Source organism: Numida meleagris, chromosome 2 (genome assembly GCF_002078875.1).
Source record: "Numida meleagris isolate 19003 breed g44 Domestic line chromosome 2, NumMel1.0, whole genome shotgun sequence".
Classification (NCBI taxonomy): Eukaryota; Metazoa; Chordata; class Aves; order Galliformes; family Numididae; genus Numida; species Numida meleagris.
Genome location: NC_034410.1, coordinates 30,576,295 through 30,864,652, shown reverse-complemented (window position 1 = coordinate 30,864,652; position 288,358 = coordinate 30,576,295). Strand labels below are relative to the sequence as shown.

General features: G+C 41.9%; 3 protein-coding genes and 3 long non-coding RNA genes across 17 annotated transcripts in view; 4 read left to right on the top strand and 2 right to left on the bottom strand.

Annotated features, from left to right (window-relative positions):
* Positions 1–7,435, bottom strand: part of LOC110393996 — an 11,008-nt gene extending 3,573 nt beyond the window's left edge. The window contains exons 1-3 of one of the 5 annotated variants that reach the window (XR_002435308.1): positions 7,297–7,435; positions 1,986–5,473; positions 1–1,323 (exon numbers count right to left, since the gene is read on the bottom strand). The exon at positions 1–1,323 is cut by the window's left edge and continues 684 nt beyond it. This is a non-coding gene — a long non-coding RNA (uncharacterized LOC110393996). Of the gene's footprint in view, positions 5,474–7,296 lie in introns of all 5 variants that reach the window. The other 4 variants (XR_002435309.1, XR_002435306.1, XR_002435307.1 and 1 more) reach the window with 4 other exon arrangements.
* Positions 7,318–11,241, top strand: TOMM7 (translocase of outer mitochondrial membrane 7). Its single transcript, XM_021387568.1, has 3 exons — positions 7,318–7,632; positions 9,800–9,848; positions 11,023–11,241. The coding sequence occupies exons 1-3, from the start codon at positions 7,530–7,532 to the stop codon at positions 11,036–11,038; spliced, it is 168 nt and encodes a 55-aa protein (XP_021243243.1). The 5' UTR covers positions 7,318–7,529; the 3' UTR covers positions 11,039–11,241.
* On the bottom strand, positions 19,224–21,991 carry IL6 (interleukin 6). The gene is made up of 4 exons (XM_021387985.1): positions 21,709–21,991; positions 21,513–21,626; positions 21,249–21,395; positions 19,224–19,993 (listed from the first exon to the last, which is right to left on the bottom strand). The coding sequence occupies exons 1-4, from the start codon at positions 21,970–21,972 to the stop codon at positions 19,802–19,804; spliced, it is 717 nt and encodes a 238-aa protein (XP_021243660.1). The 5' UTR covers positions 21,973–21,991; the 3' UTR covers positions 19,224–19,801.
* LOC110394225 lies at positions 21,205–27,204 on the top strand. Its single transcript, XR_002435462.1, has 3 exons — positions 21,205–21,344; positions 21,607–26,465; positions 26,909–27,204. It is a non-coding gene; the product is annotated as an uncharacterized LOC110394225 (long non-coding RNA).
* On the top strand, positions 39,285–52,076 carry LOC110395018. 3 transcript variants are annotated; one of them, XR_002436104.1, is made up of 4 exons: positions 39,285–39,328; positions 42,125–42,278; positions 50,430–50,540; positions 51,870–52,076. It is a non-coding gene; the product is annotated as an uncharacterized LOC110395018 (long non-coding RNA). The 3 variants fall into 3 exon arrangements; XR_002436103.1 differs by lacking the exon at positions 51,870–52,076 and adding an exon at positions 51,678–51,827; XR_002436102.1 differs by lacking the exons at positions 50,430–50,540; positions 51,870–52,076 and adding an exon at positions 46,522–49,833.
* Positions 109,761–263,557, top strand: RAPGEF5 (Rap guanine nucleotide exchange factor 5). Of its 6 annotated transcripts, none has more exons than XM_021385925.1 (26): positions 109,761–110,018; positions 142,042–142,092; positions 142,916–143,022; positions 144,017–144,138; positions 145,639–145,807; positions 151,618–151,684; positions 158,093–158,141; positions 173,048–173,124; positions 178,398–178,523; positions 201,574–201,680; positions 201,997–202,085; positions 227,340–227,418; positions 228,426–228,570; positions 230,453–230,550; positions 231,226–231,256; positions 232,197–232,275; positions 235,211–235,360; positions 237,993–238,090; positions 239,797–239,919; positions 241,083–241,261; positions 244,530–244,620; positions 246,904–246,954; positions 248,077–248,164; positions 251,341–251,405; positions 256,686–256,740; positions 259,981–263,557. In XM_021385925.1, exons 1-26 carry the CDS (start codon positions 109,830–109,832, stop codon positions 260,097–260,099), a joined length of 2,604 nt encoding a protein of 867 aa, XP_021241600.1. In that variant the 5' UTR covers positions 109,761–109,829; the 3' UTR covers positions 260,100–263,557. The 6 variants fall into 6 exon arrangements, with proteins under 6 accessions (XP_021241600.1, XP_021241599.1, XP_021241605.1 ...); XM_021385924.1 differs by having other exon boundaries at positions 201,571–201,680; XM_021385928.1 differs by lacking the exon at positions 109,761–110,018 and adding an exon at positions 118,390–118,506 and having other exon boundaries at positions 201,571–201,680.

Below are 288,358 nucleotides of genomic sequence, written 5' to 3'. Positions count from 1 at the left end.
ATGAGTAAGAGCTTCAGCTGCTGGAAGCACAGCCTGCTGTCAGGTAGCAGACCCCACAAACTTCTAAACAAGGAACAAATCCTTGCTGAGCCTTTCCTACTTGTGACAGTAAGTATAAATATATGAAATCACTGAAAGGGGGAATGACACTTGAGCGCTCATTTAAGGGTTCTGGCAACCTGACAGCAGTTAAGCTTTACTTCCATGTGATGCGGAAGCAATTTTCATTCTTGTTAAAACTCCCATTTCTGGAAGTATATTGCCAAAATAACTAATTTTGATCACATGGGACTACGTGTTACATACACTTATTTGCTCTTTCTTGATTTTGGTTTTGTTTTTCCAAAAATAATAATATTTTATCGGCAAAGGATTCTTACTATTTTTGTCATAAGCACACAACAATGTAGTGTTTTTTTCACACAGTATATACCCATCCATGTGTTTTTGTGTCAAGAAATGCAGCAATAACTTCTGCTCTGTCTGCTTACAGCAATAGCTACTGCTCTGTCAGTTTCCATCATCTGCAGCTCCCTCTGTTACTGAGATGGGCCTGCTCAGCAGAACGAATGCACATGATAGTGACATTTTATGCTTCTAGGGTAATAATATCTTAGTTACTCTAAAATCATGAGCTTTTTGAATATTTTATAAATTACAAATAAAAGGGAGAGTTGATTACAAACAAAAGAGAAGACCTATCACCTAAGAGTGGTATAAGAAAAGATCAGTGCAGAGGTAGAAACTCCTGTGAAGCTTACAGCAGGAAAGACCTGCCATGCCCAAATGCACAAGTTTGTTTCCCCTTAACAACTGTCAATGCTTTTAAGATGCAATTAGTTACAGAGGTAACAACATCCAGGTAAAAGTCTTACTTAACTCGGTATATTGAACAGATACAGCTGGTGCTGCGGAACTATCCTTTCATTCATCCCCGTATTCAGGGCATCTTCATCATAAATTTTCACGTACACTTTCTGTCACGTAATTGCTTTCTCAACGCTTATTTATTTGTATGTGATTTTTACGTTTCCAGCTTAGAAGCTATCTGCCACGAAAACTGTAAGAATGCAGAATGGATTTATTTATCTACGGTTATAATCCAAAGGAAATTTTATCAAGGAGTTCGTGGTTTTGTTATGGAGCGAAAGGTGAACAAAGGCACCTACAAGCTGGGAAGATGGGCTTAGCATCCATCTGCCCCAGATAAATCTGTCCTTACCGTGAACCCACAGCTCTTCTCTCCACCTCGAGAATGCATTGGTTCTTCTGTTGTATTGTACTTCTGCACTGAGAATGAAGAGACTTCTTTCTGCTGAAAGACTAAGAAATGAGATTAGCCATGCAAGTTAAAGATTCTGCATATTGAAATACAGTAAATCTGAAAAATACTGGAAGACATTGGTGGTTTGCTGGAGTTAAGGTTTAATTTTACACTGAAAAAAATGATATTATTATACATATTCTGCCCCAAATCACAGCATTTGCCCTGGGAGCATTAAACAATTTTTTGGAATCTTAGAGATAGCAATTTATAATTAGGGATGAATTAAAGAGGTCCAACACTGGAAAACACATTTCCTAAAGCAATGGTTTTAGTTAGTCGAACCATTATCTTTCTTGCTTCCTGTGAGCTAACAGGTACAGAGGTTTGCTGCAAAATCAGTTTGTAAGTAAAATGCCTTCAACTAGTGGTCACATAGAGGAGAGCTACACAGGAGAGTCTCTGTGAGCTATAGACAGTGATATTTGGAGATGTCAGCTCTTTCTGAGGCACAAAATAATAAAGTACACTGAGAAATCTTCAACCTGCTTGAATGTAAAGTAATAGGTTTTGGGATAATTGTCACATTGTACTTTAAATCCCTGCCAGCTATTTCTGACTCCTTTTTTTTAAACATGATTTATTTGGAAATAAACCAAAAATGAGTAACACAGTAACAGGTTATGCAGTATTTCAGTCTGAACTGTAAGTGTCCACTTACATTCTAACTTACAATTTCCATGTGGTCCTTTTCTTCAGTCATAAACTAATGACTAATTCACACCATCAGCATGTTGCCCGCTGCAAATTGGCAAAAAGAAAAAAAAACGGGGGGGGGGAATACAATGTGTAAAGTGCTTGTTCACTCTACAGAGTTTTTAATATGCAGCACCAAATGTTCTGTGGTATATCTGATACAAGTCTTAGAAATGGAGAATTTGGAACAGTGTGCCTCCAGCCCTTTCTAGAAAGGGAAAGAACAATCTATATGCTAAGGCTAATTTAAAAAAAAAAAAAGCAGAGCCATTTTATGCTTTAAAAAGCTGTTGTAACGGGTAATGACCTCATAAGAGCATATAGAGAAAGTGGAATACATACATTTAATCAAATAAAATTAGTGACTAATTAGCTATTCAATGTAGCGCCTTAATGAAGGATAGCACCCAGTGATGAGTCACACAAATCCCATGAATGCTATTGACCATGGGTACAGCAGATAAAGTGCGCTTGATGAGTTCATAGGAAGCCTCATGTTCTGCTTGTAGTTTAAGATGATGGGAGAGAAGGCACAATTTTTTAGCATCTTAATCCTTCACTTGTATGCAAATTGACATTTTAGCTACACATTTCCTAGGCTTTGAAGGCCTACATAGAAAGGCTCCTTCCTTGGAGAGAGTACAGTCTAACCTAAAGAATGACAAATATATATAAAAATGCAGAGTACTTGTTTTAGTAATCACATACTATTTATAACGCAGATCTTTGGCCACCTGATCTGACCTCCACCTAACCTCCTAAGGACAATATTCTTCTCAGGAGCTATGCTCTGCCTCTCAAGTTACCTGTCTATTTCACCAATGTAAGCTCCCCAGCAATGTGGGCTGCATCATTTCCACAATGTTTGCAACAGCTTGACGTGCCATCTTTATGTAAGAAGCTGCGCTTTCAGCACCGGACTAGATCATGGAAATCTGGATTTTGTTCTTGCTTCTGCGGGTCATCTAGACAGATATCTCACAAGGCTACCTCCCTATTCCTTAGTTTCTTCATCTGTAAAGTGGGGATAATGATATTCACTCGCTGTTTAAAACCATTTTAAGATATACATGATTAATTGCTTACCAGTGTGCACTCTCCCCAGGGAATATCATGCAGCTGCTAATAAATTGACTCATCCACTTTCATATTACCATTTTATTTAAACATTCACCATTTTTTTTCTGTGACATAGCAAAACACTCATTTTGTCAAACAGCAATTGTAAAGAAGCTTTTATCCAGCGCAAGAGTAATTAGCATTGTGGAGAAGTGATGAGATTGCCACCAGCTCTGAGCTTGAGGGACTATCTTGTATTTTAAGAAATCAAAGTTGCAAAAATAGTTTCCAATTCAAGTCTGCCCTCCACTGGTACTAATGAAACACTGCTAATAAATTTCAAATCAATATTGTCTGTATGTAATGAAGAAGGGGAACTAAATTCATAGAGGCTTTTTTAAGTTTATTAATCAAGACCCTTAGACAGCTTTTTTTTTTTTTATTTTTTATAATAGATAAATACTTTGTAAATATCTTTTCTGAAGACTCTTGTAGGCTCACTACCTGATTCCTGTTCTTCAGGCTTTCAGAAGCCCACCAGCACATCATTCATATCAGACAGTTGCCAAAACTCACATATACTTACACTTATACACATACACATATACATATACTTCTCATATACATGAGAAGTAACCTTCTGCATGTGGTTTTTAAGGGACTTAAAAGAAAAACTACAGAAAAATATTTTGTTATGATACAACTAACAATTCTAATATACTGTGCTACATATATCAGCCCAGTAATAACGTTGTAAGAGACCAGTGTCAGTGTAGTCTAGCATTCTCTCGCTAGAAGCAGGTTTTCTTCCTAATATGCGAAAGACCAACTTCTGTTACTGTTTATTTTAGAGAGAACTTTCCATCACAAATCCCACATGCAATTAACACATCTCTTAATTCAGGAGGACTCATTTTCTTTTCTATATTTAAAGCAGGAAGGTAATTGGAAAAAAAATACTCACACAGATTCACGTAGTATGATTTCAATCCCAAGGTGACATTTATGTCTGGAATATAAAATTTGTACTGCCAGGAATTGTGAGACAAGGCACCTCTGGTTCATTTTTCTTGTCATCTTCACGCTTCATTACACTTAACAGCATTTAATCTCTTGTGACTGCTACTTAAGCCTAAAATGAAGGAGTAAAACGCAATTTCTTTGGATGTATAGATAATGCACACTTGAATAAGTGTTCTTTTTTTCTTCTTTAGGCAGGAAGCTACACCAAAGTCTACTCAAATCTCAATAATTAGTGCCATATGTACTGTTGCTACAAATCACCCTCCTCAAATGGATTGAAAAAATAACCCCACTATCCAGACTGTCTCCATTTTGCTCTTGTAGATGAGCTGTAGGAGCTTTTTAATAATCCCAACAGAAAAGAAACAGCATCGCCACACTGAAACAGCGGTGAGTATTTTCACAAAAGGTGACAGTGCTCTATGCATTACTGGAAAGGGTCTAAAATAACATTAAAGTATCTTAGATTGTCAATATGTCAATACTGAGAGAAGATACTTTGAAAAAAGGAAGCTGTATATGAATTTTAATTACAATTTTTATTTTTCAGATGCTCCAGTTCCATGTTCTGTACCAAAAATATTTTACTTTTGTATACACTTTCATGTAAACTAATGGCAAAGACCTTATGTTCTCTGTTTTAAAGTTTCCTTACCTTAATTCAATGTACAAAGACTGGAATGGGTATAAACAACAGGTGTAGTAAGAGTGAAGACCAAAAGTTTTAGAAATTGGAATATCATCACTCCTTCCTTCATTTGTTTCAATCATAGTAAGAATTTGCCTAAAACAGGCAGATCTTTCAAATCCTATGAAATCTTTACATTTTTTCTCTAGATGAGATTTGTTGACAATTAAAAAGTAGGCATTCAAACGTCTTTAGAGGAAAATCTTTCTAAAGCTATTGAGAGTTTCACTGCTCAGATGCTTTAAAAAAAAAACAAAAACAAAACTTAATTTAAAAACAAAGGATGAGTGAATACAGATATTAGTTTTGGCCTCAGAAAATCCTTTAATCCATCAGACTTCTGCATATCACTGTAAGTATGCAAGTAATCAGATGATTGTTTTCATCCCTGGCCAAATGCCGCAGTCATAACAGTGTGCATGTAAGAACTGTTATATTTTTAGAGTAACTACTTACAGAAAAAGGTAGCAGTATCTTTAATGTAACATGCATTTTCATTCTTAAATGAAAATGGGGAGAATGGGACAGTCAGGTTTCAAATGAAAACAAAGTCGTGTAGCAGATAATACTCAATTTTAAGCACAACAATACTTTTTTTCAGAGATCTCTGAAAGCATTTGATGAGGTTTTGTTGAATGTTGTTTCACCTCAGCCTGCTGTTTCTCCTTCACTGGCTTCAGGAGCTGGAATGAAAAACAACGCCATTATTGTGTTTGCACTCAACTCCATATTAAATCTCAATCCCCTCGTCCCCCATTCTGTATGTACAGCCAGGATTGCCCCAGCCCACGTACAGAATACAGCACTTGCTCTTATTAAACTTTATGTCGTTGATTATTGCCAGCCCTTCAATTTGTTAAGGTCTCTCTGCAAAGCAGATATTCAATACCCTACGGAGGCCAGAGTACAGCCAATTGAGTATCACACAGGAAATCACATGAAGACAGTAATCCAGAGAGAAACATTTTATACGCATCCCTGCTTTGTATTTCAAGTATGCTTTGAAAATATGCTAAATTCAGAAACCCAAACATATTTAAGCCTAAGTAATATTGCTTTTGCAACCATCAAGAGAAAATGAGACATTTTAGAATTCTGACATTCCCCAAGTGGCATGATCACGGAACCTTAGTGTTCTTTTGGATGTAGTGCTTCTCATTTCTATTTGTCTCTGTGAAATGTGGTCTCCGCAAACTGACAAGGTGCATTTCCCAGACCAGCGGCACTGCACAGTAGCTGGGACATATTAAACTAAATGAACGAGAATATTAAAATGGAATGGAAGGACCATCATTACAATGGCACAGCAGACGGTTCAATGATCATAATAAAGTAAAATGTAAAGCCCAGTCATAAGACACTATAGATATGAGAAATGAGAGCTGTCAAGGGAAGTTTCTGTTCTCTGAAAATAATTCAAAACATCCACACTGTGAAGGACTGGTAGTACCCAGAAGACCCCATAAAATGCCACCAAATGTGACTCTGGCATCCTCAGGGAGAAGAAGAGGAAAGATCTAGAATTGTGTTATGCAATGGGTATGGCAATCAGAAAGGAATTGACACATGGTATGGTACTACACGACTCGTGATCTTTAGAGAGTATTTTATAAAAGCTGTTCTTGGGAGGGAAGATGCCACTTTTAAGTTGAATATGAGAAGCCATTACTGACGAATGTGGCTTTTGCACTGTGATAGTTCAGAACAACGGGAGATCTGTCATTTTGAATGTTTGCACAATTCTATGCACAAATACGACTTTGAAAGGTTTGGCTACAGTGACAGGCAAAAAAAGAAGGAAAGTTAATGTAAACCTATCAAATGAAAGACTCGTTACTTCAAATTCCCAGCTTTAATAAAAGATAATTAAAACAAAAACCCAATAATAGGCATACAGTACTCAACTTCAGGAGCAGCAATACAGCAATACGCACAAGTACCAAGCTAGATGTGACAATGCAGGAACGGGCGATCACACTGGTAAGTACAAAATCACCTTTAATACTAACTAGAAAAAAAGCAACTGGCAGAGCACTTCAGAGGCAGCTCTGTCTTCTGTGGGCTCACTGTCCCTGGAGGTGTAGAGGAAGCGTGTGGATGTGGCACTAAGGTGAGGGCCATGGTCAGCGGGCACAGGGGGGATGGGTTGGTGGTTGGACTGGATGATCTGGGTGGTCTTCTCCAACCCTAATGAGCCTGTGATTCTATAAAACGCTATGTAGATTTCAGCACTGTCACAAGCTGTGACTTTTGGTAAGACATCCCCCCCCCACACCTTTCCTATACATAACTAGATTCCCTCCAAACTACGCGAGCAGCCTGAGCCGCGCTGGCAGACGCGGCACATCCCACCGCTCCTCACCCTGCCGCTCCCGTGGCGCCCTGGCAGCCAAGGGCAGCAGGCCACGCGAGACACAGCGCACGCAGAGCCCGCACAACGCGAGAGCCATTTTCGGCGTCACCCGGAAGCACTGCTCTCGGCGCTCCGTCCCTACCCTTCACTTACCCACAGCCGCTTGCAGCCTCGGCAGAGAGCGGCGCGCAGGGGGACGTCGGGGCACAAAAACGGCCCACGGGCAAACCAGGGCGGCCTACGGCCTCTGCCCCGCTCTGCCTTCGGACAAACTCCGGCTCCCCCCGACCCGCGCACCCGGAAGTGCCCCCTCCGCCGCCCCGGGGGCCGCCCACCGCCGCTAAGTGACGTCCGCGGGCGGGCTGCTCCTCCTCTCCGCCGCCGGCATGCCGAAGCTCAGCAAGGAGGCCAAGCAGCGGCTGCAGCAGCTCTTCAAGGGCGGCCAGTTCGCCATCCGCTGGGGCTTCATCCCGGTCGTGCTCTACTTAGGTCAGTGACGGCAGGCGCCGGCATGCTGCGGCCTGCGCTGCCCGGCCCCGGGGTGGGGAATGAGGCGGGGGCGGCCGGGGGCGAGCGGCCACGGGGATGGGGGGGATGGGGGAGTAGGGGACACGTGTGGGCGCGGGGGGCGCGCTGCCCTGCGCTGTAATCCTCGCGCATGCGCCGCTGGGATGGAGGCGGGGGTTGGTGCGAGGGCCTGGAGGGCGAGCTGACGGATGGGGCAAAGGAACAAGTAAAAGGGGTCACTTTGAACTCTACCGCATTAGGCGACGTTAGGTTTAAAGGCTTATTACGTTCCCATCCTTAGTTTATTGATTATTCTAAAATGGATGGTTTTGGGGCGGCTGTTCCGGCAGCGCTTCGCGACCGGCCTTGGCTGCCGCAGGGATTTGTGAGGGCTCCGCCTTTAGGGCGGGAGCAGGGAGCTGCGCCGTGGGGCGCCGGAGGCAGTTACGTAACGCGAGAGTTTATTCCGTGCCGATGCCGATGCGCTGTGTCTGCAGCGGTGCCGCTGTCAGGATGGCCGGTGCATTTCTGTTATGCAACTGTAAGGAACTAGGTTGTAGCAGCTTCGTTTTACGCCTCCGAAAAATAAATGTGCTGCTCCCCCCACCAGCCTGCGTTGCCTTCTTAAAAACGTGCCTGCTGTAGTCAGTGAAAGGACGTCAAGTGCAAGGTGGCCGGTGCCACCTTTTCCTGCCCTAGGCCTCTGGAGGTGGCATGCACTCGGAAGTCTGCAGAGAGCCAAGCCCTCTTCTCCAGGGCTTACCGGGGCTCTGCAGTGCTGGGTGCTGCCGGGTCCGGCTACACATCTGTGTTGACCCGTATATACAAGACGTACGCTAAGCAATGAAGTGTTTCAGTGAAATTTTCAGAAGCTCGCTTTAACTTTCTCTGAAAGACCGAGATCAGGATGGGATGTTCAGGATCCCTGTGAGGGAGTCTGCTATGCGCAGTTGCAGGTCGTTGGTCAGGTGTTTTTATGCTTGCTTTGAAATGACTGCTCCTGTGTTAGGGAGGTAAATTAGACCAATACAGTTCTGTGAAACTGGATTGCTTATGTAATACTACTGGGGAAAGAGGGCCAGAAACATTCCCCGAATCTGTGTCACACACGCGCGTAGTATGACTAATGCAACTTCATGAATTTTAAAGCAGTTTTGCTGGAAAGTATGGCAATGGGTCAGAGTGTTCAATAGTCTCAAGTCAGACAAGGTTATCTTCAAAGCGGTAACCTAGTGCCCGCCAAGTTAATGGAAGTTTTTCCATTAACCTTTATGGCCTGTGTTTTAGGTGGGCTGTCATTATTTATAATCTGTAAGGGAGAGGAATAATATCTTTTCCGTATAACATCAATTTCTATGAAGCAGGTGTAGGAGAGTGTGTTGAACAGCGTGCATCATGTATAATTGTGCTTCAAGACTTAATTTACAGTCCAGCAAGCAAAGCTGTTTGATAAACTGAACCTTGAATTGCTTACCTAGCATACACTTGCCTTAGTGAATCAGTATTTAAGTCATTAGCTGGAGATGAACTCTTTGTAATTAACTTGCCCCACAAGGCGGTTAGAACAAAAGGTTTTAAGTTTAATCAATTTAACACTTAGAATTCTTTCACTCTGAATTAAATAAACTGTTATTGAAATAGTACTATAAGTTCAGGTAGCGTTACAGAACATTGCCTTTTAAGACTCACAGAGGTTTCTTATACCATTTACAGTTGTCACTGCTGGTGCTGTCTCATTGAGTTGCTTTCTCAACATTTAAAACCTGCATTGGTGGTTATTTATGTATGTATGCATGCATGCATGCCATGATCTTCAGGGTAAATGATTTCCACCATCTCTCACACCTAGTTGTTCCTGAATTTTAATTCAGATAGAGCTATAGATAAGAGATAAAGAAATTAAAAATGGTATACTTTGTATTTATTTTGTCTGCTTTCTAACCCTGATAACTACGTTTCTGTTGAGGTGAGTCTACAACTTCATGAATCACAGTTCCCTGCTTCTTTATTATTTCAGTTTAATGAACTGGAATAATCTGATACTGCGTAAACTGTGTAGGAGACTACACATATATGTGTATGTTTATCTAAGCTGTGTAGAAGTCTATGCATACATGTGTGTGTTTACCTAATGTATATTTCTTTTCAGGTTTTAGGAGGGGTGCAGATCCTGGAATGCCCGAGCCAACAATCTGGAGGTATGTATCATGTCCAAATGTACATGCAAAAGCAGAGCTCCGGGAGTCATGATTTTAGGTATTACCTCTGGTTGTTCACACTGAACAGCAAGAGCTGTTTCATCCATTGTTTTTAGTTGGTTTTGGGCGATAGTATAGCTGGTCAAGGTTCTTTTTTTCTTCAAAATCGAAACTGGAAAAGACAGCAACTAGTTCTTGCAAGAGCCTTAGTATTTTCTTCTAAATCTTGTGCGGATTTTAATATGTGGGACTTCCTGTATCCTTTGAGTGGGAGATGCCCTTGTAATCTGTTTTAAAGCTGTTTTATGCAAGTTTTTTCTGCACCTGAGAATAGTTACCTGGATTTCTAACAGGAATTTAAACCAAAATCCATTATCTTTCCCTTTTTGCAAATATAGTAGTAAAACTGCGTAAAAACTGCATTAAATACAGAGATATATCCTTCAGTATTTGTCATTACAATGAATTACAATGCATTTGCTCATATTGCCTCTTTGTTATGGGACAATTTGTCACTGCTGCCATGTCCTGGCATTGGCAATACTTCAATTCTTGTGGTATTTGAATTCTATCATCGGAGTGTTTCAGTGGGTCAGACCTGGTTTTGAAGGATCTTGAAATTTGATAACAGCACAGAGCCAGGGACTGCTAAGAGAAATAACTGATGGACTGCATTGTTTGCAAAGTTATATATTAATTATTTTTGCCTCATACCATGTAAAGGGAGCTACTTCTAACAGTACAAAGTATGAGAAAAATATGTCAAGGTCATGTTACGGTGTCAGTAAAATCTGTTGTCTTAAGATGTCATTTGCCCAAGTTGTTTGTTTGCTGGCAGTGTTTGTGTTCAGTTTCGCTAGCAACTTGAGGCTTTTTTATTGTACTGAATGCATCTGCACAGCATCAAGTGTGCATTTGATACCACGGTATATGTACAGGTAACCGAAATGCATTTGGGTCTAGTCTGAAGCTTACAAGTACTCCTTTTTCTGGGCAGGTAGCTTCACTTCAGTGTTTTTTTGTTGGTTGTTTTTTTTTTGTTTTTTTTTTTTGGTAGCATTTATTCTATACTTTTATAGGACTGTTTGTTCTGACTTGCTTTTTAGAGAAATCTATTTAAAAACAAGAACATACTGCAAATCTGACTTTCATTTCCTCCCTCCTCCCCTTTCAGTCTGCTTTGGGGATGAAAGATGTGACTGTCCTGCTATAGAACCAGCCGATGGACAGAGAAAATGTTTGAAGATTCGTATGTTCCAGAAGATGAAGTGAACACTTACACCAGCTGACTCTGTCAGCTTGCTAGTGACGTAGGTTGTACATATAACAAATGGAGTTTATATGGACCTAACTTATTTGCATTGTGGTGTAATTAAATACAGTTTGAAATGGATATGCGTTGTTTTCAAGTCTTTGTTTCATATAATAACAATTCCTTTGTTACAGACAGGATTACTATTTATTTGGGTAAATTTGGTGACATTCGACCCTCTTGGATCAACATAACAAGTATGAATTTTGAGTAAAGATTTTTCTTCACAATAACCAGAATCAGAATCATAGAATTATTTGGGTTGGAAGGGACCTTTAAGATCATTTAGTTCCAACCCCCCTGCTATAGGCAGGGACACCTCCCTCTAGACCAGGTTGCTCAAGGCCCCATCCAGCCTGGCCTTGAATGCTTCCAGGGAGGGGGCATTCACAGCCTCGCTGCGCAACCTGTTCCGGTGTCTCACCACCATCAGAGTACAGAATTTCTTCCTGATATCTAGTCTAAATCTGCCCTCTTCCAGTTTAAAACCATTTCCCCTTGTCCTGTTGCAACCTACCCATATAAAAGTCCCTCCCCAGCTTTTCTGTAGTCCCCCTTCAGGTTCTGGAAGGCCGCTATAAGGTGGGATTTTGTGAGGTTGGCATGGGCCCACCTCTCAAGCCTGTCCAGATCGCTCTGGGTGGCATCCATCCCCTCTGGCGTGTCAACTACAACACTCAGCTTGGTGTTGATGTTTTAAACATTTTTACATTCAGGCAGAAGTCTTTCAAGAATATAAGTAAGCCTGCGCTGCTGGTTGTTCAGAGTGGACTTGGCATTTGTTTTCTTCTAAATTTGTTCATCTCTGGATTTCTTAAGAATTGAGGTATATACTTTTTTTTCCTAGCATATTCAGATAATAAAAAAGCAGTAAGACGTACACTTTCCTACTGAATTTGCCTTCAAACACCATTGAAGTTTTCCATAATTTGGGGAGTGAGAGTGGGAGTACATAACAAAATCACCGTGTCTTTATGTATGTGTGCGTACAGTGGAAGTTATTAATGTACAACTGAAGGAATAAAACAAATCAGGTATACGCTTTATTCCGGTCTTACTCTTTAGAATACAGTTTTGGCTTCACTTGACGTTCTTCCTGTCAGCAATGAAATTCAAGCACTGCAGTGACAACTGTTTCTGTCAGAATAGAAGCTGAATTAGTTAGGTTAACTTCTTTCCCCTTTACAACTGTACAGGCTAGTTTGTGCAGGAATATTTAAGAAAATAAAATCTTGTTTGCTCCCAGTTAACACTGAAGAAAGATATTCTAGATCAGCTTAACCCAGATTTTCTGACAGTTTTTACATTGAGTCATGAGTAGGAGATGCCTCAGTTTCTCATCTGCTATCAGACTCCATGGTAAAATGCTTGGGGGCACATGGAAATGGAGAAAAAATGAGAAATGATCCAAGAGAAGAAATAAACTAAAAGACAAAAATTAAAAAAAGAAGAGGGAGATGGGGAAACATAAGAGGTAACACAAAGCAGCATGTTCCTTAAAGTCCAATTGATCATGATAATTAAATGTCATGGAATGGTGGAATAGCAGATGATAACGGATTGCTGATGGACAGAGAGCAAGGACTGAGTGCAGAACACCTTTGTGACCCTGTTTCCTATTGATCCAGCTTTTCTAATGGCAACTCAAGAATAATTTAACTGCTAGTATGTCTTTAATTATGAAAGGAGTTAAAATTCTGAACCCTTTTTCTTGACTGCTCCTGTTACAATAAGAATGTAATAATCTGTTGGTACTTGAGAGTGGCTTTAATCCTTTCACTGAATCTATTGGCATAACCTTAGATATTCAGTATTAAGAGAGAAGCTGTTCAGTGCAAAATAACGTGGGTTTCTCAAAATTGACCTTGGCATTCCACAAGGCTGTGCAATATTCAAAATGCAGCTGTGTATGTACCAAAACACCTGCAAAAGTGTATTTCATATCTTCTGTTCAGTGTCGGACATTTGCGGATGTGGTTTGCGGGTCTTAACCACCACATGGTTGTTCTGGCTGCTTCCCAAGAATTATAGTATTTGGAAACAGGCAGAGAATTGGGAAGTGCTCTTGTCTCTTTTCTTAAAAGTATGTACGTAAGCATGGATATATCAAGCACAGGCTGGATGCTGTGACCTCACTGCTGAAAACTTCCCCTAAGAGTAGTTGTAGTTCGGCTTTATTTAAGAGCTGGAATTATTGGATAAATATTGCTTATGCAGTCCTCGCTTTTTAGAATTTCTGTAATGAGGCTTGTAGTGCACTCCTTTGAGACGACTGTGAGCTCTGATTTGGAATAAAGTCAGTGATGGTAGGTTCCTGAGAATCATACTCCGAATTCCACAGCTGAACTCAAGTTTACACTTGGGAACATTTCTGCCTGGGCCAGTCGTAGGAAGATCAAAAGTTGCTGTAGCTCACTATGCTGCTTACCAAATATGAAGGCAACACGAGGATTTTAATGTGAGAAGAATGTGCTGTACCTTATCTCCTCACATATGAGAAAGATAACATTTCTCCGTTCCAGAAGGTGCTGCCCCCCTCCCCCCCCCCCGTGGCCCCTTCCTGCAAGAGTGAGATGGGGTAATGGCTTGATTGATGTCTGAGGAGAGCAGCTATGAAGAAGGAATTGTCCTTAAGCCAGAGATGAAGAACTGGGCTGTTTCTCCTCTGCCAGCCGGGCTGCGTGTGAAGAACTAGCGGAGTATTGGGAGGGCGTGATGGGCAGCGAGCGCTGTAGCGTCCTGTCTTCTGCATATCTTGTTCTCTGTCACACTGACAGAGTAAATGAGGATCAAGACATTAGGCTAAAGAAAAAAGAGAAAGAGTCTGGGAGAAAAAAAGAATAAAGACTGGGAGGGTTGATCAGAAGAGGATAAAAAAGGAAATGCAGACTGTTTTTGGAAGTGGAAAATGTATAAGATGACAGAAAATAAAATGCACATCAGACAAGGAGCAGTGGAGTCCTGCAATGCTTGGTGTGCAGTGCTGGGGGAGTTCTGTGAGTCTGGGGACAGTTTTGGTCTTGGTGTGTGGTGCTCTTGTTCTCCTAATTAAGTCATCAGTAAAACTCAAAGTTTTTATCATATGGTTTTCAAACATGTAAACACTGCAAACCAAAGCAACTTTCATAATTTTGTAACAACAGGCCCACGTGTTGGCTACGTCTAAAACCATTGCTTCTTGTCTGTGCAGCAAAATGGCTGTAGATGACAGTGCTTAACATGCTTTTATTGCATTATGTTAATGAAACAGGGATCTAACACATTTTTAACAGGAAAATTTGCTAAAACAATCTGGATATTTTTGGAAATACCTCATTATAGATTTGGAATTTAAGCTATGATGATACTGATGATGAATTTTGGAAATAAAAGCTCATTACATCTGTTCTCACCACGGGAGTAAAAACCACATCCTGGTTTAATGTCATATGACTAATTTACTTTTTAAAACAGACTGTTTAACTGCAATTTCTAAATAGTTTTCCATGATGATATGTGATGCAGTAACTGTTTGTGGGTTATTGTGCATTGTTTCTTGGTTATGTTTATATTAATTCAGGATTAGGGAATGGGTAAGGCAGAGGAAATGCAGATCTCCTAAGTGGATAAGAGGATTTAATCATTTCTTCTTGCAATTAAGAAATCAAATTTCTATCAAAAATTGGTTAAAGCAACTGCAAAGCGGTGAGCAGTTATTGACCTGGGAAATTAGGTAAACATGGATTTGCAATTACATCATCATGTGATTTCTCAGGATCCACTTTATTCTCACAGAAACTTCCCAAATGGTGCAATTCATGGCACAGCAACTGGACAACAGGTCTTTTTCAGCAAGGCTGGATGGTCATCTGTACATCTGCCTTCATCCTAAACGGTCTGGTGTCCCTTCTCACAAATTCTGTCTCCTCTTATAGCCCAGTCCCAGGCCACTGAGCCATGTGATCAGGAGGGATATGGGTCTTGGAATTTGAGGAGCGTCTTCAAACTTCATCGTGTTAATGTGCTAATGTGGGATCCACAGGTGTAATCAAGGTGTGGTCCCTTTTGCCTGTACATCACTACCCAAGATATTAATAGAAGTGTAAGAAGAGGCAAAGACAATTGCTGCGTGCCAATGATGGCGTAGCAGACAGTTCATCTGAGGAATGGGCTTGGAGCTTTCCGGAGGTGATTGTACTTTCGTGTGTGTGTGCAGCAACAGGGATTCTCTCAGGTAATAAAACTGTTAATATAATTTGTGTGTGCATCATATTGGCCCTATTTATATGATGTAGAGTTTAGAGTTATATCTATTAATATTTCTCTACTGTGTTATTTTATAGCCTACAAAGTCTGCCTTGAAAGTACACTGAGATTTGGGTAAATGTGTCGAAATTGCAGAAATTAGTTTGTTTGGTGAAGTCTTTGGGGAAGAAATGATATTTTGGTGTTGGAACCTACAGAGATTGTATTTTCTGGCTGTGAGAGTGTTGGTTTTATTTTTCCTCTTATTGGGAAGAAGAAAACAATTTCAGATCTCGCAGTGAAGTTCTGTCTAATCATTCAACTTGACGAGTAATGGTTTAAAGAAGGAGTCCTACCAAATATCCAAGATTTGTAATAGTATATATATTTGGCAGCACTTCTGGAATTTTAGGATCTGACTTTGTTGTGTACTGTTGTATATTCACCTTTCTGCCATTTTATCATGTAAACTGAACACTGAAGAATTATTAGTTACAAGTGTCAGTGGCAAAAGTCAAGGGAAATTTCACAAGTTGTCTGAGCTCATTGGGTGGCTCATTGCTCATTAGATCCGTTGGTATTGTAGCTTCTCCACCTCTGTAGCACCAGCGCTGTTTTGCCAACCTCACAGCCATCAGCCTTTGTTAACAGTAGTGAAGGTATGAGAAATGGAGACAGACTTTTTCAAGAATCTGTTGTACTTTCTGCTTAAGAGGAGGCTTAAATTGGAATTTCTTCATGAAGAGGTTGGTCAGGCGCTGGAACAGGCTGCCCAGGGAAGTGGTGGAGTCCCCATCCCTGGAGGTATTTGAGGGAGAGACGTGTGGATGTGGCACTGAGGGACATGGTTAGCTGGGACTCGGTAAGTCAGGTTGAGGGCTCTATTCCAACCTAGGTGATTCCGTGATTCTATGAAGGCATTTCATTGTTGCTAAAAGTACTACAGTTATTTGGGGGAATTGATTTGTGAATTTAGACTGCTAATTTTTATTCTCATTTTTTTTTTATGCATTTGCACTTACTTATCTTCCAACTAATAAATGTTTGTGTGTGTATATTGCTTATTATAAAACACTTTCTGCACTGCAAACTGATGGAGAAAAGAAAGCTAACCCAGTCAGTTTGACAGGCTCCATAACACGCTCAACAGTATATAGTTCTCCTCTGACTTCCATGTGGATTCTGCCCTGTGAGTGGTTGTGTGTCACAGGCATGGGCACATGCAGATTTTGGCAAATAGTGCTTATCCTGGGGACAGAGTGCCTGACGTTGACACGGCAGCATCATAATGATGGTCAGCAAGGCAGCTGCTGTGCTTAAGTCCCTTGAGAACTGGAGGTGGCTGTGGAGGAGCTGCAAGATAAAAATGATGGCAACTCAGCAACTGCATCAGAAGCATCAGTGATCCCTCCAGGAAGAACTTGAGGTTGACCTTCCCTCCCAATAAGCAGTGATCTTTGCTGTCTCTTACATCCCAAAATGTAGTAATGTTTACACCTTTACTAGAATGCTGGCCAGCCTAGGCAGCCACCAGCTGAAGGGTGCCTCCAGGGAATGTGGGTGTTCCTCAGCCTGAGGGTGTGTGCATGAGATTTCACTGTCCTGCAGTTTAGATGCCTCCTGGAATTCAAGGAGGGAGTTCAATCCTAAGAGTTTGTTCAGCTGAAGTGTACATAGTAACTAAGAACGATCTTAGGCAATCAATCACCTGCTGCTGGTAGAGGTGAGACAAAATGTTTCTGTTTTTAGATTGTTTTGTTCCCTGCTACTGTCACAGTAATACAGTGCTTAAAGGGGCCAGCTCTGGATCCCCACTGAGGTCTCCTTTGTGAATCAGAGGCAGTGTGATTCACGGTGTACTTGTGAATAGACTGTGCTTTTCATAGCTGCTATCTAAGCTCTTATCTGTAGCTAAGAGGAAGCAAGATTGAGATTCTTGGAGGTAAACCCCTCATACACAACCTCACTCAGAGAACTTTATATTTTTAAAGGCACTTACTGAATTCTTACTGAAGATACTTTAGAATTTCATCAAGACCAACAGATTCAAATACCTTATTTCCTTCTCAAAGTCACGTGTATACAAGACCGCGGCCCAGTAGCTTTAAGATAGATTGTTACATATTACTCACAAAGAGCAAAATGATTTAGTCATTCTCATGGCTTTCCTGTAGCTTTCACAGACACAGGAGGTGCCAGAATGCTCTCTAACCAAGTAGTCACTAAGAAAATCTCTGCCAAGGTAAGCTGTGAAAGGGCCAACCAAATTTTTGTATGTTGGTTCTATGATTCTATGTCTCTTAGACCACGTGCAGGACAACTAAAGCGCTATCTTCTGTCTTGCAAGAAAATCCCACTGACCACAGACTTCTTGAAAATGACCACTTTGAGGTCTCTTCATTCTTTCCTGAGGTGTTGCACAATTTGAGCCTATGGTTTTACCATATTGGGCAAAGCGATTGCACTTTGCTCTGTTTTGAACCTCTGAGATGCAGGCTGTGAGCTGACTGCTCACTGTTTTGGCATCCCCTGCAGTGGAATGTCTGTGTGGACGATCAGAAGATCGCTCAGAGGAAGAGAAGAGTTTACTGACATCCTTATCCACATTCCAGAGCATACCTTTCATCTCCTCATTGTGCTGCTCCAGAGAGAGTAATTAATGTTCCACCATTCACGCTGGAAGAACAAGGCTCAAGGGAGCCCAGCCTTGGTGTGTGCTTTCAGGTGAAATTCCTCAAAGTTTGGTTATATGAGGATGTCCACAGCCACAACAAAAGAGGTGATACAGCTAAGGAATATTTAAGTGGTTTGGTACTCAGTCTAAGGACTTTTTTTTACCTCTGCATTGCTCAGCAAATTGCCTTCATGGTATGCGACAAACGGGTTAGAATCCCAAGAGTCATTGACATCACTGCAACAATACCTCGATTCCTCCCACCTGGGGAAAGAACCTAAGATTTTTTCTACTTCCTGGGAGAAGGGGTGAAGATGTTTAATCCAATTTGGTAAATTCCCCTGGATGACAGCAGTGTCTAATCAGATTATAACATCAAACTTGTTAATTTGGTATCTGACCATATTACTTGTTTTAAACAGATGGCTTGACTTTTAAGCTGATACTTAAATACAGTTACAGGTTTATGGAGTGTTCTATATTAAATAAAAGGGACTCATTGCTCATTTGTTTCTCAGGAGCAATGATGTTTTATCGTGCTCATACTGCTGTGCATACAGTGAAGCACATACTGATGTACAGTACAACTGTGTACATTACATGTCCTCTTTTAAGAATTGCATGGTGATCGCGCTGTGTATGTATGTATAAATGCACTATGTAGGTCACTGTGAAAGTAATGTCTTCCATTTATTTCCATGAAACAACAAGGAGCACAAGAACACTATTTCCCAGAGCAAATTCTTAGCTACTAAACATAATTTTTCGACATAGTCACCACCATTAGCCAATGTGTGTGGATGTGCTGATCAAGACGCTCTTCATTTCATAGTGTGACAGCTGTGCATGGCCGTCCAAAACATGGCTTCTCTTTCACATCGCTGTTGCCATTGCTGAAACGCACTACTCACCGCCTCACTGTGCTCACATCCCCTGTTTGGTCTCCATAAACATTCAGCAAGTGTTGGTGAGTGTCAGTGGGTGCCATTTTTCCACACAGAGGAATTCAGTGGACCTGTTTGCTTCATCCACACTTCCATGTCAGCCACCATTCTGTCAGACTGCCCCTCTGCTGCCATCTGTCACACAGCAACAGCATGTGATGGGATGTTGGTGGGAAGGTTCCACCTCTGCTGCCATACCACCAACATCCACCTCTGACATAGTGGACTGACATAACAAAATAGGAGGCATTACTTTTGGAGCAGCCCTCGTAGCTAGCTGATTTAATTATACTGATTAAATTCTTTGAAAGGGTAATTTTGATAACTACAGGCATTAAAAGCTGGATACAGTAGAGTTCTTCACTCTTATTTAAAGTTCAAACACGTTAGGCGGTTTTTTTTTCTTTTTCAGATGAGCTTTTATTTGTTTAGAAAATATAAATAGATAAAAAATACAATCTCTCAAATATTTTAAAAGCATAAGTTATACAACCGTCTGACTTCCGGACATTTTCTTTGGTGCTGAGTACATAATAAATAAGTTGATATTCTGAATAGTACCGTAAGAAATAAAACAGGTGTTTTGCTTGAGTTATTTCTAAATATTGAAAATACTTAATATAAATAGAAAACATTAGAAAAGAATAAATATTTTAAATACAATAAATAGGTTCCTTGAAGGAAATGAGAATGTCTATAAATGCAAACCATTGTTACTCTCTGGTTCCTGAAACGGAACAACATTGCCATCTGCCACGTGACAGATCGGTAACAGAGGACTGTGCCCGAACTAAAACATTCAGGCACTGAAACTCCTGGTGTTTTTCAAATAGCGAATGGCCCTCACGGTTTTCTCCATAAACGAAGTAAAGTCTCGGAGGATGAGGTGCGTGGTGATTTTCTCTATCCAGGCCTTATCTGACTTCAGCTTGGCGAGGAGGGATTTCTGGGCGGCCAAGTCTGGGATGACCACTTCATTGGGATTGATCACCTGTGGGAAACAGAAGGTTGAGTCAGATTGTAGGTAAGACTGCGTCCCGCCCAGCTTCGTACCCCTCCTCTCTGTACAGCTGCCGGCAGCCCCACCTCTGTGGTGGCTTTGAGGTACGCCTATCCCTGCCGCTGCTCCTCCAGAAGGCCAACTAACGCTTGCGGGGGTCGGGGTGGCCCGGCCCAAGGTGCCTCACCGCGTCCGCTCCCGTGTGCTGGCTGGGGACATGGGGCGCAGCTCGGCCTAAACCGTGCTGACCGCTCCATCCTTGCTCACAAATGAATTAGGTCTCCAGGTGTCGTGCAAGCCAGAGCTCCTGACTGACTCGAAATCTCCACTGTCCCTACAAGCCCCGGGCTCCACGTGCCCGCTCTGTTCCATGCTACCCGCCCTGACTGTCTCAGCCCTTACAATTCCACAGAAGGCCGGTCTCACCCAGCCCTAGAACAAACTTCCTACAAATAATGTATCAAGTTTGAAGCCGGTAGCTGCCTTAAGCCAGGACTATTATTCTTAGCAAATACAGTGTGAAAAAAGCAGTTCAGCTCCCTTTCACTTAAAGAATGAGGAACATAAATAAGTGCGGTAGAAAAGGCATTAGGAGCACACAATGCCCTTCTCAGGTGCTGAAAACACCTGGCAGAGAATCGTGGCCCCACAGCTCTGCAGTTCTTGGTTCCCCCTTCACCTGGGCACCTCTCACTCACCCATAGTTTCACTGCTGACAAAGTAGGAAGGGTTGTAGGAAGGGAAGGGTTATGGGCGTAAGTGCTGCAGGAATGAAGCCAGTTTTGAAGTGTGATCTTTTAAAGTACTCCAAAACACAGAAAACAGCTGTCAGAAATAGATATCATTCCGTTTTACCAAATCGGAAGAAAATCAGCTGTTTGTATTTGCAGTTATTTCTGTGAGGTTTCAAAATTCCTGTACTTCACAGGGGTTAGCAGCGCTGAGGGGCTGGGAGTGAGTGGTGGCTCTGAGCAGAATGCCTGAGCGTGTTGTTCTTAAAGGAGTCTGATGCGTTTGATTGTTGTTTGGAAGTGAGGAATGGCAACAGAAAGGTGGAAGAAGAGCACAAAAGACAAGCCTGTAAAACTTGAAAGTCATAACGGAAAGTGGCTCAGGGAGCCAACACCTGCTGCTGATGGGAAAAGTAACAGCGGGAAACGCTCAGCCTCGGGCAGCACCTATTGCCCTGACTGCGCACTGGTGCCAAGTCCCAGCCGTCGCGGCAGTGCCCTGCGCACCGACTCACCATCTGCCGGATCTTGGCCGCCAGGTGCTTCGTGCTATAGCACAGCGACTTGACTGTCTGCTTTTCACTAGCAAAAGCTTCTTGAACGAATTCCAGGTAGGTCTGAAAGGCGAACAGGCCGCTGGAGAGCTTCCTCAGGCATTTCTCCTGCGGAGAGAGAAGTGAGAACATCAGCCGCGGCTCAGGGTGCCTGGCACGTCGCGCTTCGGCGGCGCTCGGGTTGGGCTGAAGGCTGCCCAAGGAAGGAGCAGAGCGGTTCCTTGCCTCGTCGAAGCCGGCGAGCAGGCAGCCGTCCTCCTCCGTCACCTTGGGCAGGTTGAGGTTGTTCTGGACGAGCATTTCCATACTGTTCTCGCAGACCGTGAACTTCTCGCACATCTGCGGAGAGACACCGAGAGCTGCCGTCGCGTCCGAGCCCCGGGGACGGCCCGCGGGGCCCCCGCCGCGGCCCCGTACCCACCTCATCCTGCAGCTGGACGGCGCGGTCGTGCAGCATCCAGGCCAGCGACTCGCACTCGGGCAGCGCCCGCCGCGCCCCCGCCTCCTCCTCCAGCCCGGCCTCCCCGGACGAGTCGGGGAGCGGAGCGGCGGCGGCGGGCAGCGGCAGCAGCGACAGCAACAGCAGCAGCAGCGCGGCGGGGCCGGGACGGGGCGCTCTCCGGCGGCGGCTCCCGCCGCTCCCCGGCCGCTGTCGCGCCGCCTCGAAGCTCTCGGTGAAGTTCATGGTGAGGCTCCTGTGCTCGTCGGGTAGGCTGGCGGGGCGAATGAGCTCCGGACATCCCTGAACGTGTATTTATCGAGGGGGCTTCGAGATTATTCATGGCCTGGGAAAATCCGGCATGAGAACACGGGGGTGTGTGCCCTGTGCTTGCGCCGAGCTTGACACGGCACTCGCCCCGTCTGAGAGCACTGGGATTGTGAAACGGGGCTGGGGGAGGTGGCGAGCCGAGCCGGGCCGGGCAGAGCACAGGCATGAAGTCATTTTTCCGCCCCGTAACTCCTTGAGGGCCGCGCTGCCGCTCACCTGGCCTCGGCCGGGGGTCGGACCCGGCAGCCGCCCGCAGGGTCCGGTACCTACACGCAGGCATGGCGTGTGTCTTATGTTTTCTTCTGTTTTATACATCTTAGAAATTGATATCTGATTTCACTATTTTTATTCGTTGTACATCTTTATTTATTCTTGTTTTTAAGATTTTTTTTTTTAATTCTATTTGTGTTCTATTTTCATTCATTCTGTTTTTATTGCTTTTAAACATGAAACCGAATGCCCTTGGTTTAGCTGCTGGACGTGTCCACGTTGTATGCTGTCACATACACATGTCTCTGTGAACCCCACCTGGGCATGTCCCATCGCTCCTGCGCTGCCAGCACACAGCAGTGGAGGAAGGTCAGCGCCCAGGGCTCCCTGGGGCAGCAGGCGCAGGAAATGCCACGCAGTCAGTCACCTGCTATCTGCAGCCTTATCTCCTTCGCCACACAGGGAGGGGTGTTGGGAATTTTGGCATTTTGCTGAGGGATTCTTTGCCCAGAAAGAGCGTGCCCGTTAGGCTCAGGCACAGGCTAGCATGGGCTGGGGTGAGCTGCTGGGCCGTGCTGCTGGTCAGCTTTGGAAATGTCTCCGTGTGATTTTGCCAAACAGAGAAGAACAGAGGAAGAGCTGATCTGGGTTCTGGAATGGGGAGGGAATAACACGGACACAGGGAGATGATAACACAGGAATTGAGGCTGGGTGTCCTCTCTCGGACTCCGATTTGTAAAGATTGTTGGCAGTAGGCTTTTTCAGAAAAGCCTGTACAGAGAGCCTTGGGTAAGAGGCAGAATATCAGTTTGTGTCATGTCCACTTCTGCCTGCAGTGCAAAGGCAGCTGCAGTAACTTTACCTGCTTGGGAGATATTAGGACTGAAATGCAAGCAACTCTGTGACTTCCAGTAGCTGCCATCAGCAAGTGCCTGGCTCCCTGAGCCATAACAATAATAGTCTGTTGTGCTCTCTCCAGCCAGAGCTGTGGTATGAGCCACAAGAACAAAGCACAAAGGCAGTGGTGTGTTTGGCCAACACCACACTAATGGGTCCAGCTGCAAGGTGCCAAAGGGTAGGAGCAGCCCAACAAGGTGAGCCTGGGTTTTGCCTTCTGATACCACTGCAAATGCTGCAGGAGGGGAGCTCCTGCCTCCCACTTTCTATTTGTGATAGCACACAGAAGTATGCCTCCAAGAGAGCTCTTTCTTTCCAGTTCTAGATAGACAGCTTGTGTTCTGCTTCCTGCACGCAGCCCAGCTTCTCCAGTCTTGCCGGAGTGTTTGATTAAACATTTAGAGTGAAATAAAACAAAATTTCAATTGTTGTATCTCATCTTAAAGATCCCAAGCTTTCTGCCATTGCTGCCCCTTACATTATTTTTGGTTTGTTTGCTGTTTCCATTTGGGTGTGTGCGTGACTTTTCAGAAGTGCTGAGTATCCTTGCGTGCTCCCATAGCAGATGCTCATGAATGCCTTACGTAGCATTCAAGAGAAGAAGGAACCTGAATTTACACTTCTGCTACTACTGCATTTATTTTCTTTGGGAAAATCTCTCTCCCTTCTCTCTCTTTTTTTTTTTTCCATTTTTTTTTCTCTTGTACTGCATTTAAAATAAATTATTTGCACTGATCTATCTACAGGAATCTTTAATGTTTGTGATGGACTTAAAGGGGTTAATTAGCCCACTCTGTATTGCTCTGAGCTAAGCTGCTTCATCACCCTGTTCAGAAAGCAGTAAGCCCTGAACAAGCAGTGCTGGTTCATCAGCTAACAATGCATCAGGACATGGGGCGGCTGGGACTCTAATACTTATGAGCACTAATACTGAGACTTTAAGATATAATTTCTAGATATAGGTGTATCTTACAGTTTACTGTTTTTCTATCCTGTTGTTGTTGCTGTTCTTCATTTCACTCTGTGGGTTAGTCCTCTATTACTGTCATTTACATTACAAAACTGATGGCTGCCTCCCAGTGTCTAAAACTTTTCTGGGGTGGGATCTCACATATCGTCAGCATTCATCCAACTCTTTCTTTTGTCTGGGCAATGGGCATTACTACTGTAAGCTCTGTGGGAGCAGAGAGGCCAATTGTGAATGCTGTAAAAAACCTCTGCTGTCAGACTCTGTGCACATGAAAACGACTGCTAATTACAGTCAGGGATGAATTCATAGCCAGAGAGCCAATCCAGGATAATGCCATCTGTTGAACGCTCTTTTTCTAGCATCAGTATGGTAACTCCCAGACTTGATCCAGAGAATTGCTCCAGGTGCAAGCAAGCCCACGCCACTTTTTCTCCTGATAATCTGGGAGATTTGCAAGCAAGAGGCTGTTTTCAGGTGAGGTGGCTGAGACCATCGGCGTAAATGCTCCTACCACTGAAGAGTTTAGCAGACTGCAGAGCTGTTTTGGTCAAAGCCTGTCACCCCTCCCACTGGCCATCACAGCAGGGGCTGTGAGGAGCCCCACCACGGACTGAGGTAAGGCCCAATGACGCTGGCAGCTGCAGGAGGCCCAGGCTTCTCAGTGCTGTGAGCCAGCTGTGTGCATCTACGTGGCCTTCCTGCGTAGAAAAAATTAAGTTTTTGAATAAAGGAAGAGGATTATTAGGTTTGTGGTATGTTTCACTCCGATTTATTGGTGTTTTTCCTTTCTAATAATCTCCAATGTTCTGCAGTAAAAATGCAAACCACTAATGCTTGGTCAGGGATTAATTCTTTAGGCTGTAGTGTTTGCAACAAGAGAAGGAATGTGAGTAAAAGTGTAATGGTCTGCTGTAAAAGTTTGGTTCATGTGTAGAAGAAAATGCCAGCTGCTGGTGGACCATTTAAGTGGAACCATAGCAATGACTAAATTAATTAACTTTAAATGTCACGAGTGAGGTATAAAGCTGATGTCCAGCTCCTCTGACATGCTTTCAGTGGATACCCTTAAAACTGTTAATGAGAGATCTTGAGTTCCTATAGCACTGTATAAGATGAGATTTCTGTTGCCCACCAAGATGCAAACATGTCACCCATTTTACAGCTCCTTTCCTTTAAAGGATCTTCGTATCCAACATTCACTGTAATTACAGGGTCTGTGAGTGCTTGTGTATCTCTCATTCACATCAGTAATATTGTCTTCAACAGCCTGCATAAAAAAATCCCAGGCTTCAGAAAACAAACTTTTTTTGCCCCAGATGTTTTCAAGTAGAAGGACACTGCCAGCTCCAGCGATAGGTGAGAGTGAAACCAAATGTCCCTGCACTGTACTTGAAATGAACATACCGGGCAAGATGCTGAGATACCATGTTCATGTTCCTCATAACCAAACACTGCTTTAAGAACATGTACATGACACCCAGGAGCGCTGGCATCCTGAACAATCAGCCCTTTACTGTTGCTACATTGCAAGTTCTTTGGTTCTCTGTTGGTTGTTAGCCAGCAAGGAACCACGCAGATGTCTGGGGATTTTTTTTTGGTGAAAAACTCAGGGGATTGCTCATTTTTCTTCCCTACAGGCAGGCTTGCATCATTTTTAAACAAGACTAGGATATGTAGTAATAGACTTAAATTTTCTTCTCCAGCATATCATATGCAAATACTGTGAATTTCCATGCCTCAGGCTAAAGTGGAAGTTTAGAGGAAAAATGCATAGTTAGTTTTAATTTATGTTCTAATTTTCAGCCTTGTCTGGGTAGTCTTGAAGAGAAATCACGCTATGGTCTTCTCTAGTCAACCACCTTGATGGCTGGTATGCCAGACCCTGGAGAGAACTGTTCTTGGGGCTATCTGAATGCCACATATCACTCCAAGTAGACACATCCCTGTCAAATCAAAAATATTGCAGGCAAGTGTCCATTTGTACACCTTAATGGGATTAACACAGCACTCATTAGGGAAAGTAGACTTGCACCAGGAGTACTTCATTGCTGTGGGTGTACCGATAAATGCCACCAGCCTTTCCTCATGGGTGGAAAGCAGCTGTTACTTTGCCTTTATCATAGTGCAGCATGAAAATAGAAAGTCTCTGTCTCCTTTTAAAAATAAAATAGCTGAAAGTTCCACTTGCGTTTAAGGAACTTCCTTGTTCCCTTTGAGCTCTTTGTTTATGCATGAAAGATGAAGTTCGAAGAAGTTGTATGACAAAGGAGAAGAGGGAGGTTTTTCAGTCATTGGGGAAGATGACGAAGCTGGAAAGAGAACACAGTGAGAGGTAAGTATATGGGAGGTATGAATGGTGTGTTTGTTATTTTTACTGTTTGTCGTGTTTTAACATGGTACCTTAGATTTAGATTGTATTTTACAAAATCTTTAAAAGGTAAGGTCTCCCTGCACGGAGCTTGCTCAATAGCAAAGGAAAACAAAGCAGTGTCAATGTTTGTCTAGAAAGTAATCACAATTATGAACACATACCAAATCTTGTCCAGTTCAGTAAGAGTGGGATCTGTTTCATTCTTACATAAAAGTTTCATATGTTGCTCAATGAGGCACCTGTAGATATACTTGATTTTTGTAAGCATTATCTGTTCTCTCACTCAGTCTCATCACTAGACGTGCACCCTCACTCTGCTTTTCCTTATGAAGACTCTTCTGCAATGTTGTAAATCACCTAACCCGGGTCTTTTAATGATACTCTCATGTTTTTGTTTTTCCTAGACAGCAGCAGGATCTTTTTGCACTGACAAAAGAAGCTGAATAGTGTCAGTGGTAGTTTTTATCACTGTATGCAAAATGGAGAGCTTTACTTCTACATCAGAGATTAGAACATGGAAAGATGGCTGAAGTGGACGCTGATGTAATTTTTACCCCATTTGAGTGTAATGAGACTGTCATGGTTTTATGATTTTCGGTTATTGGTATTCCGCATCATAACATCATGTAGTGTATGTACCTGGTTCTCAGAAGAGAAGGACTACTACATTCCCCAAGGGACTTGGCTCCCTGTTACCATTTTCCAGTTGGAGAGAAAGATAAAAACTTGCATATCACAAGACCTTCTTTTTTTTCTGCCTGTCTCTCGTCCTGGCAGCATCTCGCTCCCCAGCCATCTTATCATCGGTATTAGAGTAAGGCCTACTTTAATTTTGGACACTCTCTCTCACTGTATTGGATTTATTAGCTTAAATTGTAATTATATTGTATTATAGTGTGTTATTTTGCATTCCGATACCTTATTTAGTAAATTAGTTTGTTTCTCCTCAGATTGTTGCCACTGTTTTGCTCTCAGGCCCATCTCCCTACCCTTTTTTCCCCTTTCCCTTTCCCGGGGCTTGGGTCCGTGGGTTCCTCACCCCATTTGTCACGGAACTGGGCCGAACGCCCATAAACCATTGACATGAGACACATCGACTGTACCGGAAGAAATGTGGCCTTTGGGCAAAAATAGAAAGTGAATCCCAAGAACTGCTGTGACTTCAGAGTTCCTGGGTAAGCCTAGGCAGAGATGAGTGTGCATAGTATTGTCCTTGCTTCCTCCATAGCTGTATTTTGGGAGAAGCTGGTCTGTACTCCCAAAGCCAGGAGAGCCTTCCCAGCGCAGGCTCTTGGCTACCTGGGAGAGGTGCCTGCTTCCTGAGGGGGAAACACTCCTTTCCTTGGTGTTTCTTTTTGGCTGGCGCAAGAGCTCTTCATGGTTTGTTGAACAGTTTCTCACTTAGCCTCTCACATGGGAACACCACGGCTCTGCCTGCCCCAGTTAGGTGCTGCTTGGTGTAAAGTCCCAGAGTATCGCTCGTCTTCGACACAGCGATTTCCCTGCTGGTTTCAAAAACACATGTGAAACCAAAAGAAAAAAACACACACAAAAAAAACCAGAAGCACTCTAGGTGAATGACTGGAATCCGAAAAACCCTATCTCTCCCCTGTGCCTGAAGTGGCATGTGACAGTGACAGATTTGGTGTGGAGAGGGAACATGTTGGGTATCTCCCTAGTCATCTTTGTACCTTAGCTCTGCAGCATCAAACGTCACTCCCTGCTGCTCGTTCTCTGATCTTTGTTTCTATTCGTAGATGCCCAGGATCTTCTGATGCTGCATGTCTGGGCATATCGGGATGAAGTACCTACACTTTTGAAATGTCTGACAGCAAAATGTATTCTCTTTATTCCAGTAAATTCAATAAACATTGGCAAACATAAACAGAGAGGAATGGCTTTGTTCAGAAAAGAAAAAAAAAAAACAGATGTTTTTAAGAAAGAGTATATTAATTGTTTCATTTCATAGTATTTTTCTTATGTTTGTAATAATCTATGCAAAATTTCTGGTGCAAAGTTTCATATTATATACATATTGTAAAATTGCTACATTTTAAAACTTAATTTTCAAATAAATTTTTTAAAAGGAATTTTTAAAAGTCAAGTAGGGAATTCCTTGGATATTCCATGTTTCTTGGAGAATTCTGTGTTTTCAGCTAGATGCTATCCATGTTTCCCATTCAGCCCAGGTGCCATGTAGTGAAATCTGCTTCTTTCTGCCTGGTGCCTCACACCACAACTGTTGTGAGTTGATAGTGGTGTGCGAAAGCCACTACCAAAAAGAGTGGCACTGCCATGCAGTAGCCTGACCTGTGCCATGAGTCACTTTTTCTCACTGTTTCCCACGTGTGTTGGTGTTGGCTTTTGAGTGGCTGGGGAGAGGATCTGGTTGGAAAACAACCCAACAAAGGAACCAATTAAAAACAGGTTTCAGTGTGATCAGTTCTATGATCTAACTCTGCCCAAACGCTAGTGTCAGTGTGGTGGAGACAGGTATGGTGGGTGACTCCTAGGAGTGTATAAACTACAAATAACAAGAGACATATCTTCAGGTCAAACTAAAGAATGTTTTACCTCATCCCAAAATAACTTTCAGTCCTTACTTCTCCAAAGTAGCACACACTCTTAAAAACAGATTTTAAAAATAGAAAGTATTAAGAAACAGAAGTGTTCATCACCTTTTCACAATAGGCAAATTTAGTAGCTAAATTCAATCAGAATACCTAAGGTATTGTGACTGCTCATCTGCTTTCAGCTTTGGATTATATTTTGGACATTTTTGCTGTTCCTTAAAGTTTTTTTATCCAGCCTTACCCACTTGCTCTCAGAAAGCAATTGCAAGTCTTATTCTATTGTAACTCCATTGATTTTGGCAGGACTCCTGATGCCCATGAAAGAGAAAAGGAAGTCAAGTTGAAGACTTCCACTGTCTTAGGCATTTTTCAGTGCATGTTTTGCTATCTGTATAGGTAAGCCCACAGCTGATGACTTTTTTATGCCAACCTCATGAAGTTCCACGAGAACAACTGCAAGGTCCTGCACCTGGGTCAGGGCAATCCCAAGTACAGATACAGGTTGGGTGAAGAATGGCTTGAGATCATCCTGGAGGAGAAGGATTTGGGGGTGTCAGTTTATGAAAGACTCAACAGAAGATGGCAACGTGTGCTTGCAGCCCAGAAGGTCAACCGTATACGGGGTTGGATCAAGAGAAGTGTGACCAGCAGGTAAAGGGAGGTGATTCTGCCCCTCTACTCTGCTCTTGTGAGACACCACCTGGAGTACTGCATCCAGTTCTGGGGCCCCCATCACAAGAAGGACATAGAGCTGTTGGAGTGGGTCCAGAGGAGGGCCACAAAGATGGTCAGAGGGCTGGTGCACCTCCCCTATGAGGACATGCTGAGAGAGTTGGGACTCTTCAGCCTGGAGAAGAGAAAGCTCTGGGGGGACCTTATAGCGGCTTTCCAGAACCTGAAGAGGGACTACAGAAAAGCTGGGGAGGGACTTTTTATATGGGTAGGTAGCAACAGGACAAGGGAAGAGGGTAGATTTAGACTAGATATCAGGAAGAAATTCTTTACTGTGAGGGTGGTGAGACACTGGAACAGGTTGCCCAGTGAAGTTGTGAATGCCCCATCCATGGAGGCATTCAAGGCCAGGCTGGATGGGGCCTTGAGCAATCTGGTCTAGAGGGAGGTGTCCCTGCCTATAGCAGGGGGTTTGAAACTGGATGATCTTAAAGGTCCCTTCCAACCCAAACCATTCTATGATTCTATGATTTGAAGAGGTCGCAAATAGGTTGCAAATAGGCTGTAAATTTAGTCAAATGGGTCTTTGGACTACACATTTCATGAGATCCTAACTTCTAGGAATTGGAGTTTTCAAATTGGGCTTTGGTGGATGGGCAGGTGATATAGCTACAACCTCCACTGCTTTTTGGTCTGCCAAGATCCTCTGCAGAGTGAAAGGCCTGCCAAAAATCAGCAAAACAAAGATGACATTTTCTGGTGTGTGGGAAGGTATTTAGCTTCCTTGGAATATCTTCACTTTTTTTTTTCATATTTCTTAGTTTCCTTACAATGTGTATATTGAGCAAATGTTGTGTATTGCTTCAGAGAAACAGCCACAGGGGTAAAGAAAATAACTGCTTATCAAAAGTGAAAGATCAATGTCACACTGGGAGAAAGTTTTTTTTTTTAATTTTCTCTATGATAATATTACTGTAAAAGGGTGGAATTTGTTTACACAGAACTCAATGGTAACATTTCCATTGATTTAATTATGAACCTGACACTGACTTACAGATGCCTTGTGCTTGAAATACTTTGCTTGCCATTGACATGGGACAATTCACTGCCAGGGGACGAAGTCACTGTGCCTGTTCTGCCAGTTCTTCCTCTGAACTAGCCCTGTAAACACAAATAATCTTGACACAGCCTGGAGCAACAAGAGGAGTGTAATCACAAAAGGTCACAAACTACACAATAGGAGCTTGAGGTTTTATAGTTCTGAAATGAAGACCCAGCTTTCTTTGAGAGACAAGATTTGAAATAAATGTCTCTGGAGATTTAACAGAAAGGATACATTTTTTTTTCAATATTAAAAAAAAAAGTAAGTTTTTAAGCACTTCTAATTTGTTCAGTGAGGACTTCATTGTGGATAGCTCCTCACTTCTGTAGAGATCTGTAATTCCATGCTACAATGTCTCTTGATAATCCCAAAGTTTGCTGTTAATTCCCTACTGATAGTTACACTTGTATCCTCAAAACTGCTCTGTGGTTCAGTTCTTTTTATGCAACCTGTGTTTCTTTCCCCCAAATGATCCTGGGCTGTTCCTCTGTGCCCCCGTGGTAGGCTTCCTTTCAGCCTTCAGATAGCAGTGCACTATGGACTATTTCAGGTAGCATTAACCTTGAACTGGACTGAAAAGGTCATGGTATAACATTCAGTTAGCATCAGAGAATATATATATATATACATATATATATTTTTCCCTGGTAATACATTGACAAAGTCCTTTGGAGCAGCCTGTGTGGGTAATTATTCTTTCTCTGCTCTTTCATATTTCCTTTTTCTCTTTTGCTTCTTGCTTTACTTCTTGACTGCCATTCTCAAGAGAGGAAGAAAAAGGTCACATGAAGAGCATCCTTACGTTACGCTACAGTAAATAAAGGCTAACGAGCAGCCTTGCAGGAGAAATTCAATTTTGCATCACCCTTATTTTCTTCCCTTCTAGAGAATCAGAATCAGGAGTGATTTATATAAAATAGAAAATGTGACATTTTATCTGTAAATGCTCTAAGCTCTTGTTGTTTCCAAATTGTAGGCAGCTGTGATGGCTGCCCAGCTTTCTTAGCTTGCTAAGGAACTGAGTTAGAAATGAGAGTCTAGAATGGTTTTCTGCTAAATTGGGCACTTTTGAAGGGATGCTTATTTAGAACCTTCTAGTGTATCAGGTGAAAGGTAACAAACAAATAATGACAGGGAAACATCAGACCTGATATCCCTTTCTCTGAAGCTTGGTAGCAACACTGTGTTACACCTCAAGAAGAAGCGCCCTGGGGCCAGAGACTGCCGGCATCAAGGCCCAGTCATCACCAAGCACATCCACAAAGTAGGTAATTAACAAGCCACAATGACCGTCTTTCTGAACCACAGCTTTGTCATCTTGAATACTGTCCTCAGTGACATCACTCTCCTCTCCGCAGAAGAAAATTTTCTCCAGTTGTGCTATCTATCTGTATCTATACCATAGACACTATATATATTGTACTACAGTGTACTACCACCTATACTGTATGTCAGCTTCACTGACAGTGTTAGGATCTTTTCCTGGGAAGAGAGTGGGGAGCCAGAGCTGGTTGGCCATCCTGGGGCATTCCCACTGCTCGGGAGTTCAAGCTCCATCAAGATGACCCACAGTAAAGCTGCCAGAAACTCATCACTCTTTTTTACAGACTCAGAACAAGGGGGAATCTATTTGCTCCTGTCCCTGCTGTTACTATGATCACACTCCACTTCATAGTGGAGAAACTCTGTACAGGGAGGCATCTCTAATGGAAATTTTAGTCCTGGCTCTAAAAGGAGCCATGCAGTGGCCTCAGGCACTTCATGTGGCCTGGAATTGTTCTTAAATATTCACCAGAAGGTCACATTTTGAATGCTAACTTGAGATGCGCATTTCTGTTTCTCCACCTTCTTTCACAGTATTGTCTTAGATGTAGAAGGCCTGCAGATAGGTGTTTGACCCATGTTTCTGGGGAGTGCTGTTACACAGGCGATGACACTATGCCCACATAGCAGTGAAGCATATGAGGATGTCCACTGGACCAGGTTCTGCTACAATAAAGGTTATTGTTTTTAGGCTATATTGTCTGAAACCTTTAGCTTCAATGTACATTTCTCAGCATACACTGAATTGGCAGATGTAGATACCTCTTTCTCAGGCAGAATTTTATGCAATGTGGCAGGAATACGTTACAAGTTTCCTGGAAACAAATGAAATCTTTCCAAGAGACTGTGCAAGAAAGCACCAGGCGAAAAGCTCTGACATAAGACAACATGCTCAGGCATAGAAAACAGTTGGTTTTACGTAAATAAACTAACCTTATCCTATTACAAATAACCATTCACATTCTCATGGCTTCTCATTTCTCTCTGCTAATTTCTAACTTTCCAGTCTATTGCATTGTATCAACTACTGTTGATTTACAGTGCTGAGAAATCTCTTTTTTCTCTAACAGTTCATACCAAGTAGGTACCGTTTCTCTTAAGTAAATAGCAGTGTCCACACCATTTGAATTTTAAGCTTGGTGGTCTTATCTTTGGTTTGCAACAGAAGGCTATGATTATTGTCATTGGCAGTGTTTTTCTTGTGTCTTTTTTTTTTTTTTTTTTGGTGGTTTTGTAAAGGATTGAGCGGATGAAAGAGTTTATGTCTGGTTTAAATTGCTACAATGAAATTTCAGAATTTCAACTCAGTGTGCTAGAGAACATTTACAGTATGTTTTGAATGGAGTTTCGGGGATTTTATTCACAATCGTGTTTGAACTTACGAAGTAAAACTGGCTCAATATGGAGTATCAAATTAGGATGCTTTTGAATCTATTCCTATGCATAGATTTCTCAAAAATTATAGGAGATTATCCCACACCAGCAGCTTTTGTACCAAGGGATTTTGCCACGGTGTTCAAGAAGATTGGGAAAAGGCCAACAAAATCCATCCTGTTGATTTTCCCCACATTGCGAAACCGTTTTAGCTACGGGTACTCTAATAGCAGTGCTGGTAACCGTTTTGCTGGGAATGTTGATTGAAAAGGATAAAAAAGCTGGTATAAACAGAAATCTCTCAACCACGAGATTTGGAAGGGAATTGAAATCTTGCCTAGTTGTAGCTAACTCCTCATCCATGATTTCATCTTTCCTACTCACTGTTTTCCCAGCCAGCAATTCCAGAGCTATTCCCAACAGTGAGAGACAAATTTGGGTGTTGGAGGTGGGTTGGTGACTCTGGGACAGGCTGAGAGCAGGAAGAGTTTGTGGGCTCATGCCGGCTTCTGGCAGTGCTGCTGTGTGATAGAGCAGAAGCTGCGGCCTCTGGCACACAGAGAAACACGTTCATTTACTGACAACCGCACAGCCACCCACTTCCATGCCAGAGTGACAGCCCTTGTTTCTTTGCACTGATAACATCCAAACAGCTTTCTTCTCAGTTTCTCATCCACCTTGCAAACTGCTATTTGCAGAGGGAATGTTGAAGGAAGTTAGCTGTGAATATACTGCTCGCTGTTGCACACATAGGCTCTTTTAGCACCTTTTTAGGACAATCATACATGCAGGATCACAGGTGTGCCACCATTTTTCTGTCCCTTATTTTTAGAGTTCAAAATGCAGTGAATCTGACTTTTTTTTTTCTAGAGAACTCCTGGTTATTATGGGGCAAAGTATGCTTCTGCGTTCTGTAGGGAAGAACTTCTGTGTGGAAGCACAGCCCTGGGACCAAGTATTCTTCATTTCCTTCCTGAGTGTGAACAAAGCTGGCTAAAAGCTGCCAAGGAAGAAATTCATGAGCTGGGTGCTGCGATGGCAGCAAAGGTGCTGGGTGGTAATAACTGTGGAAGGGAAGGATCCTTGTGTATACAGTGAATGTGCTGCTGAGTGCTCTGATGAGGTATATCCAGCAGAACAGAAGGAAGCATAGCGCCCTTATTCCAAGATGAATTCCATTTAAATATTTTAAAATTTAAATTCCATTTAAATATTGCTCATACTCAAGCAAAGATGGACTGAGACTACAGGCACTCAGTGATGGCTGGAGTGGTCAGCGGGATGAGGAGCTTTGTGCTGGAGAGGAGCTGGGGAGCAGATGCTGCATTTAGGCTGGCAACAAAAAACTGCGGAGGGGATAGCAGTGAACACATGGGAATAAGACAGTTGTGAATAGAAATGTGATTTTCAAGTGAGAAAGTGCTTCCTAACCATGAGAATAAATTCCTAACCTGAAAAAAAGTTTTGCAGTGAGGTTGTCAGGCACTAGATCCAGCTTGGAGCTGGCTGGGTAAGCAGGGGATGGCCTGGGTGATCTCCAGAGGACCAGGCTGTTTTGTCCAGGTTTTGTGCTGTACAGGGAAGACAGATGGGAACAAAGCAGAACATGTCTTGCCATCTTTTTCAGTATTTGGCTCTCAGCTTGGCAGCAAAACTGATGCCTTCCCTGTGTTTTTGAAACAGAGAAACCTAGCAAATTTCTTATTGATTGTCTTTCTCCTTATCACTCATTTCCTCAATTTAGTTTTCACAAGATTCAGGGTTTTTTGCAGGAGAGCTGAGAATGACCAAATTAATGAACAAAAAGAAGTGTAGATGATTGGGAAAAATATTATTTTTCAGAGAAGGGAACAGATGAGGTAAAATGGAGAAAAAAATAGCAGAGGAGGAAGGAAAAAATTGAAAGAGGATTTGAAAGAAGATTGAGAAAAAAAGAGGTCAGGGGAAGTACAGTTTGCTAGAAACTTTCACAAATTCCAACTTCTTTGGCAGTTCCTGTGGCACACTCTCTAAATCATTTAAAAAGCAAAATGAAATGTGGAAACAAAGTTGACATTGCTTTCACTTTTGAATCATGGAATTACAGAACTGACAAAAGTCAGGGCACTTGCATGGGCAGAGACAGCAAGAACAATATGACTCAGCCCTCTTGCCCCAACTCCTGTAACCTAGTGAGCCTGCACTTCATCTGGAACATTCCCCTGAGGAAGAGGCAGTGGATCAGGTCCATCCATCCCTGAGACGAGCAGGAAAGATCCCCTGTTGTAACTTGGGATATCCTCTTCATTGCTTTTGTTTGTATTTGAAACTAATTTTCATATACTGGCAGTTTCTGTAGGTTAATCTGTCTTTTTTTTTTTTTTAAATGCTAAAGAGGTAATGAATCAATTGCATGGCTTCCAGTGACTAAGGCTCAGCTTGCTCTAAGCTATGTGTCCCAAAATATAAGTATAAACCTTCACCTAGCCATGATGCAATTCTCCTAGTGTGGCTGGTTGGATATACTGTAAGAGGCTGGAAGGCCACGGATGTCCTACTGCCCGGCAATTTGCCACCCCCTAGGTGACCTCCATGGCACAGGTGGCCCCAAGCAGCCTAGGCCTCTCGCAGTACCCACCAGTACTGCTGCTGTCAGCCTGTGCTATGAGCTCTGCACCCACCAGGCAAAGGGGACGTGCACTGAGGTGGCAGGTTCCAGGCCCCAAGACAGGGCGCTGAAGGAAGGTGTATCCCTCTGGGGAAGGCATAGAGTGCTTCGGGTCAGACTGCCTGACATAGCAGCAGGGAAGTACTCTGGCTGGGCAGCTGGGCATGGCAAGATAGGCCAAGTGAAACCGAAAGGTGTCTGTACTGGTACAGAAGAGCAACTCCTTGATGCTTTCTTCCCCCTGCTGTCGCACACTTGTTTCCCACTTTCACTCTGGTCAGCATGAAGTAGTTGTCTCATAAGGAACAGCCTCAAGCAACTGCAGATGTTTGCCTCTGACAGTGTCTTTACATCACCCACATTTCCTGTCAGGACATGTTGTCTGTCTTTCTGCACTTAAAGGGCCTTGATTCTCCTCCAAATAACTTCAAATTTGCTTTGCAGCCTCTTCTGAACATATTCTCTTGAATATGTTCCTGCTGCTTCCCCTTCCAATACCTTCTTCCAGTTTGCAAAGTTCTCAGTTGTCTCTGGATTTCTTTCTTGGGTCTAGCTTCTGCTTTGGGTCCCAAAGCAGTCCCCACCTATCTGATTCCCTTTCCCAGGTGTTCTGGCTGTCACATCCAACCCTCTGGCTGGGCCATGTCTGTCTTACAACAGATTTCAAAGAGGCTACTGGTATAGGGCACCCAAAAAGCAGTGAAAGCAAACCTTTATTAACTCCAGGATACCAAGGACTGTTCAGCGAGGGCTTGAAGCCAGTGCTGAACTTGTCTCTACCACTGCCTCACAAAGCACTGTGCTACCTCAGGAGGATCATGGCTGGTGCACTGACATCTTTGGACAGTAATAGAGCAGAAGTTCAGCCTGACTTTGGTGTCTGGTGGCAGAAAATGGGTGGATGGCCTGGGGATTGGGCTGGAAATGAGCCCGCAGGGGAAGGGAGTGGCTATGTTAGGAGTTGGCCATTGGCAGCATCACCACTCATGTGGGCTGCATGGCGGACAGCTCTCGCGGTCCTCAGGCACATCTACCAAGCTGAGCTAATTCCTACAAATGGCAATTGTATTCCTGATGTTGGAAGCATTGCCTCAGGGGAAGGAGGGATTTGTCAGGTATTCAGCATGGTGCTGCCTATACACATGTACTTAGGTAAGACTAGTGGTTGTTGCACGTGTCCCTGTTTTCCTCAGGAAACTAATTTCTGGATGTACTTGCAGAGAGTGTTTACCACTGCTTAGGGTTGGTATCAGATTATAGTTTGGCCCCAGATTGAAAGCAGCCGGTGGCTATGATTTTTTTTATGTTGTCTGGTTGCACATCAAAGGAAGCAGTGAAACAGATGATCACTCATGAGATAGTGCCGATGTGTGAGATCATAGTTCAATACCGATTGTAAAGATTTGAGACTGGTTCAGGAACAAGCCAAGTTCCAGCCAGCCCAAGTAGATACATAAGAAGAATGCATCTTAAACTGATGGGTTTAGCAACGAGAGCGGGATGTTTAGAAATTATATGCTTATGTCTGTATATGAAATGATGCATGAGGACATGTATGCTTAGAAATTACATCAGGAAGGACTTGGGTGTAGAGAAATTGTCAGAATTGTTGGGGTAGATGTTCTAAGAGACCTTAAAATGTCTGGAGGTAGTTGTCTACTAATGTGGCTGATATGAACAGTGAGAAAATGAAAAGAGTACTTGAAATGAATCAATGGCAGGCTATGCCTCCACTTGAGATGATAACAGAGCTTCCAGAAGGTGTTGTCAAGCAAGGAGACTGAGACCCCTGTGTTATTCATTTATCAGCATGGCCTCACTTCAGCCTACAGCAAATATCACTCTCCAAACAGTTTTCAGGCATGACCTGGGGGTAAGGACCAATTGGTATTTACTCCCAATAGGTATTTTGTGAGCACCAATCCTGTTTTGGAATGTGAGATGGCTTAATAATATGAATTTGGGATTCACTGCCTGCAAATGATTTTAGCCATGTGTAATTTTATAGCAGAGATGTAGCATTAGATGTTTGGTTCTTGGCACCTAAATAAGAGAAAACAAATAATGGCCAAATTCTCTATGAAATGTGAAAGCCTGGACATGAAGTAATGGAGCCCGTCTTCAGCGGTGAGAAATAACTAGACTTGCTTGGCTCCTGAGCAGAAAGTCTCACAGCCTAGGCACACCAGTGGAAGGCACAGCCCACGTCTGCAACCCTGTGCTGGGACCTACCTTTCTTGTGAGACCCAGCAGAGGCCAAGTCATGTTGTAATGTGCCAGATCCATCCTTTGTTGTGTGTCCCATGTTTGCATTGGAGAAGTCAAAGTCACCCTCAGTGCTGGCGGGGAAACACCACCAGTCTGTGGTAGGATGGTCCTTTCTTCATACTTTGTCTGGTTCTCAGGAGGAGATCTGTCAGTAATGATAGGCACAGAATGAGGTAGATCTTAAAATACTGGGAGCACTTGGCTGCATGTGGTCCTTTCAATGAGGGTCTGGCCTGAGGCAACGCACAGTGAGCAAGGTCCTCACCAAAACCTTGCTGGTAAGAGGGAATGTGGTAGCCAGTTTGGGGTGCACTGCCAGGTGTGGAAGTTCGAATGAGTGCTGCAGCCTCTGATCTGATTTTGCTGTGCTGGTTTCTGGATGATAGGTATTATAACAGAAGCTTCAGTTAATTAATAGGAGCTTCAGTGTAATTACCTAGGTTGTAAGCATAGGCTTTGGTGAGCATAGACCCCATAGGCTCAAGGTCAGAGAAGCCTGTGCTTCAGTTAGTCTCCATTTAAGACAACAATTACATGCACATAGAAATTAAACTGTACACCTAAGATCCATTAGAATTGAGTTACTTAAATGTTTTATTGATCCTGTTTAGTCCAGTCATCATTTCATTTATTACTTCATGAGATCATTGTAGTGAATGGTCATGCTAAGTCGTGGATTGAAACATGACTGAGCACCTGGTAGGAAGGCAGGGCCGGCCCAGGGGAGCTCAGGTGCAAGCAATGCACGTGAGTGACCAGAAGGGTTGGAGTAAGGATTCAGCCCTTCCCAGACCTCATTTAAGGGTTGGCAGTGGAGGTGAGGGCAGCTTTCTGGAGATCTCTGTGTTCTTAAGTCCTTCCAAAGGTGAGTGGCATCTTTCCTTTATCTCTGTGTCTACTGCTGTTGCGTTTGGGCAGATCCTTACTTGCTGTAGTCTGGGATCTTGCTGCTCTGGTGTCATTACTGTGCTTTCCGTTGTGTTACAGTTGTTGTCTTCAGGCTGAGCTAGAATTACAGCCCTGTAATGTAGGGACCAGATTTTACACCTACGTGCCTAAAAATATCAAAATAGTGACCATAAAACCCAAGGTATATGGTTTGATGTTATACTTCCACTACAGACTGTGAAGGAACAACAGGGAAAAATACATGAGATAAAAATTGTTAAGAGAGATGTTTGCCCTCCAGCTGGTCTACGTTCTTGTAAAAGAAATAACTTACGTCAAAGTGATCTAAACAGAGATCAGCAAAACAAACTAAAATGTCGCTCTTTAATGTAAAATCACATTTGATATGGATGTAGAACAGCTGCATGCTAAAGGAATGACTTAATATTTCATTTTTCTTTCTGTTCTTTTTACAGCCTTCACAGTAGTGTTATTAATCTACAGCTTTTGTCTGGCAATTAAATGGTTAGCTCTGGTAAACTGTGTCTCACATATAAAAAAGTATCTTTTGTCATATCCTCTTGGAAAAACAATCAGGATAAACTGCAACTGGCAACTCCTTTTGAAATGTGAATTACTTTCTAAGTCTTCTGAGAAAAGAAAACACGATTTCAAGCCCTATTTCCAGAAAAACAACAAACAAACATGAAAACAAACTTACATTTTACACGTATGCTTTTAGAGAATAAGTTTTATTTCTTATTACCATTTTATTTAGAAATATAATTTGATGCATACTTTAAAAATGAAATAAAAAATAAAAAGAAAATGCTCCAAACAATTCACTCAACCCCTGTACTTGTTTTGGCCTGGCTGCTTGCATAGTTCTAGTAAAAAAAAAAAAAAAAACCACCTAGGGAAACTTTCTCTTCTTCACATACTGTATCAGAAATCTTCGTCCTTCCATTTTCGATTTGATTTCAGATGAGTTTACAAGAACTATTTCCTGGACCTTGTGCTAAAGCCCTTTCCTCCACCTCTCATTCTGCAGATGTGATTCACTTCATGCTTTCTGAACTGAAAGGGTCTTACTTTGACTATAAGTTTCATTGTGTTCTCTGGACTTGATGCAGGATTCAGAGTGTAACTCAGCCAGAGAAACACTCTCTTTACTACTGCTAAAAAACAGGAAGAAATATACTCTTCAAATCCCTTATGATACAATGGCCATGTAAGTCCAAGCTGTTGGAATGGCTTGAGTGCTGCCAACTGAGGATGCTGCCCAGAGATGGAAGAGTAGTCCTCATCTCTGATTACCCCACTACATTTAGACCCCTTCAGACAAACCTCATCACCTTTCTCCTACGTCTGCTGGTGCATGAAAGAAGCGAACTCAGGCAGCAATTCCATTTCATTTTCTACACTGGATGGTTTTGCAGTGTGAATCCTCTTGAGGGGTTTCAATACCAGTATTGTCAGGTGTGCGGACCATTTGTTAAAAAAGCATCCCAGAGAGCAAGAAGCTAAATACATATTTAGTATTTGCTTATTTCTATGTTTGATTTAATGAGGGCACTCTGAGTACTATTGAGCTGTTCTTCAAACTCCTACCTGTCAACAAAAGGGCTGATGATTTATTATTGTTGTTACTATTATTATCATCACCATCAAAAGTTCATCCTAAGCTCTCTGAGGATATTATGGTTCTAATAATGGCATCAGTAATACTGGAACTCTTAATAAAATACTGGGAGGTTATGGGGCTCTATAGTGGGTGAGACTGTAAAGAAATGCTTGTCCTCAGTGCCTGTGTAGTCATTCTTCCTGAAGATAAACTCCCCCAAGCAGGAAAACAGAGACTTAATAAATTATTTTGGTATAAGATATGTGAGGAAAATCACTGGCAAAAGGAAGTTAGATGCTGCATCAGGTAAGCATGAAGACTTCAGGCTATCCTTCAGTGGAAAGAAACATTTTTTTGACAGTGTTAGCTAGTATAGCTGAATTTTTTGCTTCAAAAAGTCTCAAATGTTCATTTTATTTCTGTCTCTCATGGTACTAACACACAGCATGGATTAATGAGAATTATAGAATTTTCAAGAACTGAAAATACATCAAGGAAAATATAATTCTGTTTCCTGGATGCATTCAGTATTCTGTTGTGTGAGGGAGTCTGGGATTCCCCACCTGGTGAGGCTACTGGTGTGTTCAGGAATTAGTAAACTAGAAGGGAGAGGTTTTTTTTTTTTTAAGGCATCAATGACAGTGGTAGGCCCATCTCCCATAGGCATTACAATTGCTCTTAGCCACCTTTAAAAATATAGTGGTTCTCCAGAAGCTTGCTGAAGGAGACTCCAAGCAGAATGCATTTTCCAGAACAGAAGTGTGTGCTCTCCTCAGCTAGGTCTGGATGTCCTCCAGAAACTCACAGTGACGCACGTAAAGGTTCTGAGGCTCACTTAAGAGCAGAGGAAGTGTTTCCCCACTGATGCGATGTTTTCATTTCCTTCTCGTGGCAGTTGACATGTGCTCCTTACAGCAATGTGTTCCTTGTAATGGATCTGCATTATTCCTTGGGAAAAGGGGAATGTAGAGGGTGTTCATGAACAGCCACTTGCATCAGTGAGCCCATGGTGATATGTTGCCTTCGGTGACAGTTAGGAACTACTCAAAGCTATGAATTTTGAAGTTTAACTACCTAGCTAACAAAACTATCTGTAAAGGTGTTCAAGTTCTTAATGTCTCCTTGACACTTTCTTGCGGTTTTTCTCAGGCTTTGGGGAACAGTGTTGTACTGCTGGACCGAAGCGAAGAAATGGTGATGTGACTGAGTGAGCAAACAGGTGTATAGTCGTGTAAACCCAGACTGAACTTTGAGCACCTAACAGAAAGCAGACCAATCAGACGTGGGGAGATCTGGATTTCAGGTGACAAAGCTCCCAGCCCTGGTTCATGTTTGTACCACTGATAGAGAGGGGAACAAGATGAACAGGGACAGGGTTAAGAATTGCAGGGCTGGAGAGATTAGAGTTGTCTTTTTGTTTTGGTGTAGACTTTCCTTAACACTTGGTAAGCTACAGCCTCTGTTTTGGTTAGTACTGGAGAGATGACTGCTTCTCAGAGAGGACTCGTGAGAGGGGAAGATACGGGCAGCTCTGAGCCAGTAGCCCCCTGGAGAGATATCAGCAAACTCACAGTGGTCCTTGGATGACCTCCAGCAGTTAGACTGGAGTCACTGTAAACATGAATCTCATTCACTACTGTAATTCAGTGGTGAGAAGTCCCTGCTCCTGACGCTTTCTTCCCACAGCCTGTTTCTTGGCTGATTTTCTGGCAGTGGCCCATAACCAACAGCATATTCTAACACGTCGCCAGGGTTTGTCAGCAGAGACCCAAGCTTAAAAAAAAAAACAACCCAGTATTTCTCATGTTGATCTTTCAGAAGATGTCAGAGTGCTGACCAATGAGACTTGAAAGAGTTAGGAAAAAGCAATAAGGAAGGATGATGTGAATAATGTTGCAGATCCCCTCCTGAGTTTCATGGATTTGTAGTAAGTCCTTGGCTTCATGGTTTTGCATATTGCACTATTTCAAAACTCATGAAAACACTGTCCTCACCAAGCTCCTCTTTTCCTGCTGCCTATCACACAAAACATCCAGAAACAGTTCATAGTTACCCAGGTCTCTGTAGATCACAGAACCACGCTTGTCTTCACTGCTGCAGTATGTCACCTTCCCCCTGCCTCTGTATTTGCCTTCTGCTTTTCTGCTGTATCTTGGATTATAAAATCTGTGGGGTAAAGTTGACTTCCATGTGAGTTATAAACTATTTACCACGAGATTTGCTTCTGGCTGGGGTCTCCAGGCCAGAAGTGCTTTAACATGAACAATGAAAAGTGCTATACAGTGACTATTCCCATTTCCTTAAATGGGAGCAGGACAGCTTAGCAGTCAAAAAAAATCTCCTTTATCTGCTCAGTCAGTACCGTGGACTAGTTCAGAGCAGCCAGACCATGGAGAGCAAGGGCCTAGAGAGCAAACAAGGCTCCTGTGTGTAGAGACAGTGCCTTTATGCAACGAAGCAGAGATTCTGCAAAAACTTGCACAGAGCAGTGTTCTATAAAGGGATGTAACTGATGTTCTGAGTTAAACCTGAGTAACCCTAAGTAAGCTGATTAAGTATCATCAACGAAGCATTATAAGAGGTACCTTACGTGAGTTTGCAGTAAACAAGAGAGAGCAATTAGACTGGATCCTGTCTTTGCAATGTCTTTCTTGGGAATGAGACGTACTCCTATGTGCTTTTGACTCCACGAAGTGAAAGGTGAAGCTGTGCGATCATCTTGGAAACACCTTTCATTGCACCCTTTGGTGCCCTCATGGTGGCTCTCAGAAAAGCTAACGTGATTTGCTGCAAAGTATAACCTCTTTTCAGGGTATTCTTCTCCTGAAAACACCACGGGGTGAAGAGCTGTGTTGCATGCTTCTATCCTATAAGAAAGGGCTGAGGGAATTGGGGATGTTCAGCCTGGAGAAGAGAGGGCTCTGAGGAGACCTCATTGCAGCCTTCCAGTACTTGAAGGGAGCTTACAAGCAGGGGGAGGACTGGCTTTTTACATGATCTGCTAGTGATAGGACAAGGGGGAATAGCTTTAAACTAAAAGAAGGAAGATTTAGGTTAGACGTTAGGAAGAATTTTTTTTTATTTGGAGGGTGGTGAGGCAATGGCACAGGCTGCTCAGGGAAACTATGGATGCCCCATCTCTGGAGGTGTTCAAGGCCAGGCTGGACGCGGCCTTGGCCAGCCTGATCTAGAGGCAGGCAATCCTGCCAATGGCAGGAGGGTTGGAACTAGATGATGTTTGAGGTCTCTTCCAACCTAGGCCATTTTGTGAGATGAGGTTTTCTTCCTCATGTGTCTTTCTCCTGTGGAAGAACAAGGGATCCAGGTCTGTGCTACCATGGATTATACTAGTGCGTGTGTTGGGGGCTCCTCTGTGGTTAATAGCCCTGTTTTGCTAGGAACACACTACAGGAGATGCTGTAGAGATTGGTGCCAAAAAGGACTTTGTAAAAAGAGGAATAATGTCTCCCATTTCTGTCATGCACCTGAACCCATACTGACTACACAAGACAATATGAGTTATCTCTGCACCTCTGTAAGCAGCTGCCCTGTTCTCAGGGCACACGCTGTTAAAGGAAAAGCAAAGAGTCGGGTGAGTGCACCAGCCACATTCCAGGTTTTCCTGACTCATGGCTGTGTCCCAGACATGTTCTCTAGGGGCTTCCAAGCGAGTAATGTTTTCTGCTGAGTCACAGCATTACAAAGTTTTCACCACATGATTAATTCTCATCTCCCTCATTTTTAAAACTTGAAGAAGAAATGTAAACCTCCTTCTGATTTCTGCTCTCTCCTACCCTGGGGAAAGTGCCTGGGTCGTGGAAAACGTAGATTCTGCCCAATTTTATATCACCTTCTCTCTTTCTTAACATCTGCTTGTAGCCAGCGTTATCTCTGGGATATGGGAACCTTTGGGAACCTCCAGCTATAGCACTCACTCCCTGTCTTCTTAGCCAGAAGACAGCTGTCAGTGCCTTGTGGGGATTTTCTTCAGCACAAAGTGCTGCGGTAGCAAGATGCTTGTAACACTCATGCTACCTTTGCTGCTCTTACTGTATGTTGCAACAGCTTGCAGTCTGTTTCCACAAACAAAGTCACATGGTAAATACCTCTTGACATCAGCAGGTAAGCTTTCCAGAGCCTGCAGCCAGGAATCCAGGTCCTGAGCTGGGTTTTCTTGCTCTGGTGTTATGGAGCACTTGGGGTGTGTGGCATCCATGCACTGGCCATACTTCAACTGCAGACCATGGCCTCCTGAGGGCTGCACCTTGCTGCATGTCATGTCTTTTCAGCACCATCAAGCAGTATAAGCTGAGGTAGTTTGGGGTCAAAAACAAACCCTGAGGCTCAAACTTCACATTTAGCAATCCAGATGATGACAGCTGCAAGTAATTGTTTTCCTATTTATCATACATTTCAAGGAGAAAAGTTGTTTTTTATCTAAAATTCTATCAAAATCCTATATGGCTCAGCCTGTGAGGTCCTGCACAATGAGAAAGTGTAATAATGCCACAGCACACAGCATCTGTCAGCCCCTGAAAGTGCCACAGCTTAGTTGAGTGTTTCAGTCCAGAACCTTGTGTTTGTGGAAGGTGTCACTTTTTATGCTGGAAGGGGAAGGAAAAGTTCTAGATGTGGAAATGGTTTGATTAAAAATGGAAAAAAAAAATGCAGTACAGGTACAAATCATGCTGCTACTGAAAAAATAGGAGTTCATATGCCAGCTGGAGGGCCATTACAGTTTAGCTGTAATTGAAACACAATCCCTAATTTACTCTGTATGAGGTTGATGTCACAGCTGCCTTATGCCACCCCTCCTTCACCCCCTGCTCCCTGCCTGGCCAGTCCTGACACAGCTGCAGCTGTCACAACACTTGTGCAAATAGAGCATTAGGATGAAGGGATGTCTGGATGCAGGCCAGACCTACCGTATTCAATGCCAGGAGGAAAGCTCGCTGCTCAGGAAGGTGGGGGGAATGTGAATGAAATTTGGAAACTGTTGTTGTGTAATTTCCAAATACCCTAAACGTGGACAGAACAAGAAATGGACTTGATTAGTAGAACGTTTTTTCAAACCAGACCTCCCTTGCCAAACGTTGGACGTCAGAAGCAACAATTTCAAAGCTGTGAGAGAATGGCCAGTGTCACTGGGAGAGGCGTGCCGAGGAGCAGAAATTCCCAGGAAGTGTGGCATTGCAGCCACAGTGAAACAGGAGCCCAGCACGCAGCGCCGCTGCTTTCACATCCTGTTATGTTTCAAAAACCCTCTCACAGTCTCCCTGAAAGTGAATGGAGTGGTATTGTTCCTGTTATTCAGCAGATGCCCGTGGTTTGTTTCATTTTGGAGGAGAAAGGGAAGAGTGAGTGCCATCTCTTCAGTAGAGAGCAGAGGTACCTGCTGAGGGGGAAGTGAAGACCCACAGCCTTGCAGCTGGCTGAAACACATTTACTGTATTTCCAGGGAAGCCCCTGAGGAGAGGAAAAAGGGGGATGTTATCCCCTTATCTCTCTTCCTAATTCGCTGAGCCCTATTATCTGATATTTCACAGGCTCAGGGTGACTCACCTGTCTGAAGTTTGGCCTGAAGGTGTTCTGTGTCTCTCAGAGCCATGGCCGGTCAGCGGAGCGCTGAGGTGAAGGAGAAATGCAAGAGGAAGTGGTGGTGATTTCTCGAGAGCGAGAGCTGGGGCTGTTGATGAAGCTTTCCAAGATTGTGCAGGGTCATCTCCTGCTTCCCTTTTCTGTGAAAGAAACTGCTGCGCTGTACTGTACCCTGGGGCATGAAGCAGCAGCAATCTCTGGCTCTGGCAATGTCGCAGGCAGCCCCCAGCAGGTCAGCTGCAGCCATCCTCCTCGTTGTGGGAGCAGAGAATTCCAGGTGCAAGGAAGAAGTCTTGTCCGAAGACACATGAGGAATGAGTGTCAAAGCCCACATGAAAATCCCTGAGGCCAAATGTTGTCTTCAAAAGCCCACGTTACCAATTATTTGCATCTTAGTGATTATTTAACTGATGTTATTCTATAAACATCAGTTATTAAACATTAGAGAGAAGGGATGGAGAGTGGTTTCTCTGTGCCAGAGTCTGATGTCAAGTATTATTCAGGCTTCTGTAGGAGCAAGAAACCGTGCATCTCAGATTACTTGGCCAATCTGTTGTCAAAGACTTTTGGGGAAAAAAAACAAGCCAAATTTTTTTTATAAGACTCTAAAAGGCTGAAGTCTGTTGTGGAACTGCCTGTAGCCTGCAAAGTTACCTCAACACATCACATTCCAAGGTGAGAGCTCCAGCATCTCTGGCTGATTTCCCAGTAGGTGTGACCCCGCCTCAAACACTGTGTGCAGGTTTGGGAGCCATAATATAGGAATGATAAAAAGGTATTAGAGAGCATCCAAAGGAGGGCTATGAAGGTAGCAAAGAGTCTGGAGGGCAAGTTGTATGAGGAGCTGCTGAAGTCCTTTGATTTGTTTAGCCCAGAGCAAAGGAGCTGAGGGGAGGCCTCATGGTGGCTGCAGCTCCTCACAGGGAGTGGAGGGGCAGCGCTGAGCTCTGCTCTCTGTGACAGCGACAGGGCCCGAGGGAACAGCATGGAGCTGTGTCAGGGGAGGGGCAGGTTGGGGATTAGGAGAAGGTTCTTCATCAAAGCATGGTTGGGCACTGAAACAGGCTCCCCAGGGCAGTGGTCATGGTCCCAAGCTGCCTGAGTTCAAGGGGGCATTTGGACAAAACAGGGTTTGGATGATGATTCTGTGTGGAGCTAGGAGTTGGGCTTGATAATCTTTGTGGGTTCCTTCCAACTCGGGATGTTCTGTGATTCTATGTTTCACACTCATCTTTACTGATTTCTTGAGCCAAACAACAATTTAATTTTTCTTTGCCTGAAGTTACAGTTAAAGGTAATGAAATCTGAGACCTGGAGGTTAGTCACAAAGTGTGAGGGTAACTTGCTGCCTGTTCCCTACAGATGGTGTTCCAATGGCTGGAGCTTCTTAAAGAAATAACTATACTCTGAGGCTTCACCTGTTAGATTTGGTTAAGTAAGTTTTGCCCTGGCAGCACAAGCTACAAAGGACCTCAGCCAGCTTTAATCAGAAGAGATACAGAACATGTTGCATTTAGCAGATTTTTTTTTCTCAGCATCATAGAATATCCCAAGTTGGAGGGGACTCACAAGGATCATTGAGTCCAAGTTCTGGCTCCACATGGGACCGCCCAAAAATCAGACCGTATATCTGAAAGCGTTGTCCAGATGCTTCTTGAACTGCAGCAGCTTGGTGCTATAACCTGCCCTGGGGAGTCTGCTCCAGTGCCTGATTGCCCTCTGTTGAAGAACCTTTTCTTGTTATCCAACCTGACCCCGTCCCCTGAGCATCACCCGAAGCTGGATTCATTACACCTGGACTTGTTACAAAAATGATCTTGTTACTATTCACTCTATTATAATTGACTCCCAGGCGTTTGGAATTTAAACACAAATACATTAGGACTGCAATAAGCTGCTTGTCATAGAACTAAATGTTATACTCCATTTTCCCAGCTCTAGGATTTGCTGCAAGCCACGCTTACAGCTTTTAAAAGATACCGAACTTTTTCTCAGCTAGCATAGACTCCATCTCAACCAAATGGACTTCTGGTATTTATTATTTCCAGGTCTTGTGGGCTAGAGCAGAAGTAGAGATGGCAGCCTCTGACAGATGTTCTAAGACTTACAACTGGAAGATATTTAAACCATACGGCAGCCTGCAAGCACCACTGACACCCCCTCCACAGCTGTGTTTTCAGAAGCCTGTCAGTGCAGCAATGATTTTTCCTTTAAAATAAATATATGTATATTATTTTGCAGCAATTTAACAGGGTCACAGACACTGGATAAAACTTGATAGGACCCTTAAACATTTTGGGGTTTGTTAGGAATAATGTGGGAATCAGCCATGCTATTTCCTATGATCATGGCTGATTGTTTTCTCCCAGCATCACTTCTTCCTGCCTCCGTACCACACTATGTGACCACAGTTATTCAGATTGGTTTTTGGTCCTTTCAAAGAGGAAAATTGTCCTGTTTCTTGATATTTTTCCATGCAGCCAGGAGTGCTTCATGTTAACACTGGTTGACTTCATGTCACACTGATGAGTTCTTAATGTTTCTGTCCTAATGGGAAACTCTCACTGAGAAAAATCAGGCTTCACTTTCATGACTAACAGCAAGGATTAACTGAAAAATAAATTTGGAAAAGCATATTCTGGAGTGAGAGAGATGGAAATATGCTGGTTCCCTGGAACTCTGTGGTGGTATAAACCTTCCCTAGTTCTCATGTCGGCTTGGTCACATTCAAACAGGGTTGTGATAGCTCTGCATGTACCAGCAGCAGAAATTTCTGGGTTAGACTGACCTGGCTTGCTGCCACCTCTTTGGCCATGGAAGCTGTTGCTGAATTTCCTTGAAGTCAGTGAGATTACGTTGGCTAAGCACTGCAGCTTCCCAGCAGTATGCTGGAGGAAAGGACCTGGCCACTCAGTCTTTTATGTTTGGCTTAAAATCAGTTGAAATTAAAAGCAAATTCCATCCATGATGAACCTCTCTGAAACAGGATGACATTTTTCTTCAGTGCTGCAGAAGCTGGATATGCTTGTGATAGCTTCCTGTTTGACCTCTGTACTAGTTTTTGGGTAGTAATGGGGATTGAGTCTTGGTGTGCCTAGTGTATCCTGTATGCATATCTCAGCTGTTGGTCTTGCTTCTTATCTCTTCTTATTTACTTCTGACTCTGTAATAATTGTGCAGAATTAAGTGCACAAGGAACGTTGACTGCCCCTTGGGATCTAGGTTTTTTGTTAGATTGATTATGTCAGAGAACATAACTCTGGCAATCTGGGCTTCAGTTTTGAAAACCTTGCAGTGCCTCTTCCAGTAAATCTCACCCCATAGAAATCACGTTTTCAATAGCTCCTTCAGTTAAGGAGTCACCATCTTAGGAATGACTTATCTATTCCAATCCTCTGAAACTGGCACCTTCCAAAACTCTTCTGGAAACAGTGACCTAGCAGAAGTAGGCTTCACTGGCTCTCTAGACTCCCTCTAGTAAGTTGTCTCTTCACTCCTCAGTGCGTTGTGGAGTTTCTCTAGATTAAATTGTATTTGTCTATTTCTGTTTGGTGTCACAGACATTAAGGCAGCTGGCTGGTTTTGGCACAGAGAAAGCAGGTAGTATGTCTGTATGCTGATAGGGAGCACGTTGTTCCATTAGACATGGTGGAACACACTGCACACCAAGTCAGCATGAGGACTGGCAGGACTGCAAACACTCATAGTGTCCTTCTCCCACATGGGGAGTAAAGCAAGTCTCAGCTACAGAAACAAGACAATGCTCTCTAATAATATTTAATAGATATCTTTGTGCCTTCCTATGTGCACTGTCCTTATTCCAATTTTTTTTTAAACAGTCTTTTTCCTTCCTTAGTACCAGAATCAAATTGGAGCAAGAAGTCTCTATTTGACTGCCAAAAGTTCACAGGAACAGTGGATGCCATGATTTTTCTCTGATTTGCTGGGCAGTATGGGCAACATGTGTGTGAGTATGCTGGTGCATTTTTGCTGCCTCATCACAGTTTTGGCTTCTAATCAGGGTGAATGATACAGTGGTATTCTGACTCCGGTTTCTTTTTCTTCTCTCTTCTATCACTCTGTGAGCTGATGTAACTGTGACATAACAGTGTGCTCACCTACCTGATGTTCCTCCATGATTCATGTACTAACTAACGGGTGTTCTGGTTGTCCTGGGCTGTGTCAGGCCATGAAGTCAGATGTGAGCCATTTGCAGGGAATGGCTTAACGTGCTCATGAAAGATCTGCATGTACTAGCTTCTAGCAGTCTGACTCATCCTTTTCTTTGGCAAAAAATAACCTCCATGGCTTTCAGAAAACAGACACTCAAAAAGCATGTCTTCAGAAGAAAAAAAAGCAAAACCGCTAATTGCCAATGAGTGGTATTTTTGCCATGTTATTCCACTAGTGGGATATAATAGCAGAAGGATCACTCCTAGGCTGACTGTGGAAAAAAAATGACAGTAGAACAAAGTACATTTGCATCAATGAACGCAAGATTAGTCTTCTAAAAGGATGTTGCATTCGCACCTCTTTTGAAAGGGGGTAGTTCAGTAGTTTTGTGGGGAACATGAGGGCTGGGAAGGCTTCAAGTGTGCACCCTTAATTCATGGGCATCCCAGGTCAGCACCAGACTGACTCTGTTTGACTTCTACATAGGAGGGGCTAAGAGCTCCAGGGTGTTAAGAGCTCCAGTTTGGGGTAATGATGAAAGGTCTGTGATGTGACTGGTTTCTTAGCTGTACCAGAGTTGTACATACAGGCACTACGTATCTTCTTAGGACCATCTGGAGTACAAGGAGCATGAAATGACCTTAGATATGCTGCAAAAACAACTATCCCCAAATGAGTTACTTGGATTGAAAAACTGCTTTTTTTTTTTTTTTTGGCAGTGGAATACTGCTTTTTGTAATTTTTTTCCAAAAAATAGGCTTTCAGAATATTTTTCATTTCTTAGAAATTACGTGGGTTTTTTGGACCTATGGAGTAGGATTTTAAAAATAGCAACATGAACTTCTACTACCTTTCTAACAGATAATCAGTAGGTTTTATTTCAGGGTAAATTCCTGTCTAACTTACACAAGACCCTCTCTAATTTCTGCAGTGATAAATGCCAAGGGAATCCTAAGAACGAGGAAATGTCCTGAGTATCATCGGAACTATTGTTTTGGCCAAAATAGTCAAAATATTTTTCTTAAGATATTTATGAACCATTTTTACTGTTTTACCTTGTGTAATATTGCAGCAAAACGGATTTAGCCTTTTTCTTTTTTTTTTTTTTTTTTTTTTTTTTCAGAAAGAATCTCCTGTAAAAGTGCTTTAAAAATCTTGTGGATTTTCTGTTGTCTCCAAGATTCAAACATCTCATTCAGTCTTCATGCAAAGTTCTGTACATACGTTCATGTTTTGTGGTTTGGTAGTAGGTTCCATGTTTAACAAATGTCTTATTACTCCTGCTGCTGTAACACCCACAATAAATACTATGATATCTCTCAAAAAAGAAGCCCTGGCTGATGTACCATAATTAAGTTGTGGGACATTATACATAGGAAATGCATCCTCCACTGTACATTTTTGAAAAGAGTTTGTGTCCTTCTTAAGGTTTGTATAATAGTCTCTTAAAAGCAAGTTTCAATAGAATGATCTTGGGTCTAATTTCTAAAATCTTACTACCTGTGTCCTGGCTGAATTAAGAATATGATTTAAGAAGCATCTGACAGCTGCTTCCCAATTTTAATTTAAGCAAATATTACTGCAAGCCAACTGGCTGTGCAAAGTGCCTTGAGGATAACTGAAGCCTTTTATTCTCTTATTTAGAGGTCAAAAAGGGGTTGGAGGTGAGAAGGAGAAAATTCCACCATGATTTGAGCCAGTGTGATAGCTGGTTAGCCTGGGAACTTACAAAGAGGTCAGTTTAAGACAGACATGATGATGGTGAATTGGGTGCTTCTTACCTACATTCTTACTCTAGGGCATGTGTTATTCAGCTTGTTCATCAGCTTGGAAAACTAATAGCTTGCACAATCTGTGCAATTTGTTCTTCAAATTCCTTCCCTTTAAGTCTTGGTGATAGTGTGTTCCGATAAATTAACAGCAAAGATTTTTTTTTCCTTTCTGGTATTTGTCTGAAGCTTCAAATAATGTTGTTTTAGCCCTTACAAACTGCGATCAACCAATAATGTTTGGACACATCTCTCATTTCAAAGTTGGCAGGCAATCCTGTGCAATCCCACATGCAGACCTCAGCCAAGTGGAAAGGGAATGCAAAATGAGGGAAGCAGATCCACTACCGCACTGTACAGTGGGCTGCTGGGAGGTGTGTCAGAGGAATGACTATGGCTTGACGCAGTCAAATAGGAGGCTGTGGTGGGCGCATACTAATAATTAGGGTTATTTCTCCTCGGGGCTTTATTCAGTGATGGAAATGAAATGTAAAACGGATGAAGAAGAATAGGAATGAGGTTTGAGGGGACATTGTTTGAAAGTGTAGCTTGTACTGTAACTACCTTCGCTGTAAGAGAGTTCCGTAGTTACTGATTTGCTTTTGTGGTCTTGGTCCTTTTAAAAACAATGATACAATGTTGGAAACTTTTTTTTTTGGACTTCTTGTTTTGGGTTTAAAACTTCACCTTCCCTGAAGTATTTTATAATCATTTATGCAAAATATGACTGTATGTCAAGTGGAGGCTAGTCATGAGTGGTGTCCCCCAGCGGTCTGGCTTGGGACTGGTGCTCTTCAACATCTTTATTAATGACATAGACAGTGGGATTCAGCAAGTTTGTTGATGACACTAAACTGAGTGGTGCAATTGATATAATAGAAGGAAGGGATGCCATCCAGAGGGACTTGGACAGGCTTGAAAAGTAACCCCACAAGGCCATAATGAGGTTCAACAAGGCCAAGTGCAAGGTTTTGAACTTGAGTCAGGGCAATCTGTGTACAGACTGGCAGAAGAACTCAATGAGAGCAGCCCTGCAGAGAAGGACTTGGGGGCTCTGGTGGATGAGAAACTTGAACAGAGCCAGCGGTGTGCACTGGCAGTCCAGAAGGACAACTGTATCCTGTGCTGTATCAAAAGAGGGATGGCCAGCAGGGCTAGGGAGGTGATTGTTCCCCTCTGTTCTGCCCTCACAAAGCCCCACCTGCAGTATTGCATCCAGGGCTGGGGCACCCAGCACAAGAAAGACGTGGAGCTGTTGGAGAGGGTCTGGAGGAGGGCCACGAAGATGATCAGAGGGCTGGAGCACCTCTCCTATGAAGGAAGATTGAGTGAGTTAGACTTGTTCACCCTGGAGGACAGAAGGCACTGGGGAGACCTTTGTGGTCTTTCAGTACTTAAAAGGAACTTACAAACAGGAGGGAGACTGAATTCTTACATAGTCTGATAGTAAGAGGTCAAGGGTGAATGGCTTTAAACTAAAAGAGGGGAGGTTTACGTTAGATGTTAGGAAGAAATTCTTTGCTTGGTGGGTGGCGAGGCACTGGCACAGGCTGCCCAGGGAAGTTGTGGATGCCCCATCCCTGGAGGCGTTCAAGGCCAGACTGAATGGGGCCGTGGCGAGTCTGACCTAGTGGGTGGCAACCCTACCTGTGGCAGGGGGTTGGAACTAGATGGTCCCTTCCATCCCATGCCATTCTATGATTCTGTGATTGATTCTATGCACTAATTATTTATTGCATATTAAGGATGCAGCAGGTATAGGATATAAAATGATGGTATTTAAAATGACCTCCTTCCAATCAAACCTTAATTTGAGAGGTTTAGTTCAAAGCGAAAAATAAATAAAATAACTTAGTTTGAAGAACTTGTAGAGACATTAATTCATGAAATTACTCAAAGACTTTTTTTCCTTGGCAATGGAAGTCACCACCAGTAAGGAAAGATTCAGGACTGATCCTTCTGTTGCTTGACATTCTACAGAGGGTGAGCCACTGACAATTCCTTGATTGCCATAAGAAGCCCCTGTAGGCCAATGATAAGCATTTAGATGCTAAAACAAAAGTGATGTTCATTTTCCAGATACCAAAGCCAATCCAGCATTCATTATCTTAGCAAAGAATCTCTGATATTTAAATGAATGGAGACAGTGCTAGAATTGTGGAAGACCTGAGCCCTCTGACATCAATTTGCATGTGCAGCTGAAGCCATCTTGAAATTGTTTTGAAAAAAATATATATCACAAATGAGGCAACATCTGTGAATGAAACATTTTACGGAAAATACTGCTACATTTTGATCTGGTCTCTGGATACCCTCAGGAAAAGCTCTTTGTCTTCCAACAGAAATAATAACGATGTCATCCTTTCCCTCAGACAAGTTCATATTTTTGAGAAATTAGCTGTCTGTGGTAGAATTCTGTTGAGGTTAACACCTCTCCATCATTGCTAGGGTAGAAAAAGACCTACATGGGGATAGGTGGAAGAGTGATCATCTGTTGAACAAAGATTGAAAGTTCTGAGTAGCTGTCTCCTTCCCTCAGCAACACTCAGTCTGGACACCCCAAGAGGCAAGAATCCCTCAGACAAAACAGGTCATGTTCCTGAAGTGCAGACAATCTTACAGTGTCTGTACCCTGGAGCAATCAGCATGATCTTGGCCTGCTAATTTGCCTTAAGTAAGCAATTTCCTCCTTACCCACATATCTTTAAGTGGTATGTAACATTCATCAGGGAGAGCAGCCATGGACTTAAAGTGGATGGACTTTTATAGCATCTCTGTAAAGCACTTTCTAAAGTGCGTATGTGCATGTAATTTCACTTGAAGAATCAAAGTCTCTTTTCAAGCAAAGAAAGTGATTTAAAAACAGCTGGAAGCTCCCCCCTTTCCTTCTCCCTTTCCTTCCCCCTCTCCTTCCCCCCATCCATCTATAATGGTTTCCATCTCATTTTTTTCTGAATATGTAAAAAATGATACACCTGTACCAATACTTCCACTTTTATCTAATTTCTTACCTTAACTACATGGAGTAGGTTAACTAGGGTTTCCCCATTTGGTGTGGAATCTTTTGGACATCTCTGAAATCTGGGTTTTCAAACTCTCATGCCTCAGCTGAAGGGACAGAGATGCTGACTCAGTGGCCAAGATCTTTCTGTTTTATTCCAGCCTCAAAATTGACTATCTGGTGAAGTTGAAAAGTTGGTAAGATGAAAATTGTAAAAAGAGAAACAAACTAGCTTAAAAAGTCTTAGTTGCTCAACTTTCACTTTTCCGCGTCAGAATTTAGTTCCCTATTTTAGTACTTATCATAGCGAATTTTTCTAGAGCAAACAGAGTCTAAAATTATACTATGAGCACCCCCTTCTTTCCAAAATAAAACTAAAGTTTTGGATAGAAAATTGTTAAGAAATTATTATGTTACCAATTTTGTCATTGTAAGTCTGAAAAATCTCTGAACAAACAACAGCTTATTTTTCAGATTCCCTCCATGTTTTTTTTTTACCCATTTTTGTTACCAATGGCAACCCATCACAAACATTTAACTGTGAGCATTTTCTTTAGAAAAGAATCACGAATGGGGTAAAGGCAGATTTCATACCATTTGCATGGATGATACTGGGGTAATGTGCTTTGTGGCATGAGAGTAGGGGCACCTACAGCACATTTACAAGCTTGCTCAATCAGCTGTCATTAAAGCTGAGTGTGGTGGAAAAGTGAGATACAATGAAGAGTGAAACAGTTATTATTTCTGCTGTCTTTCCTTTAAACTTCAACATACAACATCAAAGTATGGGGAAGTAGGAAATGTCCCACATTAGTCAATCATGTAGCTCAACAAAACCTTTTTTCTCTTCTAATATGAAAGCTACAAACTTCCTTTGACCACGGTGTAATTTGCTGAACACTTGCGATCTTACAACATACAAATGAATGGTATTGCAAAAGGTAGGACAGAAATTCTGAAAGATGGATATCCTGTTTTACTTGAGGCAAGAAAAAGCTTGCTCATATAAGAAAATGAAAGCAACCTATGTGGCAATTAATCCAGCAATTAGTTCAAGAAAGCAATAGTGAGTTAAAACCATGTCCGCCTAAAGAATTTCTCTGCATGATGTTTTGTTTTTAAGATGCCTTTTTCTGAAAGTTTATTTGTTTCTTTTTTATGTACGGTCTCTTGTCATATACCTGATCGCTGCTCAGTACCGATACTCACCTGACAGAACACACAGGCTGCTTCCAAGACACTTCTAGAAAAACTGGACTTTTTTTCCAGAGCTTTGATTATCCTACTCCTTATGCTGTTCAAAAACTTTCACTGTGAAACTTTGTTTTAAAGTTTTTTTTCCTCTATTTTGGACAATGGCATAATTCTTTGAAATAAATTTTCTAATCCTGAGAAAAGACAATTTTTTCAGTTGTCCTTCTGAGACATAATTCTGATGGATCAGCCTTTGTTACTGATGCAGATTCTTTCTGCTTCAGTACAAAAATAGTACCAAAAGTGTGTATGTGGAAGTATGTGCAGGTACTGGAGGCAGACTTCTTTCTATGGCAGCCACCATGCTGTGCCCCATGGCCCTCTGCTAGACTGTTTCTGATGCCAGAGCTGCATCATAGGCCTACATTTCTGCACAGAGTTTAGCGGAATCTGTCTCTGGTGCCCTCACCCTGGCTGAGCTTTGTTGTTACAGGCCCACAGCACCAGCAGAGTTGCAGTGGTTACCAAGTGTAAACCAAAGGGGAGTACAGCCCTGCAAAGAGGTACAGACCATGCTTATGGTCACTGCAGGTCTTCCCTTGGTGTGCTCTGTGCAGTGATGGCGATGTGCATGACGTTCTGCAGAAGATCTTCAGCATGCAATGAGTCTCACATGTCTTAGTGGGTTTGCACTAAATCCTTCTGGCATGAACCAGAAGGAAGTATGCTTAAATGGCATGTAAGCACAGATCAAACATCCACAATTCTCTGATATAGCCTCTTGGATTCCAATGATCGTTGGCTCAGGGTCTTAAGGAACCTTCATTTTTATCACTGTAACAGATAACCCTTGATGATCAAATTAATGAAAAAAGAAATTCAATTACTTTTTGAGTCCATCTAAGCTTTTATCTGCCACAACATCCTGTGGAAATAAGAATCGCAGCCTAAGTATTTATTGTTTATTTTGAACTTTCTTCTTGCTATTTTCCTTTTTAAACCTCCTTCCTTCTGAATTTGTACTCAGTGTTTCACCTTTTCTGCACTATTGTATGGATTTATAGACCTTTGAAATATCCCTTTTCAACTATCCCTTTCCCAGGATGAAGTGTCCTAGCCTTTTTGAACATTTCTTATTTAAAAGCTATTTCATATTTTGATTGCCCCCATTAATCTTTGCAGTACTTTTTTTTGGTTATTTCATGTCCTTTTAAAGATGGAGGGTTATAAAAGTACTGAGAATGCAGATACTCTAGATTTAAATGAAAATTCCTTTACTTATATCCCATCAAAACTTTATTCCTTTAAAAGACCATGTCAGATGTCCTTTGGAAATCTAAGTAGACAATATCACCTGGATCTGCCTCATTAGTCTACATACTCTTAGACATCTTCAAACAACTCCAGTAGATTTGTGAAGCATAACATTCCATTTGGAAAACCTTTGCTGTGTTTTCCTTGGCATAGTATATGTGTCTGCATTTGTTTTCACCCTTTTATTTGACTGCTTTTTTTTTTCTACCAGTTTCCCCAGAATGTAAATGCTATGCCTTAATCTGATATTGCTCCAAGAACTGTGGCTCCAAAGGAGCAGTGATAAACTGTACTGTATATAAATATACACATGACAGTACACATATGTGGATGCTAAATTGTTTACATTTTCATATAATTATATATACAAGATGTATAACAAAATAATGCTGTATTGTTTTATTACTATTGTAAAATAGATGATACAATAATTACATATTTGTATATACATATATATATATTTACAGGGCATTTCCCCCTTCCTACTGTAACCACATATCCTGCAATTGCATGAATGATTTTAGAGAATGGCATGAATGGCTATTTTATGAATCTTTTCGTGGAATTAATACTGGAATAATTTCCATTTGGGGATTTCCCTGGGAAACATCAACTCTTAGTGAAACACTCTGAGGAATTTGCATACAGTTGTCGAGGAAGGAATGGTACCATGCAACAAGTATGACTCCAGTGGCATTTCCATCATCACAATTTCCTTCTTTCCACGACTCATTAAAAAAAACAACAAAGGGCCTCATTTAAATCAAACTGCTTTAAAACATTCGTGAAGTTGAAGCAGATGATCTCTCACGGGCAATGGCAAGAAATGGGCTTGCATGCAATGCATGTTTTGGCACAGGTAATGGGCACAGGTGGACTATGCAGCAGGTGTACCCCTTCCTGCCTAGAACATGTTGCAAGGAGAAGTGGTATCTGACCAGAGACAGTCAGGCCATAGAAACCTCTGATTTTTTGCTGGAGATGATGCCAGCCCAGGACATGTTCTTATATCACAGCAGGAACCAATGGCAGCCACCATATGTAGCAGTTCTGTAATACTAAGTATATGCACAACGCTCGGGAGGATCAAAGGTCACAAACTTTATGAGATAGAACATTTGGATGCTAACACGGCTTATCACTCAATCTCATCTGAGTCGTGCTGCCACTTCGCAGGGAATGATAAGCATGCCTTCAGTTTTGGATACTGTCTGATTACTTTTGTTCTGTAAAGCACTGTATGCAGGAAGCAGTCTTCTTTGATAAATTCCTCATTTACAAAATTAACTATGACTGTTCCCAATCCATTGCAATTTCCCTCTTTTGTCATTTAAATTATTTGCTATTTTGATATATTTTGTCTCTCACGTTTATGACCTGAATGCAAGAGAAATGTCATGCTTTGAAATATTAATCACTAGAACTAATCTTTTCTCTGTTTTAGAGGATGTTGAAGCCATTACAGAAGAAATTGTAGTCTTTATATTTTGAAAAGCATTGTGGTTTGTGAAAGAAAAGACTTTGTCACACCTAAGGAGTTGAGAAAAGTCAGTATGTGAATAAGAAAAACAGTGCCTAGGCATTACTTATTTTTTCTTAGTGTAGTTGTTCCATTAACATAGTTACGTTACCTGCGTAGTTATGGTCTTGTATGTACACAGTTGACTTCAGTATGCCTTAGCTGTACCCGTTTCTACTGTGGGTAACTAGTCACTCTGCCAGGGTCCTGAGGGCACCAATAGGCAGAAATTGCCCTGACCACTCTCAGCTGGAACCTCCACCCATGCACCCACTGCCCATGGGCCTAGGAGCTCTATTTAAGCTCAGGCCCAGGTTATCAATTCCACTCTTCAGTTATGTTGTAATTTTAGGCTATGTTTTTAGTTCTGTTTCATTCTGATTATGAAGCAATATTTAAATTTATTGGTTTGACTTTAGACATGACTTGTTTCTTTTGCCTGATGATCACTGATGGGTGTTGTTACTGTTGTGACTTCTGCTCAGGTACTGTGGGACTTGGTGGTAAGTTCCCTGCCTATTCTGTCCTTACCCTTGGCTCACAGTCTCTGGTGGAGCAGCCCTCTTTTTGTTGCTCTCTGACATGCTCCCACAGATTACCCTACAGACTAAGGGAAATGGGAAATCAGATGGCAGACCTTACTGGTGAAAGCAAAATACAGAATAAAAAAAACCACTGATTACTTACTTCAGCCCATTTCATGTCTTCTGTGGCTATCTTCCCTACCTCACTACACAGCAGGGCTGTGTCTTCCTTAGATTTCATTTTGTTACCAGTGGGCGATAGAAGTTCTTACTGATGTGTATACCACCTGCAAGTTTCAGCCAAAAGAACTTTGGCCTTCCTACCTTTGCTCCTGTGAATTCAAGCAATGTTTCCATATTCCTCCTGGGTAGCATTTGGTCTTCTGTGTGCTTTCATTTCATGTTTGAGCTCAGATAGGGAATGAACGACCCTTCCATACGGCCCTTCTCACACACTTACTTCCTGCCTGTGAGAATGGGCTGTGCTTGTGCTTCAAGGAGGTTATTATCAAAGTTCACCCATTTGCACCAGGACCCTTTTTCCTTCAGAGATGTCTCCCATGGGATCCTTACAAGATCCTTGAATAAACTGAAAGTCCTCATCTGCTTCTTCCTCTCAATCATGTGGCCTGTAGCTGATGCCTTTCAGAATACGACTTGTTGGTCTGTTCTTGAACCTGGCTCCTTGCATTCTCTAGGCACTCAAACCATTCTCACATAGATTAGCTTCTCTGCCTCACTTTCCTGTCCTGTCCTTTGTAAACTCCAGTTGTGTAAGCTATCCTATTTTCTGTAATCCCAGGGAAGGTGTAGCTCTGGAAAAATGCATGGACTTCTGTTTATTTTTCTAGGCTGTGTGGTTTTGTGTGCAAGCACTTACAAAACATTGACTACAACATGCTTTCTTACTGTCTGCCGCCCTTCTAGTTTTCTTTAGGTTAGACAGACTTCTCCTAACATACATAATTTAAAGACCTCAAGGTTTGCAACTCTGTTGGTAATAACACTCCTGATCAGCTTTGTCAAATAGATCGCATCTTCTCTTAACAGTCCTTGTTCCTCAGGTATAGCCTTGCAGTCAAAAGAAAAATTCCAGCTCATGACACCTGCTGTTTCCTTGCTGAATGCATCTTTGCTGGCTGGGTTGGAAACCAGCTCCTGGATCCTCTCACTCTTGCTTTCCAAGCTCTTCAGTCACTCTTGATAAGGTCAGGGCTGTTCCACAGTATCACTGGCACACATACAGGTGAGCTGCAAGGCGGCTGGATGAGTGCTGGTGCTATCTACAGCATTCTGGCCTGGAGCAAATGGCACAAAGTAACACGGAGCAGATGCTTCACTGTCTGCTACAGGAGAGAGTCTTTGGTAGCTATCATACTTGTGGGCAAATGGCTAAGACCCAGCTGGCCCTGGCTGCTCTTAGAGAGCGTTGTCTCAGCCTGCTCCCAGTCCACAGTGCCCGCTTTGTAACTGCAGAGTTGCAGGTGAAGAGGGGCCTTTCCAAAGCTACTGAAGAAGGTTTCCTCCCTCCCATCTGCAGACTTTCCACTCCTCCTCTGAGTGCAGTTTACAGCTGTTCCTCTCTCCCTTTGAGGCAGGGCTTGGGTTCATGTCTCTGCAGGCTTTCTTAACTCTCTTAAGATGTTATTATCTCCTGCTGACCCATCCTGATGCTGCACGTACTACTTACCACTTTCACCTGGCACTCCATTGCCTCAAACAGGGGTGACCAGTCTAAGGAAGGGTCTCTGTTCCCTCCCAAGCCCTCCCTGCCACCGAGGATGGGGAGAACGGATTCTTCCTGCAACATTTCTTCCTGGGCAGAGCTCTCTGCTCTAGGTGTCAGGAGCTGATCTGCAGATGGTGGTTGTTGCCCCTAGTGGTGCATCACCACCACTGCTGCGCAGTCCTGAGTGGGGATCACTCAGGACTCACCCTTTCACACCCCTGCTGTGACAGCTCTCACTGACAAGGTGACCAAAAGTCAACAGATAGTTGTGGGTTGCTTCCTGGCTGGGAAGCACCCGGGAAGCCTGGCTGCTGGAGCTGATCTGCAAGCAAAGCTGTGGTTTGTTTTGGTACTCAGAAAACAGTACAGATTTTCTTCGTTTTAGTCCACTCATCCTCTCTAATGCAAAATCAAATGGCCTTTAGCTGCTGTTCCCTCTTGGATGTAGCAGTATCTTTGCCGTAGAGCTCAGTGTCACTTTCTGCTGTGCCTCTGTGGGCTGTGGTTTGCTGGGTCGCATCTTGGATGTCACTTATGTTGGGCTGGGAACACAAAGAGGCTGTACTGAGTAAAATTTGTGCACAGAAGATAGATGATCAAGCAGCGGGGAGTAAGGACAAAATAGCCCTAATTCCACAGAAGTTGTAGCAAAAAGGTGCTGTAGTTCGCTTGTGGTGAATTCCATTAAAATTGTGTTTTTTCACTAGGTATTATTCTGATCTGTGTGCATAACAGCTAATTAAAGAAAAAAAATGGATTAAAGAAGCCCCTTTAAACTCTATTTTAAAATAAACTCTATTTTAAAATCCATATAATTCTCAGGGGATTTGAAGAGCTAACATGTATTCAAAGGAGGGGCCAAAAATATAGCTGCATGTAATTACGGCAGGGAAAAAAAAAAATCCCAAAGCGGAGCTGCAGAGCTTCCCTGAAGCGCGGCAGTCAGCACGGTGTGCTTCGGGGGAAAGAGGGGAGCAGGCTTTAGCGCTGCGTAGCCCCAGCCGTGCAGGTTCAGCGGATCCTGGAGGCAGCCCCCGAGCCGAGCAGCTGGCAGCTGCAGCTCCCGTTCCCCTCGCTGGCTCTGTGGCAGCAGCTTTCCAGATGCACTTTACGCGGAGCTCCGCGCTGCTGCGCGAGCATCCCCCGCGCCCTGCCCGGCTCCGCTCCGCGGGGCGGGGGCTGCTCGGGCTGCGGCGGGCGCTAGGTGGCGCCAGCGGCCCGCGCTGCTGCGGGGCACTACGGGCTCTGCGCGTGGGAACTGCGCGGGGATCGTCACCCGCCGTCCGGGCTCTGCTTGGCGCTGCGTGAGCTGTGAGGGTCCGCGGGGTCTGCTTTGCACAGGGTCAGTGTTCCATGGGATATAACCTGGCTTCTTTAAGGAAGCAGAATGACCCATCTCATCAGAGCGGGTTACCCACGGTGATTAGTATGGCACGTGCACGGCTTCCTGGGGTCAGCACGGCAGCTCTGGTCCCATCCCAAAACATGAACAGGCTTTGGAAATATTTCCCTTAAAACATCATCAGAACATTACTCTAATAGGTAAAAGGAAGACGAGTTAAAAGGGGCTGAAGGAAACCTTCTGGACTAATAAGCTTTTTTTTTTTCTTCTTTTCTTTGGTCCTTATCTGTTCCAATGAATGGGAGATAAGCAATAGGGAAAATAGGAAAATTTGCTTGCCAGAAATGCAAAGGAGATTGTACTAGCAGAGACCAGTAGGAAACCATTGAAAGCAAATTAAATTAAGCAGAGAGAAATGCAAAGTTATGCTTTCAGTCACACCCTTTGGTCAAATGCTGAATCATTTCTGATTAGAACTTGTGCTTTACCGTGTGGAGCACTCTGGAGTGCTGGGCTCCTCGCTTCACCTTCAGGAGAAGTCACTGGAACTGCTAAAGGAGAAGAGAAGGCTTTCAGATAGAAGGCTATTAAAAATCTGGATGAAATGCTATTTCTGTGTTAAAATGGAAAGCTTCAAATACTTTGAAATGCATCTGGCTTGTTCTTTGTGTGGCTGTGGATGGCACCACCCGTCTTGTCTGGCTCAGGCACTGAGCCTGATGGCAAGAGCAGTCTTGTGGGAACTTCTAATTCAGAGGGCTTTCAGGCATCCAAGCCACAAGTCCTACTTGATATTGCAGGAAAATCTGATCAATTTCTGTCTAGCTCTGGGATTTGCTTACTTACATAAATAATTCTATGCAAAAACTTGGTGTAAACATGAAATTACGGTATTTTTTAAGTTAGCTAATAGTGGAACTAAGTCCATTGGTGCCAGTAATACAGACAGCATGTTTGGATTTAAATTAGCAGAGCACAAAATACACAATTATTTGACATTATTGCTAAACTTTTAAATATATATATATGTACTTATAAAAGATTGGCCAGGAGTGTGCCATGCAGACAGTAAGGCTGAAATGGAGGCTGTGGATCCACGGACAACCCAGGACAAGACTCCATCCCCATCGCAGCTAATAGAGTGATCAGGTGACTGTTACAGACTGTAGCTGATCCATTGGTTCCAGATACACTCAACAATTAGTAACTAGACGTGCTGATTTGCAATAAATCACTCAAATTAAAGGATGTTTCTACACTCCACTCGTAGTTCCAGGAGTGTTATTTTCTAGTTAGCTTCTCCACTACTGAGTATTTGGCTTTTTTTTTTTCCTTTATTTTTTCTGTAGTTCTGTGATTGTTCTGTAACAATCCTGCATTAACTTGAAGTGGTTTAAAATCCGTCAGGCCAAGATCTGGATAACCACATGTGCCAAGGCAAAAAGGTTGTGGTGGAGCCCATGCTAGTGAGAAAGAAAGCCAAATTAGGCACAAACTGTGATGAAGACTGTGCAAGATGTGAAGAATTGAAATTAAGGTAGGTTGGCAAGCTGAAATGAGCTGTGGATAGGGATTTAAGCAAATACTTTAGCTGACTGTTTGCAGCTGGAGCGTGGGAAATGCCAGAATACATTATAATGTAGTGTTACATATAATACACAAATTAATTTGTATACTATTCATATGATAATTATGCAACATTGATTCCAATTTTATGTAATATAATACATAACATGGCTGTAATTCTATAATTGCAGCAAATTATAATATTCCATATATTAATATACAAGTCTTTCAGATTCTGAAGCACGTGGAGCAGCAAATCTGGTTTTCCTTTCCACTGGTCTTCTTGGAATATTTGGATGATCCTCATATACTGGGAACAAAATCTGAAAAATAATTGCTCATCTCTTCACCATCTCAGAATTCTCATTTGTTTTTCATCAGCTTCTATCTGTGGCACCATTCCGCAGTAGATAACACATCACAAAATGACCTGCTGCTGTGGCTACCAGCTATTGCTGCTCATTACTTGCACTGATAAGCCTCACACATCTCATCGTTACAGTCCTGAGCTCCATCCGCAAGGCTGGCTCAAGACTGGCCGAAATGGCAGAGGAATGAGAGGAATTTTGTTTCTATGTCTCCGTTATTTTCAGAGCTGGTAAACTCTTGGCTGTGGGCTCCCAGTAAGGGAGGCACACTTTGCTGTGGGCACTTCAAACGCATGACTCACTTCTACTGTATGCCTTACATGGAAAAATATCTTTAAATTTAAGATGGCTTATTGGTAAAATTGTTCAATAAAGTGCTGCGTAATTCACTGCATACACAGGGAGCTTTTAAGTCTAATGTGCTACATAATGTACTGTGTGCCTTCAGTGGAATACAAATACGGGCAGATGCTCGTCTTCAGTAGTGTTGGCCAAGTCTTTAAAACATCAGTTACTGCTGTCCCAAGTTCTCTGCTTTCTGTCAGTGCGCAGTTACCCATCTGCAGTCCCCCGCAGGGATCTCAAATATGTGGAGAAAATATAGGTGGAAGGCTGCAGCCATCACAAATACTTCCTCCGTGGTTGATGATGAGCATGAAGTCCTCAGCTGGATCCTGCTAATGCACTTATAATAACAGCGTTTGTCATTGACATTTGCCATCTGTAAGTGTTCCTAAGGTTATATGTTGAGCTGTTTCAGTAAAGTGTTCAATTTTTATTCCTTATATAAGCTGGGAGCTCCCCAACCCCAGTAAATAAATAAACCAGAAATTGTTTCTGTTGGGAAAGCAGATGTTTCTGTTTTATCTACAATTTGTGTTGTTTTTCGGATACGTCTTAAAAGTCAGAAGTTCCAATGGGGAATGATTGTGCTAGAGCTTATTTTGATGTTGAGATAACAATACTGAGTAGATAAGGATTAACATCATCAGTGTTACTGATAGTCACCGAAACATAACAGAAAGTTGACATGTATGATCTTTTAAAATACATTGTAGAGGTGGAGAGAATACATATAATGCATATATATATAAATATTTCAGATGTCCAAACTGGCACATCTTGACCTTTCCAGATTGGATTACTCACGATTTGCTTTTTGTTGTTGCCCATCTTTATGCAAGGTCCAGGAAGAAGAGTAACTAAATACTCACTAGTCTGTAGAAATGATGTTCAATTACTACTCACGCTGATTAATAACACTCCTACAAAGTTCCTTGATTCTTTCCCTTGCTAAGCATCTGCATAGCCTTTACCTCAGAGCTTCACAGTTTAATCATACATTGCTTCATTCCCATTATCTGTTCTTTCTCCTTGGGAGGTCCCTTGTTCTTGAGTTGGAAGAGTCTGTGAATGATCATTCACTTTCTTTATGCCACTTACAATTTTGTAGGGTTTATCTCATTCCTTTTGAGTCTTTTCCTTTCCAGGCTGGGGAGTTTTAATGTCCTTAGATCTCAGACATGTTTTTCTAGTGTATGTGCCTGTAACTTTCGGCTGTGTGAGGCAAGCAATGAAGAGAACTATTTCAAGATTGCTCAAAAAACCCAAACTATAAACAGCATTGGAAAAACAAGATTTTTTAGATTATTAAGTTTTTGCAGTAAAGTCTGATCTTGGGTAATCAAGACTTAACATTGTTCAGAATTAAACAAGCAATTTCATGCTGATGGGATATGCCATGGTTATTAATTATCCATTTGATCCATTTCAGAGTGCTTTGATTCTTGCAGTAGTAAAGCCATTTAGATGCTGGATATTTATGATATTCCATGCTGTTGGATAGTTATGTTGAACTGCTTAATACTGATTTCTTAGGTACATTGCCACTTCAGCTGTGTATTAGGAGAGCCAGATTGCAGTCTTTTGTATTTGTTTTAATTTCCTTGATTTTCTCTCTTAATCTTTGGAAGAGTAATGCTTTGGCTGAAAGATTTGTATTTGAAATCTGTCTTTATTATTTTGTTGCTAATTATCCTGAGCTGCTGCTGTGCAGAAGCCTGTCAGTCTTACATTAGGCAGCAGCAAAAGCCACAGTGCAATCCAGCGGTTTCTATAGCCTCATCCAAAACATGTGGTTTAACACATATGAAAGCAGACTGGTGTAGGACTGCGCATTCATCACAGCCATGGTGGAGAGGGGTGAAAACAAACAAACAAAACACCTCCTGATAAATGAAGAAGGTTTCTTGGAATCCAGGTAACTCAGAGGACACTGAAATAGGATCGAGGCAATACTACAGTGAAGGCTGGAGGCATTGCTGAGATTTTTTTCATTTTTTTTCATTTTTAAAATTAGATCCCTCAATTTCAGGGAAGAAATCAAGATGATTGACAGGAACATTAGTAATATATACAAAGGAACTATTGTCTGAATAGGAATCATTGGCATCTGTCAGAGGAAGGAGAGATGAGGGTGGCAACAGACAATGAAATTGAAGCCTGCAGTGGAAAGAGCCACTGCCCTCTTCAATGTCTGGAAAGGGATGAGATGCTCCAAAAGCAAAAAGCCAGATTCAGGTGATGTTCAACTGCTGTCATGTTTTACTGCACTAGGGCACTAGGAGCAGCTTACAGATGCCTATTGCTCTGCTTCTGGCTGGTCTCTGCCTGGCCTGGGCTCTTTCGTCATTGGCAACTCTGACTCTTTTGGTTCTGTTGGGTAACCTGGATGCACAGCTGGTTCCCAGCTGGAGCCAGGGCAGCAAGTCTGGCCATGCCCTTGCAGAGCTGCTCCAGTGAAACATCCAGCTGTGTCTAGCTGCATTCTCTCACTGTCATAACTTGAAAACCTGATACCAATTCTTCCCCCCACCCACTCCTCTGCCCCTTTTTATTTTTTTGGCTTGTATTACAGATGGTTGCTCAGTCAGGCACAGATTTACCCAGGATGTTATTTGCTTCCATTAGTATCAGCCATCACCACATTCCTGTGCAGATTAGGTTATGTGGACAAGCCATAAGGCCATGCAGCCTCTTGTTCACCTCAGGTGGTGTTAATCTACCCAAGCACTATAAGTAAGCCATAGAAACTCTGGTACTCAGGCTTTCACTCTTTTTTTTTTTCCCATTATTTACTATACTCAGTTCATTATCTATTAAATATCACCAGTTGAAAATATTTCAGTGCTTGCATTTTAGATGTCCTGTTGTTAATTTGGTACAATACCCAGAAAAGCACGCTGAGCAAACTGCTCTGCATGCACGGTTGTTTTTAGTGAAAGTAATGTGGCACTGCTAGCATAGGTGGTGATTTCTCCCTCATTCACTCCCTGCACTCCAGCAACCTCTGCCTGACATGAGCATAAGTAGCTTGTGTGGTCATGCTGGAAGGGGGAACTAGTTTCTGGGCTGAATGCTTTAGTTGGCTTTCAGATGGATCAGTTTTCCAGCCTGATCCTCCATAAACTGCAGAGAAGTGATGGTGTGGGCAAAGAATTGTGCCCAGGCGCAGAAGAATCCGACTTTCTTTTTATGGAGAAGAAACTTATGTTGGCATAAAGAGTTGTGGGCCTGTAAGGGTGTACACCTCTGATGGTCATAAACAAGTTAACCATGCATTGCAGACATTGCATATACCATGCTGAGTTATTGTAGTGTTTAACAGTATATCCATCTTCTGACCATCTTCTGACATGGAAAATGCAAAATGGCAGTTCAGGATTTTTATTTATTTTTTGAATTTTATTTCTGTTCAACTTTGAAAGAGAGTCAAATAGAAACCTAGTAAAGCTCTGTTACTCTGTTCTGGAGGGGCAGGAAGAAGTTCTGTGGTCAGACAAAAATGATTTAGGTGCCTTAAAGAATTCCTACCTTGTCTGAACTCTTGGTGCATTTTGTCTGTATGTGAATTATTTTTTATGTTCCTGTTTTTATTATGATATTTCCTACCAAATTTATCCTAGACTATAGAGATTGTTTAGGCCATAACCATAGGTTTAGTGAGTGTAGGCCAATGATATCTAAAAACACGAAGGACTGCTTTCAAGGCAGATATAAAATTCTTGTAACTGGCTGTATAACCTTTGGGCAGTGCAATATAGAGAAGATTTCTGTTTAAATGTTGGCATTCTGTATTTTAGTAATCACGTCAGGCTGATCAACAGAAGTATGTTTTATTCCCTTTTTTTTGTTTTTTTTTTTTTTAAACCACAATTTTGATATAATTCATTATTCACTTGAGATAACATTAGAATAAATTAATATTAAAATATTTAAATGTAGAATAAAGATTTTGAAAAGTTACAAAGATTGATCACCCGAGATGCAATGTTGATGCTTCATTAGTCATGGATCTCCATGTTGCTAGGCTGAGGTACCTCTGTTTCACCTCATTAGCAATTTTTTTCTTTAATGCTGACTGGACTGTATTCAGGCTGCATCGTATGCAATTTAATAATGGCTCCTGTCAACAGCCTAAGTTGCATGTACAAACTGGAATACTCTTCACTGCAAACCATAGCAATCTAAGCTTCCTAGCAAGGTGATTGATGCCCTGAAACTGTCAACATTTAGAAACTTCTTAGATAATGCTATTAATAATATACTTTACCTTTTGGTTAGCCCTGAAGTGGTCAGTTGGTTGGACTTCATTTTTCTTGGTTCTTTCCAACTGGATCTATTCTATTTGGGAACTTTATAAAAATAGCCATAATATCTTTGTACGGCTTGATTTTTCTCCTTGCCAAAGGTTTACCTTTCCAGCAGATTATAAAGTGTGCTGGTGACATTGTTCATTCCAACAGGAATTCCAAATGAGGCTTTGCAAAAGTTAAGATTCTGTAATCAGATTAAAATTTGGGAACAGAGACACTAATGGAGTGGGAGAGGAACTGTTTTTTTGTGCAAGGTGTGACCCGAAGAGTGATGGCATTTGTGCTAAAAAGGCCGGATTTTTTAGCATTCTCTGGTGTTGACTTTGGCCCACGTGCAGAGAGAGGAGGTTTCTAAGCCCCCTTAAGATCTTGGCCGATCATGAACAAATAAAAGGCTGCACAGCTAGTTCACCTTGCTCACAGCCCTGAGGTGTGGGGTGGAAAAGTCCCTTTGCAACCAGGGATGTGTCCTGCTCCAGCCTGCAGTGACTGGGCTGGGGTAGGGACAGGCAGGAAACAGGTGCAGATAGCCCAGCAGATGGCTGAAAGTCCTTAATCTGAGCAATAATGCTAACGTAACCATATGGTAAAGAGCTGTAGGAGAAGCCATTTTTCTAATAGCAGGCAATATCCAGAGTTCAGCTGAGGAGAGAAAAAGGCAAGCTTTCCAGTGATTAAGGCCTTTGACATCTGCAGTAGAAGAAGAGCAGTGGAGCTACTCTGGACCATTTACACATTGAAAATTCATCAGCTCCATTACAGACAATAACACTCTGTGTGCAGGAGCCTTGCCCTCCATCTAAAGGAGGCAGTGTTTGTCCTGTAGGTGGTTGTCAAAATTGGATCCTGTTTGGCGCAGACCAGGCAGGGAAGTGCCAAGCCCCTGGGCTGTGTAAGCTGGACAGGTGTCCCAGTATCATTGTGAGAGAGTTCTTGAGGGATCATGGTCCTGATGCTTCAGGAGTGGTGTCACCATAGCCAGACTTCAGCAGAAAGTGACAAAGGAGAACCAAAGCCCTTTGATGGTGGGCTGAGAACTGCAGAGGGCAGGGGCCCTCGGAGGGGATGAAGTGTGAGGTGATGTGTGTTGGCTCAGCCAATGTCACTCTTAAACTGCTTGGAGTTTCCCTTTGTTCTTAAGACAATAGATACAAATCTGAGCCTGTTTTCCTTCCTCAAAAGCTGTTTCCAAGGGCTGTCCTCTGGAAAAATCTTCTGTTTCCCCTGGCTAATCGTCCCTGGCCCGGGGCCTGGAGATGTGATGCAGCTCGTCCCTCCGGAGCAGCTCAGCCCAGCCCGCCAGGCCTGCAGGTGTGCTTTGAGTGCAAACCCAAAGGCAGGCGCATGAAACACCAGCAAATGGAGGAGGACAGCGCCTGCCCCTGCCACTAAGCACTGCCTGGGCCTGACTGCTCGCACTCTCCTGTCTCCTGCCTGAGGGCAAATGCAGAGGCAGCAGTGGTTCCTTTGCCCTGGGGCAGAGATCAGGCAAAGCCAGCATGCAGAGGCACAACTTTCTGTTCCTCTGACTTGGATTTGATGGTTTTTGTTTTTGTAGTTGTGTGTGGTGCCAACTTGATCTTTGTTCCTTAAGTGCTTTTAAAAAAGGAGTCTCAGAAAATACCTTTACCTGTAGCTTTAAAATTCCTCTCTGTTAGTTGCCACTCCAGTTATATTTGTTTTCTGGTTTTTTTTGCCCTCCTTAAATCCTCAGCAGAGAAGCTTAAGGCTTTGCATTTGCAGCTGTGTCATGTTAATGAAAAGACAGCTTTAAAATGGATTAAAAGCAGGCAGAAGATTGAATGACCTCTGCACAGACACCAGTGGGATGTAGATTTCAGTGAGCAGGCCCGATTTTGCTGATGTGTGCCCTGTGGGATTTGTATTATGGCACTGTACTGTGCATGCTACAAGCCCACGGCAGCTCCTGCCTGATGTGATGCATTGGGGGTGTTCAAATCCATCAGTAGAGCAGCACAGCACATGCCCTTTTGATTCACAGAATGCTCCCACGGCCTCTTCAGCATCCTGGAAAGTGCAGCTGGGGCAAACACTCTGGGCCAGCAGGTTGATGATCAGCATGGTCCTGAGGGATGAGGTGGAGGAAGGAGCCTTTCTGGGCTTCCAGACATGTGGTCTGAGATCTCAGGCTGTGAGGAAATAAACCTTTTCAGGAAGCAGAGTCTCATGGGAAAAGTTTTATGTTCCACAAAGCTCCCTGCTGTAAGGAGAATAGAGCTGAGGCTTTGGTATTAGCTACTGCACAAGAAACAGTTTGATGCTGTCTCAGTGGATTCTGTCGCCCAGACATTAAAAGCGCATCTTAAAATAAGCTTTAACATTTTTTCTCTTTTTTTTTTCTTTTTTTTTTCTTTTTCTTGCCCCTGTCCCCACTGGGAAAAGTTTCCTATTCCCAGCTATCAGTTCAGCCAGCGCACAACTGTCTGGGGGATTAATGAATGCCAGGGGAGCAGCAGGGTTTAGAGAAGACACAGGTGGGTGGAGGAGAACTGCTGAGATTAATGTTTCCAGGGGAAAAACTATGTAAAACTTTCTGCTTGCACAAGGGAAAACTCCTGCTAGTTGCCCAGGCACTGTGGTGGTGATCATGGGAGAAGTGGGAGTGACCCAGGCTCAAACTATGCAGCCAAAAGAAAGCTTGCTTGTGGTGGGGAGGGGGGTCCTCAGATCCTCCCAGCGCCACAGTGTCTTCATATATGTTCCCTATCAGCCCCATGCATGAGCAGTAGGCGGTCAGTATGCTCTGCATGCTTGCACTTGTTTTTCTTAGGTACCCAGCAGGCTAATCTGATTCAGATACTCTGCTTTTCCGCACCCCTGAGAACAGAGAAAAGGCATTTTATGCCTCAAGTGTGACAATAAACTTCAGAGTTCTCCTTTAGAGCCTCCCTTGTGTCCATGTTGTGCTATGGTCTTATTAGAGACTCATGGGTAATAGTTGTTTGGGAGGCACAATGAAAAAACTTGGCAGCACATTACTGACTAATTGCTTAATTTAAACCAGTGAAACGAAAGTTCAAAGCTGATGAACTCTCAAAGAGCTGCAGGTGTTTTCCTCTGACAGACTGGTTTGTTTTTCCTTAAAATTTATGCTACTTGACAGAAGTAATATGTATAGAACTAAGATCTATATGGTCCCTATCTCTTTTGCCCCCTGTTCCCTGTACTCTGTCCGTGTTTCACGATTTCATTGTACTACACCCTGTTTCCTGAGGTGGTAACCAAAGTCCTAAAGGGCAGAACATATTGCTACAGGAAAAGAAGACCCTGGAGAAGCTGCACCTGCATGCACTGTAGCCTCTTTCTGAGATGTGGGTCTACAGTGTGTTTCTATTCCTCTTCTGTCTTTAACTTAAAAACACTGGAAATGCTTGGGATTTTTTCTTGCAATGTCAATCCAAAAGGTAAGATAACTCGTTCCACTACTTTTGTTGGCAGCTGTGAGAGGGCTTTCCTATTCCTCAGGATGGGGGTCGTATCCTGCCAGCATCTCTAAGGAGTGTGGCAGGAAAGCCAAGCATGCTGTAGTACATGGAGAAGCTTGAAAATGTGGGTCATTGCGCAAAGGTTACAAATAGGCTGGAGGGGGGCTGAAAAACAGCATGTTTCATGTGCACTGCTCCTAGACTGGGCTATGAAATAGAGGAGGAGAAAGTCATTACTGCTCATCTCTTCTCGTTGCTGGATAAAGGCCAAAATGGTATTTGCTGGGGGTAGCAGCTGTAGAGGAGATGTGGAGAAGGGAGCTGGGAGGGTGCAGCTTGAAATCAGGTTGCTGTGCTGCTCCCCCTCACCCAGAGGAACACTGAGCATAATGAGGTGCTTGTTTGTGGGATTATCTTCTCTGAGGTGTTTGAGCAGTTAAAACAGCTTATTGGGCGGAGGTAAGGATATAGCTGCTCTGAGCAGTGCATCCTTCTGCCTGCAGAGAGCACCTGTTCCATCACTATCTTACCTGTTCATAGAAGTTTGCTTTCTACTATGAACATCATATAATGTTGGGCTAAATAATCATACTAAATAATTGCATTCTAAGTTACAAAAACATGAATTTGGCATAACAGAGTGCTAACTACTTAAGCAACAAGAAAAAATCAGAATGTTTCATTTATCTTACACTGACGATGTGGATTTAATGCTTTCTTCCTGCCAGGGGTGGGTTCTCCTGCCTAAGGATAGACTAAACCTACTGGACTCCCCAAAGAAGCTGCTGTTCAGCAGATGAGTGTTGATCTGGGATAATACTGGTGCTTTACAGCATGGGGAAGGCTTGAGCCAAATGAAAGCGAGTGCTTGTGTTGGGACATAGACATCAGAGTCTATGTTGTTTCTAAGGCTAATCTTGTCCAAACAATTTGAGCACAGATGGTGAGGCTGTTTCATTTTTTGCTGAATTCCCCATAAGTTTTCTGTGTGCTTTATTGTTGCTTGTTTCATTATAGATGTATTTTTTAAAACCATACTGAAGGAAAATAATTGCTTTGATCACTTGGTGAATATCTGAGGTTGTGATAACTTCATCTAGATGGAGTAAGTCCTGAAGGATCCTGTTTGTACACTGTAAGCACTTTGGGTCAAGCAGTAGTTTACTGTGTGGATGCTTTTTGTTGTAAGATTAAGATTTTGCTTTTTATTTTTAATCAGAGACCTGACCTGGAGTTTAGGGATCTCTGAACTTGAAGGCAGCTTCCACCTGAATCTGTACTCTGAGAAATGCCTCTGTAACTGCTGTTCTATCACAACACATGGATCCACCTGTCAGCCTCAAATTTAGGGGGAATTACTTTGCTGTTGCACTGGCACTGCTGGAGAGCTATCTGCCTGGGAGCGTGGCTCCTCATCAGGATATCAGATTGTGGGAAAGACCGTGCTCTGTTCCTCTACTGTAAGCAGATTAATGTACTTGGTTTAACAACCTGCCTGAAGTTTTGTTATTAATAATTTTTGTTTCCAGATTGGATGCACTTTTACCAGCAAAGCCTGGGTTCTGCACGGAAGCATTCAAGAGGAATATTAACAAAGTCATAAGGTCTTTGCATGTGCCTTTAGAGAAATTAAAGTTGAACTGAGCCCCAAAAGTGGAAAGCAAAGTTGAAAATGTGTATACTTCAGTGGACTTTTCCAAGAACAGGATCTTCTTAACAGCAGACAACAAAAGCTACAGAAGTAGCTATGTTGCTCTGCAGAGAGGATGTGACACTGCTATTTTCTCATTGTGCAAATCAAACAATGACTTCTGCATATCAGGCCCTCTGGTGCAGCCCCATTGTTTGCTGCTATTCCTGGCGTTCCTTGGCCACCTCTGCCTTGTACAGGGAGCTCAGGTTCTTCCTCTGGCTGGGACTCAGCACAGAGAAAGCCCTGCCGCTGACCAGGGCAGCTCTGCCCCTGTCTCTTGCCATAGAGTGGGTCAGTCTGTGAGACAAAGGTTGGCTTTTTTGCTGCAGAGGTGCTCATGGGCTGGGATTTTGGTAGCCAGTCTAGCCATCTTCGTATAAGATGTATGTTGCTAACTACAGCTGGCTCTCCTCATCTGATGCCACAGAAGCATTACAATGTTTTGACTGTTTTCTTTATTACTTTATTGAAGAGAGATGTCCTATAATGTATATGGTGACATCCACAGTTATTTCTTTCTTCTTGTCCTTGATTATCTTCTAGCAATGTCTGAGTGGGAAGAAAAAACTCCAGGAGATTAAGCTATACAGTAACTAAACCTATGCTAAATATTAAATGAAGGTGTTTAACCCTATTTTAATGCAGTACGCTGAATTTTATATGACTAAGTTCAATTTGGGAAGCAAACCCACTGAGTTTTGTTGAAGCTAATGATAATATTTTTCTGGACTTCTGGACTGTGTAAGAATAGCAGGGACTCGGTTCCAGGATCAGATAGAGCAAATAAATCTAGGAAAACATTTTCACTGTCACTAGGCTTATTTTGTTAAACCATGTTTTAAAAATACATTTATCATCGCTTGCTCATCAAGATGCATTTCACATGCTTCATCATGGTGATTAGCCTAAAATGGAGGAGTTTCTCAGCTGATAATCTGCTGTGGCACAGGAATGGCAGGTTAGAAGTCAAGACTCTGGGGACTAAATCACGGTCCCTTTGAAACTGATAGGCATCTTGCCAGTCATGTTGGATTCTGTGCTGTTTTGCTGTTTCACATGGATTTTGTTCTTGATTCTTATCAGCAACTTGTTCTGGGACCTCAGAAAGCTATTTAACTGTTCCGGGCTTTTACTTTCTCCAGCAGTATTTTACAACTCTTCGTATTATTTGTAATATAGCAAGACATAAATCTCTAATTTATCTCTAATTTATAATACTTAAAACACAAAGATGACCAAACACCCCTCTGTGATTACTCTTTGTGATCACCAATTCCCTGTTCAAGATCAAGAGTAGGAAAATACAAAGATATTTCCTGTACTGAGAAATAAAATTTGTGTAGAGAATATTTTCCCTTCTGTGGGTAACTTTCTGATCTCCTCTCTCCATATGTTCTCTAAGCAAAACTCCTTCTGAGGTCAGTGGCGGGGCTGTGTGAGTGGAGCTGAAGGGTTTTGTGTGGCATTCGCTGCACATGTAGGCAGCATGCTGTTGGAGAAAGTATGCAGATGAAGCTCTATAGCAGCAAGTTTTCTCCAGCACTGTAGGACACAGCAAGCAACAGCGTTGCAGAGAAAGAGAAGCAGCCATGCACTTCCTTGGAAAGTGCTGATCTCATTTATTTTTCCAGTTTAAATTCTTACATCTAAAAGCCTGTACCTGCTGCAGGAAAAGAGCACCCCATTCCTGGCTGCATGCCACATTTCTTCCCTTGCTGGGCCCCTAGTGATTGTGCTTTTGCTTGGTAAGTTGATTGTCATGATGGAAAAACCAAGCCACCAAACAGAGGGAGGATGGGATGGCAATGGAGAGCAGGACAGACACAGTTAGGCATGGCATTTGCTGTGATGCAAAATCACACTCTCATCGTTGTGGCAATATTCAGCCTCTATTTACTAAAGTATTTGTGTGCCTGAAACCAAAGGAAGCTGAGATCTTCAATACCTTTGGCTTCATGAACACTGCAAGAGCAGTCGCTTGTTCTCAGGTGAAGTGGCTTATGTCTGGAGAACAGCACCAGGGGACGTTTCCTCTGAGCCTTGCGTGGTGACCCTGCTGAGCAAGTAAAATGGCCTGGTCCTGACTATCCCAAGGGGATGCTGCACAGCTGATGTCTATGGATAAACTCTCTTTCTCTCTAGAACAAGAAAGCCTTGGCCATGTTCTCTGTTAAGGACAGTTGCTAGCTCATGGTGTTCCCTGAAGTGCCTCATTGCCTGCAAGGTGAAATCAGGTCAGGCAACCTGTTGGAAAGTCAGCAGTAGGGGCAGTGCTCAAACTGGTGTCCTGGCCTTGTTTAGCTTGCTACTATGTATGTTTCCTTCATGAACCAAGACACCGCTATTATTTTGCATTACCTTTGCAGTTGCCTGAGTGAGCACTGGATCACAGCCTGCCAGATTCTGCACCTGGAATGGGACAACCCTGGCTATATGTACAGGCTGGAGGATGAGAGGCTGGAAAGTAGCACCATGGAAAGGTATCTGGGGGTTCTAGCTGATGGCAAGTAGAACATGAGGCAGCAGTGTGCCCTGGCAGCCCAAAGGGCCAGCAGTACCCTGCGGTGCCCCAGGCCCAGCACTGCCACCAGGCGATGGGGTTGTCCCACTCTGCTCTGCACAGTGCCACCTCACCTCCAGCACTGGGTGCAGGTCTTGGTGCCACAATATAGGAAGGACATAAAGATATCTAAAGGATATCTAAAGGGTGTCTAAAGGAGGGCTACGAAGGTGGTGAAGGGCCTAGAGGGCAAGGTCTGTGAGGAGCAGCTGAGGTGCCTTGGTTTGTTCAGCTCTAAGCAGAGGAGCTGAGGGGAGGCCACAGCGGCTGCAGCTCCTGACGGGGAGAGAAGGTGCAGTGCTGAGCTCTGCTCTCTGGTGACAGTGACAGGACCTGAGAAAATGACATGGAGCTGCATTGGGGAGGGTCAGGTTGGGGGTTAGGAAAAAAGTTATTCACCAGAAGGTGATTGGGTGCAGGAACAGGCTGCCCAGGGCAGTGGTCACAGCCCCAAGCCAGAGTTAAAGAGGTGTTTGGACAGTGCTATCAGAAATGTGGTTTGAATTTTGAGTGGTCCTATTTGGAGCCAGGAGTTGGACTCAGTGATCCTTGAGGTTCCCTTCCAACTCTGGATATTCTATGATTTTAGATATTTTTCTAGCATGACTCTAGGCTACATTACAAGAAAGCTTCTGTTGGGCATCTTCAGATGCAAAACTTTGCAAACTTTGCAAAATCAGCTAAGGTAGTGTTGAAAGTTTGAAATAGTTGGAAGGAGCCAAACTAGTGATGGTCTCTCTTATCCTTTCAGTAGGGAGAAGGTTATGGAATGATTGTCAGCTGGACTGAGCAAGATTTTGATGCATTTATGTGGTGATCAGGGGATTGAGGGAGAAAGCCAGAAGATGACATTACTTGTAGCATAGGTGCTCTGGCCCTTGGGTGCTTTGGGGTCCTTGGTGAGTGGAGAGAGCTCTATAAGGGCAAGGCACCATGGGTCAAGGAAACAGGATCACTTGGGAAGTGGGAGCGCCTGCAAAGCCGTAAGGTCATGGGGCTGTCTGTGGCCATCTGCTCGCTTGCCTGACCTATTTGGCTCCCTTTGTTCAAAGTGAGCAGGAGTAGCAGGCATGCCCTGCTCTCTGCCAGGCCATGCAGGTGCTGCTCCAAAACCCTGACCGGAGAAAGAATTATGCATTTACGGAAAGTCTTCTTCCCTCCCTTTCCTTTCCCTTTTAAGGCTCTTGGCCAAGCTATGTGATTCTTATCTGATCTCTGCAGGGCCTTTAAATGAGGTCATTCAGGAAGTTTAATTAATCCTGTGCAATTGTCGCTACATCCTTGGCTGTGCATTGTACTAGGGCCCAGCCCACTACTACAATACATTTTACGACAGCTGAACATCTGTTTAAAAACTGATTGCCAAGAAATGCTTGCTAAGACTGGTTTTCCCTCTGGCTGCGTGTATGCATCTCAACACAATATTGTGTAACGGTGTTAAGAGAAAAAACAGAATTTTCCTCTGCTCTTGGGATCAACTGGTAAAGCAAACTAAAATTATCTGGGAAATGATGGTTCTGAAATACCCATGACAAGGCTGGCTTATATGTGTCCCATTCAGCTCATTTCTAAGGCTGGTGCCACCTGGGGCTCTGGGATGTGACTGGGCACAGTGTGATGTGGGTTTTTTGAGGAAACTGGGGCAGACTTGCTGGGGACCACTGCTGCCCCCACACAGGGTCCCTCTTCCTTTGTTTACTCCAGTCCTTCTCTGAGTTTGCTCCAAATGTCTTAGTGGGGCAAGAATATGAGTTTAGGAGAAAATCCTACAAGGAGTTGCTATTTGTAATGGTAGACAGGTACTGTATCTGACATGCTGTGATTGAGACCTTGCTGACCTGGGATAACTGTGCTGGTTTGAGAAAGATGCGGCCCCTCGTCCCCAGCACAAACCAGAGCTGTGCTAGCCACGCTGTCCCCTGGTTTCTGCAGCTTTCCTGGGAGTGGTCTGCTGCCAAAACTGGCTAGTTTGGCATCTGTGATGACTAATGGATGGGAAGAGCCAGTACAGTAAAAGAGACACTTTGAGTGTTTCAAGGTAATAACCCGTGCTTCCAATTTCCTGAATGGAGCCGCATTTTGATTCAGTAATGAAATCTATTTTTCATAGTTTGGCCTTTTTTGAGTAGTCTGATTGGTTTAACTCTTTGCATTTAAAAGAAAAAAAAAGTGGTTTTTGCTTTCTTTGAGGTTTTTGCAGTGTGATTACACAGTTGGATGAACAGCGAAGTATATTTCTGTGCATGTAGCACCCTCAGGATTATGAATCCAGGCATACTCAGATATAGCTCCGTATGTGGCCAGTCATTTATTCATGAGTCAGCACACTGGTTTATCTTAAGTTCCTCATTCTCCAATATCAGGCTGTCCTTTCTTGGTGTTACTGGATAACAGAATTTAAAATTTGCAACTTATCCTCATTAATTTTCTTAACTTATGTACATGTATTATAAATACAGGCAAGTTGTAAGTGGTAAACGGTTGAAGTAACCTGTGGTATATAAAGGTATTGCTCATAATTATGCTATTTTTGTCACCTCAGAAGAACTGAGATCCATGCTGACTTCACTCACAGTTGCATACCGTGCAGAAATGTCAGGGGGCTGAGGTTTCAGAACACTGTCTGCACGTGCTAAATGGATGCCTGAGGAGGTGTTCTCAGATGAATTGCACAGCCGGTCTCTGCAGTGTAGAGGCACAACTGTATGAGCAGGGTCTGCTGATGAGGACATTGTGTTTACAGGCAGGAGGAGTGTGTTTGCATCCTCGCAGCACCTATCTGGGGGACAAAACCAAACTCATTTTCCCTCTAGGGACGTCTCACTTTTTTAGGGCTTTAGGCATCCTACTGTAGGGACGGTTTCAAACAAATTTTTGTCTAAGAAAAATGTGAAAGCCAACTTAAAGGAGAGCATAAATACTAAGGAGAAGTAGAGGTGATATGTAACATTATCTTTTGAGGAGGATTTATTGATAGCTTTCTAGCCAGTATTATTCTGCCTTGATAAAATCCTCTCAAGTACACTTATGAGACTGTATGGGTTGCATTTTTGGGTGTTTATCTGTCTTATTTTTGACATTGGCACAGGTGTGTCCAACTCTGATTTTTGTGAAGAACCGATTAGAGCTGGTGTAGCTGGTTATGCTTTTTTCATAGAATAATAGCTCCCCTGTTGTCCATACCTGTACTGTGTAGCACTTCTGTCTTTTTCATGTTCCATGCTTCTTGGAGCTGCTAAGCCTTTTTCTCTCCAAGTGTATTGTATTGTTTTATGGCTTGTGAGAAAATAGTAAACAAGGGAGAACTGCTTTTTGTGGGTGTAATACACCTATTATTTGTATCAGAAAATTTTATCTTGTCTGACAAGGGGTAGAATTTGAACTCTGGGGCAGATGGTAGAAGCAATGTTTTTGAAATTTAGGGATCGAATTCTGTTCTGATCTTGCTCCTCTCCTTTATTTGGATCTCATGGTTCAAGCCAAAGGGGACTGTAATGGCACAGTCAGATACAGAATGTGCCCCACTACCTCTGAAATAAATAACAGCTGGCACTGATACGTACAGTACCATATTACTTCAGAGGGCTTATCAGACATTAACTAATTAATCCAGTAGTGCTTTTACTTAATGAGGTCTGAGTACCAGCATGCTCACAGAAGATGTCTGTTCTCAAAGCTGCTCTCAGAAGAATACTGTATTTTGTTTTGAGCACCACATACAGTAGTGCTTTATTGATTACTGTTTTTCTCCTACAGTGCCGTAGGGTTTGCATGTAACAACGTGCTGGAGAACCAGCTTTGTGCTGTACAGTGTTAAGTGGCAAAATACAGTATGCTAGTACTAGAAATTTACATTTAAATGGGGTTGAAAATTCTGCCAATCCTTACAGAAATGAAGGAAAAAAAAAAAAGGATGCCACTAAGAAAAACATTGGTTCCATGAAAAGTTGTCATGTCTCAGGTTGGATCACTTTGTTGCAGTGTGTCAGCTTGGCATCCTGGCTGCTTGAAATTTGGCTTGATTTAGCCTAGCTTTTATTCCAGGCTGTGTTTTTGTCCCCGTTTGGTGCTGCCCAGGCCTGAAGTGTTTGCTCTTTCCTGCACACAGCTCCTCTCAGCTCTGAAAATCCCCATCCGCGCTGCCTGCTTGGAAGAGAGCTTTTTCTGTTTGTAGCTGCAGTTATCAGTAGTCTCCTCCAAGCAACTCGAGAGCAAGATGGATGGGAAGTTTTCACCAAACAAGCTAAATGGCACATCAGATCAGCTAGGATCCTGTTCATTTAGCAGTTGAGGGTTTGTTTATGAGGTTGAAGTGCCACTGGCACACCTCATGATTTATAGTTATAAAAGAACTTTTTTTTTCATCACAGAACTGCTAAGCTTTTTAAAGGCTTTATAAATGTGTAATATGGAGAGATTGATTAGAAGTGTTTCTGGATGCAAGCAGCGTCACATTCTCTGAAAGCATATTCACTGATTACTATTTATGCTTATTTCCCCTTGCTTCTCATATGATGAAATCACTAGAACAATTCTCTGATACAACAAATGTATTGTCATGTCTTGTTTTGACTTGAACAGTTGAGTTTTTATTTCATGGTTTTAGTGTTTTGCCCTCAGTGACTTAGCACCCAAGTTTACAGGATGCAACAGGTCTTAATTTCTCTCCCTAATCCCTACTTTTTGCTTGTTTAACAATGAATTTTTGCTGACTAAATGTCAGTTAGCAGTCACATGCACCAGAATTTTCTGCTTACCTGTATCATACATTTGGCTTTTAAACTTCTCCACTGCCAGGTTTTCCAAGATGGTCTGTGTATGTTTTCAAGGCAGTAACTCAAAAAAAACCAAAACAACAACAACAACAACAACAAAAAAACAGAGGCAACGCGGGAAAGGATGTGCCCAGTTTAGGGTGTGTGTGTGGTAGGAGTGAATCCATGGATCAAATACATTTGTATTAGGGCCCCTATACCTCCACTGTATGTAATTCCCCGTTTTACTTCAAAACAGAGTTAGTCTAGTTCTTCTTTGTGATGGCTGTGTGCCTGGGGCTGGGCTGCTTGGTGGGGAAGAACTGCTGCCGTGATGGTGCGGGGCAGGGGGCATTACTAGGTATGCCAGGCCTCATGCAGCCTGCAAGGTGCGGGTTGGACATGCCTAAAGTCACCAACCCATTTCTGCTGGCCTAACCTCCATACCTCCCAGCCCTACTGGCTGCCATTTATCCTCCCATAAATGCTTCTTGCTCAAGGTGCGTTAAGAATGAGATTTCTACATGAATATTTGAAAACAGATGAAATTTAAGTGATACTGCTTGTTGCTTGTATTGGAGAGCTGTGCCTCCTGCTCCTTCAAACCACAGCCACAGACCAGAGGGCAGTGTTTCCCTCATGAGCACACAGTTCTCTTTTTTGCAGGGTTGTGCGTTGGACATGAAAATTGCCTAAACTGCTTAGCAGAAACACAGCAGCTGCTCCACTGTGAGAGCTGTGGGTCCTTCCTCATCTCTATGCCAAAGGCCTTGAAAAGTCTTAAGGCAGCCCTGGTCTCGCACTCTGTGACAGAGAGCTGACCTGCCTTGGGAAGGAAGTGAACTCCCACCTGTTCTGCCCTTGTCCGGTTTGGAGCCAAAGATGTCACTTTACCACAAAAGGAGAGAGGAAGGAGGAAGGGGGAATGACCTCACTGGGCTGCAGCATAGAGCACAAAGGATATGGGAGCAGTTGGGAGCGAGCTCATGCTCTGGGAACTTCCCCAGCATTTCTGAAGGCGTCATTGCTATCTGCAACCAACCAGGCAACCTCCTGCCTGACGCTCTTGTCTGCATCCACTCACCGACCTGTTAGACTTGGTCTGACCTGAGCAATGTATCTCTCAGGCTTCCTCCCCACTGCTCCCCTTCGATGGACTAGTACCAGCTGCCTTTGCTGCTTCTTCTGCATGCACCAGCCTTTGCTGTGCCTGCTGGTGATCTGCCCAGGTGCCACTCAGGGTCTTTGGATGCAGTTTGGGATGTGACTAAGTCTTGGGATAGTCACAAGTCTATCCACCTGTTTTTTCTTGGGTTTTTTTTTTTTTTTTTGAAGGTGAAAATTGGAAGGGTTGATGTTACACAGACCACATTGCACATGTTACTGGGGATAGTACAGCTTCCTGGCAACATCCAGATGTTCTATGCCTTTTATTTTTATTTGACTACTAAGATATGTGTGAAAACTAGACTTAAAACATTCATTTTTTAAGAACTTTCAATCTACTTTTAACGTAGAAAAAAAGAGAAGGGCTTGGTTTTGGTAAAGATGTTTTCAGAACAGTAGACTCTACATCCAAAGGAACTAGAATCAAACAGGTAATAGGTGAGCTACAGGCACATGTATGTGCTTTAGTTGTAAAGGAGAATCATCCCTTTGGATGCTTGCTGCCTATTTCGTGCCCATGGATCTCCCCATTTCCTTGATTCTCTTAAACTTCCCTGGGGGTGTGAATGTTGGCAGGCTACAAGGTGTGCAAACACCAAGAGATGAGCTCAGTTTTAACTGGGGGAACAAAGAGTGGGAAGCAAAATTGCCTTTTTTCTTTTTCGCTACAATAGTGAACAGGTTTGAGTTTTATTTTACCGGAACTAATTAACTAGGCTAATTGGAGACTGATTTCACGTTGTCCTGCTTGTTCATTAGTCAGCTGAAGGGAATAAGAGCAGAGAGCCCAGGGAGCAGAAAGTTTTATCAAATTCTTTTGTAACATCTCAATTGGCTTGTCTCTAGTGGTGTGCAACAAAGTACAGTGACAACAAATATGAAGAAGTATGGTTGGTGATCTAAGACTCATCTGCAGTCATTTGCAAATTGCAGTTACTAAATTTTTGGGAGTAGAGGGTCTGGCTTCTGTAAATACTTAGATAAATTCAAGCACAGATTCCAAGCTGTTTTTATACTGTGAGATTGGATACCTTAACTTGCAACACTACAGCTGTCTTTTTTCTTCCTCTGTCCCAACCCTTCCTTACTGCAGAGGAAAATTCTTTTTGAAGTCTCAGGACATGGGGCTTCAAAGCAAAATTATAACCTTTAATGTAAGTTCCTGCAACTTGAATAGCCTTGTGTCTTCTCAAGGTGATGAATTCTAAGGCTATTATCCCTAAAAGGATGATAAAAAATAATAATGAGCTGTCACTCTCATCAGCTCTTTTAGGGAAGTGATGAAATAAATTGCAGAGTGAAGCAGTTAAAAATTGGAGTAAGAATACATTTATTAGCTTTTTAAAATCAACGCATGCTCCAGAAATGAGCAGCAATAGGTAGCGTACTTTGGACAGAGAGTTCTTCTGATAGATTTCTAACCCTACTGAATTGGAATTTAAATGTGAACATGTCCGTGTCAAGCTCCAGTAGGTGCCGGTAACAGCCAGAAAGGAATGTATTTAGTATTTTCCTAAACACTGATGCAGATCCTCTGTGGTTTGATCCATTGTCTATTGAGGCTTCTTCTACTAAGTAGTGATGGAGAAGGTCAAAACAAATGCTCGAAGGCATTCATTCATCAGCAAAAATATTTGGAGCATAAGAATCCTTTTCTAAGCTAAATCTATTGCTATCAATAAGTACTTTGAGGCTGCTCTTTTGCTATTTTAATCTCTATACCAGATTCTCCATTTAGATTACATTAAAAGATGAAACTTTATATGGCCTTTCTCCAGGTCACGTTACTCTCTCCTTCATCTTGTCTAACTCACATGTAAGCTTGTGTATACTGGGCACCAGAAAGCTTATATTTTGCTTCCAATTTTGTTTAATCCTCTGTTTAGTCATGTTGAAAATTTACAGAACCTCTAGAGAACTCTTGGGTTCCAGACTCTGTTTACATTCGAATGAAGGTAAAATTGCATGGGAAATACTCAGGAAAATAAGGCATTTTCTCTGCCATAGAAAATGCCTTTGTCTGTTAGCTGCAGAATCCCTGATTATTCTGTACTTCCCATCTTTTTTTTAGAGATATTATCTGTGCTTATGTAGCATATCTGTAGCAAGATCCAGTCAGTGATTTATTCCCCACCAACTATCAAAGAGGAAGGATTATAACAAGGTGCTGATTGCTGAACTGTCCTGATTGCTTCATTACTGTGATTTTGGAGAGAGCTGGGGGAGAAAGCCTGGGTGTGGGTGGCCTCAGGATTGATGCTCTAAAAACATCCTGAAATGGATAAAGGAGAGAGAGGGACTTTCTCCCAGCTCAGTGGGAATTAGGCAAGTCCCCTGGCAACAAGTTGCTGGTGCAGATAGGTTTGCTGGGCTTTGTCATCTGCAGGACATGCCTCCTTCAGCTTGAGAGGCCAGCATGCACTCACTCTCAGCTCTCTCCTTGGAGCAAGCCATGTGATGCTAGTGAAAGGCTTGGAAGGGGTGTGAAGGAGAAAGCTCCTTCACAAGTTCTGCTCTCTGGCTAATTACATGTATACCTGTACATGTATAGACGTTTTTGCCAGCCAGGTGACTGCTTAGGAGCAGGCATAAAGTTATAACTTGAGACCACAGTTGAAAGCCTAACTGCAGTAGTCTGTGTGGTGTCTCACCCCGAAGACGTTAGTATTACTGAGAAATATTTATAGACGCCACAGAGTCTCGATTACCTAGGAAAAGGAGAAAGCTGGTGTCTTTTATCAGATGACAAATAATAAAGTTTGAGGAAATGGTCTCAAGTTGTGCCAGATGAGGTTTAGATTGGACATTAGGAAGAATATCGTCACAAAGAGGGTGGTCAAGCACTGGACTGGGCTGCCCAGGGTAGTGGTGGAATCCTCATCCCTGGAGGTATTTAAGACATGGATGTGGAAATAAGTGATATGTTTTAGCGATGGAACTTGGTAGGTTAGGCGGATGGCTGGACTTGATCATCCTGAAGGTCTTTTCTGGCTGAGATGACTCTGATTCTATGTACATGAGGCATGATTTCAGCTCTGCTGGATTACTACAAGTGGAGAGAAGGAGTAGGTTTGTGGACTGTGCCAACACAAATTGTGCCCACTGAAGGATGAGAGCTTCTCTGTTCATTGCCAGCCTGGATGAATGCAGGAGCTTTTCACCTGCCATCTGCTGAAGGTGGGAACCTCAATTCTATCGCCTTCTTGCTCACACACCAGTGGTTCAAAATCTGCTTCCCTACATAGACCTGAGTTTCTCCTCAGTGTGCAATGGCCTGGAAATAAAAAAGCAGCCAATGTTATTTCTTACTTCTATGCAAATTAACTACCTGATTTTGCAGATGCTCTCCAATGCTAAGCTCTGATGTTAAACCAGGGAGTGTGGGGGCTTAGAGCCTGGGGAATTGGGAGAAAAGCTGTGTAATGAGCATAATGCTGATGGAACAGTTCCCACAGTGTGGGTAGCCATGGAGGGAAGAGGAGCCTGCTGGGTTTTTGACATCTATTTTGGGAACTGGCTGTAATTTTAGCTGCCTTTAGCACAGCCTAGGCTCATGTCTTGAATGATCTGTTCTTTCACAACAGAAGGAGGAAGAGATTGCTCTGCCTGATATGAAAAATATATCTGATACTGGGCTTTTTGGAGGTAGTATTTTGAATAGGGAAAATCGCAATATATAAATTGATTTAAAATTAAAAATGGTGGATGTAGGTGTAATTAATTCTCCCTTTTCTTTGACATGAAGATATTTAAATGTACATGTCATCCAACTAGAACTGACCTGGAGTCATTCAGAGGAGAGTTACTAATGTTGTGCTGTCTCTGATGTCTAGCAGTGCCTGTAGCAGCACAACCATGTCTCAGCATCAACATTCCCTCTCTAAACATGCCTGTTTTCAGACATTTATATAACTGCTGCTGGAATTTCCTCCTGACTGGTTGTCAGTTGTCAGATCTATTGAAACCATGTCAGTAAATCAAGAGAAAAATGTTTTGTGCTGCCTAGAATGTGAAAGGTTTTTTTTTTTTTTTTTTTTTTTTTTTTAAGAGGAAAACTGAAAACATTTATAGCTGAGGATATTGCCCAAACAAGCAGTGGAACCTGTGCCTTTGGAACTTTTCAGGATCTGAATGGGCAAAACTATGAGATACCTCAGGAGGAGATTGTCTGGGTGCCTCCTGAAGTCCATTCCAACCTCCATAGTTCTGTGATTCTATGAACTGTGAACACTGACAGTGTGACAGCAATGGACTTTTGAAAAATTATTTTAAAAATACAGCACTGGGGATAACAATACCTCTTCAAGATTGGCAGTATGTCAAATGCTTGAAGTGAGATCGTTTATTTAGTTTCAACATCTACAATATGTTGGAAGGAGATTTTTTATTGATGGCAGTGCAGTTCTTCTGTCAAAGAAATCTCATCGTGTTCTTTACTAAGTGTATATTGCAATAAATCTATAAAATATATTTTTATAATCTTAATAATGTTCCTTTAAGCATTATCTGAGCTCATCTCGATGTGAAGCTGTGGCTTTTCCTCTACCCACCCCGTCCAGCACAGCCTGCAAGGTGCAATGGAGATGTCAAGGGAAATATTCTTGATGGATAAAGTTCTACTTTTTAGAAGCATTACATCTGTGTTTGCCAGGATTTCATTAGCCAAAAGCTGTAATACATACTGAACAGCATGCACAGAGTAAGATAGTAAAAGCAGTGCATACACAATGAGAGGGATGTTATGTGAGTCAGTATGTGGCAGTACATGCACCAAGTGCTGATGTTGAGATTAGTCCTCGTCAACGAAATACGTGGCTTTGTTCTGCGGACCATCAGATTTCAGCTACCTCACCTCTTTCTCAAACACCTTCTTTCTGGAGTGGTGTTTGTCCTGAGTTGTGTGGAGAAAATATCCAAGTTCCTATGTGCCCATTTTCTCACTGCAAGATATTCTACTGGGTTCTTGGCTCCAGCTTCTTTGGAAGGGTATTGTCTTTCCAATAAAGGTGTCTCTTGTTAGTGATAGCTGCTGGAACAGTTGCACTCCAACCTCTGCAACCAAGATTTTCTTAAATTCTTAAAAAATTCCCTTCCTTGTCTTCTCTTTCTCTTTCACATGGCCTTCCCACTATCTCTTGCCTACCCTCACTAAGATGAGCAACGTGCTATCCCATATTGTGTTGTTCTAATTCTTCTTTAGCTCTTATATCACCCACATCACTATGGTGCCTAACTATCAGATGCAATTTTGAGAGGAGAAGATTAAAAAAATGCAAAATAGAAAAACAGCCCTTCTACTTGGCATTCCTCTACTGATGGGAGAGAAATTGTTCTGTTAGCATTTAATTTTTGAAAAGTAGTCAGTGTAAAGGTTTTGGGGGGAATTTTCTAAATACTTAATAGAGCAGCAATTATGTGAAGATGGGAATAGACAATGATTGCAGAGACAGCAGAATGTGATTTCTGACTAAGAAACCCCACTCTGCAGGCTTGAGTCTTCTAACATTAAAAAGAGAATGGCATAAATGAAGTATTGAAAAACATCACTTGGAGTGGTAGGTACTTGGTAATGGCCATCTGCCAGTCACTGCAGATTAGAAGTTACATTTTGTTGTCTTTTGAAGTTAGAAAAGTGTTTTACTGAACAAGATGATAGGAAAAGACATTCCAGGTAGTGAGCCCTTAATCAGATAGATAAGGAAATCAAAAGACATGTGGGAGAGCTGTTCATCTATCAGTCTGTATGTACCGCAGTCGCTACTCAGCTGTGCAGGCAGAGTTTGGGGTAAATTAGCATGAGAAAATGAGAATGGTTTTGGCGTGAAGCCTCCAAAAATGGTATGGAGGTTCTTTGTTATTTTTCAGAGAAGGAAGTGAGATTTCAGTGATTTGGCAGCATCTAGGTAACAAGATTAAAACAAGTGTAATTCAAGATACTCAGTATACTCAGCCATTCCCAAAGTCTTTGCTTGTTATAGTGTTCCAAACAATATGGACTGAAAAAGAAAACATCTTTTCTGTCATTACAAAACTCCTGATACTATCGGTAGCAAAACTAATACTTCATTTCAGGAGCACCTAGAAAGCATGAATGAACTTTGTTCTCAGCTGCGTACTTATGTGCAAGTCTTCACAAGAACATCTAGTACTGATACACTGCACCAATTGCTTCTGAACTCAGAGAAACAGGCTGAAATAAAATAGGATACAGAATGTTCCAACACAGCACAGGAAGAAATGTAGCAAACTGTAACATGATATTGAAAATACTTTTATCATTGCTTGTACATCTAGTTCTTTTTCCTTAAACTTGTAGTTAGAAAACTGATTAAATACAATGACTTCTGATTCAGACTGAAGGCACTGCAAGGAGAAAACAACATACATGGAAAAAAAAAAGGTGGTATTAATTTTTCAGTTTTTAATAAACTCACTGGCAGGTAGCTGCAAAAAGCAGTGATGAAGAATTATTATAAGCACTATTTATATCTCATATCTGATGCCAAGTGAAAACAAAGCAACAACTGAGACACTGAAATTTGCTGGGTTAGAGTATAAGGAAATGAGGGCTTTTCTCTACTCTGCCCATAAGTTGGTAATTGGAGTTTGTACCTAAACAGTATGTAGAAGAGGTAGTATATGTATTTGTAAAACTGAAAAACCTGCAAGGAAGGATTCCATACTGGAAGTGTACAGTAAGCAAAAACTGAGTGTTGAACAGAGTCAGACTTGCCTGCACATGGATAAAAACAAATATTTGGATGATGGTACTACAGCTTTTGTATTATTAAACATACCTACTATTAAGAAAAAAAAAATCTCTTCCATGGTAAAAGAATCTGCTCTTCCTAGGGAATCCAGCTGAGTTTACTTCAAGGTCTTCCTTGAACCTTGTTAGGGCAGATTTTTCTGTTACCATTGTTTGCAATGAGCATGGGACATTATGTTGTGGAGGGGGTAGACAGTTCCTTTGAAGCCTTCTTTTTTGTTGTTTTTGGGCTTGAGGGGGTTGCTTTGAAGACTGGTGCTGAGTACATTTGCGAGCACGTACCCTTGTGAGCTGCATTGATCTGAGTTAGTCTTGCCTGGTCTGTATGAATGTCAACAACTTAAGAAAAGAATGCATCAATTCTTTCGGTCCTCAGTTGTCTGCACAAGGGCGAGGAACTGCAGGGGTGCCTCCTACGGGATAGAGGATATTGTGCAAGAGGGAGGATTTGGGGAAACAGGGTAGTAGTTGTATGTCTTCTGCCTTGTGGTTAGAGGGGGGCTTTTGTGCACGTGACAAATGGCAAGAGGACTAAGTAACAGGAAGGAACATGCCTGATGTCAGAGAATCCGCTTGCCCATGACTGGGAAAATTGATACATGTCCATAAGGTACCTCATGTCAAATTGCCTGCATGCCCTTGAGCCATGAGAGCACACCAGTGGATTGAGGGCACTCTAGGAGGTGCTCATACAGGGAGGATGGGCATGCCTTCCCAGGGGCACTTGCACTTGCTCCCTGGGAGAATGTTGGCACATAGCTGGGCCCCTGAGCAGCCTGATGATGCTGACCTTGGCCACCCTTGCTGGCTTACTTCCCACCATGACTTGTAGTCCAGGTCTTGTAGTCCATAAGAATATAGCAGAAAGGGCACTAAAAGCAGTTCTCTTACCCTTCCATAATTTCCTTATTTCATCTGTCCCACATTCAGCCCAAATATCAGGTGTGGCAGGAAGCACGGAGCTGTAACTGTAGAACTATTTCCTTCTGCCATTAAAAGAAATTTTAATGCACAGCAAGATTCATTGAAGTGCAAGTGAAGGGGCCATTTCATAAAAGATTTAGGAACCATCTCAGTGCATACTTTTGATTTGTACAGCAGGGAGCTTGCACTTGGGAGGAAAAAGGAGAGGGGGAGAGGAGGAATTTGCTTTAAATGACAGCTTTTTTTCTTATTCATTTTGCATTCAAAAGCCCAAATATATTTTCTCTCTCTCTAGCCTTGATTTATGACCTTATAAAAATGAGATAGAATCAACCCAGAAAGAAACAAAGGTTAGGTCTTCCCAGAGCCTGAAGCCTTTGTGTAAGTCCCTGAAGAACAGCTGTGCAAATTACATTTGCTGCTATCAGACGAAGTGGAGACAGAGAGCAGTTTCTTTAGCAGGAGCTGGACAAGATTCCATTTTATTTTGTCATTTTGAATGCGCGTTTGATTTTGTTTGCTGGTAATCACAGCCTTTAATGTTACCTTGCTAAAAATGGCTATTGCAGGAGAACTCACATCATTGTGATATCAGTACAGGCAGAAAGAGAAACATCCTGTTTATGTGAATGTCCCTAACAAAAGGAGTCAAGATCTAAGCAGATAGAAGAGAATGCCAGTAACCATGAAACAAACTACACGCCAGATGTTATGCTGCTCAGAGCAGCACTACGAGGAGCTGATACCATGTTGATAAGCACAGCTTATGAACCTGTATAGAAGAAAAACATAGTTGACATTTGCATGATTAAAGACTTGTGTAGTACGTCTAGGTTAAATCATAAATGATTTCATTTTACTTGATTGTATGAATTAAAAGGTTACATCTTAAGGCTTTCACTTTCCTTTCTTTATAAATTCATATGAAGCATTACAGAGTAGAAATTAACTTTACTTTATAAATGAAGAGTCACAGAGATGTTGAAAGGGACTTCTGAAAGTTTCCTGGTCTGATCTCCTGCTCAGAACAGGGCTAGCTTCAAAGTTACATCAGGTTGTTTACAGCCTTCTCTAATTAATTTTGAATATCTCTATGGAGATAGCTTTTTATTTTTTCCTGTACAATCTCATCCAGTGCTGAACTACCACCACAGTGAAGCTGTTTTTCTTTCATTTAGTCAAAATTTCCCTTGTTGAAGCTCATGCCTCTCGCTTTTGTCTCCTCACTGTGCACCTCTGAAAAGAAGCTGGCCTCATTTTCTATATAGTCCACCAGAGACCCTGGCAGGCTGCTGTTAGATCTCCATGAAGCCATATTACCTCTGGGCTGAACGAGCCCAGCTCCCTCAGCCTCGACTTGCTGGGCAAGTACTCCAGCCCCCAACCACCTCTGTGGCTTTCTGTTGAATTCCCTTCAGTTTCTGAGCTCATTCCTATACTGGGGGATCTTAAAGTGGGCATAGTGGCCTCACAAGCATCAAGAAGAAGAAAATGTTTCCTTCAATATGTTGACAATATTGGTTTGATCTGTGTGCTTCCTGAGGATGTGCTTCATCCCACCATCCAGGCTGCAAATGAAGATGCTTAATAACAGCAGAATTCATATTGCTCTTCATAATCAGATGCCAGATAGACTGGCTGTTGAATGCTGTCTTTTGAGCCCAATGGTCCAGCTTTACAACCATCATTTGTATTCTACCTCACCAGCCTGTAACTTCTCAATTTGGACACAAAGATACTGTGGGAATCCATGTCAAAACTCAATCTGAACAACATCCATATATGCACAAGAGTGTTCAAACATTGTTGTACTTGTTTGTTTTTTTCAGTCAGCATGGTCTAATGTTGTTATCACTGTCAGAAGTGAGATCTCTCTTTCATTTCTGCTAATTCAGAACCATGAGTAAATTCTACTACTGCTCTTTTCCTCTATGATGGAAATAACTTGGAGCAGAATATTCAGGACTTGCAGATGGTAACCAGGTCTCTGAGTAAAGATCGAATTCTGGTTATTCAATCTGTTTTCCATTTTGAGACTCCTCGGAAAACAGTTGTTTTTTGAAGAGTAATGGAAGTTTATTTTTCTTGTTTAAATCTCCTTTGGGTTTCAAGACAACTTTGAGGAAGTGGAGTGTGAGAAAGACTAAGACCTAAAGAGAAGGGACTGAAGCCAAGGCCGATAAGAGTATGCCACTGTGGATTTCTACAGGGATAAGACCTGTATTGTCGAATGTATATTTGTAGCTAGTAAATGCTATAAACAATGTTACTACTCACTATATATAGCTTCACTGTTTGGCTAAGGAAGGAGACATTTCCCCTGCAGCAGTACATCCTTTTTTCAAATCAAATTTTTTCGTAGGATCCTTTTGATTTTGCTATAGCTTTTGATCAGGTTGAAAAACACCACCTGACTGCTTGTTTCATCAAATTTGGTAGCTTTTCTCATTAGTGTCAAATAACTTGGTTCACTAAATGAATAAATAAGCATTGTTTAGGTTTGTATTAATGAATGCTGGGAAATATAACAGTAGCAGCATTACTGTAATATAAAATCATAATCTTTCTGTTTGATAAACAGTATCTGTAGCCAAAATGAAATAATTTTACACTGTAAAAACAAAAAGTGAAAAACAGTGTTTCACTGAGGTCTTCTGAAATATTAATTTTCTGTTTCAGGCAGCATTAAAATTTTCAGAATCTTCTGACATCTGAGGTGGACCACACATTCCTAAGGCTCACCGTCTGTGACAGGGTGAGATTTCACTGTTTGGACCAGCTCAGAGTGGTGGCGGAGATATATTATGCCTTATTGTTTGAAGCAACATTGATGGGCAGTTCTTGATCCCTGTTCTTTCTCTTTAACTTAATCTGTTAAAAATGAGCACCTTCCCTGTCTCTTTATGGCCTGGCATGTACCCGTGGAAGATTCCAAGTTACATCAATGGGACAGTTAAGCCTACCCTAAGATGTGGTATGTACTGCAGTAGCCACATTGCAGCCTATTGACTATTGGAGAGTGCGGGCACCTTCATGGTGGCTTAAACTAACACATTTTACCCTGCAATTGGGGCATGCTAAGAACATGCTCATGGTCAATTATTGTGATTCAGCTGATGGACTGCCTGTGCCATGGGAGCTCAGCTGTTTTTAGCTTAGTGCCTCTCTTCTTACTGTTTTGTATAAAGCTTTGAAATGGAGAGTCTTTAAAAAAAGTTGCTTATAATGGAAGATTAGTTGGATCCAGTGACATAATCCATCTTAATGCATGTATAAAAGGCAATGTTTTTATATATTCTGTAGACACTTCATAGGCGCAGTAATGGGTAATCTGCTGAATGATTTAGACACCACTGAGAAAGATACGTAATGGCATTGCAAACATATATAGAGTTGCACAGAGTGAGTTCACATAAACAAACTTGCCAAGAAGAGCCAAGTAAGAGTAAATAAAATTTAACATACTTCCATGAACATAAGTTTTGTGAGTGCATCTGTGCATTGTCAACATGTACATTACCCATTTTTCTCAGAAACTTCAGCCTCACAAGCAGAGGAAAGGTGACATTGTAGTATGGCATGCTTTTCTAAATGCCTGTCAGCAAGGCCTTAAGTTTTAACTCTTCCTCATCAAGACTCGAATACAAAATGGCTTCTGGCTCCGCTGCTTAAAAGATGCATAAGGGAAGTCAGATTTTTGTTGGCAATTCATTTATGAAGCTTCAGGTGAGGGAAAAAACGGCCTATAAAGAGTTTCCAGCAGGAAAGTGTATGTGAAGGGGTTAGAAGAATATTTCCTGTATCGACCAAAGGCTTTTGCATGGATGAGGGTGAAAACTGCAGGAGGCACACTGTGCTGACTCCTGATCTGGTGTTTTCCTCCTGACCTATAATCAATGGAGCAGGTAAGTACAGAACACGGTGAACTTCTTTTTTGAAGACCAAGTTGTAGAATTAAATCTTTCAGAAAGCAAACTATCATCATCAAAAGGCGATGATTATGTTTCGTACCACCTGGGAGTTGAGTGCATGCTCAGTCACTCAGTAAGGCAAGGCAGCTTCACATTGTTCGGCTCCTAATTTTGTCAGTGGGATGTAAAACTGAAACAGTTGTGCTGTCTTTGGTACAAAGTAAAACCAAGCCCCTAATATCATTCTGTCCAGTCTGTAGCTTATTAAGCTGAAGCTTGTGCTGGAATAAAACAGGAGAATTACAAGGGTAGGGGAAGAGAGGACACAGCCATTGCAGCAGGAATAAAGTAGGAATCTCAGCAGCTTTTGGATGCTTCCTGGCTGCCTGTTCACACCAGCATGAGCCAGTGCCGTGCTGCTTGGAGAAGACAGAAGCATTGTGCCTCTGGACAGCAGCCTATAGGGCTGCCCCAAAGTTGTACAGCATTGGATATGATGGAAAACAACTACAAGTTTTATGGCTGGAAGAGCAGCTGGAAGAGTAGCCACTGAATTCAGTAAAGGGTGAACATGAAGCAGATATTTTTTAACACTAACTTTTGTCATGGGGCAGTAGACAGAAAATAAATGATAGGATTGGTTTTTTTTGGTTGGTTGAGCTGGTTGGTTAGTTGGTTGGTTGTTTTTTAATCCAACATGCTTGATTGAGAGAAATGCTGGAAAAAATGAGTCAAACAAAGCCACTTGAACTCTTTGCCCTGTAAGACAGGTTGGCAGAGAAATGGAAAAGATTTTGTGACCCTTCCAAATGTTCCAGGAAATGAGGAATATTCTAAGGAAATCTGAGAAGCTGGAATTCCTCACACGGATGCGTGCCAGAGTCAAAACCATTGTTATAACAGCTGAGATCTGTTCCTACAGGCCCTGCTGAGCAGGACGTAAGTGCATACTTAAGCCTATCTCAAGCTAGTAAAGTGCAGAAGCGTGGGCTGAATTTCCAGCCATGCTACTGATTGCATGTTGCAGCATTATTATTCTCAATACATTCACAAGCAGATTTGCTCTGCCTCAATGTTTCCCTGCTGTATCAAAAGTAACTATGTGAAGGCAATAAACCTGAACTAGAACGTGGCTTTAGGTTACCTTAACTTAATAAAGGCCAAGATAGACATTCACACTGTCTGATTCTATGTGTCTACTCAGGTGCTCCAAGCCATGTGCCTGTATCTGTATCTTTCCCTTTGGACATGGAGGGAACTTGGGCTCCCAAGCTTGCATATACTGAATCACAGTTTAATTGGATGACTAAAACACTTGTTATAAATATTATTCTAAAGAGCAAAGTTTTAACTGTGAGCATAATTAACTGTTGGAATCAATTTCAAAAGTAATTTCAATTTGTCATCACTTGCAGTCTTTCAGCTGAATGTGGTTGTTCACAAATACATGCAGCTCCCCACCGACACGGGGTTCTTATGGGGCAACTGCACTGCAGTTTCTTGTAAAGTGCTGAGAAAAACAGGTCTGTGTTGTGCCTTCAGTGTGTGTTCTTCCAGAGGGGAGAGCTGTGTACAGAAGAGCAGCTTGTGGTAGCAATGTTTGGCATGTCTGCGTTTCTCAGAAGATAACCAGCAGTATGCTATACTAATTGCAGTTTCCTGCCAAGACATGCTGCACACTATAATCTGACAACAAATGATCAAGGCATGACTTACTAAAATCAATTATCATCTACCAGGGACAAGTTTCCTAGCCAGCCAGGAATGACTGTTAGATGATGTTATGTGAGACCTTGGTTTCAGCAAGGTAACACAAGAGACTTTCCAAGAAGCAAGTTTGCACTGACCAAGTGTACACACACTTCCAGCTAGAACTACTGTGTTATGGCTGTAATCTCTCCAAATGCTTTCCCTTGTCATCTCTGCCTCACTGCATGTAGTTTTCACAAGGCATTCGTGAACTGATCTCGTACAAATATTGGTGGCTTCATTTGTGATAAAGCTACAAATTTCTATCATTAATTTTGAAAGCACTGCTCCTGAGAGACATCAGAGTATTTCTGACCGTCACCCTGGACCAGTCCTTTCTCTCTCAGGGAGAGGGACTGTGTGTCTGAGACATCAAATGCTTTAGGCAGTTCCAAGAGTGTGAGAAAGTAGTCTATCCACTGAGTAGTGGACATTTTACATCTACTAAAATGGTTTCACATCTGTGTTCTGGCTCTAAATACAGACAGCAAGCTTCAGTTATAAAAGGCTATACTTGATCTTTCATTCTTTTCTTTTTGAGCTCAGAACAGAGTGGAGAAGGGTTGACTACAGCCAATAGCAGGCCGTTACCCGTGCACTGGGGACATTTTGCATGCCAAATCAGACCTTTGAAGAAGAGTTTTCTTATATGATTTCCACCTCAGCTATTTTTGGTCAAGTGACACCTGCTTATCATGGTAGGGGAAAAGCAGCTGTAGTAGTCACTGTTTTTGGCTCATGCCCTCTCCTGAGCGCGTAAAACTTGATGCTAGTTGAAAGTACCAGGCCCTTGGAGTCTTGCTGGGCCGCTGGGAATGCTTGGTACCCTTTGTAATAGTGTCTTGCATTTCTAGTGCTTATTCAATCACAAGATCTAACCGTTCAGAACTGATTAAACCATCTGTGAACCACAGGGAGGCTTGGGGAGAGATTTGGCAGCATCAGTGGTGAGAGGTGGGCAGAAAGGTTTCGTGGGAGGGTGGGACAGCCTCAGCTTTTATTTTCAACCATTTGGCACTCACGTTGCATGCCATCTGACAGGGGAACACATGCAGTGCCAGAAGGCTATGGAGGCGTACGTAGCTGGTAGGAAGACAGAGACTTATGATAGTCAGTGTGCTGGCTGTCAGTGGTGTCCCTGGTGATGTCCCACAGAGTCTGTGTGAGAGGACATGCATTTTAGCAAACCTTGGTGCCTTGGTGCTAAAGACAGAGGTTCTGGACTTACGCTGAATGTCCTAATGAAATGATGGTCTGTAGGTATGGTGGTTGTGATGCCTGTAATGTTGATAGCTGAGCTGGCAGGTGGGATCTGACTAGTTACATTGGCCACAGATGATCTGTGACAGTCCTAAAGAAGAAGGAGGGAAGCATTTGGTGGCTTTACTTCAACAGTCTCACCACAGTGTTTTCTAAACTGGATGAAATGTCTGAATTATTTCACTGTGACTTTGCTTGCTGATTTCTTTCATATACTTTGGAGTCTGCAGCAACATGCAAATGCGTGATTTATCCCCCCTTCCTCTGCTCCCTGCTGTGTGGCCAATGCAGTGAGTCAGGGCAGCGTCCTCAGACTGCAGGCTGTTTGCTCATCCACAGGAAAACAGCCACCAGGGAATGGGTTAAACAACACATGACCCACTTATATACGGCTTTCCTAAAAATTACTGTTTTCCTGTAACTTAGGTAGGACAGGGGAGTTCAGGTCTGAGCCTGTCATGTGGGTCCTACAAAATAGTTTTACAGGCAAACACATATCATTTTCTTGTGATGTAATAAAAGATAAAGCCTGTTTATTTAATTAAGGCATGCAATTCATATCCAAGATGATGAACAGGTAGGGCGTGCATAACTTATATTAACCTGAGAGGTTTGTTTACTTTGGCTTTTCAAACACTTTATTTTGCATGAACAACTGATATGCTGATAACTACCAATCACAGTTCTTGTGCAATTTGTATGAGATCAGTATGATCCTTATTAGAAATAACGAATGTAGTTGCCTATGGATTTGTATTATGGAACACTCAGTGGAAGGGAATTTGGGACTTGCTAAAGAAAATAAAAACAATAAAACGAAACAGCAATACAATTGGGACAGCTTTTACATACCTGTGCAGTTTTATGTAGAAATTGAATGACTGTGGATCAGCCTGCAATGCCCAGTTGTTGGTTTCCTTGCACTGCACATGATCAATCTGCATTGCCATAGGTAATGTAAGTGTTCCCGCCTGCCTTTCTTACTTTTTATGACCATTTGAAGAAGTGTGAATGAAAACCCAGAGTGTCTGCAGTGCAGCTGTCTAGATCTGAGCTGCTTGCCTTGATTTGCTTTACAGTCAGTGGAGAAAAATTTCATTTATAAGATGTATAAGATTTATAAGTTCATCCGAACTCAAGCACCTCTTTCTCTTCATTGACAATAAAGGGAGCCTGGCTGATCACTTCACATGTAGATACACTGCAGGTAAACAAAATCTTAAGGTGGAAAATCAATATGAGGAAAGTGGGAAATCTCTGAAAATCAGGTGGTGTACTGCAGTTGCCCACCATGGGTCAGAGGAGCTGTCTGGGATTAGGTGACACTTCATGTCATGAAGATACCAAACCCCATGTTAAAAACTGTTCCCTTCCTTCTCCCAGTAGTGTTGATAGGAAGGTTGCTCCTGAGACCTTCACCTTTAATGTTTATCTCCGGAGTTGAATTAATGATTTCCTGCTCGAGATGTTATCCCCTGGTGCTTACATCTCTGGATGCTCTGGATGGTGAAGTAGCTCTGAATGATTGCATCCCTGGTGCCTAGTCCTACTCTAGTGCCATAATTAACGGAACTGATCCAGGATAGATATAATCCACAATTTACAAAAATAAAAATAAATGGTGAGGGAGGCTATTACTGACTGTATGACACACTGAGCTAAGTCATATAGAACTGGGAATAAATGGATGGAGGCATGACCTCTTACACTGACTTAGAAAGTGAAGAAAAAGATATGTCCAGTGCAACCACAAAAGCCTCACAGAAGGAAAAGGATGATACCAGCCACCACCAGCTACTTTAGCCTGTACAATCATCGTCTTCATACCAGGCAGCTGTGGTGGTAGCACTGACTGCAAACACTGAGTTCACTTCAGCCACCAGATCTTTCCAGAGAAAGAGAACTTTTGTAAAATGTTTAGAGTCAGCGTAAAGTCAGCATTGAGTCACCCAGTGGGATGAGCAAAAGCAAGCAAGCACCTAATGTTTTTGTAGTAAGAAGCTGTAGATGTGTTCTACCAGGAAGTTACCTCTGAAAGATTTTGTCCATTAGGTGTAAATAGGAGCAATCTGAATGACAGACTGGTTCTGTTTCATTTTTGTCACTTTTGAGATGAATTTGTTTGTTTGCTTGTTTTTTAATGAGATCTGATGTGCTTAGGAGTTCTCAGATAAAGTGAGGAGTTCTCAGACATTCTCAAAGTTGGCTCAGCTTTGTCTGTGGAGCTGACAGGACAAGTTGTATGATTTTGCATGACCCGCTTAGCTGTAATAATTTTACATTCAGACAGCATTCTAGCTTGCCAAAATAGAATTTTCCATGAATTAATTAATGAGTAATCAGTACTTACTGGAAGCTTCAGTAGAAGCTAATAGGAAGGTTTTCTGGGTTTGCAATAGAGGCCTAATATAATCTTAGAAGGATTCACTGTATTTCATCCTATTTTTATCAACCTTCTCTAGCCACTTACACTCTTCTTTTTTTTTTTCACTTTTAGAAAGTTTTGCTGCAAAAGGTGCCTTGTACTAGCTTGTAGAAACACTGTGGGAAGGCACACAAACCACTTATTTACTCTCTCCTTTTCTAGGAGGTTGGAAGAACCAAACAATGCTAGAAACAGAACCACTGCAAGCCAGTAAGAGTAATTTACTACTCTGTCATTACCAGAAAACTACTTATATATTAAAAAAACAACAAGCCAGTCTTCCTGAAACAAACACAGTTTTGCAAGAATTGGGAAGCAGAAAGTCAAATATCTAATTAAATACTTTGCTTTTTTTCATGCTTGTTTGGGCTTTTTAGGAATGCTGCTGAGGACAATGTTTAGAGATAAGTGTTTGGATGTAAACATCTGACTGTGTTGATGAGGTCACATATATGGTTGGGAAATAATTCATTTTGCTTAATCATTATCTTAAAGGTTTGAGTGTTAATTGTGATGTAGCTTGCTGGTCTAGCTTTCAAGTTCTTTCTTTACAAACTGTGTTGCAAATGAGTAAAAATCCTAGAAGAAAAGGGAAGAATTGCTATTGTCTAACCACAACAGCCTAGGCAGACTACCATAAGATTACTGAAGCTCTAATTCAAAATTTAGTCTCAGCTACAAATGTATTGGTTTAGCCAAGTCTTCCTGTTGGCAGAATGTCTGCCTTAAATTTGCTTTGATGCATGCTGTTGTTTGTGTGGTTAGCTAAATACATCATTAGATAGCCCACGAATTGCTTGTCCATAAGTTAATAAGTTTAATGTCAACTTAGTCAATTAGACTAATTTGGTTTGGTACATTGTTAGAAATAGCTTAACCTTTATGTGACTTCATAATTTTATTTCATTACAGTTACAGATATAAAATTGTTTACAATAGTAGTGTATCCAAGGCTCAGAAAACACTGCAAATATCTCACAGTCAGAGTACAAAAAAGGTCTTTTCCAGGGCTTCAGTGAGAAAGAACAAAGAAAATTCATCTTATGTCTTTCTTGTGCATAGGTCCAGATGAATGCCATGCATTTACTGCTCTGGCTGATTTTGCATGGCTGCTGATGTGGTTTGTCAGGGACCTGGCAGGTGTAGGTGTCCTGTCACACTGTTCTGGGTGCTCCCAGTTGACCTTTGCACATTTCAGGCAGCTAAATACATGCACACCCCAGAGCTAGTGCTGTTCCGGCATAGAAGCACACCTGGCAACATCAAAAACCATAAACATCTTCAGCCTCTGCAGCCGATGCTCTCACTGACACCCACTCCTCTGTGCAAGTAAACATCCATAATCTTCCTGGATGGTCCTTCTCCACTGAGCCAAGCAGTTCATGTCCTAGAGCACACTGGTTTGCCTTTCTTTAACTCTGACTCATTCTGCCTTTCAGACATATCCAGGGTGCCTGTAAACTGAAGAGGCTGAAAAGCAAGAGATTGAAGTAGGGAGGACAAAGCCAATTTCTTCTTTTCTCTGGATGCTCCGGATATCTCAGCAATGAGGGAGCTGTTCTGGTCAGTCACCTATCTTTCCTCACCCCTGCTGTCTACTACTTCCTTGAACAGGTCATTGCAAAAATAATGGAAGGTTTCCTTCGAACATGTTTTCTTATAAGGAAATGTTATCCCTGAAGGACAGCTGAACAGTCAGAGCTTATGGGGGAATCCTAGGAGGGCTATTGGATTGAGATTTGAGGGCTCATCAGAGCATAACTCTGGATGCAAAATTCAAAGTGCCCTTGTGTGTGTCCATTCAAAAGCCACTCAGTAGACTACAGGCACATACTCACCTTGTGAGTGCTTGGTCTCCTGAAAGTCGAACTAGCTCCTGTGCATCAGCACTTCCAGATGTGGGGGATACAATCTGTTCCTGGCCTTTTGCTGCAGACAGATGCAAAACCAGGACTGCTCCCACCTTGGCTCTGACTCCTGGTCACCACATGTGACCTCAAAGCTACTGCACACCAACATGGACCTGCTGACTCACTGGAGCAAAGCCTCCAAATGGAAAATGGCAAAGCCATCTGGACTTGTCCATAGCCCTGTTACCTCTGAGGGTGCTACCTTGGCTGTAGTTAACCACCTCTACCAAGAGGAAATGTTACCCTTAACAAAACCAGAGAAGCTTATCAAGTCACTGAGCAAACCAACAGCATCCCTTGTACAGGCAGAGATTCTTCTGAAGCCCCATCAGAATTTCTGGTCCAGTCATCTGCCTCACTCTCTCTGTTCAAGATCTGTGGTGCTCTTATTCAGCAGGAAAAAGCAAAGATGTTTAAAAGAAAACAAAAAACAGAACACAGTGCAAACAAGACAAATTAAAGAAAATGTTTGAAAGCATTTCATTACTCACAAGATGTAAGATGGTCATATGTTTAAAACTGCAATATTATTTCTGGCAACTGGTCTTGTGATATCCTTTTGTTGATTTTTCCAACCTCTCAAGAAACTGGAATGAAAATATTTTACTGATGTTACCATCCCTGGGAACAGTTTGTCAACACTGACCCAGGTTAATGCTGAAAATTCAAAATATTTGGCACGTGGTTTTGTATTTTTCCTTCATCAAAGAGATTATATGGGGTGAAGGTCTGTTCACATGAAGGCAGTGAGAGATACTGACAGTGTACTTAGCAAAACAAGAGGGGCCCTTTTATAAATACGTGTGCATGTATGCAAATATTCTTTTGCAGATGATAATATAATAACAAGAAAGTAATTACTGTCACATTAAGGTAGCTGGCTAATGGGAAAGCTGTGTGGATACTGTGGGGATGCATATACTGTAGAAACAAGGACAAATACATCATAGTTCTGTAGCAGTTTGGTGACCAGGGGGAATCAATGGAGCCTGATTTTCTATGGATTTGTGCCCTGATGTTATGACCCTATCCAGATTTTTCGATGTCTCATATGAGATGCTGCACTTTTTACCTCAGTGAGGCACTACCAACAGCTCTTATCTGACTGCCTCACTTCAGAATACTTTTAAGGATGTAAGAGGGTTGGTTTTTTTTTGGATTTTTATACCTCTGACAAATGTGCTTTACATGGGCCTAACTGAAGATTCAAAGAGAGGTCTCATATGTACAAAGAGACAGTACAGTGTCCTAAACACAATTTCTGTAAAATCAAGTTAAGTGTCCTCACACTTATAGCTATGGAAAAGAAAAAAAAATGCAAATTAAAACAGAAAACATGATTTTTAACATAAATACGTAATTTAATGGCTAAGGAAGAAAAGATAAATACACAGATTAAAAATCAGTCACTCAGGGAAGGTCTTCCACTGACTTGCAATGAAAATTTAGCACCTAATTACTATCTGTGTCTTTCAGAATCACACAATCTCTGCTGTAAAAGTATATAAAACTTCTGACATTACACTATTTTAAAAGCTCATGCATATGCTCTGGTGCCTGGGAGTAAACAAACCTGACTTTTGATTGCAGCTTGCAGAAGAACACCCAGATTTCAGGGGTTCATCTATTACTTTCTTTTTTTAAAATTTTAATTAAAAGATACTGATTTATTGTTTTGAGATTTGTGTTTAGGTAAACAAACAAAAGAAAAGAAATACTGAATAATTCCACTGAGAATCTTACTGGATTTGGAGTTTAATTTTGGCCAGTAAGAGCAATAGCTCAATGACATTGCTTTGACAGAAAAGGCCAACATGAGAGTTTTAAGGGTTTTAATTTCCCGGAGGGGTCATAAGGTCCCCTGCTTCCAAGTATGTTAAAAAGACAAATCAAACTGAAGAGCCAAGTCAGGTTCATTAGCTCTGGCAATCACAATTACCAAAACAAACACGTTGCTCCTTTTATTTGTACTGAGCCAAAAGTTTTGCTATGATGTATCAAACAATGCCTTGGGCTGCATTTACATTAGCTTACCCCTGTCACCAGGGCCTGGTGATCCTTAAAAAGGATTAAACAACAAACGGAAAGGCAGGGAGATATCTCTTTAGGATGAGAAACACCCCTGCCCCAGCTGCTCACCCCAGGGCCACTGACTCTGGGTTCAGCTGCAGCAGTGTCAGGCCTTGAGGCTCAGGGTGCTCTGGAGCTCTCTCATTTCTGAGCATCGAAGGACCACAAGTGGGGTGTGAGGCCTGATTCTCTGCATGAGTGACTGGCATGGCACGGGCTAAGCTGTCATCTGAAGATGCATGGGCTCTGAAGCCTGAAGTGGGCACAGAGGGAGAGAGGCCTGTGGTGTGCTGCAGAGCAGGGCCAGACACTGTGCTGAGGAAATTCATGGGCTGTCAGGAGAAAGCTGGGGGTTGTGTAAATAGCAGCAGCCTCAGCCCTTCCAGCTCTGAGTCATACGAATCATGAAACTACTCATACAGCTCCTTATCTTTCACCTTCCCCCTTTTTTTTGCAGTTATTCTCCTGTTCTGTTGTCTTTCAAGTCACACCCTGCTTCCTCCAGTTTGGGATCTTTCCTTAGCTGTGCTTATGTTATGATTTGCAGGCCTTTCACATCTCTGAAATGCTGCAAGCGGTGCTTCTGAGCTGAATTCACCATATATTTGATCTAGGCAATGACATGGTGCTAAACCAACTGGAAATTTTGCTTAAAAACCCCACAAACAAACCAACCAAAGCTTGAGAAACAAAATCAAGGACTTACAAACAAAATGTATAGATGACCAGCATCACAGAATCGTTTGAGTTCAAAGGGACCCTTAAAGGCCATCTTGTCCAACTCCCCTGCAACGAACAGGGACATCTACAGCTCAGCCAGCTCCTTGAAGTATATGGCATATCCACTGTAAATTAGTAATAACCAAGATTTAAAACATAATTGGGATCCCACTGACCAGGTGAAAGGGAACTAAAAACTCAAAAGTCTGCAGCAAGCTATTCAACCAAAAAAGGGACTCCTTGCAACTCTCAGAGAGATTAACTGCTTGATTTTGAAGTTGGAAGAAGACTTTCCAAAGCAGAGTGTGTTGCAGAGAGAGGTGCCAGCATCCTGCTGTGTGTGCCTGCAGCCTTGGTACTTGGCTGTCCTCTGCCCTTATGTGAGGGGTGAGGGGGTGTTACGAGGAACAGCCTACTTGCTTGCTTTCTGAAGGGATGGGAAGAGGAAAGCTAACTCTTTCTCTGGACAGGTAGGAAAGCATTGCCTCCTTCTCCACTCCAGCAGGACCGACCACCTGGGAAAGAGGAAGCAATGCATGGCTGGTTGTACGATGGGTGTTGTTGCTTTGTAAAAGTTTGCTTTCTTTCAAATTTCTCCTGCCAGGTCAGTGCAGGTACTCCAAAAGGCCTGCTGCAAGCAGCTGGCTCAGGATCACAGTCTGTCATGTGTGTGAAGTGCTTCCTCATGCCTGGCCACTGCACCCCCGTACCTCCCAGTTCTGCTCCTGCACCATCTATCTGCACTTCGTGCAGGTGAAAACCAAAGTGGTACCTACTGTTAGTTGTGATGGAGTCAGGAACTCACAATACTTACAGTCCAAAATAAGTGTTTATTATATTTTGCTACAAACTATCTGATTCCATGCAATTCTTTTCATAATCATTCACTGAAAAACTGATATTAAGCACATACAGGCATGAAATGGCTTGTATTGTTTTCACAGCATTTCTTTCAATTGTGTTCTCTGAAAGAAAAACAAACATCCAAAAAAAATCAGACACTCTCAGGCCCCACATCTGTTAAGCTTCTGTAGATCTGCTTAGATCTCCAGAGTCCATCCTGTATTGATTTAAACATGCATGTTCCTACGTTTATATGAAGTCTCTTGAAAGTGAGAGAACAAAACTCTGTTTGGGCCCTACTCTAGGAGGTATATCCAAACCTAGACTTCCAGGTAGAAGCACCGTAGGGCACACCTCCTTGATTTTGGTGTATATTGGACCAAATTAAGTGTTTAAATTTTCTGGAGAACTGGAATTTCCAGAGCGCCTGCAGATGGAACTGAAATTCCTTTTGTGCTACTGCTGTTGTCTGTGAGGGGCAGAAAATCAGTAGTCATCTGGGACCTAGCCTGCTGAGGATGCAGGCTAGCTCCCCCAGCGACCTGCTCTAGATTCAGCAAAAGTTCACCGAAATCAAGGTACTCAGAACAACATTTTGAGTACAACATACTGGTTTTGTTTTTCTTACTTTTTTTTTCAAATGAAACTCTATTTTGTCAAATACTTCCTGACCAGACCTAGTTTTGATCTCCTGTCCCCTTTTTCCGTAAGGAAAAAGGACAGGGATCAGGCTCATTTACCAAGGTAAATCTTCTATGACTTAACAGCAGCAACAACAGATCAATATAAGATTTAATTCTGGACAATTCCTATCATGATCTTCCAAAGAACTGAGATGATCCAAACTAGAAATAGAAAGACCTAACTACTACCTACTCCATTTTTGTGATCACTGTTTGTCCAAATTATAGTATCAAACAGCCAATTATTTTAAAATGTTCTGCAGAGCATATTTACTTGTCTTTAGATACTGCTCACAAAGTACACTTACCTTGCTTGGCTTAAAAAAAAATGAAACAACAAATTCTGAGCATTGGCATAATTTTATCCTTTGTTAACATAATCAGATTATTTCTGCTTATACCCCCGTCTGTCACATTAAGTCATGCTTTGCTGAGTTACGTTATTGCTATTTGCAACGTAGCAGTGTCTAAAGACTCAGCCAAAGACCATGGCCTTTCGTAAATCCTACACACGAAGGATCCATTATTCTTTTGGGTGCAGATACATCTCTCTTTGTAATTGCATCCTGAGCTGTGACAAAGTGGCTGCCAGGCAACACAGCTGTCAAAACCACATTGCAGGGCAGCTGGAGAGCACAAGTCAAAGGAAATAATAGAAATGTTTGGGACACGAAGCATTGCACAGAACAGCTTTTCGTGTTCCTCATATCTGATTGTGCAGCACAGACTCAGCTAAAACATGTTTATGGCATAATCCCACGAGGGTTGTGGTGTCTATAGGACACCTCATCCGAGTTAGGTCTGACACTTAAGAGTACATTCCTGCCCTGTTTCTGTCTTTTATATCAGCAATAGGGCTCATGTGATGGGCCACAGCAAGCAGGTAAAATGGCTAAAAATGTTTTACAGTTACCTTTCAGATGGATTTGTTCCCTGGTTTCCCTCACGCTATGGCCAGTGCCTGCTGGTACTAGCAGGAAGGAGGTGGCAGCAGCATGTGGCTGCACAGACCCTGCCCTTTCAGCAGGACCTGGCTCAGCACTTTGCACTGCTCGCAAAGTCACACGCACAGGATGCAAGAGAGCTCTTTAATGACAGATGGCTGCTGAAAGGAATACTTCTGCTTTCCCCCACTTGCAGGTTGCTGCTTGCCTCGATCCTGCAGCTGTGTGGTCACAAGGTGGATCAATTCAGCTCTGGCCAATGGAAAACTCATTATTTTCTGAAGTGTAATTTTTCCACCAGATTGACCAGCTGGCTGGTATCAGATGGGTACCAGATTCAGCAGAGCACATTGCCAGGCGTTGCAGGCAGGATCATCTTTTTGCAGAAGCAGGCTGTCAGGTCTGTGAAGGTGAAAAGGAGGGATGCTACTGATTGATTGATCGATTGATTGATGAGAGGTAATGGCCACAGGTTGCACCAGGGGAGGTTCAGGTTGGATATTAGGCATTTTTTTTTCCCCTGAAAGAGTGGTGATGCACTAGCACAGGCTTCCCAGGGAAGTGGTGGGTTCATCGTCCACAGAGGTGTTCGAGAACCATGTAGATGTGGCACCGAAGGACACGGTTTAGTGAGCATGGTGGTGATGGGTCGAATGGTTGGACTAGATGATCTTAGAGGTCTTTACCAACCTTAACAATTTTATGATTCTAAAATTCTAAGAAAGGCCAGACTACTGCTGCTGTATCCATGCAACACACAACCCAGTGTCACACTGATGTTGGAAGGGGCCCTTCTGTGCCTCTGTGCCCAGACACATCTGCTACCTCCCTTCCAGTATGGGTACCTCTGAGATCTCAACTGAGTTGGTTAAGAACTAGTGAAGAAAAATATATCATTCTATGCCGTGCCGTGCCATGCCGTGCCGTGCCATGCCGTGCCATGCCATGCCATGCCATCCTTTTGTTTACTGGTGAAGCCAGCTCCCTGTGGGGTTGGTTGACTGGTGGAACTGGTCCCTGAGACTTGGTCCTCATGGTTGGGACAGGGGAACAGCTTTCCCCAATATTTCTGTGAGATTGGCTTGACTATAATAAAAAGGGAGTGCCTGAGGGAGCTGGGATTGTTCAGTCTGGAGGAGGCTCAGAGGTGACCTTATCGCTCTCTGTAACTACCTGGAGGTTGTAGTGAGCTGGGGGTCGGCCTCTTCTCCCATGTAACTAGTGACAGGACTAGAGGGAATGGCCTCAAGTTGCTCCAGGGGAGATTCAGGCTGGACGTTAGGAAACACTACTGTTCTGAAAGAGTGGTCAGGCACTGGAATGGGCTGCCCAGGGAAGTGGTGGAGTCACCGACCCTGGAGGTGTTCAAGGAATGTTTAGACATTGTGTTGAGGGACATGGTTTAGTGAGAACTATTGGTGATAGGTGGACAGTTGGACTGGATGATCTTGTAGATCTTTTCCAACCTTGGTGATTCTATGATTCTATGATAATGTCACTTATTGAGACATTTAGGACCTGGTGAATCTAATGTGGAGAAGCAGGTCAGCCTTATTTGTGGCTGTGTGGCAGATGATGTATGTAGGGAGAGCCCCATCTTACATTAGTGTCTCTGAACTACACAGATAAGACTGGAGCCCAGCAGAAAGGAAGGAAACACCCGTGCCACTGAGGTGGTCGAGACAGAGTCCAGAGGTGAAATAAAGCCCGTGGAATGCAAGGTACCGTGTTCTAGATAAGTGCCTTGGGCAGAAGAATGCTTCTTTTTTTCCCTACAAGCACTAAATCTATCGGTTTCTGGCAGCGAGGGCTCCCTGCTCAGCTCCTCTAGGAAGTACCTGGATGTCTGGGAGCCGGCCGCCCACCTGGGACGAGCCGCCAGGCTCCTCCGGCAGCGCGCTGAGCCCGGGACGCGGCGAGGCAGAGCCTTACGGCTCGCAGCCCTCCCTGCGACCCTCGGCAGCCTCCAGCCGCAGCCGGCCCCGAGCGCAAAGGAGTTAACCGGACTTTCTGCCGCTTCCCGCCCGCGCCTCCTCCGCCCTGCCATTACCTGCGCACCACCGCTGCCGGAGCGGCGGCGCGGGGCGGGGGCAGTTCGGCGGCGGGCGGGCAAGGTGGCGGGCGGCGGGGCTTCCTGCGCCTGCCGGGGCCGCCCGCCCGGCGGGGCCGCGGTGCGCGGGGGCCGTGGGTGGGCGCGGGGCCGGGGCGCCGCGGGGGGAAGGCGGGCGGAGCGGGCAGGCGTGCGTGCGCGGCGGAGCGCGGCCGGGATGCGGCATGGCTGTGGGCTCCGTGAAGATGCCGCCGCCGTGTGAGGGCGCGGAGCTGGCCCGCAGCTGGAGCCCCGGCGGCGGAGCCCACGAACCGCCGCCGGTGCAGCTGCGGCAGAAGCTGCGGGAGCTGCCGGCGCTGCTGCGGAGCGGGCTGACGCTGCGGAGGAAGAGCGCGGCCGCCGCCGGGCAGCGGGTGAGTGCGCGGGCAGCCCGCGGGCAGCGGCTGCCGCGGCGGGGATCGGGCGGGCGGGGCGGTGCCCGGAGCGGGGCAGCGGGGAGGCGGGCGGCCCCCGGGAGGAGGTGCCCGCGGGGCGACCCTCGGCGGGCATCGAGTAGCGCTGTGGGTGGGCGCCGGCCGTGCCCCGGGCTCCGTGCTCGGCCCTCCTCGTCCTCTCCACGGGCACGCGTGGGGACGTGGGCTGGAAGCCGTGAAGTTCAGCGCGGCCTCGAGCACTTGAAGCCTTGAAGCCGGAGCGAACGGCTTCGTGGTGCCGTCCACGTCTCCGACGGAGAGTGAGGCTGTGGGGCCGGAGACGCTGCAGGGATCCCTGGCCTGACACGCTGGGCTTGGGGATGGCTCATGGCACGGCCTCATTAGACTGGCTTGGTGGGTGCAGCGCCCTGGCGAAGCACGGCATGGCCTCCACGTTGCTGCCACAAGAACCTCTTGCTCCTGCTTGGAGCTGTATGTGGGGGGCACTGCTGTCAAATCACAGAAAATTCACTGACAGGCCAAATCTGGCCTCAGCCCTGCCATCCCAGAGCCAAAATGAAAGGGTCGGCTTCATCCGTGCGGGGAATGGGGTGTGCTGTCCTGTGGCTGCGATGTGCTGATCCCCACCTCTGTACTCGGTGTGCGTCCGTGCCCTGAGCAGTGTTGTGATGCTTTACCCATGTAAATACACGCACGAGATTGTTGTTGTGAAATACAGGAGTGTGAATTTCAAGTGAAACTTCCTGCTCTGTTGTTAGAAGATATACACACGAGGAAGATAAATAGGGTTAAGATAGCACACAATTTATGGCAGAATGGCTATTTCTGAATAATGTTTTGATTCAGAGCTCTGTTCCAGAGTAAGGTTCTTTCTAAAGTGAGTCTAACACACAGAATAAAGACCAGTCTGTGTGGAGGTGACTGATGATTTTTATTGCTCAGGTTAAATTGTAATCCACTTGGCAAGCGCCCATTCAAGGCAGGGCTAAGGGGATTTAGTCAGTTTTCAATGGCCAAGCCTCCTCTGCCCTCGCAGGGTGTTTACGACAGGTATCCATCTTCTAGTGAAGATGAGACATTTTCTGGTTTCTGAAATGAGTTTGATTTATTCCACCTCTAAAACACACTGCAGGAGCAGCGGGCTGAGCTGCCTGTGAGGAGGCAAGGATTGTCTCAGGGCAGCTGTCTGGCTTGTTTGGAATAGGTCTAAACACAATCTTCGTATAGATGATTCGTGACACTTCAGCGACGTGCTGTGCAGAACAGGCTCAGGTCCGTCATTGTGGTTGCTCTTCATTACTACCAAAAGCATTTGATAAGTGTGAAGAGGGTAGATGTGGCACTTGGGGACATGGGTAGATGTGACACTTGGGGATGTGGCTCAGTGGGCATGGTGGTGATCAGCTGAAGGCTGGACGAGGTGATCCTAGAGGTTTTTTCCAACCCTAATGATTCTATGATACTACTATGAGCACTTACTCTGTAAATATTTGGAGTGGGCAAGTTCACGCCCCGGTGAGAAGGCAGGGTGGCTCCTGGGTCACACAGTTCCTTGGTCATCCTTGCTGAGGCCTTGGTCCCATCTTGCTTCCTGACAGCTGAGGCTCTGCCCATACAAGCAGATGTGCCACGTTTTGCACAGGCAGAGAAAAGGATTCAGTGCTGTTGTCATCTGTGGTCCCGCCTCGTGGTGGTACTCTGTGGTTTGTCTTGCAGAGTTATTCTTGACCTGTCCACCCAGGCAGGGAGATGGCTAGAGAGGGGACAGCGAGGCTGTGAGCCGGTCGGGAGCCAACCCAGCAGCTCTAGGGCCAGTGGGCAACGCTGTGTGGAGATGCCGTGCAGGACTTCCTGGGCAGTGACTTAGTGCTATGTGAGGAGGGGACTGACTTGCCCTGCCACCTCCTGGTCTGCAGGGTTCTGCCTTTCCCCAGGACCCAGCTGGAATTGCTGCAGGTGTCTGCTGGAGCGTCCTTGGATATACTTTTAAACCTGACTATCACATTGAAAAAGCCTTAAGTTAAGGTTGGGGAAAGGCTGATTAACACAAATATGAAACAAAGATCTCTCAATTCCAGCTCAACAACGTATTTCAGGTGAATCCAAATTCAGTGTTTGGTGCCATTTGCTTATGAAATCTCCATTTTCCCCCTCCTCCAAAATTTCAGTCTGAACTTAGCCTCCAGTGGCATTTTCTTTGTGCTTTTTTGTTTGTTCAAACACCAAGCTGGGAGCCTTATTTGTCCAGCTGGTTTCGCCAGGAATGTTGCTCACAGAAGTGCGCTGTTTTCAAGTAAGTGCTGACCAGCTGAAATTCCGGTTTGTTTAATTTCCTAGAAAAATATGATGACTCCTGAGCAGGGGGGGTCTGCCTCTGCTGCTGACTTGCTGAGGGACCGCCTGCGGTGCAGTTTGCTTCCTCATCTATAAAACAAGGATAATCTGTATGCATGCGTGCTTGGAGAGTATGGATAATAAAATATAATGGAAGTGTTAAGGGTGCTATAATTATTTTAAGGATGTACTTCACTGCATGTTGTTAGAATACTTCCTGTGGTGTAGGGAGTAGGAAGGCATTGAGTAATATACAAAACATGGAATAAATTTTGGAAAACAGTATGAGGTAGAATGCATTTTTTAAATCAGTTTGGGCCTTGACCCTCGACATCAGGCTGTTTAACAACTTGTGTCCAGAGATGGGGATAATTGGAAAATGCAGAAAAAAATGGAGGTGAAGCAAAGTGAGCATTCTTCTCTCTGTTCAGTGAACCCAAAGACCAGGATACCAGTGGGCATTTTCACTTTCTGTGTAAGGATACTGCTGATTTTAATACACATGAAGAACACAGAGATGCAAAAGCACCTTGTAGGAAAGTTGCAGCAACCACCCTGCTTTCACTTTCCTGTTTGGTGGGCCCAGGTAAATAGCAATACACTGCACCATTGTTTAGATAAAGCTCTAATCCCTCTGCTGGGAAGCTCAACGCTTTTTTAGAGCTCCTGAACTTTGAACTGGATGTTGGCGTTGTCCCTGACAGTGAATTTCCTTCTGTTTGGTCTAAGGGCAGGTCTAGCACAGATGTCTGTGGTGGCTGTGGAGGTTTGGCTACAGTGAGCTGAGGGAGGGATGGAGTCTATTCCTCTTCCTCTGCTTGGTGCTTTGTTCCTGCCAGATAAAACTGCAGAAAATGATCCAGCCTTTTGCTGTGCTAGTTTTATTCTTTTTTATTTCTTTTTGCCTCTAGGAGGGTGGGTGGATTTAGCTTGGTTCCTTGATGGGGCCCATAAGCATGTCGCAGCCCACTAGGGCTCATACAGGAGCAGAGGAGGGATGCACTGCGTTGGCTCAGTGTGCCTTGTGCAGCTGTTCCCCTTATGCGTGCTTTCTCACAACCTTTGCAGAGTAGGAGCCTTCTGGTTTTCCAGTTTGCCTCCTTGAAGCTTGTGTTAGGTATACAGTCAGTAGGCATGAGTATTTAAGCTATTTACTAGTTTTGCTGTCCTCTCTGGCTATAGTGTTAACTATTTGTGAGGATAGTTGTTGCTCTTTGTCACAATAGTGCTGCTGGAAAATGTTTTGTTTATCACAGTGTTGCCCGGATACTTTGTCACTCTGATATTGCTGACCTGTACAAATCTTCACCACGGGCCAGGCCTTTTGCCTTGCTTGGTTGATGAGATTCCATGACTGTTTTCTCTTCTGAAATTCTGTAATCACTTCTATGAGGTTCCCAGAGGTCTTCAGCCAGACAAATGTTCTCAGGTGCTCTTACACTAAGAGAACCTGTCTCTGTTTGGGTGATAACTTTGTCCTGTGCATAAATCAGTATGTTAACAGACTGTAAGGTTGCAGGTTGAAAATAAATCAAGGAGTTAGGGTATGAAGGCTCGGAGTTTACGTGAGTTCAGAAGAGACTGGTGAAACTCATGGACGGGAAATTTATTGAACATAGATAATCCTCATCAAGTTTGGAAAGTTCCCGAGCTGAAAATAATTGGAGGGTTGGAGGGTAGTAGAGAAATCTATCATATTCTGGCACTGGCAGCTGTTGTGCTATTGCAGATAACTCTTCTTTGGCAGGGAGAAAAGTCAAATAATGTGCAATCTGTTTTAATTAAATGAAGTATCCTAACCCCTCTTAGCCTACATTTTGGTAAACTTTTATCCATCTCTCATAAGAAGCTTTCAGTTGCTTACCTCATTCAAGTTCCTTTCCTCGAACCAGTTCACGCTGCGATTGGAGAAGTCATAGTGTTGTAAATGAGGTTTTTCCAGGACACTAGAAATTCTCTGCTGGAAATACTCAGAATTTCCGGTACTTCTTTTCATGGCTACAGTATGTTGGTAGTTATAGATACCTTTTGATTGGTCCAAGTGTATAGGTCTGCCTCATACTCAGTTAATCTCCCACCCACGACTGACATTCACAGCAGTCCATATTCCTCTTCATTGAAGCTCCTCATCTAGTTATTGCTGGAGTGACCTTGTATCTCAGGCTGCTGCTTTACATCCTTCTCCTTATATCCCAGTCCTCAAAGTCACCTCATCTTCCAGTACGTCATTCAGTTTACATTTGTTTCAACAACGTCTCCTGTTTTGTGTCGTCAACTCATTTCACTAGCACATTTATTCTTGTTTGACCGGTGTTAATGAGAAGAGTAGAAAAAAAATTAGGAGAACAATTACTCTGGTACCTATATTTATATATGCTATAGAGGATTTACCTTTGGAGTTTTTCCTGCATTAAAAAAGGTGTGGTGTTGTCGTGCATGGACACTATACTGATTGAAATCAGGGCATGGAAATAGTGGATTGGTTCAGTGAATCGAAAGTTTTACTGTCACTGCTATTATCGAAGTGGGCTGATTTATATTGGTGACATTTTACTTTAAAGCCTGCCATTGGGGTTCTACTTAGTAACTTAATACCCTGATCATTTTGGCAGTTATTATGGGACTAAAAATAGTCTCGGTAAGTAGTCCTGAATTTTTCCTATTGTAATCAGGCTTATTATGTATTCCTGCTAGATGTATTTGATTAAGATAATTGTCTTTAACAGTATCCTTTAGCTTGTCAGGGCTGTGACTGGTGACACATGAAATGTTGAGTAATGAGTAAAATAGCTTAGCGACAGTGACCATGGTAGCTGATGGGGAATTGCAGTGTCTCTTGTGTTTTTTTGCATAATAATTTGTTTCATAGTCAGTGCTCAGTGAATTACTAAATTGAGAATACTTCTTAATTAGCTCATGTGTTATGACATCTGAGGAGTTATGCCTGCATTTGATTAACTACAGCTGAGTGAGACCTAAGGCAAACCCACCCCTCTGCCCCACAGTGTAACCCAGGATGCTCTGCAGAACCCCCAGTCATTGTTCTGCCTGAGGCTGGGGTTAATCTGCTTGCCAAATGGTGCCTGCTGCCTGTGGCTACTCTAGTACTGTAGGAGGGGCTGGCAGAGCCTAGGTTGGCATCTCCACCGCTTTCTGGGTAGGTGCAGGTGTTGCTGTCCATGCACAGGGAAGAGGTGCCATCGTGTGGCTTCCATTCATGGGAGATGCACAACATTTCTTCTTGTTGCAGAAAATGCACGAGCTTGCTCCAGGCTATAGGGTAGATCCGAGTTTCCTTTTTTTTCGTTTTGGCTGGAGCATATCCTGGTAAGTCCCTTTCTGATCCATAATCAACTGCTCGAAAGCATGGTCTTACCTTTGACTCCTGTGCCTGGCTGCAAATCAAGCTCAAGCTGAAAACACCTCGAGTAAATTCTACCCACTTTTAAGTGCTACTTTTTGTGTGCATCTGTGTTAAGAATAAAATCATCAGTTACGGACTGATTAAAATGTGAGTCAGTCCTGCTTTTTTTTGTAATTCTGGATGAACAAGGGTGTCCCTGCTTTCACTTTTGGTTCTGCTCCTGTTTCTGTAGGATGTGGCCTTTAGATTCTTGGGTGGGGTGCTGCAGTGTGTGGCTTGGAAATCCATCAAGGAAATCTATGTATCAAATAAGATCGGCTCCAATGAAGTTAAAAGGAAGGTACTTAAATACTTACAAACATTATGCACCTTGAGGAGAAGGCTTGATTTACTTGTGAGCTGATTGTATTTCCTTAGTCAGAACTAAACAGAATTCACTTTGCAGAATAGTATTCTTTAATTTCCTTGGTTGCAAACCTGCATTATTGGTTAATTCACACTAGATTTCCCAGATGCTGAGATGAATGAACAAGCACTGCGCTGTACAATTATGACAAACAGTGTTAAGGTTTGTATTCAACTGTTGTTACTCGTATAGCCCCAGTGGTTTGAAAGCCTTTCAGTACTGAGAGGAAACAACAAAAAAAACCTGTGCATTTTTATGCTAATGCAAAAGCTGAAAATAAGAGGTGATAGCTTTTTAAAAGGGAAAAAAATAGAAAAGCAGAATGTGGCATCTTTATAACATAACTCATGGAAAGCCATTGTAATAGGACAGATGTTTTATCCTTAATATATAATTAAAGTAATATTTCACATGCTGGAAAGGAAGTTGCTTGTTATTTATGGAAACTATGAGCCTTAGACTTAAGATACCGTATATTTAAGATAGTTTATGGTTTCCTTTTGTGTTCATTGCAAGTTTCTCTGGGAGAACTAGGTTTAGAGCTGGCTTCTGAAAGGTGGAATGTTTACCTCTGCAGAGTTGTTGCACCTGGCAGCCCAATAAATGGATAGGCATCGCCTACAGGACAGTATCTGAAATGCTCAGGTCCATCCATGGCTTCTGACCACCTCAGGTGGTGTTGCAGCCATGTATGAGACAATGGGTTCAGACCATGGACTTTCGGCCTGGCTCAGCAGAATGCCTTAAAATCCTGGAGATGTCTCCCCACATCTGTGTGTTTGGCCCCTGGGACAACAGGCACTGTGGGTCTGTTCACATGGCAGTCTCCTGGCGATGTGAGACATCTTGATCCTGATGAATTGGAGGACTGGGCAATCACCAACCACATGAAGTTTAATAAGCAAGTGCTGAATTCTGCACCTGGGACAGGGCAACCCTGGTTATACATACAGACTGAGGGATGAGAGACAGAAGAGCAGCCCCACAGAAAGAGATCTGTGCATTCTGGCTGATGGCAAGTTGAACATGAGCCAGCAGTGTGCCCTGGCAGCCCAAAGGGCCAACTGTACCCTGGGGTGCCCCAGGCCCATCACGGCCACCCAGTGATGGGGGGTTGTCTCATTCTGCTCTGCCCTGTGCGGCCTCACCTCGAGCACTGGGTGCAGTTTGGGTGCCCCAATATAGGAAGGACATAAAACTATTAGAGAGTGTCTAAACGGGGGCTATGGAGATGGTGAAGGGTCTGGAGGGTGAGATGTATGAAGAGTGGCTCATACATTATAGGGGTTCGCGTTCATGTTTGGATAATGAGCCTTAGCCCTGATCGAGTCTGAGTTTGGAGCTGCAGTATAGCACAGAAAACAGGATGCTTTCTAACCTTGCGCAGTGTATGTATGGATCAATTTCAATGGAGTATTTCATGTTTTTAGTATTGGCTGTATAAATATCATATATGTGACACCTTTTGATTTAAACTTTTCCATTGTAGCTGTGCTTTTGCCAAGAGTTTAAGGATAAAAATGAAGTCACTGAGGCTCTGAAGTTAAAAGCCATGGGAGCAGGTTCTGAGTATTTTCCTCTTTAAGCTACCAGTGTAAAGGGCAGTGCCTATTCATAATTGTCACAGTATCTTTTATCTCAGTTAACTTATGGTTTGACTTGGGTTAGTCTGACCTTCAAGATGATCTATTTATGGCTATTGTATTAAGCTAGGGTCAATTATTATTATTAAAATTCTACAGTATAATTTCTATTCTGATGAATTCCTTTTTCACGAGATGTTTTCCTGGAGCGAAGACAGCTGATTAACCAATTAAAAGTCAATATACTTTCTATAGTGTGAAAATATTCTACTGACTTAGGAGAAAACCCTTCAGTCTGTATAAATATGTACCGGCAGAGCTGTATTCATAGTATCAGTCATAATTTTTTGAGTTCAGTTTTAGAACAGTATTAATCCACTAAGGCTTAAAGTGCCACACAATTTCTAGTTTGCCTTTTCAGAAAATTTTGGTTGTGAGGAATGCAACTCTTTTTTTCCCCCCCTTGATTTGGCTTCTAACTTGAACACTTCATGCATACTTTGTATAATCCGAGCACAACATAAGAATTTCTGGATCAGTGTTTTCATGGTAATAAGTACAAACATGTAGTGGAAATGCTCAGTCATGGCCTGAACCAGTGATTGAGCACTTGGTGGGGAGGCAGGGCTAACCCAGGGGAGCTCAGGTGCATGTAATGCACCTGAGTGACAGGAAGGGATGGAGCCAGGATCCACCCCTTCCCAGACCTCATTTAAGGGTTGGCAGTGGAGGCAAGGGTATCTTACTTGGAAATCCCTGCTTACTGGAGGCCTTACAAAGGTAAGCAGTTTTTCTTCCTTTGTTTCTGTATCCATGGCTGCTGCATTTGGGCTTGTTCTCTTTTGCTGTAGTCTAGGATTGTGTCACCCCACTGCTATTGCTGTACTTTCCATCACATTACAGCATTACAAAACATTTGTAGTAAACTCATTCTGAAATGAAAATAATTGTTAAATATTTACTCTTTGGATGATAATTTACACATCTATAACTTTTAGATTGGTTATGCATATTTTTTAACAAATCAGAATGGAGATGTCATTAATAGATGAAATTACTTGGAATATTACCACTAAAATCATGACAACATATCAAGAGTAAGATGTCACAGCTCACATTGTGCAGTTTAGATGCTCCCTCAGTAAACTGAACATTAAGTACTCCATTCTTCTTGGACTTTGCTTTTTATATCTAACTGCTTTTCAGAAGCAATTTTTCTTCATGGATTCTATTATCTAAGCAGGTTAATGCTGGAAAGGTGACACCAGATACTTGGAGAGGAGGGGAGAGGCTGTCCTGTTTTGAGAGTGCTCTTTGACTTCCTGATCAAAGGGAGCTGCCTTTTTCTCCTTGCTTCCTGAACCTTATGCCAAAGCCCATACTTCCATGGGAGACACACGGAGTGGAGAAGTGAGAAAACAAATAGTTTAGAGGCCAGTGGTCTTGTTACTTCATTATAGAATCCGTTCTGTCTATGTGTGCTCTTCATCTGCTGGTAGCTTTTCCTGCTGCTGATCCTTTTAAGCATCTTTACAGATTGCTTGTTAGTGTTGTTACTGGGACTGTGGAACAAGCAACACCAAGGAGAAGGGTGGTGGTTTCCTGCATAAATGCCGCTGCCCAAGAAGCACATGGCAAACCATGCCCTTGCAGTAGATGAATTGTAGTCTGCAAATCAGTGCTGAAGAGTAGTCAACCAGGGGAAATACTGCTTTTTTTTTTTTTTTTTGGATTAAAGACAAACCTCAGAAAACTGAGGTCCAGAGCACTTGTGAGCATCAATAATTTATTACATATCTTTGTGGGAGGACAGGGAGAGAGCAGGTGGTTGGGTTTTACGTGTTTATTTTTTAAGAAGATAAGCCTTTAATTGTGGCCAAGTTCTGGCTTAGATAGTTGCTCAATGATTCTAAAACACTTTGTGATTGCAGTTGGATGTGCTAATCATATACTGTCATGGTCTGCTACTATACACTGTTAAGCAGATGCTCCATTTCATCCCATAGGTGAATGCACTTCACTGATGCATAAATTGATTTTTTTAAATATGGAAAGTAGGGGAGAAAAACAATGTGCATGCATGGTTGGCTATGCAACTTGCAGAGCTGTTGTTTGTTTACTGGCTTGCTGAAGGAATGAGCTAGAGGAATCTGTTAGATCTGATCTGGATCCCGGCTCATGCACAGCACAGTGTTTCGTTGCAGTAAGTCATTTCTGCATGGCCTGAAGCCCTTGTCAGCGACAGCAAATCTGGGGAGTGCAGGTTGCCAGTCTGTTACTGAATCTGTCTTCTGGGATGAACCGAGGCTTGCAGTGTTTGTGAAGGAAGGCCAAGTGCATGGGAGATGCCAGTCTGAAATGAACAAAAGCAGAATCCAGCAGTTAGCCACCAAAGTGTAAAGGTATGGGCACAGCATACCCCATGCTTCCCAGTATGTTTCAGCTAGATCCTGCTAGATGTATTATAAAAAATTAAAAAACGTAACCAGAATTTGACTTCTGTTCACAGAGAATGAAATAATCATGTCCAGAAATGGAACTCAGATACTTTGAAAACTTACAGCATACATGCCTTTGTAAAGATGCCTCTGTCATCTTGCAGAGTGTTTACAGGTGATGAAAAGATCTGTTCTCTTTCTAGCTTGGTATCCACTGAGTGGATAGAACTGGTCAGCCTGTTAGAGCATAGTTATTTGTAAACGTTATCTTTGACAGCAATTGCTGGAACAAAACATATAAAATGCAAAAAATAATAGTGGCAGTTAAATGAGTACATCTATTTCTTATTGCATTCAAGAATGTGAAGAAGAACGTTCAGCAGATATTTAATTTCTTGTTTTATCTCATTAAAGAGGCAGTCCCCAAACAAATGAGTTTCAGATTAATTTTACCAAAGCTATTTATCTAATTATGCCTTTTACTGCACTTGAATGAGTGGTTGTGAATCAATAGGTCTCGTAGGTTGCCAGGATATGCATTAGGACTGGTGAGCCTCCAAGCTCAATAGCAGCTGTGGTGCTCATGTGTTTTTTTTTTTCCTTTTCATTGAGGTATCTGTTCTCAGTTCATACAGTGTGTGAATAAACTGAGAATTTGTCTGAAATGCTGCTTAAGAAGTCCTGATGAGTTGATTATTGCAATTCAATGTGACAATAAAAATTTATTGTATACTAGTCGAGGTTTTATTTAAAAATAATCTAATTATTTCAAAGAAGGCTAGTGCGGATAGAAAACATTGTAGTGGATCAAGATGATGGTTCATGTAGTCATACGTCCACAAATTTTAAGGTTAATCTAACAGATAATGAGAACTGCAAATAAAAGTTTCTTGTTCCCTCAAGAATAACAGATAACATTGAGCAAATGCTATATAGTCTTCCTTATACATGGTCTTTTTCTAGATTCAAATAGCTGGACATGCCTTATATTCTGATGCTTACAGGTAGTTACAGCTGTTCATGTTACTCATACAGAAATCCAGCCTTTAAATGAACCTGGCTGGTATTTTTGCTTCAGGCTCATCTCAGAACTCACAGTTATGGAGCATGCATGAAGTTTGATGATAGTGACATTACAGAGGAAGAAACCTTGTTTTGTTTTCCTGTGTTATGAAAATGTTTGTTTTTTAAATATTCCACCTTTCATATCAATGACTGTTTTGTTCATTTATTCCTATCAGGCAGGAAACTGCTGACTTCTGTACAATCTGTTCTTAAGTATTCTTTTTTTACAACAATCTTTTAAAGCAAGAAATCCCAGTCTCTCTAGGTGACTCTTTCCATCTGAATAGAGTTCCCTTTTCAGGGCTGTTTTTGTTACCTAGTGTAGTGGAAATGCTGAGTCACGACTTGAACCAGTGATTGAGCACCTGGTAGGAAGGCAGGGCCAACCCAGGGGAGCTCAGGTGCGAGCAATGCAGGATCCACCACTTCCCAGACCTCATTTAAGGGTTGGCAGTGGAGGTGAGGGTATCTTATCTGGAGATCCCTGCCTACCTGAGGACCTTGCAGGCCTTCTAAAGGTATGCAGCTTATTTCCTTTATCTCTGTGCCTACTGCTGTCATGTTTGAGTGGATCCTCACTTCCTGCAGCCTGGGGTCTTGCTGCTCTGCTGTCATTGTTGTGCTTTCCATCGTGTTACACCTAGTTTTGAACTTCGTCTGCTTTGGCAACGTCTCTTGGAGCTTGTAATGGCTTGTGCTGAATGTAATCTGGGTGGGATCATGCTGCTGAGTTCTACACATCATGCACTTTCTTCCCTCTCTCTGTTGTGTATGCTTTTCATCCAAACCATTTGCTACCTTTTTTAGAGCTTTTGGTGGCATAGAGTAGTCTTCACAGGTCTTTAGGTTTTCACAGCTGTTCACATTGCTTTCTTTATGTTAAGAGTTGATTTTTAAACCAGATAAAATGTCAGCTTTTTTCTTCTACTGGACATTACTTTGCATTTGATAATGAAGATAACTTAACATGAATCTAGTCAAGGTATATGTGGGTAGCTCCATCTGAACTTGTTTATAGATGTCTGATTGTGACTGACCAAAATAACATAAGGAAAACTTGCCTATCATGCTACTATGTTTTATTAAACAACATTCAGCTGAAGATGTAGACACTGGGGCATCTTTGTATTTTTCTATTCAGAAGGAAACCAGACTATTTAATCCTGTACTTGTCCTTCATTAGTTTGCTATTGCTTGGTCAATTACAATATTTTTTCTCCCCAGAAAAGACTGCTATTGCTTCTTCAAGGGAATGCTGCATGCCAAGATGAGCCTACTATTTCTACTGGAGATGCAGCGATCGAGTATTGCAGTGCAGATGGTCTCTGAACGTGCAAGAAAGCCAGCTAGTTTTGTCCTAGTCTTGACCAATATACTGTGTTAAAGATTCTGTTTTTCTTGTAAACAAAAAAAGAAAACCATCCCCTCCTGCCCCACGAGACCCTCCGAAAAAAGACTGGTCGTGAGTGGTGAAACTCGTATGAAATGTGTGCACAACTGTTTGGAAAGCACTATGCAGACTGGTAACCAGCAACTTTGTCAAATAGTCATTGAGCGATGCCCTGCAAGTGCATGTTTTGGCTCTGCTACCATCAGTATTTTCTTTAAAGGCTGCAGTGATGAAATAGAGTATGCTTATTAAGAATTAGCTACCTATCTAATAAATAAAGAAGAATAAATGGGGAGGAGAGGAAGAAAGTGTTTTTCTTTTTTTCTTTGGTAACTTTGAGGGTGAAACTGTTGTTTTGAGCAAAGCTATCTAACTGAAATCAGCAACGAAGACTTCTGAAGAACATTGCATTACAGACTGTTCTCTAAACTTGTAAACTTCTTTATTAAGATTGTAGATACAAAGTATTTCAGTACTGGACTGTTGCATTTAAGCATATAATGTACCTAATAGAGCTACACTGCTGTTAAATAAAAGTTGTGTTCTTAGTAAACTTACACTCTTTAAAAACCCATTTATTGTGGTTGTAGAAAAGGACTTATTTCAGTTGCTTATTAATAGCAAAACATGTTACAGGAAAACTTATGGCAAGAGGATGGGAGTGGATAAGGGAAGATTACATTCTTCCTTTCTGTAAATAAAATTATTGCCTCTGGGCAGCTTCTTTGAATTTAATAATTACTCTTTATAAACCGAAGGCAAAAACCACCTTGTGGCACTGACGAGCTAAGGGTAAGGTTTGTGAAACTTCCAAAACTTGAAATTTGTTTAACAGATTTTTTTTAATTATTTATCTGAAATTAAGGATAAAAACAGACTGGTTCTTTGTCCGTTGCTGTAGCAATTTCTGGTGTTATCTGACTTTTAAGAACAAAGCTAAGTACTGAGAGTCTGTGAGTCATCTTCTCTTCAGCCTGGGCCAACTAACTCCAGTTTCAGTGTGTGTATGCTTCTTTCTATGTAACGTGACTTTTTCCCTCCCGAGTTTGTCATTGTTATCTCTTGGCACAAGTGTAGCAGTTCAAAACATCAACAAGCATAAGGCATGTGAAAAACATGCAGTTGGGCCTCCCATGTAATCTTCCAAACCCCAGAGCCCTCCTGTTGCCATTACTTTGTTGTTGGTGAACCCACTTGATCTCTTGATTGTGTCTTGCTTGATGGAGCAGGGATGTAAATTCCAAAGCAAAGGTTTGCATACCAGAAATGGTGTCTGAGACCCTCTGTGGCTATCTTCTCTGGTGTCTTGAACAGACTGGCAAAACATACTGGCTTCAGCTCAGCAAATCCAAACCCAAGTAATGCCAGATAAGTGTTGGTCTTGTTTCTTAAGAATAGGGTGAGAGGGAAGGTGTCCTGCTAAGGTGTTCACATCATGAGGATGATGATAACATCTGCTCTGTAGGGTTAACCACGCATTTCCCAAATAACATTATCTTAATTTTCCATCCCTGTTCTCTTCGTTCTTCCTGTTTCTCTGCATCAGAGTTGTCTGTGTATATACCCAGGTATCAAGAAGGTGCTGAAACTGTTTTGCTAGTTCCATTTAACAATTGAATGGTGACCAAAAAGATATCATACTGCTGGCTTGGGTCAAACTTGTGAAGCCCTTGTTGTTGGTACTGTTGTTGAAACAACAGCTGGTTTGAAGCAGTGTCTAAAAAGCTGGTGTGTGGAAGGATGGAACAGTGAGCAAACTGATCAGCGTGAAAATAATCTGTTTCTTGAAAACAGTGTATCTCAAAATCTTACAGCAAGTCTTTGGCAGGGCATCCAGGCTGGTTTGGTGAATTGATTCTGGAAGACTGCTAGGATGTCACTGGCATCTTGGTTTTTGTTAGTGTTTGTAGAAACATTAGTGGAGTATCTCTGCTAGTCTCTGGTAAGTCAATCACTGTAGTGGGGAATGCATCAGTGCATAATTCTTTTGGATCGTTCTGCTTCCCTAATTCTAGTCTAAATTCTCTAACAAGCTGGCATCTTTTCTGAGCATATTGCTTGGAGCAACTTGTAAAGACAGCAGCTCCCCAGCAACTCCCCCTCTCTCTCCCACCTCCTACTTTGTGTAGGTCAGAAAACATTTGCTGAACTGAAATGGTATTAGTTACTGATTACTCAGTCTGGGTGGGCTGGTAACCAGGATACAGTGGGCAACTGGAAGGAGGATAACAGCATATTGAAGTGATCAGTGTTGCAAGCATTGGCTATGATGCAGAATATTAAAGATGAGGAAGGTTAATTCTTGTTGCCTCAATACCTGAAAAATGTGGTCAGTCTTTAGGTCTGACTCTTTAATTTCCAGTGGACAAAGCATCTTTTTAGGGATCTTACAATTTTAAGATTTTGATTCCTTTCTCTGTACAACTATCTGAAAGGAGATAAGTGAGGAAAACATTGGTCTCTTCTCTCTAATGGCAAGTGATAGGATCTGAGAAAATGATCTTAAGTTGTGCTGGGGGGGTTTAGGGTAGGCATCGGGAATAATTTCTTCTTAGGGTAGCTGTGCACTGGAACGGGCTGCCCAGGGAAGTGGTGGAGTCTCAGTACTCAGAAGTATTTAAGAGGCATATGGATGTGGCACTGAGGGATGTGGTTCAGTGGTGAGATTCAGTAGGTCAGGTTGATGTCTGGACTTGATGACCTTAAGGTTCATTTCCAACGTAGATGATTCCATGATTCTCTGACTCAGTCTGGTGAAGCAGAAGACGGTGGCTCAGGTTGGATTTCCCACTTCACGTGCATATGTATAGAGGGATCCTGAAAGGAACAGTGGTGAGTGTGGTAGGGCGTGGAGGATACAGGACAAAGTAGCACAGGGAACATTCAAGCTGCTTCTTAGTCTGATGGCCAGAAGCTCTTCAGATGTGCTTTTCCTTGCACTGTCTGCCTGGCCTGTCTGTCCTCAGGTAGTGGAAATGTGACCCTGTAGATAGGCAGTGATGTATGCATTCTTTCCTCTGATTGTGCTATGGCATCAGCAGACCGGTCTGCTGGCTCTTTGAGGTTGCGCTGTTTGGGATATGTTCAGCTACCCTTTGGCTGTGAGTAATGCAGAGCCTATTCCACTTTTGTTTTGTATATAATGGTTTACATAATTGATAAACGTGCTTGCATTCACGTTCTGTCTTGCCTCTCTCTTATGTGTTCTAATGAGTATAATTTCCTTAAAAATAGTTGTAGTGCTACCACTGGTGACTTCAGTGGAGGGATGGGATATTTCTCTGAGCTGTTATTTCAGATGCTGCATATGCAGGCTCTGTTACTACCTCATGTCTGTTTTGAAACAGCCTTAAGTTGATGATCCACAACTTCCAAGGCAAGAGGCCTCTGTTTAAAAACAAAAGCATATAATCAATTGAGCAGGAAGGTTTCTTAATAAAGTTTCATTGGACTATACCAGCTATGTTTACATTCTTACCATGATCTTCTGATACATATTTTCTGGATTATACCCATATCTGGCTGACGTCTGGTGTGTTCTATGGTGAGATAAGTAACTCCCGAACAATTCTTTCCCAAAAGCAAACTTCCTTGCAACACCTGCTATAGTGAGATTGTGTTCAAATTATAGGGAATGCAGCCTCTGCATCAAGACACACCTGATGCCAGTACATATGTTCAAATGTACAATTCACCTCAAATTCCTACACCACTATCATATTCTGGATTTTTTTCCCCTCTACATACATGATTTTTTTAATGCTAATTTAGACTGTAGCACTTTCTTTTTTACTTTTTTCATATGCTTTAGAATATGGGAATAAGACTGACTAGGACGTGCATGTCATATGGTGGAACTTCTGTTGGAATGCAGAACTAGATAATAGTTGCAAATGCAGTTAAAGGTTAATTAATTCAGATCATTTTATCAGATTTAAAAATAGAAAAATCTTTTAATCCATTGACTCTCAAACTGTTGTTGTTTTTCTCATTAAGAAACAGAATCTTTCTTGTAAAGGAAAAACAAAGATGCATTTATGTGTTTAAAGGATTCCTTATATATATATATGAAATGAACCGAAGAGAGAGAAACTGCTCGTATCAGGTCTTGTTTTGCCAGAGTTGTTGTAGGAGCTAGGGAATCATCAGGTTTGATAACCTAATGTGGAAAAGGAGACTGATGTGGGACCAGTTGAGGGACTATCTACACTGTTTGTTTTAGAGTTAGGATTTGTGAAATAATTCGTGTATACTGTCTCCTGAACAGGTTTAGTGCAATGCAGTTGAATACTTCCTTTTCTTTTGAGTTTGAGTGGGACTTCATTATAAAGGGCATTAATCTCAAAAGACTAACTTATCAAATTTTGTGACTTTTTGCTTAGCTTGGTTGAACACCTGTGTTCTGCAAGCCTCATATGAGGCATAGGATCACCTGTACAGGCCTTGTCTGATCTGGCCCAAGCTATGTAGAAAGTAAATAGTGAATGCAGTGAGCTCTTACAATGCTTCTCTGAGGAATCCTCATAAGGCATATAACCCTCATAGTTTCAAATGTCTCTTGTTGGAGTGAGGTCTTGCCCTTCAAAAGTGCGTACTGAAAAGGAAAATCTTCATGGAGCTGACTCTGTGTTACCAGCTGGAAAATGTCAGATGATAAAGAAACCATGAGCCCTCACACAGAGTGGACTGACTTCCACAGCAGGACTTTTATTTTGAGACTTGTACATTATGGTGACTAAATTCAGAATAACAAAACAAATAAATATGTCACTCTGAAAGTAATGCCTCCTACTTATTTCCATGGAAACTACAACAGATACAAAGAGCACAGTAACACTGTTTTATAGAGCAAATTTTCAAGTACAAAACACTATTTTTGAACAGACAGCACCATTAGCTATGCATTTTCACTAGTGATGACCAAGAAAGCTTTCATGCTGCTCTTGTTTTTAAAAAATAAAAATCTGCACCAGTAGAGGTGACCCACTATTTCACAGCTGCAAAAATGCATTGGTGCAAGGAAAATGTTGCCCACACAGTACATCCTTCATTGTCCTGATCAGACAGAAATCAGAATGCACCAAATCTGGAATATACAGTGGGTGTGGTAGGAAGTCCAGCCAGGATTTTCAGCATACTCCTTGGTCTTCAAACTGGTATGGGGTCTGGTGCTATGGTGTTGCAAGAGAAAGATTATCTTCTTCTCTGGCAGTTTGAGCCTTCAGCTCAGTCAGCATCGTGATGCAGTGATCAGAGTTGATGGTTTGTCCAGGTTCTAGGAAATTCAGAAGGATTGCCCCTTTCCTATCCCAAAAGACAGTGTGTGTCACTTTACCTCAACTTCTTATTTGATGCGGAATTTGCATGTTGCCACTCCATGGATTGATGTTTTGACTTCAGCTCGTAGTGGTGATAACTTGTCTCATCGCCAGTAATAATTCATCCAGGAAACTGTCACCTTCTACCTCATCTTTGTTCAGTAAGTCCTGACAATTATGTGGGCAGTTTTTTCTGTTCCTGTGGAGGACTCACCTGGCACAAACTTTGCGATATTCCAATATTGCCACCATTGTTTCCAATGCATTGAAGCTGGTATTCAGCTCCATACACAGTTCCCTGGTCATAATCTACCAATGTGTGTGGATGAGCTGATCGAAACACTTGTCTTGTCATGGTGTGACAGCTGTGCATGAATGTCTGGAATATGGATTGTATTTCACGTTGCTGTCACCACTGCTGAAACGCACTACCCATGGCCTTACTGTGCTTCGCGTCCACTGGTCGGTCACCATAAGTGTTCAGCAAGCGTCAATGAATGTCAATGGTTCCATTTTTTCTGTGTGAAGGAATTCAGTTCAGCCTTTGCTTCCTATGTGCTTCCATGTCAGACACCATTTTATCAGCCTGCTCCTCTTCTACCATCTGTCATACAGCAACAACATGTAACAAAATATTGGTGGGAAGGTTCAACCTCTACTGCCATACCACCAACATCCTCCTCTGATGTCATGGGCCGACATAATGAAATAGGAGGCATTACTTTAGGAGCAGCACTGGTATAATGCAACAGAACTCTGTGCTTTATTAATATGAATTGTGTGGAAACAATTGTTATATGAATAAGGAATGAACATAAAAATGTATGTCAGAGGAAAGGCAGATAATTAAAATTAAGGATGAAGAGTGTCAGTGGGGAGATCTGCTTCTTCGGGGCAGAAATCTTGCCTAAGTTGAGACAGTGTGTTTTTCTGTCCTTGGACTTATTCATGAAGGAGATCCCTATCTAGAAATGCCTGAAATGCTTTTATGACGTTATGGGGACGCTGAGCACTTCTGTTTATTTCTTAATATCTTAATCTACACAAGATGTCATTTATATTATTTGGATATAGTCTTATCATACTCAAGTAAAACTTGTGTCCACTAAGTACTTGGTACTTGAGCTATCTTTACATGCATAAAAATTTACAAGGCTCATCTGTGTCTTGCATCGATGCGGTTTTATGATTCTGTAACATCTCAGTGTACTGAAAGCTAAATTTACCTAAGCTGCTTTTAGTGTATGTTCATGTATGTTGAACTCCTAGTCAAGTTCTAATTCTATATCTAATGGTTATTGCGCTCTTCTTTCCATGTTACTCTAGATGCTAAATTGAATATTAAATTTAATACCAGGTTTAAATACCAGGTGAACTGCCTTGATTTTTCAAGTCTCTTCATGTCTTTGGAGATGGCATGCACTTGAGTTTTCATTTGTTCCTGCTTCAACACCCAGGCCAAAGGTTTCCAAGCACAAGAAGATGTTATCAAGGTTAGGTTCTGTTGGGTGTTTGAAAGTGTTGTGCAAAGCTGCAGTGGAGTTGCACATGCTGAGGGCAGGTGGGGAATTCTTGGAGCTACTTAGCCTAGAAGTTGGGTGGGTGACTCAAGGGAATAATTCTTGATTTATTTTTTTTCTTGAGAATTGAGTGCTTTTTAAGCTTCTCGCACAGTGAAATCTTGACTGCCTTATGAAACTAAAATAGTTAAACTTCAGTAGTTTTTCTACAAACAAGTAAATTACAGCTGTTCTTCTGGAAGTGGTTAAGAACTCCCACTATTCAGTCCATAGCCAGTTGGCATAGGCTTGTGCCAAGAGCTACTGTCAGTGAAATTAATATTGTTCCCACGAGGTCATGTGGTAGGGTGCTGCCAATACAAACAACACGACTGCAGATTCTTAAACTGTTAAGTCTGCATTGTGAGCTTATTTTCATTGTAGCTTGTTCACATTGCTTGGAGGCTGCTCCCACTCCTTGAAAATCTAAAAAGTAAGGAAAGCAGAAGTTAATAGTTCCATTCAAACCATCAGCATAGTCAATCTTGACCATCATCCCTTGAGATGTTCAAAGCCAGGTTGGATGGGGCCCTAGGCAACCTGATCTAGTGCCTGATCTAGTAGTTGGCAACCCTCCCTGTGGCAGAGGAGTTGGAACTGGATGATCTTTGAGGTCCCTTCCAGCCTAAACCATTCTATGATCAGGTGTCCAAGTGCTTCACGGAACAGAGTACTGTCCTTCCCACAGCAAGACATTTGCCTTCCTGTGCAGAAGATTGGTACCAGACCAGTGAGAGATGCAGGAATGAAGCAGAGATGCACCCAGAGCTCTGGGTCCAATATGTTGGACACTGTGAAATCAGACAGTCAGTTCTTGGGAACAAAGAACTTGATCATTTTGTTCAGGTATCTCATCAAAAGCAGAGTACGCATTGTGTACCTGAAAGGAATAATTGCACTCTGCTTGAAAAATAGTTTAGGAAGTTACTGTGTGACCAAAGTATGCAGGCAGTGGTAAGAGTGGAACTCCTTGAAACAGTAAATAACATTAAAACATACCTTTGTACACTTGTAAAGTAATTCGTGTAACATTAACATGCAGCGCGTGCAAAAAAAAATAAGTCTCAAATATAGTCATTTTTCAAATAATAAGCTAACTGATGCAATTTACTGTAAGGTATTTTCATAAATCATAGTGAAAGCACTGAATTTTAACTGTCTTTTTGTACGTGATGAATTAAATGTGTTGCTGTTACTGAAATCTATAAAACTTTATTTGTAAATTACTTTATTCAAAAGATTTTAATGATTTTCTTATTAAATAATATGTACTTTGTACTGACATTTTTAGCTATTTATTCTGTCAGGCTTGCTCACAGTTATTTGCTGAGTATTTGCCTGTATTTGAGGACTTGTTCTTCTGTCTGTGGACAGGTTTTCTCTGAAATAGCTGCAGCAATTTTAGATATTTTTGCCCTTTAGCTGCATGTCACGTCTCGTGCAGCAGAGGTGAGCCTCCTTTGCAGCAGGGTCATTAGGGCAATTCGTGGGAATGCTCATAGGTCTGTACAGAGGAAAACCAGCTGCCTGCCAAAGGACTTCACATCACAAAGGGAGTGGTAGAATTTCTATCTGTGTCATGAGTGGCTGTTAGTGATGGGTGAGATGAATCACCTGGTTAATTGATTATCTGCTCTAAAAGTTTCATTATATTTAATCTCTAATAAATGTGGGTTATTGAAGGCCAAGTTCTGGCGCCAGTATTACCTGCAATAGTGTTGATAGCAGAGGTAGGCCCTTTTATAGTCACCTCAGAATGCTCAGTGGCTGAGATCTGGCACACTGAGTAATATGTTCTAGTTGTGAGTGGTGTTCCCCAGAGATCAGTACTGTGGCCTGTCCTGTTCAATATTTTTACTGATGACCTCGACAAGGGGATTGAATGTGCTCTCAGTAAGTTTGCAGGTGATACCAAGCTGGGAGGAACTGTCAATCTGCCTGGGGGTAGGAAGGCTTTACAGAGGGATCTGGACAGGCTGGATCCCTGGGCAGAGGCCAATGGGATGAAGTTCAACAAGACCACGTGCCATTTAGATGTTGTACTAAGGGATGTGGTTTAGTGGGGAGATATTGATGGTAGGTAATCTGTTGGACTGGATGATCTTGGAGGTCTTTTCCAGCCTTGGTGATTCTGTGATTCTATGTTGGGAGAAGGTTTAGTGAAAGGCTAGTATGAAAACAGGTGATTTTCAGAGCCTTTTATTAAACACTGACTGTGTCTACAGAAGCGTCTGCAGCTCCATGTACTTTCTCCCATATTTGATGCAGCTGATTGAAGGAGGAGAATTAGGCTGACCAGCTGAATCAAGGAGTGATGGGACAGGAGAAGACTACGCAATACTTTGAGTTAGAAGAGACCTACTGAAGGCATTTTTGTCCAGCCCCTGCCTTGAGTAGAGACTTGAAAGCTAGAGTGGTTGCGTGGGATCTTATCCAGTCAAGTAGCGAAAGCTCCAGGAAGGAGCTTGGACAGCTGCTGGTCTCTCTGTAGGACCCTGCTCTGCACAGCCAGCCTCTGCCAGCCTCAGAGCTTGCGTCTTCCCAGCTTGCTCCAAGAACTAGTAGAAAGCATAATAGGTTTACGTGATTTGACAGGTTGGGCTGATGACCGAGGGTGCTATGCACGGCAGTCATAATGACTGTATGAAATGTCATCCTTCTCTGATTCTGAAATTCAATTCTATGGAGAAAGGGGCATGGGGATTCTGTGTTTTTTTCTTTCTCTCCCTTCTTTCCGTAACATTTAAATAGTGAGCCTGAAAATTTATTTGCAGGAACCCCTGTGCTATGATGCAGCTGCTGGCATGCGTAGCAATAGTCTGACTACTACCAGCATGATGATAATAATGATTTTGCTTGATAACTTTAACTTTAGCCCTTTCACCTTGGTTTTGGCTTCATTTTTTTTTAACTCTACCTCAAATTTTCTGAGGCTTTTGCATCAGAGAATTGCAGTCTCCGTTCACTGGGAATTATGATGACCAATTGCTCATGCAATTTTCTTTAATACCTTTAAAGAAGAGGTATTAATTAAATATGAAGATATTAGAGAAATAGGTATTGGAGAAATATATCTATTTGACAGTGGGACCCTGTTTGAGGAGTGACATCCGACAGGGAGAGGTAGGATTTTCCTCACTAAAAGTGGTATGTATCTTTGTCAACAGGTTGGCCAGCCTGGTAAAGAGGGCTTTAAAGTAGGTAAGATGAGGTAAGGGGAGGGCTATACAGATAGAGTAAGTAGCAAAGCATGGCTTGGGTTGTGTTGCCCCCAGGGGATGAGAGCAGCTGGGAAGTGCATGCAAAACATGATCATAATAAGTTATAAATGTTGGTGAGCCTTTGTTCTTCTCCCCTGCCCCTGCTAATGCTTGAGAATATAATAAATTCGACACTTTTACTTTATGACTTGCATATAATTGAGTAGTGTACAAAGTAAGGAGGAACAAATCAGAGAGATACTTGTATCTAAATGAGATGCTGTCTGTGGTAGTTTGATTGAAAACAAGAGCTGTACAGAGATAGTGTACCTCTGTAAAAGTGGAAGCCATACTGTATTATTGAGGAACAATCTTTACGTGGTATTTTTCTTCCATGATACCACTTTGCCATACCAATGATGACATCCTTCACCTTGTTTTTCCTAAATTTATTTTTACTAATGTGTGCTTGTGAGTCAGGCTGCCTGCCTCCCAGTATTTCTTTGCTAAGTTGATATGCTGTCCTGCTTTTTTTTATTTATTTGGAAATGTCATGAGAAAGTATTTGGCTGGCAGCACAAGAGATGTGCCAGCAGAGAGATTTTTGAAAAGCTTTGCATATGCAGACAATCTGCATTTTCCCACTTCTCATCTCTCTTTGCTATTTTGTTGACATCTTCATTTAGATCTGTATGAAAAGAAGTTGTAACTTGTCACTCAGAACATGGTTTATTTATTGTGTGTGTTCTTCTGGAAGTTCCAAATGATCTATTATTAAATTATAGCATATTATGCAACAATTAATATTTATAAAGATATATTTTAATAATCATGAGAAAATACCCACCCACTCTTTTGTGGTACCCCACAAATCAAAACCAAACCAGATGCTGATGGTCAGAAATATGGTGGTAGATTAAGAAGAACGTCTACTGAACTTAAGTGCTGAGGTTTAAAGAAAATTAAATCAGTAATATTGCTATTTTTTTTACCGTACGGTGCCTGTTTTGTACTGAAGAAAGGGAATATGCTGCTTGGCTGTTATACGTTGGCAGCAAAGAAGAGTGAGATGCATTGGGAAGCTTTTTTGGTAACTTTAGGGAAGGTGTGACTGAAATTGCAAGCTGGTTAGCTTAATGGTGGAACACAAATAGCCAATTAAAAATGCTCTGTATATTTTCACATTATATAAAATATGATAAAAGCAGTAAAATTCCAATTACTTCTGCTTTTCATATTTAAAAGCCTTTCTAATTGTAAGCGTTCTATTAACATATGAGTTTAAAATATTCATAATGCTGTTATGAGAAAGAACAGCAAACATGTTTAAGTCCTTTTTCGATGTTGTAAGCTATGCTTGTAGCCTGCTCAGTTTACAGTTGGTCTGTGGAGTTAAATGAGGTGGGATTTCTGTTTTTCTTAAGCTGATGCACTCGTGAATTTGCGGGTGGAAGGTACCATTCCCCATTACTAGTATTCCTACACCTGTGAATTTTATCTCATCATTTTTTGTTGGTATAGTCAACTTCCTTTTTGCGTTAACAAAGACACTAAGGATTTATTAGACGTATTTCATGCCGTAGTTCCCTGAACAGTTTAATGTGGCATAAACAAGTGCTTCCTCTGAGCCCAGCTGTCCCTTCCTGCCTCCCTCCGCATCCCACTGCTTCAGCATGTGCCCCTCTCACCCATCTTGCTAGCATCAGCAGAGGGTAATAGTCTGGATTAAAGTCAGTCATTTCTCATTAAACCAGTTTTAAGCTATTGGTGTCTTGGTTTGGTCGTGTATGTGGCTTCATGAACATGAGAGGTGGCCTAAGGCAGAGGAGTGGCAGGAGTGGGAAGGAGCAGCTGGAGGTGTAGGAGAGGCATGACCTGCTTGTGAGCAGCCTTGTTCAGTTGAGCCTTAGTCTGGTAGCAGAAATGCATCATTAGCAGAAGAGTGCTCATCTCCTTTTTTTTTTTTAAGGATTATAAAGCTTGTCCAACCCAGCTGCTCCCTTCCAGCAGTTCACTGCTCCTCCCTTTCTCTTGAACTGATCTGGTTTCAGAGTCAGCATCCTGTAGTACATATGAGGCACTCACTGGAGACACACAGAGAGGCCTGGGTGTGTAGATCCTTTCTGAAGCTGGATTTATTCTGAGGTTTTTCTCTCATGCTATGACTGGGCAAGAGGGAAGAGAACAGCTGACCTATGCTTCTGTACTATATTCTGTCACTGCTTTCCCTTCCCTACCTATTCTTAAATTACTTGGGGCAGAGAAAAGGGCATTGCAGACATAACCACCTTTAATGCACTGAATTACACTCCTTGCTAGAATATGGAGGCTTTAAAAGCTTTAAAGGGTCTTATGTAATATTAACTAAAAAAGTTTCCTTTGAAGCATAAGGACATTCGGCCATGTTTAGTTTGGTGTGTACTGGAAAATATCAAGATGCTTCTAAACACATTGCTTTAATGACTGTTGTCTCAGAAATGAGTGTAAACCTGAAGAGCATTGCTTGCCTTTATAAAAATCAGCCATGTTCTCAGTTGCTCTGATTTGGGGGAGGCAAGAATGAGCTGTGGTTAGTAGATGTCCCTTTCGTGAAATAACTCATTCAGCTTCATTGCAAGTTCTTTTTATACAGAAAAGGTGAGAGCAAACTCCTCGGTTTTCTTTCCTAATGGCCTGTTGGGGTGTCCCTGAAGAGCTCTTTGGTCTCACCCAGGAACCCTAAATTCCGAGCTCTGCTGAATGCAGATTTCTCATGTTATAACTTTCTGACCTTCTTCTGCTACACCCTAGTATATGAAATTTAAGATCAAAGTGATTTCCTTTATAGAAAGTTTTATATTGAATCTTAAATAAATATTAACGTGGGGAGCTGTTCTGTTGGTTGTTCTTTATTATCCATATGGATTCTGGTGGTGGGTTTTCAGAGGAGCAGTGGGGAAAAGTTGCTTGCTATGAATGGTACTTGGCAGAAAGTCAGATGTATTCTACATTTCATATGAATGCTATCTGCTGAAAGTCAGCTAGCTGCAGAACCAACTCTGCTCACTGCGCCTTAGCAACCGTGAGCAAAAATCTGCTGCCACATGGAAACAGATTGGGATTCGTGACAATACTCCCTAAATGCAGCCACTGCCAAACAGCAGTAGCAACTCGTCTGTTCAACACAGCACTTATATCTTATTTCTGCTTAAAAATCCCATAGAAGTGTCCAATGTCAAATGCATAAATTTGAAGGTGACCAATCAGTAACTGAAACTGTGCAGTGATTTTCTTTCCCTTCCTCCAATCTATGCCTGGCATGACTGAGAATTTGGAGTATATGAGCATTTACTCGTGCAGAGATTGCTGCCTTCTCACCTTGTACATTGGGCAGGGTGTGTCGGGAAGGTGCAGCCCCGCTTTGTGCGAGAATTCATTTTCAGATCAGGACTGGAATGGAAATTTGCAATTGTTTTAGCTGCTTGCTTGTAGCAAATCAAGCAAATTTTTATCTAAGACAAAAACTCTCTGACTTTCATCAGTTATAATGTTTTCAGTCATTTCTATCGGTATTAGGGCGTTATCATTTCCAGGGTTCATAATGAGAGAAAGAAATCTGTCTAGGAAAAAAATAATTACTTTTTCATTTGTGTGGAGTGGGAGAGAAGCCTGAGGGAAATTAAGTAAATACCCCTGGTGGATTTTTTTTTCAAATTTTTTTTTCTGAGCAACTGTGTTGTTAGATTTGAATGATTAGTGGAGAGAGAAAAGCACAAGCATCTTATTGCATTTGAATATGAATTTGGATTCAGCTTTGTTTGTGATCCTTTTATGTACGTTTTCTCTTGTGGTTGGAAGGTGAGAACTTTCCAGCATGAATACTTGTGAAAGTGTATTTTAGGCTTGGATGCTTAAATGCTTTTTTGGGAATCCATCTGAATGCATGATTTCCCATGTGGTCACATTAGGCAATTTAGGATTCAGGTGCTGAGCAGTTGCAGAAATCCCCCTGTCAGGGAATTGTGACAGTCTCATTACTAGGTAGTCTGTGCTGCACCACGTGCATTTCAAAATTTGATGATTTTCTTGCAGGCTATTTATATTCGGGGAAATAAGCCCTGATAGAACACAGTGCTGAAACATTTATTTAATTTTAAGCATACCAAGTAATCCAATTCGGAATGCACAAAGTACTATACAAAATTCTTTAGGGATGTAGTGGTAGTGCCCTGAAACTATGAGCGCTTATTTTCTTACATTTATACATAAAAATGTACTCAGAGCTACTTATCAGTGTGAAAATGATCATGGGTGTGTTTGCAAATTAAGCCCTGATCAAACAGACAAATATATACAAATGTGTTGTAACAGGTGAACTTTGGTTGTACATTGCAAGCTCTTGACATAGCATTATGCACGATTTTGGTAACACAGCCAGCTAAGAAACTAATTATTTGAAAAACTTGGAATGGAAGCTTAAGCAGTTTGCTGGAGGGGGAGATCTCTGATTCTGCCTACTCTTGTTTCTTAGAGATTTAAAACAAATCCCCTTATTCCTTCCTTTAAATATTTTACAATCTTAATTAAAAAAAAAAACAAAAAAACAAAAAAACAAAAAAAAAACCAATTCTTCCCTATTTTTGCCAAAGCTTTCTTTTCTTGCCAGCTGCACAGGAATACTGGAATACTTGAAACTCTTAGAAGAAAAACAAAACACTTGAATCTTGTATTTGAATTTATTATTTCCCTATTATTTCTAAGGCCTCTTCTGTGGTGTTACAGTGCGACTTCTAGTGCAGACAGGTTGCTGACTGCTGCCACTGTACTAAATCCCTGTGGAGGAAAGCACTTAAATTGGAGCTCCAAGCACTGTTGCTCCATGTCTTTCTGAGCATGATGGAGATTAAATTGCTAGCAGATGTATGGAGCATCATTGATGCTACTGCGACAGCACTGCTGGCAGGGGCAGAAATATCAGCAGTTGTTGGAACAGCTTGGGCAGTGAGAGCACAAGCAACCTGGAGGCAACATCATCTGAAGTAGGGATGAAGCCAAATTAGAATCCAAATCTAAAAACTACGAGAAAATTCAAATGCATCTCCAGAACGCAACTGAGAACACCCTCTATAGTAGTTAGAATGGTTAGAATGTTAACCACTTTCTAGTAAATACAGATTGAATTGCTTTAGTAGAGCCAATTCAGTGCTCTGCTAAGTGAAAAACTAACTCAGCATCTCAAAGTGATGTAATGCTCGATCTTTCAAATGAAGACCAAAGTTCCCTCATTAGTACACCTTGTGTGTTGTCTAACATGCTGTGGTTAAATTTGTTTTCGAACCTTTCAGAAATCAGATTGTGCTCTCATATTAAAATATTATCATCAGTAGCTTTGTGTGCTAATCTTTAAGTAATGGGAGAGATTCTCAAGATCTTAAAAAATAATTATCCAGTTGATGCAGTACTAATTTAAACCCAGGTACAGACCTTGCTTGAAAGTATCAGTCATCAATTTAGCTACTGCTTTTAAAAGGTTAGCTTGGAGTGTTTGAGCTGGTCATGTGAACTGGAAAGAAGGACGTTCTGTTTGTTTTTCTTAATTTAATCTCTAGTCACTTTATTTGAGTCCTCTCGTTCTGTTAACACCATTGCTCTGCTCCCTGTGTTTCTAGAGGTTTTAAATATTGCAGTAAAATCCTTTATAGTTCTTCCCAATTTCATACTGTGTTATCTGTGTTGTACACAGATTTGAATCCTAGCAGTACTGTTCCAAAACCTCCTCCTGGGCCCTGTCCCAGCTGTCCTCCCCTGTCACATGCAGGTGATGTCCCTGTGCTGGGATATCCCCCACTCGTGTCATAGGAGAGCCCTCCCAGTGCCCTGGGACAGCTCTTTTCCCATCCTGAGGCTGAATGGCTATGCCCACTCCCTGTCCACTTCTCAGCCTGACACAGCCCCTCAGGCTGGCGCAGAGGCATGGGAGAAGCCAGTCCTGAATTGTGGCCCTTGGCATGGGCTGCAGTGGTTGTTCCAAGGTGGTTTTCAGTAGAGATGAGTTGTTTGCTTGATGACACGAATTTGCTTTAAAAGCATGTTATGGCTCATTCCAGGAGTTATTTACAAATGTATTTTAAATTCGTGTTTGTGGTAGAAGTGGGTGATCACTGGGGAGGAACAGATTGTATTTACCAAATACCTTCAGAGAGGAGTGGTGCTTCCCCCTCAGCATCAACAAGAAAGATAATTTTTTCTGTTCCAGAAATACCACTTCCACTTTTTGGGGGTACTTGTGGCTCTCCTATGCAATTTCCATTTTCTTGTATTTGCAGAAATGTCCTGTATGTAATCTCCACCTTGCATGCATAAACATGTTCTCTTAGGCTGTGATTTATGCTTGCTCTGAGCTTACCTGGGTTCAAGCTACCACTGGAAGCTGCCATTATGCTATCCTGCCCTCTTCTCCTTCAGGGCTGTGAACCCTTCTCTCTGCTGTGCAGCAGAACTCTGTGTGATTTGAAGGATAAACTAGAAACAAACGTTTTTTGCATTACTAGTTTTCAGCCTGAGTGGCCTTTTACAGACTCTTTGGAAGTAATTCATAGCTCCAGCCATTATCTAACAGCTGAGTATGTGCTGAAGTGGGCACTGTGAGTTCAATTTTCCTTATGTCCTGGATCCTCTATAGTCTGAAGAAAAATAGACGCTGCCATTAAACCTACTTCTTTTTTGCTTTGTGTGTGTGCAGTTATGTGTGGGGGCGTAGTGAGTGCAGCCCAACAGAATGTTTCACTGTGAGCTGAAAGTCAGTTTTGCAGCCTCATGCTTTTTTACTTCGTATTATTGTCCCCTGATCTGTGCTGCATTAGCAAGACCTTGGTGGCTAAGGCAGCAAACCCTGGAAGGTGGGAAATTTGTGCCTAGTTTCTGCTTCGTGTCTATTTTGATTCGCTAAAGTGCAAGTGTACCAGCTTCATCTGAAATTAGCCCTGAGAGGGCCACAGCAGGCCCATGTGGGGCATCCCTGTGCAGGCTTATGTCTTTGTATCAGTGCCTGTGCAGATCTGGCTTTGTAATGGTCAGGCTTCTGGTGCCAGGCTGAGGAGGTGGTGCTGCTCTTCTCTGTCCTTATTCTCATCTCTACTGACTCTCCTATCGAACCTTACACTGGCTCTGGAGCTCACCCAACCCTCTGAGAGCCAGTTTAACACTGTGACTTTATTTCCAGTCTCCTTTTTTCTTTCTGAGTTTGCTAGTCCTTCCTCATTAGTGAGCTGGGCTGGAGTCGAGCAAGGTGGATGAGTGGCAGAAATGGCATGAGGCCAGCAATGGGATCCTGGTGGAGGACTTTACTCACTTCATCTCATGAAACAAGAGCTTGCCACCACAGCTCCATAGGCTTCCCATTTCAACCCAGTACTCTCCTCTTTCACTTTCACATCTGTCCTTAACCCTCCCAGTGGCTATATTTCCCTCATGGAATGAGCCAGTTGAGGAGCCAAGCCACCCCCAAATTCATCCTGCCAAAAGAGGAATGCTGTTCCCTATGCTGTTCTCCCTGGGATCGGGCGAGTCCTATGCTGAGTTCTCGTTCCTTCCAGCTTCACTGGAATTGGCTTTCTGATCATACTGGCATTAACGCCAGGCTGGGGACTGAGTGAGAAGAGGCACGGCAATGTCTAAACTTGGGCTGTGCTGCAGTAGTAAGGGAAATTTGTTGAATGAAACACTTGGACACAAGTCAGTTGAAGTGTTGGTATGTAAGGCTGTTGCTGCATTGAGCTGTAGATGACATGCCTGCTAGAAGGACTAAGTGGGACTGGAAGCAATGTTGTGGTCTTACAATGCATTTGTTGTGCATGGACAAGGGAAATTAAGCTTGTATGTTGTAATATTTCTGCGTGGGGCTACTGTTACTCATGGAACTACACTAACATTTGTGATGGGCATGAAATTGTAAACAGTGTTAGATACTTCTGTCGTTCCTTGTTGCTTCCCTTCCCTTTCTAAAAATACAACACCAGAAAAATGAGGGGAGAAAGCAGGTGGTGTTACTGAAATATGGATTCTGTAATTCTCACTGTGTGAGAAGGATGATTTTCTTGTGATTACAGTACACTACATGTGAATTGGATCCTTCTCAAAGTGAGGAATTGATTACCTGGCTCGCAAGTTGGACTAACGCGAGCAAGCACTGCACAGTCCTCCTATTGTTCTCCCAGTGCACCTGCACAATTTCTTCTGTTCCAGCTCCAGGCTTCTTGTGGGCAGTATTTGCTTGTGTGTTGAATGGCTTGTAGTGAGATAGAAGTTGCCAGTGAACAGCAGAGTAGGCAGTATCTTGTCTTTTAATGCTGGCAAGATATGGAAGTAACGTGGCAACTATGGATGACTCTAGTATAGGTGTTCATCCCTATTTGCTTTCCAGAAATACACTCTTAATTTTATAACTTCCAATCCACAATCGTTATTGAACAGCAGTAAGGTTTTTGGCAATTGTGTTTCTTTAAAGTGAAGAGTTACTTGTCAGTTTTCTTTCTATATTTTCAAATATGAAACCTTTCTAATTTCACTGTGTGAGCTGTTATTCTCACATTATATAGAGAACAGAAATTCTGTCTTTTCTCTGTGCTGTTTCATCATTTTATGTAATGACATCTCTCCTGTAAATCTCTCCTTTGCAAGGTCATAGTCTGTTCTTTTTCATCTCATAATATATCCAAATCCTTCATTATTCCTACTAATATCATTGTCAGAATCCCCTTTTACTTCGGAGCATTTGTTTCTGAGAAGCTGTTACCAGTGCAGCACGTGGCACAACAGAGATAATGCTGATGTGTGTTACAGCAGTGCTACCTCTCTGTTAGTCACCTTTTGATTCTCGTTTATCCTAATACAAGGCAGTGTTTCCATGTAATTAAGAATTTAATTTAAGAAGAGGGATCTTCCTTGAGAAGTTCTGTGACCCTGAGGTGTCGTTACTGAATTGATCAAGTTTGTTTGAAGAGATGTTAGGGCAAACATAATTACATTTTCCCCCTTCTGGTACATGCTGCTTTCATGATGGTCTTTTCACCTAAAGATTTTTAGGTTTATCTTGAAACATTTCCTTGTCATTTCTGGACATTTCTGACCCAAATAATAGGGTCTTTTCTATGGAATTTCTTATTGCTTACTTTCTTTTCCAGTTCTAGAATAAATATAGCAATAAAAACACAAAGTGACTTTACCAACCCGTTTCCCTAATATGAAAAGTCTTAGTTTGAAGCTTCAGTTAGACTATTCAGACGATTTGATAAATTCTTATTTAGATTTCAATAGCTTAAATACCTTTATACAAAGAAACTAAAGTTCTACCAAACTGTCTTACAGACACTGTCCAGAAGAATTTCAAATCCATACCTGGAAACTTCTTCAAACAAGGTACTCGTCAAGCTTCATTGTGATTCCACTTCGTAAAACAACGTATTAGGAATGTCTTTGCTTTGTTTCAACCCGTTGATCACAGCTTTGAAGACACTTGTGGATGTAGCCTACAGTTAAATCCAGTTAACAAGTTACAATCTCTGTGTTTTAGAAATTGTTTATTTCTATTACTGAATTTTCCAGCGAAGTTGCAAAGACTGGTGTGCACTTCCTTCCTAGCCATTTAAGCTATTCCCATAGCTTAACTTAGTTTTGCAGTATTTCAGTGTGAGAACTCTTTTTTTACATCTCAGAATACTTTACTGTCTCAAGATTGTTTTACGTTCTTTGAAAGATCCCAATGAACCGAAAAAAGTGAAACCATGACCAGAACCCAAACTTGCATTCATTCTTGTGTCAAGGTACAGAGAAGCTGACCTGTAGCTGTCACACTATACCTTGGAAGTTTTTGTACAAAAAAACCAACAACAATGACATGGCATTTTAATGGGTATTAAATTATTAACTTAAATACATCTGGAATAACTGTAATTGTGTTTGTGATTTTTTTTCAATGGTTAATAGTCTTTCTGACTTTTTAGAGTAACACTTGTTTTAATCTGAACATATCTCCAGCTCATGGGGGCATCTGCAGCTGGTGAAAAGACTGGGTGTGACAGAAGTTGGGGTGCATTTTGTATGAGACTTTGATGGTTTGTTTGTCGTTTATCCTGGGAAAAGGCATTGCTCAGGGGGAGGGAGCAGACAGTGTCAAGAGCAATTTGCTACAATGGGAATAAATCCCTGTTTGTCACACTTTTCAATTTCTCTTTTCATTCAGATTTATGGAGAAAGTTCCTCCTGTGCTGGGAGAGCTCTCAGGAACATTTTTACACTACAAGCTTCTGATCTGATTAAAGACAGGGTGTACCTTACTGGAATTTGCAGGTAACCTGAGGTCATTCATTTTAACCAACTGGATGGATTTTGTTTGCGTTTGTCTTGATTTGATTCTGAGTGTGAGACCTTGTGTGTTTTACCAAGAAGTTACAAATAAATATATATTTAAATGTTAAAACATTCATGTATTTTAACAGTTTTTCTCATGTTACTTTTTCAGTTGTCAGAAAGCAGCCATGGCCTGACTTGTCCATTAATTGAATTGCTTGTAGTTTCATACACAGTTCTGTTTGTTACTTGCTGAAAAGAATGCTGGATTCAACCCTGGTCTGATGTTATGGAAGAGGTTAATTGGATTCCTAGGATTTATTTACACAGTGACTTTTGCATGTAATTTATGGAATATTTCTGTAATGAAGTGATTTTCAGTTTGTGTTGCGCTATAGAATAATTGCTTCCTCCTATTTTCAATTATACTAAAATATGTATTGCTATTATAACACCATTCATTCATATATGTATTTAAGAAAAAGCCATAATTTTTTTTAATGAATTAAAAAGAGAATTTTACCAATAATGTGGAAGGTGAAGTACGTCGTAGAGCAACACTCAAAGTCTTACACAGATATTGTGTTAGTTGTATTGCTTATGACTCTGCTCTGAAAGGAAATAAAATCCTGAGGCAAAAGCTGGATCTTATGTAGTTCCTACATATTTTCGGATGACTGTCTGTATGTAGCACAAACTGATTAAAAAAAATATTTATATTGTGAAGATTGCCACATGATTTAGGCATGTAAGGGAACTTACTAATCTAACACGACTTTCCTCATTGTTACTGGGGGCATTCTGCTGAGAGTTGCCAGAATAATTTCTTTCCTTGAAGTGAATAGAGTTACAAAATCATAATAATAATTGAGACAAAGGGTTTGTTCCTCTGAACAAGAGGATTACCTCTATAAAACATAAAGAAACCACTGTATTATAGAACAGCATTTTAACGTTACCTCTTATACTACAGTAATGCTTTGTCTGTTTTCAGGAGAAGCTGTGTTGGATCAGAACTGGTAGACTGGCTGTTGGAGCACTGCCCTTTTGTGAAATGCAGATCTACTGCAGTTGGAGTGTGGCAGCTGCTTCTGGATATGGGCATTATATTATCAGGTCAGTGTGACTGTATTTCTAAGTAAGGAATGTTGTTGAGATTTTTTCTGCATAAAGTAATAATCACATTTTTGTTGGGAGAAGAAGAAGGGGGAAAATAAAAAAGCAGGTCAATTTTTAGTTACAGTTGTTTATTTTACTACCTCTTTGGTAGGCTTGCCTCTGTGACCTTTCACTTCATAAATACCAAAGATGAATCTCTCTTTTCAGGCAAGTTCCTTATTTATCCTTTTGTAAACATAATTGCCTATTGCCAAGTTGCAATCAGGATGCGTGTCTCTTCTGGCCTGTTTTTTTCTCCTTATCCTTTTTTGGTTTTTCACATGACGCTTAGTCACTGCAGATCACCAGTCCACCAGGTGACTTCTCTGGCAATTATATTTCCCATTCCTCTCTCTGTTTTTTGTAGATTAGAATACAACAGGTTGCGAGAAGATTCAGCTCCTGGAAACAATTGTGGTGCCAGGTTCCACTCACCTGCCTCTCCTTCCCCTCCAAATTTAGGGGTCTGGTCCAGATTATGTGGTTTGTGATAATAGCACTGGTAACCAACTTCTGGAAACCTGGGGGACTCCACTGCTGGTGGCACCACTTCAGTAGCTCGGTTCATTCTCAACACTGGGATTTGTGCTAGACACTTCCCTTTCCTCCTTGCAAGGGGGTGAGGTGCTGTGGAAGACTTCTTCATATGTAAGCTGACACTCAGTATATGCTTAAAGGCTTTATTCTACTCCAGCTACACTGACGGTATGTCTGATAATGCAGCCTTGGCAAGAGTTGAGTGACACCCCCAGTAGGAACTCCCTCCTTTGGCTGTGGAACCTGTCATTTGAGCCCAGTTTAATTGCAGATATGCCAGAGAAGATGACAGCTGTTTGCATTGCTGTGTTATCCTGCTCAAGATTATTCTACCGAACCAATATCCTTGAGTTCTAGCAGGGGCTGTGATAGTGATGGGCAAAGTATTTGCTTACTGCCATTAAAAGCTGTGAGTTTATGAATGTGCTGTGAAGGCGTTGTTAGTCATGAAACCATTTTAACTCTTTTTTTTTCAACTTAGAATTTTTTGTTGTTTTTTGCCTGGTGTATTCTTTTCATCTGCATTCATCTGAACTTTGTTTGCCAGTGCCTGGCCATTAGCAAGAGCAGATTAGAAGCTAATGGAAGTTGAGGTTCAGAAGTTTGATAAATGAAAGGTTTTTCTCTTCTAGCCATATCTCCTCATTCGAAACTGATTCAAAAACTGATTAATCAGCAATCTTAATGTTTCAGTCTCGGGAGCCTGAAGATCTTCATGCTGAGATTTTGGGATTGTTCTGTTTGGATGCACTAAATTAATGCTAGAAGACAGGATTGCTTCTGTGCTCTTTGAGATCCTTTTGACCTTTGTGGTGGTGGAACTCAGAATTAAAGCATGGTGCAATACAGAATAAGTTGGGAACACAGAACCTTTATGTGGTAAAAGTTTAAAGGCTTTCTAATGTTACTTTTTTCTAACAGTGGACCGAGAACTCTATTTTCGAGACACTTATGCTTTCTACCAGTTCTCAGCGGATGAATGTACCTACCTTTTCTGTGAATTTGAGAAAGAAGGAGGTTGGAAGAATGCTGTAAAACTCCTACTTCAACTACTGCCATTGTCTCCTCCCAGGATTGACATGTGCAACCTGTAAGTAGACATCTACAGCTGTTTTAAACTTACGATGACTGTTTTGTAAATGGCTGCCTTGTCAATGACAGTGCTTACTGCCACTGTCACTGCCACTGTGCAAATGAGCCAGGTTTCTACTGCTTAGGGTTGGGAAGTTTTGTAGAGATGGGCTTCTCTATGATCTGCACTGTGATTAACATCTAAGAAAGTCAGGGGTGCTAGATAAATGACTGCACTACTTGTGATGTTGTTTAGATACCGTGGTTCTTAATATATTAGCTTGCTGACTGTAGCTTGATATATTACCTACGCAAGTTGCTTTTTTTTTTTTTTGGGTCTCCTCTTGCATTTGGAGTATTGGCACTAATTTGGCAGCAGGCATGCTGTGGAGCTGATTAACTGACAGTTCAGATGCCCTTGTCCTGAGACAGGGCCAGCTATCAGGTGGATAGAGTGGATGAGTAGAAACGTGGTAGTTTCAGTCATCTGATTTTAGTTTGCTGTTGCATGTTTGTCAGAGCTCTGTCTCATGTTTTTATCCCTCATATATTCCATTTAAGAGTTTCCCTTCTATATGTCTCCTCTTCCACCTGACTCATGGATGTATGTGGGGTTTACATGGCAGGGATTTGGTGGTGGGAGAGATGCAAGGATGGCCTCTGAGCGGAGCCCAGCAATTCCCCATGTCAGCTCAGAGCTGGTTCCAGTTGCTCCAAAAAAGGGACCTGCTGCTGGCTAGGGCTGAGCCATGAGTGGTGCTGGTTGCACATATTTAAGAAAGAGTGAATGCTGCACAGCAGCTATGACAGTGGAGTGAGAAATATGAGAGAAACAGCCTTGCAGCCACCAGCATCAGTGCAGAAGGAGGGCAGGAGGTGCTCCAGGCACATATCAGGAGTTCCTGCAGCCCAAGGAGAGGCCTTCTCCATCCGTGGTGCAGCAGTGGATATGGCTGAAGGAGCTGCAGCCCATGGATACCCCCACAAGAGCAGCAAGAATAAAGTGCTACAGATTGACTGCAGCCTGCATTCCCTTGTTCTGCTGGGGTGAGGAAGTAGAAGGGAGTGGATGAAGGGAAGGTGGTTTTGGTTTGCTTTTAGTTCTCACTGCTCTAGCCTGTTATTAATAGTCAATAAAATTTATTAATCTCCTTGTGCTGAGTCTGTATTGCCTTTGATGGTAATTAATGAGTGATCTCCCTGTCCTTATCTCAATCCTTGAGCCGTTTTCCACCTTGTTTTCTTCCCCTCTTCCTTTGAGGAGGGGTAGAGGGAGAGTGCAGCAACCCTTGAATTCACCACAGGATGTTAGCATACATTCTGTGCTAAAACAGCTGGATGCTAAACGTTGTCTATTTACAGCATCTAGAAAGAACTACACTTGTTTGTGCCGCAGTGAGAGGCCAAAATACAGAAAAAGGCGTCACTGAGAGGTCTGGAGGCTCATGACCCCTCATGCCTTGGCAAAGCTGCAGGAGCTGGCCAGTGTAGATGAGTTGGGTTAAATTCTTTCATTGTCCCTAGTGTGATGAAGCCTCAAACTTGATACTTATGCTGTGGAGAATTCTTACTCTGGCAGCAGAATGACTTTTTTTTTTCTTTAATATCAAAGAAAACTTTTTTCTTACAAAACATTCCTTCTCTACATAGTAGTTATTAAAAACACACACACTCAAATAAATACCTAACAGAAATAATTTAAAAGAGCCTAAAGTGCAAAGTGCCTGGAAATGTCTCAAGTCCAGTTTCTTAAATTCAGGGATTCAGTCTGTATCTTAAATGTGGTGAGCTGATTGCAAAAGAACTCAATAACTTCTGTGTATGGCTCAAGGCAGAGTCTTGATCGCTGCTCCTGTTGCTGACTGCCCTCACTGACCAGAAACTGACAGTTCTAGAGTGGGGCATCCTCTGGAAAGGCATTTATTTGGTCAGCTTGAGTGAGTGTCGACAAGGGATGAGGCCCATAAATTGGCTAAAGCGGGGGTTGAGTGTGATCTTCTAAGCAGATGACTCATATGGAACAAAACCTTTGAATAGTTTTGGAAACAGAAATTCTTGTCTTCCAGTCTACTTGAATAGTAAACAGTTTGGCTGTTCCTTAAACATCGGGGCTATTTCATCTTGATTTCAGTGGGAATTGTGGTTTTCCTCATTATCACTGCAAATGAGGCCCCTTATCGTGGTTCATGACTACTTGTAGAAAGGCTTTGACTCAAAAAGGCAAACCACATAGTTCATACTGACATATTACATGAAGGATGCTGGGTAAGAGAATGGATTGGAGACTTTTCAGGTTCAAGTTAAAAACGTGCCAGGCATGCTGACCTTGGCCAGAGAGTTCCTCTGTTTTACTGCCTGCTTTGCTCTTTCATCATTTCAGTGTAACTGGCATTTCTTGTGGAGGATGCTCCCTGTCACATAAATTGAACAATTATTCTTTAATGTACCTTTCTAGCTCCTTCCTGCTCACATTATTCAAATTTTAGTTAAAGCTGGATTCCTTTTGGGAATGTTGTCACTGAAGAATTATTTTCTGGAGATTTTACCTGTCAGATTGAAAAGGTGCTTTTTTTAAAATACATATTGAAGGAGCTGAATTTTAAGTAGTGTTACATTCTCAGGGGAAGGTGGTATTAAAAGGGAAAGGTGGCTTTTCCAGTTTCAAAATTATCCACTCCTGATGCACATAATAAACTGCTAAAACACAATCTGAAAGTGAATAGATGTGTTGAGGTCTGTGCTAAAGTTGTCTCACCAAGTTAAATAAACTGATATATTTTTTTTAATGAAGAAAGAGGCAATTTTAAAAACCTTTTCTTGCAGTATTTATCTTACCAAATACACATATAGTTGTTTTTCATACCATTAGCACTATCTTTTTGTACCTTAATTTTTTTGTATTCATTTTTCTGTTATTTTTTCCTAATGTCTGTATTGTTGACTTTCCCTACGTATACAGGGAGAGAGCCATTCTTACTGTGTTAATTATATTCCTTGCTTTTGATGAAATGAGCAGTGACCTCCTGCTTGTGCACCAAGAGACAATGCTGAGCTTCTTGCAGTGTGCCCAGGTGTGCAATGAGCTCCATCTCTGCGTAGTCGATGGGTAGTGGTGGTCCTGTGCTTGCCTGGGTTGCCAGGTGCATTGGTGGGTCCCAGGAGCACCATGGAGCTGCTCACCCAGGAGCATGCTGTTGCATGTGTTCTCAGTGCTGAGCCACTGTAGATGTTTCCAGATGAGGTGGGACTGATATTGAGGCCTCTTGGAGTCATTAAACACACGATGTTAATCATGACCAAGTTCTACATGAATAGAAACGAAGTGAATATTGGCTTAACATGGGAACAAAAGATCTGTATTCAGAGCTCTGCCGTGGACTTCCTTGCAGCCTTGAGCAGTCACTTAGGCTCTCATTCAATGCCTCCTGAATTCTTTCCCGGTGACTGCAATGGCATTGTATCAGACATTTAATCTTTATTTGCTTCCATTTCCTTCTTTGCAAGTGGAGATTTTTATAATAACACCTAATTCCCAGTGCCACTGGGACATTTCTAGAACACGCTGGATGCCTTGGACTATTGGAACCAACAATACTTTTGTAATTATTTGAAGGAATAATTAAAAATAGGATTTTTTCCCCATTATATTGTATTGTTTTTATTTTATTCTCCTGAATTTTACGCTATATTCTTCATCTTCTCTCTGAAAAATAATATGCATTTTATTGACTTTGGAAAAGCAGTCCCTCTTATGAGTAAATTGGTTTTAATGCAGATATCCAGGATGGGATATCCATTTAGTCAGTGCCTTTTGGGGTTCCTGGAAAACTTTTGCCAAATGGAGACGGCTCTCAGGTATCCCTACGTCTTTTATTTGGGTTGTAGGTGGATTGTAAAGCCAGCATACAGCATCAGTTGTGGCTCTACATTGGATATTTAAGGTACTGACCAGGCACAGGATCATGGGCACAGCTGTATTGCTTCCTCTGTGAGCAACTTGGGAAGCAATGCATTTGCTTCCAGGTGGTGCACAGTAGTGATTGTGTAAATCTGACCTGCCTGTCTGCAGATCTGGGGCAAGCATCCCTGCATTTTGCTCTGCTCAAGTATGCCAAGACTGAGCAGCATAGGCATCAGACTTGTTTACATGGGCTTTGTGGCCTCTTTTCAGTACCAGTCCTACTATTTTTCCATTAGCTAAGGTATCAAAATACAATCTTCCTCTCAGATCCTGGGAAGCTGACTATAAGTTTTGGTGCATTAATGTTTTCATAAGAATTTGAAGCTCATATGCAGATGAATATTGAGAGTATTTTAAAATAGACCCAAGATGGGAATAGCTGTGCTATGTGCTTTTCTGATGGACTGTATCTATGGCTGTGTACAGAGCTGCTGTCTTTTGCCTCCCATTTCGAAGAACCTCATCCCATCCTGGTTCAGGGAGATCAGAAAAGATCGGATGTGCAGGAAAATGTAGGCATTAACAGTGGTCAGCTATTTTCATCTCATTCCAAATTAGGAAGAGAGACTGAATAAATCAGTAAATGCAAACATTTATTTATTTGGGGCTGTTTATAACACTTAAAACATTAAATGACAGTTTTCTTTGAATGGGAAAGGCAGTTGTGATAGTAATAGTGCTTTCTGATCCAAATTACCATTTTGATTTGAATATGCTTGCCAGAGAATGAATGCATGTGTCATTCAGTGCTTTCTGACCTTAATTTTTTAATTAGGGAAAGAAATTTTTGGACATGGGATGTAAGAACCATGAATTCTCCAGCTGTGTATTCCAGACATCTTGTCACTAATCTCCCGAAACACATCAAGGCATACAAGCAATTAAATAATTTAGCTAAAGACAGAAGGAACTGCTAATACCTGTGATTTATGTTTATTACAGCAGCTGCAGTTTTGCATAGCTGCTCAACTCGCTGGCATGCCGTGCTTCTTGAAAACTGTCAAAAGTAAAATATGTCCTTTTCTTCTTCCCATAGTGATAATCCTATCATACTAGTATCTTTGGTTGACAATCTTCTGATTGTCTGTAAAACTTATGAAAGGCTCAGGGGTAGTTCACTGGTGAGAATTAGACTGTTTTAAATAAAAAAATACAAAATACTTCTATCCCACAGCAGTGTTAGTGTGGCTTCTTCCACACGGGCAAGTTCTGTGATAGCCTCTAGAAGGGTTCATAGTGCACTGCCCTATTTTTGTAAAGGCTCATCAAGTCTTTCTGTTTTGTGAGTTACTGTCATTGCAGCCTAACAGTGTTCTCAGCTGTCACTTTTGTTTGCTAATTTATGGCTTTTTTTATCTTTATTCTTTTCATTTTCACTTTTTCATAAATATCAAAATGCGCCTGCCCCATAGTAATTTTGATGCTGCCTGCTTTTATCTGTGTGAGTGTGCGTTCTGTTAAAGGTGTTTCTCCACACTCGAGCAAAGCTGGTTGGTGCGCAGATGGAAGACTTTGCTCTGTTGATGGCATATGTTTTTAGCAGGGCAAAATATGCATTCACATAAGCAACTTTGAGTTAAGAGTATCCTGTGTTCTTCAGTTTTTCATCATGTTTTTATAACTGAAGAATTCTCTCATTGATTTACGTCAATCCAATCACAAAAGTTCTTGACGACAAGGTACAAAGGGTGTGCTCTGTAGTTACTGACACAATTAATTATTGTCACATTGCAGTCATCTTTTTGATGTGGAATCTCAAAAGCCCTTTTACATTAGTGCCTCTGGCCACATAACTCTGTGCTTTTCAGGAATCAAAAGATGTTGAAACAGAATGAAAGAAATAATATAATCTTATTTTTGTTTTTAAGGCCTGATCAAAAAATAGAAGATACAGCAGAAACCAATGCTGAAATTCTTGCTCGTCTCACTTCTGCGGTAAGGTCACTGCATCAAAGTATGTACTGATCGTGTTTGAAATACTGTCATGTTTTGGATCTTTTCAAATTAAAGAGCCAAGTCTTAGTGAGGGGGTGTTTGTAATGCAAACTACTTTTTTTTTTTTTTATTTTGTCCCTGAAAGGAGGAAGCCTTATTAGAGTCTTAGTATGTAATTACACAGCTATTAAAATCAGTCCAAGGAAGGACTGCAGTTTGCTCTCTTATAATTCATGCTATTCATGGCCCAGGAAAATATCAGTTTGGAGGATCATGCTGATTTTTCTGCCAGCTAATTCGCACTCAGATCCTCTTGGTCAAGTGGAACACAGCAATGGGATGGGGGAAGCAAGGAAGAGAAAAATGAATCAAGTAGTATATTGAAAACTCTGAAAGACTGAAAGGAAGGAGAATTTGTGCTTAGCTTTTCAAAGACAAATGTCTTTACAGAAGACATTTACAAAAACGTGGAAAGACAGTGATTCTCTATGCTCGTCACCTTGTGCAAAATTATGAGGTTAGAGAATTCTGTTTGTAAATTGTTCTTTATTTTTTATTTTCCATCTATTAAAATTCCTTATTTGCTTTCTACCTTTTTTCCTGATGCTAAAAATGAAAGAATGGGAAACTCAGAAACTTGACTTCCTCCATTTTTACCTTTACTGAGAGTAAAAAATAGAAATACTTACTGCAAAGTCATCTCTTAAAAAAAAAAAAAAGGCAACAGCAAAGCAAACAGCAAACAAAACCCACAAAACCACTTTCTCTATAGAATGTTGCCAGTACTCATCAAAAGCTTACCCATCAAAAGCTTCCCCTCTTGATACTAAAAGAACGATATGTTTTCCCTCAAAAAACATGTTGAGAGCACTGGATCGAACTGTTGCTGGATAAGTTGGAGGAGAATGCACATCTCTAAACATGTGAGTAATTGACATTGAGTTCAGAGTGCTTCTCATCTGTCTTGCAAGGTCAAACCTTTGAACTACATGCTTGGTGATTCCAGCAATAGGGCACATGTTCAATTTTGTTTTATTTTTAATGAGCTGTTTTACCACTGCAGCTAACTAACTGAAGAAAAATTAGGCAATTGCATTTCCAGATGGCCTGAGGCCCATTCATTGGCATGGTGGTGTCAAAACACCTGATCTGTTTTTCTGCTTTTTTTGTTTGTTTTCTCAGAAAACTGTACAGGCTCTCTGTATCAATTTTCTATTCAAACCCCAGACAAAAAGCCTGAGAACAGAGCGGAATCCCTCAAATGTTAATATTTATGTATTAACTTCTTCCTCTAAGGGAAGCTGAAATAAAATCTGGAATATTGCTTTACTCCATTTCCTCCATCCAGTAGTCTGGGATCTAAAATTAGTCTTAAGGCTTCATGGAGAACCTTCATGTGCTTCAACCCTCAGCTTTCACTGTTCAGCAGGATACTGTCCTCCTCAGGATGTAGGTTACTGATGTTTTTTTTTTTTATTGACAGACTTAGAATTTCTGTAGGACTCTTGGAAAAAAGCCTGGTGAGCTGGAGCAGGAAGCCAAACATGAGGGTCTTGGCCACAACTGGAAATTTATTCACACTGTATTCCTTTTTGAGTTACTGAATATTCTTGTATTCTGTCCAGAATCAAACCACTCTTACTTTGAAGAATCCATACTTCAGAATCTGCTCACAGTATTCTTCAGATTAGTGTTTCAGAAGTGAAAAACCTTGCCTCCAGCCCAGCACTAAAGCAGCTGGAGATTAGACTTTACTTTTTCGTGCATTTCTAGGTACAGAATTTCAAATCCCATCAGGCAATAGGGGAAAGCAGCCTGCAGATGCTACTGCTGTCTCTTCTGCTTTCTCTTTGCTTTTCTTGTAACAGACTAAAACATTCTGTGTCAGGTCAGATGGGTGTTCCTGTGCCAGGTTTTCTTTTTTAGAGATTGAATTTCCAAATTTAAAAATATGAACTGATTGTGAGGATCTCCCCAACCAAGGAGTCTGCGTGACTAACATAAAATCACTGGTTTAGTGTTGGAAAGTGCAAGGAGATCTTGTGGGTGTGGATGCACTTAAAGTCTAGTTGTGTACTTCTCTATCCCTACTGAAGCTTTTGCTGTTGCAAAGGGTAGAAAGCACCTCACCTAAATACAAGTGGCCGTGTGGCAGGCATCTACCTCTGAGCTAGTTTCCCCAGGCACTCCATGGAGCCAGGGAGTAGAAGCAGGCGTTCTTAGGATGCCGAATGTGTGATTTACTTTGGAAGTCTGCTTTTGCGAAAAGCAATCATGCCTTAAGCTGTAATGGTAATGTATTCAGTCTCTATAAAGGGAGTAGAGAGTGACTGGCACAGACACCTGCGTAAGGTTGGAGAATTCCTCATTTCACCTCTCTTATTTTACTGTATTCTAGCTTTTTTCTGTTGGCCTTTCTCTTGTTACTTATTCTCTAATATTCTTTGTTACCAGGTGTTGTTTCTTTTGTGTAACTCCACTTCTCCCATTCACTGCACAAATTGCATTTTTTTAAGATGATTCAGCCAGTTGAAATGGTTAGGTAAGGAAATGCACTCTTGGTTTTAAACAATGACTGTGGAGATCATTGAAGATAATAGTGATGGCTGAGGTGAATGGTGCCAAATCAGAAGGGCAGTTCGAGAAAACTGCAAAGGTTTTTTTTTGTCATCTTAATTTGTACATAATGCATGGAATACACCTCTTTTAAGAGCAGAGTCAGATACAAAATACAAGAAGCTAATTTGGTCATGGTTTTTCTTTATTATTTGCTCTTCAGTGGAAGAAGCAGAGTCCGTGAAGGTAACTGAATGGAATGTATTCAGCTTTATGCTCTCATCGTATACTCCATTGTAATGAACATTTAAGAAAATGTAAGGATCGCTCCTGGGTTTAAAGAAGCATTCCAGAGCTGCAGTGTGTTCTATGTCATGTCCCAAAAAAGGAGCTTCATCTAAAATGTCTTGTAGCACCATCTGGTAAAACCAGAGCACTTTGAGATGTGTCTGAGTGTTCCTGTTGCATCACCTTGTGATAAGATAGAAGAACATACTGAGGTGTTAATGCAGTGCATCTCGGAAATACAGTTTCCTGGTACCTTAAGAAGTCATTCAGGTACTACATTTATTTGGAGTCCGTCATACTGTGATTATTTGAGGTACAAAAGTGTGAATTAAACTTTACATTTTTCTAGCCATCTCTGTCTTTTGAGGATGGAAGATTAACCATATAAATATTCCACATGTATTTGATGAAGCAGACATACAAGTGGGTACCGCTCTGTATGGATACTCATGCTCTTTTATATTCCAAAAAGAAAACTGAATGAGATGTGGCAAGGCACTTACAACACACACAAAACATTCTCTTTTGACTGTAATAATGATATTTCCGTAAATACAGTGTGGTGAGCTAGTCTTCAGGCTGAATCAGTCTTGACACCTGCATTGCTACTCAAGATGGGTTACTATTTAGATAGTGCTCACTTTGTAGTGACAAGCTACACATATAAACAAGTTTTTTTTTGTATTTAGTATCTCAATTTATTGTGGTAGGTATAGCTCTTGTTTGAATATATATTTTACTTTGAGTCTAGATTATTATCTGTGATGTGATGTGCGACTATCGATTTTGTCAAACAAGCAGTAACTGAAATCCTATTAGGGAGAAGTATGATAATGTGTGGCATGTGTGCAGTGAGGAATGAATGTTGTACACTGATTTCCATTGGTGTAATGATGCATAGGAATTGCATGTCCAGCAGAGATGTCAAGTGCATTTGCGCTAAAAAAGACAAAAGCATGTAGATTATGAAATCTAGGGACACCAGGCAAATCCAGAAGGATGCTCCACAGTACCAATTCTCTGTGATTGGAATGAATCCTGTGAGAGGGAGCCTAGACAGGCAGAATGAAGCCCTTTGAGGAAGGAACATTTTACTTAATGTTAAGTCTAGAGGGGCAGTTTTTCCCCCTGTTTTAGCTTAATGTTTTTGGTCAGATTAAGTTCAAAGCCAGCTGCACTTTTGGCACACACTAACCAATGAGATATTTTGCTTAATGTAGAGAAAATATAGAAAAGTAGTGCTGTGTTATTGCCTGTGATGATAACATTGTCTTTCGAACTTAGAAAGTTCTACCTTGTAAGTGGAAGTAATACTGTAGATAGAATAGCAGGATGCCACAATGCTGTTTTTTTTCTCCTGTTTCTGAGAAGGTGGTGTTTGGTTTTTTTTTTATGCTCATGAAGAGATTTGCATTTTTCCAATTCTGTTTGATTGGACTAATTGGTATGTTTACAACTGTTGAAGACTGTTATGTCTCCTAAGGCTAATCTTGAGATAATGTGTTTTTTAAACACTAAAAGATAAGGATGAGACATCAGTGCGCTGTTTCATATTGTCTGCACCTGGGAGAACAGACTAGGGCTGGGGCACTGGCATTGATACCTCCCACTGAGCTTAACAAAGAACGTGAGGTCTGAGCAGTTTAGCCAAGGGAAGTGCTGCTGGGGTTATTCAGAAATGACTTGGGCTTTTATGGAAAATCTCTCTCTAACTCTGGATAGCTTGTGTGCGTTATTACTTGTGTATATTAATTGTTGCGAGTAAGCACGCAAGATGTTTTGCCAAAAAACAAATGTTCTTTCCTATCATGCTTGCAGTTTGTGCTTACATTAAACATGATTAACAGTTCTCCAGACATGGGAACGAGTGTACAGGAAGGAAGGAAGGGAAGGTGATATTGCCAGCTTGCACAATTGTGCTGGAAACAGGACAGCATTTGAGATCTGTGGCACTGCCTTCATACTTTCCTGCTTGGAGTGGCAGAAAAGTAGGTCCCTTTCCATGGGGCAGCAACAAGGAGTAGAAAAGGTCCTTGTACCTTGCAAAGACAGCAAAAAAGCTGTCCCTTCCTTTGCCATAAGGGAAGGAAGGATGCAAATGGAGGAAGGATGTGGCCTCTGGTACGACTGCTTTCTGCCCTACGTGGAGCGGGCTGCTGGGTGGCAGCTGTGTATCCGATCAGCGGATGCAGGGTTACCATTGTCCTGAGATGTCTCGTGCAATTTTGTCTTCTCTGGGTAACCACAGCAGTCTTCTTTCTGCTCAGAGCAATATAAAATGGATTATTTTGGTTTCACACTTTTAAACTTCTCTTCAGAGTCATGAGTGGGATATTGACTGTTGTTAGTGACTGTGCTACTACGGGGGCTCTTCATGGACATAGTTCTGGTCATACTCCATGTCTTGCAAATGACGTTTTAAATTTCACATTATCTCAGAAACCATATGCCAAAACTCCCACTTCAGGATAGCCTTGGGCTGTGCACAGGTCTGTTAGATGAGACAGCTATCATGCTGTGTCGGAGATTTTGTACAGAGGGATAAGACAATCCCTAGAAAAACTGTTGGAGTGTTCCACTGTTCTTTTGTTATTCTCAGGGCGGGCTGCCTTGGGAAAGAAGGGGAGCTGGGAGAAGTGGATGTGGCAGAGGGAAGGGAGGATTGGGGTATATGCAGGAGAGCATCTGGGATTCTGTGGGTCCTCAAGTGCAGAGCGCTCAAGGCAGCTGCAGGGAGGCAGATGATGGCAGTGAGAAGTATACAGCATAAATGTGATATACATAATGTGGAATTTTAGTAATTTTTTTTTTTGAAAAAGGAAAAGATCTATGGAGGGAAAAGATTATAGGGGTGAGGTGGCTAAAGAGACTGTCTGGTAGCATAGAGATTACAGGGAAAATAGAGGGAATACAGAAAAACAGAGACAAGAGGCTGAGAGAGGGAGCTGGCTGGCATGGCAGTCATTTCATCGCAGCCTGGTAAGGTAGCCTGCAAATCTGGAAACCAGATAGCTCCTATTTCTGGGTGTTCACCTGGAGCTAAATTTTCATCCTGAAATGGTCAGCTGTGCAAGTAGGAGAGGTTGCTCCCTCCTGAAGGCTGCAAAAGTGAATGTCAGTTCTGTCCACTAACCTCAGCCAAACCCCAGCATGGGGAATGTGCCTGTGCTGCAGTTGTGCAGAAGTCCAAGGCTACAAAGGTGCTCAGAAGAGATAAAATAAACATTTAACAGGGAAAGGAAGAAGCCTTAAGTGCGTGCTTGTAAAGGAGATATGCTGCACAAATAAATTGCAGGTCAAGCTACTGAATTAGCCATTCCCTAAGGAAGGTGCAATATTTACATTAAATTAAGGTTGAAACAAAATCATTGTCACAGAATTCCCAGCTGAAAAAAGAAATAGATTTCCTAGAAAAGCAACTGCAGTTTCAGAACTTTCTGCATAACCCCACCTGCAGTTTACAGCTCTAAAATGCTGATACTCTATCCTACCAACGTTGCTTTTTTTGTTTGTTTTACTGCATGTCAGTAACAATAACCATCATTTCCTTTCCTGGTATTTTAGGTTCAGAGAGAGCTGGCTGCTGTCATTGCCCTGAAAGCGAGGAAGTCAGGTGAGTCAGACTGGACTTTGGAGAGGTTTGTGTAACATTGCTCCCTTTTGTTGTTGAAGTATTTGTATTTTTGTTGCTGTCCTGTTAAGATTGGGATGCAAAGATGGAGCTCATTCCCCTCTCACAGGAGAATCTGCATACAGAGCAGTGTGCAATTAGTGTGAAGTTTAGCTTCTCTTCCCATCACATCTAATGGCCTAGCTGGTAAAATCCAAGTGCTACACTTGAATTGAACTCGGGCCTCTTGCTGGCTGATGTTGTTATTACCTCTGGCTTTGCACTTTATAACAGACAAATAAGTTGATAGTTTCCCTGTGTTTGCTGAATGGCACAGTATCTCGTGCCATCTTTGCTGTATTTTACTTGCCTGATCCAGGTGCATTTCTTTATCCTAAGCAAAAGGCCAACTTTGTGCATGAAGGCTTTCTTTCCTGAGGTCTTGCCTGATGCACCCCAATGACTGTAGCAGCAATTCTCTGTTATGAGGCCAGAAGAAGGGGAAAGGTACGAGCATTACAGCGTGTGCTCTTGATACAGTGTGAAGGTACTGAAATCCATGGTCATTCACCTCTGTCAGGGTTTATCAGCACAGTCACTTCGCTGGCTTTGTATGGGAACTAACCAAACCTATGTGACCAGACCTGCCCCTGTACGGGGTTAACTCTCAGGTGTCTTTGCCTGTTAATGTGCAGTCAGGGCAAACTGCCTGTGGCAAAGGGAGAGATGAACGTATTGCCAGACCAAAACAGAGATGGAGTTGACTTAAATTACTGGCATGTTTCCAAAGCCTTAGAGGACTTTGAGAGTAATTTCACCATGCATCTCTTGTGACTTCAGTGATTCTGCTAGAAATTGAGGTAATAGATCTTGCACTTCGAGCTATTTTCTGACTTGCTAATAATATGGTGTCATAGGATCTGTATCCGTCTGTCTATCTGCTGCTTGCAAGTACAGCAAAAAGTTATTATACACAACACACCACTACACGCAAAATGACACCTTAAACTTAAGGCACCAGAAGACGTGGCTGGTATATCTGCAGATACTTCCGTATTAAAAAAACATTTCAGGCAGTGTGATGCGTCTTTGGCCAGAATTAGAAGTATCCATAGGTTACATCCATGGTCACCTGTAAATCCACAGAAAGTAATCACATGTAAATGTGAATTTTGAGCTGAATACTTTTCTAAGTGGCACCACTTGGCTTCTGAAGCTGCTGTGGTGGTTTGCAATGTCAGCAGCCTTCAGCTGCTGTCCTCACTTGGTGCCAGCCCAGTCTCACCTGAATGATGATGGCCGAACATGGAAATGCTTCTGCTCTGGTTCAGCGCAGAAAAAATGAGGGTATTTTAAGGGGAGATTGAGGGATTCCTTTTGTTTTGCTGTAAAATGGGTCAAAGGTGTAGTTCCATGAAGCTTTTACTTAGCAGTTATACAGCTCCAAGAAATCTCTGTCCCTACTTCTTATCTTCATTTCTTTTGGCAAATGTTATTACAGCAACTGTTCGTGAATAAAAGCTCCATTCCCTAGAAGAGTTGGTTTTAACCTGAATTAGCATCTCATTTCTGTTCAGTGGATGGCTCTATTAACTGCTGTGTCTCTACAGCAGGGGGTGGGGGCAACTGGATTGGGAATGAGCTGCAGGAGATAAAATGGGAAAGGAGGGCAGTTCTTGGAACCTCCCTTGTGCTGGTAGAATGGCAGCCCATGTTGAGCAGATAGAAATGGTTCAGTTAAAAATCTCAGCCTTAAATAAACAAAGCTCGCTGCAGAGCTCTGAAGTGCTGCATGGCCCTTCCTAATATGTTAATGGAAACACCAACAAGATCAGATTAGATCTGAATGAAAGACAACTCTTTAGCCAGTTTTAGCCAAAACCAGGCAGATTTGTTTTTGAAATTTGCATTTCTTTATGCCTCATCTTGGACTACTGTTTTTTTTTTTTTTTTAAAAAAAGGCTACATGAGCAGGCTTAACTGTAAGGTCTAATTTATGTTAATACCTTTACTTCAGTAGGAACAGAGAAAATTAGGGCTGTTGATTATGCTTATTTATTTTATTGCTGATGGTTGAGTTCACAGCATAGCAGTTACTGCGAGCAATCAGGCTGTGGTACACTGTGCCTGCTGAAGTGAAGCGTATTTCACAGAAAGTGCTTTTGGAGCTAAAAGCAACAGAATCTTTCTAAGATATCGTTCTTCTAACCTTGTCCAAGACTCTGTATAATTCCAGGAAATAAACCTGAGACAAAGAGTTTATTTTGGCTTAAAAAGTGTGGCACACGGCAATTGGGCTGGTGGCCCTGGTTTGGTCCCAGGCTGAGCGTGGGCTGCAGCCCTCGTCCTGCCCACTGCACTGGGCACTGGAGTGGGTCCTGCCTTCACTGAGAGATGTCCTTGAGGTCCTCACTGCGAACCCTAGAGCTGCTGTACAGATGTTTACATGCTGCTTTTGATGGTTTGGTAGTTTTTAAATTATGGTGTTTTGAAATATTTCCTCTAGACAGCTGGCTAGCACTACCAGGAAGAGCAAAACTTGAAGTTTTTTTTTTAATTAAAATAAAGACTGTAGTTTGTTCCTGAATTACCTTACTTCTGGATATACCTCTGCCTTTTGAGATGCACTTTTCAGTGATGTAATTGTACTAGAAAAACTGGCAGATAAAACCTATAATACTACTTGTCTAGAGCTGTTGTGGGAGTCACTGGGTTATGTTGCATAGAAGTGCTACACAAGCACATGAGAACTGCAGCCTCCTCTGTGAGAGCTGAATAGGCTCCAGCCTCTGAGGTCTGCTGTGCTTGGACAGGGGAAGTGTTGCCTTCGGTTATCAGGGTGAAACAAGCGGTGAAATAAAGCTTGGGCTACTATGTAGCAGTCGAAGAAATTCAGTGTATGAGAAGCAGTAATTACAGCTATTTCAGTTCTTGGGCTGGAACAGCTGTTTCAGATCAGAGATTTAGACACTATCAGTATCTGCTGACAAAATGCTCTACGAATGAAGACAGGGCCATGAGCGTGATGTGGGGTAGGGCAGGGTATCAAATTCTTACTGGTACAGGATCTGACTTGATGGAGAACGTCAGCAGAAAGTGAAGTCTGCAAGATGTGGCTGAGAATGCTTTTCCTCCAGAGGTATTCTTTGGTCTTTTTTTTTTTTGTGGGGTAGAAGAACAAGAGAACAAGCATAAAACTGTCAGATAGCTGAAGGAAAAGTGCAGAACCTGAGACATGAAAAACCTGTATGCTGTGGAGATCTCCCCTTTCATATTTCAAATGTATGCTGCATCCATAGCATTCTGATAGCAAGGGGGAAGCAGGTAGGCAGGTGCTTGAGAGCTCTCATGCAGAGAGAACTTAACATTGGTAGTTTCTTTGCAAATAAAACAAAGTAATGCAAAAGAGGTAAAATTGATGCGTGTAATCCTGAAGTTTTGATGGTCTTCAGTTGCACTATTGGCTACACAGCACATTTATATTTCACTAGAATGAAGCTCTCATAGTAAAGGTAACCTATGAAGGGAAAGTGAGCCTGTACACTTCTCTGTGGCATATAAAAATGCATTAAAATTGTTCTTGCTTAACATCAGAAATAAATAGATTAAATGCTGTCATCTTTGGTCTGGTAACAGGTCTTGGGAAGCAAGTAATTGGAGCAGAAGATAACTTTGCTTTTAATTGTAGGCACTTGGCAATTAGAATTGTTGTCTTTATTTATACCTTGCTGGTTTGCGATTGCTACCACAAGTGTGCTGGTGCAGAACAGAGAGGCAGCCTCTGTTCTGAAGCTTTACAAGGGCTGGCATTTATCTCAATTGCTTGTCATGGCTCATGACATGTTCCTTATGTGTTAGAGAAGGCAGCTAAAGCAGGGAGAAAATGTAGCAAATAGCCTAAGGCTGGAGGTTTAGCCAGTGGCAGAGCTACACGGGTACATCACAACTGATCAAAGTCTGTCAGGTGGATGCTCTGTGCTCATGCTAATCCTGTCCACAAGCAAGAAGTTGGGCCTCTCTGAGCAGGAGCCTCACACCATGGCAATGCCAAGCAAATTCCTTTGACTTTAAAGGAACAAACAGGGCAGGGATTTTCTTCTCTCTTTCCTGAGAAGAACAGGGCAGATGATATGGTGTGAGCTCACCAGTGGGGATTGAGCCTTGCAGGTTGTGAGCAGCTCACCCTCCTGGCAGCAGCTGTGCCACCTCCTGAGTGCCGTCGCAGCTGCTGCATGGCTGTGCTCAAGCACACCTGAAGCAACATCGCCAGGTTAGAAATGCAACAGCAGCCAGGACAGGTCAGGTTAAAAGTGCACGCAGTTCTGCTCCCTCTGTAAGTGATAAACAGAGGATGCTTAGGGCAGGGAAACAGACCAAGTGCAAACAGTCCTGATGTGCTGACTCAGCATCCACCAGTCTGTGGAAGAGGGATTTTGCTGTGCCCATGCTGCTGTGATGGGTAGGCCCTGGTGAACTTTCTTACCACTGATTTGTTACATCACTTTTTGAACCCACTGGTACTTCAGACCATCTTGTAGCAGTGACTCCCACAGTTTGAGGTGTGTGAAAGCATTTTTTTTTCTGTTTGTTTTAAACACAATCCCCACAATGGTAGATGTTTTGATACTACTGTTCAGTTATGCAAGTGGTGAACTACCTGTCCCCAGTCCATCTTCTTACTGTTTTGTGCCCTTCTGTCATATCCTCAGTGAGCTGTCTCATTTCCAAGCTAGAGAACTACTTCTTCCTCATTCTAAATCTCTTCCATTAAAGCTGATCATTTTAGCTTCATCTTCTATTATGTTATTTTGGGATGAGGCAACCAGAACAGCATGCAGTATTTAAAACATGGAAACACCCCAGTTTATGCAAGAGTATTATGGTATTTTGTGATTGTTTTCTTTTTGGTAACATATCAATTAATTGCTTATCCTCTTCCTCCTTTTTTTTTCTGTCTGTGTTTTTCTTTTTGATCCCCACTGAGCGTTACGTGTAGAAAATGAAACGGTTCAGAGCTGTAACAGAGAGCTGCTTGTTGTGTGCATACAGTTGCATCCAATTTTTCCTATGGGAATGAGTTTGCGTTTACCAATATTAGATTTTGTATGTAATTTTTCCTCCCGTGTACTCAGTATCTTTAGATCCTTCCTCAGAGGGCTGAGAGGTGCTGGAACAGGCGCAAAGCGAGGATGGCAGCTCTTATCAGTGGGTGGGGAGTGGTGTGGGAAGGAGCCCTGGGGACCCTTCTGGCAGCATTCCGCTGCTTTATCAGCTTTGTTAGCTCAGGAAGTTGTGTCTTTCCCATTCAACCCTTTTCCTCAAGTAGCACAGATCCGTGCGAGACTTTCTGGTAACATTCCTCTATGACAATTAGAAATATTATTAGAATTACTCTAATAATGAATTAGAATAATTAGTCCATGCTATATGAGTGTCTTACGTTGTGTTATTACTTACCTGTAGCAGAGTTGTTATATCAACTCAGATATCCTTAAGAATTTGAGTTAGATTTATACAGATGCTTGAAAAATGAGGTTGCAAATACATGATGAAGGTCACTGAAGAATGGAGAAGCTCAGCATTGTGTTTGAGTCTGGAACACGTTAAGTATCCTTTGAATGCACAGGTCATGTAAACAAGTGGGTGTACAATATCTCTGGTGTGAAATGGGCACATTTTATTGCCACTAGTTTTCTGCCACTGAAAAACCTTAGGGACTGGAAGAAGTTGCTTTCATTTACAGAATGAAATGGCAGTTGTGCCACAGAAGTGTGCATTTTCCCCCGTGGAAAAAATTGAGAGAATTTGAAAGGTGGGAAAAGACAAGCATACAACACTGATATCAGTAAGCGTGCTGCTCTTTTATGTCCCTTTGTGACTCTTCGCAGTGGGTTCATTTACATAAGACTGTATTTCTTTACAACATTTCCTTCAAGCACCCTTGTCGTGAAAGGAAGGGTCAAACTTAGTGAAATGTGTGGAAAAAAATGGAGATAGCATGATAAGTTATCCTGGAGTAGTGGCCAGTCAAAGGTGCAGGAATGTCATACTTTAGATTGGTCTCAGTAACTTTATCTTTACTTTTCCCCTTGAAATGGGGTTCAGCATAGAAGTTATACCTGAAAACAGCAATATTTTAAAAATTACATTGTATTTTAAGAATACAATGCCTTAAACTAAGGGAGGTAACTTGTTTGGTTTCTTTAAATGATCCTTTCCAAAAGTTTCATGCTTTATTGATGGGAATGCCCACCCCTATAGCCCAATGCATCCTATGGGTTTCTCCCACTGCCCCTGAGTTCAGGCATACCAAGAAGGTGGCCTCAGACTGCCTCCGGCACTGGGGACCACTACTCTTAGTGCTGTGCAGCCAGGACACACTCTACCATGCTCTGCTGTGCTGTGGCTGGCTCGGTGACCACTTGGAGTGTGGCACCCTATGATTTGGCAAGGGGATAGCCAGTCCTTTTGCAGTTGTTTCAGAACTTGGGCATTGTTATTTCTGTATGATTTATAAGATGCACGCATGTAAAAATGAGCAATGCAAAATAGCTGCATAGATGACAGATGTTTTGCAAATATGCAGAAAGGGATTGCACAGTAAGGTCAAAAAGACAGGAATTGTGCAAAATGCAGTCCCTAGGTGAATGCTTTGTTTTCAGTCCATTGGGAGAGGCATTTGTACAGCTCACAGAATGTATTTGTTCAGAGTCCTCTTTGTTTCCTGTTCCTTTCCTGGCCATGCCCATAGGGTATTTCCATGGAGCAGAGGGCGGTGTTTCGCTTTGCACCAGCCTGCTCTGTCACTGTCCCTTGTGCATGCCCACACCTCCCCATCTGAACAACTTGCCCCCAGCTTCTCTCCGTGCCTGCTCATCATGTGTTGGGATCCCCTCCACTTTTTCAGCACCTTGTTTCAAGCAACACTGTTAGAGATGCATTCATTACTGCTTGTTATTATTTTTATTTAAATATGCTGATGAGAATAAATGTCTAAATGCAGTGGGTAGAATGTAAAGCTTTGCACATTCAGCCATTGAATGGTTTTCCTTGAGCTGCTGTTGCTATGAAGACTATCACTTTTGTCTATTCCTATCATAATCCTATATTGTTTGCTACACATTCTGCACTTCTTTTCTCCTTGATTTAAAGGAAAAAAAAAAAAAAAAGAGCTCATACATTCACAAAGCACGTGTAAAATGTGACTTCTCCTTTGTATGTATCAGTGTGTCAGGCATTGAAAACCAAACCACCCTGCAGGTGAATCGGTGGTGGTTGGTTATCTGAGAGGAAGCACACCCCAGTTTAGCCAGAGATTACAAATCCCATTCTTCCAATGCACCGCCATTTTTGGAAGAAATATGGGCCTTCAAAACTAGATGAAAGGGTCAGTTAAAATAAACAGAACTTTCTAGCAGAAACATTGTACTAGGGTGTGGAAAGAGCAGTAGCCAAGGCTTCTGGCTATGAGCCAGAAATTGGGAAATATTGGTTGCTTTACTCATTCTTTAATTTACAATGGCTATATAATGTAGGTGGGCCTGAGTCTCATTCAAAATGAGGTTTGCCCTTCCTGTGGTTGTTCAGATGCAGTGAAAAGGAACGGTGCTTTAATGATGTGTGGATCACACAGACCAAATCTACATCTGTCAGCCTCCTTTCTTACCAGCCTGGCTTTGCTCTGTTTAGATTTCAGATTCCTACCCTTTCTGTTATCTGTTCCTTTTGATAAATTCTGCAATGAGAGGAAATGTTTTTTGCATAATTTTTAGGAGTCCTGTTTCCTATTTGAGATCTGAGGAATGGCTTGTAGCACTAAGACCCTTGGGAACTTATTTCTTCTGGATGGAAGCTAGACAAGCATAATGAGGACCCTGTGTGCAAATTCAATATTAGTTCTACACCTAAGGTCAAGGAGAAGTTAATGACCATTTTTTACATACTGAAATCAGTTATGAAACCAACATTACTTTTCTTGTTTTTATCCTTTTAAAACAAAATGCCAAATTAATTTATATTGGATTAAACTACAATGCATAAATAAGAATAAAAACCATGAATCCCAGATTGATGTTGGAGTGAAACTGCCATCCTTTGACAGTAGTTCATTCCCAAATTTACAAGCACCTTTATTCCAACCTATACTTGCTGTGCTTTTTTGATACAGAGGTGCTGAACGATGTTGTAAACTGGCATCTCTTTAATAATTTTTGCATTCTCTTTGTTTCTTTAATTAGCTGATTTACTCAGCTGATTGCACAGCTGTCTGGGCGACACCCCCCAAGGGCCTGCCAACTGTTTCAGAGATATGTGGTGTACTCAGAGAAGGGAAATCTGCACAATAATTTGCATATATGTATGCAGACGTAGTGGGAAGGAATGAGAAAGCTCAAAGGCAAATTTTATATTGCTAATAAAAGGAATCATGTTAAAGATGAGCTTAAAAAGCTTTCTCTTTTCAGTAATTTCTAGCAAAAGATCACAGTTTCATGGTAAATAAGAAACCAGTTCTCAGTTGGAGGGTATTATTTCTGGGATTATCGCTGTGCTGTATATGCAGCTCTTGGTAATTTCAGAGTTGTTCACTGCTTGTTGTTTTTCCTCTTTTTATCTAGAAATAAGACTCAAAATACAGCAGTCTGTACGTGTCAGGGCCTGGTCTGCTTTAACATGGTCCCCCAAATCTGATGTTTGTTGAAGCTCAGCTCCTTTTCACCTCTCAACACTAGTGCGTTACGTAAGCTAGAGGATGTGGCTTTTATTTTCCCCGATGGAATCAATACAAGCCATTCATTTTTTTTTTCCACCCTGATAAATTAATAAGCATCAGCAAACATTATAACACTGTCAAACAGCTCAGAGCTGCCATAGTAACGAACCTCTCTGGAGCTCTCTCTACCCCCTCCATGAAGAACAACAAGCTCTATTGTTCAAATAAGAAAGTTTTCAAAAAACATGAAATGCGCTTAGAATTATGTGCTCTTTGAAAAAAACACTTTTTTGCTATTTCTGAAAAGCTTCATATCATGAACTTCCTTTGGGGGGTTGAAAGAGAGAAACATGCTTTAAAAAATTTGGGATATAAGAAGAATGCTGGAAGTTGTGAACTTTCCAGGAGCGGATGATAAATCAAGTGGTGCAGGCTGTTGGCAGTTCAGAGCATTGGATGCTTCCCCAAGGGAGTTTTCTTGGAGACTTCCAAAGTCTTTTCAGCAGTGAACAGGAACATAAAAACAGCCTATAACCATTCGGTGGGGATGAGACAGTGGAAAATCTGCTGGCTTGTCAAATAAACAGCATCCTTCTATTTGGAATTAGGCTCTTTACCACTACCAAGGTGTTGTGTGCCTCCCATCTGCAGAGGGCATGTTGGTGCCTTATTGGCTAGAAGAAATTATGGATATGAATGATGAATGTGTACAGACTCATTAAGGTTGGAAAAGACCACTAAGGTCATCTAGTCCAACTGTATGTATTTATATGTGCATGTACGTATATGTTATGTATATACACAAATCCATCTTACATATACACATAAAAAGTTTAATTGTGTAGGAGGATTGAAATATTATAAAGGGCAAAGTAGTTTGATGTTGGAGGACGTTAGCAGGTTAAAGAACAACAGTAGTAAATGAGTGCTCTTATTTGAAATGAAGGTGCACTGCTGAAGTATGAAAAGCGTAGTCTAAGGGGTGACCAAGCTTAGTGCAAAGGCAGAGCTGCCTCCACACCAATGTGGGCACATCTCCATCCTAGCTGGAAGGCGTTGCCAGGCTGTGCCCGGGGGCTCATGATGCTCAGCGGGCTTGGTCTCGAGAGCAGCCCAGGGCAGTGCAATGTAAGCAGCATGTCTGCCAAAGGCAAGGTTTATGAGCTCCAAGAAGGCAGGCAGTCCTGGTGCCACGGCTGGGCTTCATAGTGAGCTTACAGGCTGTCAGAAATGCCCTGTCCCTTCTGCTGCCTGCTGCCAGGGTGCTCTGCTCTCAACCAGGACATCAAACACAGCCAAGCTTACAGCAATCCATCAGCAGCTGCACAAACCCCAAATGCATTATGGCTTGGAATACAGGACAACCTGCAGGGTGGGGAGCTGAGCTGGCTTTGGAGTGGCCACGGATGGAGGACAGATGTCCATGCCTGTCGTGCTGCTCTGTCCTGCAGCAAAATGGCTGGTGGGGATGGCGGTCCCCTCTGAAGCATTTAAATAATTAGCTTTTGGAGTTCACACCCTGTAGAGCCAAAGGGAGGAAGTTCACACCTCTGCTGGTGTTATTGTTTGGGCGGGCTGGCTGCAGAGCCCGTGCGATAGCGCAGGGGTTTGTCTCAGGGAGGTTATCTTGGCAACCAGAAGGGGCAGAAAGAAGAAACTTCATTTATAGCAGAGGAAGAATGCCGGGCTGCTGCACAATAGAGCAAAGCCTCTGGGAAGATTGGAATGCTTTGGGTTCCAGGAATTGCTTTATGGGTGGATTTTTCTTTTCTTTTTTTTTTTAACTTTAATTTCACTTAGGTGAAAGATGCTGCTATTTGAATAACACAATGTGTGAAAAATGCAATCATGCGAATTGTATGATGTGATTTTTAAAAATCAAACACTATTTACCTTCAGGTCTGGGGCCATGAAGAGCAGCCCACCTTGGGGCAGCGTGCTGTGCAGCCTCAGAGCCAGGTGGAGTGCTTCCCCTGGGCAACTGGGAGGACCTCAGTGCTGCACACTGGGTCCAGCTGCAGAGAGCCCTTTGGTGTTCTGTGGTGCTGCTGAGGGAGACAAATCTCTTCCTATGTCTTAAATCTACTTTAAACTTTGAAGCAAGGCTATGAAAGCAGGGAAGAGCTGCAGATAATACTGTTGACTCAAAGGTTGTGCTCTGTTCTCGTGTCAGCCATGGTTATGTTCCCTCTCCCTTCTAACCTCCTTGTGATGTCTGATCTTGCTGATATAGCTAGTACAGTATGATTTACTTTTACTTCTTTGCTATTTTTTCTGCTGGTTTAATGAGCTGAAGTCAAATTGCTAAAGGACAAAGCTTTCTCCTACAAGTACTCTCCATTCCAATGTTAGTTTTATGTAAGAATCCTCTAGAGCTCAGCTATGGTCCATGTGGACACAAGGAACTCAGATCAGATGATGGCCCTTGTGATCCTTAAGTGATCATAAAAAATCAACATCCCAAATTCCCTTGGCTAATTTGCCAATGTACACATTTGAACTGCACGTTAATAAGCTAATGCTCATTTAATATCTTTTTATTTCATTCATGGTGACCCCTCTTATTGACCAAAGGAGGAGAAGTGCTGCAGGTAGAAAAGGGAACTGGTCACAGCACATTTGTTTGCATTTTTTTCTGTCTCTGGTTTCAAGGCTGAACCCAAACATAACATTAAGCAGATACGGATAGAGCAGGGTAAACTGCCTTTGCCTTTCCCTGCAGCTGCTGCTTTGTCAGACGTCCTGGAGTGTTTGTGTCATAGGGAGAGAAGCAGGGCTTATGCTGGCAGAGAAGGCCGTGGTTGGCCCAACTACAAAATTCACAACTTCTTTGTGCGTACATGCTACAATTTTAGGGAACTGTCCCAGAATCAACACTTCCCTGGGAAGTACTTTCCCATCCCACCCTAACCTTCCTGTTGCGTTTCCTACGGCTGAATTTGCAACGTCAAGCCTTTTTATTCAAAAATATAAGGCCAGCTGTCCATAAGTGGGAAATTATCCTTGGATTCTTACATTTTATGGCTGAATGTGTATTGCATGCATGAGAGCCTGTTGGGGTAGTACCGAGTCCACTGCTCTGTTCCACCCACTTGGGTGGGAACTGAGGGGCTGTCTGTGAGATGGCACTGGGTGAGGAAATGCAGCAATTTGTTTCTTTTGTGTGTCTGATGACCCATGTGAACGTACATTTTTGAACTGGATAGGAATACTTAAGAGAGTTATGTTGTTTTATTTTTTCTTTGTTTTATAGACAAAATGTAGTAACCTTTTTTACTGGAACCATGAAAATAGAATTAAGGATCGTTATTTGCCAGTGTGGCCACTTCAGCCTTCAAGGGGCCATATTCTTGTGGTGGAAAAAATGTATTGATGGTGAGATTACTTAAGTATTACCCTGAATGCAGCTGAAGGGCTCAAACCATGTCTGGTCCTCGTGTGTCTGGATGAGAGACAGAGAGGACACAACAATTGAGTTTGTGATGGAAACATCATGAAAAAGAGGCTGACTGCTCCTTTCTTCCCAAGAGGGCCAGGAGCACATCAGTATGAGGTCTGGGACTTTCCTTTTTTTCCTTTAAGAAAATATTTACTGGTTCTTTCCTACATTCCTTACACTGTCTAAACAATGCTGCAGCCAAGGAGAGCTGGGCTTGGATTGTCAACTTTTTCAGCTTTTTTAGAACTGAGCTGTGAAATTGCTGGCAAAAATGTTTTTTTTTTTAATGTGTTTGTTTTGAATATGTACTAACCAAGGCCATTTTCTCATCAGCTTTCGAATTTCTCACACTAAAATTATTCAACATCCAAGGATATTAGTGCTGTGCAGGCTGCAGACCTGCACCTTCCTCCTCTGTGCTAGCTGAAAGATGCATTTCCCCGCAGCCCTCCATGGCTGGTATTGTCAATAGCTCCTATGCTGTCCCCTTGACGTTCTGCCAGTCAGGGTAGCATTGGTGTGTGCCTTCCTCTATGGTTCGCCAACTTGTTTTGGTCATAGTAGGTATGGGGGCTGGTGCTGGGCAGGGGACACCTGCAATGGTGACAAGGAGCTGGCTGTGGGCTGCTTATCATTTCCCCGTGACAGCTGTTTGCAGCACGCCTAGGAGAAGCTGCCTGGACCCATGGATTTACTTTGAGGTGGCTTCTGGAAACACCATGATTAGCTGTAAGCATCTGAAGAGGTGTTTTGGTCATTTGTGGCTAGAGCAAATTGATTTTAAGAGAAACTGGGAAAGTGAGAGTTTAGGAAACTCTGTATTTCTGCTAATACAGACTTGAGCAATTTGCAACTGCTCAAACAACCATTTATTATTATTATTTTATTAATGTTTTTATTCATTAACACCTTCTGGCATTGCAATACTCCTGCCTCTTGCCTGCTGTTCTGAGCAGTGTTTGGCATATCAGTGCCCTGAACTCTTTATGCCCTGTGCAGTTACAGCTCTGGGGAGAGGAAGGCTGGGAGATGGGCTACAAAAAAAGGGGCTACACAAATCCCTGACATGGTGGGATGGAGTAAGCCCCCTTGAGAAACTTGAGACAGGAAAGCAGAAGCCACACTGAGCTTTTGGGGCTGTAATTCTGATTGTGGCTTCATTGGGTTGTTACTTTCCCAGCCTAGAACATGGATACATTGCAATGATGCAGTCACATTTTGGTTTTGTCTGTGTTTAAATTCTACTGTGATTTAACCCAGATTATAAATGCTTTCTGTTCCGGCTAAAGATTGACCCCCATGTTTTCAGCATTTGCTCTGAATTTTAGAGGTTGGCTTTTAACACAAATATTTTCCACTAAACCATGTCCCTCAATACAACATCTAAACGTTCCTTGAACACCTCCAGGGATAGTGATTCCACCACCTCCCTGGGCAGCCCATTCCAGCGCCTGACCACTCTCTCAGGGAAGTAGTATTTCCTAACGTCCAACCTGAATCTCCTCTGGCACAACTTGAGACAATTCTCTCTAGTCGTATTGCTAGTTATATGGGAGAAGAGGCTGACCCCCAGCTCACTACAACCTGCCTTCAGGCAGCTGTAGAGAGTGAAGTGATGTCAGCAAACCCAGTGAAGATTTGTACCAGACTTCTGATTGTTGGTTGTTGTTTTTTTTTTTTGAAATTTTTTGGTATAAGATTCCTGAACAGAATAAACTGTATTGATAAAATGACTTTTCCTCCTTTTGCAATTACATCTATATTAATTTTATTTTTTTATAATGTAACTATGCAGGGGGGAGAAAGAAGCACCGTACCCTATTTGACATAGCAATGTCAGCAGAAATCCTGTAGTAAAAAAAGAAAATAAATCCATATCCTTTAGCTAGAGTTCAAGAACAGTCTAAAGTCACCTTTCTTTTAAGCTACTGGATGCTGCCTGAGGCTTGAGCTGATTGTGCCTCATGCCTGCAGCAGACTCACCATGCCAGATCTCACAGCTCCAGCTCCATGCATCAGCTTGACTGTGCTAACCTGGCTGTGTCTGAAGGGTCAGGCTGAGGAGAGCTTAGGTGAGGGTGGCTGATGAGGCTCTGGCTGCTGCCTGCCAACTCTTCTGCTGCTGCCTGCACGCTGATTTGTTCAGTGGTCAGATCCCAGGCAGCCTCACTTCACAGATGTAATTTTAAGGCAAAGCAGGACTGGTGATGCTTGCCTTCAAACAAGCGGTGGCAGCTCAGATGCAGACTGATGACTGGTTCAAACATCTTGGGATGGAGGAGGTGACTTTCATGAGTAATGGTGGTGTTTGCTGAGATTGAGATCACTTTGCTTATAAAGAATTTTCCAAGGCTGAGATGAAGGATAAATCTGCTTATTTTGTTTAGTCTGAGTTGACCTTCTGCAATAAAATGAAAATAAAGGGATTTCTGTTTTTCATTCTTTATGAGTCACTGGGTCTTGTTATAATATATAGAAAAGATGGGAGTTTCCTTGAATTCCACTGCTTTATCAGGAATAACTTAGTAGCAGAAATATAACTATTCAGTACTGCATTTTACTGCCTAGATTAAAAAAAAAAAATCCACACAGGAGTTTTTCCAAAACTACACAATGACTTGATTAGAAAGCTAAACTTGGGACCACATTGGTTGAATGGCCATCCTGTTTGATCTAGAATGGGCCATGTGCTGCTTTGGTGTTGCTTGTGATTTGAATTTGAATATGCCTGCTTCTAACTCATTCTCTTTCTTATTTTAGCAATTCATCAAAATGAAGAAAACAGCAGTCAAGAAATAAGAGGGCTGGAAGAGCTCAAGGGTGCCTCTGATGCTCAGGTAATTGTGTAAGATTAGTGGTGTTTTAAAGACTTTTTCAGGTATACAAGTTGAAGGATCTGCTTTTGATAGCTGTTTGGCACTAGAAAATGGATTTCCTTCAGTGTTCTGAGCAGGGAGCCGTAGGAAGTAGAGGTCTACTGGATCTTGTCTTATGTGGCTATTTAGAATAAGACTGATGGTCACCATGGGAATTAATCCCACGATGTTGAAATCAGACAGCATTTTTAAACTCTCTCTGCTCTTTCTAGATGATACACATAGCACATACCAGATGTGAAAATAAAATGAGTTGTGTTTTAAGAGGCAAGGGCATATGACATTTTGATTGAATTTTAATCACCATAAGTAGACATGCAATGAAATGAAGATACTTAAGAGTCACTTGAGTGTAAGCAACAACCGCTTTCTTTCCTTCCTTAACTGCCCCCATTTACAACAAAAACATACTTCTAGATATTACTCAGAAGAAATAAAACTGCATTCTTCAGTAATTTATTGTGGGATTTCTTACCCCTGTTGATTCTGTGAATCTGTTTTGATTAATCTTCAGTTCATTCAATCATTCAGTTCATGCATTCGAACTGTGCATAATTATATTGCTTACTGTATTGGTACTGATTGTTTTTAATTTAAAATTGATTTATCCCAGACTTGACTGTTTTTTTTTCTGTTCCTCTTGAAAACATTATGCTTTGCACCAGTTGTCACCATTTCTTCTCCTGAGGAATACAACTTGCAGTTCTTGTGTCTGATATCGCTCCTAACATTTTGCCAGCTAAAAAGCTGTGTGTGAGAGAGATGGGTTTTGTAATGCTGTCTGTGGGCAACCCTGTTCTATGCAGCCATGTTAGCAGTACTTGTACTCTTCTAGAGATGCAGGCTCTCTCAAGCACAGAAGAGTCTGAAGGAAGTTTCTGTAGGTGAGCTGGCTCATGCCAGACATCTCAAGGGCACAGGCAGAATGGAGACCATGTGTATGTGCCTCATGTGTCAGTTTGTAACTGGATATTTACCACGCTCTTTACAGTAATACTTGAGCAAGGTGTTCAGAAATGACCTGCTCTTTTCTGTTCTTAGTTATTTTTAGGTATACTTTGTTCTGCTTTGTTGTTGTACGGAGGTTATCATCAAAGTAATGTCTCTTATTTATTTCCATGGAAATTAAAACAGATACAAAGAGCATAATAACACTCTTTGATAAAGATACAAAATGTGATTTTTTTCAACAATCACCACCATTAACTGTGCTTTTTCACCAGCAATGAACAACAGCCTGCATGCTGGACTCATAAAAATCTGCAGCGCTGTTGCCACCTCTGAAATGCACCACCCGCCTCCTCACTGTGTTCACATCCACTGTTTGGTCTCCATAAACATTCAGCAGGCATCAGTGATATCTGTGGGTGCCATTTTTTTGCTCAGTTTGACAGGCGCCATTCTGTCAGACTGCCCCTCTGCTGCCATCTGTCACACAGCAACAACATGTGATGGAATATTGGTGGGAAGGTTCAGCCTCTGCTGCCATACCACCAACATCTGTCTCTGATGTTGTGGTCCAACATAATAAAATAGGAGGTATTACTTTCGGAGCAGTCTGTGTAGTTGTTTATTTTGGGGGGAGAGGGGGGCAATGCTTGTTTACATTTATATAAGAGATATAGAAGGAAAGACTACGTTGGTTGCTCAAAGCTTGTAAGTAGACAGCTAGAAAGGTAGTAGGATTACATGGGCAGATGATAATGAAAAAGAATTGTTAATACTGATTTATTCAGCTCATTCGGCTGCAAAGCAGCTTCTAAAGTTTGAAAGCTTGAAACACGTTTACAATTAATTATTAACTGAGCAGTTAAGAAAAGTGTTGAAAGGCTCAACTGGGAGTAGAACGGTGGCATTATCAAAGCAGCTGTTGCTCTAATTTGTTTATCAGTCCCATAAAAATGGAATTCTGCGAACATTGGATACAGTTTGGGCTACGAGTGTGGATGGTTTTTTCACTTCAGTGAGACTGTGCAAGTGACTGGAGCAAAGTAAATGATCTGTCGAGGCAGTGGCATATTGGTTTTAGTTTTCAGGGTGATCAAAGTGGAAGCTTGTGATAATTATGCTTTCAACAGATGGCAAGGAGATAGAGGTACAGTTCAAACAAAACAAATCTCTTCTGTTAGCAAAGTTTAAAGGTGCGGTGCCTGCTCTAAACACTGCTCTGCTTGACACAGAGTTGACTTACCTCAGTAATTCACAAAGCTGGTGGAAGTCTGGAAAAAAATTTGAGATTTTAAAACAGCTTCTTAAACAGTGCGCCCTAGGGATGCCTTAAGTGACTGCCATGTCACTGCTGGCATATTCATTTAAGGATTTTGCAGAGGGAATATTTTCCAATGGCTGTGCTGGAGGAAAAAAAAAAAAAAGTATTGTCAGCATCTTTCCTTTTCCAGCCTCAGTAGTGATTAATTCATTTTTATTCCCATTCAACTTTCTTATTCCATTTCAAACATTCCAGAAACACCTGTAATTATAGTAATTTTGTGCTGTAAGTAGTAGTGAAGTCTTACTCTAAGGCTCCTGCGTATTTTTTTTTATCATTTGTTAAACAACTGTCAGTTAAAATATACAACTTCATAATTTTCACCTTCAAATAAGTTAGTACTTGCAACTCAGTTGGTATATGTGAATTAGGGGACTAAGCAGAAATCTTTGGGCGTGCAGGATTTTGGAGGCTGTGTGCCTGCACAAAAGACAAACCAAAACTGCATTGTGCAAATAGAGTGGCCGGTCTTTACCCTTTTCCTTAACAGCTTTAGAGGTATTTGTTGGAAATTAGATTTATATTGACAAATGAAAATGACCGGTAGTATGCGACTGTAACAATATCTTCCCAACTAGCTTTTAGAACTTGTCATCAGTTACTAAATTAGTTGAGCTGGATGCTTTCTCATATTACTTAGCAAAAAGATTTATGGTGGAAAATCTATATAATTGAGAAAATCAAAATTAAAAGTGAAGGACTCATATTTTTGTCCTTAGTTATTAAAAAACAACAATAACAAAACCCACATGTTTAGCATTTTGTTTTTCAAATGCATAGTTTACTCCCAGAGCCTGGCATGTACATTTAACTTGGTAGTACTCTATCTCTCTCAGGAATTTTTTAGTTGGCCTTTTATCCTCCGGAAGGCTGGTATAGCTGGGGGAGGAGGGACATATTAAAAAGTATGATTTCTTCTTGGTGGTTATTTGAAACAGGGTGATAGGATTCTCTAAAGAAACTTTCCATTTGAATACAGGCAGTATTTGTGGTAGGGAGTTAATTTTTCACTTGAGAGCTCATCCACATAGAAAGCAACAGTACCTTCTGTCTGAACATACAAAGAAAAGCAAGGACCATGTGTTCAAAATGTTGCCTTTCTCCACAATGTTCCTTCCACTTGAACATACCGAAGCCAGTTGTTTCTTCCAAAACAGTAACTCCTCTTCCTTAGCTTAAAATAAGTGTTTTTAAGCTTTGGGCTTTGCTTCGTACGTGGGGAATCGATACATATTTGTTCAGCAGAGTGAGCAGGGCATTTCTGCTGGATGTCCATCTGACATTTGATGTGCAGGGTCTTGTAACCATCTCTGCTTCTCATAGATCATGGTCTGACTTGTCTGGCTGGAAGGTGTGAAAAGTGCCTCCCCAGTAGTTATAGCCCAGATCCAGAGAGACTGTAAATCTTCATAGACCCAAAGCCTCAATAGGCCGTAACACTTTGAGTTGTCCTTAGCCTGCAGGGATTACAGCACACAGATGTTACACTCTGCTAGAAGCATCCCTCAGCCATGAAAAAGCAGGTTTGGCTTTAGCTGATATCCTCAGAAAATCAAAGCATTGTGTAGTGCCGATGTCTGACCTCAGCCAAGTCTGTGATAATGGCCCAAACTCCCTGTGTATATTGCTGGAGAAAAACAATTCATCTGACTAAAATGTCTACCGTAAAGTAAAAAATGGCATGTGAAATTTTTCTTTCAAATAATCCAGTCGGGATGTCTCTTTGGATTCAGGAGGGGAGCCTGTATGTTCCATCAGCATCAAAGCAGTGGATTTGTTACGCGCCCCAGCTGTTGAAATCTTACTCTACATTTCCCTCTTCCTTGGAAAAAACAGTGGGCTGTAGGATCAGTGGCTTGGGTGGCCACTTTCATGCCTTCAGCTGTCACGAGCAGGAGTTCCTCAAGGCCAGTGGACCAGAGCCTGCATGGCACTGCGTGTTGGTGGAGCATCCTAGGGCTTTGGCCTTGACTTGCAAGGTGTTTTATGGACTTCTGAGCAAATACCGATTTAGTAAAACTCAGGATGAGCAGTAGAAAGAAAAGAGTGGAGGAAAAAAAGGTTTATTTGCAGGTTGCCTCTGAAGTTGTATAGCAGTAATGTAGCCATGCCACGTGCCTGGCCCTCCCAAGGCATATGTTCTTCCACCAGGAAACATCTGGGCAAATAAAGCCGTGCAGCTCTCAATTGAAAAGCTATGTCAGCCACTGGCTCTGCTGTGAGCTATTTAGCCCTTGTCAGCTAACTTAAAGGGATAGGTTTGGTGTCCCTGTATGCAAGCATGAATCTGTCTTTATATGTACAGCATTTTTATAAAGCAACCAGTGCTGAATGTTATGGTGATATGCTATCAGCACAGCTTGAATAACTGGCAGAATGTTAGGAAAAAAAAAAAAGAACTATCATGTTTTTTAAAAGAAAATCTCATTTTCCTCCCCAGAGTTAGACAATATAATTTGTTACACATAGAATAAATAAATGTTGTACAACTTATTTTAACTCCTACGGCTTGAGTGCATGAAACATTGTTGGAGCCAGAGCGCTGGGAGTTGCAGCCTGTTATTTTTAGGAGTGACTGTGTTGCTCTTCCTTCTTTTTCCAGGGCCGTTCCTGGCTAACTTTCCCATGAGTTTTTAACCTCTTGCTCTTGTTCTCTGATGTAACAGGAAACAGGCTGACAGGAACAAACAAAACACAGCATATCAGTCACACACATAGTAGCACTCCAGTTAGTTAGCCCTGCCTTGTTCCTCCAAAGTAGATACATTTGGAGGCTCAGATGTGCCCCAGCTCTTCTTGAGTTGTTTCCCCGGCAGCAGCAGTTCATCTGTGCTCAGCAAGTGGCACAGAGTTCAGCAAATATGATCAAACAGATGCGTTTCTTTTAAGGTTGAAATTTTGTGGCAGTGCCATGTCCTGGGACTGTGGATTTAAGTATCTGTTTGCTCTTTCTCCCACCCTTAAGGCAGGGGTTTTGTGCAAGCTTCAGGAGAGAGATGACATTGGACGAATTGAGCTGGTCCAGAAGCTGGCACGAGAAAACTGTCAGTTTTTGCAGGCGGATAGAAAACAACCAGAGAAGACTGAACAAGTAAGACATTTCTTGTTTGGGTTTTATTGTTTGTTTCTGGTAGGGAGGGAGGTTTAGTTTAGGAAGCCGAAATAGTAAAGCTTGATGGTCAGATCCCAGGACGCACATTAGTCATGGAACTACAGCAGTTCTCTTCTGTCTTTTACATTTCTCTTAAGTGCACTGAATTCAATAATTGGCATCACATTTAAATTATTATGTTGTCTCTGAGTCTGTTACGATTATAAATATCTTATGCATGATGAAATAGCAGGTTATTTCCGGATGCTTTCCATCAAATTGCTGCTAGTGAATATGAAATGTTTGTCTTCTATTTTTTTTAGGATATATTGTCATAATGGATAAGGTATATGAGTGCTTAAAGCATTCAATTTAAATTGTCTTAAAGAAAATTACTTTGCTGCCTTGGAAGGAAGTATTGACTGGTACTTTTCAGTGTGAATTAAAAAGGGTAGGGAATTCAGAAGTTTCATAAAAATGTGTGCTTTCAACCAAGAGTTACTCTGAAGAAAGTATATTCTGTTTAATGCTTCTGAAAGCACTTATTCAAATGCTAATGACTGGATTGGAAAATGCACTAAAATATGACTGCTTTGCTTATAGTAGAATGTATTCTAATTTTATTCTCCTGGTAAAAATTTCTATTCTGACTGCATATTCAGCTAAAGTATCCCTTGCAAATAACTTCAAGAAACAACAAAAATTCTACCTTGTCCTCATGTATCTTGCTGTAACATATATGTGATTTCTTCCATTCTCTACTCTCTGGACAGCAGAAGAAAGACATACACATTAGAAAATAATTACTTTCAGCTCACCTGCGAGCTCCTTCCTACTGTACTAAGACCATACAAAGGAAAAGAGAAGAATGAAATCTTATTTCAGAGCTTCAGCAGCATAGAAGTTTTAGTGTTGTGTAGTTAAAAATGTGGTTGTATCAGTAGGTGTGCACAAAGGAGAGGAGTACTTAGCCAGGCTCAGATCCCTGAGATCAAATTGTTCCTCACTGATCCACTAGCAGTAGACAGCTGGCAGAATTTCCATTTATCTACAAACTGTATCAGCAAAGTGCAATTAAAAGGTTAGAAGCTTAAGTAAAGATTTTAATCCAGGAAAGATTTCTAATTATATTTTGGGATTTTGAAGCAAGATTACAGACTCTGAGGTATAGGGGAGAAGTGGACTGGTACTCCAAAAATTCGGTGGTGTTTTTGCTGTTTGCTCCAGTCACTGCAGAGGGTGTCAGCTGCAGTTCTGCAGCTATTCAAATTGCAGCACAGCTCTATAAATGGAAAGGAAAGAAGTGCTCAGCTTCTCATTTGAAAAGTATGATACTTTGCAATTGCTGCTATTTAGGGGGTGAATGGCTCCAGTTTAGCAGGAGCTCGATCAAGCTGAATGAGTGGCATAATGCAGCAGTTACTGCTCTTGAGCAAGGGTGTGCTGTTAGACCTAGGAGGTGCCAGGAAAAATGAAGGTTGCCTGAGAGCCTTTATAGGCAAAGTGCAGGTCATTCTGCACGTGCCCTTTATTTCTTGTGTGGGTTATTGCTAAGCTCACTGCTTTCACTGGGCTTGGGCACCAAGAAGGCACAGCTGAAGGTGGGCAAGATGTGCCACAGGCTTCTCAGTTTAGCTTGCTCAAGTACATTGCTTTCAGTGGAAAAAAAACCAAAAACCCTATGCTTTGCAAGGTGGAGGCAGTGGGAGCTAAGGTCATGAACACTCAGGAAGATGTGAGGCTCCATCCCTTCCTCTCCCTCCCTTCCTCTCTTCCCATCTGAGACTGCTCTGGCGTGTGTGTGCTGGCAGGAGTCAGCTCTGGGCAGCCTTCTCCTGCCTGCAGCTGTTCCCTCTCCTCTCTGAGGAGCAATGTGGCAGGCTATTGCAGGGCAGGCTGCGCAGTGAGCACTGTCCGTATGTGGGCTTTCAGCCTTCCCCCTATCCTACTGCTGCAGCAGTGATGGCAGATTCATTGGCATTGGCTTAATGCCCAGTCCCTTGTGTTCTACTGAAATGTTAGAGGAAGAATGTGTTCAGTTCAGGATGTGGTGTCCTTATAGAGTGATGTATATAGCATGCCCATCACACCTCACAGATGAGGTGTGGAGCTTCTTAGGGAAATTTCTCGTCTGTAACTCTAGCACTCTGAGTGTTGTGGGTATTTTGTCTGTAGGGCAAGATACCCTGGTCTAATGACCACTTTCACCTGACTCTGAGGTCAGAGCTTCTTGACTTACATGGGACAAGTGGACCACTATTGCGGGGGCTTGGGGGCAGATGAAATACCTATCTGCCTTCTTCAAGGCATGATGTTGGGGACTGTGGTCTATGACCTACAACAGGCAGGCAAAGCGTTGATTAATTTGGGTTGCTGGTTCAGAAAGAAGTGAAGTAGAATTATTTTTTTTTTTTCTGAGAAAAAGCAGATGGTCTGGGAGAGAGGAAATACGTGTCATCTGGGTGGCTCACTGGAGGACCCTGCTCATTTAGGAACTTAGGTGTCAAAAATAATGGATTCCTTGAGTTTGAATGTGGTCCGAAGGGCATGAAATCGGGGTATATGTATGCTGGTTTTGTACATGCCTACGTTTTTAATTCATCCTTTAAGCACCCAAGTCAGAAAGCCTATACTTCTTTGGTTTAAAGTTTCCTGTATGCTACCATTTTTTTTTTCAGATTTATGCTTTTCTTAAAAAAGTGTTCTAAAAAAATCCTGTAATTTAGAAGGTTTTGTTCACAAGCTGTATCATGTGTGACCTGCTTATTTGTTTGTAGCACTGCAAGCTTGCTGTGAGCAGGTTAGACAGTTATATTGGAATTTAAGGCAGTTTTGCAGCAGAGTGCCAAACTCCTCTCTGGTGAATATACTGCTTGCAAAATGCTCCAACAGTAATAATGCTTACAGACTTGTCGAGGGAAAACAGAAACAAAACTGAATTATAGTGTTTTTTTTTCCCATTCTCACTTGTAAATGTGTTACAATAAAGTTCTTAATTAAGGCTCTGAACCTGCCATATGTGTTAGACTTCCTAAACTTCAGTTTTGCTAATGAGTAAATAGTAGTAAATAAGCTTCTAAATAGGCAGATTGGCTTCTTATCTAAGCTGTCTCATTCCTGTGAGGTAAAAACATGCTGACAATTAAATAAAAGAAAATGGTTATCTAAGGTGAACAGAAATTATTTCATTTTCAAATGTGAGATACATTAAAAATGACTTAAAAGATTTATCATTACAAGCAAGTTGTGCTCATAAGCCTAGGGAAATGTAAAATGGAGTATTTGTATTTTTATGTTATTTAAATATTTCAGTCCTTTAAAACAATTGCTTTGACAGAAAATAGATGAAAAATCTGAATTGAAATATTCAGCTATAAAAAGAATGTCTACTTTTTTGAAAAATTTGCTTAGCATCCATTATAGAAAGCAAGCTCTGTACATAAAGCTATTTGAAGTAATTTGCCATTGCTCTTTTTGCTCAAGCCTACATTTGAGATGCATTTGAGGCATATTTGCTCTATACAGTATTTTTTGGAATGTCTTTTGAGCATTAAATAATGTCTGTGTAAGAGACTTGATACTGTTTGTGCAGTTTTTGCAGCTACTAGTTCAATGAAATTTTGCACTGATTAAGAAAATCCCATATGTTTATAAAGTCACTGTTTTATAAAAATTGTAAAAGAGCTCAAATATCTTTTTGTCTCAGCAATAGGGGGAAAACATTCTCCTATTTATACTGTGTTTTCATAATCAGTTGAACTGAAAAAGTTTTCTGCTAATTATCACTAATATTCAAAGGAAATTTAAGATCCTCTGATGCGCAGTGTCTGAAAAATGCATATTCATTTATTCAGCTGCATAAATTATATTCTAGTCTGGGGCTATTTCAACACTTCAGTGCATCGGTAAGGAAATGTTTCCCAAATCCGCTTTGTAATCCCTGTACAGATTAACGTATGTATTAATAAGAGTTACATACTGTTTAAAAGCATGAACATATCTGGAGCTTGAAAGCATCGATGCTGTGATTGAGCCAATTCAAGATGAAAGAGCTACATCATGGCAGGGCTGGTACACTTTCTGAAGAGGAACAGGTATTTAAGAACAGTTTTCTTAATTTACTGGCTACTAACTTTTGTAATCAGTGTTCTCATTAAGGAGACGGATGGTTTGCTCATTGAAGCAGGTTAGCGGTCGGGCTGAGACTGTGAAAAGGCTTACAAAAGAAGATTAACGATTTAGAGCCTGGGGTTGTATAGATTACTCACAACTGAAGAATTTCTTGAGGAAATTCCAGCCCTGAGACATCATAGCTATTTTAGGGTGCACCTATCTAATGAGTAGACGCTTGCACACACAGGGACAAGAACGAGTGTCAGGACATGCACATAGTTGTGGTATTTGTTACCCTGACAAACAGCCTCGCTTTTAGCTCTCTCCTCTTATAACAGAGGCCGCTTTGTATCTGCAGTGTAACTGTGGATCAAACACGTAACAGCAATAGCACAGACAGAGTTCGCAGGAACTTTTGTGGCTTGACAGACATGAGATGGTACAGGTGTCTGAGGTCATTGGAGCAGAAGAAATTAAGCTGTTTCCTTTTGTCTATTAGGTCTTGCAATATTAGCCAGGCAACTATACCAGGGTAAGATGATTGCAATTTTGACTTTATAGTCTTCAACTACAAGCCAAGAAAAAGTGAGTCTTATCAGTGAGGTTGTCAGTTTATCACTTTGTGTTGATTAAAGCATAAATAATTTAGAGGTGGGTGCATGTGTGCTGCAGAGGTAGCTGGTCTGAAAGAGAAGCAGCAGGGACTGGATTAGTTCTGTCATGTTCCAGAGTGTGCCATGTTCCTGAAGGTCGATCTTTCATCTGCTGGAATGAATACGTAGCCATAGGTGATCAGCTGCTCTGGGTAAGCCAACCTCTTTATCTTTCGAGAAGAAAAGACTTCTGCAGGTCCTAGGATTTTTTCAGTGAGGTACAGGCACAGGCATCTTTTTGAAATGGAAGAAGTTGAACAGAGATAAGGAAATGGTCTGCAGCTCAGCTGTAGAACTGGGATTGTTTGGCTGCTAGGAAAAGCTGTTTCAACCTCTTTAAACACAGTAAAGGAAAATACTTTTTTAAATAACTTTTTAAGAGGGCTTACTATTCTTTTTGTTGAATCTGTTCAATGTGGCCCAAGGTTTGGAGAAGAATGCTCTACTACCAGCTGTGCAAAATGGCAGTGAGATGGTAAAGTCTTTATTCCTGTAAAAATACAACAATTGAGGCGAGTCATGCCTGTGCTCACAACACGTGCTGTGACCACAGTATAGAAGCATGTGCAGGATACTGCAAAACTCGCTCTTTTCCTTTGAGTCAAGTTCTATATTCCCATAATACTTTCTTTCCTCCAGATGCTTGGCCTAGTGATTAAAAGAAAAGAAAGCCCAATTTGCTACTCTTTGATTTATTCTGTAACATTAAACGACTTTGTATAGAAGGAAATTCCACATGCACATTTTGCCTGCTGGGCTTTATTGGAGTGGGGCAGTGACTCATTCCTGCATGTGACAATAGCTTAGCTAATGGAGCAGAGGGGATAAAAAGGGCAAGTGGTGACAGTTTAGGGCAAGTTTAGCAACAGGCTAAAACTGAATGTTGGGAGTCCCAATGCATGGATTGTATTTTTGTCCCCACTGTACATTTAATTTGTAACCTTCTCCAAGACCCATTGCTTCTCTGCATCTTTGTTTACCCAGGTATAAAATGGGCTTCTGAGCGGTAGGACCTGGAAGGAGTGCTGTAAAACCTGTGGTAGTTAATGAGTGTTGATGAATTACTTTGGGATCCTTGAGAGATGGACATCCCAGCACGATGGAAGCAACTAGACTTTGAGCCAGTCCTGTTCCAACACCTTGTTCCCAGCCCTGTCTGGTGCTGCTTTGTGAACAGACACAGGGGATAATCCTGCCAAAAAATAAAACAAATACACCCTCCTCGTGGGGCTGTTTTTCACTTGGGCTGGTTTCCCAGATGGTACAAGGATGTGAGTATGAGGTGGGAATGTGGTATCGCGACAGAGCCAACCCTCATGGGTGAGAGCATGCTATCTCTTCATAATGTACAGCTCAAATGCTTTCAGTTCTATTCAGGTTTGAGCCCTCTAGTTAGGCACACCAAAACTTCTTTTTACAAATTGTTCTGAAGTTTTGTCCATCTGCATAATTCATCTAATTTGTGAGAATTTGCTCAATCAAATGGTGTTATTGTGCTCTTTGCATACGTTGTAGTTTCCATGGAAATAAATTGGAGTCGTTACTTTTGGAGCAACTTACATAGTTTGACCTCCCCCTGTCAGTGATGCAGAGCATTTGAGTCATTCCTTGCTTTACTCTCTTCACTCTTGGAATTGAAACCAATCAAGGACATCTAGCTTTGGCTCACGGTGTGGACCTGACTGAGATTAAGCAGTGAAGATATCTGGAAAGATATTGCCAAGCCAGAAGTTGGTGGCTGTGTACCCCATTGTCCTCTCCGGAGGGGGTCGGAGTTTTGGTAGCCTGCCCATGGATCAGTCATTTAAAAGGGCTTAGAGATTCTGGTCACCTTTATTTTCCTCCTATTCATCTTTTTTCTTTTTTTTCTCCTCATATTCTCACAAATATATTTAAGAAGAACCTGCAGCACCGAAGTGTAGGTTTAGGCCAGTAGTGCAGGAGACACGTGTCATTAAACAGATGACCATGTTTCCTGCAGGCTGACAATATCCGTACAAGTCGGTTTGCTCCTGTTTCAAGCACATTCTGTGATAAGAGCTGCCCTTGCAAAGGGCAGTGTGGTTCCCGAGGCAGGATGCTCTGCATCAGGTGGGATCTCCTTTGATTGCAGGTACTTCTGTGCTGACATCATGACCCTTCCCAGATACCAGGGCAACTAACCTTTGTGCTGACATCTGACAGCCTGTGACAGGTCCTCACAGGAATAAATGCCACCAGCATTTGTCAGCGTTTGCTCCTGCAGGCAAGACCACCTGGAGTGTGGGGGTGTGCAGATTCTGCCTTTCCCTTTCATTCAGCTGCCTCTGCTCTTCTAGAGTCAGTTGATTTGCAGTGAGGGTTTTTTGGAAAAAGGGCAGCTGTGCAGTATGTGGCATTGCCTACGTTGTTGAAACCTCCACCACAGCAAGAAAAGAAAGACAACTTGACCTTGCATTTCTGCTACAGCCATTCTGTCAGTCACTGTGCTTGCCTGCATTTTAAAGCTTAGTTCAGCTCCTGCTGATGTTAATAGGTGTTTTTCAGCAAGAGCAGGATATAGCCCTTGGGGTCTAATGCTTCTGTCATGCTGTAGCCTCAGAAGGTGGTGGCATTTTGCAAGATGTGCTTGGCACACAGCCACCTGTGGAGAATGCTGATTTGGTAGCAGTTAATACACCACTTGCATTCATTTTTCTTGGTTGCGTGTGGCAGCTCAAAGAGCAAAGGAATGAAAACCCAGGTGATTAGGAGATTTTTGCTGACTGTCCTCCTCTAAATCAAAGCAGGTATTCCCCTTTCCTTCCTCGATTAGCGTTTCTACTGCTGTGTGCAGCACCTTCTATATTCTAATTCACAGCATGTGAAAATAACGTCTCAAGTGCATATGCATGAACTTCATCTTAACTACTCAGTGAAAAGTTTTAATTAGATGTTTCATGTGGAAACATGAAACAGGATTGGAAATTAGCAGTGACCTCGCGGCTGTCCTCAAATATGCTTTCTGATAGCATGTGGCAAGATGTTCCCAGCTTTTTGTCACTCTCTGGAGCAGGGAACGCTCTGATGTGTGGGAGCAGCAGGCGTGCTGGTTGAAGGAAAAAGCCTCATTTGGTGCCTTGGAAAATAATAGCAACCTAACTCAGGAGGATCGTGAATGGTGTGTGGTATTTCCTTTAGCAGCTTGCTGGAAAGCAAATCTCAGATGGATTTCCAAACTCTGTATTGGGGTAAGCCCTGAGCAGGGGATAATGCTGAATTACAAAGCCCTGTTTGGTCAAGGGAAAGGCATACAACCCAAATCCCTGTTTTGGCTGTGCTCTGCATCAGCTCTGTCCCCTGCAAGTCTGGCTGACACTGTGTCACCTGCAGCAGCAGACAGAGATCACCAGCCCTTAATTCTTCTCCGTTTTCTCTGGTAGACAATGTGAGCAGACCTGGGCAGGCTCTACCAGGAGCAGCATTTCTGCTTAGCCCAGTGCTGGGAGGAACCAAGAAGAACCTGCTCTTCAATGCAGGAAACTAGCACCATATTCAAATATGCATTGCCTTCTTGGTGTGGTTGCAGTATCACAGTGTCTCTTCCATTTTCAGATTAATGTAATGTAAATTTAGACCTTTTTGTCAAACAATTTTGACATTGCAAGTAGGAGATCTTTCACCACAGAAACATTAAAAATATACCTGTGGAAACAACTAGAACAGTTAAATTAAGTGCTTGCAAAATATGCTGTTTGGCCATATTTAGCAAGCTAATAGAATTGATGTGGTTATGGTGAGGGGAAGGCAACTCAGAGCTGGCTGGAGTGAAAGGGTCAGGATTTCAATTCTCGCACGCAAAACCTTGTTGTTTAGGTTTGGAGATAAAAAAAAAAAAAAAAAAAAAAAACAAAACAAAAAACCAGCCACATTCAGGCCTGGATTTCCTTATGTGAATGGCACACAGCTGGAACCTATACTGACTCTCTGGCTTTGTCTCCCTGTTTGCAAGTTGAATCAACGTATTGATTCAGTCTGTCTAAATAGTCAGTCCATACACAGTACCTATAGCGAGATAATCATTATGCTGTATTGATTTCTTTTTGACTTCCTAGATTTGATGAACCTGTGTAAATGAAAGATGTAGCTTCTAACCAAAACTCCCTCTGTGCTAAGTCCTTTACTGCCATTCCCCACAGAGGTAGAGAGGTCCATCAGATCTGAGTGGGGTGAGGACTATCCTGCATGCTTTATTGCTGCCATCAGAGGGTTCTCCAGAGGAGTTTGAGCAATGCCCCACTGGGAACCCAGGTGATGGCATGCTCCATCTGGGGCCTTTCCCAGGGTTTCATTAAGGATTATGGCAGGCTTCCTCCACCAAGGAGCTCAGGGTGCTCATGGTCCCCCAGTTCTCTTTTCTGTGGAGATGAGTGCCAATGTGCGCTCATGATGAGCGTGCTTATTCATGAAGTAGATTGCAGAGCCTGCCAAAAGCAAAGCTGATCGCCTACACAGAGTACTTATGGAACTTTTTTTCACGTTGGAGAAAACCAGCTATTTGCACACAGCCTCAACTGGTAACATAAAGAAGCTGCTTTCTGCTGACGATCCATCTGTGCCGACACTCCTCTCCTCTACAGTTTTTCCTCTAGCAGCTTCAGCAAACTTTCAATCTCTTTTTCAGTGCTTCAGAGCAAAGCCTGAATCTCAGGGATAGTGTCTGAGCCGTGTACAAACTTTTGTGCCCCTCTCTCAGGGATGTCGGGGCTGTGAATGTCACCTTCCCTGCACTCCATCTGGTGCTTCCCGATGGAGAAAGTGAGACACGCAGGCTGTAGCTGGCTCCCCAAAGAGCAGGGCTGGTGCTGGAGCCCGGGCATTAGGCAGGGACCCCCAGATCAGGCGCATCCTTAAAAGTGACCTTTGTTATTTTTTTCAGAGGGACAGCCTTCATTGCTGGGCATCTCTAAAAATCAACCTGTATAATTTCCTTTTGGACATTTCCTTGCAGGAAGCTATGCCAGCACAATGTGCTCCAGTTGTACAGCAGAGCTGTGGGCATCTGTGCTAAATTGTGTGGGATCCATAGCCATCTGCAGGAGGGAGTCGCTCTGTTCTTGCGCTGGGTGGCTGTATTCTTCCAGGAACTCCTCTGCTCCCACTCCCACCTTCAGCTGTTAGAGGCATGCTGATGTGTTCATATGGATATGGCTATCTCTTCCCTGTTACAAAAGTTACACTTCCAGTGTGCAGGGAAGAAGGGTACAGTTTGTCTTCACTATTTTCCCTGTCTGCTACTACTGTAAAGCTCTTACAATGCTCGCTGGCTAATATTTACCTGTTAATCAGTTGACATCTACTGTTTTCATTGCAGTGACATGAAAATAGTAAATATTTGCATTAGACAAAGGCTATGCAGTAAATCATGCATATATCTGTTGTTCTAAAATGCTATTAGTTTTTAATTTGTCTGATGTTCAGTATGTTGTAAGAATCCCATAAGAGTGGAAATTGTAATAAAAAAAAAAAAGCCAATTTAGTCATTTAATTATAGTAGAATGGTAGAAAAGAATACCTTACCTGCAGTAAGAAGAGATGAAGGTTTAGCAATCCAGCAGATATATCAACAAGCTGTAAGACCTGCCTTACCATGATACTGTGAAAATTAACTATAAACTCTTAGGCATTTGCAGTTTTTCTTGTAATTCATTAAAGCTGAGTTTTCATGTATTCCAGTGCTCTTGTGCATGGAAAAGATCTGTGTCAAATAGCTGGGTGCACAGCCTGCTAAAAAAAAAAAAATCGTATTGATTAATATCCTAATAATTCTTCCCATGGTATGGAGTCTTCCTGTTGACCATTTTGCTAATGCAGCACAACACATCATATCAAAATGCCTGTATCACTTCTGCTTTTGTAGCAAATAATTTGTTCCAATCCTTTTTATGTTTTTTTTTTCCCCTTCTGCTTCTCCATGTGCACGCTAAGTGCTTGCTATAGCAAAACTTCCCTTTGCTACCTTAGACAATACATTTAATGAACTTCATCTGCATTGCATTGTTAAGGGCAAGGAGCTAACTCTAGATTGACTGGGGCTTTTATAAAAATGAAAGTCACAAAAAGTTGCTTCATCATGTGAAATCACTGCCAAATGTCGTGAGAGCTCTCACTTTCCTGGCACACTCAGGGCCAGGAAACATTTTCATTTTTAGATTCTAGCAGCTTGACATTCAGCATCATAACTTCTATTGCTTTTACCCCTTTTTAGTACATGAATGTTTTCTGTGAAAATGGATTGTTATGAATTTGCTTATATTTAAATAACAATTGAGATAATATAGAGATATAGATAATTAGAGGCTTAGCTTGTGCTGTGCAGAAACATCTTAATCAGATCAAATAAAAAACTGCATTTTACTTTAAGTATAGTCTAATTTTTAATGAGACAAAGCTTAAAACCTGATGAATTGGCACTGATTTTGTGATGCGATATTCAGAAAGAATGCATCCTGAATACCAAATGAGTTAAAGTTACTGTGGACTATCATTGCTGTGTTTTTTTTTTTTTTTAATTTTGACCTTGAAAATTAGCTTTTTGTTCTCCACACTGCTAACTTTGAGGCACAGCAGTTGGCAAAATAGCCCTGCAGGCTAACAATACTTTTGGTACAGTGATCATGGGGGCACAGTTTATGGGGGTGAAGGGGAATTGCCTTCAAGGTCTCCAAACAACCTGAAAGTTCTGGTGATAACAGCATTTTCAATTTTCATTATCCTAGCAATGTCCTTTTATGCCATTGGAGCCTTACATAGCTAAAAGTAAAGGGACCAGAGGCTGGGTCCCCCAAAGGGACCTCCATGCTGGGTCATTCAGCATGGAGGTGTGTACTCATGAAATATTCTTTGGCACAGCATTGCCTCGGTAGGGCAAGTGGGCAGCTATGAGCAAGGTTGTACCTGTATGACACACAGCTGCCCAGGAGCCTACGTCTGCTCACTGTGCAGAGTCCAGAGTGGCAGAGAAGGAATGAGCTTTGCAGAGGAAGATTTTCCTCTGGAATAGGTGGAGGCATGAGACAGGGAGAAAAGCTTTCCTTTGCTTTTATGCCTTTTGTAGATAGTTACATGAGTAGATAGTTACACATTCATTACTAACACTGGAAAAGAATCAGATCTTTAAGAACATTAGACCGTGATCACCTGCATTTCAAGGGAGCAGAGGAAAACATAAACCACTTCTGTTTCAAATCACCTGAAAATATGATTCATTTTGTTAAAAACCTAACAGAAGCATAATATTTCTGATACTGGAAATTTCATGGACTTTTTTGTCCTCCTAGTTAGTTTAGCTGAACTATTGTGGTCTCTGTCTTTCAGACTACATTCTCTTAATCCTCCCATGGCTGTATTAAAATTCAAGGCATCCATAAGGCACAAGTCCTCCTGACCTAGTGCTGTAGTTAGGGTAACTCATAAAATAAATCATCGCAATTACAGAGGCAGTCTCAAGCACTTAGTAACTCAGGCGATTGCTTCTTGAAACATGACTGAACTGAAGAAAGGATCATTAATTATTTCCCTGGAGTACTCGGATATTGTAACCCTCTCCACAGGGTTCTATTAGGGAGGTAAGACCTGGTCATTTGTTCACACGTCTCATTTTATCTTTCCTTTGCTCAAATGGTCTCTGACAGCTGATGAATTCCAGAGCATGTCTCTTCTTCAGCTGTGACATCTCCTTACCTGTCAAAGTTCAGGTCAAACAACAAATGGCCAGCAGGATGGGAATGGCAAAGTAAATAGGTTTAAGAAGTTATTACTGGAACGGCTTGAGGTAGCTGAGAGATAGAACTATAAAAATGCTTTCCTGAATGAAGAGGAAGAGGTTGGTTAGGTGAGAACTCAAGTTTATACACAAAGAGAATATGAATCTGAATAAAACTCTATAACTTGTGTAAAGCTATGAAAATCAGAAAGGAGTTTGAGCCAGGAATGGGGGAAGAGAGGTGAGGATCAGAGGCATGGAAGAGCTTTGGTGTTTCTTGGGCATCACCATAGGTGCTGGCAGTGCCTGGGGAGTCTGTGCTCTGCTGCCTGGTGGTGATGGGATGTGGTGTGGAGTGAAAAATAGGGTCAGAAGAGAATCTGCGTCAGTGGCCAGACAAACCCCTGTGTGTCCAGTGTGGTATCAACTACGGGCAAGTGGTATCGCACTGTTGCTCCCTGTCTCTTCTTATAGGTGACGCTGCTTCAGGTTGCTTGGGAGGCAAAGAAGGAGGAGAAAGGTGGTAATCCAAGGAAGATTTCTGGGGAATCCAGTGTTGATGCTGCTCCTGGGAGTGAACTAAAAGGATGGGGAAGGGAGCCGTGTGTGGACATGATAGTGACTGAATGAAAGCTAGAAAAGGGCAGCAGGAAAGTGCAGTCAAAGTGCAGAGACTGATGGAAATGTTGGTGCTTTGTGGATGTGACTGGCAGGAAAGGAATATAGTCTGGGGAGATTTTTCTGGGAGAGCTGTCTTTGTAGAGAGTTAGGAAGAGGGGAGGCCTCTCACAGAGAGGTTGAACGTTGACTGTTAGTAGTATCAAAGCCTGAAAAAGCATGCAGCAGCATGGTTTAGGACTGAGGCAAGGGCAGATCTGATGTCCTTGGTTTGCAGGAGTGAACATCCATCTAACGGGTGGGACAGGTGGCCGGGGACAGGAGCAGCTCCATCTGCCCACGTTGTGCTGCTGCACATCCAACAGCTCCTCATCCTCCAGGAGCACTTCTCTAGTACTGCTGTGAACAGTCTTGTGGTGCCAGGTCCAATGTGACCTTGAGAGGCACACTGTCAATGTTAAATGTTCACAGTTTTGACTGAGGTGAATCATAGCAAAGCATTCAATTGTTTAATGGTTTTTTTTTTTTTTAGTATTCCTTCCTGTTCTAATGATGGGTCCAGTTAAAAGATCTCATGCAAAAATAACATTTTGAATCACATTTTGAATCACTTGTAGCAACTTTTTGGGGAAGAGACAGTGCATTCTCGACTATGGAACTCCTGTGCGCATTCCTCAACGAAGGAACATTCTGTGCAGAGGACACACAAGCATACGTATGAGTGTTTACTCAAGATGCCTTGCATCTCATTGAGATACCATGTGATTTACCAGTTGCCATGGTAACTATGCATTTTTCTATTCCATAACTTGTATAAATTTTGAGATTGCCCTTGGTATAACTAACTTACCTTCCTCCTAAAGTTGAACACGATTGTATTATCTAAAGGAAGCAGAGAGGAGACTCTCAGCGTTCATACTGAAATGTATTTTTAGAGCATATAGTTAGTTAAGCACTGGAAAAAATCGCTCTGGAAAAAGAAATTGAAATATCTTAACGTGATTATTTAAATTCATAAAACATGAGAAATATAAAATGTTACCACACTTGACTGGCATTGTATATTTTTTTGTGATTGTTATTGTTTGCAACATTTTGGTTTTCTTCAATACATGAAAATTTAATTAATTTGATGAAGTATTATTCTTTACATAAGTGTACAAGAAAGCCCTTTTCTTCTTTTCTTTGTTGTAATCTTGCAATAAAATTTCTTTCTTGTGTATTGTAATTTCCACTTTGGGATGGATTACTGCCAACAAATACCTGGTTAATTGTTAATCTGCTTTTCCCCCTCCAAATCTTATTCTTTTCTTTCATATTCTTGCTAAATTTAGACAACAAATCTACCAATCTATTTCTGTTATAGACTATTTGTTGGAGTTAGTGGGCATTTTATGCTGCTTAATAAATGCAGAATCAAATTTCCTACTATTAAATGGAAGGAGTGAGCTTTATTTCTCCTTCTATGCCTTTTTTCCTTTCTTTTTGGCAGCCTCCTTGTCTGTCTACTCAGGATACGTTATCAAGTCTGTAAGTGATTAGTGGCTTACCTATTTTTGAATGATTTAGATGCATTAATCAATTAGCAAGAAAAGAACCATTAGAAAGGTTTTGAAAAAGACTGGTCATCTCAGGCTATTTTGGAAGTAGTTAAAACTGTCATCTAAACCCAAGGAAATTATATTCACGGTGATTCATCTTTCTCTCAGAAGAAATCACAGCATTATATCAAACGCAAAAAAAACCCACTGAAACACAGGGTAAGCTCTAGTTTGTGACTTCTCCTGTTTGGTTAGAAGATAAGTACCTTGGTTTTATTTTAAATGTTAGCTTTGGAATATCTTTTTTACTGCCTTATTCAATGCTTTTTCACATCTTCTGTTGGAAGCTCCCGTTAACGTCAATGCGTTTGAGAAATTTTGGTTCTGGAGTTCTCTCTCTTCTCTTTGGAGCTTTATATAGTATTCTCATTTCTAGAGTTTATCTTAGGCCTCTTGTGAGGCCAGAACCAGACAGGGTTCTTTGCTTAGTATTCGATTGTGAACAATCAGCTCCTTCTTTCTGTGAGCATAGGGGATTTAGGAAAAGATACGTGCTGTTCAGAGTTAAATGCAAACAACACCTCAGTTTGGTAGCTGAGTTTTAATCTTCCACATTTGCATTTCTGGCTTATAATATGGATAACATATATACTCATATTTCCCCATTTTTTTTTTGTACTAGAATAACGGCAGTGTCGGCATTCAGAGGTGCTACAGACCTAAGGCAGGAGGCAAAGGTTTTCCTGGCAAACAGTGACAGGACAAGACAGTTTTTAAAAATAATATTTTATCTCACATTGTGCATAAATTGGAATGAAAGGGAAAAAAAAAGAGATTAACAGCCTTGTCTGTTTGACTAAGAAGCCGTAGGTGCCCAACGTAGGTAATTAGAACAACATAAGGCTGACAGTGTCATATATTTACTGCCATCTCTCCTCCATTCCTTCAGGAAACTTTATTTATTGCTATGTCCATTATAGAGGTTGTAAAGCCTTTGCACATGTGTCCTTACCAAGGTGAATATTAGTCTATGTTAATAAATTAAACCAACTAATGTTAGTGAGTTATCTTCTGCAATTTTCATGGCTGTGGGAGAGCTGCGTGCAGGTCGCCTTGGAAGCTGAGTTCCAGCTCTTTCAGATGTTAATCAATTTGTTATCTAGTTCCCCTTGTATTCCAGTGATTTCTAGAATTTAACGCTTCTGATGTCAGGATTATTCTCAAGTAGAGCTTCTGTGTGAAGATCATCTTTGTTTTCATTTTCGCTTAGTCATATGGCAATAGCAGTTTGTATTGTCAGTCTTGGAGTATCTAGGTGAAGTCTGCAGTCTTGCCCCCTTCCTAACTAAGAAGCCCTGTAGTCATCCTGTTATTTCCTTCATGCATTTCGCTGAGCCAAGGCTTGATCCTCTGTCACTCCATCACTGGAAGATGCTCCTGTCAGCAGCTGGTGGGTTGAACTGCTGCTTTGTGTGCAAGGCAGACGCATCTGACTCTAGGTTTTTTGTCCTATAGGAATTCTTCATTCTCCGGAGGAAAAAGTTGTGATTCAGATGAAAACAATACAGTTACAAAATTAGAGCAGAAGTACAGATTTAGTTCTCCAACTACCTATTCTGGAGGCCCGGGGACTTGGATGCAGAGGCTTTGGCCCAGGCGAGGGGCTGGCACGCTCAGGCCCTGGCAGCTTGGCTTTCCTTCGGCCTGATGCATCCTGGCAGAGGTTCAGTTCTTGGGAATCCACATATTTTCAAAAGGAAAAAGAAGCTGTGTTGGAAATCTCCAGGCAGCTCCACGTACTGCCACATTAATCCCAAGGCAATTGAAGGAGATAGTTAGCACCTGCCCCTTTTGTTCTTCACTCACATTAATTTGTCCTGCCATGTTTCAGGTTTTTATTTTTATTTTTTTTACAAATACACATGCTCTAGGCCTCCAATTCTTCCACATCCTTGTGTTTTTGAAATAAGTGCTGCCTGCCAGCTGTGAGAGAATGATAACAATATTAATGTTGTCCTCACGTCTTTTGTCTCTCTCACAATCCCCCCTCCTTTTCTCCTCAGCTTTTGTGTGGTTTCAGAGGGAAGGGCTCCTGGGTTGTCCTTGCCAAGGTGGCAGCACTCTGTCAGGCTGTCAAACTTATCTCCAAAGAGCTGTGAAGAGTGTGTGCTCAAAGACAGGGGAAAACGAAACGCACAGCCTTCGGTTGTCTCAAAAAGACATTTGTCATTATCCAACAAGGAGGTGTGGAGGGCTAAGGCTATGAAGTCATTACTTTGGTGGTTGTGACACCAGTAATGCTTTCTTTCATGTTATTTTAGGAAGTGTGCTTTTTTCCCTGTGTTAGACGTTTTGCTTCCTTTCATTGACTTCCGATGCATAAACGTGCTTTAGCTTCAAATGGCAATAGTTGGAGGTAATGGGGGGCCAGGCAGGGGCCCTGGGCTTGGGACATTCCTTGTTACTAACCTGCTGTGGAATGCAGTGGAAGGCTCTCCTCTTTTTCTTTTTGTCTTTCCTGAACTATACAGATTTTTACTTTTTAAAGTGATCTGCACGACGAAGCCCCAATTTTGCTTGCAGTGGGATCGCTGCTGAAGCTCAGGAAAATGCGACTGAGGTTTCTTTTGCCTTCTGTTCACATGAGGACTGCATTTAGCAGTGCCCTGTTCCCATGAGTGGTTTCTTTCTTCTTAGTAATAGGGAAAGGAGAAATAATCCTACTCTCAGCAGTTTTGGGATTACAGGCAAAAATTGAGTTCCTTGATGTATGACTGTGTAGGGATATTAATCTTTTCCCTGATGCCTGTTGTCTGTCATCTCTGTCTTACCAGCACTACCCGTTTGACCCCTCTACAAGGGTAACTTGTTATTAACGTTGCCTTTGCAGCAGACACTCGGTATGCAGATGACAATTTCTGCAAAAGGGCTTTTTCTGTGCATTATTGGATGTGATATTCAAAAAGATTTTGATTTTTTTTGGTCAAGATGTGGCTTGTGCTTGTTTTACCATTTGCAAAGCGGATTAATTCAGAGCAGGTTCTGATCAGCAGAGCAGGGGCTCTTTGTTGTGCATTGCTGAGTCAGGGAGCTCAGTGTGAGACATGGGGAAGTTTCGGTGTGGTCCCTGGGTTCCCTTTGGAGATGGCAGTTGAATGATTCCAAGTGTTTTGTAGTTTTAAAAACTGGTCAGAAGTTGCTGAGAGCCAAAATGAAATTACTGCATAAGCCACTTGAATTTTTCAGTAGTGGATATCTGTTTCTCCCAGTATTCTCTGGATTAGCACGTAGCTATACAAGTAGGTTTAAACACTGGACAGAGAAACAGAAATATCTGAGTACCAAGGAGAATTAGAGAAAAGTTCGTGAGATGAGAAAAATAATAAAATGTTATATGAGTGTTCTACAGGCTATGCTTTATGGTGAAATAAAATAACATAACCTTTTGAGAGATTTTTTTAAAATTATTATTCTTAAGAATTGCTATAAGAAAAGCTGCTTTTGATGATGCTGCTGCCAAGTAAGGTAATTTTTCCCTTGATATTTGGAAAAAGTGGTCGTTGTGCAACTGACTACAAAATAGGCCATCCCATTTAAAATGTTTTGTGCTGTGATATTTTAAGTAGAGGTAGAATAGTATCATTTTTTTTTATTTCTGTCTTTCTGGAATAAAGGAATATTTACCAGTCTCCTTATGTAGCTCAGTTCAGCTTTGCTGGCGACTTTGAAATGCTTTTCTCCTGCTGCAGTTGAAAGTGACTCGAGCCTGTTAGTGTGGATATTGGTCTCTCTCAAAACTCAGTGAAATATGGCAACACATTCTGAGATGTATTATCCACAGAGATCGGATAAACTGTAGTCCATCACCACTTTAATTGTGATGAGTCCATTTCCTGTTTCTTGTTAAAAAAACAAACAAATGAGGGATATCCTGTAAAGAACAGGGCCATTTTTTTGTACGGGTATGTGTACTTTGGTGACTTGAAATCTAAATCTGCTTACAGATTCCAAGGAAATACATAGCAAGATGTACTCAGGTAATCATCTTTGACAGATGCTGTCTGAAAGACTGTCACTTATAGGAGAAGCTGCTAATAGGATGCTTTATTTTTCCTACTTTCTGCCAAATACGCAATACAAATATGTATTTTATAGCTAGGACCAATCTCATTGTCTTCTACTAGCATTTGCAAATGCCTCACTTTGTGAACATCCATCTTTGGTTGTGTGTGAGCTTGTCAAATCTTATCTGCTTGCTCCGAAAGGTGTCTGCCTCAGTTTTTAATGAAAAATAGAGCCAACATGGTTCAGAGGCTGCTAAGAATAAGGTTAGATGTAAATATTGTTTTGCTGTGTCAAAAATTACCTGACAATGGTTTCTCTGGAAAGCTCCTATGCCCTTGTACTTTTGAAGTGGGATTTAAAATCCCTTTGGGGAAGTCTTTGTGGGTTTTTTTTTTTTTTTTTAAATATCCAAGCTACATCCAAGCAAAAATATACCCGTTCAAGAAAACAATCAGACTTCTGCAGTGAGGATTTTGTTATTTGGTGTCTCTTGTCCTGCTTTTCCACCTGTTGGAGCAACTTCCCTGCACTTCAGTGGGCCCTCCTTTACCCTTGTGTTTCGAAGCCCCTTCCAGGCCCCAGCTTTGCATTTCACACCTCTTACAGAGAACTATTTCCTTATGCCCGTGAATGTGGATGCAGGGATGCTCCATGGTTTCCCTGAGTGGGGCAGACTCCTCTGTGGGACACTGTTGGCCCTGGGAATCCTCTGTCTGAGCCTTTTCCCCACTGCTCAAGGGCATGCCCTGGCACCCACATCAACACAAAGCAGAGGCAGACATGATCAGCACTATCTGATTGTGTTGAGTCAGTTTTACCAAACTGTGCTATGAAAACAAAATGTTCTTGCCCTCCATAGCTCCTAGAGAAGACAATTTCTTTGTTATTTAATGTGATTTTGAAGTAGATAGCCTGAGCGAGATTTGCTTTGTAGCACGTTGCGCAAGGATTCTCCTCTTTGCCTTTGCTCAGTTATTTGGCAGCAGGAAAATTGTATGCAGGCTGTTTTTTCGTTGCTCTGTTTGTAGATGCCTTTATTCAGCTTCTCTCTTAATTTCTGTGTTACTTTACCCACTGAGATGAAAACGTGAGAGCCTGTCTGGATCTGGGTTGCTCTGACCCTCTTTTTTGAAAAGCAAGTGTAGAGATCCTGAGGAAAGGTTCTGTCATTGAGAAGTGCATTGCTAGCCAGTGGTGTTTCAACAGTACAGGTGCTTCACTGATAGCTAAAGCAAAATGTTTGCACAGATACCCTGTCTGGGGAAGATTTATGTGAAAAACGAAATTTGTTCTCAAAGAATGAGGCTTCTGAGTATTCCATTTCCTTTGCTGTTCTTTTTAGGCTGCCAAGAGCTGTGGGGACATACAGAGCTTTTCAGCTCCATTTCCAGCAGCGGATGTTTCTAGCAGCTAGCGAGGAGGCAATGCATTCTGTGTGCTGTTCCATTTTCAATTAGTTCACTTAAGTGCAAACTGAGGAATTCAAGAGACATGGAAATGTCCCTGGCTGATATCAGATTTATTGGCTGCTTTGGCCAGAAGTTGGGTTCTTCCATGCCAACTAAAGAAAACACAGCAACCAAGTGCAACCAGGAGAGGGTCAGGTTGGGGGTTAGGAAGAGGTTCTTCACCAGAGGGCGGTGGGCATGGAACAGACTGCCCCCGGTGGGCACGGCCCCAGGCTGTTCAAGGAGCATCTGGACGATGTCCTCAGACATATGGTTTGAATTTTGGGTGGTGGTGTGTGGAGCCAGGAGCTGGGCTTGATCCTATGGGTCCCTTCCAACTCGGGATAGTCTATGATTCCAACTGTCCTCTATAACAAAGCAGGCACACTAGGGCTATGTGCGGCACTAGCACAGGTACCTCTGCTTCCTTCTGCTCCAGCAGTAACTCAGATGGGCATATTCCTACTCAGGTGAAGCGTAACTTGCACAAGTTAAGGCCTGCTAAGCAAGGAGCTCCATGTTTTGTTCCAGTAGGCATATAAATATTTATACCACCCCAGGCCTACTTTCATGCTGAAAAAAAAAAAGGCAGTGCTTGTCTGCTGTTAAAATATATTACTCGGGAGATAAATGGCTTATCTCGGTAGGAGAGATAGATGAGAGCGGTGGAAACTTGACCATAATATTGGTCAAAAGAGCTGCCAAGTGCAGAGGGCCCTGCTGCTGGCTCAGAGTGCCTGCTGGGAAATGGCGTAGAGGTTGATAGTGCTGTGTTCAGCTATCAGGAGATGAGAGGATTCATTAAAAGCCATAAGAAATGTGCAATAAATGTTCCTAGCACCTGTGTAGCATAGGAGCGAGCTTTGAAGAGGCTGCTGAGACACGGAGAGTCTGGGCAAGTGGTTTGCTTGAGGCCACATACGGGTACTGTCATGCCCTTATAGACGCACAAATCCAAAGGAAAGCATCAAGCAGGCAGCACTGGGGGCTGCAGGCTGAGGGGCAGCGTCACCCAGCTGAGCATGAGATATGGATCTGTTGATGCAATGGGAGCGCTGAGCTGCGTGCGGTTGGTGCAGAGTACCCTAGTGAGGGCTGTGTAATGGTCTGAACAAGTGCCGGGAGGTCTCGTTCATTGTCAGTGTGGTGGAAATGTCACTGGAGTCAGCATGCTGACTTGTAGCACTCAGCTGGGTGCTGCCCTGCTCCTCAACACATGCTGCTGTCACCCGGGGGCCCTGGCGTCCCCGTCCTCATCCACCGCTGGATGGAGCACACTGAGAGCAGCCCGGCTGACTGCCAGAGAGATTAATTATTTCACAGATTGTTCAGGATTCCAAGAAATGGAGCGTGCCTTTGTGTCGTTTTAGAATAATATCTGTCGTGAAATCAGAACTTGTGAATAGTGGGAGAATCCACAGCACTTGTCTCTGGGTTTTCCTTTGTGCAGGTTGATTGTTGTTGCTTGCGGTGTGACTAAAGGGTCTGGCTGAACGCAGAGTTATGTCGTGCATAAGTGTGATTGTAATGAAGCAATAATTCTTCCCCTCAAGTGAAATTATTTGCAACACAGGAGAGCAAAATGAAGAAATTCTCTACTCCTCCCCACTATTTTGTGGAAATAATTTTTCTTGATACAATGGGTTGTTTGTTATTCTTCCCTGACAATTGATGAAAAGGGCAAGGACAAAAAGAAGCGCTGTGTGAGAATCTCCCCACTGGGGTGCTGTATGCAGTGAATTTACATACAGTTATCCAAAGGCTTTTTGGACATAATGCTGCCTGTGGGATGCTGTAGCAGGAGCGCTGCCCTCTGGAACAGACACTGCTCAGTACAGCAGAGCTTTCTCTCTCTTGGTACTCTATGCTCACTCACTGCTCGTGTGTGTCGTGTCTATGGCTGTGCTTGAAGGCCATTTCCATCTGTGTGAAATAGATGTGTATGCACATGCACGCCCCATTCACGCTGCAGCTCGCAGTGTCAGTGAGCACAGGGAAATGAGTATCAGGGCTCAAAGGATGCCAGAGAACAGAGACAGAGAAATGGATGCATGTGTATAAACCTACCTGCTACTGAGCAGTGGTAATGCTGTGCCTGGTTCTTGTTTGTGGGCTCTTTCTCTTCTGCTGCTTCTCTCAGCGTGGCTTTCTGTACATGTAGGCAGCACCAACCCGTGGCTGTGAGATGGAAGGTGGCAATTATGCTTCAGTATTCTTGCAGTGTGGCTCCTCACTGATGTCCTTTGGGAGCATTACAGTGAGCGTCTGACGTTAAGTGGTGCGGTACCTGCACGTCTGCCCTTGCAGATATTTCACAGATCAATCCTACACGTTGTTTGCTGAGACAGAAAACTTGTCCAGGGCAGGGCTGCATCTCGGAGCATGCCAGCAGTCAGACCGACAGGCTCTTGGCAGAAATCAAAGAATCGAAACGTGTGTCTGACACGCTGAACGCTCAAACTAAACAAGGGCAGAGCCGGGGCGCGGGCACAGCCTGACCCGGGAGCTCGGCTCCCTTGCCGCGGCAGTGTGCGGGGTGCGGATGGGCACAGCTCGGGCTCATCCGGGGGCTGCCGCTCTCCGTGCCGGCCGAGTTCAAAAGTTGGTGCAAGGGAGGGAGATGTGTGCACAAAACATTTCCAAAGATGCTTTAATTGCATGCCTACCCCGACGGCTTATTGCCTTTGTTTAATTGAGGGAGCGGAGCTCTATAGAATGTACATCAGCCGTGAGCTATCGGCGGAGCTCTGCGGAGCGCTGGCCGCATTCCGACTTATTGCTGAGCGTCACCCTGGACCGGGGCTGGGGCTGGAGCCGGGGCCGGGAACTGCTCGAGGAGCGGCTACTGACGGCTGTCTGTGTGTCTGTCTGTGTCTGTCTGTCTAGCAGCAAGCCGACGATGGAGGCGGCCGCGAGCGGCCGCGAGAGGAGGCCGGCCCCGCGCTGGTGCTGCGGAAGGTGTGGTCACGCAGCCCGGCCCCCGAGCGGCGCGGGAGGTAAGGCACCGCGGCTCCGGGCTGCGCGGGGCCGGGCCGGGCGCTGTGCGAGGCGGCGGCGGCTCCCGGGCGGGGCTGCGGCCCCGGCAGGGCGATGGCCCCCGGGGGGCGCGCGTAGGGGCGGCAGCGCGGAGCCGGGCGCCATGGGGAGCGGCCGGGCGCGGGTGCCCGAGGCGCTGGCCGCGGAGCGGCCGCTGCCCACCTTCGACGTGCCGTACTTCAAATACATCGACGAGGAGGACGAGGAGGACGAGTGGAGCAGCCGCTCGCAGTCCTCCACGGAGGATGACTCCGGGGATTCTCTGCTTTCCGACAGGTACGTGGTGGTGTCGGGGACGCCGGAGAAGATTTTGGAGCATCTCCTGAGCGACCTGCACCTGGAAGCCGCGCAGGACAAAGAGACGGGTAAGAAGCGCGCCCGGCAGCGGGGTCCCGGGCGGCCGGGAGGGGGCGGAGGGCGATCTGGGCACCTCGTCTGGATGTCGGCTTCTTCACGGCGCTAGCACCGGGCGAGCAAAACGAGAGCGTGCGGCGATCGGGGCACACGGCCTCGGGGCGCAAGGCAGCGTGCCGGCAGCCGGGACGCAACTTCGTGCGGAGCGGAGCGGGTGCCGTCCCCGGGCCCGCAGCCCCAGTCGCAGCCCGGCACTCGGCTTCAGCCTCCGGGCTGCCACTCGGTTTGCCACCACTTTGGCACGTTCTTTAAGTGCGGCTTATAAATTCCCTCCTAACGCTGTAGAGCTGATGCTGTACTTGTGTGTCTTCAACCAGACGTTGTAATTTGTTCCAGCCCGGAGCAATGATTATATTGATCGGGCTACTTGACATGCAGTTTAATTTTCAGTGGGATCTCCTGGCTGCATGCATGGCTCGCTGTCACCGGAGCTCCTGTGGTAGTTCGTCAGGAGCGCCTGCAATTCCCAGAGAGCTTAATGTGAACTGAGGGGCTGCTGAGGGCTCCCCGGGTCCCGCATCCCGAGGGGCCGAGAGAAGCACTGACTGTGCGTGGAGCCCGGCACTCCATCGCTCCCAACAGGGTTCACGTGCATGCTCCTGGTGCCTGCATATGTCTCTCTCTACAAATGAGATTACCGAGAATAAACACACTTTAATCCTTTTAAGTGACTGCAAATATAAATAACATCTGTGATTCCCAGAGGAGTGCCAGGATTGGGTTCGTGGAACAAGTCATTAGTTTAATGTGGGACAATGGGCATCTTCCTTGCGAAGATGCATGAATGCCCTGAAGAAATATATAGAGTGTCTGGTGGTGATATTGTGATGACATTCGTGGTGCTGCTTTTGTCTGCCTAGACATTAATATTTAGTGCAGAGAGAGGCTGTGATTGTTTCGCTTCCGCAGATGCTGTCAGCCTGGTTCTATAGGCGGTGTGGGGAGGGTCCTTAGCTGGCCCGTTGAGTTCAAATGTTAGATCCAGAATAAGTTTCCCCTTGAATGTTTATTGCCCACAGGCTGAGGGACATCAGCGACCCACCCTTATAGACTGCTTCAGCTATTTTTTATGAGCTCATAATCTTGCTGGAAAACAATGAGACTTTCACTAGTGTTATGCATTGTATTTCAGTGTTTTTAAGTACAAAGCACTCCTTACACAAAGCATTAGGCGCTGAATACATCCTCACATGTATTACCTTATGTATTACCTTTTTTTTTTCTTTTCCCTTTTTGCTCTCTTCCTCCCATCTGCAGGAGGCTGTTTGTAAGCCTGATCTTATTGTTCCAGAGAGGGGCTGGTAAACTGCCCTCAAAACCAATGCTAAAGCCACTGTTTGTCTTGTTTTTAGCAGATGGCAAAGTATTTAAAGGTAGATTGGATTCTCCTCACCTCATTGTGCCTTACCACATCTCCTTTGAGAAAGAAACAATTTGCTCTGCTTTGTGGCCAGGGCTCACTGGGTCCCGGGGCTGGAACAAAGTAGCTGTGGTTGCAGTTTTTTGCCAGCACTGAGGTGTGGTAAACCTTGCCCAGTGGCCCTCTGCTTTCTTCTGTAGTTCATCATGCAGTGTTTCTGTCTGACTTTATCGACCTGGTAACATAGAACTTCTTCAAAATAAAACACTTCTGGAGTTATGTTTCCCAGTGTTTGTGTGGCAGATGCCCCTGTAATGCTTTTGATCAGTCTGTTTTGCAGGCTGAGTCGTTACAGAGTTATGGGATATTGGCTGTGCAGTGCATGTGTCTTTGTATGTGTACCTGAAGGCATCCTTCTACCGTTAGTCTGCTTGCATTTGCTGTTCTTCTTGGGTGATTCTTGTAGTTCATTCTGGCCCATCGCAGAGGGTGGTAGAGTTGCAAGGCCCCACAGCTTTACGTCTTTGCAGATAGCTTATTGGAACAGAAAGGGATGATGATGTTGTACCCAGCTGCTGCTCCTGCTGCTGATTTGCCAGTTCCAGGATGACTTCCTCAGCCTCCTATTTTCCCTGCAGCTCCTACCTGGTTTGCTTATTTGAAATTGGAAAGAGCAGTTGTTAAACATCCTTGTGTACAGGGGCTGCTCTTCTGTTTGATCCTTGGCATGGATTCACAGAAAGAGACATTTCGCATGTTTTCATTCCCACCTTTTCTATAACAAATCATAACTGCAGCCCTCAGCGGTTATTACGGAGAACATCTGCATTCTCTTGGGCGTAGTGTGGCCATGGAGTACTGCTTCCTAACCATTGACATGGCTGAATGGTGTCAGTACATCCAGACATCCTCTATTCTCTGGGCCAAGCCAGAAGATACTTGTTTGTCGTTCTGAGAATAAAGGAACGCCTTGGGGCTTCTCAGTAAGTCAACTAGTGCCCAACCCAGGCCTCACAGCACTCTGTGTTTGTGGCTAATCCCGTAGTAAGATACCTGAAGCACTCTGCTCTTCCAGCGTCTGCTGTAATAGAGAGTTGGGGGCACTTTCTTGCAGCCATCCTGAAGAGTCCCAGTGTCTGTGACATGACTGGACATCAGCTAAAGGTGTCAAAGGGGACATTACCACATGCACACCTGAACTATTCCGTGGTTCAGATGACTTCTGTGGGCAGGAATGTCTTGAAAGCCTGAGTTTTGCAATACTCTTCAAGATAAAGTAGTTAATAACTGTTTAATGACAAGAGTTTTTGGTAATAACTCTATTAGTAATACATGTGAGCTCTTGTGGTAGCATTGTAAATGGGGACTTGCCACTAACAATCCTACAGCCTTCCATCTCAAAGGGAGTTTTCTTCTTGTTGGGTTGCTGTAGCCTGCCATGTACCACCTCCCAAGAAAACTGTTCCTTTTGTTTCCTGCTGTGAGACAGTTGGAAATTCTTCCATTTCTATACCTAGCAACTTTTTTGAATAATCTCTATGATTGTTGGAGTCATTGGGGTGCCTACTGTGTGCACAGTTTAAGAATTGAACAGTGAAGCCCCTGAAATAAGTCAATTATCAGGAAGAAAAAGCTAGGCATGCCTCCTGGCTAACCCTAATCGAGGATCAGGATTTGAATAAGTAATCTCCAAGAAGCCAAATCTTAGCGTCTCAAGATCTCAAATGCCATCCTATTGACTACAACATTTATTTCAGGGAAGTTTTCCTCTTCTGCAAAAGCTTTTCTAACTTGGACATGAGCAACACTTCCTTCCTTGGATATTGTTTTGATCTGATCTTTGAGTATCCTCTGGCTGGTTGCTGTTTGAGCATAGCTTGTGCCTCACAATGACAGCATTTGACCACCTCTGGACTGACACAGTGGTCATCGCACCCAGAGGCTGCCACAGAAGTTAGGACGGCAGATCATCCTTGTGGGTCCCTTCCAACTCAGATTATTCCATGATTCTGTGGTGAAAACCTGGAGAAGGAATGATGGCACAGAAAAAGAGGATGAGTTTCATGACCAGGCAAAAGTAGATGTGGAAAGGTGTGGATGTCATCTGTATATCTTTGGAATAGGAAAACAAAGGACTAGTGACATTTGTTCCATGCTGTGTCGTATCTGGGACTGTGGATGAATAGTCCTGGGATTAGTGGGAATTCTCCCCTCATACATGCAAGTAGTTTTTAGATCATACCTTTGCATCAAGGAGGTGCCCTCAGACCATATCTATTTGTGCTGTAAGTGCTACTTAAGTAGAGGTTACTTTTGTTTAATCCCTTCTCTTTCTACACTTGCACCATAGATAGGGCTTTGATGTGGGGTGGTGGCACTCACTCTGAAGTTGTGTGTGACCTGTTAGGAGAGCAGTGCTGTCCTGTGTGAGCAGATGTAGTCAGAAAGCTGCTGATTGGTGCTGCCGGAAACGGATACACCTTTGCCTCTCTTTGGGTGTTGCATTTTGTTTAATAATCCAAGAAAAAAAAAAAAGTCTGATTGCTTTTTGACGTTGTTTCTTTGTTGTAAAGAATGCTGTTAGGACTCTTGCTCAGTGAGCCTTGTTCCTGATGAGTAAAACATGTTAAAGACATACTCTGGTGATGGCCACAAAGTCAACATGATTATATCTGATTCATGGAGACTGATGTCAAGGAGAGCAAATATTTGCTTAGCACTTTGTGATCCTATTTTCCAGCATTTAGGATGGAGAGAGTAAATACCTGCTAGTCTTACCTTCTTCTGCTCATCCATACTGAAATGCTTTCTGTTGTCATTCTGACCAACGTTGTAAACTCTTCCCCAAAGTCATGGGAAAAGTTGGTGAACTGAGTGGACTAAGTGCATGTTACTGCCATGCCCCATACAGAGGAATAAGACTTCAGCAGGGTTAGTACCCACGGAGCAAGGCTGATGTGACAACAGCAGAAAAGCTAAAATAATCGTTTGTCTCGGTGCTCAGTGTGCAGGAACATGGGGAGGTTTTCGCACAGGACTGTTTCTTCATGCACAATGAGTCTAAGCTTTCTCATATTGAAGTGTCAGTAGAAGTAGGTTTAGAATAAATCAATAAAATGAATAGTTACAAATCACTGGGATCAGATGTTACTCCCCAAAGACTTCTAAAGGAACTGAGATATGAAATTGCTGAACTCCTAACAGTGCCGTATAATCTATCATATAAATCAGCTTCCGTGATAGAGGAAGGTGGAAAATGTGATGCCAATTAAAAGAAATGGTTCTATTTGGGGAGCATCTAAGCAGTAAGACTGTCATTTTACTGATGCATTATTCCAGCGCAAGCTGGCGCTGCGGTAGAAGGCAACTGCTCAGCCTTCCCCAGCCCATTCCTGTGGTTGCACTAGTCCTGCTGTGCCAGTCCAGACTGCAGTGCCATTCTGTGCTCGCCCTGAGCAGGGAGCTGGTCTTGCTCGGCACTGCCCCAAGAGATACTAAATTGTTGTTAGGGTTAAGACTTATCAGTTTACTGAAGCACAAACTTTGCCCCTGTCCCAAGGGAGATGATGGCACAGAGTGGGAAAGAGGGGGACAGCAGGACAGAGGACAGAGGGACCAGTCCCTCTAGCAGCTGTGATTGCTCACAGGAGCTGGAACTGTGAGCAAAACTCCATCCTCAAATTATGACTTTGTGCTGGGAGATTCATAGCGTTACAGTAAAAGCAGTAGGAAGAAATGCACGCAGGAACATAGCGCCAAAAGAAAGGAAAATTATAGTAAATTGTCAACAGTCAAAATGGAGAGAAGCTGCCAGAGAAGACTAGGATGCTGCTGAGTGTGGGTAGAGACAGTGGTAACAGAATGTGCTGGTAATATGTTTGAGGATTTCATGATAAATGAAGCCATGTGGCCATGCAAGGTTATGTTCCTGTACGCCCTGTTATCTCTGCCTCTGAGCGCCCATCTGAGCAGTCACATCCTGCCATCCTACTGACAGGCCTTGCTGGGGTGTCTGTGCAAGGTAGGTCAGATCAGGAAGCTGGTCCAACACAAAAATAGCCTCATAAAAGGAATAAAAGTTGGGCAATGTGGGACTGGGAATATGAGCTGGAAGCAGGCCCCCTTGAGCCAACCCTGGAGCTGAAGAAAGATAAAAGAAGCAAAAATCTGCGCGACTGGGTGATGAAATTGCAGATGAGATCCAAGTTTGATAAATGCAAAGTAATGAATTCTCTAACATGGAGAAAAAGGAATCCTTGTTATACATATTCAGTGGAGATGCTGAATTAGCAAATATCGTGCAGAAATTAGGTCTTTGGAGACAGTGTAAATAGTTCTTGGAAAATTTTGTTCAGCATTGATTAAAAAGAAAAATGGTATTTGGGACAATTAGGAAAGAAGATGAGCACGAACCATAGTTACACCATTGTATAACCGTGTAATATAGGTGCATACTATGGTTCCTTCTTAGTGGCTCAGAAAGGTTATAAATGAACAAGAGAAAGCATGAAAAGGGCAACAAGGTTGATTATAAGTATAGATTAAATAGATCTGAGACTAAATAGCAGTCTAGGGCTGTTCAGCATAGGAAAGCAATATCTGTAGAGGAGGGATATGGTGCAGTCTATAAGACCATGAATTATGTGGGGAAGGTGAATACGGAAAGATTATTCATTGTTTCTTATATGTAGGAAGTGCTTTGTAACATAGTGACATTATTGGTTTTATAATAAGAAGATATATATTATATACAATGCACAACTAAACGGCAAGACTCAGTGTTGTGAGCATTTTGTGGAAACCGAAGCTTGGAAGGATTTAAAATCAAATTGGCTGTAATCCTGGCAAAAATTCCATCACTGCAGTGATCTGGATGTAACTTCCAGTTTGGGAAGTCTACACTGCCAGTTATTGGAAGTTAGTAGGGTATAAAGGAGGGAGAAAGACAACTTGGTGTTTGTTTTGTTTTTCGTCCTCTGGGCATCCTCTCTTGGCCCTTGCCCAAGACCTGATTCTGTTTTATGAGGATCCTTGATCTGATAGAATGCATTGCATGCAGCACGCTGCAGTTTGCAAGCTGTTAATTGGGATCTAAGTTTGTATATTTTATAAAGCTCCAGTTCCTTCAGTTGGGACAACTGCACAAGTTAGCAGCTGAGCTGGCAGCAGTGTGCTGAATGGCTTTGCCAATGGCCCCATGGTGCTTAGAGCAGGGATGAGGAGAAGTGGGAGCCTGGGGTTACACTGAGATCAGGCACTGGCTTCTGCTGAAGGGGCAACATACTCCCTTGGTCCTCCTATTCAGCATCATGTAGCCCTTCTCCCCTGATATACTTGATTTGACCTTGTGCCAAGCAGATCTAAGTATCTGCATAGGAAACTATTTTTTTCCTTTGCTGGGATTATTTTCTGTCACATTAGTGAGCTGAATCAGCCTGCAGAAGGAGTGCCATGTCTGGGATTCACTACAGACAGCATGTCACACGCTGTGGTGCCTAAGCTAATAGGAAATGCCAGCAAGCGGAATGTGTCTGTGATGCTGTCTCCTGGCAGGAGCTCAGATAGTTATTTCTGGGAAATGAGGATGCGGAGCCTGAGAAGGTTTGTTGGTTTTTTTTTGCACTCATGCACTAGTTTAGGGCAATTTCTTGGAAAGGCAGGGAATGATAAACACTGCTCCTGGATGCTGCACCATTGTACCCAGTGACTGGGGAGCTCTCGAAGCCACCCCTCTGCTCCTGCAGGAACAAGTCCTGTCCATGGTGCTATGAGCAGGCGCTGCCACGTTCCCATGAACCTGGTGCTCCTGCCGCAGGTTTCCTGAAGTCAGCACAGGAACCACGAACATCCTGTTGTCTCAGCGGTCAGGGCTCTCTCTGCAGATACTGTTGGTATTTTTTCAGTTCATTGCCTCAAACACTTCTCATTGGGTGAGATCACCCCATGGGATGAGCCAGCAGGCCCATGGTTTCAGTGTGCCTGAGATCAAGGAGGCACATTTTGGCACCTTGATACCCCAGGCACCATAAATAAACATTTTATACCCTGTGCAAGAATAGCTTTGATAGGAGGTGTTAGGGCCCCAGATATTTTTTGTGGTTTGTTTTTGAGTCAGATTTGCAGAGGAAAAAGCTACCTAACAAATATTAGTCAATTAGATCACAGCATTCTTAGTTCCTCAGTCTTTATCCCATAATTCTGTGGTTGTTTAGGGCTAGTTGTCACCTTTTGCTGTATGAGAAAGTGATAAGGAGACATTAAGAAAGACTAGTGTGAAATTTCTTGTTATGAGGATGTGCATTATAGATTTGTTTTGATAACCTTTATGATATAAGTAGAAAGGAATTGGCAAGTACAGGTCTGGCAGGAGACATTTTTAGAGCGAAGATCAATAATTTTCTTCTGATAGTGAACAAGACTTTAAGCTGTAAGTGATGATATATGTTAGTTTGTTTTACTGCAGAATGCACTTGGATGATGTGAACATTTAGATGAGGTACCTGTGACTAGAGGTTGTTGTGCTAGTGGGAATTTGGTAAGATTTCTGGAAGGCCATTGTGGTCGTAAAGAGTTATAATCAGTAAGATCGCTATTGCCCTAATGTCAAGGGAAGTCTACATAACAAGAATCAATTGCCAAACCAGTGGAATGAGTATTTCAGATGGGTGGAAGAATGTATGGTCATAATGTATCTTTAAGTTAATATATGCATTAAGTAGCTGAGATTGTAGAGAGACATATTTGTGTGTTTGAGAAACATTCCTTTGGAACTTTTTTCAGAATGGTACTTTTGATCGTTGCTCGTTGTCTTGTGTTGTGAAGCCAAAAAGTGAATATTAAAGGAAGCGTGAAACCTTCTTGCAAGGTTTTGGTTTATGAAAGTGCTTGTGCTTAGTGATGAGAGAGTAGTAGAGGTTGCCTCTTAATTTCTTCCTTATTCTGAGTCTTATAGTCATTTCAGTGTGGCTGGTCAGAGTCAAATCTAGCAGTAGTAAGATTATCAAAGCCAAGAAAGTCAACATTGACGTGGGCGTAATGCAAAGAGGTAGCCAAGTGCTGAAATGAGTCTGAACTGTGCTCAGATTGGCTTCCTCTCAGCTTGGACTCTGTTCCCATACAGCAGTGGATTTAAACATCGAAACATGAAGTATATGAAGAGAGAGGACAGCCCTGCAGGGAAGGTGACACAACTTTTTAGATACTCTCAGCATCACATATGGCCTCACATGCACATGGTCCCCTTTGTCACATCTTTCCTCAGTATTTACTCATCCTCACACTGAGCATTGTCCTCCTTTCCTTCTTTCTTCAGGTTTTTCTACTATTAAACCCTGATCTGCAGCCTCTTGCTGCTGCCAACTGCTGAAAAAACTGGACACTTGTTTTTGATACTCCCTTTTTTTCATTTGTCTTCTACAGCACTGTGGTTCACCACCTGCTGCCATAAGTGGGGCTGTTTGTTAATGACTCCTGTCACACCGTTAGCACTCTGGGCCGTGGCTGCTAAAAGGAGGGAGCTTGTTAGCAGAATAGAGCAAAGCACTCCTTCCCAAAAGCCATCTCTCTGTTATGTTGTGAATTGTGGGTATGGTCCTCTGAAAGATTTTTGGGGAAAGAGGTTTGCGCAGTGGGAGAGTTTTCATGTAGGAGCGCTGAAAACATAAAACTATCTTGAAATACTTGCTGCATCATTGAGTCCAAGAACACAGTTCGTGCACTGTCTTTAGGGCCTGCAGTGTTTCCAGTGCTCAGTGTTGCTACAATACAATGATTTTTTTGTGAGATTCACAATTTCTGAAGAATATAAAGAGCATGTTCATTCCCCGCCCACAGTGTGGGAGCTGGAGCCACTGCAGACTGAGGACCTGTGCTTTGAGGTTCTGGGTGAAAAATCTGAAGGAAATCTGTTCTTCAGAGCTGCTTTCTTTCTCCTGTGAACTAAATTTTCTCTCATGCTATTAATTCCTCCTTCCCCCACAATTCTTCTTTGCACACCCTCTGCTCAGACAGTCTCATAGTACTACAGAAGTAGCAGACTCGGTCTTTTAATGAGCAGGGGCAGGGCTGGTTTTGACTATAGCCAGACTATGATTATAGTTACCTTACTAAGCTACCTATCGTGCCCTCTGTTACTACCATTTGCAGCGCGCTCTGGATTATCACATGCAATGGAGCTTGGCTGCACCTTGCACTAGCTCCGGATGCTGATTTCTCTGCCATGTCTGACTTTAAAAAAGGAGAAGAGCAGCTATGGCAACAGCAACTCACAGCCACATTCCACTGTGCTGGCTGTGGCTGGCCAGGATTGTGCTGCTGTTAATGTGGTCTTGCTGGGCTTTGATTTCAGTGGGCAAGTTAGAAGCTCAACTATTGGATGGAGGAATAGATGGTTGTAATGGGAATAGTTTTGCAAGAGCTCAGGTGCCTGTCTAGAAAGGAAATAATGATCTGAAATGCTCTTTGTGTAAATCCAGGAACTTTACAAGCTTACAAATTTCAGTTAATGCACAGACAGCCTACATTTTTTACAGAAGGGAAGGCTTGATCCAGTTCAGTGTCTGTTGCGGTATGTAGCACCTTTTTGGAGAGTCTGTGTGGTTGGCATGAGAGGCAATCCTTCATGTTTTTTAAGTCAGTTTTAAGTGTTCCGCAGATTGAAATAGGAATAGAATTGTATCACTGACAGCCGAAGGTTTCTTATGGCATGTCAGTAGCCCTCATGGACTATAGCTGCTGCTGGCAGAAAGCTTTTCAGAATAGCATCAGTCACTGCAATGAAGTAAATTGCTTGTCCCATCTCTCAGACAAAATGAAAAATACCTGTGTGAGCGGTCGCTGTGGCAGCAGCTCGTGCAGTATCTCCAGAGCTGGACCGAGATCAGGAGACGACTTTGTTTCAGCTCAGAACCAATGTGAGATCTTCCCAAAACCCAGTCAGTGCTCTGCCTCTGAAGTGAAAATGCGCTGCCTTGTTTTCAAGGGCACCGAGGGCAGAGACATTGGAGGGTGGTAGGATGGGAGAAATGGATCAATGTCAATAAAGTGGTAGCTCTGATGGATCTCATTTTGATGGAAGCTAATAATATAAAGCTTATGCTTTCTTGTGACAACACTTGGGGTGAATTGTGATTTTATTCCTTTCCTTGAACTTGAGTTTTGATGAAGATATAAACTGGCAGAATTAGAGATGGAGAAATCATGCTGTCTGACCCAGGATGGCCAGAGGCTGTTACACCTCACCTTCTAATTGCTTTTTCAGTTTCTTTTCTTTTTTTCTGTTCTCTGCATCCTTCTGTGCCATTTTTCCTCCTCCTCCTTCTGCCCACAAGGCTCTAGGATCCAACAGCCTGCCTTCCCATAACCTCTGCCCACTCCTTTTTTTAGTGTTTGGGGCTCTGTGACCTGTCTCTAGGAACTGCTGCAGCTACAAACAGAAATCCAGATACTGTTTTTGCTCTTTCCCAGCCATGACATCAGAGCCCCAGCATCAATACAATAATGAAGCCTCTGTTGGATTTGTTTCCCATCCCAATGCAAGCCTTGTCTATGGGATTTTGTTTGTTGTTGCGGTTGGTACAGCATACGGGATGCACAGCCACAAGCTGGAAGCGGCAAGCAAACAAACAACGGCAAAAAAACACCCACAAACAAACAGCATTTATCAGATTCCTGTTCTACTGGGTTTGTCTTTTGAACTCTCAAAGCAGCAGTGAGCGTGCAGTGATGTTTTGCATGTCCAAAAGCATGGAAACCACCAGTTATGGCAAATAAAAATATTTAGCCTCTGTAGATGACTACAGCTTCTCCTTGTGCTCCATTCCCTCCATCTCTTTGCCATCCTGCTGTGTGCTGCAGGCTCCTAGCTGCCCTCCCTGCCCTCTTACCACCCAAATCTTGAGGTGGGCAGAAGCCCCAAAGCACCTATGTGCAGTTTTTGGAATGTGGGTCATTGGTCCTGGGAGAGTTAAGGAAAAAAGGACACTTTGCATGGAGTCTCCCCAGGTGTTCCCCAAACCTTCAGTACTCTCCCAAATATTTCTTCTGTTGCAAAGCTGCAAAAAAACATTTTCCCAAGGTCTGTGTGGTGTCACCGGTTGAAACCAAATTTTCTTCAGTCTAGTGACCCATCTCCCTAGGCAAAACTTTTGACACATCCTATGAGTTGCGCTTATGGAGCTTACGCAAATATTTCAAACAGTTTTGTGTTTTTTTTTCTTTGATGTGTGCATGCAGATTCTGCTGGTGTTAATGAGAGTCTGATCTTCATATTCAGTTGAGCGTTTTGACATACGGATGGGCCATAGGGCATTTGATTTAACATCTCAGTTTAAAGGACTGCAAATCTGTTCAGGGAATCCAGGTTAGTAAGATGCAATTTGGGAAGTTAGAACTATATACTTGATTACAAAGAGTGATAAATATTTAATAACATTTTTCTGAAAGCTTTGGAAGACATGAAAATGCCATCAACTTTGCAGGAAACTGCTGTATTGGGTTTTCTTGACAAATGGAGAGAATTCAGTTCCTCCTAGAAAGTACTGTCATGTAAATATGGGATGAGGGAGCTGTTGCCTGAAATTCTGTTATTTGTAGTGTTAGCAGAAGTGCCTGCTTCTCTTCCAAAGCTCTGTGCCTTAAGGGAGTGCTGGGCATCGATCAGGGCGGAGAGGCTGGGGAAGGCCTTCATTAGGCCGTGTACAAGCTCAGTTGAGGTCAATGTTTGTCAGCATATGGCTTGTGGATTTCTGGGATCTGTGAAAGGAGTTAGTGTGAAGTGAGACTGTTTGTGTGCTGTAGCATTGCTTCAAGTTATCAAAATGAAGCAGAACTTCTAGCTTAGAACAACCATAAAGTTATTTCATTTGGGGCTAACATTTTCAGAGGTGGAGAGGCAATTTATGTGCCTACAGTTACAGATCAGCAGATTGTATCTCAAAGCAAAGAACATTTTGAAAACGTTCGACCAGCATTGCGATAGTGAAAGACATCGTCTGGAAAATCCCCAATGTATGTGTATGACTGCAGAGAATGGCAGTCTATGCTTTCAAGCCTCAAACTGAACAAAAAATGACAGCTTTTGTATTTATCTTAAAATAATTAGGTGGCGTTGATGATTTTGGGTATTTTCATTTCAAATGGGAAGTAAATGCCCCACTTCCCCTGCTAATCTGTGAATCCAGAGACTCGCAGCTTTCGGCGTGACTATTCATGATTTATTTACTTTTTAAAATTCAGACATAGGAATGTGTGTGATGATTTATTCCTGCATGTAATTGGATACAGTGATTAAATGAGCTTGCATATTGTACTTCATTGTCCTTTTGGGATGTGGACTGCTGTGTCTTTGAAACAGCAGCTCCTAATAGAATTGATTCTGACTCCTGTATATTTGCTGTAGTTGCTGATGTGTATCTGAAAGCCGATTTGGAAAATTGCTTTTAAATATATGCTCTTATATAGGAGGTACTTAGCTAGCTGAAGAGTTGTATGTAATCCTCAGAGCCTTCCTTTAAGATGCCTTGCTGCCTTCTCCTGCAGGGACTCTTCTTGAAATTAAACACATGCTCACTGATACGTAAGCTGAAAGAAGCTATAGGATACCAGGCTGTGCCCATGGACCAGTGAATGCAGAAGGAGACAGTCATCGTGTCATTGCTTGTTTTCTCTAGAATAGTTAGGAATGATATGAGGAAAGATTAAAGCAAGATTTTTATAATTGGCCTCAATGAGCAACTGAATAATCAAAGCAGTTTAATGAAGTGCGGAAAGACACTGTAAGTTGTCATTTTCCATATATATGGTCATTCAGCAGCCACAGAGCCCTTGGCTGGTGCTGTGCAAGCACAAAGTAAGAGCCAGTGCTCTGCCCAGAGAATCCCCATGCTCCGCCAAGACCCTGCGCAGCGGTGTGGTGCAACAGAGGTGAGAACAGCAGCAGCAAGACACCTTGTTAGAGGAACTCAAGATGCCTTGTTAGAGGAACTGGTTTGCACACAGTTTGCAAAATTTTAAGTAAGGAATATATCTTGGTGATGCTACTAGTCCCAGTGTTGGAGGTGGTAAATTTTAATCAAAGGAACAGTCCTGCCAGGAGCAGCCTGAGGTGCTGTGGCTTTGTCTCTTCTGGCAGAGCTGGTTCATGTCTGAAAACATAACTCTGCTTACATGCAGCCTTTACTTGAATGAGAGAAATTTGCCTCTGCAAATTACTGCATGTGCACTTATTTTCATTATTTGTAGAAATGTAGTATCTTTGAGAATTAGCTAGCTCTGCCTCAAATTTGGTTGAAATTTGCCAGCAGATTTGAAATGGAATTCAGTGAATGGGGTAAGGGACAGCAAGGCTGGCAGACAGTTTGGCAGACAGCTCAGTTCTATGAGTGGTATTCCCATAAGGAACAGGAGAAAACAAGAAATTCTGAAGAAAAAGGTGATAACTTTATTATGATAATAATAACAGTAAGCGTATTGTAGAAACTGTGCCACTGTTGGCCTGTTTGATTTGAAAAGGGTTTAGAATTTTGAAAGCAAAAGGGACTTTGCATTGGGTTCGCTATCTAACTTGATAAATTTGATGGCTTTGGCTCGCTGGTGAGAGGCCAAATGCTGTGGTGTCCCATGCATGATACCCTGGATCGATGAACTGTAGAAATGGGAGATATGGCACCGAGCGCTAATTGCTGTCAGGTGTGTCTTGGTGAAACACAGTCCATGAGCACAGAATGGCACAATTTGCATCTCAGCCAAGGAGATTCCTTTATGCCCCATGGAGGTCCATAGAGCAGCTGGCAGGGTGGATGAGGCAGGGTACTGACCAAATGATTTCTGCAGTGTTCAGAGTGTATCTCTTGTATTAGATGTTTCACAGGTTGTGCGTGAAAGTTACAGGGCCTAGTTAAGACTTGTATAGTACAACTCCTTTCTTTTCTAAGTGCAAAGTTGTATTTATCCCAGAATTATTTTGTTAGTGTAGTTTTTGTAACTAAATTATGAAGTAGCACAAAAGAAAATTCTGAAATAATGACAAAATTGAGTAGTTACCTGTAGAAAATGACCCTACTGGGCTTTCATCCAGTAATTGCTTAATATCCCAGATTTATTTTACTGAAATAAGCAAAGCCATCAAATAAAATCCCTGAGTAATTACGGTACAGCTGAGTCAAGGACCTAATGCTGAACTCTCCAGTGAGAGAAATTATTTGAAATTTATGGAAATAAAGATGTTCTTTTTTGAAAGCGCAATGCTGAACGACCACGTATGCAAGCAGCTAGAGATCGCTGCACAGCAGCACCTTTCTGCTGCTGCCGGGAATAAAACTGCCATGAAGGTATTATGATGCTCACAAGCAGCTGAATGATGGATAACATCTGTTTGTCTTTTGTTTTAGCCCTGTTTGATCTTTAAGGAGTGCAAGCAGGAACCTTTTCTTTTTCTTTCATCATGCTGTCAGGACAAGGTTGTACTGACAAGCCCTTTGGTTTGAAATTGTTAGATATTCTTAAAAAACATGCTGCCTTGTATTGTAATTGTCAGTGATCAAAGGAGAAAAGCTGTCTTTAATTACATGTTAACCCGTCACTGGAATGATTTGGGTGTCTCAGCATAGCAAGTGCAATTTCAGGTTCATAATTTAGGCACATATATATATAATGTATGTAAGTCTACAATTAATGCAACGTGTTTAACCACCACAACCATGACATGTATGGGGTTTTTTTGGAGCCCATTCGCCACGTGGAGAGGCAAACCCCATCTCTGTGGGTGCTCTGATACTCGTCTCTGGGGTTTCATCCTGTGGAGATGTGCTGGGGAGGGTGAGGAAGGCAGGCAGCAGAAACGTGCACTGTTGGCAGCACATGCTCCAGTGCCACATGTTGTGAAGCTCACTGCTTAGCATATTTATGATAATTCGGGTCCCAGGGGCAAACAAGATTCTTCTTATATCTCCTTCCCCGGGCTGAAGCACAAAGAAATTTCCCCTTGCTTCTTTGTAGGGAAAAAATAATGGATCAAAGTTTCTTGCTAAACACTTTTCAAAATACACAGAGCAGATCTGTACATTTCGGACCCTCTGGGGACCTAGTGCTCCAGTTGGTATGGAAAGCAGCCAGCAGTGGATGATGAGGATAATGCTGCATGCTGAATCCAAGGCATTGCACGGACCTGCAGAGCTTGAGATGTGCCATTTCTGTGTGTTGTTTGGCTTGTCCTTTATCCATAGGATGCTCCATCATGGAGTGTACTCTGGTTACTCTATTGTACTTGTCACTGTAATCCACTGGACTGGATATTGTCCTTTTGAGCCTGTCATTAGGCAGTACTTCAAAAATATAGGTGGCAGTAACTTTAGCATATTATGCATATGAAGATATTGATAATTAAGATTTTTAAAATTATTCATTTTTTAATAGACATAGGGGAGTCTGAAACAGAAAATTTTGATTTGTGGTCTTAGAAATGTCTCTGTGGGTTAAGTCCTATTAAAGAATCTCAAGTTGGATATCAAAAATAAAGAATCTACAAGAAGAGGTGACTGTTTATGAATTTATATAGAATATCAGATCTGAAGGTTACTGTTCCCCTGGAGAAGGTTTTCCAGCTCAGCAAACAGAAGGACACATTGAACTTGAATCTTGATTCTTCCTCAATGCAGTGAATTTTGGACAGCACGGATGAAAAGAATGAAGATTAAGTACATTTTACTTTCTGTTGACTTTCTGAAAGTCAGATGCCTGATGCGTAGTATTTTAGCGTTCCCTTTAAACTCGAGTGCCAGTGGACCTGGGAAGAAGGCATGGGAGCCTTACTGCACCTGTTGGGTGGTGCAGCATTACTGGAGAGTGCTGCCTGGGAAGGGCTGTGCTGCTTGCAGGCAGCAAAAGGTCCCGTTGGCCTCCTGAAGCAGTGACAGAACTCAGTGTCACCTGGACATGGTGAGATTGAGGATCTGGGCTGGAGAGCACTGCATCCCTTTGGGTGCTTGGAGGTGGGGGTGATGGCAGGGATATGAAGAAGTCCAGGTGAAAGAAGAGAAAAAGAAGAAAATTGCCCTTCATTTGCTTGTCTGACTTTTGGTGGGACCGGGTGGCAGGCTGTGTGCCTGCTGCAGGTGTAGCACAAGCGAGGGCTGTGCAGCACACTGTGCTGTTATTGCTGCATGCCTATCTCCTCTGCCCCACAGGCAGCTGGCTGCGGGCAGAGGGATGAAAGAGAACCATTAAATCTTTTATCTTCCATCTTGCCGCTGCAGGCACTCTTGGCCTGGCTGGCTTATTATAAACAATCGATGGAAGGAGAAGATGGTGGTTTTTTTTTTTTTTTTTTTTTCCTGAAGTACTTTGGGAGATTCCTGATGTGAACAAGGACTGGCTGCTTTCTGCAGCTAGGCTGCCCTGAGTACCTCGCACGTACCTTTAAATATCTCAATTATCTGTCAACTGAAGATTCACTGCATGGAGAACTTGGGTGTTCTACTTGCAGTAATCAAGGGCTTTTTTAACAAAAAGTAGCAATATCTTAGGGTGACAGCTATGGGCACTGTTTCTAATACTTTAAAATGTGTAAGGAATAGTGGATTTGTCCAATAACTTCAAGTAACGCAGACCATTATAACTGCACATTAATCACTGCTCCATCCTACCTGGGAGAAAGAAAGAAAGAAAAAAAAAAAAAGGAGGAAAAAAAAGCTTCAGATGTCTATGTGAAAAAATTAGTGCCTCATTAAAGCTAGGCAAGTCTGACATTTGCTCTCTGCCTGTGGTTTCAGGGCTTTTTGTCCTTCTAACAAAATATGAAGCTGCTCCAGTATGTGTGATGGCAGCAACTGGAATGCAACTTTAGGAGGATCTTTGACCTTACCAGACAGAATGTGTTTGATTCATTTTGCAGATGTTAAAACACTGCCAGAATTCACTGGGAGATGACCTTAGAAATTATTTCTACTTCTGATTTTTGTGCTCTAATAAAAATTCTGGTTGTACAGGTTAAACATCTTGCCCTTCTATATTTTCTTTTCCTAACCTAATGCCAGAAATAAATGTCTTGTTCTTTATTCCTTTGTGCATTGATTTCTCGGTGCTTCAGTGCCTAGATGACATAACTACTATAATTGTTTTAATACATTAGCAGCAAATTATATATTGATGTTCCTTTTTCCATTGACCTTTCTTCTTCAGCATAATTTTTGGCTTTTGCTTCCTGCTGTGTCCATGGTGGCATAGCATTTTCAGAGCATTTGATTTTGGATTAAGGGCTAATCCTGTGAGGTCCTGAGTGTCATTGCCATCTGCTGAATGAATGCAGGGGAGATTTGAGACCACTCAGCACCCTCTCTGAAATGAGCGATATCTTGCTGGATCAGATAGTAATGATAGCAGCTTGCATTTACTGTTGGTACTCAGAGACATTCTGACATTTTTAGTAAATTACTGTGGAATTACAGATTATTGAGAAACTTCTATCTTTGAAAGGAGTTGCCCTCAAATCGCTTTTCCATTTCTGCAGAACAAACAATTTTCTGATTACTAGCTACAACTGCTGGACATGCATTTGCATTGCTGAAAGGTTTCAGAGCGTTGCATAGAATTATGTGAACCAAAAAGGCTCCGTGTAGCAGCCTTGAGGTGTGATTATAATTTTTCACATTCTGTGGAAAGGAGTAAGAGGAGCGACAAAGAATTTATCAAGCTTAAGAGCTTTCAGCACTGAGAGGCAGGAAAACTTGCAAATGCATTGCTGTAGCTCTCATCGAGTTTAATTTGAAGTCAGTAAGTGCATATTCAAAATAGCAAAAAAGTGTCTATTCCCTACAGAACAGTAAGCAATCAGCATCCATTTTACTCAAGCACAGGGATCTCATCTGTCTGTTTGCCCAGCTGTAACCCTATCTCATAGGGCTGTTTTTATGCTTAATGAAATGCAAGTTTTAACTGTTTCTGAGCGCTGCGGTATTGCTCACCCTATCTACTAGTATTTTCTTTAAAGAATTAATTCAAAAAAAAATCCCATATCTTGTTGATGTGTGTCTTGAATTAACAAGCTACATCAGTGTTATTAAGTCCAACTTTTTAATGTTTTTCAAATCTGCTCTGGGGGATGAGCCCCACTGAATGCTAAAGAAATGTGGCTGGTCCTACAAGGTAAGGATGACACAGTGAATGCAAATAAGAGCCAAATTTGAAGTCGCTGTTGATTTTTAAATTCACAGTGCTGGCTAATGCTGATTAATCCATTAACATAAAGAGATGACTGGAGCCAACCATATGTTCATACCATTGTCTTTGCCATAACTGCAAATAGGAAATGGCACGGTTGAAGGGTTATAGTTCTGGGTTTTTTTTGGATGTTGTCTAAAGCACATCTCTCTCCATCCCCCCCAGAGCACCAAAGAAATTAATTCCTGCACAAAACCAGAGTTTGCATTGATGTCTGAGAAATGTGTGTGTAACCCCCATTCATAGTTCATGCCGCTGGAGTTCCCGCACACCAAACACTTCATGCTCAGGTTTTAACGTGCTTCAGGGCAAAGGAGATCTTACGATCTCCTCTTGTATGATACCTTTATTAGAATGAGAGGTAAACTGAGAGTAAGGGCATTTAGCAATTCCCTTGGTTTGGAGGGAAGATAGTTTGAAGAGTAAAATTTTTAGTTCAACACATAAGTTCTTTGCCTTTTTACTATGTTTGTCATATACTATATATATGTATCAATATATATACTCAGTATATGACAACTGCATTTTTTTTGGCTTCTTCATCCAGATTTGGGCTTCCCTAGCAAATCCTCAGAGAAAGCTGAATGTCTACTTTGCATAAAGTGGAAAAAGGCTTTATCTGTGTTTTCATGTAAGCCGATTTAATACAAATCTACAAAAACCTTAAGTCTTTCTGTAATTCTTGCACAACTATTCACACTGGATTTATACAGTGCAAAGTGAAAGAGATTTGGATTCAGAATGATAATAAATTTTCTAAGAAACCAGATTAGTTTTTTTTTTTACAGTTTAACAGATTTCACTATTATTGCCCTCTTATCAATGAGCAGTATGTGACATAGACAATCAGCAGTTAAAGGGATACAGAGTCACATGCACAGAACCTGTATTCTTATGCTTATCTATACAAAGGAAGTTACATTTTATAAATCACATAATAAAAGAATTATACATTGAATATTGAAATCCTGTTGGCCTGCTTGTTTTGCATAAATTTATTTTTTCTTAATATTTAAATAAGTGTTCAATGGGAAAAAAGAAAATGGAAACAGAAACACCTCAGAGTGAGAAGAATAGGATGCAAAACATTGCTTTTTTCAGATATGAGGGGAAAAGAAGTGCTTCTTGTCATCTGGGCAATTGGTTGATGATGGAAGTGGGAGGACTGGTTTGGCTTATTTTTCACCTTTTTTTTTTGTTGTTGTTAGCCATTGAGAAGCATCAAGACAAGAACTATTTTGGATGTTACAGTGGGATCAGAAATCCAGGACAAACAGGAATTTGTCTTCAGGTTATCTCTTCTTGTGGATATAAAGGGATTAATGACTCAGTGCTGGTATTAGGAGCAGTTATATCTGGCTAAGCTGGATGGGGTGCCTAGTATTAGCAATAGAGCAATAGGTGTACTCTGAACAGTTTGATCTATTGAACATATAATGCAGATATGTATACAACATTGTTCTAGCTGTGATGGTCTAAAGAGAATGGTGCACATGCATACTAGTAAGTAATGCACGGGTGTTCTGTTTGATAGGTAGTTAAGTGTAACTGTAGCACTGGAATATTTCTCTGCATATTTTCCTTCTTTACTCATTCTATATGATGGCCAAACTGAATGTGTACTTTCAAAAATTTCTCAAACATTAATTTAATAAAAATAGTTTAACTTTAGTTTCATTTAACAAAGGCATTTCCTTTAGCTTAAGTCTCTTTCCATACTTCTGTAACAAGTCATCAATGTCTGAGAGCTCCCCTGATGCCTTGTACCACTGCGCTAGTTTAAGAGAATGTCCATATTTGAGAATAGCTTGCAGGTCTTGGACACAGTGATGATATAAAGTATACTGCATGTCCTGGTTTGTTAAATCTGTACAATGGAAGGTGTCGGGCTACAGCGCTTTATTAATTTATTTTCTAAGCCTTGGTAACTGATACCCTGGCTAGGGAAGACTGTGAAGGAGAGAGTAGATTAACCACTGAAAAATAAAATTTAGTGTGTAAACCTCTGTGACAATCCCATTCTATACTCCTGCCATTTAAAATTGTGCATATATAAAGATATGCCCTCATGTCAAGGGCAAGCTCCAAAATATGTAGAGTTACCCCCTCAGAGAAAAGGGGTATGGTCTTGTTAGGTAAGTGGGCACATGGAAAGCAGCAGGGAATTCTCTGTTTTTTATGAAGTACATGGTACTATGCTGTTTGGTGTTCATCTAAACATATGATCATTTATTGTCTCTGGGACTCTAGATCCCCGTTCCCAGCCAAACACACCATTGTTGCCGTTGGATCCCATCACTATGCCCATGCACTACAGCTGCAGCTTCTCTTGTAGATGCATTGCTGGGTCCTCCAATTGCTGACTGAAAGCAAATGTTCCCTGAGAAATTTGCATGCATCGGAACATCCCACATCTATATACTGCTCTTTCCATCCCTCGCCCATCCTGCATTCATGTTGCAGAAGGACCCGTATACTGCAGAAAGATTGGAAATGTGGTACTAACAGCTGCCAGTGACGTTCATGTCCATGCTAACTTATTTCACTTAGGTGAAGGGTGAGACCATGAGAAACTGTCTCAGTAGAAACTGATGTGAACTGATTATTTAATAACAAGGAAGCACAATGCTTGCTTTTTTGTTATTTTTATGCCTATGATACCATTCTGAGAGCACACGTTCAGTGCTGAGATTACTTCCTAAGGCTGCCCCTGAAGAACTGCAGGAGAAGTAGTCCATTGAACTCATGCTGTTTCTGCTGCATGTCTTAATGAAGTTTAAAATGCTTGAAATTGTCTTTGGAATGAAATATTCCATAGCTGCAAGCTGACTGCATACTTTGTAATAATTGCTTAACCAAATAAAGGAAAACTGTGCAGAGTAAAGAAAAATTAGATTGATGGCTAAGAGAAAATGATTACATAAAAAATTCATGAAGAAGAGAAATTAAAAAAATAACATCACAGTGTTCTGCATGAAGAAATACTTTTCCTCCATAGGAAACATTTTGTCTTTGTTAACCATTACTGTGTTTTTATTATCTTTGAATGCTATAAACACCAGAAAAACTTTTTCTATAAGAAGAATGGGGAAGGTGGCCACAAATTTATGCAGAAACAGGGTCGTACTACAATAAAATTTAAAAGCTGAGGTACTTCACCCCATTATGAACGGCAGTATGGTGCAATGTAAATAATTAATGTTGACTGGAATTGTCTTTTTTTTCCTCTTCCTTTTTTCTTTTTTTTTTCCCCTTTTTTTCCTTTTTCCCCCTTTTCCCCAATTCTTTTGTTTTTCTTTTTTTCTTTCTTTTTTCTTTTTATTTAACTCTTAAATAAACCAAAATTAAATAGGAAAACCCTAAGAGGACTTCTATTCATAATTATTAAGAACTACTATGCTTAAAGCTCTAACTCATTGAAGGTTACTGCTCTAAGTATCCATTAGTAGCCAGAATGAACAATTTGCTGTGAATAAATTGTCTCATGCATAGTCTTTCTCACTGTTTACAGATTGAGACCAGGGAATAGTTAATTGTGAGCACATCTACAAAAGGATTTTAGAAGTGTGCATTTGTTTGTATTGGACAAATTATTTTTTAAGAATTTGTTCATACTCAGTTTTTGTCCCCTTGTTACGGCATATAAGGCCATTCTGGAATTATATGACTCATGGTGCACGTGAGAAGAAAATAGAGTGAACTACAGTGATAGGTAGTACTTTGGGGAAATACATACAAGTTGGTACAGACGTAAAATATGAATATTACTATAAAGTCTTTAGGGTGATGTTTGGCAATAGATATTTAATCTAGCAAAAGCACTTTCACTGCTTACTTGTTAAAGCATTTTAACAGATGACAGATACTATTAATGGTCCACATGTATAATCTAGACCTTTTTTCTTCAAAACATTCCTTTAGGGTATAAATTTCTAAACAAGTTTAGAGGCAATTTGTAGAGATCCAGCCCATACACAAGCTACATGAATCAGTATCGAAGGACTTTTCTTTTTACCCCTTCCTCTCCATTTAAAAGGGAAAAAAAGAACAATTTTAATCTTCACTTTTTTTTTTTTTTTTTTAAGAATTGCATTAATAATATTTGTAGCACAGTTACTGCAAAAAAAATTTAAGGAAAAAAGTCAAGTCATAGCAAACCCAACCTTTCTTCCTACTCCAACACTTTGATGTGCTGGAAGCATTTTAAATAGACACTTGATGATCAGGTGTCTATGATGGGTAAAGATGATCAGGTATTAAAAAGAAACTTTTATTTGTATTTGTATTTTAACACCAGCTGGTATGATAAAGTCACAGTATTTTGAACAATTGCGAAAGTTTATTGAGAAGCTTTACAGTTTTATTTCAGCAAGTACTTCATCTCTTTTCTGAATGAATGGCTATGTCCTGCTGAAACTAACATATCACCTAAAAAGAATAGAAAGTTTCTGTGGAAATAATCTGTTATAACTGTATCTTTGACTTGATGAGCACCACTGCAAATAGTTTGGTCAAGAACTAAAATAAGAGATTAGGTGTGGTTATTGGCTCCAAGAACTGCAGTTTCCAAATAAATGTGAAACCTCCAACTTTAATAGCTGCATTGTATCATCCAAAAGATGTGCAACAGAATGAACTGCTGACCTTTTGGATACAGAAGAAGCTGTTCACAACATCTTTTTCATTTATGGAGACAAAATGTTCCTTTTATACAAAGATAATACTTTCCACAGTTTTAAAACAATGTCTGTGAAATATAAAGGATTTAATTGTCTTATTTGTGAAAGCAAGAGGCTTCCGCTATGCCCCTTCTGATCAGGAGTCTTTCTAGACCAACTGTGCTAAAGGCATTGACTTAGCTACTTTTCTTTTGTTAATGACAACAGAAGTATTTTCAGTCCCACGCTGACAGGATGTGTTATCATTAGCTATCCATCCATGTGATACTCATATGATATCTGGCTTTGAATGATAAGGGGATGAATTTATTGCCGTTCTACACCTCATCTATGAGGTTAATTTACAGACAAGAAGGTCCAAGGTAGCTGTAACTGAAATTGGCCTAAATTGTTGTGAAATTACAGTCTTGGTCTGAAGAGCTTCTGGGATGCTCTCAGTTGCACACACATTCCCAAGCACTAGCTGAATGAGATCAGGGACAAACGGTTAGGAGAACAGGACTGGGAAATGAGGGCACAACCTTATCTTTCTCCTTTAAGGAGTGGTTTGTCCTTAGTCTTAGCAGCTGTAAGTCCACCAATGAATCACTACTTAATTTGTAATGGTTACTAGTAACAGCTAACTAGTAACAACTAGTAATACTGCTAAGGTTTTTTTTTTGCTCTACAGTGCTCCAAATAAATACATATATATCGATATATAACCAGAATTACTACCGTTGCCTGTTTTTCTGTTCTCACTTGGTAAAGCAGAGTAATTGCATCATAAAGATTGTTTCATTTGTGAATGAAGTATGAATTAATTCCTAGATCACACATAATTTATGAGTAATTAAAATTGGAAGCACAGTTGTGTGAGTTACAGAACAATGTGGGTTGGCAGGTAGCTCTGCTTGGAGTGGGCCCAGTAGGCCAGGCTGCTCTGGTCCTGCTGAGGTGGGCTCTGAATAACCCTGATTCAGGAGATTCTGCAGCTTACCTGGGCAACCTGTCTTGTTGCCATCCTCACAGGAAAAAAAATCTCTTTTATCCAGACAAATTCTCCCATGTTGCAATCTCTGTTGTTGGCCTCTGTTATTGTGTTGCATACCTCAGGGAAAAGTCTGGCTCAGTCTTGTCTTTCCCTGCCATCAGATTGTTGAAGGCCATCACAAGATTTCCCCTGAGAGCTCTCATCTTAGAGCAAACCTTTTTCTTTCATCTTTCCCCCTTGCACCTGGTGTGCATGGTAAAGGTTTGGATAAACCCTGCAATTGGCATGGCATGGGAATGAGGAATGGGAAAACTGTGCTGAGGTCTGAGTTGGCAGTGCTGCTTGTCCTGACAGCCTGAGGGGCTATGGCTGCAGGAGAAGTGTTCTGCCAGCAGGTGCCTTTAGTTACACTGATAGAAATCAAGTGGAGGTATGTCAGGAGCAGAAAATAACTTTGAATAATGTAATTAAGTAAACCAGAGAGAAAGGGTCTCAGCACTTGGTGATGCACACGGGTCTTAACTAGCTAAACATTTGAATATGCTTAGTTCTTGCTTCTCAAATACTGTGCCTAGATGTTCACCACAGTAAACGGCAATCTCAGTTTTCTATTACTAAAAAACTGTCTTCTGAAATTCTCAAACAACTTACTGGTGGAAATGTTGAGTGGCTGGAACCACCCAGCAGAGCCAGCTGGAATGTGGTGTTTGTGATAAGGACTCGTATTCATTCCTGAACTGCAGCTTATTTTGTGCATAGTTCTACTTGTTGGTTCATTGAGAATTGAGGACGTGCTTGTTAAATAAGGATCTCATCTCTGCAGTGTAAATGTATTGTTAACTGTGTGAAACGTAGTCTTCAAATCAGTGTGGTATTCTTTAGGATTTTTTTTGCACTATGCACACTAACAATGACAGATACTGTCTTCCTCCTCTCAAAAATATATTGTACCTTAGATTTTTTTTGTCCATCTCTGCAGAAACTCTCCTGGATGACTTCCTTCTCACATACACAGTCTTCATGACAACAGATGACTTGTGCCAGGCACTTCTGAGGCAATATCCTTTTAAGTGTTGTTTTAACACTCATCACGCAGTGACACCTAGGTTTGTATATTGTCAGGCTCAACTCGTAGCAACGGTGCAAACCTTATAAATGTTGTTTTTGTTGAAAGCTTTATAAATCTTTTCAACTTTTACAAAACAATGTTTAAAATCAGGTTAAAAGCTTTCCAGAATGTAAACGTTAATTCTTAGAATACCTGTGTAATGCACTCCAGATATGTAAAGGGAAAAATATGAAGAATAGGTATTCTAAAATATCTGCACCTTTTGTCATGTGATACAGTACATAACTCATTTTGTATTTTCAGTTATTTCTATAAGCTATAGAGTGTTGCTTGAATGAACTTGGAGCTATGAAATGAAACTTCTTTTTTTTTTCTTTTCTTTTTGTTGTGAAAGTCATTTCACCAACTGAAAAGAAGAATAGCGAAGGGAAAGGAACAATGTATAATGTGAATATCTTCTGTCATTTGCTGTTTCTGCTTTGTGAATAGAGGACAATAGTGGAAACTGATTCTTTTTCTTAATAGTGTTATTTCAGCTTATTGTGTAATTTGCACAGGGAAAAAGGAACTGACTTCCTCTGCTCAATTTTTTTCTCGTTGTAATGATGCATTGTCCTCTTTCATGCAGACATTCGTGTTGGCATCTGTGTGCAGGACAGAGTTTCATTCCAGCTTCTACAGGAAAGATATGATTTAACGTTGTATAATTCCTTTTAAATTGGTTTACTTTTTATAGACTTTTCTCTCTAATCTAGAAAGGAAAAAAGTTATGTTACATAGAGGATGAATGTTTCTATTACTGAGCATTTCATTCCAAAAAGTTGATGAAATTCCCAAAGCTTCAAACAGGATAAATATACATTGAAAACTGAACACTGTAGTGAAAGAAGTCTTTCACTGCCAAACAACAAACAAGATGATTATAAAGTCTTTTGCATTGCTGAATTTTAAAGTTTCAGTGAGTTCTTAGTATTTATTTTCCTTAACTTACTGTACCTATTGTGCAAAGAACCATCAAGGGAAAGAAGATGATTCTGATATATCCTGCAGGAAACGAAAGGTCTTGCATTTGGTGTCTCAGTGGACTTCTCTCTACAAAGACTGGTTACATGAAGATGAACATTTAAAACAATTTTTAAAGGTATTGAATCACTTCCTGGTGCATTTCAATGCTGTTTAGTTAGAATATAGTGTCTAAAAAGCTCCAACAGCAAAAGGTATAAAACATCATTTTTCATATTTAAATTTTGTCCTTGATGTCTATAGTATAAAGTGATTTACATGTGTCTTTCCTTAGTGCCTTAGAGGTAGTCAGTTTGAATGTAAAATCTATAATGTCTATTTGTTCAACATTACTTTCAAATACAAAACTTATAGAACTGCATGCTGCCTAGAAAATGGGAAAAAATAGGAAGGGAAGAAGTAAGATGATTAAGTAAAATGATGAAGATGTGGAAGTTCCTTGGACACAATGGCCTTGGTCTGCCAGAACAGAGTCTACATTCAGTATCCGTATGACCATGGATGAAGAGCAAGTTTTGTGATCTCTCTCAGAGGTGCTAGGAAGAACAAAATGCTATTCTAAGATGTTTATCAGATGTATATTGGGAACAGTGCAGCTTTTTGCATTTTTAGTAAATAAGACTCTGTCCTTATTAGCAAGGATCTGCAGATCTTTCTGAATGATTTCCAAAGCCTTTTATTATTGCTTGTAGACTTGCAAATAGCCACGCTGTAACTGGGCCAAGACCCATACGATCCATACAATTATTATTTTTTTTTTTAATTTTTTTTTCTGCATGTAGAATGAAAGTATTTTGAGAGAATTTGCAGGATTGATCTTCCACCTTTCCTAAAGGCTGACTTCAGTCATTCACTCAAGACAAAGGGTGAAATTTTGAACTGAATTTAGAGAAAGTCTTGAGCTTCCTGTTTTGTTTTGGTTTTGGAGGAGGACATACTGCATATGAAAGCAGAGACCTTAGGACTTTTGCTCTTTGGTACTAGGCTGTGTGGCAGTGTTTTGGAAATTGAGCATCATTCCAGCCACCAGCCAGGCTATACTGTTGCACGTACCTTGATGCAGTGCCTGTCTTTCTGTCCATAAAGGTGTGTGGCTGTCCAGTTTTTGCACGCCCAATATTTCTGCTTGAGAATTCGGTGTGATACAAGCAGTAGTAACATAAATGATGGTTGAAATTATACATGTAAAAGCAATATACAGGATTATAATCCACAATCATTTATGCTGAAATTCATAAATGTAGGAGTGTTAATTGGGCTAAAGCAACCTGGTGACTCAGCCTATGCGTATGAGCTCCATATTCTTGGAAAGAAAAGAGAAACATTTGTGTGCAGATTCTGAAAACATACAGAAAAAAATATTTCCCTCAATTTCAATCAGCTAAGCCAATTCATTTGACTTACCTCTTATCTGAGGTGGTGTGTTCCACAGTTAACTGAGGCTCCTAGCTGAGGGTAGTCAGAAAATACCTCCTCCAGAAAGAAAAAGTAAGGTTTATTTATTGATTGGCTTAAAATTAAGAGTATGTTGTTGCTTGTTTGTGAGAGATATTGACTGGATTTAAATATATGCAAATATGAGGGAAATTGAAGTAGAACATTCATTTTAAAAGTCTAAAACAGATTTATCTGTTTTTACCATTTTGGATGAGAGATGGTGGTGTGTTATGTTCTCAAGCTTCAGAATGGTTTCTTCTGAACTAACTTGGATTTGGTGTGACAGCCATGACTGTCATTTCATCCATCTGTAGACTAATGAGCATCAACATTTTGCTCGCTCCCTTGATGTTGATACAGTGTTTCTTCTAAGACAAACTGAGCATTGACTAGCCTGAAAATTTAAATGGAGACGTTCTCTGCTCATGGATCTTGCAAAAAAATTATGATGAAATTTATTTCAGCATGCTAATACTAGATTGATTTAGACTTATTGATGGGACACTTCACATTTATTTTTGAGTTTTCAGATGATAGCATGAAGAACTTATTTTGTTTTGTAGACAATATATCGGAATGTGTTAGATGACGTGTATGAATATCCCATTCTTGAGAAGGAGCTGAAAGAATTTCAGAAAATACTTGGGATGCATCGTCGTCAGTAAGTATTGATTATCCTTGTGATCAAATCTCATTTTACTTAGAGCGTAATTTATTTTTGTTGGCATCTTGCTGTAATTCAGTAAAGATTTAGGGATGAGTGATACAAATACTGTATTCATTTTCACAATTTTTCTTTAAAGTAGAGTTAGATTCCATCTTATCTGACGTTTGTTGGGTGGTGTGGAACTTTGTGGAAAAACTGTCAAAATATCACTCAGCAGTCTCTGATTTCAGATGATGTATCTCACTGCTCTCTTTCTCTCTCGTGCAATATTGAGAAGCAAATCTATTTCTCAATGGTTGCGTCAGGGTTGTTATTTTATTAATCTGATGGTATTTTTAAAAGATATTCCCTTGGCACATTTTTCCAGCAAATGGAATTTATTTCTGTGGTTTGTCCGTTTGGGAGCTGGAAGGACCCTGGCTGCCACTGGTATCGGTGTTCTCCAGGAGCTCCCAGACTGGCAGCATTTCTTTTTCCTATACTGACTTTGCAACTCCCAGGAAAGTTTTGTGGTTGAGCCAAATGAGCTCAGCTTTCACTGAAGGAGCTCTACAGCCGTTCTGTGGAGACCGTGTAATTTAAAAAAAAAAAACTTTTTTATTTTTAGATAGCTAAAACTTCCTAATGCTTGAATTAAAAGAATAATTTGAATTTTCCTTTTTGTTTCAGCACTGTAGATGAATATTCACCACATCGAAAGGTAACACAAACCTTGTTTTGCTCGTTGCTAGCTAACTTACAACCTTTCTTTCTTTCCCTCTCTCCACTTTTGCCTCTTTTCTTGGCATTTCAATTGAAAGTGACAGTTGACCAAAAACATGACAGGATACATCAGTGAGGCTAGACCTGCAGCATTGCTTAAGGAATTTTTTTTTTTCTGGCAGCATTGCCTGGATATCAGTAGTGTGAACTAACCTGCAGTGGCTGTGACAGTATTATCATTTTAACAACATGTCCTGAGATGTCAGTGTTGAATGTTTTGAATAACAGAGGCCTGGGAGCATGTCCAGCCTGGCTGGATAGATGCAGAAAACCTTGGCAAACCAGTCTGAGCACAGGCATCAACTGCAGGTGTCAAGCAGCCAAAGAAAAGGGGGATTTGTTGTGGCAGGGTAGAGAAAGAGAGAAAGAAAGAGGAACATGGGTTTGTCTATTTAAGCAGAAGGAAAAGCTGCTACTGGTGTACATTGACATATGAATTGTGCAGGGCTGAACTGCTGACTAGTGAAGTCTTCTGGGCTGAAGCATGTAAAAGGCTTACAATGTTACAGTGGAAATATGGAGGGCAGAACATGAGATTGTAGTGAAATTGCTAAACAGACAGATCACTGCATAGGAAATGTGTATGAGAAAAGTACGTAGTAGATGACCTCTGCACGTAACTACAAAGAACCTTGAGATGTGGATGCTGCTTGACATAGGCACGTCTCACTTCCTCAGAAATTCCCACCTTTACCATTATTAGTAAGGCAACTCCCAGCTTACTGATGCAGGAAGGGTGGGTGAATTTCCTATACTGCAAACTTTTTGGCCAGATGTATGTGTTGAATGCTGTATTTTGTCAGTTGCTGCCTTGTAAAGGGCAGGAATGCTGAGAGTCATTGTTGTGTCTTTTTTTTCCCTCTCCCACTCCCTTGCAGAACAAAACCTTTTTCCACCAGTTCAGTCTAAAGGAGAACTGGCTGCAGCACAGAGGAACCATGAATGAAGCAGAAGAAAGTAAGTATGACTTACTTAAGAATGGGAAAATACCTAGCACAGCACTTTTAAATGTCGGGGCAACCTTTTTTAGTAAGGGCTGCTTGTAAGGTACAGTCTTTTTGCAGACTTACAGCTTCTGAACAGGACCCTAGGGCCCCAAAAGAAGAGAGATTTGGCTGTGTGAAGATTACTTTTCTGCCTCCTGCTTTGAAGGGGCTCAGTAGTGGCGTGAGTTCGCAGGCGTTCCCCCTGCCCAGTTTCCTCTGTGGCCCTGTGGCAGAGCTGTGCGGCTCACAGCCTCTCCATCAGACTCAGAAACTGTAACACAGGGCAGGAACAGTCTCCTGACCTAGATCCTGGGTGCGGGAGGTGAATGCAGCAGTCAGGTTAAGTGGGGCAAGATCTGCTAACTCTGAGCACCTGTGTAGGTTCTCTCCACAAAAACATTTCTGTGTGGCGGGTGAGACGCCACTGTGCTTTAACATCAACCATTTCATTTCTCCCTTCATTGCTGCTAAAGCAATGATGAAGTGAAGCTCTCACCCTGCCGTAATGCCTGCGAGAGGAAGGAGGCAGAGAGGAGAATAACAACACACACAAGCAGAGAACAGGCAGAAAGGCCTCCTCCCGGGACAGCTTGCCCTTTAAACAGTGTATCTTCCTTTCTTGGTTGGAATAAAACTCCAGAAGTTCAGGTTGAGTCAGGGTATTTTTAGTGCTCATTTGTGGCATGGTAAGAACTGAGCTCCTTTGGTGACTAGTCTCTCCTTACATTATGTACTGCTGGTAGATAGATGGCCTCTTTCTGTGCCTGAAATTTAAGTTTATTTGAGGTTTAGGCTGACGAGGCTGCTTCTAAAAATGTAATTTCTGGATGAAAACCCCCACACTCATTTTTCTTCTTAAAAAGTCTGACACAGCTCATAGAGAGTGTACTGGTACAAGAGAGGGCACAGACTGAATGGCCATGGGGACAGGAAAGGTTGGACTCAGCAAGACCATAAATTGCTTTGCTCACTCTTCTTGTGAGCATAAGCCATGGAACGTGCTGGGACTGAGGGAATGAAATAGAACAAGCAAGGCTGGGGGGAGGAGAGGCAGATGCCTAGGTGTGATGGAGGGAAATGGGATGGGCTGTGGAGTGCTGCCAAGTGATGGTGCTTATGGAGGATGGGTTTGTCCAATGCCTCCTGCCCTCAGTGGCAGTGATCAAACCAGCAGCATTCTACCTCCTAATGTAAGCATTTCCAGGGTGGTTTACAGCCCATGCCCATATCCTCCTGTTGGTGTTCCCTCCTGCATTTCACTGAGGAGCACTGTAGACTCCTGGAAGGGATGACATGGCCCATGCCTGTGGATACCACAGGTAAGACATCTGAAAGGTGTGTTGGGGAGGAGGTTTTGGTTGTTTTTAGGAACCTGACCTGTAGGATGGTTTAGCTTGGTACTAAACAAAGGATACGTCAATAGCCCAACTATAAGTTAATATTTTGCTGTCACTTTCCTCTTCCAAATGACAGAGGTGGAGACTTCAAACAAATTCACTGCAGGCAAGTTGTGTTGTGCTTTGCATACGGAGGGCAAATATTCCTGTCAGATTTATTTATTTTCATATTTAGAGTGCTGTTGATGTATCTGTCTTTTCATGAGTTATATGTATTCTGAAGAAAGATTCTGACACATGCTGAGCACCTGATTTACTGCCTGTCAGCAGAGACAGATTAAGAAAAAAAATTATAAACTCGAATGGCTTTTCTTCCCCAGGGTTAAATGTTGAGATCCTCCTTCCTTCTTATCTTCATTTTTCTCTTCTACAACACAAAAAAGATGCTCAGTAGGATAGAGTTCTTAACCATTTCTGGCATGGTCTCAGTTAATGACAGTGCCCTGAGGCTGTGGAGATTTGTAGGACAGACAAGGAGCTCTTGCTGCATATATCTGTCAATAAAAATACAGCATTTCTGGAGAAGAAAAGTATTATGTTATATTGTCATCGTAGCAGCCTGTCTGCAATAAGAAGTACAAAAGCAGAAGAAAACTGAAAGTTTAAGCACAGAAGTGAGTATGAAATCCAGAGCTGTGATGATTCTCAATAGCAGGTGTCATTTTTGTAGTATCTGAGCAAGTCTACAGCTCTGTTTCTTCCCTTTTAAGTATGGCAGCTGTATTTCAAATAACTGGTGACAGCAAACTCAGCAAAAAGACTGCAAACCTAAAATTCTGGGAAACAGAGGGAGTGTACCTCACTTTTGAAGGAGAAACAAAGTACTACCTGCAGCATTACTGATGGAAATCCCCCCCCAGAGCCTAACCAGTTCTTGGACTTCAGTGGAAGTTATGAGTCTAGGGATTTTCTCCAAACCAGTCCCTTTTATGTGTACTGCAAGTGACTCAGGATAGATTTGTCAAAACTAATTGCACTGCTGTTCAGGCAGCCTCTGCTGCAGCAAAAATGCCTTGGCAGTGCATGTCACCAGGTGTCCAGAAAGATAAGCTAGCGAGAGTGGTTACAGAGCAGAGAGCTTCTCAAGAAGCATGCTGTTCCAGGTGAAAGTGGAGGGACAAAACAGTTTCTGCAGCAGGTATGAGGCACACTGAAAGAATGCTGGATTATCTGGGCCTAGAAGGTGAGGACAAAAGTTGACAACCACTAAGGTTGCAGTGAAGGTATGCAGCAAAGGAATTTGTCTACACTGAGTCCTCAGGGTAGGAACTCTTAAATAGGTTTCCCTAAAATGTATCCATGGAGATGCATTTGCTTGTCCCTGTCATTTTCCAGAGAGAAGAGGTGGGAAGTGGGGAAATGGTGGTGTTTGCACTCAGTTTCATGCCCCTTGTTGGGCAGGGTGCAGGAGTGGCCTGTCTTGCAGCTGGGAATGGGGTTGTGAGGTTCTCCCCGTTCCTGCAAGGTGCCTTTGGCCGCCACTGAGCCTGTCTTTCTTTCTTTGTGCAGTTTTCTGCCGCGTGTACATCACGGAGCACTCCTACGTCAGTGTGAAAGCTCAAGTAACCACTTCAGCGCAGGAGATATTGAAGATTGTTGCAGAAAAGATCCAGTACCCGGAGGAGGAGTTGGCACTGGTGATCATCACGTTCTCTGGTGGTAAATAATCTTCCTTCATCCAACCACTCACCTCTTAGAGCAGCACGTAAGGGAGGGCTGGGATTCTCTGGTGCAGGATACAGCTGTGGCCCACAGCTGGATGACCACGGAACAATGAGAGCTGCTTCCCAGAGCTGTTCCCATGGAAACAGCTCATTCTCAAGTAACACTGGATGAGGCATTCCCTTGCTCGGAAGGGACTGCAAAGGACTCTCCCTATCCATCAGTATTACAAGATTTTCTTTTTGCCCACAGATACATCTTCAACTTTCACATCTAAATTAATTTACAAGATGTTGAGGAAAGGTTTTCTTTTAAAATATACAAGGGAATAACAGCTTCTGAATGTGTGGCTGTTTTCTTATTTACAGCATGGGTAGTGAATATTCTCCAGTAGAGAGAAGGGTGGCATATATTTGCACAGATGAGATACTGAGCATAACTTAGCAGTATTTTATAAGCAGACTTGCTTATGACTGACATTTTTTGCCAGTTAGTATAATGTTTCTTGCTAAACGGGAAGGGCTAATTGTCTTTTTCTGAGGATCAGACTGAGGGTGGGCTGATAGTAGGGAACTGTCAAGCTATCAGCTCTTAAGATCTTTTGGTCAGATTGTTTTCTCACTGTTATACCTTTTTTGGGCTCTTATTGAAAATAACGCAATGTAACTAGGTATGTAGAAAGGACAAGTGGGCCCACAAAGTAAGGTTAAGCCTTTGGAACACTTGGGACATATTCTCAGCCAGCATTAGTGGATGTCAGTCCCCTAAGGCAAAGGACGAGCCCTTAAAGATACTGCACTCATTCTTATTTCTTTGGTAGTGTAGCTGAATGAAATATAGACAAATGCTGAGTTGTTCTGCTCACATATCCAATTCAGAAGTGGAAGACCACATTTTCCTCCCCCACACTAAGTACAATTCTATAATTCCCTTTTGTGGGGCTCCGGTGTGAGTGGCAAGGAGCTGGAGCCTTACCACAGCAGTTGAGAGCCAGGGCACAGGGTGGCCGTGCAGGAGCATCCCATGTTGGTGTCTTGGCCAGCTGGGTTGCATCACTTGCAGGCAGACTCATTTACACTTGTGTGTGCCCAAACTCAGGTCCAGTGTGTTTTGCAGCCCTGCAGGACCAAGCCGCTGCAGTTGTTCTTCGAGTCTCATGCTCCTGTTCAGGAGCAGGACAAGTTTTGCTCTGCTAGCAATGAATCTGGTGCTAACTGCCTACTTATCTAAAGAAAACCAACAATTCACAAATAATGAAAAACAATGTCATCTCTAAACTGCATTGTTTCCTGAGGAAGCCACAGAATAGAAATAATTGCCATTTGGCTGTTCAATAGGAAATAATAATTAAAAAGCTGTTTCAATACTGTCATCTGTACATGACTATTGTAATTCCCGAAATGCTGTTTGGTTCTATTGACTGAATTAATTGGAGATAGAACAAGGGTACTGGATTTGTGCTTATGTATTGTCACTGCGTGCAATAATCAGCAGCCTGCCATACTTTCTTTTTTTTTTTTTTACTTTTTTTGCATGACTCAGAACTGTCATCTGCCATCTGCCTGGAGGGCAGCAGGATGAGCACTGAAGAACTTATTTTTATAATACTCCTAAAATGAACAAGCAAGGTCTTTTTGTTCAAAATTACCTTGAAAAGACTCTGGTAGTTCAGCATGAATGTATCAGGTGTCAGCGTGAGCATGGGAAATGGGAAAAATGAGTAGCTTTTAATGGTACTTTGCCCTTGACTGCCTGTTCCTTCCCCTCCCTCATGGGCCATGAACAGTCCGAGGTGGCTGTCAGCATGCTTGTTGTGCTTTTTGGTCTACATTAATACAGTGACTGTAATCAAATCTCATGTCAGTTCTCCAGAAGATTACTTGAAGCCCACAGGAAGAGGCAGTTTTCCTAGGGCATGGGTGTTTTAGCTGTGTTCTGGGTTTTTGTTTATTTTTTCCTCCACCTTTCTCCAGTGCCTCCAAGATTGCCCAGTGGAGAAAAAAAGTCCTTTCTCCTTGCTGCCTGTCTGGCGAGTCTCTTTCACTCAAATAGTTACTAGATAAGTTGCTATAGGTCTAGAGGAATTTCTCTACATAAATTAATTAGCAAGGGGTTGGGTTTGTTATTGTTGTTTTTTTTTTTTTCCACCCATTGCTTTTCTCTGTGGGGTGAACAGCTACTGATGGCATCTCTGCCCCTATTCTTTTCTGCCTGAGACACACAACAGCTCAGTCTCTTGATGCTGAGACACATTGCTCTAACTAAAGTCACTGTGTTCATGGTAGATGCATTGGGTAGAAATGAAATGTTCAATAATGCATAGGAGGTTAGGCTAGAAAATTTAACGGCTCTATCCTATATTAAGTCCAAGTTGAAAGTGTGTATTTTTTGTTTGTGCTGTAGTCCAGCATCAGAAACATGTTAGTTTTATTGTTCTGAATAGTGTGGAGATAATGAACCCATGCCTGGCATTGCATAGGGATTGTGTTCGATGCTGAGTTATATTCTAAAAAGCTGATGTGACTTTTCAAACATAACTGTAATGTCTTTCTCATATTTATACTCCTTTTCTTAAGAAAGCTTATACTCCTTTCCTGAAACTTCTGTGCTTTGTTTTCCGTTTTTAAAGAAAAACATGAACTACAACCAAATGACTTGGCCATCTCAAAATCTTATGAGTCATCCAGTCGTATGTTTGTCTACCGAAAAGACCTGACTGATTCTTTGGTAAGGATATGTATTTTATATTCTTCTTTGTGATATGTCTGACTCAAGATCGAGGGCTTAGTGTTCCTTTAAGAAGGTTTTTCCAATATGTAATTTATTTTTTAGTTCCTTAGTGGAGCTTACTGAGCTGTTCTATACCTGGAAGAAAAAATCTTGCATTAACAGCAGTTATTTGACTGAGCAGTAATGGAATTTGTTCATCAATTTCAAATAGACCAAAGCTTCTATACAGCTTAAATCTTTCAATCTACGTCAGCCCAGAAAAGCTGGCTTGTGCTTGTACAGGACTGACTGGGATGAGGATTACTTCAGAGCTCACGTGGCTTTTTTTTTTTTTTGCCTCGTGTGCCTCTGCAATATTTAAAATAGCTAGTATAGAAATATAGGAAGTGATAAACTCTACATAACCTATGAACACAGAATTACTACAGTAGATATATACATAGAGTGAGTTACATGAAAATTACTGAGCATCAGCATGGCTACAGTGTTGTGGCATCCATATGGTTATTTTTCAGCCAGTGTCATTTCCCCTTCCTCTGTCTCTCTGTTGCCAGGGATGGGAGTGGGTTGGAGGACTGCAGTTCTCTCATTCCTGCTATCCTCTTAAACTGGGATTGCAAAATCTCTCTCCCTGCTGATTTCCTAAAACCTCAGTGAGGCAGGAACTCCAATAATTAGTTTTTTCTGCTAATTATTCATACACTTTGAGGAAAGTGTAGGGACAGTATTGCAGCTGACTTTCATGCGTTGTCAGCACTAGCATTTGTGCATTCACCCTAGCTATGAGAAATGTCTATTTACATTTTGTTGGATCAATGTGCCCTGAAGAGCTGACATGCTGATATCATTGTAATCCGTCATCCCCATTATCTCCAGCATTTTAGCTTCCTCTAAAAATGCTAGCATTAAGGAAAGGTTTCCAGTGTGGACAGGTGACAGCCAATCTAGTTCCATTAGTTGCATAATAAAAATTGCAAAACTTGCTGTAACTGTCAGAAATAAACCACTGAAGTAATGGCTTAACTGATAAGAATAATCTTTCATCTTGACAGATTGTTCATGTGCCAAGTTTCAGACTGATGAGGTAAAAAACCCAAGAGAAATACAAACCTTTGAAAATCAGAGCTAATAATGGCAGTGTTGAATGACCCTGAATACCAGCAGTGCCTGTGAACTCCACAGTAATAACCTAAGTAAATTATATGAATCAGGATGTGAGGTGTTTGTTGGCAACTGCAGTTGGAGTAAATTAATCACAAAACAGATGGATTTATGTTGTTTGTAAGCGTATGTTGATTGGTGGCAAGTTTTGTGAATTTATTCTAAATCTGGTCTGTTTGCAGAATGATAGAGAAATTTCCTGGTGTCTTAATTCAAAATTTACTTTCTGATAATTTCAGGGATCATATTTTTGTTATGTTCATTACCTGTTTGGTCATTTTTTTTATCCTCAAGGTTTAGAGAGAGGGAGAAGTCCTAATCCAGTAGGCCATAATTGATTATATTGACCCATTTCTTGTTTCAAGCTATTTATTAAATAGATTATCACTCACCAGTTTTAATTAATGTGGAAGTAAAAAGCCCACAGTGCACTTAGAGAACATTACTTACTCAGCTTTGTTTTGTACCTTGGCCTAGTATCTGTTTCATTGTGAACCTTTTGGCACTTGCTCAGGATTTTTTGTTCTTGTCTATTAATTTAGAACCCATTTGCTGAAAATGATGAGTTGCAGCAACGATCTGTGAGAATTTTGGGAATCAACACCTGGGATCTTGCCTTAGAACTAACCAATTTCGACTGGAGCCTCTTCAATGCAATTCATGAGGTGAGCAGCACCATGTCCACTTCCAAATATATTACTGTCATAAAGCATTATGTCATTATGGGGTTCTGAAGTTGCACCAACATTCTGGAGCATCAGCATTCCTTGGTTCTCGGTTCATCACCATGACAGTGTGATTTCTCTATAGTGGTGTTAACTGAATCAGATCCAAGAGATGTGCTGTAATCTTTGATATGGAAAAAGTTTGTCAAAGATTTGTAACTTCCCTGTGGCGATGCATCTCATGTCCCCTGTATGTCTCGTGGGTTTTATTGAGATTTCCCTGAAGAAAATAAAAGATGACAATTATTCTCAAAAATTATCAGTATTCACATGCTTATGCAAGTTGTACTTTGCACTCAACATTATTCCAGTAAATACAGGACTCCACACACCATTGATATGGCTTTAATTGCAACAGAATTCACTATTTCAGCAACTTTAAATGTTCATAACACTGCTCTGGTTTGGCTTCAGTGGGATAAACAATATCAGACAAGATTTATAAAGTGGCATAATAGCCCTCTTCAGTGTCCATTGGATTGTTTCAACAACTTTGATAGGTTCTGGTGTGAGCTGCAGAGTAAAACACACAGCTCATGGTGCAAAATGTCACTTGAAAATATCACTCACTGAAAAGCATGATGGCTTTTTGAGAAAATGACTCAGAAATTCTCTTGCCTCTCATCAGATGCTTTCCTTCATCTTTCATTTCATGTTCTTTTATTCAGGTTAGACACAAAAACTAGAGCTAGTCAAGGCTTTTTGCACAGAAGGCAAGAGCAGCTCTTCTGCTCATGAAAGCTCAGTCATTTTTAGAAATAAATTGTAGTGGAAATTTTTCAGATTCTGCAATGCTCTGATATGTGGTTGCTTTTTCACACTAGAGTGGGAGTGATGAAATACAGATGGAGACAGATTGGTGTAACCACAAATGGAACTGCAAGAAATCTCACGAGGAATCTTGCAGGACTTTCAGTCTACCTACATACTGAAATACACCTCTAGATTTTGCTAAGCCAGACTTAAAACCTGAATCATTTGTGATTGGCCCATGGACAATAAAAAGCTATTTGTTACTAAATCTTGTTTCAAAAACATTATTTTAAATAATTTATACCTTATTTACATTTAAACTGTTCTTCTTTGTTGTCCTTGTCTTCCAGCAAGAGCTGATATACTTCACGTTCAGCAGACAGGGCAGTGCTGAAAACACTGAGAATCTCAGTCTTCTACTTCAAAGATGCAACGAGGTCCAGCTTTGGGTTGCCACCGAGATACTTCTCTGCAGCCAGCTCTGCAAACGTGTACAGCTAGTCAAAAAGTTCATCAAGATTGCTGCCCAGTAAGTTACTAAAATTGCAAGAAAAATCCTTGAATATGCATGCCTTGCATATACGTTTGTTGGGAAAGGAGAGGTAGGTGCAAGAGCAATGACAAAAAAGAGTTTACAGTGTAGTAAGCATACTTAGATAAAACAGTCCATAAAAAAAAAAAAAAAAAACAGCAAACACTTGCTGAAACTAAATGTGGTGGAATATACGATGTGCAAATCTTTCCCAGTAGTTTAGCCAGCGTATTTGCAGTATTAAATGGAAAATCCCTGACATTGCGGAAATACCTCCTTTCTTAGTAGAGATACCTCTTTTCTTTGCAGGGATAACCTGAGGAACTCTAATATGAAGCTATTTGAGTAGCAACACTGTTATTTATCAAAGACTATAAGAAAAACAGAAAATTCTGTTTTAAACCTGAAAGGTCTAACTAGAGAGGAAACTGGCTGCAATAATCTGTTGCCCCATACAGTCTTGTCTGGAGTACTCTTTAATTTATTGGAGCAGGACAGCTCTTCACTAATTACATTTGGCAGCCTATTCTTGCACTGTTAGTAAGTAGTACTGGCATTTATTTTGTGCCTTGGAACAGAATACATATATATATACTATACATAGAGAATTATTTTCTCTGAAATCACTCTTATTTTGGTAACCAAGGGAATGGAGCGATTTAAATATGTGCAGCCATTCCCCTTGCCTCTTTCTCTACTTGTTGATCTTTTGCAATATTTGAATATGCATATTCATGGAAAATGTATAATTTGTTCCCCTCATTGACTGGGTTGATTTAATTTGCAAGGCAGTTACATACAAAAGCCTGTTGTCTGCTGAAGCAGTGCCTTTGGCAAAATTAATTCTCCTAATCTAATCTTGTGTAACTCATAAATGTGATCTGATTTAGTTTGCAAGTTCTATGGTATATGGTAATATGTTCATTTTCTGCCTTATCAATGGCCAAGTTTGGTCCAATTGCGTCAAAAGTGAATGGTTCTGTCCCACATGAATATAGATATATTCGTCTCCAGACTAGAATGTTGCTCAATCTGAACTAATTCTATGTCTGTGAAGTGAATAGTCCAAGTTGTGGAAACTAAATACAGTTGTTGGTAAATGGTAGACAGGCTCTGCCAGTGCATTGGAGAAGCACCCATCCCCCAGCATGTAGATTTTGACATAACAGATATGAAGAGAGAACAAAGTGTAGTTTGCTTGAGGTCTTTTTTTTTAATTCTGAAAAGTATGATTCCAAGCGAAAATATCGTTGTATCTCATCAATTCTGGAAGAGTTGATGAAGGGGAAACAGTTAAGGTGCAGGGATGGTGTTCTAAGCAGAGGCACGATCCAAGCAGCCCTACTGCTTTTTTTATGATGAAGGGAGAGAGGCAGGGAGCTGTGAGCAGCTCTGGCTGCTCCCTGTTCCCTCAGAATCAGCAAGGAGCCTCTCTCTGATTTCCACCTTGTCAGCACAATATCAGAACTAAGATCTTATGTTAAGTGTTTGTCTGCTTCATTGTTGAGGAACTCCACCTGCAGAAGATGGAAGGCTTTTACACAAGTGTGTCAGTACTTCAGGAGAGACAGTTACTGACCCACAGATGTCTATTCTTCTGTTGATGAGGTAGTCTAAAATAGAAAACAAGTGATTTGATAAAGAGATAGCATGTTGCTAGAAGTGAGCATCTAGAGGAGTTACAGGAATAAGTCAGCATGGCATTAGAATAAATGGACTGTAACAGATGCCTTCATGCAGCTCAAGGGGTGGCTGGCTGAAATATGCACCTTCTCTCTGCAGTTCCTTGAGAGAATTGAGTCCTCCAATAGCAGTTTATCCAGGCTGTGTTGGACTCCTTTCTTGTTTTGCAGAGGATTACCTCTGAGAGCTGCCTGACTGTAATGATGAAAGTACTCAAACAAAAAAGCTAGGATTAACTTCAAGATAACTGAAGTTAAGTGAGAGGCACCATCTTAAGATGGTATGCAGTGACGAGTGCAAGCTTTATGCGAACTTGTAACAAGTGCTGGAGAGTTTCCAGTTTAAAGCATTGGCACATACTTTTCCCTGATGATTAATCCCGTTGAGGACAGTGGATTCACTCATACATAAAATCATCTTAGGATTCTGTCTTTCTCATACTCACAAAATATACATCTGTTTACTGAAGTCTTCAAGAATCTACGGAAGTGGAATCTTCTTTGACAAGGGCTCTTTATTTCAGGATTTCATGTTTTCTGAGTGAATAGAAATAAGGAGGGACTGACCATACGTGGTGAAATGTCAAAGAATAGAGGTATCAAGCAAATTCCATAGAGACCAGTATTGGAACTAGTGCAAACTACAACTAATTTATAGGGATATGTAAAAAGAACATTAATCAGATTTTCAGACAATAAAAATGATGAGGGATTGCAAATGCATTGGAGGATAAAAAAAAAAAGAGATCTAAAGAGTCTGGTGGCATGTGCAAACAACAGTGGGATAAGATTTAATTTAGATAGATGCAAAGTAATTCAGCTAGGGAATTCTAATACCGAGCTGAAGAAATAAATTCATGATTGTAAAGAACAGTACTGTGACAAAGGTCCTTGGGTGATAATAGATGACAAATTAAAGACAAGGACAAAGTGTGATGCTGTTCCAAGTAGATATATTTTATGTTTATTTTATACCTGCATAGGAGAAAGATGTAAGAACTTAGAGGGAAAGCAGTAATTGTACTCCTCCTTCCTTCCCCACTGTCTCATTACCTCTCCTCAGTAAGAAGGAGAGAAGGAAGAAAAGTTAAAATGAATTACAAAGAATTCAATGAAAGATAATAGCAATATGGAGAAATAGATTGCAATCCATGACCACAAGGAGAAATTGAAGGAACCAATGATGTTCAATTTGTAGAAATGATGAAAAAGGGGATGAAAATATTTATAATACAAGAGAATAGAGGTCAAGGATTTATTCTGTATGGTAAAGGACAGCAGAGAATAACTTGAACATTGAAAAGGGAAAATTACTTCTGACAGCAAAGGAAGAAAAATAACCTGCCAACAACAGGGTTGATGAAACATGGAACACTTGCTAAAAAACTTCTTAGAGACCCCATCACCTAGACTGCAGGTGGCCATGGTAGGACGTTTAATGAGTTCATTATGTGGAAGATGATTGTATGTTAGTGCTGAGAGCTGAAATTGGACTCAGTAACCTAGGATACCTGTGCTTTCCATTTATCTCTTATTCCGAGGACAAAAAATCAGAATACAGCATTCATATTTTTATTCCACAGCTGTAAAGCCCAAAGAAATCTGAATTCATTCTTTGCTATTGTTATGGGTCTCAACACTGCATCTGTCAGCCGGCTGTCTCAGACCTGGGAGGTAAGACACATCTTTGTATCCTTTAGAACCTGCCAAAACCATTTCTCACCTATGTTGTGTACTGGTGAATTACCTTTTCTTCCTAATTATTTGTTTTTCGTGCTGAAATCAAACAGAGAACCTGTGACCTGAAGCCTTAAGTACGTATCTATTCAAATAAAAATAAATGTGTCCTTCCAGAGCTTTTGAATAAGAACAAAGCAAGGAGTTCTCAACCTTTTAGAAAAAGTCAGGTAGATTATCCTAGCGTTTTAAGTATGTGTCAGAACATAATGTCTTATAAGATTGGTTCTAAACAAGGCATACCTCGTTATGGAATAGTTTCATTTATAAAATGAAAAAACAAACTCTTTTAAATTCTGCTTGGTCAAGTCCCTCACAGTTGCCATGAATGAACATACTGGAGAAAGGAGATTAACTATTAAAGAAGCTATCAGTTCCCAGTCAGTCAGAGCATGAGATATTTAGAAGAGGGTTCCACTGAGACTATATTGTTTAAATTGTCCCCCCCTTTTTTTTTCCATCTCAGTAGATTTCTGAGTAGCAGTTATCTGCAAGTTTACTGTATTTGCTGGTGGACCTAAAACTGAGGCAAGAGTCATTTGATGTCATATGGGGAGAAGCATCATCCCTTGCCATTGCCCTAGCACCACAAGCAGGCAGTATTCAAAAAATGTGAACCTGTAACACAAAGTGACAAAGAACAGCTGTGATCTCCTGTCTTGGAGATGCTTTTGAGCACCAGAAGCTGAAACGCAGTTGCCATTGGAGGGTTACAAAGCTATCTAACACATGAAGTCATGCATCTGTGAAAGGCACTGCATATGCCAGTGACTTTGGCATGTGGAGAAATGAGGGCAGTGACCGCTGCTTTGGGGTTGAGTTTGCAGGGACTTAGGTAGTCGAGGCTACCTTTAAATAACAGATAAAGCAAACAGTTTAGAGAAAAAATACATACGTTACAGAATCCCCTTGCGTCTCTTGCTTCTAAAACACCTTGCCCACTCTATGGGTTGTCTTCATCCCTTTTATCTGGGCTATGGTAGAAGACTGGAAGACACTAAGTATTATTGGCAACAGTGTGTGATTCTCTTGCCCACACAACAGGGAACTCTCCTGCATGGTAAGACCCCTCTGAAGATCACGTGCCATTGGTGAACTTCTCTAGGAAGAGCAAACTGTGTTGCTTGTCTGAACAAGGAGTGTCTGCATCACTGAAAATATGTCAGGTTCCTGTGCGTAAAATATTTATGAAGTCACAGGCATTTTTTTAAAAAAACTTCGCTGTGCTGCAAATTTCAAAAGCAGAAGGTTATTTGCATTAGTAATGTGACTTCTAGAAAGTAGAGCAATGTTTATAAATTAATTATAATTACTTACACATGTAAATGAAGCCACCTAAATTTAAGCAACCATTTACACACTAAATTATGTTGGTTCTGCACTTGAATTCTTAAACAAGCAGTGTACTCCCAAGCATATTCTACTTTTTTTTTTCTGCAGTATGCAGTATTCTAATGACCCTAACTTTCCCTGATTGAAGATATTAAAAATGTGCAATTGCAATTCCATATCCAGTTATTTTAGCATTTTAATCATACAGCACATCCACTTAATCTTAATTGTTCTAAATCTCTCTTCCCTGATAGTGTCATTGTGGTGGTCAAGGTCTAAGTACACTAGTGAGACAGGATTTGTAGTAAGGGGATTTCTTCTACTGGACTATCCAGTACAGCTGGAAAAAACAGACAAGTTTGCAGGCCCGCAAACCTTTCTGAAATACCAGCAGAAAAATTCAAACTGAAGAACAATTACTTTGACTATAATGATGTAAATCCATTAAAACATCTTAGAGATACAGGGAGCAGATGCTTGTAGAATAGAGTAGGCGTTATCATACCAAAGATGAAGGAAGAAGCTATTTTGTGCTCAGGCTCTCATGGAATCTTTCCCTGTGAGATTAAAATGAGATATCAGAGATGAAGTACTCATTTTTTACGAATGTTTTCTGACACCAGCATGGTAAGCAAGTAAAACCAGCTGTTAACACACTGTTTTTGTAAAAGAACGGTGAGGGTATGGAGGCTGCAGGGTGTGGTGCAGCTCTGGCATCTCACCAGCAGGCACTTCACAGGTCAGTTCAGTGGAAAAAAATTTCAGCATTTTTCTGCCTATGTTTTTGCTTGTTTGTTTGTTTTTATTTTTTAATTTAAACCAACTCTACTTTTTTTTTTTTTTTTTTTTTTTTTTTTTTTTTTTTTTTTTTTGCGTTCCCCACTTCAGAAAATTCCTGGGAAGTTCAAGAAACTTTTCACAGAACTGGAAAGCTTGACAGTAAGTACAGCATTGGCAGCAAAACAGAGTTGCTTGTCTTTACCTACCATCCTTCTTTCTAATTTATGTCAAGCCTGCCTGTCACTGTCTGGAGCTAGAACCTGGTTGTGTCAGATCAGAGATTTGCTGTGGTCTGTGCAGCTCTCCAGAGCTCTGAGGTGATCTTGAAAATAAACAAAAAAGAAACAGGCTGTGCTCCTGACAGCTGGAAGAAGGGCAGAGAGAGGCAAACATGTTGCCCGTTCGCCAGTGTCATCGGTTTGGAAACTGTTCTATTGCTCTGGTGGTTAATCATCCTCTATTCAAGGAAATGTGCTGCAGATCTCAGACAAGGAGGACAGCTGATGTTTTAAAAAAAAAAATAAAAAAAATTAAAAAATCAGAAGATAAGGGTCTTTGTCACCATTATCAAAGCTGAGTAAACAAGTGTTTCCTGTGGCTGTCAGGGAGCTGGGTGCCTGGTGAGATCACTGCCTAGCGCAGGGAGCGTGAAATCCAGCCTTTAACAATTGTCATGCTGCTGCACTATGAGTCCTTTATTAATTAATGTGTTTTCAAGATTGTCTGTGAGCTGGTGTACACAACTACTTGTTTAGAGAGGAAATTGAGATGAGTTTTTGAATTGCACAACGTCACTGAAGCATGCTCTCTTATTTTCTTTGAAAATGTCCAGTATGTTTCATTGATCTGGTAATAGGTGTTTCTGTTTGGTTGTTGTTTTGTTTTTGTGGGGATGTGGATATTGTTTTATTTGTAAGAAGAAATTTATCAGCAGTATGTTCTAGGGGTACATTTTGTGCTAGAAAGTAAGCTGAAGAAATTTGGCTAATAGAAAATCACAGGGAAATTACAGAGCAGTTGAGGTGTATCAGTTCTGCAGCTTACTCCAATTTTAGAACTGTTTCATCTAGAGGAACATAATCACTTTTGTTCTTCTCATTGTTTATGTTTCCTGATCAGAGTTTAGTAAGCCACCTAGTTTGAAAACCTTTATCTGCCTCATTTCCTGAAGAAACCTTCTTATATCAAAGTTATGTTCAGATCATAAGCCAGTAATGGATTTAGAATTGCTCTTTTTGTAGCCTATTGATTTTTCTCTCTATTACCCAAATGGTTTTGTAGGACCCTTCGCTGAATCATAAGGCTTACAGAGATGCATTCAAGAAAATGAAATCTCCGAAGATTCCCTTCATGCCCTTACTCCTGAAAGGTAATGTTAAAGCTTGTCTGCTCTTCTTTGTCATGTGAGTGCACGTGCAAAAATTTTTGGAGGTTAGTTAAACTACTTATAAGGAGATTATTCTTTCGTGTGGAATTTAGGTTAATATGTGGCAGAGACAATGGAATCTACAAGCTAACGGTTCATCTAGGTGATAACAAACACAGCTGCTTTTCAAGTTGGGAGGAAAGTCGGATTTTTCACGGCTTTTTCCTGGGCAGAGTGGTGCCCCACTGCAGCCCAGAGGGGTTTGCCTGGCCTCGCCAGAGCAAGGCAAGCTAATGTTGCTCATGTTGTAAGGCTGAGAGAATGGGACATGCCCCTCTGTCCTCCTGCAGTCTGAAAGGCGTGACAAAGCTACTTGCTAGCACAGTGACTTGGGCAGCAAGCTCAGTGGCAGGTATTTTGGTTATTCCATTATCTCGGTGTCATTAATTATTAATCACCTTGTCTAGAACGTGACAAATTCATTTGATTATTCCTGTATTCCGAAAGTGTTCTCGTTAGGCTGTTTGTGCTAACCTGCTACAGCTCCAAGTTTAACGTGTTTGGAGACAGTTCTCCAAATGAGCTGGTGACAGTTGGGGTAGCCACATGACACTTCTCTTAGCAAACGCCTTCAAAGGCGTTTGCATTAATTCAGCTGGATACAATTATCAAGGCTTCAAAGGAAGGCAAACCTGAGCAAGTAACTTGTAGCAATGATGTTTGCACTGCAGTGAGGGGTGTAAAAACACCCACCTAAGAAGCATTCATGCAGCGCAATCTCACGTCTCTGAAGCGTGCTGGCTAGCAAAGAGACATGGCAAAGTAACACGGCAATCTTCTTCAGTACAGTGGTCCAGAAGGGGTTGTTGCTAAGGCTGGTAATTCCCAATGCATTGCACAGTACATGTGATGTAGGAGGAAATTCATTACTTAGAGGGTGGTGAGGCACTGGCACAGGCTGCCCAGAGATGTTGTGGGTGCCCCATCCTTGGAGGTGTTCAAGGCCAGGTTGGATGGGCCCTGGGCAGCCTGATCTGGTGGGCGGCAGCCCTGCCCATGGCAGGGGGTTGTAACTAGATGATCTTTAAGGTCCCTTCCAACCGAAGCCATTCTGTGACTTCATTCTACATTAAGCATGTTTGTATTAAAATTATTTATGAGACAATTTCTATGACGTTAGCACAGAAATCATTAATAAATCAACAAATCACTATATTTCAGCACAAGAGGAACAGAAGTAGTTTCAAGTAAAAAAAAAAATGAAACAAGAACCTTGCTCTACTTATGAGAAATAACTTCAGAGTGTCCCTTTAAAGTTAATTAAATTTAAATGTGGAGCTCTCTTACAGCGCAGACGCAACATTAGAAAGTCAGGCAGATTTTTCAAATATGCAATAAAATGCTGTATTCTATCCTTACAACATAGCTCAGATGCAATTTTCTGCTTCACTGAATTTATCTAGACTCTTAGTTGTTGGTCACAGAGCAAATTTCTGTTTCTTCCACCCTCAGAGATATCCATTGCAGTCATAGACTTTAAACACTGTCTGGAAATTTCTGCTTCCAGTAGAAGTTCTTCATTAGAAGTGACATTTTTTTAACTGCAATGAAACAGTGACAAGTAGTGCCTGCCTGCCAGTAGGGTCCTGAAGCCGTGTCCTTTCCCTGTCCCTTTCCCTGGATGCTCAAAGATGGAGAAGGTGCGGATTGTCCTCTGCCCTCCTTCCCCCTGATGCTCAGAATGCTGCCCAAGAGCAGGAGGTGGTGGAGGCATCCACATGCTTATCCCACTTGCTCAGTAGTGCCCAAGCAGATCCCTGCTCTCCAACACCCCTCAGGCAGAGCGCTGTCTAATGAGTCCCAGCCCTGGGTTTCCAGGCTGGTATTAAGCCATTAACATTTCCATTCTAAGCAATTAGAAAATCCCCCTCAGGCACAGAGCCAATCTTTAAAACAAAAGGAAATAAATCAGGTCGGCTGTTTTGGGGTAGGATGAGAGAGACAAGAAAGCAGCCCCCAGTGTCAGCCGCAGGTTCCAAGATCTAAAATCGCCCAAATCTGGGGGACCAAGTAAATGTGAAAGGGAACCCAGAGGCCTCCTGAGATGTGCGGTTACTCCTGTCCTGGGGGCAGGCACCTCAGCAGGGAGAGCTGTGGCTTTTACCAAGGAATGGTGTCAGTGTCACCTCGTTAGATCAGCACTCTCTCCTCCTGGTCCTCACAGGCACACACACATCCATGTGGTGCGTGGCCAAAGTGGGAGATGAGAGGTATGGTGGTGGTGCTGCTGCTTTGTGTCATCCAGGGAATGCACTGCCTAAGTCTGCCTGTGACCTCGGTATCTCACGTTCAAGACAGGTCTTGCTTTGTGTCCTAGTATGCATTAAAAAAACAGAGAAAATGACCTCCAGTTACAGTTTTAATTGTCATCTTAGCGGTGCTTGTTTCGCTTGATTTTTTTTAATTATTATTTTTTCCCCTCCTGTTCATTACAGTGCGTTCAGTTCCCTTCCTGGAGCTAAATATAGACCTTTTCCGTTTCCTCTCACTGACCTTTTTTTGTCTTTGCAAAGCCTCCCCAACAACGCTGTGTAAGGCTGTTTTGATTCCCTAAGGTTTCCCTGGCCATAATGCTTACCTCACGCAAGGCTCTGAACTCTGGTTTGGCGGCTCGTGTTTAACCTCACTGGCTGGCTGCTGCCGTAGCCCACGTCCCTGGGGGTACTTCAGAGAATTGCAATGGAGAAAGAGGAAGGGGGTGGCAGAACTGCTCCCACACCTGGTGGCTGTGCCCCTGTGGAGCTCATGGCTCGGGGACTCAGTCCCAGCCTGGGTATAGCCCCAGATATGGCTGCATCGATCCTGCAAGTATGTGGAGCAGGTGTGCCATACTGGGTACCTCTCCTGCACCCAGCCATTCTGTGCACCACATGCACTCCATAAGTAATGCAGATTTCATAAGAAGTCTGGGCTCTGACTTGAAAATCCTCTTGTTGTGATGTCTATGTAGTGCCTATCATTATGCTAAGCTTTTGTTTGCTTTTTGTAAGGTATTGTGATAATCTCTAAAGGGATGTTTTCCTCCCTTTTTCCTTTAGTTGCTGTTTAGTGATTTCGTTTCTTTGTACAGAACAACAAAGTCCAGCAAAATAATTCTTTTTCCCTTATTTTTTTTTCAGATGTAACATTCATTCATGAAGGAAACAAAACATTTCTGGATAACCTTGTTAATTTTGAAAAGCTGGTAAGCTTTATTTTATCACAGAAATTCCTATTCTCTTCTTCCCTTTCCTCTCCTTATCTTTTATGACTAAAAAGAGTTTCTTCTGAGTGAATCAGGAGGAAGTAAACAGAGGTTAACTTTGCTTCGAAGAGCAAACAGGATAAAACAGCAGACAGTTGAACTCTCCCCTGCCCCTTCCTCTGCTCCTCTTCTCACTCCTTCCTCCCCACTTCTCTGTAAAATGGTTAACCCAGAGGTACCCAGCATCATACAATTGGCTCAGTTTATTCCCAGGGGGATCTGTTCCTTTGCACCACCTCGTAGACTTTTTCTCTTCAGTCATTCTCCAGTTTTCTCTGATTTCTATTTTCTCAAGGCACTAAAGAAAAAATATCTCTAGTTTAACCACTTGTGACTGAAGTAAAATTTATGATCTAGGTTAGATGATGAATAAATTAATGTCTGAAGTGTAAATTAAACTGAGTTTACACACCACTGTAGTAACTCTTATATAGAATGCCTCATTGTATCTTTGGGCTCTTCAACGCCAGTCATGATGCGACCTCTATGCTGGCACGATACTCCTGATGAATGTTTGATTTGTCTAACTTGCACAAGCCTATGTTGATAACATTTTTGTAGCACTGAAAGCCATAGCTTATACATCTGAACAGTGGCGGTATGGAGAAACTTTGATTTTGTTGGGCTGGTGTATTTGATCAAGAAACCAAAATGTTCTTCCTGATTGCTCTGGATGTGCCATGAGACTGTGAGTCCAGATGGCTGTTGCTGGGGAGTTGTTCCTAACTATTTTTTCCATGTGTTTACTCTTGTTTGAGAATGATCTTGCAAACAGGGAGTTATTTGTGAACCAGATGTTGAGCTTTTTTTTTCCACATCCCATCATAATGTACATTGTCCTTCAATGTATAAGCAGATGTAGACTTTGACTTTTGAACCTGAGATCCTCTTTTTGTGTTTTCTACTTGATTCTGCACCTTATCTTGTTGCAGAATTGGAGAACACTGATTTGCATTTAATGAAAGGTTTTCTTGTCCCAAGTCCATTAACTGTTTGACCTTTAGGTGTTTGCATAAAACTCATTAGCATGTTCTTCTTCATTGCCTCTTGGAAGTTCATCCAATTAACATGTAAATTAAACTAGCCCTTGATGCACAGTAATTGTTACTAAAATCCCCCCACCGGCCCATATATTAATTTAGTGAATGTGAAAGATCCGATTCTTATTTGAGTTTAAGCCAGACCTTGTTTGTTTGTCATTTAATCATGTATACATTTAATGTGTGCTGGGCTTGCTTGGTAAGATTTCCTGTCCTTGCTGTCACCATTGTGTCTCCAGAGGTGGTGGGATCTTTGCTAATTGACTTCAGTTAGCCAGGATTTCACCATTTTGATGCAAAAAGATAAACGGGTATTTTAAATGGGGGAGAGCCTGTGTGATGCTGATGGGGTGAGTGTTGCTGACACTGATGCTTCCTCTAAATTGTTAGTCAGATCACGCCCTGAGGAACCTGCTGTCTCCTGGCTGCTTGTATCCATATGAATGCAGGCAACAATGCAAGCCACAGAAGTGGAGGCTTAGAAGATATTTTATTATGGGTGTAGTGGAAACTCAGTATATGTATCACAGTGGTTCACTTGTTAAGGTCTATGGGCATGAGCTTACTTAACAAGATACATTACACATCACTATGTATATGCTCATGTTTCTTTTCTAGTTGTAAGGGCTTTGTCCCAAGGATGTAAGTCTTCCTGGGTGTTTTACATCATACTGAGCTCTTTCTGGCCTCTGAGAAAAATTAGGGTTGACATTGGCTCCTGCTTAGTTTGGATCAAGCCACTGAAGCTCACCTGCAAATTTACTGTTGCAGAAAAAGAAGAAAAGAATTATTCTACCATAGCAGATTACTGCTTTGGGGAAGAAACTTACTGTCATAAATGCGTAGAGTTCCTACTTATGAATTTCAAAGTAAAGATGGTTTATTATGTCTTAATTTGAGTAGGTATTTTTGAAATATTTCAGATCTGCATTAAACACCCAACCTGAAGGAAGATTTGTTTGTCTGAACCATTGTTTTTTTTTCCAGTAATATCAGTAGGCTTAATAAAATATATAATCTCTTACTACAATCCCTGCTTCTTTTATATTCTTAGACCATCATGGCCACAACAATCCTGCCGTGACTGAGCTTGATTTGACATGACATGATTGCAGTGAAGACAAAGTTAATTCAAAATATAAAGAAGTGAATTTGCAAAGAGAAGAAAAAGAAATGATCTTTTGTCTCTGGAATGTTACGCAGTAATAGCAAAAGTTGAAGGGATTGCAATAGTTTATTTAACTCCTTGTTGGGTAAACTCTAGTCTACAATAGATCAATATTTAGTTCCATACCCTCTTCCTATACTAAATCTGAAAGAATAAATGAAAAGATGGCCTTTTACTGTTTCATCTCAAGATATTTCCATGTATTTATTGAGCTGCTTCACTGAAACGTAGCTTCAATTTTTTTCAGTGGGCAGCCATCACCCATATCTTAACAATGACATGTCTTAGCCACACTCCAGCAAACTCTAATACAGGTCAGTGGCCATTACTGGTTTAGATTATGACATCTTATGTAGCAGTACCTTCAGTACTGAGCTGAAGATTTTTAACCTCTTGCACAGCCCAAACATCTATGCAACTCCCAAGCCTGTTCTTTTCTGCTTTCATCACTTGAAGAAGTGCTAATGATCCCAAGGTAGATGGTAGGATGAAAACCCACAAGAAAGGTGTTATTTATCACACTAATGGTATGCAAGCATTTGTTTAAACACTCAGGAAATGGTATTTGAATATGCTGATTTGTTGTATTACGGTTGGATCCCAGAGAGCTGGTAGTGGACAGACAGTCTAATTAGACTAGTAAAGAAGAGAGATTTGGGATTTTGCTTTAAGAGAGTGTTACATAAATAGATTCTTCGCTGCCAGACCATCACCTCCAGAAGCTGTTTTGAGATGGAACCCACAATGACTAGCAAAAGTGAAACAGCAAAGAATGACAGTTTGTGAGATAATGGGATCTCTTACTTCTAAAAGCCAAATTCAAAGGGTAGCAGCTGGAAAATGTCACAGCAGCAGTATCGGTGGAAGTTGTAGCTCTTCCAGTACTCACACTATTGACAACAAAGTCTAGGACATTGCAATGGACCTTCACTATAATCAGTGCAGGGATCAGTGCACAATAGCTAGCCATGATTGCAGGGTGAATGAAGCACAAGAAATAGGAAAAAAAAAAACCCAAACCACCTTTGATTCACTGATAGAAGGAATATGAAGAAGATTCCAAGAAAGATTTGCTGTTTTTCTTGTGATAAGCTCTGTACTGTGGAGAAGTCCTGTAAGTGCTACTCTCTGGGTGGTGAGAGCTGAGCTGTTCTATGTCATTCTGATCTTAAGGATAATCTGCTGAAGACAACTAATCCATTCCACCTCTGCTTATTTTTGGGGGAGATGTGAGAAGAATACGAGCAGTTCACATGAGCTGTTACATTATTGTGACTAGCTGCAATTTGCTTAAATTAGTTACCAGATTTGGTGAAGAGTAGTGGGCTAAATTCTGTTTTTTCACTTTTATATCACTGAAGCAGTCAAATAAATAAAAATGAATGACTGTGGTGCTGAGGCATCTGCTGGGTTAAGCCGCAACATGCATAATCCAAGGGAACATCCAAAACTTATTGTACCTTGGAAGAACAGAAAAATGAAAATGTTTTAAATGAATGCCTCATAAAAGCAAATAATGTATCATTAGTTATGACTTGTTAGAACAATAAAAATGGACAGACATTTGTAACTCAGAGAAGAAATATTTGCAGATGCGTATTATGAAGTACCGAAATCTCCTATGTAGCATCAAGTTCCATTACCACTACCATGGTATTGTTTCAGTGAATATTCAAGGCATGTCTCTCTCTTATCTCCTCCCCCACCATATTTGTGGCATTGTTATATGGCAGCTTCAGTAGTCTTCCAGATCAATAATGATTCTGTTAACAGTGATCGATAGATGGCTTTCATTATTCTACCACGGGGGAATCTGAGCATGAGTAGCTGCTGAAACTGTGTACATTGTCACCACAGTAAACTGGGAGAAGCTGAGAACTAAAAATGAATCTTCCTGATCTTTCTTCTGATTTTTACATTGGAAAGAAGAATCAAAGTTCAAGTTTAGAGATTTTTTTTTTTTTTATTCCAGCATCAGTTGTAGATGAATTCTTGAGGCAAATCTTGAAGAACCATGGAAAGTCACCATTAATGCTTTGCTAAGACCAAAAGTCAGACTTTTTTCTAGCGGTATTCTGAATTTACATTCCATTTTTCCAAGGCTTTGTTTTCTCAAAACTTTAAAATCTTTCCACTGTGGTTGGAAAACCCAGTAAAATGAAAAGTACATTGTTCTTAGAGCCACACAGGAGAAGACTGGTTCACTATCATTTATTTTCTTCTGCAGTGCAGCATGCTGTTCCAATTACCTAGGACTGTCTCTTGTTCCATATTCTGCAGGTAGTCATCTTGTGAGCATGGAAAGTACCTAGTGATTTACTGTGTTTATATGTTGACCTGTCAAAATGGGACAAAATTGTCTGTTTTGGACAACATAACCCTAACCCGAACATACATCCCTGTTAGCACCAACTTTTCTAAATGGTGTACCTGCACTATCGCCTTTTTGGTACGTATCTGCAGAGATGTCAGGATGCTTGCTCAATCTGGGGCTGCAGGATGTTATTTTTGTGTGTTGGTTATCAAGCTACAGAAAACTGCCTGATACTGGGACCCAATTGTACTAGGCAGTGTGCAGACATATGCGGAGGTGTTATCTGTGCCACAGAAGGCTTGCAGCCTAGTTAGAAAACATGTGGAGACAGAAGGAGAGGTTGCAGAATACTCTAATCCCTGAATAATGAACAAGAACCAGGAGATGGACCAGAAACATCCAGCCAACCTGCAAGACTTTGCTCCTGTAAGCTTTCAGTTTAATAGAAGTCGCAGGAACAAAAATAAGTAATTGTATGGCTGTTTTTCATTACGGCTTTCCATGGGCTCTCGGGGAGTTGTTCTCATTTAATCTGTGCAATATCAGTAAGGATCTGTTCTTCCACTGTCCTCATTTTCTACTTTACTACCGTTGATTTTTTTGCTTTACAGTGCAAGCCAAGGAGTTTTTTCGGGATGTTCTAATGACAGAATACCTCTCAGACTTTTGCACTGATGTTTTATGTCTTGTCTTTGCAGCACATGATTGCAGATACTGTTCGATCATTGAGACATTGCAGAAATAACCAGTTTGGTGAGTAGCCAGAATTTGTTACTTGTTTTGCCTTTTTACAGCCTTGACATTGTTGGTTTCTTTCTTTCTTTCTTCAGCTTCTTCTCTTACTTTCTTCCTTGTTTGCTTGCTTGCTTGGTTTCTTAGCTTTACTTTAGCAGCAAATTGTTGTTGCCATTTATTTATTTAATCAACTGGAAAGAGAGGATGTCCTTTTTGGAAGATCAAAGTAGCAGTAACCAGAAGTGCGCAAAGTTTTTCTTTGCAGCATGTTTGTAGAACATTTCCAGATTTTTTATAAAATTATTTTCCTGCAAAAATTACCACCTTCTCAAACTATTGCACAAGATGCAACGATACAAGTGCAGATGGGAAAACTGCACTTAATAGTGGAAGCCTCTGACATACACTACTGTTTCTCATTTTCCCAGCTATAATTGAGTTGCCTCAATATTCTCCATGAATCTCTGAGGTGTCTTGGCTTCCAGATGCTGAAAGATGTTATTCATTAGCATGACTTTTCACTTGGTTTCCACCATGAGTATTTGTTTGCTTTTTTTATGGACATCTCATGCAGTGGCTGGAGTCTTGAAGATACTAAGATCCTCTGGGTTTCACTGACTAGGTGGAAGGGAATCAGCTGTGTTTGTGCACTGACAGGGAAAATCTGCAAGTTGAGCTCTGCTTGTTTTTGATGCTGGAGAACATATGCAGAAAAGGCTTCTTTTTTCCGCTTTCTACCCTATTAGACGCCAGAGAAACTGACCCCAAGGACCCATGCCAGAAGACCCTAGCTTGCTTTGTTTTTTGCTACGAGAGGAAAAACCTTGTTTTTCTCCTCCTCAGCATTTCTCATTCTCTGCGGAGAGGTTAAACACAGGAAGGGGACAAACAGAGCACTACTTGAGGAAGTGGTTATCATTTGTAAGCCAGAAACACTAAGCATGTAATGACTAAAACTAAGGCCACTAAAAACTCTTTTCCAAAGAGCTTCAGAACTTTGCTGTAGCCTGAATGCAGGATTGTCATGGTTGGGGATACAGAATTTGAATCTTTTTTTTTTTCAGCTGTATTTTCAGCAGCTGTCAGCATAGAGCACAGACCCTGACAAAAAGAATATTAAAAATGTGTAGGTATTAATAATGTACCTTGGAGAATGATAGGTAGTATTAAGAGCTTTGCTGAACACTTTGTTCTATAAAATTACCTAATGTATGCACAATCTTTATTACACAAAGTTTGCTTACCATTGATAGAATCACAGAATGGCCTGGGTTGAAAAGGACCTCAAAGATCATTGAGTCTCAACCCCCCTGCTGAGTGCAGGGTCACCAACCACTAGACCAGGCTGCCCAGAGCCACGTCCAGCCTGGCCTTGAACACTCTCAGGGATGGGGCGTCCACAACCCCCTGGGCAACCTGTTCCAGTGCGTCACCACCCTCTGTGTGAAAAACTTCCTCCTAATATCTAACCTAAACCACCCCTGTCTCAGTTTAAAACCATTCCCCCTTGTCGTATCGCTATCCACCCTCATGAACAGTAGTTCCCCCTCCTGTTTATACGCTCCCTTAACCATTATGGTTTTTGTGTTATTTAGATATATATAAAGAGAAAGAATGAGAGAGGGAGAAGGGCATACCTTTTTGTTTTTGTTCTGTTAAACCAGGTACTGAAGAAAATAGTGATTAATCCAAACTGCACCTCTGTAAGTTAGAATGTCTCTTACTTGCCATTATAAAATGGTAGCGTTGGTTCCTTTAATGGTATGATTTTTTTTTGCAGCTTCTCTGCAAATCTTTCTTTTTTTTTTTTTAGTGGTTTTGTAAACACTGGAACATAAATCTGAGGTTAATACCCAAGATTTATCATATAATCTGGTAGTTTGAAGTGCATGATTGTTATTTTATTTTACCGCAGACTTGATTTATTGTGAAGCTGGCATTTAAGAAGCAGCTTTTACAGATATCCCTGTAGGCATTTTATTTTTTGTTATATTCATTTAGGCATGAAATGAATTCACTGAATATTTATTGAGACTTTATGGACAGTTTCCTTTTCTAGTGGGCTTATTTTGCTCTCAGGATTGTGAATCTTTCTACTGCATCAACTCCCAGATTGGCCTGAGAGTGTCAGGCATCTTACTGTAGGAAAAAAAATCAAACAAAAGCAAGCAAGGCATATTATTATTGCTTATGAACTGTATCAAGTGTGTTAAGCATGCAGGCCAAAGTGTTTCTGGATTTTAAGCTGATTAGGTTCCAAGCAAGACTAAAATGCCTTTTTAATGGAAATAATATTTTATTTTTATGTACTAAATCCTGAAAACAAATAATAGCATTTCCAAAATCAGGCAGAGCAGCCTGAACAAGTAACACAGTTCAAGCTTTTGTAATTTCAGGTGTTAATGAGAAATACAAATGTTCCTCGATATGTGCAGCACAGCTGCTGTGAGCCTATTCCCCGAGAACAGAAAGGTCACCGATGTGTTCTGACACAGATTTATCACATTCTCATGTTCTCTCCCACGTTTCTGAAGTCAGAGAGGTGCTTAGAAATAGCTCCTGAAAATAGCTGCCCAGGAGCACCATTAGCAGCTGTATGCAGAAGCTGCTGCTTTGACATCCAGTGTTACGTACTGCTTCAAATAGTGCTCATTAGAGTCAAGGAGGATGGTTGGTTCCTGGAAAGCTGCTGGTGTAGCTGGAGAGTGTGGAAAAAAGGATGATAATGAAACAAAAGAGAGGGAGGGAGTGTGTGGGTTAAGCTGATTGGTTCTGGGTGTTTTGAACATTTTATTCTTTAATTTATGGTAATATTATTAAAAATTCCCTGAGGACATGGAGTAGAGCAGAGCTCTTCAACCTTTGACAGCCTGTCAGCAGTCAGCAGCAGAGGGCAATGCATCTCATCATTTTGTCTGCCTGACTCAGTGGGTCTCAGCAGCCATGGACATAGCTCTTCCTGTTCCACTTCTGCTGGTCAGCAGCACTGCTGGAAGGTTTCACAGGCAGTGAGTTCCACAAGCCAGTGCCAGGCACAACAGAAAGTATCTGCTATTCAAGCCACCCTTCAAGATATAAATTGCTCTGCTAGCTCCTCTTGACTTTTAAGCACCCATGAAAGAGCAGCTGTCTTCTGAGCCATTGTGCAGCACTTGGCATGGTGGCACACTGGGGGCTTGGAGGTGCTGCGATTGCTCACAGAAATGGAAAGCAAGCAGGGGTTGGCTTTCTGACCCGTTCTCTTTCTCTGTCTTGTAGGCAATGAAGTTCCTTCAAAAGAGCATCATGAACTGAAGCCATACGTCCACCACCTGCATGTCATTGACAACCAGCAAGCACTCTTCGAGCTTTCTCACAGGATAGAGCCGCGAGCGTGAGCGTACACAGCTTCGTATAACCTTGTAACTGCAGCACTTTGAATTAAGTGAATGTTTATGCTAAGCATGTTGCTTCCCTATATGAGAACAGTCTACTGAGTTTTATCAGTAGCTAACACAACATGCACAGGAAAATCGGGCAGAGCAAGCAAAGGAGCTGCCCTCAGAGCTGCAGGGCAAGCTGGGTGCCATCCCCACTTGTCACCAAACGGAGCAGCATTCTTCGAGCTCAGGAGCTTGGTTTCTGTGAAAATATTGTTTGGTCCAGTGTAGCTTTCAATGCAGATTCTGCCAGTATTAGAAAGAAAGGAAGCGTCGTGTCACAGCAGCAAAACATTTCCACAAGCAACATGCAGCAAGGGGATTCTCAGTTCACTGCAGTACGTACCTCACTAATTCAAGGTTGCCAAAAATACTGTGCAATCCGTGCAGCTCCCCTGAGTCCACTGGAGCATCTTGTTTGAGATAAGTGCAGACAACCAGGAATGGAAACATAAAAAGGCAGTGCACCAGGTGAAACTCAAGATCGTGTCATGATCTGGAGGTCAGAACTAAAGAGTTGATACTGTTACCGCCCCCCAAGCATCTGCTTTATAGAATACACTACAGGAGCCAATCCACTTTTGTTGCAGTTCCTGGACACAATTGTTTGTACACAAAAAATACATTATTTTCTTCCTTTTCAGTTATCTCAGATTTAGAATCAGCTCCTGCAGATAATGTGTAATAAACTGTTATAGGTGGAGCTTTTTTTTCAGCTTGGATTAAAGCCTCCTTTGTGTCTGTTCCAAGGCAATGCCTGGGCTCGCCCATGTTCCTAACTAACCTTCTGGAAATACTCTACTTCAGCAGGCAAAATATCACCTCACTTGCACACAGTTCCAGTTTCTAAAGAGCAGCAGGGTGCCCCTTACAGGATACCAGGGAATGACCTGCATACACAGCAGGCTCTCAGTATGAGGGTCCTTTTCAACCTCTGCACCCCTCGCACCCTTGCCCAAGCCAATTTTCACATAGCTAAAAGTAGTTTTTCTGAGCACATATCAAGACAGCATTTCTAACGTGCTCACCACCATCACCACAGCTCTGTTTTTTAGTGTGAAGTTACCCCCAAATAATCTGGTGTATGCCACAGGTGATAGGCAAGGCGTTACTCTGGCACTCGTTTGTATGCAGACTTGTAGTAACAGTCCCTTTGCAGAGGAGGGAGGTGGATGCATTGCACTGCTTTGCCTTTCTCTATTGCATGTTTTACGCACGAGGGAGACTTCCAAGAAGATGCTGCTTTACTGAAATGTGGGTCTACTGAAGTAGCATGCTCTTCATTGTAGTTTTATCTCTGGTTTAAAGGGATTAAAGAACAGCTTTAACAGGTAGTCTGTGGGGGAATCTGTAGAATGCATTCAGTTTTCCCATCTGTGAAATATTGTATAGATCTATTGTAAAGGAAACAGATGTTTCAGAAATGTATTTGCTTGTACTTTGTTATTATCAAATCCTATATGATTTTTTTTTATTAGAAAAAAAACCTTCTTTTTACCCAGTGAAAAGAACAAAAAAAATAAACTCTTGCTGGCCATGGAGTAAAAATTTGCTATGTTCTTCTGTAGATGTGATTGCACATACTGTAAATAACTCTTTTGTGGAAACAGACCAAAACTGTTCAGATGAGGACACTAGCTGCAGTGGGCTCCTTTTGCAGTGTAAGAACACAAACCATGGGTTGTGTTTGCTTCTTGTTTTGTTGCAATTCTTCCTCTGGCTACAGCACTCCCTGAATCCCCACTCTGATGTATTTACTTGCTTTGTTTGCTGGTTTTTGAGCTCCCCCTTGTGAAATCTCATTATGTGGCATTATTTTTAAAAGCTTGGACCTGACTGCATGTGCTAGCTCATACAGTATTCTGCTCCACAAATTGTTTGGTTGAAACGTGTGGGAGAGGGAGTGTAAGAAATACTGTGGTTCACTGCATTCAGCTCTGTGATAGTTGTGGTGGTTAGTGCTGATGAAGCAGCAGCAGTGCCAGAGATAAATGAAGGAAATAAAAGAAGAGGAAAAAACAAAAAAAAAAAAAAAGAAAGAGAGATGACTACTCAAGCATTGATTGGAAAGTGTGCTGAAGCCAACCTGAAGGCACCTCACTGCCTGAAGTAAGTGGCTGGGTAATGCTGCACCAGTGGGCTCCAGGCCAGGTTGGGTATTGGCTTTCTGCACACTGCAACCCTACACTGAATCGGGTGCTGTCAGCCCTTACAGCTGGCAGGAAACCAGTTTGAAGGCACACAGCCAGCACTAAGCACATTATCTGTTTTCTGGCTAACTGGGCTGTTCTTTAAAACTTGATGAACTAATTTTCACAGTGGCCTTTCTTAGCTGAACACGACTGTATGGTCTGGAGGCCCAACTTTTGTGCATCAATCTCACATTGAAAAGATGGATCTTTCAACTGTTACCTTAAAAGAAAGGCAAATAACCCAAATCTAGAGATAATCTGTAGCAAACAAAAACAGTCCGAGTCTTCCTTCAACAACTGAAGCATCACAGAGCTGAGCTGCAGTCAGGCAGGCACTTTGAAGTGGTTGTTGGAAAACAAGAAGTAAACCCTGTGAATGAGATGGAGGCCCCACACAGTCTCTGCCAGGGCCCAGCACAGGTAACACTGTGAGTTTTAAATCATTCTTCCCTCTCCAATAGTACATTTCTGTTACATGGATAAAATTCAGGAATCTTCTGAGTTTATCACAGTCACACTTGTGGTTAAATACTTGGCATATTTGCATGAGTAGCTAGGAGGAATAATTAGACAAAACAAAGGAAGAAGCTTCCACAATACATTTAATTCTGGCCCCATCTGAGATAGAAGCTAACTGCATTTGCATGACTCTGGCAAAAAAGACAAATAAAAGGGGGTATTGGGAACAATAAGACATGTGGCTGTAAACTGACAAAGAAAGATGTAAATACTAAACATTTTAGCAGAGTAATATTTATTTGCATAGCCTATTTATTGTCATTGTATTACACCATTAAGAAGTACTGGGATGAAGTCAGTGGGCTGAGGAAGAACACCTGCCTGTTACATTCTCTCTGAGTGCCATAATGCTGTCAGCTTGCATTAAGAGTAATAAAATAGAAAATCCCAAACCAAGGTGTTTACCTAACTTCTCAGGGACTACAGCTAGTAGTTATCCACCGCTATGAGACTCGGTATGTATGAAATAATCTGATTTACCAGAATCAATGTCGCCAATGTTTTCCTTTTCATATTACATGCTTGTCTGCCTCTGTACATATTAATTGTGTTGTGTATTTATGAGAGCTAGTAAGCAATAATTTATATGTCAAAATGGCCAAGCAATACAAGGTTAAAACTTGTAGAAGCAACTGTTATGTTTATCTTGCATTTTCCAGTGTTTTTTAATATTGCTTTTCAAAATATAAAAACTACCTTAATGAAGCTGGGCTCTGTGCCTTCCTGCCTCTCACTCACCCTTATTGTTCCTTGCTGGAGTATTTCATACTCACGCTTTCAGTCATGCAGTCCTGAAACCCCTCACAGCATTTGCAAGGGGAACGCAGCGTGTGTCAGGAATCTGACCCACTCAGAGCGCTGCTCTGGTGGGTGGGACTTGCTAATAATGCTGATATATTCCAGGTAGTTTCAGAAGCAGATGATGTTAATGGGGTCTCAGCTGTGCCTTATCATCACTGCACAGTCTGAGAGGGGCCTAGAGCTACTGTGAGAAGTCCCTGTGGGAGAGGGAGGAGTAAACCTGTCTTCCAGTCCCCCGGAGTCTGCTTATCAGCACTTGATCCTCTTAGTGAGGACAGTAAATGCTTTCCCCTGCCTTCAGTTGTCCCTGCTGGTGCTGCTGCATTTTCCCCTCCCTTCTCTCAGCTGTCTGCAGTGGGGAGGATGAATTTTAACTGGAATAATTAAGGCAGTGTGAGCTCAGAATGTTGACACAGATCTATAAGGTTGTCTAAAGATTCTTTATGGCCAGACATCCTTTTCTAGGCCTAGCTGTGCTGAAGACTTTGTGCTCCCAGCTGTTTATCACAGTTTTCTCCCATGAGATCTAGATGGCTCCCTGCGCTTCAGCTCAGGAGTCCTAGTGAGCATTTCCTAACCTCCTGCAGTTCTTCAAGCCCTGTATAGCTGCATGCAAACAGGTAACTTTGCACAAAAGGGCTCTCCTTGCATCCCAGCAGAACCGTGTAAATGCGTAGGGCTGAGGATGGGTGCTAGCAGCTGTGGGAAGGCAAAAGGAAGCAAGTGGGGAGTTTGCTGGGGCACTGCACAGCCCTCTGCTCAAAGCTGGACAGACTCCCAACGAGGCAACTGATCTTCCCTATGCAGAAGTGATTCCCTCTTCTCTGAGAAAGAGCCTAGCCTGAGAAAATCCTCCTCGATATTTGCTCTATTCCATAACTCAGCAGGTTTTCTTGCCACACTGGGCACCTGCCGTGGGTTGTGCTCTCTTCTGCCACGGGGAGGGCAGCTGAATACACACAAAGCAAAGCCCAAGAAAGCAGGGGGGACAAGTCGGGGCATCATCTTGAAAGCCTTGACAAGCAGCACCTGAAGGGTGCTGCTGAGCCTTTCCAAGTCCCACTTCCCCAAGGGGAATCATCAGGGTAAAGGCAATCCTTGTCCTTACCTCCCCTCTGAAAAACAAACCACAGTGATCAGAGAAGAAATATTTAAGACCCTGAAAACAAATTCATTTGGCAGAGGAGGATCAGGGAAGAGGAGAACTGTTCAGGAGGTCACATAAATCCAGCAGGTAAGGGGGAAGCTCTTCCTTTGTGTGTTCTCCTTGGGTCTGATTGGTTGCACCTGTGTGTATAATGTGCTGGGCTCACATATAAGTAGGAGTTTTTGCCCTTTGTGGGTGGGCTGGTTGTACTCCTGGTGTTTGTATTTTCTTCTTGTGAGGTTTCAGCTATCATCTCTGTGGTAAGTAGTTGGAGCCATTCTGGGGCTTCTAAAAATCCTGGATCAACATAGTTCAGATTATAATTTGGTAGCAAAACCAAACTTTTCCTTCTTCATTTTAGAGAAGCATGTGTCTAAAATGAACAAGGCATGAAGATTTCTTTTAGCAGAACCAAATGACCTGAAGAACACTCAAGGGCAATTGCTCAAAGCCTCCCTTGATAGGTTTAAATGATAGTTCTGGAAGGAGATGGGATATCTTCACTGCACAATGTTTAGAACAAGTTTTCTTTTTGTCTTGTACCAAGAGCTGCAGGGAGTTGTCAGGGCTTCTAAAATGTAAGCAGTTTGGAGTTTTTCTCCTGTTCTCCTGCAGTTCCTCTTTCCTAAGTGCAAGTCCTTTCCTGCCCAGAGTGGTGAGAGTAGCTGGTTCTGCAGGGAAATCATTTTGGTGGAGTGTTACTGAGCGTAGGGAAGTGACACTGGCACAGTTCATCCATTTAACCTAAGTGGCAAAGTCTCTCTTGAGAGAGGTACCTCCAGCTGTGACAGATGGCTTGAAAGCACAGAGCTGTGCTTTGCTGGAGGGGAATTTAAGGAAATCTAAGTAAGGGTGATTCAGACCTAGAAAACATTGTTGTCCAAACACTCCTTGAACTCGGAATGCCTGGTGCCATGAGCACTGCCCTGGGCAGCCTGTTCCATGCCCACTGGCCTCTGGTGAAGACCATTTTCCTAACCCCCTCCACCTCTCCCCTGACACAGCTCCATGCTGTTCCCTCGGGCCCTGTCGCTGTCACAGAGAGCAGAGCTCAGCGCTGCCCCTCCGCTCCCTGTGAGGAGCTGCAGCCGCCATGAGGCCTCCCCTCAGCTCCTCTGCTCTGGGCTGGGCAAACCAAAGGGCTCAGCCGCTCCTTCCTCATGCATATTGACCTCTTGACACATAATCATCTTTGTAGTCTTTGTCTCCTTTGGACGCTCTCTAACAGCTTTATGTCCTTCCTATATTGTGGCACTCAAACTGCGCCCAGTGCTGGAGGTGAGGCATGCAGAGCTTCTACTCTTCCCCTCATCCAGTGGCAGTGCTGGGCCTGGGGCACCGCAGGGTACTGTTGGCCCTTTGGGCTGCCAGGGCACACTGCTGCCTCACGTTCAACTTGCTGTCAGCCAGATCCCCCCAGTCTGCAGGATTTCACTGAGGGATTTGGCTCAGCGCTTCTAGGTGATGGTTCTTCAGCAATAAGTCTCCTGGAAGTTTGAAGTCTTCAGGTTATGTCAAGCACCTTGGAAAAACTTCTATCAGAATAAATCCAGCTGCTGTTGTTAAAAGCATCTCCCCCCTTTCTTTCAGAAATACAGTGTAAAGTTATGTTAACCTACTGATTGTTGGTTGGAGACCTCTCTGTGGGTTGTTGATGTGATGGTAGGAACTATCAAAGAGTCATACAACTCAAGTGGGAATGATTTAAATGAATCTGAAATAGCCTGCAATTCATTTACATACTCTTACCTAGAGTTTATCTGATGAGATTTACTTCATTTTAAGTGGTTAATTTTAAATAAAGAGTTTCTGCTGAAGAACATAATGCTGCTTAGATAAATTTAATTTTGTGCTTTTTGCAAATGTGGGTTAATCCTTGGAGTGATTTGAGTGACTCCAGAAGACTTGATGTGGCTTTGTACAAGTGCAAATGACAAAAATCCAGGGCTAGATGCTCTGAGAGCGCTGAGTGATACCATCATGGCAAAGGTGGCTATCATTTCCCATTGAAAACTAGACAAGAAGGTCCCATTGCCATTTTTTATGAAAACAGAGACAGGGTTCTTGAAGGGAGCATCTCTGCAAGGAGCAGATCATCATTTTGATCAAGCTGAGGGCTTGGTTGGCATGGTTGCTTCCAGCAAAAGCTGCTGCCAGCTGGAACAAACTTTTCCTGCAGCTAACCTACTCTTAGCGGTAGCTTCCCTTTCAAAAACTCAGATACCATTGACATCTAGTGGTGAATTCCTGTGCCAGTTTATTGCATCAAAACTGCCTGTGCAACCTCAAGGGACTGTGGGATATAATGCAGCCAGGAGAGGCTCCTCTGTCATCTGTGTGGTCCACTGACCCCAGTTTATTAGATTTGTTGACTCAGATTCCCATTTAAGTGGACTGATAGGATTATCTGTTCAGCCTTTTTGTGCACGTTTCCCCCTGGATTTAGTTTCCAGCTTTTATGATGAGAGGGCACATTCACTTAGGACAGATGCTAATGGGAATAAAGACCGCTGCCTCCTCAGCTGTCAGTAGTCCCCAGAGTCAGCGTCTCATCCAAAGCTGCTGGCTGCAGTGTGAGCATTCGGCCCAGGGCAGCTTCTCCAAACATGCCATGGAGTTGTCTGCGTGCATTTCACAAAAGCAAGCAAATTCCCTGCCTGCTGGGTTAATAGCATGATGCTGAATTCAGTGTTTCATCTAAGTAGTGGTTTTGTGGGAATGAGTGGCAGTTTTTCTCCCCAAGGTGCTGTTGTACGCATGCACCTTGCTCTCTTGGTGGTAGTTTGCAGCTATATTCACCTGACCTTTGAAAAAGAGGAGGTTAAACTGTTCTGTGTAGCAGTGCTAAGCTTTGATCCCAAACGCAGTGTGCTGCAAGTGAATGGCACAATAAAAGGAAAACGGGATGCTCCAGATGGAGATCTTTCAGGTGTCACTACAACCCTGGCAGGAGGCACAGCTCTGCTGGGCTGTGTCCTCTGGAACAGGCACAAAGCACACTTCTGCACCTGCAGTAGGTGCTGTGGGACAGATCTGCAATCCCTGTGCCATCGTGTGCCACCTCCTCTTTGGCCTGGGCACAACGCACTGAATTCCACATATCTTTAGTACCCCTATGTACACAGCTGGGTGAGGGACTGAGCATAGCTGGGACCAACCCGCAGGAGCTGGCATATGGTGTCACAGGGAAGTTGCAAATATATAAAACAGTGAAGCATTTAGAAATCAGTTGTTAGAAGCTGCTGCCTGGAAGCCAGTGACTACTAAAAGGAGTATAATTTGGAAAGGACAAACATCTCTGCTGTTGGTTGGTGACAGCTGCAGGTTGTAGGGACTCTGGGAAAATCTGAATTCCCCCACCCCACATATTAATCAGATTTTGGTGGGACTTGGGTAGTAGGAGAGCTGTGGTTTTATCATGTATGTATCATGTAGTTATGAAGAAGCATGATGCAGCTGCTCCTTAGCCTGCGTGATCAGCAAGATTACAAACCTGTGAGATGTTCTCATCCAAACCAAAACTCTTCTATGTAATAACCCTCTCATTTCAAACACATACACAACTTGCTAACTTTACCCTACCACTAAGGCTTACAGCTCATTATGGGGTCTCCCCAGAGTCCATTTTCTTTGCTATTGTGGCTGTGGTCACTGTGATAGTTACTGTTCAGCCTGGGGTGGCAACTGGGACTGTTAACAAATGCTCTTCCCTGGACTCAGGAAGAAGAGTGCTTATGAACAGCAGCTAAAAGAAATGTCAATAACTCTTGTTTACGTAGTGCCATTTAGTGGGATCCATAAGCAAGTAAAAATGCTAACTGGAAAAGACCCTTAAGATCACCAAATCCAACCATTCACTGAACACTTCCAAGTCCGACACTGAACCATGTCACTAAGTGCCCTGTCAACATATCTCTTAAGTACCTCCAGGGATGGCATACATCTTCCCCTCAGGGTTAGAAATTCAGCTGCAGTGTCTGGCCTGGCTGGTGAGCTCCTCACAGCCGCTCCTTCTCCAAACCCAATTCCATGTCCCGTGGTGGAGAGTTGCTCAAGAAATGCTCCTTGGCAGATAAGGAACCCCCTCTTTCTGGGGCCTGTTTCTGCTCACTGTAGACCCTGGGCTGCCCCTTGACATCTTTCTTAATGGCCTGCCACTGGCAACACTTTGTTCCCTGGTCCTTGTTCTGCTGAAACAACAATCATATCTTACTGGTTTGGGTTTCATTAGTATATTTCTTCTGTGAATAACTTTGTTGGAAGAGGTTGAAAAGGGGGGTTACTTTTGTATTCCTAGCTTGTAATATCTTGCACTGAGTGCAATTGCATTGAGTGCAAGCAAGAGCGTACTGTGACTGAAAGGCAGATAATTGGGCCTCGAAAATAATGTCCTATCTTGTGCACATTGTACACAGTATTGTACCATCAGATGATTGGCAGAAGAGGGAACTGTGAGACTAAATCCTGCTTTTGAGCTTTGTTCTTCCTTTATGAAGCAGTCACATTTGGGGTAACACGCAGTGCTTATGGGAGCAAGAATTTGGTGCTGGTGCAATTGAGGGAGAAGAGGAAGCATTTTTAACCTAGTTTCTAAAGAAAAATGTCTCATTTGCTTGCCCTGTCTTATCCCTTGTTAACTTTCTAGTACTTGAGACTTGTTCAACCAAATCTGAAAGTGTAATGAAAGCCTCAGAAATAATTATACGCCCTTGGGGAGCTCAGAGAGCAGCTGGGAGAGATGAGAGGGAGTCACAGAGCAGCACTGCTCCTCAGCCCCTTGGTGCTCCATGGTGGGCATGAAGCCAGCTCCTGCCCAACGCTGTGTTAGCTGGTGGAAATGTTGCGGGTCATAGGAACTACTGTGTAGGCATGCTGGAGCAAGGCACAGTTAGCACAACTTACTTTTCATCCTGGAGGTTTAATGGCTGCTGGAGCCAGTGAAGTGTGGATCCAGGCTCACAATCTAGATCCTGCTTTCACCACTGTAGGCAAGTCATTACTGCTGATGTTCCTTTGTTTCACATCATAATGCTTTCCTCCTGCTTTTTCCAGCCTTGTCTTTGTGCACCCTGCAAAGAGGATGAATTGTCTCTTGAAAATCAGGCAGGAGAATGAGCATTTGTGAGCACTGTGCGTGAGGCTGACACCCAAAAGCTATTGCTGCCCCATTCCTACCTGATGAGTACCGGGAGAACATCAGTGTCATTTTAGATATGGAACTGGGTTGTAGTTGTCTTTTTTGCTTCCTTCCCTGCCATCTGTGTCTTCAGCTGTAGAATGGAAAAGAAAGCAGCTCAGGAGACAAGAAGTTGAAAATCAGTCCTGTTTCTCTGCTGGATATTTCACAGTGCAGAGGCCAACGCTTGACTACCTTACAGCATCTTTTCTGAAGCTCACTGAAGGTGTGTAAGCAAAGTGCTTTAAGGGCTCCCAGAAGAAGGGATCCACAGAGGTCCTAAATCTTGTCTGGCCAAAATAGACAATACAATCTGATGGTATCAGAAAGGCCCCAGTCTGAGGCAGAACTGCTGTTACACAAAGCTGGTAGCAGTGCAAATGTGCTTCAGTACAAAGACATTTTGGACTTGCTTTTAATCGATAAAAAGGTTTCTAGCTGGAGCAAATTGGATAAGAATCAGATAAAGTTTCCTGCCTTCAGTTCAAGTAGTAAAACAGAAAAGATCTGAAATAATGGGAATTGATGTTTGGGTAGGGCGTGGTTTTATTTGCTCTCCTTTTTCATCTTTTCTTCCCTCTCCGTTGTATTAAAAAAAAAAAGAAACCAAAGGAGGAACCAATCTCTTTTCAATTAGCGCTCAGTGCTGCCGCGTGAAAGAAAATCCCGCAGTGCCATCTAGGGGCGTCTGTGCTAGGGAGAGGACTTTGGATGCTGAAGTTCCCACTTGCTGGGAGTTGGCAGTACATTTTCGCTGCTCTCACCGTGCCAGAAGCAGTCCCCAAAATGCACGGTACTTGCTTATTACTCACCCCCTCTTATATGGAGGAGAGCATAACGTACAACAGAGGTGCACTCCCAAAAGATACAGGCGCGCACCTCTGATTCCTGAGAGGTCCTAGGTAAGTGCCACATATGAAAACCACGTGGATCAGTATTTACTATTTCCCTAGTTCAGATGTAAACAAGCACAGTATTCTTAGTTCTGGCAGGCAGCCTGATCAGACTTTTCTCCTTCTCCACTCAGTAGCAGAACGTTGGTGTAGGATGACATACTTCTCTCCAAGGAAAGGCAGACTTTGCATCGCTTTGCTCTTTTTTTTTTTTCCCCCTATCTCCTGGCTTCTCAATTGCTTTTCTGAGCACACAAAGAGTCAATAAATCATTTATGGGTGAGGTGAATACCTGTGGCAGAATTCGATTTGGGGAAGTGGCATTGTCATATTCATAGTTCGTCTGAAGCACACGTGCTGGAAATGAAGGTACCACCTCAAACTGTTACCGCAGCAGTGGTGGCAAAGATGACTCTGGGGCATTATGACTACAACAGGAGCATATAGCAAGTAAGACAAAGGCATGTGGCATCTTATGCCCTTCCTCTTCAACTGCAGTAGCTATTTTAGGCTCTTGTTATTTTTATACATGAACAGTGTTTCCTACTCTCATACTGTGAGCAAGAAGTAGGGCAATCTTCAGAGAGGAATGATATTTGGGGTATCTTTGTTAACTGGTGTGATGTCTCTGAATAGGGGTGGCCAGGTTTCTGGCAGCTGCTAATAATGTTCCACGTTTGTTTTCATGAGCCTCTGTACTCCCTGCACACGTGTTGTGATCAAAGCTCTCCTGAACACAGTGTGTCAGACACAGCAAAAAAATGCAGATAATATGATGTAATGAGGGTCACGCTGGCTCCAGCATGCTTTTTACAGTTAAAGAAGATTTTCTATTATTACCAGAAATGTAAGGTTACATTTTGTGAAATTAAACACGCTTGATTAAGCTTATTTGTGAAGAAACAGAGAAGTAGCCTGCAATATTTGTCTATGTGTATACTTAAATCCTACAGAAGGAAATATTTAATCTAGAGCTTAACATGGGACAGACTGTATCTGAATGCGAAGGAGAAAGGTTTATTGTCTGAAGAGTCTTGCTGCGTGTTGTAGTGGTCAGATGGAGTTTGTCAAACAGAGCAGTGCAACAATGACACCTTCTGTAAAACACCAGAAATGCCACATCCTGCCATTCAGGCTTCTGCCTCGGAAATTCCTGACCTGGATGTTGGCATAGAGCTGCTGATGTACCCTCTAAAGCAGTTGTCTCTACAGAGAAGTGGCTTTCCTACCAGGTGGCACAAACATGCCCCAGACTGATTGGTCGCACGCTGCAGCTCGGTGGAAAAGGGAAGGCTTTTGCAAAAATGTTAGAAATGTTAGAACCTTTTTGGTGTTCCTATTCAAATTCTTTTTATTTTTATTTTTTTCTATCTAATAGCATACTTACCAAATGAATGGGAAGCTGAGTTGCTTACCTGAAGTGTTTCAAGTTCGCAGTGTCCACGAGGGCCCCAATCCTATGCTAGGGGCACTTACAGACCACTTGCTAAAAAATATTCCACTGCTTTGTATTTCCCAAATTAATTCATTAAAAGGACGGAGCACAAGAGGGAGCCAGACTCTGCATCCTGGTAAGCTCTTGGCTGTGTGCTGGGCAGAGGCGAGAAGAGCTGGGGCTTCGGTCCCTCTGCTACGAGCTCTTTCTGTGTTTTTATGGCAACTTCAGCCCAAAGTGCACAAAGTCCTGTGGACAGGAGGTGGCCAAGGGGACAGCCAGCGTAGGACAGTTAGGTGTTGAGCTTGTGCATCCTGAGCTTCAGTCCAGCATCTTTGCCACCAATCAGCCTTCAGCTCCACTGAGCATGTGGGTTCAGTGGGGAGAGGTGCAGGGACCACTACGCTCCTCTAATGGCATTTATGCCATGCACTTGTCAGAATGCTTGGCTCATGGTTGCTAAAACTTTTGATAAGGCAGTGAGTCTTTCCTTATTTTTAGAAGAGTTAGTCCAAGAACTCAGGCTCCAGTCAGCATCACACATCCTCAGGAATGTTAGCAGTGTAACCTGATTGAATACAGCAGTACTAGATGATTTTGTTTTTCAGTTTAACTTCCAGATAATCCTCCTGAAACTGGCTTACACAACTGAAATGAAGAGTATTTAACAATTTTAATTATACTTATTCAAGTTCTTACAGACCCCTCTCCATTGTGCCCCAAGCAGCCGAGTGTCACTTTGTGCCTCAGGTGGCATCAGTTTGGTCTCAGTGACCTGCCCTCCTGTCAGTGTGCCAGATATGAGGAGGGCTAAGCTAAGATAAACCTGAGAGGAAGGCATTATTTGAATGGCATGCTTAATGCAGTAGCTGCTATCTGAAATTTAATATTGCATTATACCAAACTTAAATGGAGACTTGTGTAGGTGAGCTACTTTGCAGGCCAAGTCATTGTTGACATGGGTGATGTCTGTATTCCAGTACCTCTCAGATTTTACCTATTCACTGCAGAAATGTAGTTAGAAGCTTAGCCTCTTCCCATCCCTTGTCTCCACATCCATGGGTCCATTGCCTTTGAGATTTTGGATTTCCAGTGATTGGTGCCGGGCTGCCTTGGAGGGCACAACAGACAGGTCCAGTGCCTCCTTGGCACCAATACTGGCAGCAGTCTCAAGACTTTTCTGGTGCTCTCCATTCATTTGTTTTGGGATGCTGGTGGCCCTCCATGAGAAACACCTCAGATATTGCATGTCCAAAACCCCTTTTAGAATCAGTCAATCAACGTCTATCACTTTCTGAAATTTCCCTGAGACATGCCATATTTATGCTGCGATGTGTATTTCTCCTCTCCTAATCCAGCACACAGGCACTTGCACATCTCTTATCTTAATGAAGAAAGGGCGATCTATTCATAGAAGCCAGCAGGGTTACACGCTGGGGCTTTTTGTTTGTGCGCTGTGGGGTTCCTGATCGCTCGGCAGGGGTCGGCAGCCAGTCCTGCACACAACGCATCATGTGCAGCATCACCAAAAAAAGAGCATTAATTAAAGGATGTCAGGAGAGGGGAAAAAAAGAGAGGGCATTTTTTTTTAGGGGAGGGGAAAGCAGGGTAACAGATTTTCTAAGGAGGAGGAAATAAAAAGATATTTTACTGCCTTCTCTAATTTTGAAGGGAATTTTCCTTGCACGTTGTATTTTCTGCCCATTTCCACAAAATTTGCCCAGGCAAATTTTCTTCTAATTTATTTTCTATATTTTATACAGTGCCAATACTGTTACACACTTTTGGATCCAACCTGCTACTCTGCAAACATCAGGCACCAGTAGTAGGAAGATGCAGCAATATTTGGGTAAAGTTATTGCTGTTTTTGGTAGAGAGAATTGATTTTTCTTAATCTGATACGATTATGAAATGATATGAAAACCTGAATTTCACTGTGCAGGATATAATCTTGTCTACAACTTCGAGGGATAAAAGAATCAAAGTAAACAAAAGCCTGCTCCTTGTAATGTACTGTGATTCATTTTTAACACAGCACAGCAGGTTTGCTAAAGAAAAGTATCACCAGTCTCCTTTCTTTAGAAAACCAGTCTAAAATATCTTGGGGAGCCCAAGTCCAGAGCAGACATCAGCATTTGGAGGGCATTTGGAGAACTGCTGGTGGCATGCTGAATGAAGAAAACAAATGAGTAAATCGGAGTGTTGGCAGTGTGAGACATCGGTATGGGAGGAAAACTTAAGGGAAGTAGTTGTCCTGAAGAAGGCCTGAGGAAATTGAAAAGTGGCATAAGGGATGGAAAAGGAACTTGGTCGTGTTAACGAATTCATTTATTTTCATCGGTTTCTAAATGGCCTTTCCAAATTCATGTAGTGCAGCACAAGGAACTTGGGAAACGCAAGAGCTCCTCACCTGGAGTCTTCCTGGGATTTCAGTCTGTGCCAGAATTTTTCTACTTTTCCTTTAGGTTGTTTCCTCCATGAGGTACCTCGGTCTGAGAGGGCTTCTTGGGCAAGAAGTATCTGGGCTGTGACTGGTGGCAGAGTTGTATTCACACAAGCAGCTGGCAATTCTGGTATTTAAAAAAAACAACAACAACAAAACAGCTTTCCGGTAACTTTTTGGTGAACTCCCCCTACCCTCTAACGTGAGCACAGCAGAGTGCATTGTCCTTTCATGATGGGAAAAGTTAAAAGAAGTTGGGCTGTGTTGGGTGGTTACAGATTTGCATTTGGGGACTGCTGGCGTGGAAATCTGTTTCCTTTGTGCAGACTGGAATCGTGTCCTGAGCAGCCTGTGATCAAAGCGGGCAAATGATTAGAAATAATGGAGTTTTGCATCTCTATTCCCACTGGGAATCTGGGGATCTTTTTTGTAAAATCTTTCCTATGATTACTGCAAGTCCTCTTTATTATCACATTGAGGAAGACTCCATTTCATCCAAACAAATTTCTGGATGGCAGAAGCCAAGCTTCCTGATGAAATTGCCATAGGAGAAGAGCCTTGAGCCAGCCAGGCTAATTTTCACCATTGAGCCTCCTCATGTAGAAAGGGAGCATGGAGTAAGAGAGACACATCTACCCATGACTTTCCCCACTCTCACTTGTTTACAGAATTAGACTGTAGGTACTTTATGACAAAGTGTGCAATAGCAGATCTGCACCCAAACCTCCTAAAAACCTCCGTGAGTGCTGCAGACTTCCTAACACTTATGAAGAAAATAATGTGACATGCCTCATCCCAGGCATACAGTCTGTATTATTCCTTTTTCACCTTCTTGCTTATAACCTCAGCTTTGTACAGCGTGCTTCAAGGATGCTGGTATAAAGGCAGTCATAAGTAATGACAGTTGTATATCTTATTAAAGTAGGTGGAAGGGCAGAAGGAATAATGCCAAATGGGTATGGGGAGTGAGACAGGAAAGGCTGAAAGCTTTACTATTAGAACTGCAATTTATTATTTACTAACACAATGTGATTTTGGTAGGGCAGAACATATTTATTTGAACCCTAAAAACCCCAAAAGTATCCCATTTTACGTGTTTGTTAGTAATAATAAATAAAAAATGTAGTAGGCTTCTTTATGCACTTAATTATGTGGCTGATGCAAGTTGCCTTAATTTCCAAATCTAATCTGCATAGATACAAAGATCATGGAACAATCTGGAGACTTGTTCTGTAATGGTGAGGAAAAACACAACAAAGGGAGTAATTAAACCACAAAAAAAAAAACAAAAACCGGTATACAAGTAAGATAGTATCTGACAGAAAACCACGGGGGTCGTCTTCCTTTGTTATTCTTTTTTTTTTAATGGCAGTATTTAAAAGAAAGGAGAGAAAGAAACAAAAGTCACTAGGAAATATGTGAGCACTGGTTTTCAGTTTGCAGTAGCTAGGAAGGATTTTTTCATTTGTACATTGTGTTGTCCCACACTTTATCATTCACTGCTCTTTAGCAATACTCACACATGATTTAAAAGATTCAGAGCTGCAGGATATGGAGAAGTGTCCTGGAGTAGGTAACAATAAATGCCTAGATAAATGTGTATTCAGCTAAGCACTAAACTATATTGAACGGTATGTGGCTCCCTGTGAAATCCCATATGTGTTGTAAGTGGGATATGAATGCCTTTATTTTCTCTGAAGACAGAAAAATCTGAGTGAGACATACTGTGAAAGAGAATTCTGGATTATGGCATGGTAAGGAAGAAGATGCAGTAGGGATAGGCAATGTATTTATTTCTCACTATTGCAATAACTTAAACAATGAACAGTGCCCCCGAGGGGGAAAAAAAAACAAAAAAAAATGAACTGTTGCAAAAATATTTGATTCCTAAAAGGCATCTTTGCAAACTGGTGAGTAAGCACTACCTAGGTACCATGTGGAAATTGTAGTGCTGGAGTGACATTAATGAACAGGACCAAATCAGCATGACTTTAGCTCATGCTGATGCTATGGATGTTGTTATAACCCAGCAAGCCGTGATACGACATAAACAAAGGTCCTTGGCTATACTTACGATAAGATAGTGTATGTCATTGAAGGCACGTTGTGTTAAATTCCTGTGGAAGACTTACAGCCATGTATCTCCCAACTGTGTATAAAAAAAATATATAAAATAGTACTGGCTGGATTTTTTTTTTTTGATGTTAGAATTGTCTTACACTGGTCCCACAGTGCAGTCCCTCACAGTCCTTGTTAAGTCATTCAAAATATGATTTTTTCCAACTGGGAAAACCAGGTGCTCTCCATACTCTAAATGTGTTGAGCTTCCATTTCAGATCTTACTACTGTCTTTGATTGCTAGTTTATTATTACCATTCCATAGAGGCACATTCATGAAAGCAGAATCAATTGATTATGTTAAATGCATAGAAACAGCATGAGTGACCCCTAAGTCTCTGAACTGTGCCTTGGAAGTAGGAGAATTTTAGAAGGATGCATCATAAATTTGACCTGTCATTATGACCTCATCCACTTCTTGCGCTATTAACGAGAAAAATACTGGGCTCATTTTTTTTTAACTTGATCAATTCTGGCTGCTCTTATTGTTTTCTTGTAGGTATTTAAAGGTTGGTTTAGTACAACGTTCATTTTTTATCTGATCTGTTCTTAGGGTACTTATAAAGAGCTCTATGGCAGGTTTGACCACAGGGCACCTCTTTGACCATATGAATGTAACACTGCAGGTCTTGAATTAGGGAAAGCAGGATTGTAGGCAGTGTTTCAGTAAGAAAAACAAAATCTAACTTCTCTACAGCTACGTGACAGCCCTTTCTTGGCAAACACAAAGGTCACACTACCTTCTCACTACAACTAGTGTGATTGCTTATATCTGCACAAAATATGCATCTTAAGGGAACTTTATTTAAAGGGCTGCGTACTCTCTCGATAAGCACTGTGTTATGTTATGTATGTTTTGGGGTTGGTAATCCAGTAGTCTTTTCTGTGATCCATACAAACAAAATGCCCAAAGAATAAGACGACTAAACCTTTAATTACTGTAATGTATGTACTGAGCGTTTCTCCTCCTCCCTACTTCCCTTTGCCCAAACCGTCCTTAATTCCCCTGGGCATCGCCTGCACGCTAAAGCATCGAATCTATCACAGCACACTTAAACGGCTGCAGGAAATTTGTTTTACAAGGCTGGTTTTAACTGAACTACCTGCTGTGCACCACATTGCTACTGTTTGTGAAATGAATGATGGGAAAAGCAAGTCTGTGATTTCATTTGTTCAGACCGATTAGTCACACGTTGCATATGGTATCATTTGCTTGTCACTTAATGACTGACCAGCCTGCCTGAATCATTAGTGCGGCAGTGCAATGAAAGGAAGACATAAACATAATGATGAGCTCAAGGAAGTGGAGTGCTGTTTTACCTAAAAGAAATGGTGCGCAGAAATCCAGCACAGCTGCAGGTGCTCCGACGACAATGTGGGAAGCAGTTAGCTTCCAATTTAGCAGAAAATTAAGAGCGAAAAAACTGTTATTTGTGAGAGAAGATACTCATGGCAAGCAATCATCCATGCTCTATATCCACAAGATGAGCATTCAGCTGTCTTTGTCGTGACTTAAAACAATTGGTATCTTGGGCTGCATTCAACACCAGATTGGTGCTTATTATCTGCAGTTTATTCTTTCTTGGGATATTTTGTACCCCCCCTCTTTTATTTTATGGTTAATTTGCTTGCTTGAATGTAAAGCCATTTAAGCTGAAAAATCTGGATTGTGGTTCATCATTGTGCCAGTGCTCTGAGCTGTGTGATGCAACATAATTGGCAATTTTCAAATTCATAATCCATTTTGTTTCCTGCATGCACACACGCGCTGCCACACCATCTCTTCAAATCAGTAAACAGCAAGATGAGAGCATGTGGATTCCTTCAGTGAAATAATATGAATCAGCAAGAGGCGTGTTTTTATAAAGTTAAATAGTTAAATCCCATAAGCCAAGAGAACATCACTCCCAAAGAACTAATTTTCTCTTCCCAAACCTCCAACAAATTCATGGGTCTGAGGTTTTCTAATCCTGCACCAAGCAAGGCTTCCACCAGCTTCAGCAGGGCATCATGTTGCACAAAAATACCATGTTTTAAATTATTTTAAATGGTTTTTGGTAACAGGCTGCAGAGCTTTCTAGGAAGAAAAACATCTTGGAAGGATGGACTGGAACTTTCCTTTGAAAAGGAAAATGCAATAATTTCTTAAAGGCATGGCAGTTTATGCTGATGCGCATTGCTATTTGTTCAGCAGAACTTTAAATTCACTTTATTTAACTGATAATAAAATCCACAACAGTGAGAATTCAGGCCCAGAGATCTTCTGTAAATGCATTTTGCTTTTCCTCGTATTTCATGTCTTTTGTTACTAGAGAAGCTTTCACTTCTCCATACTTACATAAAGTGGAGGACATGAGAGTTTCTTTGTCTCACCATCCGAGTGATAACACACAGTATTGGCAGGCTTGGTTTTCCTTTGTTTTTCTTTTTCTTCTTCTTTTTTTTTTTTTTCAATTCTAAATGTTTATTTCTTCAAGAGTTACTTAGGTTTCTCCAATGCACTCTGTCCTGCCTGAGCTTTTGATTTTTACTACTTCCTTGTGCTCTCTTTCTGTTCTCACCAGCTGGCCACAGCGAATGCTCAGCTACACTCTATTTCCCTCTGCCTAATAGCCAGCCACCTCTTCTGCCAATTCTGCCTATGATTGCTCTGGTTTCTCTCTATCCCCTTCCAACACTCCTGTCAGCTTGCGGCATCTACTTTATTAAGCTTTGTATTCTCTGTTTATCAGCAATGAAGGGGTCTTTATGGTGCAGGGGCAGAAGCGCACAGTCCTCTGACCATTTGCACACAGCGTGGCATGTGCTTGATCTCCAGGATTTCCAAGTCACCTGACAGGCAGGACATCATGGCAAACTGCTTTACTATGAGATATGTTTGTTCACCCCAATATGCAAACCTTTGTATCTGAAGTTAGTTTCACCTATAATTGTTAACACCATTTTATGCAAGTTGAAATTTTTCAGTGGGCTTCATAGATCCACGCTTCCCTTGTTGGAAGACTTTCAGGATTGCTGTTAACTTCAAATTCACTGAGTCTGTGTACTCCAAATTTCTCTGTTTTCTGGCAACATGCTAGTCTGTTCTTCAGTGTGAAGATGCTGCAACATTTAGGCAAATGATCACAGGTGAAAGACAAGCACAGTAAACAGTCCCCATATTCCAATAGCTGAGGACTCAGAAAGCAGAGAGTTAGCAATTGCTAGGAAAGGAATGGAGCACAAGATGGAAACCATCATGATTTTGCTGCTCTGTGAACTACCGATTCCCTTGTGTCTTGGGTACTGTCTGCTGTCCCAGTCAGTCCACCATATACAGGGCAATAGCACGTGTAGAGAAGGCCAAAAAAAATCCAAAACTTGAGGCCAGGATTTGCATCTGGGAAAAGAAAAAACAAAGGGGCATTTACAGAATGGATGGACAAAGCATCAATGTTTTATCCTTATGTTCATTTTGATTTGAAGGGCATAAGGGAACTGTGTAATTATGGTTTTCCTAGTGAATTTCTGCTTATTGCTTTAAGAAATGTTGAATATTCTGGATATGCTTGCAATCATTTGTATCTCTACCTGGGAGCGGAGCAGCATCTCACCAGACCTATGCTCAAACAGGAAAATAAGTGCAGCACTGCATTCAGAAATAGCTCCTAAAACTGTTCAGCTATCCAGATTTAAAGAAAAAAATATAACAATGTTGACAGTCTGTCTTTGGGGTGGGCATTTGTAAGTATGGCAAGGTGAATTCTATTAAAATCTGGCTAACCGAATGGTTGTTTAGCCCAAATGTTATTCTGAAAGTTGTAAAATATTAAATTAAAGTTGGCTCAGGTTGAGTTTGTGAGCTTCATGTATTCAGATGGTGAGGTCCAGTCCCTGCATCCTAATTGACAGCAACAAACTCTCATACTGGCAGCTGCCTGTGTATAATGACTCATATTTAAGAAATGTTTTTACAGTAGATTTATTTACTCATTGAATTGAGAATATCTCCAGTGGAAGAGTTCCTTTTTAAAAGCAAGCAATGGGCTAAGCAAAAACAAAACAACAACAACAACAACAACAAAAAAGCAAACAGAAACAACAACAACAAACTCTATTGTATCTACAGAGCATCTTCAAAGTCTTCAGGAAGGACCCTCTCAATCTCTTCTCCTACTACTTATGGTCATCAAAATTCAGGTAGGAAGTAACCAAAACTATCTGTAAACTTCCCTCAAAATAATTAAATGAGATGAGTGGAGTCACCAGAGTCTCTGGAGGTGTTCAAGGAATGTTTAGATGCTGTACTAAGGGACATGGTTTAGTGGGGAAATGCTGATGTAGGTGGATGGTTGGACTAGATGATCTTGGAGGTCTTTTCCAACCTTGGTGATTCTATGATTCTATGATACATTTTCTCTTTATTTCAGTTGCTGCGAATTAAACAATGAAAGGGCTTTCTCTTTTTATCACAATGAAAATGATAGCATTCAGTAATGTCTGGGCTATCCGGTGGGAAAAAAAATGTTTTCTTCTAATACGGTTGTTATTCTCTCCTGATCAGGAAATGGTGACATTCTTTTCTCCTACCAGCAAGTAGTAGCAAAATAGCTTCGGATCAACTTTCAGTGTATTACATATTTCTATAGCCCATCCTCCTCTCACATTTAGACAAAGAAACAAGTAAAATCAGTGAGTACATCAAGAGCCTTGTTTTTCTTTTATTTACTTGAATTCAGAAAAAAGACATGGAGATTAACTCTGCAAGCCAGCGTGGAGACCAAACAAAAACTAGAAAAACAATTATACTGCTGCTGCAGGCATTCCTGTACAATGCTCAAATTGCATGGTTGTCAGTACTTCCTGCCACATTTTTTTTTCATAAGCCACTTTTGTCTTCAGCTAAAAGCATTAGTAGATTTTGCATCTATTCCATATTCTGTACCATTGTAATTGAAATCTTTTGAAAAATAAAAATTAGATATTTGAATAAACCTCTCAAGCACTGAATGTATTATACGTGATGAAGTCATTATGCATATGTATTTCTATATCCAGTCTAATTCTATAGCTATGTGGATATATCTTACTGAGTACCCCAGGGAACCCTGAGTCCACCAGATGCAAGGTGCTGAAGATATTCACTCCATAATGTAGGAGAGTCTTGAACATAGCATAGGAAATCATGAGTAATTGTGCAGTCTAGTCGGTAAGCGAACCGCTGGAAACCTGCACAGCTCAAACTGTTTATGATCAAGATGCCTGGAGGCAAGAGCCATCTTGCTCTGGAGTTGTGATGTTTATACAGTACCATCTGGAGGTACAAGGTAGTCTGTGCACCTGTAGTGCTTGTTAGTAGTGTCTCTTTTTATTAGCTCAGAAATATGAACGAAAGATTTAAAAATGTTCTGAGGTACAGAAGGATTGGCAATCAGTGTAGAGTTGTCCACCCTTATGACTGGAACTAGAGCAAAAAGGAATGCCAGATTTATCTGGGACATTGGGATACTGTAAGATACCAGTGAGTGTCCTCCAGTTCTATTACAACACCCCCTACTGACATTTCCACCTTTCCATCACTGTGAAGGTTGTAGCTGCTCACCCATTTTCCAGGACCGGCTTAACCACTGGGTTACAGCTACAGAGCCATTCTGCTGTGCATAAAGCATTAATTCAACAACAGAGGAGTGTGGTGCCCTGCCCTAGTGAGTAAGGTCCTCTTCTGGGATGGGATAAATATATCTCAGTGTTTGCACTCCAGCAGGTAGGTGGCAAGAAAGACTGACTGTATCTTTCAACCCTCTATAGCAGGTCACACTAGCACATACCTAAGAGTTCCTGATTAATATTAATGTGACACAAACACTTCCTCCAAAACCAAAACAGAACAAAACTAAACAAAACATAGAACCCAAACCAACCAACAAACCCACAAAAACAATAACATTGCTCCTTCAAACTACTCAGCCTTAGGCCAGATGTAATGGAGCTTGAAGCCAAATCAACACTTTTTATTGTTTTATTCATACAAATATTTGTATTTATATGAAGCGGTACAAAATTTAAATAAAGTTTGCATGCCACCATAATATCTTACAAAATAGTGGCTAAAGCATAAGGATAAGTTGGGGGAAAATCCCAGACAGAGGAGAAGAAATAGATTTGAATTTCCTTCATTCTGGAGGTAGTGCACAGATGACTGAGCTACTGAGAAAACACAGGATATTGTTTCCTCCACTTTTGTGAATCCAGCACTTCTTTTCTTTCAGGAGCACCCAAGTTGTTTCCTTATGAGCTGGAAGGAATGTTTTTAGCCAGGTGATTTTTTTTTCCGTCTCAATGAAAGAAAATATTTAAAAAGTTTGATCCAGATAGAAATAATCTACTTACACAGCCCCTGCATTTGCTCAGCTGAATCAGTTTACCTTCTCTCTTAAACATTTCCAGGAGTCAGCCTATACATGCATCATTGTGAAAGTTAAATTGGTGTAGTAGAAGAAAAGATAGTTCAATAAGCAAGGGAACCTTTCTGTGCGATGGAGCGATAGCATCCATTTCCCCTTCTACAGCCACATTCTCCTCATTTTCACAGGCAGAGCTTCAGCGAAGTAATTGAGAGGGTAAAGTTGCCCCTGCTGTGGCAAAGAAAAGTAAAACAAGGCTCCAGGAAAGAATAGTAGTTACAAGATTGGGATTTTCCCACAGAGTAAATTGGTTGTAGGAATCACATGGTTCCATTGTAACTGTCCCCTCGGCAGCACCTTTCTTGGTGCCTTGCTGTTGTGAGTCAGCCTAGCAGGAAAGTGAGCTCTGCACAAGAGGTTGGCTAAGCAGTCATTATCCTCTTTAGCTCTCGCTCATTAGTTGGAACTGTGGGAATTTAACAAGACCTGCTTCTGTAGCTGCCTAAATTCTCACCTTTAAGAATTAGCCTCAAGAAAAATCTCCCTCCTTCCTCCCTTCTGAAGATAGTTTTAAAGTCGCCAAAATCAGTTACAAATCTTTATTCTGCTCTAACGTAGCTGTCTTGAGCATCCTCGGTATTGATTTTGATACCAGAGTTCCTTCAGTCCCTTCTTGGTCCCTGTGAGAATCAGCAGGAGTTAAATTCTACCTGCACTTTATGGCAGTGTACATTCAAGCTGGCTTTTACATCACTGAAGCTACTCTGGATTTCAAGTAGGGCTTTTTCGAGAAGACCACAAGGACAAATCTTCTGCTCATTGCTGCAGATCCTACGTGATGAGCTGCAGAGTTTGTGGAGTGTAAGGTGTTCAGTGAGCATGGCTGGGGCTCAGGAAACCTTACAGCTCTGCCACTCCCTTCTGGGAATCTCCTTATTGCATGCTGTGTGGCTGCTTGTGGAAGAAACAATTATACCTCTTCTATGAGGAGTCCTGAGGTCTAGAGATAAAAACAATATTATGTAGGTGCTACTAGGAATATGTGAAGTTGGTGAGGAATGTGAATATTGCTAGTGAGCTTCAGTGTAAATGCAGGTTTATCTGCTTGCTTTCTGCATCTTCATGTCACGTGCAAGAGAAGAAGAAGAGCAAATGAACTAAACTATCACATGAAATAAATTTAGTTTGGCTAGTTATTTAGTTATACAGCTACAGATCTATTATATATAAATATCTGTCTGTCTATCTTTCTGTCTATCTATCTATATTTTAGTTGTATTCTATACCTACCTTTAAACTACCTCAGTGGTAGAGGTCTGTAATAGCAATAGTATTGTTTTAGGAAGCTATTGACTGACATACTGCGTAGTTTTCTATAGAAAATCATATCTGATAGCAATTACATTAAAAATATATTTTGTGCAAAGTCTTTAAATTAGACAATGTGTCAAATATATGTAAAATGTTTGTCAAATGTTAGGATGAGAGGTAATGGCCCTAAGCTGCACCAGGGGAAGTTCAGGTTGGATATTAGGAAAAATTTCTTCTCAGAAAGAGTGGTGATGCACTGGCACAGGCTGCCCAGGGATGTGGTGGGGTCACCGTCCCTCGAGGTGTTTGGGAACTATGTAGATGTGGCACTGAGGGACATGGTCAGTGGGCACAGTAGGGCTGACGGTTGGACTAGGTGATCTTAGAGGTCTTTCCAACCTTTATAATTTTATGCTTCTATGTAATGCAGTAGGAATATAGAGAGCTAGACATGACTGATGAATTAAAATTTACTTATAAAAAAACTTAAAAGTGAGTTGTCTTCCACTTGACTAGACCAAAACTAGATCTAGACATTGCACTGAACTAAAGGAAGAATTAATTAGTAAAGTTGCTAAAACTATTACTGAGAACAACAAAGGGTGAAGACGCCTGTGAAGCAATAGTGCAAGTGGTCATCTGAAATACATCAAATGCTATGTGTGTTGTAACAGATGGCACACCGAGTGCATTTGATGTGAATGTAGGGTTAATTACAGTATTTGAAAAAGCATTTGGACACCCATTTTTGGCGTTTCATTACAATGTGCATCAACAAGCACTGAGAATGAAAATAATTGAGCAAAGCTTGAAGAAATGAGTAAATTGCAACAAAAATAGTAAACTTCAGCATCTCATTTGCACTGAGCAATCACCAGTTCCAAATACATTGGAAATAATCAAATTACTGTATTTAGGATTGGTGAAGCATAGCATTATATGGTGGTTTAGCCACTGGTGTGCAGCTCAATATGCCTTTTATTGTTTGGAGAGAGATTGCACATGGCCTCTGAAGATCAGAATAATTCACAACTGCCTCATCAGCAAAGGCTCAGAACCTAATAGTTTTGTTTACTTGGATTTGCATTTGAAACACATTCTAAACTTTTGAAGGAAATATGGATTTCTGGGTACTGAAATAATTTCAAAAAACCAAGCTGCATTTGGAAAGCATGGAGTACTTCAGGACAGTGTTGATTCTAACTGAATATTGTGAAGGATAATAATTTCTTAAAATCAGTCTCTCTCAGTTGATTTAATTAGTTTTGAAGGCAAATAATCTAGATTACCACAAATCTAAATACAATTAATTCAAAATGTTTCAGAACTCCTTTATCCTGAACATCTACAAGATGAAGGTAGCTTCAGTTTTCAGCCAAATTCAGTTTGGAAAACAAAATAATCCAACACAGTAAATAAAAATGAGTGATCTGAGGACTTAGGAATTCCTGAATAGGGTGCACCACTGCTGAATAGTCAGTCATGAAAATAAAATTCAGAGCCTGAAATTACTTAACAACTTGCTCTAAGACAGTGAGATGTTCATAACTAGTTTTGTCATTACTTGCAGAGCAACAGCCTTGAAAAGCTATTTTTTACCTACATCATACATGAAATTTGATACAAGAAACTTTTAAAGCTGAAATGTGCATGGCATGTATTGCACTGAAAGCAGTAAAGATCAAACCAATGATTATGATGCTTCTCATAGAAAAGGAAAATGGAAAAACGTTCTCGGCCAGGGAGGGCGTACTGGTCTTACAGCATCTCTGGATGTGTGCACAAACTGTGAGAGCAAAATAATTAATTGCCATTTGGCAGGGGCAAAACCACTTGCACTGGTAGTATTTGTAGGTGAACCCGTGCTTCAAAGAGATGGAAAGCAGTGACATGATCTGTTCACTTACAAGCGCCACACATTCTCCTGCCACATGTTCCCTCAGCTGGCCAAGGCTGGATTGTGCTCTCAGCCAGCTGGTGGTTCCCAGGTGGCACCAGCTCACCACCCAACTCCCACCCAGGGCAGCCATAAGGGACAAAGACCTTTCTCTCAGTCGGAGTTATTTTAATGGAGTTTCCTCCAAGTTAAATCACCCATCCTGGGAATCCTGGGAAGGCTTTCCAGATACTGACCACACAGTAGAGAAAGCACAGCAGAGAAAGCAGAGATGCTGCAGAAAACAGAAATGGGGAAGGCAAAATCTATTCATCTACACTGTACAGCTGAGCATGGTAGTCACAGACTAGGTGTCCAGCATGCTTCTTCACTTGCTTCTTTGTATCATACGCTGTATAAGAGCCTGCAGGAATCCATTCTGCCCCTGATTCAGCCTTAATTAAACTTATTCCTTTACCTCAGAAAACAGTCAAAAAGGATGAGAAAGGTGGGTGGAATAAATAAATGCAATACTTTAAGCCATTGCCTCTATCAGTATCAATCAAACTTCTCATACACCTTTAGTGTCGGAGTGTCAGTGATGGAAAATGGACGTTAGTGGGATTTTGCTCAGTCTCAATCTAACTAATGCTCAAGGCAACTGAACATGGGTGGGCAAATGTACATGTACACAGATCTCTTGGTGCTTTATGGCCAAACCTGGCTACAAGCACAAGTTTGTCCATTCAAAAAATCTTCCCATTTTGAGTTGTATCTTTTTGCTACTAATTGAGCTGATTGGGAATTTTCATCAGAAGATACCAGATCGGATCACTGCAATACTGTCCCTGCAAAGTATCCCTGTATGCAGGAATCATCTGAGGGAAAATAGACACTTTGAAACAGCAAATAACTCTGTGGCTATGGGACACCCAGATGAGATTTCTATCTTTATCTTTCACTATGGTCACCTGACCTGACATATTTCATATGCCCTGTGAGTGTCCATCTTACCTGGTTAATAGGTACTTCTCAGTGTAGATAAAAATGTTGGGGGAGAGAGCTGGTCTACTGACTGGTCGAGAATGATTCCACAGCACCATCGCATAGCACGTGGGAAAAAAATAAAACCACCTCTTTGGACTGATTATTGTATGTATATATAAACTGCGATATATCTGCTTTCATCACTTTGGGCTTCATTTTCTGGGCACAGCACAGAATGGGACTATCAATTTTACCACCTATGGAAAGAAAGAAGTTAAGAGGCGTAACAGTCACAAAATTGATTTGTAGACCTTTCCTTATTCTAACCCTGCTAACTTTTGACTCCCGAGGATTTTCCCTCCCCAGTCTGTTTCTTACATATTTTGTTATGTTTGTTTCTTTTTTAATTATTATTTCTTTAGATCATACAGCAAGTGAATTTATAGCAAAAATCATGTAAAGAAGGATGATTCCATGATGTTGAACACATCTGCTGGTCTTTTTCTGGTAGCTGATGATGAATAAAGCAGGTAAGCTGTCCAGAATTCAGACTCGCAAGTTGGAGTAATCTCAAACAGCAAGTCCAGTTATGGCCATGAACTTACTCTAGTCTTTATCTTCTGTTCCTAGCTGTAAAAAGTGTATCAAAATTATATAGTTGCTTAAAGGAAAACAAAAAGGTTAGATCTTTTTAAGCCTCAGCAGTGGATCTTGCATTCAAAATAAGAAAAAAGATACCTACCAAAAAAAGCAGTACAACTAATGCAAATGTGTTATACCATTCATTGTGCAGCACAGGGTGTTCTGTATCTGAGAAGTGGTTTGGCTTCCAGAAGAGCAAAAGTAGTAAGCAAACACTCATTTCAGCCCAATGGGAGAAGAAGAAAGAGATGCTTCAGAGAGACAATTGACTGGATTTTTTGGAGGAAAGCAAAT

Coding starts and splice junctions, on each gene's coding strand:
- TOMM7 (XM_021387568.1), top strand. CDS start 7,530: ATGCCGAAGCTCAGCAAGGAGGCCAAGCAGCGGCTGCAGCAGCTCTTC. Junction 7,633..9,799: donor CCCGGTCGTGCTCTACTTAG/GTCAGTGACGGC, acceptor ATTTCTTTTCAG/GTTTTAGGAGGGGTGCAGAT.
- IL6 (XM_021387985.1), bottom strand. CDS start 21,972: ATGAACTTCACCGAGAGCTTCGAGGCGGCGCGACAGCGGCCGGGGAGC. Junction 21,627..21,708: donor CCGTCCAGCTGCAGGATGAG/GTGGGTACGGGG, acceptor GTCTCTCCGCAG/ATGTGCGAGAAGTTCACGGT. Junction 21,396..21,512: donor TGCTCGCCGGCTTCGACGAG/GCAAGGAACCGC, acceptor CTCTCTCCGCAG/GAGAAATGCCTGAGGAAGCT.
- RAPGEF5 (XM_021385924.1), top strand. CDS start 109,830: ATGGCTGTGGGCTCCGTGAAGATGCCGCCGCCGTGTGAGGGCGCGGAG. Junction 244,621..246,903: donor GGCTGTCTCAGACCTGGGAG/GTAAGACACATC, acceptor TCCCCACTTCAG/AAAATTCCTGGGAAGTTCAA. Junction 248,165..251,340: donor CATGCCCTTACTCCTGAAAG/GTAATGTTAAAG, acceptor TTTTTTTTTCAG/ATGTAACATTCATTCATGAA.